At 46.6% G+C, this 283,286-nt stretch overlaps 16 protein-coding genes, 6 long non-coding RNA genes and 9 pseudogenes across 37 annotated transcripts; 14 read left to right on the top strand and 17 right to left on the bottom strand.

Moving 5' to 3' along the window:
• Positions 1–17,785: 17,785 nt before the first annotated feature.
• Positions 17,786–38,168, top strand: LOC108163887 (hormone receptor 4). The gene is given in 7 exon segments (XM_033397711.1): positions 17,786–18,611; positions 28,461–31,446; positions 31,527–31,675; positions 32,638–34,107; positions 34,183–34,304; positions 34,419–35,565; positions 35,624–38,168. Coding segments are annotated over 7 exon segments (6,531 nt in total). The 5' UTR covers positions 17,786–18,586; the 3' UTR covers positions 36,256–38,168.
• Positions 38,169–38,489: 321 nt separating this feature from the next.
• On the bottom strand, positions 38,490–42,850 carry LOC108164599 (putative GPI-anchor transamidase). Of its 3 annotated transcripts, none has more exons than XR_004474938.1 (6): positions 42,201–42,850; positions 42,024–42,141; positions 41,840–41,950; positions 41,614–41,774; positions 41,358–41,552; positions 38,490–38,833 (listed from the first exon to the last, which is right to left on the bottom strand). XR_004474938.1 is itself a non-coding variant. In XM_033399480.1 (6 exons), exons 1-5 carry the CDS (start codon positions 42,782–42,784, stop codon positions 41,459–41,461), a joined length of 1,068 nt encoding a protein of 355 aa, XP_033255371.1. In that variant the 5' UTR covers positions 42,785–42,850; the 3' UTR covers positions 38,490–38,827; position 41,458. The 3 variants fall into 3 exon arrangements, 2 of the variants coding, with proteins under 2 accessions (XP_033255371.1, XP_017155937.1); XM_033399480.1 differs by having other exon boundaries at positions 38,490–38,827; positions 41,458–41,552; XM_017300448.2 differs by having other exon boundaries at positions 41,458–41,552.
• A 4,803-nt stretch (positions 42,851–47,653) lies between these two features.
• On the top strand, positions 47,654–58,565 carry LOC108163645. Of its 5 annotated transcripts, none has more exons than XM_033397388.1 (6): positions 47,654–51,333; positions 51,414–51,552; positions 52,793–53,032; positions 53,121–53,587; positions 53,649–53,818; positions 53,884–58,565. In XM_033397388.1, exons 1-6 carry the CDS (start codon positions 47,857–47,859, stop codon positions 56,627–56,629), a joined length of 7,239 nt encoding a protein of 2,412 aa, XP_033253279.1. In that variant the 5' UTR covers positions 47,654–47,856; the 3' UTR covers positions 56,630–58,565. The 5 variants fall into 5 exon arrangements, with proteins under 5 accessions (XP_033253279.1, XP_033253316.1, XP_017154584.1 ...); XM_033397425.1 differs by having other exon boundaries at positions 53,652–53,818; XM_017299095.2 differs by having other exon boundaries at positions 51,414–51,447.
• A 142-nt stretch (positions 58,566–58,707) lies between these two features.
• On the bottom strand, positions 58,708–79,078 carry LOC108164112 (alpha-actinin, sarcomeric). 5 transcript variants are annotated; one of them, XM_017300005.2, is made up of 10 exons: positions 78,931–79,078; positions 70,843–71,135; positions 65,416–65,832; positions 65,154–65,307; positions 64,838–64,989; positions 62,274–62,366; positions 61,836–62,186; positions 61,600–61,778; positions 60,143–61,277; positions 58,708–60,064 (listed from the first exon to the last, which is right to left on the bottom strand). In XM_017300005.2, exons 1-10 carry the CDS (start codon positions 79,019–79,021, stop codon positions 59,906–59,908), a joined length of 3,024 nt encoding a protein of 1,007 aa, XP_017155494.1. In that variant the 5' UTR covers positions 79,022–79,078; the 3' UTR covers positions 58,708–59,905. The 5 variants fall into 5 exon arrangements, with proteins under 5 accessions (XP_017155494.1, XP_017155306.1, XP_033254088.1 ...); XM_017299817.2 differs by lacking the exon at positions 78,931–79,078 and adding an exon at positions 72,521–72,601 and having other exon boundaries at positions 70,843–71,132; XM_033398197.1 differs by lacking the exons at positions 64,838–64,989; positions 78,931–79,078 and adding an exon at positions 63,374–63,459 and having other exon boundaries at positions 70,843–71,132.
• Positions 75,379–78,173, bottom strand: LOC108164562 (protein ultraspiracle). The gene is made up of 2 exons (XM_033399051.1): positions 75,872–78,173; positions 75,379–75,768 (listed from the first exon to the last, which is right to left on the bottom strand). The coding sequence occupies exon 1, from the start codon at positions 77,743–77,745 to the stop codon at positions 76,285–76,287; it is 1,461 nt and encodes a 486-aa protein (XP_033254942.1). The 5' UTR covers positions 77,746–78,173; the 3' UTR covers positions 75,379–75,768; positions 75,872–76,284.
• Positions 79,079–79,543: 465 nt separating the features above from the next.
• On the bottom strand, positions 79,544–80,951 carry LOC108164631 (E3 ubiquitin-protein ligase RNF128). Its single transcript, XM_017300479.2, has 2 exons — positions 79,944–80,951; positions 79,544–79,869 (listed from the first exon to the last, which is right to left on the bottom strand). Exons 1-2 carry the CDS (start codon positions 80,063–80,065, stop codon positions 79,566–79,568), a joined length of 426 nt encoding a protein of 141 aa, XP_017155968.1. The 5' UTR covers positions 80,066–80,951; the 3' UTR covers positions 79,544–79,565.
• Positions 80,952–81,178: 227 nt separating this feature from the next.
• On the bottom strand, positions 81,179–86,324 carry LOC108164524 (G-protein coupled receptor moody). 5 transcript variants are annotated; one of them, XM_017300335.2, is made up of 6 exons: positions 86,032–86,323; positions 85,354–85,940; positions 84,523–84,632; positions 83,994–84,134; positions 82,904–83,904; positions 81,179–82,831 (listed from the first exon to the last, which is right to left on the bottom strand). In XM_017300335.2, the coding sequence occupies exons 3-6, from the start codon at positions 84,621–84,623 to the stop codon at positions 82,059–82,061; spliced, it is 2,016 nt and encodes a 671-aa protein (XP_017155824.1). In that variant the 5' UTR covers positions 84,624–84,632; positions 85,354–85,940; positions 86,032–86,323; the 3' UTR covers positions 81,179–82,058. The 5 variants fall into 5 exon arrangements, with proteins under 5 accessions (XP_017155824.1, XP_017155814.1, XP_017155842.1 ...); XM_017300325.2 differs by having other exon boundaries at positions 86,026–86,323; XM_017300353.2 differs by lacking the exon at positions 85,354–85,940 and having other exon boundaries at positions 86,208–86,324.
• An 844-nt stretch (positions 86,325–87,168) lies between these two features.
• Positions 87,169–88,456, top strand: LOC117185986. Its single transcript, XR_004471173.1, has 2 exons — positions 87,169–87,352; positions 87,421–88,456. It is a non-coding gene; the product is annotated as an uncharacterized LOC117185986 (long non-coding RNA).
• A 5,584-nt stretch (positions 88,457–94,040) lies between these two features.
• On the top strand, positions 94,041–96,923 carry LOC108164553 (G-protein coupled receptor moody). Its single transcript, XM_017300372.2, has 3 exons — positions 94,041–95,117; positions 95,187–95,849; positions 95,927–96,923. The coding sequence occupies exons 1-3, from the start codon at positions 94,627–94,629 to the stop codon at positions 96,411–96,413; spliced, it is 1,641 nt and encodes a 546-aa protein (XP_017155861.1). The 5' UTR covers positions 94,041–94,626; the 3' UTR covers positions 96,414–96,923.
• Positions 96,730–104,501, bottom strand: LOC108164021 (serine/threonine-protein kinase par-1). 2 transcript variants are annotated; one of them, XM_017299633.2, is made up of 9 exons: positions 104,084–104,498; positions 102,831–103,689; positions 102,701–102,764; positions 102,348–102,634; positions 101,043–102,245; positions 100,648–100,974; positions 100,505–100,593; positions 98,697–100,431; positions 96,730–97,691 (listed from the first exon to the last, which is right to left on the bottom strand). In XM_017299633.2, the coding sequence occupies exons 2-9, from the start codon at positions 103,452–103,454 to the stop codon at positions 97,584–97,586; spliced, it is 4,437 nt and encodes a 1,478-aa protein (XP_017155122.1). In that variant the 5' UTR covers positions 103,455–103,689; positions 104,084–104,498; the 3' UTR covers positions 96,730–97,583. The 2 variants fall into 2 exon arrangements, with proteins under 2 accessions (XP_017155122.1, XP_033253676.1); XM_033397785.1 differs by having other exon boundaries at positions 100,505–100,974; positions 104,084–104,501.
• Positions 104,502–105,419: 918 nt separating this feature from the next.
• On the bottom strand, positions 105,420–108,543 carry LOC108164653. Its single transcript, XM_033398501.1, has 4 exons — positions 108,277–108,543; positions 107,895–108,213; positions 106,207–107,814; positions 105,420–106,126 (listed from the first exon to the last, which is right to left on the bottom strand). Exons 1-4 carry the CDS (start codon positions 108,392–108,394, stop codon positions 105,931–105,933), a joined length of 2,241 nt encoding a protein of 746 aa, XP_033254392.1. The 5' UTR covers positions 108,395–108,543; the 3' UTR covers positions 105,420–105,930.
• A 1,525-nt stretch (positions 108,544–110,068) lies between these two features.
• LOC117194557 lies at positions 110,069–111,951 on the bottom strand (annotated as a pseudogene).
• Positions 111,952–114,930: 2,979 nt separating this feature from the next.
• On the top strand, positions 114,931–115,569 carry LOC108164664. Its single transcript, XR_001775888.2, has 3 exons — positions 114,931–115,057; positions 115,188–115,379; positions 115,443–115,569. It is a non-coding gene; the product is annotated as an uncharacterized LOC108164664 (long non-coding RNA).
• A 2,026-nt stretch (positions 115,570–117,595) lies between these two features.
• On the top strand, positions 117,596–119,512 carry LOC117185983. Its single transcript, XR_004471171.1, has 3 exons — positions 117,596–118,035; positions 118,134–119,193; positions 119,302–119,512. It is a non-coding gene; the product is annotated as an uncharacterized LOC117185983 (long non-coding RNA).
• Positions 119,513–121,627: 2,115 nt separating this feature from the next.
• LOC117185978 lies at positions 121,628–123,554 on the top strand. Its single transcript, XR_004471168.1, has 3 exons — positions 121,628–122,065; positions 122,164–123,236; positions 123,345–123,554. It is a non-coding gene; the product is annotated as an uncharacterized LOC117185978 (long non-coding RNA).
• A 983-nt stretch (positions 123,555–124,537) lies between these two features.
• Positions 124,538–125,237, top strand: LOC117186779 (ATP-dependent RNA helicase vasa-like). Its single transcript, XM_033388030.1, has 2 exons — positions 124,538–124,587; positions 124,680–125,237. Exons 1-2 carry the CDS (start codon positions 124,538–124,540, stop codon positions 125,215–125,217), a joined length of 588 nt encoding a protein of 195 aa, XP_033243921.1. The 3' UTR covers positions 125,218–125,237.
• Positions 125,238–129,731: 4,494 nt separating this feature from the next.
• Positions 129,732–133,151, top strand: LOC117188389 (annotated as a pseudogene).
• Positions 133,152–133,198: 47 nt separating this feature from the next.
• On the bottom strand, positions 133,199–134,356 carry LOC117188390 (rho GTPase-activating protein 7-like). The gene is made up of 4 exons (XM_033392195.1): positions 134,017–134,356; positions 133,678–133,946; positions 133,437–133,616; positions 133,199–133,330 (listed from the first exon to the last, which is right to left on the bottom strand). Exons 1-3 carry the CDS (start codon positions 134,256–134,258, stop codon positions 133,462–133,464), a joined length of 666 nt encoding a protein of 221 aa, XP_033248086.1. The 5' UTR covers positions 134,259–134,356; the 3' UTR covers positions 133,199–133,330; positions 133,437–133,461.
• Positions 134,357–138,327: 3,971 nt separating this feature from the next.
• LOC117186780 (GTPase-activating protein RacGAP84C-like) lies at positions 138,328–139,456 on the bottom strand (the record flags this gene model as incomplete). Its single annotated transcript, XM_033388032.1, has 1 exon — positions 138,328–139,456. A coding segment is annotated over exon 1 (1,050 nt), but the record flags the coding sequence as incomplete, so codon positions are not given.
• A 1,502-nt stretch (positions 139,457–140,958) lies between these two features.
• Positions 140,959–143,108, top strand: LOC117186783 (annotated as a pseudogene).
• Positions 143,109–154,711: 11,603 nt separating this feature from the next.
• Positions 154,712–157,022, bottom strand: LOC117188929 (annotated as a pseudogene).
• A 5,512-nt stretch (positions 157,023–162,534) lies between these two features.
• On the bottom strand, positions 162,535–163,587 carry LOC108164616. The gene has a single exon (XM_017300458.2). The coding sequence runs from the start codon at positions 163,585–163,587 to the stop codon at positions 162,535–162,537; it is 1,053 nt and encodes a 350-aa protein (XP_017155947.1).
• Positions 163,588–163,754: 167 nt separating this feature from the next.
• On the bottom strand, positions 163,755–165,549 carry LOC108164572 (probable cytochrome P450 311a1). The gene is made up of 4 exons (XM_017300394.2): positions 165,249–165,549; positions 164,805–165,182; positions 164,404–164,753; positions 163,755–164,343 (listed from the first exon to the last, which is right to left on the bottom strand). Exons 1-4 carry the CDS (start codon positions 165,397–165,399, stop codon positions 163,771–163,773), a joined length of 1,452 nt encoding a protein of 483 aa, XP_017155883.2. The 5' UTR covers positions 165,400–165,549; the 3' UTR covers positions 163,755–163,770.
• A 3,004-nt stretch (positions 165,550–168,553) lies between these two features.
• Positions 168,554–169,200, top strand: LOC117194289. Its single transcript, XR_004474792.1, has 3 exons — positions 168,554–168,658; positions 168,789–168,980; positions 169,044–169,200. It is a non-coding gene; the product is annotated as an uncharacterized LOC117194289 (long non-coding RNA).
• A 5,620-nt stretch (positions 169,201–174,820) lies between these two features.
• Positions 174,821–176,249, top strand: LOC117186807 (annotated as a pseudogene).
• Positions 176,250–180,800: 4,551 nt separating this feature from the next.
• Positions 180,801–183,568, top strand: LOC117186836 (annotated as a pseudogene).
• On the bottom strand, positions 183,568–190,047 carry LOC117186838 (annotated as a pseudogene).
• A 2,504-nt stretch (positions 190,048–192,551) lies between these two features.
• Positions 192,552–196,901, bottom strand: LOC108153836 (annotated as a pseudogene).
• Positions 196,902–199,220: 2,319 nt separating this feature from the next.
• LOC117193520 lies at positions 199,221–200,399 on the bottom strand (annotated as a pseudogene).
• On the top strand, positions 200,333–202,876 carry LOC117186843 (GTPase-activating protein RacGAP84C-like). The gene is made up of 2 exons (XM_033388152.1): positions 200,333–200,348; positions 201,845–202,876. The coding sequence occupies exons 1-2, from the start codon at positions 200,333–200,335 to the stop codon at positions 202,873–202,875; spliced, it is 1,047 nt and encodes a 348-aa protein (XP_033244043.1). The 3' UTR covers position 202,876.
• A 57,510-nt stretch (positions 202,877–260,386) lies between these two features.
• Positions 260,387–260,818, bottom strand: LOC117186042. Its single transcript, XR_004471222.1, has 2 exons — positions 260,599–260,818; positions 260,387–260,524 (listed from the first exon to the last, which is right to left on the bottom strand). It is a non-coding gene; the product is annotated as an uncharacterized LOC117186042 (long non-coding RNA).
• Between the last annotated feature and the right edge of the window lie 22,468 nt (positions 260,819–283,286).

A 283,286-nucleotide genomic window follows, 5' to 3' on the forward strand; every position in this document is an offset into this window, starting at 1 on the left:
GATATAAGGTATTCTCCAGCCTACCTTTTGCCCATTTTGTATGCTATGTTTTTCTTTTGTCTCAGTAGAGACAACCCTTCTCCTCTACCTACCCCCTTTTCCTTGCAGTTAGGGCATCCCTTCAGTCGGTTCCGATTGCTTCCCACTTCTCCTTCTCCCGCTACTCGTACATTTTGTTGCTTCTTTTTTGGCATATCATTTTCCTTTCGCGTTGAATGTTTTATGTGCCACAAGAGCTGCAAAACTTTTCCGCTTTTCACGTTCAACGACGACGATCGCCGCCATCCCCATCCCCCAACCCTGCCTCTACCCCATCCTGTGCCAGCCCCCCCCCGTCCATACAGCTGGTTGTCGCCGTCACTGATGTTGTTTTCCTTGTTTTTCTCCGTCTGGTCTGTCTCTCAGTCGGTTGTTGTTTGAATGTTGTTGGTGTTGTTTTCTTGCCCGACTCCATTTGCGCAACATTTTGCGGTGCACACACACACACACTCGCACACACACACACACACTGGGGGACAGAGGGGTGCATCATATGATTTGCAATTTCCATTTGCCGCTGCATGCATTGCTGCATTGCCTGGTTGCGTAACCCAAAAGTTAATGCCACATAATCATGGCTGAAGTTGCAACAAACTGCGCTGCACTGCAGCACGCTGCAGCCCGCAGTCCGCTGCTCTGCGGCGGCCGCAATGGGAAATGGGGAAATTGTTGTTGCTGTTGTCCGGGGTAGTAGGCACAACCATGACACGCCATCTTGCCGATCGTCGTAGCAGGTTTTCCAGTTTTTCTTTTTCGTCGTCTTTGTTTCTTTCTTTCTTTCTCTCTTTCGTTTTTTGCAACGTTTTTCCTGCCACTTTCTCTCTCTGGCGCACGCGACGACGCGACGGGACGATGAAGTAATCGACTGCCCCAGCACTGGTGCCCCCCTCGGCCCCTTGCCCCCTTACCAGCCCCATGCAACGGGGTAGGTGATCGTCACAAAAGTTGCGGTTGCATTTTGCAGTTGCACTTTTTTTTTTTTACCGGTGACTTAATTTTTTTTTTCGTGTGTGTACATTTGCCTCTTTGCTTTCCATGGAAAACGGGTTTCGCATTTTCCTCCATGCCATGCCATGCCATGCCTTGCCTTGCCTTGCCATGCCTTGCCATGCCATGCCATGCCATGCCAAATGGTAATGATGCTCGTTGTCGTCGCTGGTGCAGCTTTTTTCAGCCTAACGTGGATCGAGATCGAAGCCAGGCGGGGCTCTTGGCCACTTTTGGTGTGGCCCGAACGGGGCTTACAAGTTGATTACGTCTTCGTGCTACGGCTACGGGCAGGCGGTAGGCAGGCGGCATCGGTGGGTGTGCTGTGGGCGAGCGGTGTTGTGTGCGAGGCCCTAGACCTCTGCCGGGGGTATGCGATCAGCGAAAAGATACGCCTCTTATTTCATCAGCGAAACAGGAACCCGACTGGTGGACAGAGCTAGAAGGAGAGAGGAGGAGTATTATCATTCCATCCTGTATCCTAGCTGTTTCAGAAGCTAGATGGTGTTTTTAGGATAGGGATAACGATGGTATATGCAGATTCCCCCCATTTGATTCGATTTTGTAACTGTTGGACAGGTCTGGGTGAATCCTAAGATAAAACCCTTCGGAACAAGCGGCAGAGAGCTAGCGGTGAAGGGAGAGGGATAGTGCAAGCCGGACCCTGCTAAGTCACACTGGAAGAGAGAGCGATAGAGAAGAAGAGACAGGGTGAATAATATTGCGTACCTTTTCACGGAATCCTAGAATCTCTTAGAGTTCTCTCCAAGGACTAGGTGACAAGCAAGAGGGATAGACAGACATGGCTATCTATGGGATCGAATACTCTTCTTTCTTTGATATATCTTTCCAGTTGTTGTCCATAAAGTCCAGAAAAAGAAGAACTAGAGAGAACACTCCTCGGATGTAATTCCCAATAGATTAATAGATACAGATACAAATCCATACCTACAAGAACGGATACTTAAATTATGTGCCAGCATACATACTCATATGTACATATGTATATTGATGGATTAATGTCCTTTGAACGGTTTGCTATCATTTAGAGGTTAGAAGTTCCGTATAATCCATCATAGGAGCTATTCAGAAGGCAGTTTATAGATACTCGTGTATGTATGGTACATGAGGATAATGCGATTCAAATAGCACTCGAATTGGGTTATTTCTTTTCGCTCCTCAATAATTTCCAGCTGGTTTCCCATAATCGGAGCGGCACGATCGAGGAAATGAAACCCCAGCGGGGCCTATCTTCAATTCTTGCATCAATTTACGGATCGGAACCCGCGTCGCAGATCTCTCTCTCTCTCTCTATCCGTGCCTCCTCATGGCTTCCCCTGCTTCCGCTGCTTGATCTGTAATCGATGCCAGCGATGGGTGGGCAGGTGGGCAGAGAAGGAGGCGGAGGAGAGGGCGATGGTGAAAGGGGTGCAGAGCGGAGGGGGAAGTCGTTCGTGGCACTTCCTGCTTGGGCATGCAACCATTTGAAATTGATCATGCCACATGCAATAGCTTCAACTCCTGATCTCCTCCTCTCCTCTCTCCTGTCTCGTCTCCCCCTCCCCTGTGCTGTGCTCTTCTGGTTTGTAACGGTAACATTGCCTGCTAACACCATTTTCCTTTTGCTGCTGTTACGTGAGGAAAAACGAAAGTAAAACTCGCAATTTACCACTGACGATGACTTTGGTGCAACGTTGCAACGTTCGGTGTTGCTGCTGCTGCTGCTGCTGCTGCTGCTTTTGCTGTTGTTGCAATTACAACAGTTGGCATTGTTAGTTTTCATTTTCACATTATACCCTAGCCCCTAGCCGGGAAAACTGAGCACTATCCAGTGACTGCCGACTTGGTCTTGTGTGTACCAAGAAATGCATTAAAGAAGGTTCTCGATTATGGTAGAGAATGTCATGGAATACTATTGTATATTCAGATTTCACAGCTGGAATCGAATGCAGCTGGACGATCACAACAATACAACTTCAGTTTTCCAATAAATTAATCAATTTTCTATACGATTGGATTTCAAAATAGAGAAATCATTGAAGAAGAACGTACGGAAAGATCTGATAGATTAATTAAGAGAACAACTCAAAAGAAATTGCAACCATATTAATAATATTTCTCAGATATGAAGATCTTGATCCTGGCTTGATCCTTCGAAAAAAAGCATGATCATAGAACTGAATATCACGATTCATTTGATATCAAATATGGCTAGATTTTCCTTTTATTAACTCGATCTACATATGAGCAGGATCAGTGATTAGTCTGTAACATCAGAGCAGTAATTAGAGTCCCCCAAGATTCTACATGGATAACTTATGAGTTATTGTTTGTCTTGGGTGGAAGACCAGTTGATCCTTGCACCGATTAGTGATCCTCAAGAATATGGCAATCCGTGGGCAATCTCTTTAAGCGGATCCACACACTGGGGCAAGAACTATTTTCCTATATCCGTTTACAGATCCTTTATGATCCCTCATCGCTTATTTGATCATTCAGTGGATCCTTTTCTAGAGTATGCCTGGTCTCGGCTCTGAAAAAATCGTTTTTTTCCTCTTTCGTTTTTCATTTTCATTACGACGCCGCCTGATCGAATCAGTGAATGGGGAAAAACGGGATTTTCCAGCCGCAAGGCAAGAAAACTGGAATGTGGCACACACACACACACACACAAGTACAGAGGAGCACAGTGGAGCACAGTGGAACCCAGAGGGGGTTGGCTGATGGTGTCTGAACGGGGGAGGACGGGTGGGGTGGTCGGTTGGTTGGTTGGTTGGTTGGTTGGTTACACCTCACTCTGTTTCTGTTTCAGTTTCTGTTTCTGTTTCGTGGAGGTAAAGATCGCCGTCGTCTCCGACTTGTTTCTGTTTTCTGCTCTGCCCACCAGTTGGCTTCGTTCGGGTTCGGGTTCGGGTTCGGGTTCGGGTTAGGCAGTTGTTATGTCATACAAGGAAGCGAATGATGGCCAACAGCAGGAGGGTGACTGAGGAGTGAGGAGGAGGTGGTGCTGGTGCTGGTGCTGGTGCTGTTTGGACATTGGGAAATCGTTGGAACAGCAGCTGGAGATGGAGCTTGGAGCTGAGACTGGGACTGGGACTGGAGACTGGAGAAGGCTGAAGTGATTCCAAGACGTGGGTTTCGCTGTCTTTATCCTCCGCTCCCCTACTCCCCTTCCTACTATTTCTTTCGAACAAGTTTTCCTTTCGTCGACAGCATAAACTTCGTCGTGATGCTTTTCCCATTTTCATTTTCATTTTGATTTTGATTTTCTAGGTTTCCTGCTGCTTTTGGCGTTAGTGGGTAAATGTTACATAATCGCTGGGGCTCTGGCTGTGGCTCCATCTCTATGCCGTGCCCGTGCCGTGTGTCTTACCAAAATCCTCTCTCTTCCCGCTGCTTGATCTTCGTCGTCGTCGTCGTCGTCGTCGTCTTCCCTCCTTCGAATGTGAATGAACTTAGCTTCAAGTCGAACTTTGAAACGAGTCGGAGAATTCGAATTGGAAGTTTCCAGAGAGGTTAAGCTGTTTGGTGGGGTGGGGGTGGAATGGCCAAGGTGGGCGAGAATAGGGTGGCCGGGGGAGGGCTAGGATACCATTCGTTTTTTTTGTGGTTTTGATCACGTTGGCTTTCAGTTCCCCTTTATTTCTAATCGGTCTTTTGTCTTTGACCAACAATTCACTCGGGAGACCTATGGCCCCCGAGTCCCATCCCCTTGCCTACCTATGTGTATCACACCCCCACGCCTCCCCCCTCCCACCCTACCTTTTGGCCTGGCCGTGGCTGTGGATAATGGGCAAAAAGCAATTAAAATGTCAAAAGCGTGCACAAAAGGAGAAAGTGAGAAAAAAAGTGCAAAAAAAACAACAACGATTGTTAAGCCATTGCTGTTGTTGTTGTTGTTGTTGTTGTTTTCAAGTTTTATTTCATTTTTGTACATTTTGTTGGTGTTGCTTTTTGCATTTTAACAATTACATTTTTTTTTTTTTTTTTTAAATGCGAGACAGGCGAGACCCAACAACAACAACAAAATAAAGGCGGAAAAAACCGAAGAAGTAAAAATTTATACGACTATCAAAAGTGGCCATGGCCATGGGGTGACTAAAGGGATCCATCAGGAGGATATACAGATTAGAAGGAGTCGAGGAGGCCAAGCCGAAAGCCAAGAAAATGTGAGATAATGTAGAAGGAGAGACAGAGAGAGAGAGAGAGAGTGTGACTAAAAATTATTCCCTCAAATTGAATTGAATATCATTCAGGGAAATATTAAATATTAAAGAATTAAATATACGGTTTTTAAATATAAAAAAATAGTGAAATTAAATAAAATTCAGTATGAAAAATTCCTTTAAATACGGCCCATATTTTATCTAAAAATCGTACACTTTAAAACAAATATATAATGTTTAATTCGTAGTAACGAAATAATATTCGGTGTATATTTATCTAGAATATGAAATATATTTAAATACCAGGGGGCGATAAAATTTGACATATATTGAAGAGATATTCTCCACTCTCGGAGAACATCGATTGGTATTATTTTCTAGATTCAGGGATTCCCTTTTCTGTACCTACAAATACAATTGCGTACATATCTAACCCATGACGATCATGATGGGATGACGATCATTGGCATATGTACATATGCCTTTACATGACACCCAGTTAATGTGTAATAGAAACAACAATAGTTAGAGCAACACCAACACCAACACCAACGACAACGACAATAATCATAATAAACATTTGGACAACTTTCACTTGGCGCTTGAATTCAAAGCACGACAAATTCAACGACAACGATCAAAAGCTCATTGTGTGAGTAGTCCGCGGAGTGCGAGTGCGAATCAATGAGTGTGTGGGTGTCTACTACGATCCAGCAGTGAGTATGTACCATGCACAGGGTACAGAGCACAGACAATACAGACAGCCTACACCTTCGCACCACAAACGAAACGAAAGACACAACAAATACCAACCACAAAATACAAAAATACAGAAAATAAATAGTAGTAAATAAAAAATAGGAGGATAGACCAGAGTGGAGATCGTAAAAACGTTGAGTGAATCGAATAGGAATCAACTGCGAATTGAATAAGTGAATCGAATGGCTGAATATCCGAAACACGCGTTCCTCTAGATTCTAGAATTTCGGCGGGAGAATGGGTTATTCCAGGCTTGAATAACTCGCAGGATCCCACAAGCCCCAACATATACCAGTCCAGCAGTCCAACAATAACTTCAGGGTCCTCCCGCTTCACATATTCGCTGTACAAATGTCACATAAGCGAACGACTGCATTCGTTGCGAATGGCACACAACAGAGACCACGCCATGGGCGATTGTACTTGTTCTTGTTCCTTAAGCGCTGCCAGCTGTGTGTTGATATTGTACTTATGTTCCAGCTGAAGAGCATATGGAACAAGTGCACGGATGCAACTCAAATGTTGACACAATATACAATCCCCCATAGAGGGAGGTCGTTGTGATCTATTTTTCTCCGCAGTAACATAAAAGCGATCTCGAGAAACAAGAAATAAACGATGTCATTACAGATCTACTTGAACCTAATTAAATAGAATGACTCTTGGGGCGAAGTTATTTGGAAAGACACCCTAACTAGGGCGGCACTCGCCACACAGAAGGATTAACCGGAGACGGAAGTCGGAACTGAAAGAAAATGGCTGGAACGGGAAAAATACTGCATTCCTAGAACTTTTGCATATATGCCACAGCAATGTGGATGGAAGTGGAAGGAAGATTAGCCTCGAAAATAATTTCACCTTAATGCTGGCGATCAGGAGACGGATGTAGATTCCGTGCTCGAACGGCAGCTTCTTGCAGTTGGCCATGGTGGCTCCAGCACCTGGTTGCGGGAGAACTCGAGGCTCGGAGTAGGGACCGTGGACTAGACCGAGGCTGGTCACCATCGTGTAGTTTTATGTTGAGGTGGAGGTGGATTCGGCGGCTCGAGCTGCAGTCGGAAGTGGAGCGAGTCCATGGGCTGCGGATTACCGTCGCCGGCAGCGGGTGTCTGCCACATGAGGAGCAGCGATCAACTATGGCGGTGTGCCTGGAACTTGGTCACCGAAACGTACTTGCTGTGTGGGAGCTTGTGAGCAGGAAAGACATTAAGCAGCCCTGAGGAAGGACATGCATCAGGTCTAGACATGTGCTTGCCACTCGGGCGGCTTATAGCGGACCTCCTCTCGTGGCACTGCAAGATCTGTGCTGTGATCAAACGCAGAGCAACTCCAGCTGCAGCTCCGAGTCCATTTAGTGCATCCCCTCAATGCCACTGGGACGCCAGTACTGTGCCATGCCTTCAACGATAGCCCGACGATGACGATGTGCACCACCAATTTCAATGGTAAAGAAGTGGTTTAAGCGCACACGATGCCGAACATTCTGGACGCCCAGTTGAGGTCTCTCAGCCCGAAAAATGGCGTTGGCCGATCACAAACTGAAAGTACGAATTGTTGTGGAACCCATAGGCAATCACATGGCTCAGTGGTTTCAATTTTGAATGATCACTTGGGCTTGCAATGGTGCAAGGGTGCACACATGTGCCACCTTTTGACGCATTCTTTTTTCTAAACCTAAAAGAGATTTGATTCCAACAATGACTTCAATTCATCCCACACCCAAGTGTCCACTTCGAGGACTTCAAACGGGGCAACAGCCATTGTTCATCCGAATGTTACATCGCTTCAGTTATTGTAAACATATAAAGGCTCGGTTGGGCTCAATCTAGGTATCTTAAATGGCATTACAATTAGTAAATGCATCTATTGGTGGGGCTCAAAGGCCTTCTCTCCGATGCTCAAACGCGGAATTGGTTGGGAAGCTGGATAAAGTAGCAGACAAAATGCAAAACCATTTTGTGGGATTCACTTCAATTGATTTGAATAATCAATTTGGGTTCAATTGCGCTGACCTCAACAGAAGGAAGAGCTTGTTAAAAATGCTGAAAAATACATGAAAAGGTACCATGCATATCCTTGATTCCCGCCCAGCGTTGCCTTGAAGTGCGCCCAACTGCTGCCCGTCGGATCCATCCCATACCCGACGAATGCACGACTAGTTATGGTTATAGTCATAGTTGGACTGCAATTGCAACCGCAAGAAAACCGAATATGTACATAGTATGTGTCCTCCTTTGAGGGGGTTTTTAGCCAGTCCCTTCCCCGCACACGGCTCCTCATTGAAGTCTTCCATTTGGTGCTTCAACTCCAACTCGATCCGTTCGGTGATCAGGATGGGAACTGCATTTTGGATGAGAATTATGGATTATGGATTTAAGATTGAATTTGGAGTGGGAGTGGGAATGGGAATGGGAAGGGGAATGGAATGAATGTGGCGATGGCTGTGAATGTGGCTGTCAATGCCAGAGAGTCTCGCCTGTGACACACTTACGGTCTCTACGTAATCCACACACGGATTTATATATATATATCCCTTTACATATCTGTGTGTGTGTATGCATATAGCTGTGTAGGCATATGTCTGTACATCCAGGACCTGTCATGTGCAGCAGGCAGGCATTGTGAGCGTATCAATGTCCTTGGACGGGCTCGTGGCCCGTTGCGGGACGTTGAACCTTTGCTGTCGTGTCGCCTTGGAGCAGACTAACTGACGGTCCACGGGGTGGTGTGGTAGCTGGGCGCCTCTGACGGGCGACACGGTATTGGGACCTGCGCAGTAGCCGTCACGGACACGGACATGGGCACGGACATGGGCACGGGCACGGACGCGGACATGGACACGGACAGCGTTTGGCTCGGTGCGGTAGGTCAGTGCTGCTAAGCGAAAGCTCTCCGTCTCCGTTTCTGTTTCTGTTTGGTTCGGTTCAGTTCGGCTCGTCTCGGATCGGTTCTGCTCTGTTCTCTGACCTGACCTACCCCAGTCGAGTCGAGGCTGGTCGTGAGCAGCCGCTGCACCGTCACGTCACGTCACCTTGCCATGCCCCTCCATGCCCCAACTGCTGCATGCCCCCCAGCATTTCCATCCTGCATGCATTTTTCGACTGCTGCCGCTGCTGCTGCCACATCTGGGCTTCTGGCTGTGTGTGTGTGCGCCCAAGTGCAAGTTCAATCTATAAATTTGAACGGATTCTGTGCTCGGCCCCGACCCCGAACCCGCATCTGTCCTCCCTACAGGCCCCTGCATCCTGCACCCCCCAGCCAAGCAGCAGCTCCTCTCTAGCGTTCTCTCTCTCTCTCTCTCTCTCTCTCTCTCTCTCTCTGCGGTGTGTCCTTGCCAAATTGCAAAGTTCATACATCACAGGCGAGTATATGGGAGTGTACATATGTGTACGGAGGGGACTCACAGATACAAAGCTATACAATGGCTACGAATCCATTGAATATTGTTGCATCCCCATCGAACCCAATCGAAATTCGAGAATCAAAAAACGATGCGATGAAAATAGCAGACAGATTGGCATTCACCTGAATCCTGGCAATTAGGACTATGCCCCGCTCTTTGTGGAAGTAGCCAGGGAGCCGCCAGGCAGGCAGTACTGGAGTTAAATCTAAAATTACATGCTCGTAGATAGATAAAGGACTGCACTGTCATCTGAGATATCTCAACCTGCAGAGGTGGTTGGAGGTGGAGAGAGAGACTCCTCTGTAGACGGATGATATATGGCAACAAGGCCTTCCAATAATATTTGCCCACCTACTATTTAATATTTGCAACACTCAGGTGTATTTTCCAAGAACTAAACAACGACGCAATCAACAAGTTTGAGGTTGTGTGCGAACAATAATAATAATGGTAAGATACAGCGCAAATATAGAATGTAAATGCTATTCTAGCTAACCAAGAGAGTAGATAAATAGATATTTAGAGTGTTGCCCTATCTATAGACGCTCGTATATACGATGGAAACAGTGTTGCCCCATAAATGTTGACGCAATGTGAGTGTAAGGGGGTTTTTCTTCCAGAATACTTCGCTCGTCGGGGAAACTCTTTGCCCATTCGACCTTCAATGCAAATCATTTAATGTTATCCGCATTCAGTGTGACCCCATTGACGTCTCCAATGCCAGCCAGTGTTGCCCCCACACACAGAGTGGTAAATAGGCAACGAGATCAAGATCAAGAATCCAATCGAATTCAATTCTTGTGACCAGATTCTTGGGGGGGATACTCGTGCCATTTGTCTAGCCATTTGCCTAGGTCTAGGCCACAGCCATGCCCATGCTTATGCCAATAATGGTACGTGTATCTATAGCCAGAGGCTTGCCTAGCCTTTCCCCAACTGTTCTTGTTCTCTCTCTCTTTCTTTCTCTGCCTTTTTGTCTCCTAACCGATCGATTGTCTGTCTACCTGTCTGGCATTCGCTTTATAAATATCAATTTCCCACTGATCCGATCAAACAGCAGCAACAACAAAGTTCTGGCTCACCCTCCTCCCTCCTCCCTCCTCACTCCTCCTTCCTCTCTCTCTCTCTCTCTCTCTGCCAGTCTGCCGCGATTCGATGTTAAGTTCAATGTTGAAATTAGCATAAAATACCGTTAATTGCATTAGCATTAGCCCGAGTCTAGCCCGGACTCGAGCTCGAACTCGAACTCGGACTCGGACTCGCCCCCGTCTCGTCTTGGCTCCCACACCGCAACGGCGATCAATTGCGTTGTCTCTGCCACGATTACCGATCACCGCCGATCCCCAATCCCCCGGTCTCTCCCCCTCCCCCTCTGCCCCCCTCTGCTTCAGCAGCATTCAACATTCGATTGCACTTTTTATGGCGCATTCTTCGCGTATATGTCACGGAATCGGCGACAGCAGTTATCCTTGAGCATGTTGCCTCTGTCGCGCTGTTGCTGCTGTTGCAGTCGCAGCGCAGTCCAGTCGCTGCCAGCGTCTGTCTTGCTTTTCCGACATTGCATTGCGCATACGCGCCGTTGCCTTAGCCATTTCTCAGTATTTAGCCGCGGGCCCATCCATAAAAATGAAAATACGAGTAAAAATACATAAAAATAAGAATATAATAAAAAGAGATGCTCGACAATTGGTTCATCTGGGACTGGAGCTACCCTGTACAAGTGACTCGATGTTGAAGGTCACATAAGTATCCAGTATCACCAACTTTGGATACACAGATACAAAGCATGGATAGATGTTTCCAAGTCCCTTACGGGGGGCCTCTATTGGCTTCAGTTGGGAAACATTGCCTGGTCTTATATGCCATCCAATCGCTGGTAAACCTGATATATTCCGATTGGAAGGGTAGCTATTAATAGCTGATCGATCAACGATAGCTATAAAATATGATTATTGTTGTTGCTGAAGCCGCTCCAAGTGCCGTTATGCGCAGCTTTAGATAGATCTGGCTGTTTCTTTATACATATAAAACATTTATATGGTATGGTATGTGGTAGATATTGACTGCTGCTCGGAGGCGGCTTAGCCCTGACCATAGAACGGCTACAGACAGAAGATTGTGTTCAGGGTTGGCAGTGGAAGATGTTGAAAATACACTCAGAGAAAAAGGGCATGGAAAACGAACCACAATCACATATTTTGTAATTTAATATCACGGTTTTTAAATACAATAAATAGTCATTTAAAAATACATAAATTGATTAGAAAGTCTTTTTAAGTCCTTCCATATTTAATTGAAATAAAAACCAACATTTTTAAATAAACAGAATATATATTTGTGCATTTGTACGAAATATGTCTAATCTAAATATGAAACATATTTATTTTAGAAATTAAGTATAAAACTTAAATCAAATATGTTTATACGAATGTTAAAATTTAAGTGAAACACACACTATTTTTACAATTTCCACTCTCTTTGGGTTAGAATTTTTCGGTCTACCATCTTAGGGCTTTTTTCCATGGACTCTGTTCTGCGAAGATCCAGGGGGAGACGAGAAAATTGAAAATAGGATGAGGAACGACCAAACCCATGATGGCAGGAAAAGAATTGATAGCGGAAGGATCCGACGGAGTGGAGTGGAGTGGAGCGGTGCCGAGTGCCAAAGCGAGAAGAAATCAGCAGCGTACACATAGAGAGCAGTGGAGAAAGGAGCGTGAAGGGGGAAGAGTGAGGAGTGTGGAGAGTGGAAGCGTGCGTAGAGATAGCTGGGCAAATACAAGTAAAATATTTGACCCAGTTTCCAGACGGTGTCTCTGTGTTCGTACTTGTGTGCCTGTAGTTGTATACTAAATAATTTGTTGCTGTTATTTTCCTCTATCGCCGAAAAATATGTATTATTAATTCGTAAGGGCGTGCGTGTGTGTGTGTGCGTCAGTGTGTATGTGCCGTACCCTCCACCGATCGAGCGTATCAGCTGTGGGCAGGCAATTGATCATCCGCGGCGGTGCAGAGCATTTCCGCTTCGTCTTCGCCCTCTCTCCCACTCTCCCACTCTCTTTCTCTTTCTCTGTTGATGTTTTATGCCGGGTGCGAAGAACATGAACAAACACACACACACACACACACACACGCGCAACCGGCAAAAGCAAACAAATTGTTCGTTCACCAAAAAAAAAGAAATAATTTTTTGTTTAAACTTTTTTTTTTCGGTTAGAAAAAGAACTCGAAACACCGATGACTGCCGATAAGATAAAGCCACTCACTACAACAGCACCAAAAATAGGAAAAATATTTAAAAAAAACTAGGAAAGAAATTTTCGGGAAAAAGTTTAAAAAACCACACTCACACACACACACACACACACACAGGCGGACACATGCATAAACACACTTTTTTCTTCTATTTCGAAACGCTGGCGACCTACTTGTTTGATATGTGGGGGCGTGGACACATAGAGGGGGACACACTGCTTGGGGTGGGGGGTAGGAGGATGTGGGGAGTGCTGCCGAAACAGCCGTGTGCTGCTTTCGGCATTTTTCTGTTATTCATTGTTAAAAAAAAAAAAAGAAAACAACACAAGAAATAAACCGAAAAAAATGATTGTAAACAAAAATAAACCTTCAACTTGATACGCGTCCAGGGATGTGTTGAAGGTGTCCCCGATAGAGAGACAGATAAAGACGGCGAGAGAGAGGGAGAGAGAGATGTATGTGTGTATGTGTGTGTGTGTAGATAGAGATATGAGGCAAGCAGCTGTGTGCGTGGAACTATCGGCCGACCAAGGCGAGGGCACAACAGCCACCGATACAGATGCAGATACAGATACAGATACAGACCCCGAAAGATCTCTCAATGTCTCATACACCTTTCCACAATTAAGGGGCAGTCGCGGGTGGGGCCGGGGGCGGGGGACACACGATATATAGGTCACCAGCGAACAAAAATAGTGATCGTGGGGTGGCAAGAGAGAGACTGCTGGCGGTAATTAGCGCCTAGAAGACCAAAGAATAGTCCCAGGAAAACATCGAAGTGGAAATCAATCATGAAACGTGTCTAGATTTAGCTACTCTAAAGATCTTCAACTGTCCTCTTCTCTCCAATCATCGAGAATTTTCTTTCGAGAATCATAGATACAGATTACACCCATCCCATCGTTGGGTTCGTTGGCAGACCATTCATCGGTCATACAGGGAAATGCTTCCTCTAGAAAACCCAGAAAACCATTCCAGAAAACCCCCAACATTGAAGACGTAGTAGGTCCTAGATGATTAATGGATTCTTATACAAAACATTGAATGGATTCCAACTCTACACAGGACCTTCCATTAGATAAAGATACGTATCTTTAAATATGTAGAACATATACGTTTCTTTCTCTACTCTTCATACAGTATGTTCTTCTCGAAATGATCTATGCCTCAATACTGTCCTCCCATCAAACTCTTCTGTTTTCTCGCTCGTTCCATTCCAAATCTTGTCTCCACCTTTGTCCTTTAACCTTTTCCTTGCTCTTTCCTGCATGCCCTATTCCCCTCCACTATCTGCTGGGCTTGCCACTCTCACCATCCTTGAACCCCCATCTGTGCCTCGAACCAAAAGGTTCTCTTCGGGCTGTCCCCAAATCTGATCTCTTTCCCCTACATACATCTCTTGCCCTACATATCCGCCAATCGCTTGCCTCCCAGCCACAAAATGTGGAGCAGACAACAATTTTGTCATCCAGCAGCACCGGCAGCAGCAGCAAAGAAAACCCACACATATTTTCAAGTTCTTGGCCCAGCGCCCGTCGCCCATCAACTGGCGACGGGAAAGGGCAGTGGGTGGGGGTGGGGGTGGGGAGTAGTGAAAAATATTGATGCTCACTCAAATTGTTGTTGCTGCCTAAAATCGATCCCTGGGCGATTGTTGCTGTTGCCGTTGCCGTTGCCGTTGCCGTTGCCTGTCATTCATTGTCGACGCAACTGTCAAAATTGACCCAAAAAGCAGCCGAAAGAATAAAAAATGATGACTAAAATCCGAAAAACGAAATGAGAATTTGAAAAAGCGCAGCAGAGCAAGGGCCAGAGGGGTCGTTGAGGAAATTCGAGCAGCCCTGTTGCTCCCCCCGTCCCCCCTCCACGCTTGGGGGAAATCCGAGATAACGGTGTGCATTTAGTCCCACATCGAAAAGAAAAGAATAGAACAGAACAGAACAAAACACTTCACTTGACCGACAAATGCTCACCCAAATGGGAAATTGAAATGGAAGAATGGATGGTCTGTGGACTATATAGAATATCTGTATTATGCAACACTAGTCGTATCAGCCCCAACGAAGCCACAACGAATCGAAACTGGAACAAGCCATCGAACTTGCTATACTTTGGGCATATTTGCGGCGAAGCCTCGTGATTATGCCATCGATAAGTCGATAACTTCAGAGTATGCTCAATCGACTATCGATTGGATTGGCATCGTTTGTGTGTACTTCTTCAAAGCGTTCATCGTTTGATAATTTGTATCCCGATTCGATTGTTATCCAGATATATCCAGATATGAATGTTCCATAGCATAAGTCCGTTAATCGATTATTTTAGTGGATCCTATGGTTCTTAAGAGACTAAAATCTAACAAAAACCTGTATAAAAATGCTAGACTAATTTATTATTTCATTATCAATTCAATATCTGATGACACAATATCGATATTCTTTCCAATTTCAGTTCTAAGAGGGAATGACGCGGGCATTTCTTTTGCAGCGTTGGACTTTCGTTTTATAAGGTAAGTGCCATGGGTCACGGGTCACGCGTCACGCGTGCCGTCACGATTCCAGTAGGTGAGAATTGATACGGACTAGATTTATGGTTAGGTTACCCTTCCATCGCCCCCACCCACTCCACAGGTGTACCAGTGGGGGGGGTGGGGCTGTGGGCTCGCGCCAAGTTCGAGCCGCTTCTGGGCGCCCCTACAGATGCACCAAAAAGTTCGAATATGTATTATGTGCTTATGTATATGTGTATGTATGTGAAATGTGAAATATATGATGTGTGTATGGGTGACCCAGAAACATAATGCCAGTAAAACAGAAAAAAACAACAGCAACAACAACAGATTGTCAGCATTTTGCACTTTTCCGGACAGACTTCTCCATATCTCTCTTCCTCTTGCTCTGTCACTGTTTCTTTCTCTCGTTCTCGCTTCTTTTGGGCTTCTCATGAACTTCTCTGTTCTCTGGTCTCTGCTCTCTGTGCTCTGCTCTCTGCTGCTCTGCTGCTCTGCTGCTCTCTTTTCTGTTCACTTGACATTCGATTCGACAATATGTTTGGCCACATAAAAAATCCACAGAAACAAAATAAATAAAAAATACCCATAAAAATATAATAAAAACAAAAAACAAATAAATATGAAATTAAAACAATATTTTTTGGCCCCAATTTGGTCGTTGTTGTTGGCTTTTTCTACCACATTCTGCCAAATGCAACGACAACAAGAAAATAACCGCTCTACAGCCCTGCCTAGCCTTGTCTCTGTCTTCCTCTATCCGCATCTCTCTCCCACTTACCACTTACCACTCCCCTCCTCCCTCCTCCCTCCTACCTCCCCCACTCTTACGTCTGTTGCAATGGTGGCGTATACGTAATCTTGTTGTTTGCTTCAGCGTTCAGCCTGCCGTTGGGGTTTTATGCAAATGGCGTTCAAGGATTTTTGTGTGAAAGTTGTTGAACCTCACGACTGGCAATTAGAGTATAACTTGTCTCTACACACACACACACACACACACACACACACACACACACACACACGTACGCCACATATTTATGTGTGCACTCAATGCATAGATGTATTGCAACTTTCGATCTACGTATACGAAACCATGGTACCTATGGGATGGTATGGTATGGTATGGTATTGTAGAGGAATCTTCAATCTTTCGCTGCCAAAACTTCAGGCTATTTCCTGCATATGTGTAGACTTATTTGAGTTTTAGAATATTTTAATATTTGTATATGTTCTAATCGATATTTTGAGTGGCTTTTGTTCGTTTCCTTGGCCTTGGCTTTTCCAGTAGGTAGCACGTATACGTAATTTGCGTAGAGTTTCGAAATCCTGACCTATGCAAATCTATATGGCATTACTGAATCGACATTCAAGTGATGTTGGGGATACTTCCACTATTCGCCACCCAGAATATAACATATAATTGCTGCTGATCGGAATCAACAGCATACAACTTTCAGAATCGTAGAATAATCGCAATCATGAGTCCTTTGGCTCTCCACTGGGTTTCTGCTTGTGCCCGTTCGCTTATGGGACATTTTGTGCGGTGAACAGGGGTACTAGAACGGATCGCGTATAATCATCGAAACACACACAGAAAGGACGATCGGCTGATGCCTTTCCTTCTAGTTTACTCCTCTGCATATGGCCATATGGTGACCATAACGACTAGAGGCGGGAGGTCCCCACTGCCACCCACTGCCCACTTGGCGGTGAGGGGTCGCACCGGCCCCGAGTCGATTCCTGAAAAAAAAGAAACAAAAAAACAGAAATGCACGAAAAGTGCACGCAACGCGCGAATGCCAAGCAAATAAACAAACAAAACTGCATGTGCACATGTATATATGTATGTATGTATGTATGTACAGATACACTCGCACGTACATATGTACGTTTGGCATGTATGTATGTATGTATGTACTCGCATTGTGTGCATGCTTCTATATACTGTTCCAATATCAGCCAAGGATATTCGGCTGCACTAAGTCCACATGACCTTCTAAAGTTGGTTGACTCGGTGGCTGCATGCGTCTGCAACCCCAACCCCTGCCCTGCCCTGCCCTGCCCTGCCCTGCCCAGCCCAGCCCAGCCCCTGTGCTTTTGGGACGGGGTGTTAGCTTTTCTCTTTTTTTTGGGGGTGGGGGGAGGGGGCGTGAAAGGCGGGCGGCATATTTTTTGATTAAGCAACCGCTACTGCAAAAAAACAGGCGCGAGGGCGAGGGAGAGCCTATGATGCAAGCAGACCCACAGCGAGAGAGAGAGAGAGAGAGAGAGAGCTTACAGCGTTCGAGAGAGTGCAGCTGACGGGAGAGAGAGAGAGAGCATTGCTGTTGCAGCGCTGCTACTGCCATGTGCACTTGATGCCAGTTAGAAGCCCCATTCGACAACGTCGTCGGCCAAGAGCAGCGCAGCTGCTGCACCAACATCAACAGCAGCAGCGTTAGAGCAGCAGCAGCAAAAACAAGAACAACAAGAACAACAACAACAACAACAACAAATGGCAGTAAGGAAAACCCACAAAGACGTTGTGCAGCGACTGACTTCGTTTTCGATTTCTGTTTATTTTGCTTTTGCTTTTGCTTCTTCTGCTGCTGCTGCTGCTGCTGCTCTTGTTGCTGCTGCTGCTGCTGCTGCTGCTGCTGCTGCTGGTATCTCTCTCTCTTTGAGTCTCTCCGTGGTCTCTCTCTCTCCCTGCGTGTGTGTGTGTGTTTGTGTGTGTGGTGCTGCTTTGACAATTTTGCTTTGCGGCTGTTTTGGTGGCTGCCAGTTGCACATTTCCGTTATATCCGCCAGACCGCCGTGCAAGAAGCAGCCGCCAGCCACAGCAGCAGCACCGAGCACCGAGCAGCAGCAGCGAGCGAGCGAGCGCGACTAGAACTTGCCATAAATGAAAAGTGCACAACACGGCGTATGAGTAACGTTCGAACAAAAGCCCACGACAATTGTTAAAAACCAAAAAATATAAATCAAAACAGAAAAAAGCTAAAAAAAAAAGGAAAAAAAAAAACAACCAAATTATACCAAAGAGAGGGGCCGACAGACGGGGGAGGGAGCACAAGTGCAGCGCCGTCTGCTGTCCGCTGTCCACTGTCCGCTGCCAACGCTGCCAACGTGCCTCTGCCTGGGCTTTGTTTTGGCTCCAGCCTCGGCTCCAACTTCAGTTCGAATTGTGGCTCGGAGGCGCAGCCCCCGCGCGGCACTGTAACGCAAAAAAGATACAAAATTGGCCAAATACGGAACAACAAATACGGAGAGTAGACGCGGCATGCATTTTTTTCCAGTGTTCTTAAAAGAGAGTGTGCGTGAAGAGATTCAGATCCAGATTCAGGTTGATATCGAGTAAAGTAAAGTGCCAGTGAAGAACCGAAGAAGCGAAGAACGGCAGTGCATCCCACAATCGCGCGCAACCCAAAAGCACAGGCCCCAAGGAGCAGCTCCCCAACGACGTCACGCCAGACTCCAGCTGCAGCGATGCCTGGCCCGGCACTGTGGTCCGGTGAGTACCCCAAGCGCTCTCAGCGATCTCTCTCGCTCAGAGAGAGGAAGAGAGGAAGAGAGGGAGAGAGGGAGAGTACGCTCTCGAGATCGGTCTCTGTGGCACAGCCAAACTGCAAGTTGCATACTCGTACGAGTACGATATTTCCGCATGCCATCTCTCTCTGGCTCTCGCTCTGCTCTGCGATCAGAATCCCAGCCCCCCCCCCTTCCCGCCTTCCCACCACCGAAACGTACAACTTTCACTTTGGCACCAAGCAACATAGAGAGAGAGAGAGACAGCGAGAGCGAGAGAGGGAGAGTGGGAGAGGTAGAGACAAGCTTTGAGCAAAAGGCTTCCTGGCATTACAACTTACAGCAAAGCAAAAACATTTTGCGGGGCAACCCCAAAGCCAACCCTCTGCTGCGGCTCTGCGACGGTGACGGTGACGGCGACGTCTTGATTGCTGCTACTGCGACTCTTGTTGTTGTTGTTGTTGTTTTTGTTGTTGTTGCTCATTATAAAGTCGTAAGCCATTTACGTTATGCATTGCGTATGTGTGTGTGTGTGTGTGTGTGTGTGTGTGTGTGTGTGTGTGTGTGTGTGTGAAGTAAAATGTCAGTGAGCAATAAGGAAATGAAATGTGCGCCAAACAATTATTGCTGTATGCTGTTACTGTTGTTGTTGTTGCTGCTGCTGCTAACAGCATTTGCAATGTGATTTGAAATCGAAAGTGCTTGCGGACAATGGTCAACGAACGAATTGATAGCAACAAAATCGACCGCAACATCACAAGACCGCAAGAAAGGGCCGAAGCTTCTGATACACTCACAGAACCATCGACTCTGGAGTACGACTATGATGTGCCCGAAGTACATTTCACTGATCCCTGCCTCTCGACTGATCATTCCCATAGCAGTGTATATATTCGTATGGATAGGACAGTATATGCATACATATTGTATGTTCCAGTGCAATGCCGATGATGGGAAATAGTCTAGTTTTCTGTAATGTTTCGTCTTCTATAACTTTGAGTTTTGTGAGGGTACAACCCACTAGGGTCCCCGGACCCTAGAGCTGGCAAAGAGTGCCAATTTCTTTTGTCGTATTCGACCATTCCATGGCATTGGCGATTGTCTCCACTGTCCACTGACCGCTCGCTCCACTTGCTCTGCTCTGCTCGGCTCGGCTCGGCTCGGCTCTGCGTTGCGCAATCGCCTTGCCATTGCCCATTGTTAAACTATTGTTGCAATTGTTGCTCTAATTCCAATTAACTTTTACCTCTGCATGCCACCCACACACCCATCCTGCCTCAGGGACTGTCTTTGCGGCGTGATCATAGAACTTTCGATCTGAACTCCCTTTTGGGGCAGCTTACAAGACAGAGAGAGAGCACAGAGTGGGTGAGAGAGGGAGAGGGAGAGAGAGAGTGTGCAGAGTGGGAGAGTAGGAAGCAACAATCTATGGTGCTGCTGCTGCTGCTGCTGCTGCTGCTGCTGCTAGTGTTGCAGCACTCTCCCTCTCGCCAAAGCTCTCCTCCTCCCCCATACGGCATCCTCTCCTTCTTCCTAGCCCCCTCTCGTCATCCAATGCGAGTGCAATGGCAGCTTGTGGCACAGTTTTGACACAAGGCTGTTGGAGGGGGGGCGGCAAGGGGGGATGGATGGATGCAGGGGCAAAATGGGTGGGGAAAAGAAGCTTTTTAGGGGGCAGAAAGAAGCTTTCAGCGAGTGCGCTTCCTCCTTGCCCCCCTCTTGCCTCCCCCGTCTCTGTCTTAGCCGGTCAACGTCCACACAGCACGAACACAGACAAGGAAACATATGCATATGGCCATGCAACATGCATACATACATATGTACATATACATATGTATGTATGTTGCTCTGCTCAAATTCTAATTTGAATGCAATACTTACATATGTGTGTGTGTATGTGGTGCACCATGAGGGGGGGGACAGTGGGGAGGGAGTGCGGAGAGAAGTCTTCTCGGTGATAGAATTTCTCTGTTCTATGTTGGCACATTTCGCCCGTTGCCATTCCAATGAACTCCAGCGGATAGGTGCGGGGGAGGGAGGCAGGCTGGTGGCAGGCAGGCGGGCAGGCAGGCAGTGCAAGGGGCAGTCAAACAAACATGCAACTGTTAGAGCCCCAAGCTGGCGGGAGAGAAAGAGAGAGCTGCTGCCTGGCTGCCTGGCTGCCTGCCTGCCCGAAAGCATAACTATGACGTCGACGTCGTTCGGTTCGGCTAAGTATGTTCGTATGCTCTCGTGCCGATGCCTATGCCTCTGCTTCTGCCTCTGCCTCTGCCTATTCCTCTGTGCTTGTGTGCTTGTGTGTCTGTGTGTTGGTGTTGACGTGCGCTTGCTTTTGTTGTATTTGCTGTGCTTTTTTACTTTTTGTCTATTGGTTTTCATTTTCGTTTGCAGTCAGCGCCGCTGCTCTGCTCGGTGCCGCCAGCTGCGCTGCCGCTGGTCTATGTCTATGTCTATGGCTCTGCTCCACTCTGGCACTGCTCTGCCGAGCTTCTAATGTCTGGCCTGCGCGCCGATCGCTGGCAGCGACTTCGGTAGAAATAGTTTTGATGGAGCTTGGGGAGTACCGCCGGCGATGGGCAGACAGAGAGAGACAGAGAAAGGGAGATAGAGTGAGTGAGTGAGTGGGCCAGGGGGAGTGAGAGTGAGAGAGGGCGAGGGCGAGGGAGAGAGTGTGGGGAGGGGAGTGAGTGTGGCGGCAACGTCTACGCCTGCGCTGGCATAGCTTGGCGCTGTGTCTGTTGCTGCTGTTGCTGTTGCTGGCAGCAGCAACGACGGCAACGACGGCAACGACGACGACGACGACGACCGCGACAGTGGCAGTGGCAGCGCTTTTGTGGCTGCTGCTTTCTTTCGCTCGCTTACTCCTTTCATTTCACTTTATTTCGTTCGCATGCACGCACGTTGGCCGCGGAGAGCAACATCCCAGAGCAACACTAACAACAACAACAACAACAACAACATCAGCCCAGCAACAGCCCAGCAACAGCAACGGCTGCCGCTGTCGTCGTTGTCGTCGTCGTCGTCGCCACACGGAAGAGATTGCAAGCTTCGACTCCGAGCTTCGACTCTGACTCTGACTCCGACTCCGACTTCGACTCCAAACTTAAATCCGAATTCAAATCCGACTCCGGGTCGGACTTGGACGGGTTCCGTTCCGTGTTTAAGTTTTAGTTTCGATTCGATTCGATTTGGCGCCTCAACGGATTGCGTTGCCCGGTCCCAGCAGCGGTAACGGTTCTCGGCTAACGGACACATGTGTATTCCGATCTGATCTCTTCACAAGTTACGGCTACGGTTACGGTTACGGTTACGGTTACGGTTTCGAGATCCCCGGAACAAGAACGTTTTTTGTTTCTGTTGCAAATGCATAAATGGATATACATACAGATATATATATTTTTTTTGGATATTGTAACTGAAGTTTGAAATTGAAACTGAATTCGAATTCGAAATCGAAATCAAAATCGAGAGTTTTATGCGTACTCGTATGTAAAGTATATAGAGGCAAGAGTTGAGCCAAGAGTGGTATGTCCCATTAGTCTGACCCTCGACCCTACCCGACCCGACCCCGAAGACATCCCTACCCCGTCCCCCGCATACACACACACACACACACGCACGGACCCAGAGACAGACACACACACACACACTCACATATCCCATATCCCATATCCAGTCTCATTTCTCAAGGACAAAACGGAAGTGCCCGGCGATCCAGTCCAATTCAAACGGTTCTGTTCCGATCCATTCCAATCCCATTCGATCCATTCCGTTCTGTTCCACATCTATCGATATCGACATCAACATCGATATCGATATCGTTTGTTTGTTTTTTTTTTTTGAGTGGTTTCTGTTTCTCATTGGCAATGGACGCAGACGAAGAAACGGGATAGGACCCAGACCCCAAGCATATCCTATAATCACTTTTTTTATCTGTGTGTTGTTTTTGATTCAACAATAATCGAAGAGCAACGAGAGGGCAGAGGGCAGAGTGCAGTAAAAACCAATAAAAATAATCGGAAACAAAAATCGCAAAGAAAAACATTTACTGCTACTGTGATTCCAAAAAAGATATCGGATATCGGATATCGGACTAGGAATAACGTACTGCGGATAACACATCCACTGGAAGCCCTGGAAGGATGGGCAGCTGGAAGCAGCCGGGAAGCCAGCATGGCCAGAGCAATCGCAACGGTTAACCTGCATCTGCCCACCTGGGATCTAGGATCTAGGATCTACCCACAAGACACCACCAAATGAGCGCCACCAACCAGCCGCTGATCCTCGAGCCGCAGGCCAGTGGGCCGACACCAACTGTTGCTGCTGCTGCTTCCGCCGACGTTGCAACGGAGGACTGTGGCACCCCAGCAGCATCAGCAGCAGCAGCAGAGACGGCGGTTAGCGCAGCCGCAGCTGCAGATGCACTCGACTCGTGCCTCTGCGTGGCTGGGAGTGGTAGTGGAAGTGGGAGCGGCGAGGTCCGGCTAAATGGTCACGAGGATCCGAGGAACCTGGTCAACGGCAGTCGACATGCCGGACACAATCACAGCAACAGCAACATCAACAGCAACAACAACCACAGCAGCAACAGCAACAAAAGCAACAGCCACAACAGCGGCAGCGGCGATGACCACAACAACGATGGAAGCAGCGACAACAACGACATCGATGACCCCTCCGTCAAGGATGTGCTTCTGGACAACAACAAGCTAATCATCATCAAGACGCCGTTGACCAAGACGCTGCTGAAGAAGTGCACCATCAGCAGCAGCAGCAACGGCACACTGCCCCATGCCACACTTAATAACAGCAACAGCAAAAACAATAATAACAACAACGGCAGCGGCAGCGGCAGCGGCACCAACACCAACACCAACAGTGCCCGCAGCAACAGCAACAGCGGCAGTAGCATTAACAGTAACAGTAACAGTAACAGCAACAATAACAGCGCTGTTAGCGGCGCCGTCGACTTGGCAGACGCCTGCGATGATTCCGGTTTGCAAGGCGGAAATAGCAATGAACAAGAAGCGTTTCCGAACGATCACCATCACCACCATTACCACCACCACCATCATCACTACCATCATCATGGCGAGGGCGGCGACAAGGGCAGCGATAATGCCGCAGCCTCCGGTTCGGGTTCTGGTTCTGGCTCGGGCTCGGGCTCGGGCTCGGGCTCTGCATCTCCGGCGGAGCTGTCGATGGTCAAAACCGAGCAGCAGCAGCCGGAGAATGACTCTACGACAGCAACATCTATTTCACCAACAGCAGCAGCAACAACATCGGCAATAGCAACAACAACAACATCAGCAGCAGCAGCAACAGCAACACCAACAGCAGCCACACCATCCGCAGTGACACCAACAGCTTCTCCATCTTTGGTCATGAATGCGTGCCATCCGAGCAAGTGCAACAAGTGCAATTCCCACAATAACAACAGCAACAGCAACAACAATAATAATACAATAAGCAGCAACAACAACAACAATAATAATAATAATAATAATAATAATAGCAGCAGCAACAGCATCAATAATAATAATAACAATAATAGCAACAACAACAACAATATTCATTACAACAATTACAATAACTATTATAAGAAAAAGTCTCGTATGCCGCCCATTTGCCGTTAGTATTGTTTTACCATATATTGTACAATATTCTTTCTTCGCATCATCCCACACCCGTAATCATAAAGCGTATGGTGATCTGATCCCTCTTGAACCACCCAACCACCCAACCACCCAGCCACTCAGTCGCCCAACCAACCACCCCCTCACTCGCCCACACCCTCAAGCACAGCCTCTCATCTAATTCCCTCTACCCTCTACCACAAAATTCTAGTCAAACAAATCAAACAGAACAAAATAAGAAAACAAACCCGAAAATTGATCAAAATTTCAAAATCCAAAAGTGAAAAAAAAAAAACGTGAACAAATTGGCAACCACAACCACCCCCCGCACCACCACCACCACAACCACCACCCTGTAGGAAATGCATGTGGCCTGGACCCTGCCCTGCCCCAAGGCAGCGGCCAGCGGCAGTCTAGATGCTTCCTGAACCTGCAGTCACAATAATACCAAAAACAAAAACAGAAACAAAAACAAAACAAAAAACAAGAAACCAAAACACACACACAACAAGCAAAGGCAAAAGCAAAAGCAAAAGCAAAAGCAGCAGCAACACACAAATGCAAAAGAAAAGAAACACCAACAAGAAAACAAAACCAATCGGCAAAGAAGAGAATTTTTTGTTTTTATCCAAATTTGAGAAATTGGCAAAGACAAGAACAAACCAAATTACAATGACATCCATAGGTAATTTTGTGACTACAATATATCCCAAAACCAAAAGAATACCACTAACCGTAGACATACCACACGCCAGACCCCCAATCCCCCCTTCCCCCCTTACTGCTAAGAGTTTCAGAGATGGAAGTGGGGCAAGAGAGCCGCTTAGGAGTCTGATAATTGTAATTAAATTGAATTTTCATTGGACTCTCCCTAAGCCCGCTTTCCCAGTTCCATCTATGGAATATCGACTAAATATACTATCTAACAACTAAGCAAAGCAAATATTTATTAAAAACTTATTGTCTGCCATATATGTATACACACACAATACTCGTATATGCAATAGGAGTACTCCAATTGAATGCATATCGAAAGTTCACGAACTACTTGATACTCGTGCGTTTTGAATCGGGGCATTCCTCCCCCCCTTGAACATTATTATCTCATCATTTCTCTCGTACTCGGAATACTCCGATAGGGGGCACAATTTCCCATAAAGAAACGGATTTATGGTAGCCATTGTGGGTTTATTTCTGTCGTTCTTAACTTTCTTTTTACCAATGCACTTGAAACTTTTGTGATGTGATCCCAGAGACCAGAACAGAACTTTGTACCATATGTACATATATTGTACACTGCCTGTCTGCCTCCCTGCCTGCTTGCCTGCCTTATAAGAATGCAGTTTCTGTTGATCTGTGGATCTTCAGCTGGAACAGGTACACAACAAAGATTGTACGGGGGAATATCCATATCTACATATATCTGTTTTCCATATGCATGTCTCCAAATACACACAGATACAGATACAGATACAGATACAGATACATATAACATGTATATGTGGGCTCCACGCGCCTACACTGACGAAAGATATACATAGAGAGGCACGCATGGTTTTATTGTTTAGAATAATCTTGCGCTTGATAATGAAAATAGGTCAAATTTTAAAAATACACACACAAACGACATTGTAGTCGTTCCCCAGTCGTCGGTCGTCGGTCGTCATCGACTGAGCCGACGCGTTCGGGCAGACAGACAGACAGACAGACAGAGAGAGAGAGAGAGAGCCGAGTGCCGAGTGCCGATCGCCGTTCGTGTGTGGGGGGCATTTGGAGCCGAAGTTCTGAGTGTGCGTGAAGAAATCGCCATTAGATAGATACACGCGCAATGCGCACACAGGCACGCACCCGTACGGGAGACGGGAGGCGGGACGGGAGAGAGATGGAAATGTCGTTGCTGGGCCAACGCACCAGTGACCGACCAAAGCGACCGGAGTGTGTGCGTCGGTGAGTGTGAGACTGGGAGGGACAGAATTTCTGTACAAGTGCCACACCAACTCCGACTCCTAATCCAGCTCCAGATCGAACTCCAGATCGTTGTGTTATAATCTCTGGATCGCTGCGTTCCCTGATATCAGACGAAGAGGCTCGACCCCTTGGCTGGGAACTGGCCCAGACCGATCAAGTGCCGATCTCTCAAGTTGATTTGCGCGGCGAATCGGAGTCGGCGAATCTTGTCCTAACCAGTTCTGCACTTGGAAGCTCGCGCTTTGTCCGATCCGTCACCTGTTCGGGCCCCAACCATCATCATCTGTTCTTTTTTATGTTTTTTGTTTTGGATCTGTATCTGTGCGCTCTGTGGAAGGGAAGTAAATGCAAATTTATGTTATTTGTTTATATTCCATCAACATCGCACAGAAACCACAAAATAGAAACTTCCGCAACAAATAAAAATGCGAACTTATGCATATGCATGTGATCTGCATGAAAGATTGATATGGATGTGGATATGGTTTCGAGAGGCTTCGCCCTCTTTGGGCGCCTTACAAGGATCAGGGAAAATATCATACAATTAAAGGAATTTCTATGAGTAGCTGGGGATATTGTTGCACTTGTTTCAATTTCTACCTGTAATATTATAGATTGTCCGTTCCTGGTTTTAACTTGGATAGAACTCCACACAATCGTTACTTTTGGCTCAGGTCCACAGCTAGAAACAGGACGAAGAAAAGAGCCAGAAATATACGAGTATGTTTTAAAAATGACCTCTATTAAATCCGATATGGAATCTCATCATTTGGGAATATCTTCGCTCGAGGCGAATGATCGCTGTTCGTGCCATTGTGTCCGTTCACTTATGCGTCATTTGTGCAGCGCACCTTTGAGAGAGATCATTGAATAATATTAATATCAGATATAACGAGGGGGAACGTTGTGAGTTGCTGCGGACACCGCAACTCTACGGTTATACCCGATACTAAGTCAGTATGGCTCTCCTCCGGCAGACGCCGCTAATATTAAACGACACGACAAAGAGTGCGTGCGAGAGAGACAAAAATGATCCGATCTAAACCAGATTCAGCAATCTGATAGATATGGTCATTATCTATGATTCTGCGTTTTTAGTTTTCTCGAATGTGCAATATTGTGGATGCAACAGATTTTCGTCTTTTGTGTGGGCGGAAGGGGGTGGGGCGAAATTTTGAGATACACGTTTTATAGTAAGATCTAACAGGAGTGCGGATACCAAATTTGGTTACTCTAGCCTTAATAGTCTCTGAGATTTTTGAATATCCCCAGATTTTCGTCCTTTGCGGGGGCGGAAGGGGGTGTGGCGAAATTTTGAAACAAACTCGTCTCGGTCCGATATATTAGGAGTGTGGATACCAAATTTGGTTGCTCTAGCTTTTGTAGTCTCTGAGATCTAGGCGCTAATGTTTTACTCTAAGCAAAGCCGCCTATGCTACGTGAGTGTTAGAGAGAGACAGGGCGAGAAAAAATGATATTGTTTTCTTGATGCTGGCTATAATAATAATACGATCCAATTCAGATTCCGCAGTCTTAAAGATATGGTCATTCTCTACAATTCTACGCTTTTGGTTTTCACATATCTTTAAAATTTTGGATGCCACAGATTTTCGTCCTTTGTGGGGGCGGAAGTGGGCGGGGCGAAGTTTTGAAATATTTTTGTAGCAGTGACATATCACAGAAGTCTGGATCCAAAACATCGTTGCTCTAGCTCTTATAGTCTTTGAGCACTAGGCGCTGAAGGGGACGGACAGACAGACAGGGCTCAATCGACTCGGCTATTGATGCTGATCAAGCATATATATACTTTATGGGGTCGGAAACGATTCCTTCTGGACGTTACACACATCCACTTTTACCACAAATCTAATATACCCCAATACTCATTTTGAGTATCGGGTATAAACAAGAGAGATGGGATTGGAGGATGCGTTTTCTACGTTTTAATATATAACATAGAATTGATTTAAACACAACCTTGGAGTAAAGTTATATACATTCCTATATGTACATAAATGCATATGATTATACGATCCAATATCGGTCCAATCGGGACCGGGCCTCCAGTGGAATCTCCCCCTAGCCTAAGCCTAAGTGTAAGCCTAAGTCTGGTGCTCCAGAGCCCAGAGTCCAGACCCTGAACCGATCTCAGCTTGAGTCCCCAACTAATTTCGTGTCTTCTCTTCCCATTTCCGCCCTCCTTTCCCCCGCCGCCATCGAACACCGAACAGGAATTATGACACTGAGCCGTGGCCCGTACAGCGAGCTCGATAAAATGAGCCTTTTTCAAGACCTCAAACTCAAACGCCGGAAAATCGATTCGAGATGCAGCAGTGACGGAGAGTCCATTGCGGACACATCGACCTCGTCGCCGGACCTCCTGGCGCCGATGTCCCCGAAGCTCTGCGACAGCGGCTCAGCCGGCGCGCTTCCCCTAGCCCTGCCGCTGCCACTGCCGCTGCCACTGAGCCTTCCGCTGCCCATGGCCCTGCCCCTGCCCCTGCCACTCACGACGTCGGCCTCGGCCGCGTCGGTGGCGGTGTCCGTGTCCCTGGCAGCGGCGTCAGCGTCAGCGGGAGCGGGAACGGGAACGGGATCTGGAGGCGGAGGCGGAACAACAGCGGCATCGGCAGCTCACTCCGTGTCCACGTCCATATCGGCGGTGGCTTCCTCCTCCACATCATCGCTGTCGTCGACGTCCTCCTCCTCCGCCACATCTTCGTCATCCTCGCTGTCCGCCTCCTGCCCCAGCAGCAGCACCATCACCATCACATCCAAGGCCGGCCAGGCAGCCGGCTCCGGAGCAAGTATCAAAAAGGAGCACTCAGAGATTCACTCCTCCAGCAGCGCGGTGACGACGGCGGCCGCCTCCTCGGCGATGTCACCGCCGCCTACGGAGCACCAGGCGCGATCCAGCAGCCCGCCCTCGTCGGAAGCGGGGGGCACTGCAGGAGCACCCAGCGGAGGATCAGCCAACGGAGGGGGCGCTGGGACGCGGGCCACCCCAACGCCGCCGCATAACAACGGGGGCGGGGCATCCAGTTCGAGCAATGGCGGTGGCAGCAGTCGTGCCTCGCCCGACTCCCTGGAGGAGAAGCCCTCGACGACAACGGGACAGCGCCCCCACACCGGACCCACCAACGGTGTCCTCTCGTCCTCCACCTCCACTTTCTCCTCCGGCACCGCCACCGCCTCCTCAGCCAGCAGCAAGCAGAGCCCGGGCGAGGTCAATCTGAGCGTGATCCGATCCGTCAAGGAGGAGCGCCTGCTCACCGTCTCCACCAAGATGCTCGCCTTCCATCAGCAGCGGGAGCGCGAGAGGGAGCAGGAGAGCAAGGCGGCAGCGACAGCAGCGACAGCGGCGGCTGCGGCTGCGGCGGCAGCGGCCGGGCATGTGACGGTGCTGGTCACCCCGTCACGAATCAAGTCGGAGCCACCGCCACCTGGTTCCCCCTCCTCCACCTCCAATACACAACGAGAGCGGGAGCGGGAGAGGGAGAGGGAGAGGGAACGAGACAGGGATCGAGACAGAGACAGAGAACGGGAGCGAGAGCGAGAGCGGGATAGAGACCGGGATCGGGATCGGGATCGCGAATCTTCCTCGTCAATCAGCTCCTCCCAGCAGCATTTGAGCCGGGCCAGTCCGCCCCTGGGCGTGGGTCAGCTCTCCCACGGACCGCTGAGCGGCAGCGGGCACGGGCTGTCCACGGCCATCGTCCAGACGCACCACCTGCACCAGCAACTGACACAGCCGCTGACCCTGCGGAAGAACAGCCCGCCAATGGAGCTGCAGCTGGGCCAGAGTCCGCAGCACCTGCTCAGCCAGTCCATGCAGCACCTCACCCAGCAGCAACAGCTCCACCTGCATCACCTACTCGGCCAGCAACAGCAGCAGCAGCAATCGCCCCACCAGCAGCAGCAGCAGCAGCACTCGCCCCACTCCCTGGTGCGGGTGAAGAAGGAGCCGAATGCGGGAACACACACGGGAACACAGCGGCACCTCTCGCCGCACCATCAGCAGCAGTCGCCGCACATGCAGCACCACCAGCAGCAGCAGCAGCAACAGCAGCACCACCAGCAGCAGCAGCAGAGAGAGCCGCCACCGCAGGCGCTGGCACTGATGCATTCGTCGCTCTCCCTGCGCCACCCCAACCGGGACGCGGCTATCCTCTTCCGGGTGAAGAGCGAGGTGCACCAGCAGGTGGCAGTGGGCCTGCCCCATCTAATGCAGTCCGCGGGCGGAGCAGCAGCGGCCGCGGCGGTGGCCGCCCAAAGGATGGTCTGCTTCAGCAACGCGCGAATCAATGGCGTTAAGCCGGAGGTGATTGGCGGCCCCCTGGGAAACCTGCGTCCCGTTGGTGGTGGCGTGGGCGGAGTGGGAGGCAATGGCGGCTCGGTACAGTGCCCGTCGCCGCACCCCTCGTCGTCGTCCTCCTCGTCGCAGCTGTCCCCCCAGACGCCCTCGCAGACGCCGCCGCGCGGCACGCCTACCGTCATCATGGGTGAGAGCTGTGGCGTCCGGACCATGGTCTGGGGCTACGAGCCCCCGCCACCCTCATCTGGCCAAGGACCGCCCCACTCCCATCCGCATCCACATCCGCAGCAACAGCAGCAGCAGCAACAGTCGCCCCACCAGCAACAGCAGCAGCAGCAGCAGCAGCAACAACAGCAGCAACAGCAGCAGCATCAACAGCAGCAGCAGCAGCAGGGCGGCGTGGTCAGTCAGGTGCAGCACTGCCTCCAGGCGGCACTGCCGTCGCCCTCCGCAGGTTCCATCACACCCTCCCACTCGTCCGGCGGCGGTGGATCGGGTAGCGGATCTTTGACCCCGTCGGGGTCGTCGAGCGCGGGGCCGCAGAACAACGAGGAGGCGGCCCAGCTGCTCCTCTCCCTCGGACAGAGCCGCATCCAGGACATGCGGTCGCGCCCCCATCCTTTCCGCACCCCTCACGCCCTCAATATGGAGCGGCTGTGGGCGGGCGACTACTCGCAGCTGCCGCCCGGACAGCTCCAGGCGCTGAACCTCAGCGCCCAGCAGCAGTGGGGCAGCTCCAACTCGTCCGGCGTGGGCGGAGTGGGTGCGGGTGGAGCCGGCGGCCGAGGCGGGGGCCTCGACGCGCCGCACGAGCCCACGGACGAGGACGAACAGCCTCTGGTTTGCATGATCTGCGAGGACAAGGCCACTGGCCTGCACTACGGCATCATCACCTGCGAGGGGTAAGTTTTTGCCCACGCCTAGGAGATGGCAGCACTCCCACCAGAGACTAATCCACCCTCCCCATACTTTTAATCCACAGCTGCAAGGGCTTCTTCAAGCGCACGGTGCAGAACCGACGCGTCTACACCTGCGTGGCGGACGGCACCTGCGAAATAACCAAAGCACAGCGCAACCGTTGTCAGTATTGTCGATTTAAGAAATGCATTGAGCAGGGCATGGTGCTGCAGGGTGAGTACTATCCGCTTCCATCCGATCTTCCCCACTCAAAAGAGAACCTTAAGAGATATTCAATATTCAGACCATATCCCCAAAGTATGTGTAAGTCCGAACTTTATCTTATTATTATCCCAGTAACTGCCACTCGTATGTGGATGGATTTTATAGTATGTGTAGGTTTATCCTGTGTATGGAGGGGGCACTCTTGCTGCCCCCAAATGTTGAGAAGTCCTTCTATAGATAGACACTTGGGAATTGCTCCGGTGTGTTCTGCTCCAGTTCACAGAATCTACAGGTTTCTAGCCCTACCTGTTTCAATTTGTGGAGACACAAATTTCCTAATTCAAGCCTGTTCTCCTTGCCAGCCTTTGGCTTGAGATTCTCTTTTCCCTCCCATTTCCCGATAATATCCGATAACCTGGACCGATTTATGTCCTGTTCACATCTTTCTTGGCTTTCTTTCTTTTGCTTTCGTTCGAGACATAGCTCGAACAGTTTTGATTTGATCGTGATTCCATCCGTGATCCCATCCGTGATCCCATCCATGATCCCATCCGTGTACTGGCTCTCCGATGCGGCTGTTGCGCGATTCAGAGCATTTCATTTGAAACTCGACGACAGCTGCTTCACTATTGATTCTGTGTAAAAATGTGCCAGAAGCGAACGAACACGTTCATTTGTCGATCGATTCGGGACTTGTGTCTTAGGTAATATCTTACTATATCTTAATCTCTGGTCTGAGTCGACTTGTGCCGCACAATCGAAGCTGGTGTCAAATATTATCCAATGCAGATAAATACTTAGATCTGTGGATTGGTCAGTCGCAGAAAGAAGAATCATAGTACCCTATTCCCTAGGACATCCTGAAGGGAACTTTTGCCATCTGTCTGGAAGGAACACTGGCCCCACTCCTTCCGCCTTCCTGTTTTCGCCTGTGTTTTGCTAATCTTTGTCTACTCTCTCCTCTGCGGCAGCCGTTCGGGAGGACCGCATGCCAGGCGGACGCAACAGCGGCGCCGTCTACAACCTGTACAAGGTCAAGTACAAGAAGCACAAGAAGACGAATCAGAAGCAGCAGCAGCAGCAGGCCGCCCAGCAGCAACAGCAGCAACAGCAACAGCAGCAGCAGCACCAGCAGCAGCAGCAGATGCACTCGCCCATCCACCATCACCACCAGCACCAGCAACATCAGCAGCATCAGCAGCACCACCAGCAGCACCACCACAACCAGCATCAGCAGCAATTGCAGGCCCAGCTCTCGCCCCACCACCTGCTCTCGCCGCAGCAGCAGCAACTGGCAGCCGCCGTGGCAGCCGCGGCCCAGCATCAGCACCAGCAACAGCAGCAGCAGCAACAACAACAACAACAACAACAGCAGCAGCAGCAACAGTCAAAGCTGATGGGCGGCGGCGTGGACATGAAGCCCATGTTCCTGGGGCCCGTGCTTAAGTCGGAGCTGCTTCAAGCGCAGCCGATGCACAGCCCGGCCCAGCAGCAGCAGCAGCAACAGCAGCAGCAATCGTCACCGCATCTGTCCCTTAGCTCGCCCCTGCAGCAGGGGCAGCAGCAGCAGCAAGGACAGGGACAGGGTCAGCAGCACCACAACCACCATCAACATCCCGCTGGGGGCGGTGCAGCCGCACAGCCATCGCTGCCGCCGCACCTGATGAACGGCACCATACTGAAGACGGCCCTGACCAATCCCAGCGAGATAGTGCACCTGCGCCATCGGCTGGACTCGGCGGTGAGCTCGTCCAAGGACAGACAAATCTCGTACGAGCACGCGTTGGCCATGATCCAGACTCTGATCGACTGCGACGCCATGGAGGACATCGCCACGCTGCCGCACTTCAGCGAGTTCCTCGAGGACAAGTCGGAGATCAGCGAGAAGCTGTGCAACATCGGCGACTCGATAGTGCACAAGCTGGTGTCGTGGACGAAGAAGCTGCCCTTCTACCTGGAGATCCCCGTAGAGATCCACACCAAGCTGCTGACCGACAAGTGGCACGAGATCCTCATCCTCACCACGGCCGCCTACCAAGCGCTGCACGGCAAGCGCTCCAGCCAATCCGGAGCGGGATCAGCGGCCACGGGAGCGTCAGCCGGAGCCGGAGCCGGAGTCGGCAATGCCAACAACCATGGAAGTCGTCATGGCTCACCCGCCTCCACGCCGACGCCCACGCAGACCTCAATGTCGATGTCCTCGCCCGCCCAGCCCCTGCACAAGGACGATCCGGAATTCGTGAGCGAGGTCAACTCCCATCTGAGCACCCTGCAGACCTGCCTGACCACGCTGATGGGCCAGCCCATCGCCATGGAGCAGCTGAAGCTGGACGTCGGCCACATGGTGGACAAGATGACCCAGATCACGATCATGTTCCGGCGCATCAAGCTCAAGATGGAGGAGTACGTCTGCCTCAAGGTCTACATTCTCCTGAACAAAGGTACGTGAGCACGTCTTATCCCCCATCCCAAAAGGGTGTTCTCATGCCGTCTCCTCTTGTCCTTGTCCTCCTCAGCAGAAGTGGAACTGGAAAGCATTCAGGAGCGGTATATCCAGGTGCTTCGCTCCTACCTTCAGAACTCGTCGCCCCAGAACCCCCAGGCGAGGCTCAGCGAGCTGCTCTCGCACATACCAGAGGTAGGTCCAACTCCAGAGCTCCAACTCTCTTGATCCCGCTCGATCTCGATGACAAGCATCCACTAATCCTTCCTCCCCAATCTCCCATCTCTTCCCAATCTGTGTCCCCTGTAGATCCAGGCTGCCGCCAGCCTGTTGCTCGAGAGCAAAATGTTCTATGTGCCCTTCGTGCTCAACTCGGCGAGCATAAGGTAGCAGATGCTTGAGCACGGCCTGCTGCCCACCACCAACCACCTTCCAGCACCAGCCCCAGCACCATCTCCGACTTCACGCGGACCACCGGCTGCAGTTACGGAAGCGGTGCAGGAGCGGCAGCAGCAGCAGCAACAGCAGGAGCAGTCAGCAGGAGCAGCGGCAGTGCGGCGCAGGAGCCGGAGCCGGACGACCCAACAGGCTCAGCTGCGGGACCTGCCCAAGATTAAGATCGAAATCGGGATCCCCAGGGAGCAGCAGCAGCAGCAGCCGCAGTTGCAGGGCAGGCCAACATCCACCCCCACGTCAACTTCAACGTCAACGTCCACGTCCATACTGAAGACTTCGCTGCTGAGTGGGGCGGCGGCCACTTTGGCCACCCTCACGGCGGCTGCCGAGCAGATTGCACGATCATCGACCACAGCCAACGACACTGCCATGGACTACTCCCACAGCAACAACAGCAGCAGCAGCGGCAGCGGCAGCTACCACAGCGGCAACAGTTTAGAAGAGAGCAAAAGACTTGAGCATAAACAACTGCAACAACAACCACAGCAGCAGCAACAACAGCAGCAACAGCAACAACAGCATCAATATACATCAATTCTACAAACGGCCTTAATGTCACATCGCCCCATGCCAGCCGCAACATCCTCGGAAATAGCACCAGCAACTGCCACGGCGGTAGCCACGGCATTGACCAAGACCAAGACGATGCCCACGTCACCGACACCTGCCCACGTGCTGAAGACGGCGGTGACATTGGCCAATCTAAGTGAGATTGCCACTGCACGCCAGCAGAAGCAGCAATTGCTGGCGTTGCAACAGCAACAGCAACAGAAACTGCCCAGAAGGATAATCAACTTTACAAGCAACACTGCCACAAAAGGATTGGGAATGGGATTGGGAGCGGTAACAGGAACGGGAACGGGCATGGCGACGTCAGTAACCATACAATTGCCATCTGCAACAACTACAGCCACAGCAACATCAACAGCAACAGCCACGTTGAGCGACAAGCTGGGTCACAGTCAGAGTCACAGTCAGAGCCAAAGTCAGATGGCAAATGGTAAGCAGAAACAATTGTGAGCTTTGCGGTCCATAACATTGTCCAATACTGTTGCCAGATCGAACATCGGCGCGGCTGCTCAACGGCCACTGTAGCAGCCGCACCCGCACGGGAACAACTAGTGACGTAGCAACGGGTGGACTATCAGTAGCTATCCACACTGCCGACATGCACACACAGACCGATGATGAGCTGCCACTTTTGGACAGTGCCATGCCCCAGATAGCTCCTACAGCAACTGCAACTGCAACACCATCATCATCATCATCATCATCACCATCAACAACAACATCAGCATCGACTTCATTATCATCTCGCGCAGCAATGCAGCAACAACAATGGACTGCCGTGTCGACGACGCCAGCAACAGGAATGATGATGACGACGACGACACAACAATCACACGCAACATTAGCACCACCACCAAGAACCACAAGAACCACAACCACAAGAACAACAACAGCAAGAACAACATCCACACCAGCACCACAAAACAATACCAATACCAATACCAATACCAACAGCAACAACAACAACAACAACAAGAATTACAACAATAGTAATAATAATAGGAATGCCACTGCCACAGCCACAGCCACTGCCACGCCCACACGTGGGCCCCAGCGCACGCCCGCGACCTCAGCTTCTGTTACTGTAGTTGTGTTCAAAACAATGTTACCTGATGACTGAATTATTTTAGAATCGTACACGTAGAGCATGTTTTATTATGATTATGATTATCATTATGATTATGATTATGAATACGGTTACGATATGATTACCACTTATGATTATGCTTATGCTTATGACTACGATTATCATTAACTATTAACTATTAGTTGTTAGCTATTATGGATTCATTGATTATGGACTATTATTACTATTACTATAGCTTACTATTGCTACATGCATAATGTAGAGCCTAATGTCTGTCGTGAGGTCTGGTTTTTGTGTAGCCAGCCCATCATCGATCACCCTGTACTATATCCCGCAACGTAAACACACTCACATACATACAAACAAGCATTGATCCTCACTCGCAACCCACACCCACATCCACAGCTACACCCCACACAGAGAGAATCTTCTAACCTAAAAGTGGGGTTCAAGAATTAATCATGTAATCATTTTTTATTGTTTACCCAGCTCTGCGGGGAGGAGGAGACAGAGAAGGAGAGTTAGAAAGATAGAGAGGAGAATTGAGATTGGAGAAGAGTGTTAACATCTATGCATAACGAGTACGATAACGAGTATGTAGCGAGTATGTAACGAGTATGTAATGAATATTTAATGTTTATGTAGCCACAATGCCACACACAGCTATAGCCAAGCATTTAGGATGCGTGCATATGTCAGATAATAATTTTTTTTTTTTAATCTATGTAAAGACTAGAAATATATATATGTATGTATTGTAAAATGGTGAAGCACCGAAAGAAAAGAAAACGAGCGAGCAAGAAAGGTAACGAGAGGTAACGAGAGATGAGAAACCAACCACATAAAGTATAAATAGTAGAGTCCATGTAGCATAGAAACCATCATCCTTGTAAGGCCTTGTGTAGTAGAGAAATTTTTGATGAAGCTGCGGACAACTCCGGGTGGGTGGGCTCTCCACAGGAGTGCAGGATCACACAGTACCACTCAGAGTCGTTCACACACGGGGAGTATAATATGTAATGTTGTTAGTTCCCCTCCCAAACCACTCCGATCCCAAGACCCAGCCCCAGCCCCACCCCAACCCTCCCCTCACATGTTATATACATACATACTAGATATATATATATATATACTATATAATATACTACTATATGTATATGGTTGGGAGTAGATACTGCCACAGCATAATGCATCTTACTTTGACGACCCTCACATTTGCCCGATTATTTATCGTATTGTGTGTGGGGGCGTGGGCAAGGGCGAGGGCGAGCGCGAGCGCGAGGGTGGGTGAAAAGAAGGTGAACAAAAGTGAGAAAGTGGGGTGGCAGAGACACACACATATATACATATATAATACGAGCAGAAAGGAGCACACCCACACACACACACAAACACACACTATACCTATACCTAAGTTAAGAACGCATAATCACGATTTTACATATAGGATATACCAATGTATGCATACAACACCGACCCACACATACACATAAATCTAGCTCTAATTATGCATATTATTTTTTTTTTAATATACATACATACATACCTACATATATACACATCCACACTTATATATGTATATGCATATATATATATACATATGTATTTATATACAGATTTATATATATGTATGTATACTACACATAAATTACGCATAGAGCATACATACAAGAGGAAAATGAATGATGAGAAATGAAAGAAAAACTAAGGAAAAACAAAGAAATGAAGAGCAAAGGATTTTTTGTTAAGACGATTACGCAATTTTAAATCGTAATCGTGTTGTCGTAACCCTATTCGCCTATCGCCCATGGCGATATTGATGCCCGGATTGTTATCGATATCGTCGTACTACGTTTTATTTTGTAAATGTATTAATTTTGTTGATTTTTTTGCTGTCTGTATACATTTTTTTAACAACATTTTTGAATAAATGTAATTCTTAAAAAGTTGTTCTTTTCCATTTACTTTTGTTTTCTTTTGTATCCCTCCTGCCCGGAACCCTGAACCCGGACCACTAAAGCCCGTCCATTGACGACCGCACTTGCTCGCACTGTGTTAGGGATCGACCGACTTCCCACACGATCGTATTGTACATAGAGAGGAGTTATCCCGGTTGCAGGCGAAGAGCCCAGCACTCTGTTAGGAATCGGATATGTATGTATATCCGCTATATATGGTACCTTGTATTGGAACAGTCGATAGAGAGACTGGCCCCAAGAAATTCTCCTCTTTCCCGACAAAATCGTACCCGAATGAAAAATGAAATATACTTTAGTATGTTTGTCTTTCCGATTATTTGGGGAATGCCGATGCTCGTCATATGTACATACAAGGGGAGATCTTACAAATAATAATGCTGCACTATTCTTAGATCTGTTATCCACAGATATCTGCTTCCCATGGTAGTTCCTCCTCAGAGACGCAACTCGACTCAGCACTCGACCGCCCTAAAAAGCATACACCGAAATATGTCTAGAAATTGCTGGGCCAGATGGGCGTGAGTGAGTCAGTCGTGAGTAGTTGATCCAGTGCACTCTCATGCAGATGCAGATGCAGTCCAAGCCATAGTGCTGTTTTTGGTTTGGTTTATTTCATTGGAAGGAACCTGAAACTGAGAGCAAGGAAACGTAGTAGAACAGAGTCTGTTAGAACTGAATTATACATTTTTATTGCGAAGGCCATATTTATTTGGCCATAGCTTGTATAGATAGGAAAACCATAGATTCCCAGATTCCCACACCCGATCAGCCCTCCCTCTATTGATCTACCACTCATTATACAAACTTAAACATAAAGATAAGAAAACGAGAACTTGAACGCGAACGAGAACGATAACGATAACGAGAACGGATAGCGACATCCCAAAACCAAGCTAAAACCAAAACGAAGACGAGAACAAGGAGGCGAAAACCATGATGAGAGAAATGTTAAAAAAAAACAAAAGTAAATGAAATTAAGAAAGAGTCTGACATCAAATTGCCTTCAAACGTTATTTTTGATTTTTTTTTTCCGTAGTGAGTTTTTTTACAAGCAAACAATGAAAACAAAAAAAGAATGAAAAAATCAAATACGAATACGAAATAGCAAATAGCAAGAATATTTAAATAACGTATACATGCATACATATATGTGAATTTTCATAAGCGAATAAATAATACGAGTTCGTACGAGAGCTACGCATACGATATGGCAATACATATAGGAGGGATCTGGCGAGATAGTCGGGCGGGGCAAGCGATTAACATTTTTTGTTGAGTGTAACAGTATAGAGGACAATGGCGGAGGTAAAGAATCTGGAGAGAGATGGAGAGAGGGGGAAATTAAAAAAAAAATAATATAACAAAATGAAATTAGATAAAAGTAAAGAAAACAAAAAACGAGAAAGTGAAAATGAAAACAATATTTTTGCACAGCGTGTTATCGGATAAGTGTTAGACATAAAAACTGTAACTGTAATCGAGATTCGAATCAATCAAAGTGTCGACAGCCTAGGCAGGCCAGTGAGCCGTTTCCTCCAACCTATAACATCATCCATCCTTCCCCATCTCCATTCTATCTAGTAAGCCCTTTCCATCAAGAGACAACCAAGTCCAAATCCAAATCCCCCCCTTCCATTGTCCCCATTTGAATATACAGACTAGAGTCAGATGCCGGATCGCTCCCCCGAAACAGTCTTTGTAAATACATGCATAAGCAGAACGAATCAGAAGAGCAGGGAGAGCAAATTCTGTCTGTTTCTCCCCATCTGGCATCTCGAGATATAACATTAGTTAGCTAATTTTAACGACTTTCACACACACATACACATACAGGTGAACCCGAACTACTCCCAGTCACGGAAAGCACCCAACATAACCAGTGGCAGGCACCAGACGACGCTTATCTAACCAGCTACATATGTATACATATGTATATATAACTGTTGTGCCTGCCCCCACCCACACACACACACGCACTCACACACACACACACTCACACTCACACACAGACGCAGAGACAGACCCCACTTAGCTCCACTCCACTCCAACCCAATCCAACTCAATGGCCCAAGCATTCGGACGCAGACCCGTCCCAAATAGACCCCCACAATGACCCGTGCTCCGTGATCGGATATTTCATGTCCCAATAGTGTTTAGCGACGTGGATGCAATACGAACTTCTTATGGTGCTTAATCTGGATCTTGATCTTGAGGACAACCCCAAGCCTACAACTCAAATTATGGGACTGATGCAATGAAACAAAAACAAAAACCAAAAAAAACACCAAAAAATCGCAAAAAAAACAAACAAAAAACAAAATTAAGAAATAAATATAATTATACATATATAGTACTGGTGTATTGATATGTATGTATAGTATGTGTGCATTCATTTCCGAAGAGAAGTGAAGAGAAAAGAAACGAAACGAAAAAAAGGATAGGTATATGTTTAAAGCAAGCGATAAATGAATTCAATAATAAAATCGAAGTAGATCCTTCCATATGCTAAAAGGGAGTAAAAGGGAGACTCCACGGGGGAGATGGAGTTGGAGATGGTGGAGATCGCTTCTGGCGGCCATTGTTACTCTTTGAATTTGTGAATACCCAAATTAGAAACTTTCAAAACGAAGCAAAGCAAAGCGAAACAAAACAAAACAAAACAAAACGAACCGGAAATTATATATTGTATTGTATTGTACGAGTAGTAGATACTGTTTGTTTTTGTTTTTTTTGTGTGTGGATTTCTAGTTCTATACAAACAAACGCATGGTATGCGGGGGTCCCCGCTTTTTATATAAGTATACAATATGGTTTTTGTTTGTTTTCTGGATTTGATATGAATGTTGACTTGATGGATTGATGGATTGATTGATTGATTGATTAGTGAGCGTTCGATAGTAGATACCAAAATATAATTTAAATGAAACATGATGTAATATGCATAAGAAACACAAACAAGGAAAACGAACCGAGAATGATAATGATAATGAAATGTAATGAAAATGTTAGCAAATATAAAACAGAAAAGCGGAAAAACAGAAAACTAAGACGAAGACGAACAACTAAGCCCATAATTGAGATTTTTAAAGCACGATTCGAGATCACATATAAATTTAATAAATTACACATGTATTAATAATGAAATGATGTATTTACGAATAAATTAATATTATCACATGAGTGATGGATCTGCCTGTTGGGATCTGTCGAATCTGTTGGATCTGCTTGCTGGTCTCCCGATTCGCCCACCACTCACTTTATTTGAAAAATTCGGACGGAAACTGGGGCTCCATTATGATCTTGAACGGCCTCTTGGTCGCAGAAATCTCGTCCGGATCGGCAATAAAATCACTGCAAGAGAGAGACACTCACTGTAATAACTGCACACTGATATTTCTTAGCTTATGCATACCTCTCGTTGGCCAGCGTCACATTGATGCGGTCCGTGGAGACGCGTGTGGGCCGGATGGCGCCAAAGAAGTCCGTTATGGGCACTTTATGGGGATCGCGGCGGTAGAGGTCCTTGCGCACGCCAACAGTTGAGATGCAGACACGCTTGGGGCACACTTGCAGCTGAAATGACAGGCGGGCTTAGGTTTAGCGAAGTGAATAGCTATTCGCAATCCATCCACACTTACGAAATCGCCAATGGTGCGCGTGCTGAACGGCTGTACCTTCTCCAGGAACTCCAGGGCATAGTAGGTATAGCGGTCGATCATGTACACACCAATCGAAGGATCCACATGATGCTGTGAGGTTAGGAGACGAGAGAGTCAGTAGAAGCGTTGTTTTCATACGCATTCTATGCAGGAGAAGGCTTACCGAGAGCGAATCCTGCCCCACCAGGCTGCTGGCCACAGCCAGGACATTGGGCGAATTGAACTTCTCGTATAACGAGGCCGCCTGGCAAGTGTCCACCATGAAGAAGAGCTCATTGTAGCTGCAATCAGTGGAAATATGAATTAACGAATGGTTCAAATGTGTAGCATAGGGTAGCACCGTTTCTTCTCCCACATCTGCTGGATGCCGTCGGCCAACTCCTGGCTGGTTATCTCCTCCGAGTCCTGGAACTTCAGGAAACCATCGCCGCCATGTCCCGTGAGGTAGATGAGAACATTGCTGCCGGCATCGGAGAGCAGCTTCTTAGAGCGCGCCGTACCGTTCTGGGTGCGCCCAGTGAGGAGGCGGACAAAGTTCTCCACGGTCACCTCGTAGCCGCGATAGTCTACCTCCACGTCGTCGCCGTAGACGTTGATATGCTGGTTGGCGTTGTTATAGACCTGGCCGGGACGCGGATTGCGGGCGTTGCAGGCCATATCGTCTGCTATCATTAGGATGATCTGCGAGTCGGGAATGCCGAGGCGCTTCACAGACCGATAGATGGACAGGACGTTGGCTACATGCCGATAATTGAACCAGAACCGGGACGCATCCACCAGCACTGCCCAGTTATTAGTGTGCGTCGATCTCTGCGTGGCATCCACAAAGCCTTCTGGCAGGATGGAAGTGTCTTCATTGCTTTCAGTGCAGCTAATACCGCAGATGCAGAATATATAAACAATAGACACCAGTTTAAGATTCATTTCATTAATGATTTAAACGAATTAGGTGAAAACGCATCTGCGAGAAATGCCAGAAACGTGCTTCGAAAATTCACTAACGCGTGTTATCGATTGTCATAACATAAGCCATAACATATCTCTGTTGCGCTTAACATGCACATCTCTTTGCACTCGGATCTTTTTCTAATAAATTGCTAATAATAATAATAATTTCAATCATATCATTTATGCCTATACTATATTATATAAGCATTGCAGGTTGCTCCACAGATTATTAACCCTCCAAAAGGGTCAAAATGTTAACATTTCCCACAGTCACGAAAGGGTGGGGAAAAGAGACAGAAAGGAAGACATTTGTCAATGGAAAAGTTTTCCACAGCTAGTTTAGCCTTAAAACGCTGTATTTGAATGAGCTTTTTAGCATAAAACAGTTAAATTACCTTAAGGCTGATACAATCCAAGCAATAAATTTGACATAGGCATGCTGAAAGTAGTAAAAAAAAGCCCAAGAAAATGGCAAATGGCTCTCGGCTACAATTCAATATGGCGTAAAAAAGAATGACACTGCGCCACAAAGAGAAGAGCGATAAAGAGAGGCGAAGAAGAGGGCGAGATAGAGAGAGAGAATAATGGAGTGCTGGTGTATACATATGTACCTATGTACGTGTGGTTGAGTACCCATAAAAGCCTTGTTTGCGTGCTAGTTTTAACTGTTTTTTCGGTGTTCTTGTGTTGGGCGGCACACACACCAGCGCCATTGGCTTTTCACAGGGCGAGAAGTAAGGAAAATAATGTAAGACAGCCACAAATGCTTTGCTTATGAAAACTCTGCGAATTCGCCGCGATCATAGGTGGCTCTCTCTGTTCTTTTGATTGCGAGTCTGGTCTGTCTCCCTCTCTGATTCACGTGGGTTTCCATATGTCTGCCTGTGTGCGTTGATTTATGATTGTATGTAGTGTATCTTAGTCGATTGTTGTCTGCTCTTAGTCGATTTCGATGAGCTTTGGCTTTGCCGGAAGTTTTCTTTTTATCCATATATTGCCCATTCCGTCTTGCCCTGCCGTCCGCTTATCGCTGCTTCTGCCTGCCACTGTACTGTGCTTTGCTTGCCTTTCATCTATCCATGTAGCTGCGTGGCGTTTTGTCGGCCATTTCGTTTTCCAATTGCCTTTAGCACAACACACGCACACTCCGGACTCACAGACAAAGCGTGTGTGAGTTTCTCTGTAAGTAGATGTGTCTCGCTGAGCGTACAAATAATTTCTAGGTGAAAAGAATGGGTGGGCGTACTGCAAAAAGCCTTACAGACATGTATTCCACATGGAATCCACACTCTTTATCATGTATACCACTTATTTGAACAAATTGAATGGAAAACCAAATCATTTATGCAAAGGATCATCGTTAAAAAGTGATTAAAAATGGAAAAAGGGGGAAAATTACAGGAAATGGGACTAAAAGTGCCCATCCCAGACAGGACAATCGATCTAGGGGCTCGTTTGTCGTGGTCAATGTGACTAATTGTTGATGTCATTGCATAAAAGCGAGGGGGCGGTGAATACCATCAAGAACTGGCGTGTCCTCAATCGCCGCCATCCTGCCTTTCACTTGACCCAGTTCGAGGGAAAGCCATTTTCCACGACTTATACAGTTCATACATATGTATGTATGTACATATATTATGTACATAATATGCACGCGGCCAGCACAAGCAAATGACATTGTTAACGAAAACGGCTCGGCTCTCTCTTTCTCCTCATTCGGTGCATAATATCGCGATGCAAAGCTATTGATTTTCCCTTTGCCCTTCATTGGTCGCCAAGTGTCGCCGTTTATTTGCCAATTAATTTTGACTTTTACCCAGCTACCGTACTCCACTCCACTCCATTCCTGCTATTTTGTCCGATGACTGAAAAAGAAGGGGGTGAATACTATGTTCTGACGGCAACAGACGCAGGACGCCACCTGACACTTGCAGGATTCCCTTGCGCCTGTTACGCACATGTATTCGTGCACGTCTTCCGCTGCTAACACCCCCACAGGATATGAAAAAAACATGGGACTCAGACACTTTCCAAACAAAAAGATCACTTCAACAGAACAGCGTAGCATCGGATGTGGGTGGTGAAGATCGGAGGGAGTTCGGTCGGACGAAAACAAGGAATCTGCAGAGGATCGAGAACATCAATCGGATCTATTGAAAAGTTCGCTTTTTTTCGCTACCCAGATGCTACACACTGCCGACACACACTGATCCGAGTCCTTTTCCGTCGGAACAAAAGACGAAGCAGCCGTCACGGCGAGATATGTAAGATGAGAGCCAGACGGCGAGAGTGAGAGAGGCCAACAAACATTTGGCAAATATAACAGACAGCCGGTCGCGATTAGGTCGAAACTGAATGCCCTGCAATGGCAAGATCATAGAACGTATAATATATACATATATGGGAACGCTAAAATGTAGAAGTTATGAAACACTGTATATGCGTGTATATTTATATAGGTATATTGTGTATCAACAGGCATTCATCCCTTGTGCGTTGAAAACAGTTTAAGGCGAAAGAAGTGTATCTGCTAGTGGGTGTTGCACACGGCAATTGCCAACTAGCGGTGGCGAGGCGAATGTATGTATGATTTTCGCCGCCATCGACATCGTCGGCGGGCCACTCGCTGCACGATGCTCTCTTGCGGCTCTCTGCGCTGCCTCGTTATTTCGCTTCGCACCGTGTTTGCGTTCACAACTCATTCGGTTCGGGTTCTGCATTTTATTTTATTATTATTTTTTTTTGTTTGTTCTGCTCCTGCCTGGGTGCAGTTTCTTCGTAAATCTGCTCATCATAGGAGTTGGCGCCCTCTCTCGCGCCGACAGGGAATGTCGTCGTCGCATCGATTCAGTGAAAATTAATGCGGAAAATTCGCAAATGGACATCTGAACAGAAAGAGCATTAAGTAGGTAAAGTATTCGCGTTTGCGTTTGTGTTTCTTTTGGTTTCGTTTCGTTCGGTTTCGGGCTCGGTTTCGTTTCGGCTCCCGCTCGGTTTCAATGAAAAAGCAAATGCGAAAAGCAATTCAAAAGTGAAACGAAAGAGACAAGTGAGTGCTGTTCCGTTCGCGCGTCATGCTTGTTGTTGTTGTAGCAAAGAAGAGAACAGATTGAAAAGAAAACAGCAAATTTTGTAAAGTTTGCTTCATTTATTTATTTTTTTTGTTTTTTTCGCAACTGTTTTTTGTCGACCCTTAGGTCCGCACAATTTCCACAGTTTTTCATTTGGCCGAACGTGCATGCCTCTCTGTGTGCGTGTGTTGTGTGTGAGAGTGAGTGAGTGAGCGAACGAGCGAGTAGTGTGGCTCTCTGTTTGTGTGTGTTGTTCGAGAGTTGCCGAGGCGGACGTTTGCTCGCCAACGAACGCTGTTGGCAACTCTGCCAATTCTTGAACAACTTTTCCATTTGGTGAAAATTCTTGGGCCAGTTTCCGCTGGCCCGGCACGGCCTGGCCCACTGAGATGGTTTCGCCGCTCTTCGTATGGCCAGTGTGGCCAGTATTTACAATTGCCCTGCCTGCGCCTGGCCTGCCAACGTTTTTGCACACTTTATGTACATGAGAGTGCTATGCTATATTCCCGTCGCTAGTGTCGCTAGTGGCTGTGTGTGAGTGCATTCTACATAATAGTGTACACACACATAAATACTTCATCTTCATTTTGTTATTTGCGATTCGCTTTTACTTCCTTTATTCGTCTGTTTTGTTGTCGCTCGGCTTGCTGCTTGCCTGGCCCCGCTGTCTGCCGCCTCCGTCTTCTTCGTCTCGTATCGTCTCTCCGTTGCTGTCACTGTCACTGTTTTCCCTTATGCTTGCTTTCCACCATCCGTCCATCCGTTTCATTGCTCGGCTCTGCAGAGGGTGGTGGCGATGGCTTCGGTTAATAATGTGTGTGTGTGTATGTTCGTGTGTGTGAGAGAGCGTCAGTATATCTGTGTGTGTGTGTGTCATTAAATCCGTGGCTGTGTGGAAATGGAGGCCGATTTCCTCCGCCAAAGCTGTGCAGAATGCAGCCGCAAGCAGCCTGCAAAAAATGCAAAGCGAAGGTCGCCTCTCCACTAAAAAAACAACTCTCGAGGCTCTCGGTGTTTGCCTGAGAGCCGAGCCTGTGGCTCTGGCTATTATTTGCTTGCGCTAGTCTGGCCACACCAAAATGGCGCCTTTCAAAATGTACTTTAGCTCTGGGGATCGGCCAGCCAGCCAGCAACAGCAACAGCAGGATACCAAAGCACACCAATTTGGGGATTACTCAATGTGCCAATCAATTCCTCAGCTTTGCCTCTGACTCTTCTTTCAGCTTCAGCTTCTGGATTCTGGCTTCTGGTTGGCTTTCCTCACATTCTCCGCTCTCTCTCGCTACGCTCTCTCGCAACCGCAGTTCCAGCTGCTGCTGCCAAAACTTGTTTTCGACTTTACGACTATGCCAGAGCTGAGTCTCTGCGGTGCGGTGCGCTGCGATACGGTGGGGGAGTGGGGAAGGGGCATGATATGGAAACTGCAAAGCATGTTTAATGTTCTAGCCACAGAGGCAGGTTGGCTGCCTGGGCTCCAGCTCCAGCTTCGGCTGAGCTTCGGCCTCGTTCAGGATCAATCCGATTGCTGCCCCACATAACCTCACAAATCAAAAATCCAGGCAGAAAGCAATAGAAACGAATTTAACGAACGGATGAGTGAGCGATTGAGTCCCAAAGAAAGAATGTCGTCTGTCGAAGAAGAATTGTAGGGGGTGTAGCATCCCCCACCAGGGGATGTCGTTTTTGTGCCCGTAGCCCACATGTCGTATTAGTAATCGATCCACACCTCATGTTCTGTTCCCTCCTGTGCTTTCTTGCAGGCAATCCACATCATCATCCAAGTCAACCAATGGGACCAACTCACTGTGACTCGAAGTGGAAACAATCAGCACCGGATTGCCAGGAGCAGGAGCAACGTAAGCAGCCACAGTCGCAGCAGCCACTGCAGGAGGAGACGGAGGAGCTGGCATCATAGGAGCAGCAACGTCCGCAGCAGCTGCGCTAGGTGACGGCGTCTCGGTCACCGGCTCGTCAAGGATGTCCAGCCGTAAGCCAGGAGCCACAGCCACAACGGCAGCCGTCCTGGAGGACACGGCGAATACCTCAGCCACTGTGATCCTGCCAGCCTGCAGCGAGGACCAGTATTCAAGCGCTGCCGAGGAGCTAGCCAGAGCCGGAGCCAAATCCCCCTCTCCCGAGGGGAATGGGGCAGGGGAAAAGACGGAAGAGCAGCAGCAGTCCAGCGGGGATGCGAATCCGAACCCGAATTCGGACCGGAGTCAGTCCTCTCCGGCCACAACAATAGAGGGGGTAGTGGCCTCATCAAAGCCACCCACGCCCACGACTGTCAGCGATGGACTGGGGAGCAAGAGTGTGCGAATAACACGGCTCTCGTCGCCGCTCCTGCTGCTCAGCTCCCCCACAGCTACAGCCTCGAAGCATCGCGAGGCTAGCGAAGACGGCGAAGAGCCGCCATCGTCGGGCAGTCAGAGGAAGAGCTCGGTGGAGCGCTCGGTTGTTGCCCCCCCCGTCATACGCGGACGCAAGTCCATTAAGGATCTGAAAGAAGCCAAAGAAGCCATCGCCAAGCTCGAGGATGGGCCAGGATCAGGGACAGTGCAAGTCAAAGAGGAGGCCATCGACGGCAGCGAACTGGAATCCCTGCCAGCTGCCGATGAAAAAGACAACAAAGACACAAAAGACAAGGACAAGGAAAAGGAGAAGGACAAAGAGCTGCCACCTACGCCGACCTGCAACCGTGTCACCCGCAAGTCGCACGCCCAGGAGCAGGCGAACAACACTCGCGTCACCCGCAATCGTCGACAATCATCGACGGTGGCCTCCAGCGAGCAGCAGCAGCAGCAGCTGCCGACCGCACGCGGTCGCCGTGCCAGGAAGTCCCAGGCGGTTGTCCCCCCGCCCCTGGAGCCAGCCACCAAGCGGAATCGCTCCGAGGACGACGTTGAGAGTGCGGCAAAGTACAGCAAAATTGAGGTGAAGGCGCCCCCACCCGAAGACGAGGTCGACGACGCCGTGGACGCCGTCGAGGAGCCACCAAAGGGCGCTGTTCTGATCAAGCAGGAGCCCCCAGACAGGGACACAGCCACACCCGTCCCTGTCCACGTCCCCGCCGTTCCCACACCAACCTCAGGGGGAGGTCGACGCGGACGCGGCCGGCCACAGACAAAAAATGTCGGAGCCGCGGCTGGCACAGCAGTTTCCCCAGCCGTTGCCTCGTCTACCAGCACGCGAGCGACGCGTCTGAGCAAGACGGGATCGCCGGGTGGACTGGGAATGGCCGCTGCTGCCGAGCCGATGATGGCGAAGCGACGACGGGTGGGCTCCACCACACGGAAGACTGCATCGGCCGGCTCGCTGGCCACCAGCTCGCATGGCGGCGGGGACGAGGACTCCAAGGACAGCATGGCCTCGTCCATGGACGACCTGCTGCTGGCCCACGCCGACATTAAGCTGGAGAAGCTGACGCCGGACTTTGACGAGAGCCTGCTCCTGCCAGTGGATCCTGTGGTGGGGTTGCTGAAGGACGCACAGACGGCCATGGAGGAGGAGAGCTCCACCACCAGCGGAGGGGCCAACGGTCATTCCTCCTCCTCCTGCGTCGAACCGCTCACCGTGGACGCCGATCTGGGGGATGCCGATAAGGATAAGCCGAAGGAGTCGCCCCAGGAGTCGACGGAACTGCCGGAGTCCGAGTCGGAGTCTGCCTCTGGGTCCGTCTCCGCATGCGGAGAGTCTGGCAAAGCGCCGTCACTCAGTCCCGACATAATCAGCGTTAAGTTTTACAAGAAGTTCCTGGCCAACAATCTGGGCATCGAGAAGGACCCGGAGCTGGGCGAGATTGTCCAAATAGCCAGCCACAGCAAAGTGGAAGTCGAAGCGGAAGCGGAAGCTGAATCTGAGGCTGATCCGGAAACGGAGTTAGAAGCGAAAACTGAAGTAGAGCTGGAGCTGCTAAAGCCGGAGTCCGAGACAGAACCGGAGGCGGAAGCCGAGGCAGAAGTTAAGGCCGCGCCCGCCGCCGAGGCCGAGGTCGAGGCAGAAGCCAAATCTGCATTGGAGGACTCCTCGTACTCGAACAGCTCCCTGAAGGCGGGTGCGCTTCGGCTGGACGAGAGCGGCGAGGAGCTGCCCCTCGAAGACAGACCCGCGGATGAGGTCGCTGTAAACGGGGATGATGGCCATGAGGGGGAGGCGGAAGACGAGGAGGGTCAAAAGTCGGACAACTACGACGACTTTGATCACGAGATTATGGAAGAGCTGGCCAAGGAGGGCGTAGTGGATGCCAGGGGCAATGCGCTGAGTCGAAAGGCCGAAGATGAACCTGAACCTGCTTCAAAGCCTGTGACTGAGACTGATCCTGCGGATCCTCCCGATCATCCCGAGGGAGTGCCGGCGGTAGGAGATGAGGAGCCGACGGACGCGGAGGAGAAGGATGTCCCCGAAGGAGCCATGGAGGTAAAGGCATCCCCGACTGTAGCCGAGCAGCCAGCGGATGCGGACACAGAGATGGAAATGGATGTGGATATGGAACAAGGAGCAGAACCAGAGGAAGAGGAAGAGCCAGAGCAAGATAAACCACAGCAGGAGCTGCCGCTGATGGCGGATCACATGGACAACGATTTTCCGGAGGAGAACAAGGAGAACCTGTCCATGTCCAGCACATCCCCCAGGAGGTCCAGCCACGACGGTCTCGACATTCAGCTGACCCTTAAGGATGAGGAGGACGAGGAGAAGCCCCTGGCGACCATAAAGGCAGCCGAGCAGAAGACCAATCTGGATCCAGACGACCTCGCAGCTCCCCAGCTCTGCCTCAAGGCCCTCAAGGACCTCAAGGATCACAAGGACCAGTCCGAAGAGAAAGCCCTGCTCCTGGAATACTTGCCCAACGCAGAAGCCAATGGCAAGCAGGAGGCGGGACTCTCATGTGATGAGAAAGAGCGGCGCGACCAAGAGATTCATCTTCACAATCTCGGCCTCCTCACGCACCAGGCCGCCGAGCAGCGGCGCCAGGACCTGCAGGAGGCGCAGACACGCCAGGCGCAGTACCAGCAACAGCATCCGCAGGCCTATCCGAGCGGAAAGCGACGCTCGACGGCCCTGGCAGGAGCGGCTGCAGGATCAGGATCTGGGTCGGGATCGGGGGGAGGCAGCGCCATCCACGTGGAGTCCAGCGGGACACTAAAGACTGTTATCAAGCTGAATCGGAGCAGCAACGGGGGAGCCAGCGGAAGTGGCGGCGTGCCCACGGGGACTGTCATCCACGGCAGCGGCTCCTCCGGCTCCTCATCCTCCTCCTCGATGGGCAGTGCCACGCGAAAGGCGAGCGCCGCCAGCACAGGGTCAGCCATGGGCTCTCAAGCCCACGGAGTACGCCGTCAGTCCCTCAAGATGACATTCCAGAAGGGTCGCGCCCGCGGCCATGGATCAGCGGATCGCTCTGCCGACCAGCACGGCGTCCACGCCGAGGACTCGTACTACACAATACAGAACGAGGTGAGTGGCTCCCGCAGTGAAACCTCCACCTCCCCCCACCAGCATCTAATCTCGTTTCCATTCTCCATTCTATTTTGCAGAACGAAGGTGCGACCAAGTCGAATATACCGTCGGGTAATCCTGGCCGAAAGACCACTAACCGTTTCAGTTCGACTAACAGCCACCACCACTCGACGATAGCCAAGCACTTGGGTGCGCTCCAGCACAGATCTCTCCTGGGTTGGTTTTCAGCGTCGCGTTTCCGATTCCCTGCCAGCACCTGCTCTCTCTCTCTCCTTCAGGGAATCAAACCGAATCCAATCCTTTCGGATCAGTGTTGCCAATCTGGAATGATCCTTTTTATATGTATGCCCGTCCTTGCGTATATCAGATATCAGATTCCATTAGATGTATTGTACGGGCCAGAAGAAAGCGTTTCCGATCCCATAAAGCATATATGGAATACACAGATAAATAGATTCCTGATGGCACCGAATTTCCCGTGGCTGAGTTCTTTCTCTGCTTCGCTTTCCCTCTTTTCATCGTCCAGTGCAGCGCCCCATGGCGTAGTGAGGGGGGATATAATCATAGGATTATATATGTATATAAAAACCAGATCTGCTCACCGAAAGAACAGAGAAATATGAAGCAGAGCCGCTCATGGAACACGTACTTGTGTTACTCTTTTGTTTTCCGCTCCATGCTGATCGACGGCTCGCTCAGCTCTTGCTATAGCGAAGACAGTTTGATGAAGAGACTGTCGATCGCGCTCAGCAGCTGAGCAAAACAGCTGAGCGGAAGCACAAAGTGTCTGTTTTGTTGTGGTTTGGCAAAAGAAACTTTCGGGAAATGTGGCTCATAGAAGTCTCTCTCTCTCATGCGAACGAATGCACTCTGCATCGCTGGTTGAGCAAAGAGCGCGTTGAGAACAACCAGAACAAGTGGAAGTGTCTTTTCTGCCTGCCAAAAGGAGCAAATAGATACTAATTGAGTGCCGTACATCGCTGTTTGGTAAGGGAACGTCGCTACGTTAGGATTAGCTTGATTTGGAGACGGAATCCATCAACACAAGGATGGAAATGTCAAGTCATGGGTGAAGTGAAACTGACAATCAATCGATAAGCACCGATAAGCACTATTTTTACCGATTTGGCAACACTGGTCTCGATTGAGCTGTAATTATTGCAAGGAAAGACGATTCCTTCGGGCTCTGGGCAATGGATTGATTCCCTGATCTTCATCCGCTTCATGACACCTCCGTTCCACTGCTCATCCGTTCAGGCATCCGCTGAGGCGTCACTTCATCTCCGCTCCATATCATCCAACAGAGAAATAGATACACAGATACACAAACAGACAACAGATAAAGATACAGAAACACAAACAGATACAGATACAGAGATCGAAAGACGGAACGACGGTCGGTGATGGATTGGATTGGCTAACAGAGGTGTTTGTTCTCCATTCTTTTGTAATTCAGATTCATCGCAATCGGAGGGGCATGGTGGCCATGGAATGGACCATGGCTTCTACCAAATGGTCAAGAAGGATGAGAAGGAGAAGATACTGATCCCGGAGAAGGCCTCTTCGTTCAAGTTCCATCCCGGGCGGTTGTGCGAGGACCAGTGCTATTACTGTAGCGGCAAGTTCGGGCTCTACGACACGCCCTGCCACGTGGGCCAGATCAAGTCGGTGGAGCGTCAGCAGAAGATCCTAGCCAGTAGGTTGCCCAACCCCTTCCCACTCCCCTTTCCCCTCCCACTCCCATTGCAAAGATACGCTAATTTATCCCAACGAAAACCTTCCAGACGAGGAGAAGCTGACGGTGGACAACTGCCTGTGCGATGCCTGCTTCCGGCATGTGGATCGTCGTGCCAACGCGGCCCCCTACAACAAGAAGCGACTCTCGGCCCCCGGCCACCTGGAAACAGGTGGTCCCGGCGGCCCTGGAGGCTCCGCCTCCGGTTCCAATTTGGACAAAAGCTATGCCGGCGAGGGAATGCCCACGGAAGGGGTCGAGCTGGGCCCCTCCACGTCGGCGGGGGTTGCTCAGCGATCGTGTGCCGTGAAGGACTGCTGCGAGACGGCTGGCCATCAGCTGCGCCGCAAGTGCATCCGCAAGAGCGTGAAGAAGTTCCAGCTGAGTTTCGAGATTCCCGCCGGCACCTCGATCGTCTGGCTGTGCGAGGCCCACTACAACACGTTCATTCAGTTCTCCGGCTGTGTCCTTTGCAAGCGGCGGCTGGGCAAGAATCACATGTACAACATAACGACGGTGAGTGCATCCCTGCCTGTCTCTGTTGATGGTCCTTATGCTGTGATTCCGTTCCGTCTAGCAGGACACCGATCGACTGGAGAAGGCCCTCACGGAGATGGGCATACCCGTCCAGCTGGGCATGGGCACCGCCGTCTGCAAGCTCTGCCGCTACTTCGCCAACCTTCTGATGAAGCCCCCCGACAGCACCAAGTCCCAAAAGGCAGAGTTTGTCAAGAACTATCGCAAAAGGTGAGTCCGAGCGCCAGTGGCCGTTCTTCATGGGCATATCCTTAGTGATCCCTATTCCCGGGCAGGCTCCTCAAGGTGCACAATCTGCAGGATGCCAGCAACGAGGTCTCCGAGGCAGAGGACGAGGCGGTCGATCGCAGTGCTCACTCCGCCGCCTCCACTAGTGCAGCCGCCTCCACGCACGAGGACGCCGAGATGCCGTTGGTGGTGGACTTCGACGGTCCCACGGACTCCAACTCGAGCAGCTCGTCCATCACGGCCATCGGAGGATCGACAACCGACACTAGCAAGCAGATATCCAAGCTGCAGGCCATCCTGCAGCAGAATCTGGCAGGCGAGGGTCTGGCCAGTGGCAGCGGCAGTGGCAGTGGCAGTGGAGCTGCGAACGGATCGGCCAGCTCTAGTGCAGCGAATCCGGACATATCGAACGTGCTGCGCGGCAACCCGAACATCTCCATGCGCGAGCTTTTCCACGGCGAGGAGGAGATGGGGCTGCAGTTCAAGGTGCCCTTCGGCTGCAGCAGCAGCCAGCGCACGCCGGAGGGCTGGACGCGGGTGCAGACTTTTCTACAGTACGACGAGCCGACGCGCCGCCTCTGGGAGGAGCTGCAGAAGCCGTACGGCAACCAGAGCTCCTTCCTGCGCCACCTCATCCTGCTGGAGAAGTACTACCGCAACGGAGACCTCGTCCTGGGTGCCCACGCCTCCTCCAATGCCAGCGTCTACACGGAGACCGTGCGCCAGCGACTGAACTCCTTCGATCATGGTCACTCCTACGGAGGAACCCCAGCGGGCAAGCGGCCGCCAGTAGTCGCCTCCCCGGGCTCATCTTCATCGCTGGCCGCGTCGGCCAGTGGCAGTGTCCTGGCCACCCCCATCGCCAACGCTAATGCCAACCAATCTGCAGACAACACCGGCCAGGGAGAGCCAAAGATTCCGCTGGTGGAGCTCAACGAAGACGACGACGAGGTCGCCGGGGGCCAGCGATCTCCAAAGGATGTCCTCAACTCGCACTTGGAACGCCTCACCACCGTTTCGGTGGACAAGCTGACCAAGCAGCTCAGCTCGAACGCGGTGACCATCATCGCCCGTCCCAAGGACAAGCCAGCGCCGCCGAGCACCGCCGCCACTGCTACAGGCCCAGCCACAGCCACAGTCACAGCCAAAACAGCCACACTCGCCTCGTCGCCGGCATCGATCTCTTCAGCGTCGCCTGCGTCGTCACCCGAGGATCGGGGCGCGGCCGCGGGCACGGGCACCCAGAAGGCGGTAGCCTTGTGTCCCTCCCAGTTCAAGAATGCCCCGCCCCTGGTGCCAACCAGTGGCGCCAACAGTCGGAGCATCCTCAAGAGCAACCTCCTAGGGACCAACAAGGCCGTTGAGATTGTGCCACTGTCCTCTTCGCTGCCCGTCTCCGCCAGCCTGTCCTCCGCCTCACTGCTCGCCAATCACTCGGCTGGCTCGAAGGCCCCTGCTGCCGTCGCCGCGTACTCCGCCCAGGAGAAGCAGAACAAGATCCTCGATGTGGCCAATAAGCTGCTTAGCAGTAAAAACGAGAGCAAGTCACAGCAGCAGCAGCAACAGGTGGGCGCCCGTCTGGTTGGGGCCATTCAATCCAAGCTGAAGCTGGCCACGCCGATGAGTCTGCACCAGCACCAGCAGCAGCAGGCATCGGCCTCGAAGACCCCCACCAATGTGGCCCAGCTGCTGAACTCGCCGCCGGAGCTGATAAGCCTGGCGCGAAGAAGGACGGCCGGAGGGGGGCCTCCCTCTGCATCGATGGCTCCGGGGGGTTCCAGTCTGATGGGCAATCAACTCAGCCGGCGGCTGCAGCTGCAGCAGAAGCCAGGAACAACTGGATCGGCTGGTACGGGTACTGGAGCTGGAACTGGAGCTGCGGCAGGCAGTCGCGGGCTGGCAGCACCGCCGAACGTGGTCATACTGCCGGAAACACTGACCACTCAGGAGCGGCACGAGTGCAAGAGCTGGAAGCCAACCCTAATCCCGCTGGAGGATCAAAACCATGTGCCCAGCAAGTCGCAGGCCCTCTACCAGACAGCCGATGGCCGACGTCTGCCGGCCCTCGTCCAAGTGCAGTCGGGGGGCAAGCCCTACCTCATCTCCATCTTCGATTACAACCGCATGTGCATCCTGCGGCGGGAGAAGCTGCTCCGCGACCAGATGCTCAAGACCAACGCCAAGCCGAAGCCCAATCAGACACAGTCGCAGTCCGGCCAGAACTCGGACACCTCGTTGCCCGCATACATCACCCAGATGGCCCACCAGCAGCAGACCTCTCGCCAGCAGCTCCAACAGCTGCAGCAGCAGCAACAGCAGCAGCAGCACAAGCAGCACTCACAGCAGCAGATGCCAACACTTCAGCCGGGAGGAGGAGCCGGTGCCGGTGCCGGGCGACTGGCCCGCCTGGCACCCAAGCCCATGCCGCCGCTGAACATTCCGCAGATCGCCAGCCAGGGCCATCCCCAACTGAACATCAATCCCAGCCTAGAAGGCACCAGCGGCAACAGCAGCAACAGCTCCTGGCTGTGGAACAACTTCCCCGACCACAAGCAATATCTCCCGAATGGCAACGGCGGCACGGGCCCCTCCGGCAAGCTGCCCCACCTCACGCCCTCGACTGTCACCCTGAGCAGCGGCAGCAGCCTCAAGTCCGGTCCAACCTTCACCCTGAAGCAGCAGCAACACCAGATGCAGCAGCAGAAGCTGATCGACAACGCCATATCGAAGATACCCAAGAGCTTGATTGTCATTCCGCAGGGTGGCGACTCTTCGGGCTCGTCCAAGGAGTGATGGCGCCCGGAAGCGGTGCCTGCATGTTGCCACGTTGTACGTTGGCATTTGGGAGAGGAGGAATATGGATGGATGTCGCATATTCTACATGTATTCATGTGAGTCAGTCGACATCCCGTAGGACTACGATTGTAGAGTCGCAACAAAATGCACAGTAATACCAGACGAGAGGAGAGGAGAGAAGGAGGAGAAAATCAAGATAGTTTTTAAGCTTACATAACATTTTGTGTGTATAAATCGAGATATACGGCTACGAATATGTGTAGACTTAAGTACAACTAAATAATTAGGCTGTTTGCTTGCGAACTGAAGCTGAAGAACTCTGAGAGTCGAAGGACTCGACGAAGGACTCCAGGTCGCAGCAACTGGTGCCAGCAACTGACACGAAGGCAGATAGAGATAGGCCCTAGATATATATATAACAATACCTACACCTGTACTCTAATCGACTCTAGGATATCCTATATTTTTTTAATAGATTTAACGAGCACATTCACTTGCGATTCGTGTATTATAGATACCAAAATTGCTAGAGCGCCAAGTGGATAGATGTAGAAGAGGCGGTAGAGATTCCACGCACACACACACACCAAACACACACACACTCACACTCACCCAAGCTGATGTTTAAAGGGAAGCAGAGAGTTTCCTCTCTTTTAGAAAGAGCAATCGTAATCGTTACCCAAACGCAAATCGACTAATCGCAACCTTCGGGACAGATCCTCGACTTCACAAGGGGCCCCACTCCTGTGTATGTTAGGCTCCACTGATTCGATTGTAGACTCCTAGATTCTCAATATACCAATTATTTCATTTTCAAGTACTTTTAAAGAAAAGTTCGTTTGCTCGCTTCGTGTGGGTAGATTCCTAATTTATGTTCATTTTCGATTTCCATTTACCACACTCGACACACACTCAAACACACTCACACCCACACACACGTATAGATTCTAATGGTAATTACTATACGATTGTACATATGCATACATATACACAAATACTTATACACATAACATGAGAATGCAAAAATACATAATACAAAACAAACAAAAAAAGCAATCAAATTGATCCATTCGAAAAATTCTAGAACTGTAACCTTAGATCCCTAAGTTCCCAAAAACAAGGAAGGCCCGGGAGAGGATCGGATCGGATTTTGTGTTGTTTTCATGTCTTGTGACAAATTGAAAAGCTTTCAAAAACCCATACAAATTCAATAAATAAACAAAACGTATATACACATATACATATCCGTAAATATATATATATACATATAGAAGATACATATATATAAAGGAAGAAAGAGAGGAGATATTTTAGAGAGCGGCGAGAATACAAATGTAAATTAGCCTGTTAAGCAGTTAAGCATAGAGATGATATATGTATACACTATGAGAAATTCAATTGTTGTTGTTGAACATTGAAAATGTGACGAGTATTTATAAAGCGAGCAAAGTCTATTGATACTGATGAAACAGAAAAAAACGGAAAAACAAACAAAATATCGACACAAATAATAAGAAACCAAGGAAACAAAGCCCTGCCAGGCCCTGCCCTGACCTGCCCTGCCAGGACCAGCATCAGAAAGTAGAACCAAGTTCTCCACACCAGTCCAGGACTCACTCAATTGATTGCCTTTAACGAACTTGGTTTTATACATACATAAATACATATAGAGCCTGTAAGAGTGTGCGTGAGCCAGAGTGTATGGGTGGTATGGGTGCTCTTTTGTGAGTGTATGTATATGTTATATATTGTAAGTTGTAGCTGATAAACCATAACCACATTTCGAAGATGATCAAAACACACACAGATGACACTTGCGACCTACATACATACACACATACAAACATACATATTTATGCAACTATTTTTAAACGCAAGCAAAACAAGATCAACGAAATCGAGAAATAAACTCCTCCCATGTCCAGCTAAGAAAGACCAACGGTATTTTTATTCTTTCCAGGACTAGGTCCCAGACCCAGACCTAGACACAGACGTACATACATACATATGTATATTAAATACCTGCCTGCATTGATCCATCGACAGAAAACATTGTTTATCGAAACACAATATCACCAAATAAACGCTTTATTCATTCATCTCTCATCGTCTCTATCTTTCTCTCGTATCGTATTGCTGTGTGCTGTGTGCTATCTGCTGTGTGCCGTGTGCCGTGTCTTGATGTGTGTGTTTTCGATTAGTTTTAGTGTTTTTTAAAAGCTGAAATGTGAAATTGTTTGAGATAATCAAAATTCGAAACGATAACCAATCAATCGTGAAGATATGTATACGTGAATACGAGTTTAGTTTAGTTCGGGTTCGTTCTCGATGGATAAATAGTAGCTACAATAAATAATTGTATGAATACATATGTATGTATATAGAACAGAACTGTTTTCTTTCTTTCTCTATCGCTGTCGCTATTGCTATCTCACTCTATAGCTATTGCCATCTCTGTCTGTCTGGTGAACTTCAAGGCCGTCGGCCTGATTTCCGCTAGTTCCGTCTCCTTCTGACTACCCCTCTCTTTTGGACTCCTTTGGGACTACCCTGTCTTTGGTTTGGTTTTGGGATGATCCTTCGATCTGGATGCTTCGTTGGGAGCATGCTATCTTTTTGTTTTTTGTTTCGGTTTTTATGTATGGATTTTGTTTTTATTAACATAAATTTCAAAAAATATTGTTTTTTAGAGTTTTTTTGTATGGTTTTTGTTTATGTTTTGGACTTGGTTTTAGATTTAGATTTCGACATTCGACATTCGATGCGCATTTGCATTTGCATTTGCGATGATATTCCTTTTGCTGTTTTACAATCGATAGGATCCTGCATAAAAATATATATATGTTATATATATATATATTGTATATGTGTATGTATATAATGTATTGTATGTGGCGTGGCGTAGCGTGGCGTGGTGTGGCGTTTCGGGGCACGGTCCGCACCCACTCACATCGGTTCGAGACGAAAAGCTATAAATATATATTCTCTCATGATAGTACTCTCTCTCTGAAGTTCTTCTGAAGTTACCGTTACGAGTGTAGGTATAATAAATCTATGTTTATTAATATTATTATTATTAGAGTTTAGCATTATTATATGATCTGGCCACGGCTCGGCTCGGCTCTACCTGCTCCGCTCAGCTCTGCTCTGCTGGGCTCGGCTCGGCTCGGCTCTTCTCGGCTTCTTCCCTACTCTTCTCTACTCGTCTCCTCTCGTCTCGTCACGTCTCGTCAATCCTTCTCGTATCCTTCTGGGCTGCGTGAGCCGCGGGGCTTACAAATCGGTTTCGCCGTAGAGAGCTGTGCTGAAGGACATGTAGTCCAGGGCACCGGGCACTCCGTTGGGGCCCTTGTATGGTGGCATGCGCTGGATGCAGTATTCGGCCTGATCTGGGGGCAGTTCGCGGCGCAGTTCGTCGGGCAATATGTATGGCTGAGGGGGCGAGAAGAGGTATAAGGTATAAGAAAGGCATTGTATGTGATCCAGAGACCAGGGAACTGAATAACTCACCTTATCGGCTGCCAGGATGCGGAAGGAGTCGATGACCTGCTCGGCAGTGTCGGTGTCGGTGCTCTCGCGGGTCATGAAATCGAGGAAGGCATCGAAGTGGACGTAGCCAGTGTTGTTGGGGTCGACGACGGCGAGGATGCGCTGGAAGTCCATGTCGCCCTGTCGGTCCTTGCCGATCGAGTAGCCCAGGGAGACGAGGCAGGACTTGAACTCCTCCGGCGTGAGGCGGCCGGTGCGGTTCTTGTCGAAGTGATTGAAACTGGAGCGGAACTCGTTCAGCTGCTCCTGGCTGATGCCCTTCGAGTCGCGTGTCAGGATCTGGTTCTCCACCTCGTTGATGTTGCGGTTGATCGATGTGAGCAGCTGCTCCCAGCCGACACGCAGCGTCTCCATCGTGTAGTTGGTGTAGCGGTTCTCGAAGATCATCGACTCCTGCACGGCCTGGTGGATCTTCTCCAGCTCCTCGATGTTTGGCTTGTACGCGTACACAGCCTGTTCGTACTCCTTGAGGCGGTGCAGCTGATCCTCCAGGGAGCCCTGCAGGCCCATGCCTATCGCCGTCACGGCGTCCATCTGCCTCTCGATCCAGGGACCCACCACATTGGCCTTCTCGGCGAACTGACGGCGCAGCATCTCGTTGTTCTGCTGCTTGCGCAGCTCGTTGGCCAGCGTCTGGTCGCGCTGAGGCACCAGCTGGCGGACGTCGCTCCACTTGCGGGTCATGTCGTTGGCGGTGAGGGTCGTGTAGGGGTTCTCGAGACCGCCGGGTATCTGGTGCTGCTTCACAATAGACTCCACCTCGCGCACCAGATTCACAATCAGATTGAACTCCTTGTCGGCCTCGCCGAGCGTCGCCTTGAACTGATCGTGCGCCTGGATCAGGCCCTGGATCTCCTCCATGGTGTGGACGATGAACATGTCAACCAGATCCTCGCGCGTCCCGTCCAGCCAGTTGTTGAATGGAGCCGCACGCTTCGCGAACTCCAAATGCAAGATGTCGATCTTCTCCAGAATGCGCTCGGCCTCGTCCAGCGCAGTACGGCGACGCTGGGTGAGGGCACCCAAGCGATCCCACTGGTCGCAGATGCGCTGACATCTGGCATTCACCGACACGCAGTCATGGTACTCCAGGGTGCTGCATGGGGAACAAGACACACAATGATTATTATTGATCTTGGATTAGGCATCCGTGGATTAGGGATTAGGGATCAGTGATCAGGTATCGGGGATCAATGCATGAGGATGGGTCTTAAATGGGTCGAATAAGCGAATGCGAATGGCGTGCCAAGAGATGTGATCTGGAGGTGATCAAGATCGATGGGTTGCTTCTACCTAACCTCACACTGCACGCGCGGATTGGATCGGTTTGGATCGCAGCGTTGCCCGTGGGCAGGGCAGCAGGCGGGGGGTATAGATTAGATTTATGGCTTTGTGGCTAGGCCTCGGCTCCGACTTACTTGAGCTCCTGGGCGATAGCGGCGATCTGTTCAACGCGATCCTGGTGGGCGGCCAGGTCCGACTCGAAGGCCTCGTGCTTCTTCTTGAGCGCCTTCAGCTCGTTGAGCTTGCACTGACGGAAGTCCTGCGACTGCAGCATCTCCTCCTTGCCGCGCGTCCAGTCCTCGTGGGCATCGGCCTATCAGTCAATGCACGGATGAGAATCGGGGCATGAATTGGAGGCACCGACACTTACCTTGTGCTTGAACTTCTGGGCCAAGTGCTCGAGACGTTCCAGGCGCATGGTCTCGGCCAGCAGCCACTCCTCGAAGGCCTTCTCGGCCAGCTCGAGTCCCTTCCACGAGTTCGAGATGTCGGACACGGTCTTGCCTTCGGTGGGAAGGTAGGCCGGACGGTTCGACAGACGCAGCTTGGTCTGCAGGGTGTTGAAATTGGTTTCGAGTTTTGCCTTCTGCTCCACACGCGGGGGCTTGTGCTTGCGTCGGTACGTGCGGTACTCCTCCAGTTTCTTCTGGACGCCGGCCAGCGAGTTGTCCGCCTGGCGGGAGTTCAGCCACGGCATGGTGCGGCGGATCCACTCCAGCAGCTGTGGGAAGGGAAGGGAACGGAGGGGTCAAGGTCACTGTTAGAAAGAGCACTCCTCGATCTTCCCTCGCTGGGAGTCGACACTTACATCGCTGGCCAGACGCTCGTACTCCTCCATGAGACGCTCATTCTCCTGATTGACCTTGAGTACCTTGCAGATGCGGTTGGCAGCCGTTTCCGCCTGTCGATTGGGTGGGGAGGGGGGAGGATAAGAGATACTTAATTAGCATTATTCTGAATAGGGCGGCTCTGAGTGTGCGTGTGTGTGTGAAGCACGGAACCAACTCAGATTTTTGTCGAAAGCAGAACGAGACGAAAAACGAACTGAACAGGAAAACAGGAAAATACAAAACTCAAAGCCAGGCCCAGTGGCAGCGGCAGCCATTCTGCATCTCTCTCCAAAGTACAGCTTCGTTTAGGTTTCCGTTTCCGCTTCCTTTTTTGGGGGTACGGTTGAATGTCCAAGAATTGAGATGAGATCAGATCAGGTCCGACTGCCCCTGGGCGTTGCGTCACGGAACATATCCAAGCAAGAGAGCGATAGCAAGAGCAAACAAAGGGCAAACAGAAACAAAAACAGAAACAACAAACAGAAAAGAGAAGAAAGAACGAAAGACTCGGACTCTTCGGAGGCCTCCGAAGCTTCAAAGCATTAGATGGTCTTGAAGGAATCTCCTTTCGGATATACCCTGTAAAAGGTTGCAAAGAAAATAATTCTTTCAACCGTTAGATAGGATTATATAGACGTAAGGGAACGATCAAGTAGCAGACAGATGGACACACGGACACACGGAGATAGCTCTTTATCGATTTGTACTTTACGGATGCTGCAAACTTTCCTTGGTTTCTTCTCAAGCATAAGCAAACCCTCTCTTTGCAGGAGCACAAGACAGCTGCTCCATGGAAAGGTGAAGCGATATCCTGCCAGAGCAAGCCATTCATGGGCAGCGCGAGTATATAATATGTGTGTTGTATTAAAGGATTAGCACTAGCGCATTATGTATTGAATGCATGTGTGTGAGTGGACGGGTGAACGAGGTCAGGGATGCCTAGCCCAGGGCTGCAAAGGCGAGATGAACAGAACAGGGGACACAGCAGAGGAGTGGAGAGCGGGACTATGGCAGGTCTTATATGTAATTTGTGTGGGAGTGTGATTGGTTTTTGTTTTTGTTTTTGTGTTCAACAGACCTTTTGGGCGCCACTGAAGCAGTGGTAGTACGACGATACATAGGTCATGACCGCACGCTCGTCGGGCAGAGCCGTGTTCTGCAAATCTGTATGTGTGTGCGTGTGTGTGTGTGTGTGTGTGTGTGTGTGTGTGTGTGATGTATGTGTGTGTGTGTTTTGGTAGGGAATTTGGCAGTTGTTGTTGCAGTTGCAGTTGTTGTTGTTGTTGTTGTTAATGGCGGTTGTTGTTGATGAGCAGAGCGGAGAGGCGAGCAGTGCGCGCACACACACAGACAGATAAAAAAAGAGAGAAGAGAGAGAGAGAGAGAAAGCAACAAACATACAAAATGAGTTAATTCATAATTTGGAGTTAGTCATTGGCAGGCATCATCATCATCAACATATCGGGGTTTAGTAACTGGTAAGTAGTCTCATGCCTCGCCGGACTCTGGCACTCGAGCCACGCCGCCACCTCTGCGGCATGTGGCATGTGGCAGGTGCCAGGCATGGATCGAGTTCCGAGTCCATTCTGCTACACTATGTAGTATGTATTTATACATATATTCATTTATATATTCCACTCTAGCACACTCACAGCGAACGGACACCGGGACACCAGGACAACGTGATCAGTTATCAGTGATCAGCTTTCAGTGATCAGTTATCAGTGATCAGTTATCAGTGATCATGTGAATGCCTATGATCTATATTTTAATTTTATTTTGGCTTTGATTACGTTGATTATCGTGCTTATCGATTGGCCAGTTATCGATAAAAGCCAACAGCAATGTACCAAGGAAAGGTATCGTACTATTTTCACACTCCTTTTTTGCTGATTCCATCACTAATCGGGGATCAAGTTGTCCTGGTGAACGCGCCCGTTCAGTGGAACCAAGCCGCTGGTTCATCCGCTAGTTCATTCGCTGGTTCCACACGTGAGTGAGTGTGAGTGTGCTGCCAACGGAACTTTCTATGGTTATTTCTAGGTTAACTTAACGAAAGGCAGGGTCACAGGCCACACAGCAGCAGCAGCAGCAGCAGCAAAAGAAGGGAGCCACAGAGAGAGGAACAGAGTAGGCGGGAGATCTCTCTCCTCCCCTCATCTCTGGCTTGGCTCTTCGCATGGGTGACTCGGTGGTGGTGGGGGGGTGTGTGTGGTGGCGGGACAGTTAGTAGGCAGGTTGAGTTATCACCTTGACGGTGGCGGTTGCGGTTGCGGATGCAAATGCAAATGCAGGACAACGAACAAGATTCCAGGCAAGAAATCAATCGGAAAATAATAAAACACGTAAAATTCATATAACGGTATACGAGTATATGTATATGAAAGCGCAATTTTGAGGCGATATCCCCGCCTGGCAGAGGGGGGGCATGGCGTCTGCATCGAACGGGCAACAAAATCGCAGAATATACTTAGAACGAGTAATGAACATATATATATAGAATATCTATATATTTAAGTGTATCGTGGTGAAGTTTAGTCACATTGTAATTATTCGGGACGTAGGTGTATTGTCTTGTGGGTTCGGGTACATGCGTCACATTTCCAACCTGTTGGGCTCCCTGGAAGGCGTGATAGTAGCAGGAGACGTACGTCATGATGGCACGTTCATCCGGTTTCGGTGTGTTGATCAAATCTGTCATTGTTTGTCAATATATCAATTAATACGTGCCACGACGATCCCTCTCTTATATCTATGCCTATCATTATTCATATGGCCCCCATAACCATCGTTTCCATTTAATAGACGATGATTGAAACGAGACTAAGACCCAACCCGAGCCGCCCCGACCCACTCACCATCTGGATCCAACATTCTTGGAATATCGAGATACTTCTCAGCAACATCGAAGGCAGTGTTCAGGTTCTCCAATGGATTGTCTTTGGAAAGCTTGGCGTAGTCGATCAGATCTGGGCGATGGCGATGGATGAGCGCGCAGAAGGCCAAACCATCCTATAGGGAGATAACAGAAAGAGCGCAAGAGAGCGACACGATAGATCATATATGTATTCTATATGCTATAGGCTACATGGTGTACGGGAGGGATCGCGATAAACCCACCTTGAACGACAGATGGAAGTTCTGTACGTTGACGTTCTTGTAGGGAGCTGTCTTGCGCTGGCACCACAACAGCAGACCCTCCTTGGCGGTCATCTCCTCGACGGAGATGTCCTGTATGGCAAAGCGCAAGATGATTGTCCAAATCATGCCGAGGGTCATCTTCAGGTTGCCATCGACGATTTCCTCGGCACCGATCGACACCAGGTGCACACCCTTCGAGGCGATGAAGTCCAGGGCCTTGTTCACATTCGCGATCTTGTGGAAGCGCATCTTGCCGCGGTCGGGCTTGGGGAGAGTCTCTCCGGAGATCACCTCCAGCAGCAGCATCAGCTTGAGGCCATTGCGGAAGTCCTCATCGATATTGTCGATGGCGGTGCCAGCTTTGCGCAGATGACTGTTACACCAGGCGGTAAATGTCTGTGGAAGGTGCAAAGAAATAAATACATGGGCTACTAAACAACAGGACTCTGTATTCTCTGGCCAAAGGATCAAGAAGAAAGTGACAGTGGAATAATCTAGAGCCCACAAAGATCTTTTCTGCTGCACGGTTTCATCTAGAAGACATTTTCAAAGGCGAATAGAGAGTAGAGAAGAGAGTATGGTGTGCTCAAAAACATGCACTGAGATGAAAGTTCGATTTTCCAGTTTTTTCTTGACTTGGCTCGAACTTGTATTCTGAAAGATGGCACAGTTTTTAACAGATCTTAGAGTAGATGGAATGTGAGCTACTGTAGGATGTCGGCCTCAAGGGCGAGCCGAATCAAATCTCTATTCCATCGTTCCTTTCATGAAATATAAAATCGAAGTTTATCTGTGTTATCTGTACATATATCTTAGCAGTCCGCCAGACCCTAATTGCCAGACCTAAGCGCCAGTTTTATCCACTTATCCCCACCTCAATCAGTATTGCCGCAGAAGTATTACCCGAATCGGTTCGGGTAGGGTTGGACTGATTCTTGATGGCTCAAATGGGCACTCTCTGGTCCACTCTCCCAGTCCTTTCGCAGCCATTTAGGGCAATGGCGCCGCGAGGAGCGGTTCTGTGATGGTGGGGATGGTTGGGTTCTGATGATATCTGTCGCCCAGAAACTCCCCGCCCCCGCCCTCCACGGGGCTTTTCTTTCCCGCCTCCACCTGATATAGTTTGGGGGGGGTGGGGGCATACTGCCACTGAGGCCGCTGCTGTTGCACTATGGTTGTTCTCGTTGTTGCTGCCACAGAGGCTGACAGTTGCAGTTATTTTTCACCGAATGGGGACAGACACCGAAGACGGACAGATCAGCCAGAACAAAGAGAAAACAAGAAAAACACAACACTAATACCGATGTACCCCTTATGCACGTGCACATGCACATGCATATAAATATAAATATAAACCAGTTCTTTTTTGCACACACTTCATTATTTTGGAGTCTACAGCTCTTCCTCTCTCTCTCCCGCTTCCGCCAGTTGCGAAGACTTCCTCGTTTCACGTGTAAATTTACAACTGTGAATTGTTATTGCTCTCTGCGCAGAGAAAAAGGGAAAGAGAAAGAGAGAGAGAGAGAGAGAGAGAGAGAGAGAGAGAGAGAGAGACAGAGACAGAGCCAAATACGGAGCTTAATTCCCATATGGTAGGGTGATCCGCCCACAGAGCATATCGAACAGAGAACAGATAACAGAGCAGAGTGCACTTTATGGGAATAGTATGCAAATATGGAAGCACTGAACAGTTAGGAATCGATCTGGAAATCCGATTTATAGAACGGGGAGAATGGAATCGAACGCTTGAAAAGGAGATCCCCGTGGTGAAATACATACATACGTATGTGTGTAGGTGCTATAGGGTATAGAAGGAGATCCATACACACAATGGATCACCGCTAGCAGCCAAGAAGACGGATCAACGATGGCATTCAAGAGAGAGAGAGAGAGAGAGAGAGAGAGAAAAAAAAGAGAGAGGGACTGGTAGGCTCTATTAGCCATTAGCTTACAGTTATGTTATGTGCGTGAGACAATGGGATGCTGTTCGACTGGAGGCTTAGAGAGAGCGAGAGAAGAGAGTCGCGGGTCGAGAACAAGAAATGCAACTGTTAATGCAAATCGCTCACCATTCACGCACACACACACACACGGACACACACGCAACGATCAAAACGGTCGGTGGGGACAGATTACACAATACCCCACCCCAACCCACCCCAACCCAGACCACTCAGAGCATAACACTAGAAACATTGAATACCCTTGAACTTGGTTGGCTCTCCTACGTGAAGCTGGAATATGATTACTATATATTATTTATGGCTAGTGCAATGTTACATAATCGCTTTAATCACTTACAAACGGATAAACAATATGCTCGCATGTTTGCGGTTGTCAGATTTGAGAAGATATTCGGAGATGCTTTTCTCGCTGCATTGCAAGCATCTGGTCAATATCATAATACCCCCTGCAAGGGTATAACTAGGCCAACAACCAGCGCCACCGTATGCATTCGTGTGTGTGTGTGTCAGAGTGAAGCTGCTCTGATGCTCTGCTGCTCTGCTGCGACTCTGCTGCAGTTTGTCGCCAAACAAGTCGCTCAGCAGCAACAAGCGGCTTACCGCTAGTTAGGCTCGTCTTTGACTCCTCTCTCTCTCTGCCTCTGTCTCTGTATATGCCTCTGCCTCTCTCTATCTCTGCTGGCGGCTGTCGCATTCCGCCAACCCGTTTTCAACGTCGCCTCTGATCAATTACCGTTATCAGGCAGTGGCCTGGCCAGGCCTGGCCAGGCCTGGTTTGGCGGGGGGGAGGGGCTCGGGCTCGGGCTCGATTGGTGGGGAAGCTGCATACAAAGTTGCCTGGCCGGGCCGGGCCTGGTCTGGCCTGGCCTGGTCTATGATCTTGGCCAGGCGATCGATTGAGCAATCGCGAGCCAAGTCAATGCGCACGCGCCAAAAAACAAGCAAATAAAAGAAATGAATACATATGTATGTTCAAACAGACGTACATACACACAAAGATATAGATGTGTGGTGTGTGTGTGTGTGTGTGTGTATGTATGTATGTGGTTGCTTCTTTAATTTAGATGCCGCCGCGCACAGAGCTTTCGCCAAAAGCTCTCCTTGGCAGCAGGCAGCGGACGGACCCGCAACGCACTCGCTCTTGCACACCCATTTTTAGCCGAGTGTAATTTGAGCGGCCCCATAGCATGGACTCATTCGCACATGGCCAGTCAGTCGGCAGTCGGCGGCTGTGGGCCTCTGCATGGGCCTGTGCCTTTGCCAGTGGTGGTGAGGAAGGGGTGGCAACCCTGTGACTGATCCTACCCACCGCAAACCCCATAAACACAGCACGGAACGGAACAGAACGGCACGGCACGGCCACTGCCAGGAAAGATGAGTCACAAAGCGAGATAGAGAGAGAGAGATGTGGAAGGGGAAGGGGAATTGGGCAGAGTAAGACTCATCATCAACACACTCGCGTACCAATCACCCAATCAACCAACCCACCCACCCACCTTTTGCCACCTTTTGTTGCGATCAATGTAAACACACAAAACAGAAACAACACATTTTTTTGTATTTTGGGGCCTTTCATTTTTCGAAAACAACAAAAACACTGGGCAGAGTCAGAGAAAGAGGAAGAAATAGCAGGAGGAGGAGGAGGAGAAGACGGAGGAGGAGAAGAGCCAGCGGCAGCGGCAGCCTAATGACGAATTCTGCTCGGTAATTTACGGTTACGAAATGTCTATGCATACACATATGCATATGTAGATGGATGGATCGAGAGGAGGAACACACAAAGATAGGGGGAGGGAGAGATGGATGCCACGCACACACACTCTCCATTCTCCCCTCTCCCCGCTCACTCTCTGGCAGACAAACTCACACAGATGCACGCACACACATGCAGGTGTGACCATGTCAAGCTCAAGTCATCTGTGGCTGGCGACCGCCAAAAGGAAAAAAAAAAATCCTCATATTTTCATTCTCATTTTCATTTTCACCTTAATTTCTTTGGGCAGATATTTGTCACTGCATTTGCGGTTTGTTCGGGTGTTTCGGGCTGTGGGTGGGTGGTGGTTCGGTGGTTCGGTGGTTTTCTCGTCGAATCTTGTGGAAATCTTGTGCATAGGAATGCCTGCGCCTGGCTATTTTTAATTGTCAATAGCAGCCGTGTCCGTGTCCGTGTCCGTTCCGTTCGTCTGTCCGTCCGTCCGTCGGTGTCCGTCCGTTGCTTGTTGACGCCTACCTAGGCACGGGACGTCGTGTCAAAAACATAGCCTTGCACTACATTTTGTTAGCAATTTATAGAATTATGCATATAGATACTTACAATATGTATACAATATACGTACTACATACATATATATACATATATGCATCCACATAAATATTTATATGTACTCGTATGTGCTTTTTGTGTGGCGATCTCTAGGTTGGAATGCATCTCAGTCTTTGCAAAGCGACAGAACCCCCAATCGAAAGTGCTGGCAATCAGCCTTGGGGAGTCGGGTGGAGCTCCCTGAAGATATGCTCCAACAAATGACAATTTGTCATGTTGTGTACCCGATAGATAGATATATAGATATATACATCTCCCCCATCTACCCCACTCCAGCGCTATCTGCATGGTGGCAATTAGTTGCTGTTCGGCTGCTGCCGCTTCTTCTTTTTCTGCTGCTGCTGCTGCTGTTGCTGCGCTGGCCTACAGTTAACGGTAACAGACGCTTCCGCTGGTAACATACGACGACGACGACAAAAAGCAAACAAACGAACGGGATGAAAGAGCACAGCCCCCACCTCAACAGAAGCATAATTGAATGCGGGCCTATACACAGTATAACCTTCGGGTCTGATTGGATTGGGTTGGGTTTGGTTCGATTCGGCCAGTGGGTGGAGATAGCGGGAATGTGAATGTGGGAATGGGATGTTCCGATAGGATTCGATTCGATTCGATTCTCTACTGCTTTTCATAATGATAAACGATCGAATGGGAATAGATATACTAGCTATATTTACGGTTGCCTATGCATATAGTACAATATGTAGTATGTAGTTCCTGAACGTCAACGGCAACGGCAACAGCAACAAACTATTTTCGTACTATCTTCAAACATTTTTCGAGCAAGAGCCATGAAAATGAAGCAAGAGAATTCTATTTTTAAACGCGTGCCGAGCTTTTGTGTTTTCACAGTTGTTTTTGTTGCTTTCGGCGATCTCAGAGAAATATTGAAACATAATCGAAAAATATAGAACTTGGCCAGAGCATATAGCACATACATACATATGCACATAGGTATGTACTTCGCTACATATGTACATATGTATGTACAAATATACGGATACTATGTGTTCTATATCTATGCGAATGGGACTACATATACATATGTACATATATATCAAATATGTGTATAGAGAATGATGGAATGGGGAATAGATTGGGGTCCGGCACGGCACTCACCTTCTTCTGTTGCTTCTCCCACGCAGGATCGAGGAGACCCTCACGCTCCCATTCCTCCTCCTGTTCCATGTAGCCGTCTCCGTACTCCATGGAGAGACCGTTCTCCATCATCATCTTGTGTCTGGGGGTTACTGTTCTTCCTGCTCTCGCTGGCGCACACTCTCTCTTCACTGGCTTTCTCTTGGGGTGTGTGTGTGCGGTTGTGTCTTCTGGGCGCTGCTTCTCTCGCTGCTCGGCTGCTGCTGCTGCGGCTGACGTTTGCTGCTCAGATGATGCTGATCCAGTTGCTGCTGCTGGCAGGGATGGAGAGGAGAGGTGGAGATGGAGATGGAGGTTGGTTCGATTGGTTCACTGTACTTGTTTCTCTCTTATGCTGCTCTTATGTAGTTCTTAGTGGGGTATAACAGTCTTTAACTGGTGCAGATTCCCAATCGCTGTGTGTGCGTTTGCGAGTGTGTGTGTTCTGGCTGATTGATTGATTGATCGTTTGGTTGATCGATTGATCGATTGATTGACAGAACAAAACGAAACGAAACAAAACGGAGCGGAAAAGAGCAAAGCAGAGCAAAAGCTTCGTCAGCCTTCAGATCCGATCCTGAAAGCTTATGCACGTCCGAAAGCAAAGCCATGCTAAGAGTGCGGGACGGACAGGGACAGCAATACATTGCTCGCTTAACGGATGGGCAAACGGAAGTTCTAACGGTGGCCGCCGACAGGTGGTTGCTCCATAAGCGCGTGCTCCCGTTTTACCGTTTACCGTATACCGATTCCCGACTCCCGATTCTGCTGGAACCACCATTTATAGCAAATATTTAAAAAAAAATAATATGTACATACATATACATATGTATCTATATTGTATGCAGAATGTGAAAAATCGTTGTATAACACGTTAATTTGCTGCTTAATTATTTTTCTTGCTTTATTCGCTTTTCTTTTCTTTTCTTTCATTTTTGCTTTTTTTTGTGTTTTTTTTTTTGTACTTTCCGCTCGTTTCGTATCTCATCGGATCGTATTGGTTAAAAATAGTATGTTTTGAAAAAGTTTTATTTTCGGCGTCAACGTCAACCGCCAGTGCGGAGGGCGCGGGGGGGTGGTTGCCAGGGGGTTGCGGTGGGTACATATTTGAAATAATTTTGAAAAATACGCGCTCAACGCAAATTACGAATGCGAATACGAATGCAGACCGGATCGGATCGGAAATCGGAACTGACTGTCTATACGGTATATATAGTTCGATTCTGTTGGTAACACATTATCCCGTTGGCCGTTTTGGACAGATCTTGCAACTTTCCATGTACCCATATGCCATATATCTTGTTCAGATATATATATATGTATATATATACATATGTACATAGATAAGTAGATATATTTTTTGTATATATAACCATCACACACACACACACACACACACACACACACACAAACCAGCGCATGTATTCGTAATACGTTCGTTGAAAAGTTTTTCGGTTTTTTGGTTTTTATTCCTTTTTTTATTTTATTTTATTTATTTTTTAATTTTTGTATTTATATTTATTTTTCAACGAGTATAAAAAAAGATGTATACGAGAAAAAAAAACGGAAAAAAATATAACGAAACGAAAAAGTGTGTGCATAAAACCAAACAAAAACAACAAAACAATGTGTGTGGAATGACAATTGGAGGAATATCTACGTGTGTCGCTTGCGAAGAGAAAAGACCCGCTCGCGTTGAAAGCCAACTCAAAACTGATGTCGCGCCAGTCGGGGACTGAATATCGTACACACGACCAGCGGTCGACCCACTCTTGGGGCGGCCGCCACCGCCCGCTGCCGTGGAGGAGACCGTGCAGTCGCAGTCGCAGCAGCGGCAGCATCGGAACTCGGATCGGAGCCGGTTCGGCTCGCCTCGGTTTGGTTTGGGTCGGGTCGGGTCCGAAGATCGTCGCGCACACGAAGAAAGAGTGCGAGTGGGAGTGAGTGAGTGGGTGGGTGGGTGGGTGGGTAGGTGGGTAGTTGGCGGTGGCCAGAAGAAAGTATGAATTCGGTCAGCATCCAAGCACTGGGCAAACGAGGCAGCCCCAAACAAATGGGTGGCCTACACTGATATGAAGATGGGGCTACAATCATCTGACAAATTTCAATCAAAGAGATTCAATGTTGCTTAGTAGATCGATACTTGAGATACTTGGAAATTACTTTATAGCAGACAATCCTTGAGAAACCCCCAGAGGGATTGTAAATTTGAATGAAACCTCCGGGGATGTAATACCTATCAAGAGCTTGGAAACCTGTTTTACATTATAGCCAATGTCTACTTTAGCTTTGATTTTTGATGGCTCGTTTAGCCAGTGCTTAGCTTTACTGCTGCTGCTGCTGTTGCTGTTGCTGTTGCTGTTGCTGTTGTTGGTGACTGAGTGCGGTATGCGCCAAAGAGACCTCTCAGACAGCGTCTCCCTCTTACTTCCTTCCCACCCATCCATGCTTGTGTGTGTGTCTGTGTGTCTGTTGGGGGTAAAATTGGTAGGAAAAGTCGTCAGTTTTTTGCATCGCTCCGCTCCCAATGCAGGAGTCACTCTGTGCGAGCATGTACATATGTACATACACATACGCACGTATGGTAAATATATGTCCGACAACAACTTGTTGGCCCCAAACGTTCTGTCTGTCAGCGAGTCTGATCTGTGGGCCCTGCCCCCAACGCCTGTCCCCGCCCTGGCCCAACCATTAAACGCCCCCGCATAACTACGAAAATAGCCAAATTGTTAATTTCGCTTCGAAAACTCTTTTCCAATGCACACACACACACACACACACACGCGCACACCCATACCAAAACGCAGAGGATGGCGCTGCTGGTGGGTGGGACGGGCTGAGGGGGGAGACTGTTTAACACATGATTTTATTGGCATGCTTTCATGGTTTTTCCGTGCGAAACATTTTATTTTTCATTTCAAATAATTCAATATGTAAAATATCGTACGAATGCATATGTACATATATTTATGCATATGTATATGTATATGTTTTGCTGTGTATATTGTATTTGTGGAATATTTATGAAATTTATTAAATATGCTTGCGATGCCACAAAGGAAAGCATCTCAAAATCAAGGATAGCGAGCGATTAGCTAAACCAATAAAAACCACCCACAATAAGTGTGGACAGCGCGTCCCACCCATCTCCCTCTGCAGCCGATGAGCTTTCAGAAGCTTTTTTCGCTCTCGATCTCTCACTGTCTCGCTCTCTCTCTCTCTCTCTCTATATATATATTGATTTCTTTTTCCGAACAAAAAGGATCACACTCAGCAACTTTCAGGAGAGTTTTGTAAATTTTGAGATCTGTAAATCCGAACAGGATCGGAACAGAGTACCAGATTAGTCGCATTGTCCCGATACATATCCGTGCAGAGGACAGAAGAGATATAGCCGGAGCGATTGGCTGCTGCCTACAGCCTATTTTTGGAACATAATGTGCGTCGTCAGCGGAGAAATTTCTTCTTTTTTCGAAAACAATATCTATTATTAGGCGCTGCTTGTGCGTTAATACCATATTTTTGTAACTACATACTAACATACATTCGCTATGTGCGGACAGACGTCCGTCCGTCCGCTGTCCCTCTGTCCGTCCGTACGTCCGCTGGTTGTCTGTGGCATGGAGAGGGGGTAGGCCGAGGCAAGAGACATAAATTTTATAAAAATTGACCAAATGCCATGGTAAAAGCGCAGGCGGCTGGGGCGGGAAGGACGTGGCCCACAAACCAAATCATTGGGTAATAGCACGCAGCCATGGACATATTCATAATCATATTCGTACGTACGTATGTATGTACAGAAATGTGTGCACAGTGCGAGCCATAGCTGTAGGCGGTCTGGAATCAGGTGCCAAACTGATCGGAGCGATGGGTTCTAAGGATGGCCTATGCTTTTAGATAGAAAGGAAGTATTCTATCACTGTAATTTGGAGTTAAAAGTACGAGTAAGCCATTGAAAACATACCATATAACATACATATAAACTCGATAATCTAATGGTGAGCTATCGAAAGAAAACTCACGATCGAATTTCCCTTTTTGGTATCTAGATGTCTATATATTTTTGTACTTTAGTTCTCGAATCGCATAAGAGAATGTATGTACATATGAATAAAAAAAATCATTGAGATATAGGAGAAATCAGTCTATAGTTTATCTATGTATATCGAACTGACAAAATACTTGCAACTGGTGTTTCTATAAGCTTAAAAACCACTGAAATCAATAATTGACTGGAGATTTGGTATTAAAGAGGTATTTAGTTTCGGTTTAAGTTTTACTCAGTTTATTATAAGGTAGGGTTGATTTGCTTAAAACCATCCTATCATTCAAAAATTTTAACGATAAAACTTGAAATTTGAAATAATGGCAGAAAACTTTTACTTTGGCTTGACTTATCATTCGGTAATTCAATCAATCAATTTCAATCAATTGAAAGGCCATACATTCCTCTCCAAAAAATTTCAACCCCAAGAAGGTGTTTTAAATTTGTATTGCAAATTCAAAAGACGGATGATAGGATCTAATTCAAACAAGGGGATGCCAGAAATTACCATTCCAACTCAGTTGGAATTTGGTCTATGGCATACCCGATGTAAACATTGTTTATTGTTAAATGCTATAAACTGAGAAATGAATCGAATGTCCACCGCCTTAATCAAATATATAGGAAATTGGTTCAGCAAAATCCTCAAACTCTGACGATCCCACGGATGCACTGTCCTCCGAATGTCCTACAGTTTTGCCAAGCACTGTAAAACTGAACAGGTCCAACGACTGGATTATTCGACGATCCGATCCGTGTCGGAGCGGCAGAGAAACGACAAGCCTTATGTTATGCAGGAGTTATATTTTATACAATACATAGATATATATCTGGTTGGATTCGTTTTTGTGGTTGTTCTGCGTCTCGCATGAAATCGGTAACTCTGGTTACAATTATGATAAAAAGTAATTACAATTGGTTCAAGAACGGGCATACGGGACACGTACCTTCATGCATACGGCGTACCTGTACGTGGCTAAATAGATAATCGATGCACACATATGTACATACATATATACGTCTCTGTACATCATAATTATGTCTAGATCTATATATTTTTGTAGCTTTAGTTTTGTGTTAACTTTTAATTTGATTTTTGTGTGTGTGTGTGTGTTCTTCTAAAGTTTTGGGATTGGTTTTTCGTTTACTTGGCCATAAACGTTGCGGAGACATATAATCATCTTAAGGAAAACATTTTCTATCTCAATAATAATAATAATAATGTTAATATAAAAAAAAAACAATTACATACACATTTTGCGTAATATTAAGAGGGGAGGGAGGGAGGATTGGATCGAAGGTAACTGGAGGATCAGGACCAGGAGGGAGAAATGCAAACAACGCAATCACAATGAAACATTCGATGGGCAGCACGCCGCTCATTCGGGCTTCAGCGCGAGGCCGGGAGGGGGCTGCGACTCGAGCTGCTCGATAAAGAGCTCCTCCAGTGGCCGATCGCTGATGATGCGGAAGAAAAAGAGATGATCGAGACACTTCAGACTGATGGAGCGCAGTGCGGGCAGGCGCAGCAGAAGCTGGGCAAAGCGGCCATCGTCGCCGGGATGCTCGACGCGGCAGTGCTCGTCCAGGCAGGCGTAGACCTTCTCACGGCATATCTCGATCTCGGCGCGGTTCTTAATGCCGCGCATGTCCGGGTTGTACAGGATGATGGCCTTGAGGCAAGCCAGCTCGCGGCGGTCAAGGTTGAGGCGCTTCATCTTTACGCTCAGCTCGGAGAGGATGCGATCAAAGATGGTGGAGACGCCCGCCTTGATGGCGCTGTTGCGATGGTAGGAGAAGCTCTGGTTGAGAAACAGCTGTTGCGGTTGCAGCACCGGCGATCGCCGCTCGAAGGCGCTGTCGTGACCCATGCCGGTGGCCATGGCATCGTCCAGCGACACAATGCTGCACCAGGCCACGTTGGCGATCAACAGCTCGTTCCAAGCAGCCTTCAGCAGGATCACCTGGTCGTCCAGCGGCAGCTGTGCAAAGTGCGGCATGAGGCGAGCGTACTCCACCATCTGGTAGAGCTGTTTGTTCACCACCTGGCACAGGGCCGACACGGCCCCCTTGTAGTCCGGCTGCACGGTCGAGTTGGGGCCCACCCGCAGGAAGGCCAGAGCCCGATCACCGCTTTGCGCTTCCGCCCGCTGCTCGGCATCCAGCAGCCGCTCAATGGTGAAGTCTCGGGAGACGTTGTTGGCCATGAACTCGTCCGCTCCGTTGCCGCCCACACTGCCGCCGCTTCCTCCGCCACCGCCACTGCCAGAGCCGACGCTGCCACCACCGACAGATCCGCCACCAGCACTTAGCCTGCCCGCTGCACTGCGGGCGCCGCGCTGCCGCTCCTCCTGCACAGCCTCGCGCTTCATGCCGCAGGATAGACACTTCTGGTAGCGGCAGTACTGGCAGCGGTTCCGCTGGCGCTTATCGATGATGCAGTTGCGGTTCTCGCGGCATGCGTATGTGAGATCCTTTCGCACCGTGCGCTTGAAGAAGCCTTTGCAGCCCTCACAGCTGTAGACGCCGTAGTGCTTTCCACTGGCCCGGTCGCCGCAGATGGAGCACAGGTGCTTAGAGCCGCTTAGCGGGTGGTTCGGCGGATACTGCTGTTGGGCTGAGGCGCCGCCCGCGGACGCCTGTGCCATTTGGCCCTGATTTTCGCTGCTGTTGCCCGATGGCATCACGTGCATGGACATGGCCTGCAAAAAGGGGCCCGGGCTCTCCGCTTTGGGCGAAAAGCTGCTGTTATTGCTGTCATTCAGCTGCGAGATGTCCGGCTTGACCTCCTCCTTGATGTGGCCCAGCCGGAAGCCTGCGTCCTGGTCGCAATTGTCCATTCCGACAGCTTTCAGTTCTTCCCTCTGTTTACAGTTCGGTTCTCAGTGATTCTCCTCCTACTTTTGTGTTTGTCGTGTGCGTGTTTTGGGTGCTGCTGACGCTGACTTTCCCCTCTCTGCTCTCTGCTGCGCTGGTTTCACTTTGTGTCGTCAACGCCAACGCCAACGCCACCGTGTCTGTGTGATTGGCTAGGTAGAGCAGCTCTGGTCTGGTGTTGCAGTCGCCGTTCCAGGTGATGCATTTACATAATCTCGCTCGTGTCGCACTCTGTACGCCAAATCCCGCTTTTGCAGACTCCAATTGCGATTTTCCAACAACAAAGAACGCCAGACTTTCTGACTAATGGATTAAAAAACCTTTTTTCGCGTCGACATTTTTTCTCAACAAAGACAATCTCACCACTCGGCCACAACTCACCTCATGGAGATGAGCAGTGTTTTGCGCAAACCTGTGACACAGATCACGAAATATTCTTTTTAGTCACGAGTCGCGGCTCGGCTGCAACTCAAGGTGGAACCACATTTAATGAAAATGCCCACAATTAATATTTAAATACACATATATTTACACAACGAATTTTACAGCATTAAATGGTGTATGTATTTATGTTTCCCTTGGGCAGGCCATACCCAGAACCGCACTGTGATTCGGCATTCACAGTACTGCGCATCTCTGTTTAAACAAACACTGTTGTCAGAGTTGTTGCACCGCACGAAAAAGCACAAATACGTATATCTGGTGGGTGTCAAGTATTTTCTCCTTAATATTGAAGTTTATATCGAGTGTGAGGAATAATTGTTACACTTGTCATTCGGACAAGACTTTGACACTCGCGCCTGATTGTCAGGCAGATCGGGGGAGATGACAGCCCTAGCAGCACAGCGCCATTGCCGTTCTCACCACGCACCTACAACAAAAGCAACTCTGCGTCTGTCTGGTATGCCACTGTTGCAAATAAAAATTTTGCTGCAATTATGTGGAAATGCATATGAATGGAGAATGGGCAAATTTCTCCGGTCCGGTCCCGCCTCAGCCTCAGCCACGACCCCAATACCGAGACGTATCGGCGCAAGCGACACACAAATAATAGACCAGCAATGTCAACTGCCACTGCCATCGGAATTAGAGCCGACAACGAGACTCAAAAGTATTTACTATGGAATATATATGCGAATCCAACTTACTTGCAGCCAGGGCCGCTTGATTTCTTGCAAAACGACGCGCACTTATGTTTAAATACTTATCGGGGCTATCACAATCGAAGAACGCACACATACACTTGCAGAATTAATTTGTTGCAATTTTTGTAATTGTAATTGAGTCCATCATGATACAAAGAGACGCGGTAATATGCTATTCACACAGAACGCCAAGAAGAAGCACGTAAAGTGACGATTTTCGCAAAAGAACAGCTGATTGTGCACTCGCTGCAGTGGGCAAGCATTTGGGGTGCACAGAGTGTTTCCCCGCTGACATCCCCCATACAGTGACTGTCTGCTCAAAGTTCAGGCACGAAACGTGTTAAAATTGCTTTAAATGCAGGGTATTGAAAAATAAACTAAAGTGAATTTTCAGGCAGTTCAAAGTGCGCGCCCAGGCCAAGTGCCAGGGCGAATGGCAAACAACAGTGTTGCACATGATCGGCTAAACTGGTTCGGTTCCCAGCTGTTGCTTCCATTTGCATTGAAGTGATATTTCCCATCTGTGCTAAATCAGTTTGGCTCCTCAAAGGCGAATCGCTTTGTTTTGCTCGGCATACGAGTGCAGAGGTGTCGCCCAGCGAAAATGCAGATAAGCGAATGTTAACATCAAAGTTTCTTTAATCAGAATCGCTTGACATTTCCAGCTTCGCCTTCAGCTGCGAATTGCGCAGCATTAGGGTCTCAATGCGCTCATTTAAATACTCTATCTCTTCCCGATACACCCCCGTCTCGTACAGCAGATTCTCGTACTCCCGCATTATTCCGGAATATTCGGTGCCACTCTCGACACTCTCGATTCCGCTGTCTGCACTCCCGCTTTGACCTTGGCTCTGATTCTGGCTGGGTGGCGGCTCTTCAAAGTCCAAGTAAAGCTGCAAGTACACAGTGTCGTCGCTACGGCAAATGGGGCACGTTCTTGACCTGGAATGAATTAAGTGATGAGTGGCAAACCGTACTACACACCAAGGAGCTTACTCCACTGGGACTCCACTTACTCCACACGCCAGCGTTCCAGGCACTCCTCGTGGAATACGTGACCGCAGCTCCCTGCCAGGATCTGGTCCGTCATCCGATACCGCTCCGAGCAGATCGCGCAGATCACATTGTGCACGCTCATTCCGGCTATGGCTATGTCTCTGGCTCTGCCTCCGCCTAAATCTAAGCCGACTGCCTGTTCGCTCTGGCTGCAGCAGCTTACTGAGTGCAGCTAGCGGATGGATGATAAGCGTACAGGCGGCACACGCGTCAACGCCCTTTCCCCGCCAGCCAACAGCCTCCAGCCCATTGGCTAGACAGCCGGAGAGGAGAGGCTGCAAACTTTCTGCGCCGCCCCACAAAAGTGGTAATGATACATTGTCCGAACTGGGTCAGCAGATCCAACCAGAAGCAGGGCGTTCACCATATCGATGGCTCTGCCCTTGGCTTAAACAGAATCATCTTCAACCAGAACTAAACGTTCAAAGAATGTTGACAAGCCTCAAAATTAGAATTGCAATGGCTCCTGGAAACTTTTGGAAACATATCGTATTTATAGGAACTGAAATAAATCATAAATAGCTGATGTACATACATAGGTAGATATTAAGCGACAACTTGTAAGTTTCGGCACATCTACGGGCAACACACGAGACTGATAGGTTTTAGCCTCGGGCGAGGAAACAATCTTACAAACGGAAACGACTTAACGGAAAAGCAAGCGCATACTTGCATATGTGGGTTGTATGCAGTCTCGAATGATAAACAACATACGAGTCTCGGACTGCAAATGCAAGAGAATACAAAAGACAACCGATATGCAAGTATGGAAATACATGTACATGTACATATCGTCCACCTTTTTGCAAAGTTATCGTTAGAAATTGACTTTTTGATGCAAATTGTTCTAAAATCCTTATTCTATCAACCATTCAAAAATTATAGCACTTTTACCTGTTGTCGCTTATGTCGCAAAAAGCAGTCGATATGTACATACATGGCACATTGGACAGAAACTCTACCTTGGAAGGGGGGGACCTGCATATAATAAGACCTATTTTATTATTATCGGGGTCGAGGATTGAATTGAATTCTATTAGTATATGTTTTTATATTTATATTTAAAAATATGTATTTGTTTATATTGATATTCGATTACTTGTCCTTCTCTAAATGTCTGTTTGGGGTGTACATTTACAGAGGCCTACGCAGGAATGGAATGTTTTGAACAATTTTGAACAAAGAGCACCTAAAACAAAAAGAGATATCTAAGATTAAAGCTATATACATATACATATATGTAGATGTGTGTGTGTGGGTAGGTTTAAAAAAAGACTGCTAGTACTAAACGTGGGCCACGATAAATAGCTAAATGTATAACTACTGCTCTATCTATGTATATTTATGTATGCATACATATGTGTAAAATATTTAGTGCAATGTCTTTTTCGGGGGTTTAAAAGCTAATCGATAAGCCAAGCGCATACGGTAAAACGATATTCGGATAGCGATTGTGGAACACACGATCTACAATATTTTTACAATTTACGACTTCTTATACCCTTTTTATACTTGGGTTGAGTTATTGAGTTCTGGTTTCGTTCCAGTTTTTTTTTTTAGCCCTGTTCTGCCTATCTTGTGAACTATCACCACTAGCAACAACAAAAGCTAGAAGATTAAAAAGTATGGCTGAGGGAAAAGGAGCAAATATACATACGTATAATACTTAAAAAAAATACTTTAAACTAATTTTACCATTAGATCAACCATTTTAATATTTTTTGGTTGACTATTAAAGTTTTTGTGGTTATCAACCTCAATAACTCAACTTTGCGCAAGTGTAAACACGGATTCGATAGGTAACAGTGTAGATGTCAGTGCAACTAGCCTATTTCGAACATATCTATGATAACTTTTTGAATACGGGCCGAATGGGTATGGCACAGTTTCTACGATAGATAGTGAAAATAGTGTATTGGGCGTACTATCAGGAAAGGGGGGATAGACAGATAGACAGCGGAACACGTATTCCACACCCGATACGATACCCGATCTGTACCGATATACCGATGCATATGGGCGTGCAACGAAAGTAGCGTAACAATTATTATGATATTTGGAATTAAAGCATTTCGTTAGTCTTTTGGGAATTTCTTCTTATCCATAAGCTTGCTGGGGAGTCCTTGGGAGTCCTTGACTCCTTGATCGTGACCCTCCCTAGCCGGAACTGGAATGTTGCGTTCGCTATAAGACTGGTTTCTCTTCGGGCTGTCGACGTTCATATAGATGGGCGTCTTCGGCGTTGTATTCAATGCGTTCATTGTCGTTTGTCTTGAGGAAGATGGCGGCGGCGGCGGAGCCTGCATCTGTGGGGGAGAGCTCGCTGTTGGGGTAGGCGGCAGCTCCTCCTCCTCCAGGATGATGTCGTCCCCCACCATGGTGATGCGTCGTATCGAGGCCGAGCCGTTCCCCATCGAGCCAATCCCTGGCCGGTAGATTCCCCCGCCGCTGGAACTGGGACTGGGACTGGAACTGGGGTTGGCGCTGATCACACTGCTGTTGAAGCCGCTGTTTGTGTAGGAGTGATTGTTCTTCTTGAGCGGGAGTCGTTGGCTGCCGCTTCCGTTGCTGTGTGTCGCTGTCAACACCGACGGAGGTGGCGGCGGTGTAAGGGACGGACGAGCTCCCGCCGGTGGGATCTGGGGCAGTGGCTGTGGCAGTGGCAGATTCGGTGATTTGCTGATCAGATCTGGTACCCGGGCCGTCAGCTCCAGGGCCTGAACCGGACCCTGTGTGGACGTGGACTGTGGCTGGGTTCCCGCCGCTGCCGTTGCCGTTGCTCCTGCCGACATCTGGGAGACAATAGTGCGGCTGTGGTTGTTGCTCAACCCGGTATCTTTCCATTTCTCTGAAACGATTTGAGACCGTGACTTAGTGGAGGCAGTTCCTGGGGCGGCAGAGGGCGTCAACCGGTACGTACCTGCGGCACTGCTGGCCCCGTTTCCCTTGCCGAAAGGCATCAGTAGGCGAGCGGCGGGCTGGCAAAAGACGACTGTCTTGTAGGCCTTGCGGTACTGCTTGTTCATGATCACGTAGATTATGGGATTGATGCAGGCGGACAGGTAGAGCATGATGTAGCTGAAGATGTGTAGGCTGGGGTGTTCCACGTCCTTGTCGGCCACCTTGACGATGGTAATGGGCAGGTAGCAGATCACAAAGGACAGAAAGATGGCCAGCACCATCTTGGTGATGCGCCACTCGTTTCGCTTGGCGCGCACTTCCCGCTGATCCTTGACGCGGGTCGGCTGCTGCTTAGCCCCGGCCCCACCACTGGCTCCGCCTGGTGTCGTATCGGGAACATCCGTGGAGTAGTTGCTGCTGCTGTCGGAGGAGACCCGGCAGCCGGCTGGGACCTGGCTGGGATTTGCACCGTCGCCGGACGGCACCGAGGTGGCAGCGGCCAATGGCCGCAGATTGTTGGGAATGGAGTTCTGCTTGGTGGCATGCCTCTTGAGCCGCTGCTCGGACTTGTGCACCACCCAGAAGATCTTCGCGTAGCAGGCGATAATCACCAGGCAGGGGATGACAAAGGCCGTGATGAAGAGCGTCGTCTTGCTGCTATGCCCGTGGCGATCACTCATGATGGAGCAGGTCTGCAGGCGGGCATCATACCCGAAGCGTCCCCAGGCGCCCAGGAGCGTCGGCAGCTGCATCCCGTACGAGAAGAGCCAGCAGGCGGCGATCATGATGGCTATCCAGTGGCGTTTGTAGATCCTGTTGTACAGGCTATAGTGCGTGATCATCACGTAGCGGTTGATCGTGATCATCGCGATGCACAGGAGGGATACCCCGATGTTTCCGTACTGGATGAAGGGAATGAGCCGGCACAGAACCTCGCCGTGGCGCCACGTGCCCTGGACGAAGCGTAGGCCCTGAAAGGGCAAAACCAAGGCGCAGAACAGTAGATCGGCAATGCAAAGACTACGGGTACGGGAGAGTGAAATGGAGAAGCCGTTAAGTAATCGATACCCTGCCTGGATCAGAAATAGTAAGATGGCTCCGATACGCACCTGATGATAAACGCAGCGGCCACATTGCGCACCTTGGGGCACTTAAGCAGTGCCACCACCGTCAGCAGATTGCCGCAGATGCCCACGATCATGATCAGAAAGGTCATTACTGCGGCAAATGTAAGCAGGGAATGCGAGAAGCTGCAACGAACGAGAGGCAGGCGGAAAATGTAGAATAAGGAGGGGGTAAATACTAGTGATCCTTGCAGCAATCGGGAAGTGATACGACCTTCGGCCTCCTACCATCCTATCGGGGACTCAGGGGCTTCCGCCAGTACAAGAATCGTTCTCTTTGTTGGCACGCCCAAACGGAGTCATCGCAGCGATCGTGTCAACACATCCGTGCACTCGACTGGTCCCCCCACTCTATGGCCCCACAACTAGCGTAATGGAGCGCGTAATATTAACGATCTCTTATCGGACCTTTCACACTGCCAGCCGAGAGCTATAATTACCCATGGCTCCCGATAGGGTCGCATCACATAGCACCACTCGAGTCGAATTAACTCGCCACCGCTTCACCACTCACCCGCTCTCATCGACATCCGCTGGCGGGGGCATCATCGTTGTCGTTGGCGTGTCCATGGGGGAGAAGGCATCACCCAGGCTGCCCGTTGTCTCGTCACTCATTCTATAGTGCTGCAGGAAGATAATAGAAGATTGAAGATTGATAGAAAGACGGAAAGGGGGGGGGTTATCCAAGTGCATGTCAAGAAGATGATCAAGATGGATTCAGTACCTTCCGATTAAGGTTATTATTGTTATTGTGAATGTTTGGATTCAAGTTTGTAATGTTATTACTATCCTGATGTCGAGCAATCGCCAAGGACTGATCACCGATCGCTACGACCGACAATTTCCAACTGGGAGCGCAGTCATTGCGATGGTGCCACTTGCGGCCTGTGCGTCGGCGCAGATGCACAACACAACCCCGGGGCGGGTCACCCTTCCGCTGCTGCTGCTGCTTCTTATTGGGAATGGGACTATGATAAATTAGTGTCAATTAAATAATTTAAAGAGGTCACACTCGTCTCTGTTTCTGTTTCTGCTTCTTATGCTTCTAGTGTCTCTCCGGCACTGCCCGGAGCTCATCTTGGGGTGCAAAGATCAGCGCCGAACCTTAATTAATTGAGTGACTGCCTCTGTGTGTGTGTGTCTGCCTGTGGCATCACTACGGCGGCTATCCTCTGCTCTAATGTGTGAAGTGGCCCCCTAATGGAGACAAGTGATGGACCCGACCCCTGATCGAGAATGTTCACGAGGATCTGCCACGATCTACACACATACATATGTACATACATATGTAAATCTTAATGTCCCTCACGGCGTATACGCAATCGAGAGATCAGTTCCCGCTCACCTGAGTCACGCTGCGAGTTATCCGGCTGCTCTCGTGCGTTTTGGATGGGAGGAGTACTATCTCTCCCTCTCTCCGTGCGCACACGTTCGGTTCGGTTTCACTCTCTGCTGGCGTGTTTGTTTGTATTTGGGGTGTTATCAGTGGTCAGGGGAATGGCGGCTGGCGGCTGCTTGTTGTTTATTTTCTGCTCACGTAATCGACAGACTCTACTGCTGCAGCTGCGAATCTCCAATGCAATCCTCCCACTCCAATCCACTCCACTCCACTCCACTTTAATCCGATTCAATGCAATTCTCCGCTCCTTCCCGTCCCTCCTACGATCTTGCTACTGCGTCAGGTCGTGTGAGCGGGAGGTGAGTAATGCTCTTGAGCAATGTAAACAGTTTACGGCATTCGAATTCGGTTATTCACATACGAGTAAGTGGTGGCCCTGCTATTGTTGTTGTTGGGGACGCCACTCGGTGGCTGTGGAAGGGGCCAAGGGAATGGAGGCTGTTGCTGTTGGTGATTCAAGAGACGCTCTGACGATCATGACTAATACAGTGCGCGTTTCGGCGGCACGCGAGGTGTGCTCTCAGGGGCCCAGCCTGCAGGTAAAAAACGGTTGCGCCACACTCAGCATAATCACAGGGAGCACCACCAATAGTGACCCGCTAGGGTTATCTCACTCACACGCACTTGGGCAGAAACCAAGAAACAAAAAACACAAGAATCAGCAGCGATCGGCAATCCGAATCAAATGTCACTTTAATAGATTACGGCACAAGCAATAAATGGGAATCAAACTCAACTAAAAACTGAAACTGAAATCGAAACCGAAACCCAAAATCCGAGAGCCGACGGAACTCACTAACCGTAACGTAACGGCCAAATTGTGTAGCGCTAGCGTTTGCCTAGAACGAGTGCACTTTATCGAGTGTTGTTGGCAGAGCGGGGATAGAGCGGTCCGTCGCTGTCGTCGCCTTCGACATCGTCGGTGATATTGTCAGTTGACAAATGCTCGGTTCTCTTCCTCTCTCTCTCTCTCTCTCTCTTTTTCCGTTTGAGCGTGCTTTCGCGCAAGCAGTATTTATAAAAGGTCGGGCAGCCTCTACTTCGTGTTTCACCCTCATTTCTTTCTCATTAACTCATTTTCTACTGATAAAGAAATCTCCACTATACATATACATATGTATATGTATGTATACTAAACAAAGACAACGCCTTTTTATTGTTGTTAGATTCTGTTTCTATAGATTCAAACCCAAGCAAAATCTTTTGTCACTGGCACAGCCTTACCTTATAGGAGTATACCCTGCCTTGGAGCTTTGGCGCTGAGGCTGATGTTTGCGCTCTTGCAGACTGGCTGGCCGCTTGGCTGCTGGCAGACAACGTGACAGACAGAGATAGCACGGCCAAGCACACGCACACCAGCCCGGATAAATGCCGATCGTTGCGGTCGGGGGCTGTGTGTGAGCCAGCAATGGGTAATGCCAATAAAAGTGCTCAATGATTGCCGATCCGCGATGAGTATGTGTAGATACGAATGCTTCTCAGAAGCAATTGTGCAGCAGCAATCAGCAGCAGCAGAACCAAGAACTACATAAATATGTACATGTATGTATATATCACCAAATCACATATGTATGTACATATGTATAGATATGTATAGATATGTATATCTAATATGCATGCATGGACAACCGTACATACATACAGTATGTCAAGAAACTCTTTACACACTGAAAATAAATTAAATTTTTTGACTTTGGATAAGAAAATAATGGCCTTTGGTTCAAATTGATCAAATTTTTTTAATTCATAACCATTCAGGGATTAATTATAAAGTAGTTAGTGAAAAAAAAATAACAAAACTATAAATAGGTAACTTACAAAACAACAAAAACAATGATTACTCATTTTTGACACTGTCAAGAAAGTCTTTACACAAAATATTTTCATTTTTTAAATTCAAAATTCTTCGTAATTATTTAATATATTTAACTTATTTTAATATTTGGTATGTCCACCCTTAGCATTGACTACATGCTGGAGCCGTTTTTTCATCGAATTTATCAATTTTTGTAGGTCATACTCAAAGGGAATCTTTTGCCACTCTTCCAATATGAATTCTTTGAGCTGATTGCGGTTTTTGGGCTGTCTTTTTCCCACTTTCTTCTTCAAATAGGCCCACAAATTTTCAATGGGGTTAAGATCGGGACTCTGGGGTGGTGTATCAATAACTTTTCCACAGTTGTAAAGCAGCCAAGCTCTCACATTGGACTCTTTATGTTTGGGATCATTGTCTTGATAAAACTTAAATTTGGCCCTATTGTCCGTAATGAGACCAAATTTCTCCGCACTGCTTTTTAAATTTGTTTTTAAAATTTTGAGGTACTGTTTGGCATCCATTGTGTTCTCAATAAATTCAATATTTCCCACTCCTCGGCTAGAGATGCACCCCCAAATCATAACCGAAAGTTTTCCAAACTTTACAGTCGGAATGATGTTTCGGTTATCTAAAGCTGTTAACGGCTTGCGCCATACTCTGGGTGGACCATCATTGTAATATAGCATCATTTTTGTTTCGTCGCAAAATATGACGTCATCCCAATACTCTGCCGGCTTACTGATCATGTTAACAGCGAAAGTGAAGCGCTTTTCCACATTGACCGACGAAAGCAGCGGTTTTTTTCGTGCCACTCTGGAAGAGTATTTATGGCGTAGAATAACCTGGCGTACTGTTTCGTGTGAAACAACCAAGTCAAGTTCTTCGTCAAGTTCCTTGGCCAGAGTCCTGACCGATATTTGCGCATTCTGATTAATTTTCCTCATGATTATGCGGTCTGCCCGTTTGTCTATCTTCCTTTTACGGCCACCTCCAGATTTGGTTTCCAGTCTCCCTTCGTTCTTCGCGCGACTTAGGACATTGTAAATTGTTTTCCTTGATACTGAAAACATGTCTACCATGTCTGCAACAGATTTGCCCAACTGGTGATTATAGTAAATCAACTGGACAACGTCAAAGCTTAGTCTTTTGCCAGGCATTTTAAAAATTTCAGAAAGTTAGTCTGTAGATGTGCACCGGTCAAATTTCGCAACCAAATCAAAGTCAATGCAAAAATAGAGCATCACTGAGCAACGCCAAAAGCATAGATTACGGTAAAGTCCCGTTTTTTCTAAGAACGAGATCAAAACAGAGCTCGAAAACGAAATGTGTAAAGAGTTTCTTGACAGTGTCAAAAATGAGTAATCATTGTTTTTGTTGTTTTGTAAGTTACCTATTTATAGTTTTGTTATTTTTTTTTCACTAACTACTTTATAATTAATCCCTGAATGGTTATGAATTAAAAAAATTTGATAAATTTGAACCAAACGCCATTATTTTCTTATCCAAAGTCAAAAAATTTAATTTATTTTCAGTGTGTAAAGAGTTTCTTGACATACTGTACATACATATGTATGTACAGATACAACCACTCATCCTGATAAGGTTCTTCGTCCGAGAAGGGTCAACGGCAATGGAGGAAGGGGCGGTTTGTGTCCGTATTCTAATGTTTACACAATTGGACATCGACATCGAAATTGTCGAAATGAAGACGAAGCGGTTTTTGTGCCCCTCTCCAACGATCAGTTTTGTTTGTTGTTTGTTGGGGATTGTGTGAAGAACATGATAGTTTATAGTTATCTAAATATACATACATTGTGCACGCATACATACATATATGTATATGTATGTACATATGTACATATATAGATAGATAGATTTAAAAAATGGTATTTTTATTGCAAAAATTTTAGTTTGGAAAACAGTACAGTATGTACATACATATGTATGCACATATGAATTTATTAAATTAAATCAAAATCTACCATATATTTTCAACGAAAAAGATAGGATTTAATGGCCCTATCCTTGTCGTTTTTACTTACATATGTACATATACATATATGCATATATGTACTTAAATCCATATGTACATGTGTACGCCTAGTATGTATCTTATATTGCTAGTACACTTTGAAGCTAAAATCCCAGTTTTACTATATTAAATTACAAAAAAATATACTGAAATTACTTTTTGCTATCATGAACCTATTTATTATGTACATACATATGTATTAATGTGTGTTTGTGTGGGTATGCACAGGCGAGCTACATCAGTTCTTAGGGTCGCCTGCATAAAAACAAACAATTCCGGAGCTCTGTCCGTTTGGGGTCAGCTCACGTTGCCAAAGAGTTTTCCTTGAAAAACAAATCGAAACGAAACTACGTTTTCTGCCAAACAGACGACCCGCACCCGACCCGACTCGACCCGACTCGACCCGACCCGGCAACTGGTGGACAGAGTGGAAGAGAGGGTGGAGTGACGACTGTTGATTCATTAATTGAGACGACTTTCAATCGAAACTCGGAAGCGTAAAAGACGCGGTGACGGCGCCTAGCAATGACCCAAGCCCAGTGCCTTAATCATTTCTAACGGGTTATGGGGGCGAGGCGAGACGAGGCGTGTAGGCTGGGGCAGGGTAGCCATGAATCAGCATGAGGCATGCATGTCCAATACAATGTGATTCAAAAGTTGGGAAAAGTGTATTTATCCTTTTATTACGTTCGATTTATGTACGCGCCTATGCGGTTTTTGTTTTACTCATTTACAGGGAAAAGAAAGCCAAAAGGTCATAGTTACCGTAGTCAAATATTTTGAAAGCAGTACACAGTTCCTTTAATAGTTCCTATTTTATAGGATTTTTCTGTGAATGGTATTTATAATTCCCTGATAACTCCCGTAATATGCGGGATAAATACAGAATTACTCGAAGCAGCAAAGAAACAAAATGAACTCAAGACTCTACCTCCACACAGAGTGAACCGTTCAATGATCAAAATAGCAGGAATTTTAGAACCAAGATTAAAGAAAACGAGGGGGAACGTTGTGAGTTGCTGCGGACACCGCAACTCTACGGTTATACCCGATACTAAGTCAGTATAACTCTCCTCCGGCAGACGCCGCTAATATTAAACGACACGACAAAGAGTGCGTGCGAGAGAGACAGAAAATCAGTCTGAGCGTCACGTTGGGCGCTGCGTAGCCACTGCAAATTGATTTGTTCCTATTGGCTATAAAAATGATCTGATCTGATCCAGATTCAGCAATCTGAATGTGCAATATTGTGGATGCAACAGATTTTCGTCCTTTGTGTGGGCGGAAGAGGGTGGGGCGAAATTTTGAGATACACGTTTTATAGTAAGATCTAACTGGAGTGCGAATACCAAATTTGGTTACTCTAGCCTTAATAGTCTCTGAGATTTTTGAATATCCCCAGATTTTCGTCCTTTGCGGGGGCGGAAGGGGGTGTGGCGAAATTTTGAAACAAACTCGTCTCGGTCCGATATATTAGGAGTGTGGATACCAAATTTGGTTGCTCTAGCTTTTGTAGTCTCTGAGATCTAGGCGCTAATGTTTTACTCTAAGCAAAGCCGCCTATGCTACGTGTGTGTTAGAGAGAGACAGGGCGAGAAAAAATGAAATTGTTTTCTTGATGCTGGCTATAATAATAATACGATCCAATTCAGATTCCGCAGTCTTAAAGATATGGTCATTCTCTACAATTCTACGTTTTTGGTTTTCACATATCTTTAAAATTGTGGATGCCACAGATTTTCGTCCTTTGTGGGGGCGGAAGTGGGCGGGGCGAAGTTTTGAAATATTTTTGTAGCAGTGACATATCACAGAAGTCTGGATCCAGAACATCGTTGCTCTAGCTCTTATAGTCTTTGAGCACTAGGCGCTGAAGGGGACGGACAGACGGACGGACGGACAGACGGACAGACGGACAGACGGACAGACAGACATGGCTCAATCGACTCGGCTATTGATGCTGATCAAGCATATATATACTTTATGGGGTCGGAAACGATTTCTTCTGGACGTTACACACATCCACTTTTACCACAAATCTAATATACCCCAATACTCATTTTGAGTATCGGGTATAAAAATTGATTCCGGTCTAATAATATAGCTCAAAACAAAGTCTACTTAATTGTAAAAGGGTCTGATGATAGGGTTGATATGCAATCTGCGATGAATGCGAGCTAGTTTACTGTTCAATGAATGCATTGTGGATAAAACGATGAATATTTTGAAGGAAACACCTAAAAATAGTGGCTAAAGACTCTGTGTTTCAAACTTTCAAATTTGTAAACTACTTTGGACCGTTGCGCAATGCTCCGCGTAGTGTACTACTTCTCTTTGTAATTCCACCAATCTTAGCTTACGATTTGACTTGGCTGGGAAAAGGCAAAATGTTTATCCTGTGTTACTGGCTTCTGTTGGTTCACCGCTTATTTCTTAAAATTTGACCGATTTGGCGACCATTGAGGTCGGATTGAGATTAATTATTGGGAAATTCCACAAAGGCCTTGCCAAATCAACGAATCGCAAGAACACGCTATTAATTCATCTAAAACTAATAATAGGGAAAAAAGTCAACATACATCATCAATTTTTCAATATTTCGGGTTTTCTCAATGAAAATTCAAAAACTTGGTATGCCATTATTTAGAACATTTAATACATATGTATGTATGTCAAGAAATAAGGAGGTAAAAAAGGGAAATCCCCGACGACTTCAGGCTGTAATAGATGCCAATGGTGGACCAACCAAATATTAAAAATATAATAAGTATTAATATTAAGATGACTTTGAAACTATAATACAAAAGCATAGAGGCTGTATGTGTTCTTGTATGTAGTTTTTATTGTTGTAAAAGAATTATAAACTCAATTTTTTTTTTTTTTAATAAACTTATCTATTAAGACCTTAAATAATGGCATACCAACTTATTTGATTTTCATTGCGAAAAACCGAAATATTGCAAAATTGGTGCTCTTGACTTTTTTCATTGACTATATATACAAAGTTTTCTTGTACTCGATACTGAAAGTTTATGGGAGTATATTAGTCTTTTGGTGGATGTGGATGTATGTAACAGCCAGAAGGAAGCGTATCCGGCCCCATAAAGAATATACATTCTTGATCAGCCTCAATAGGCGAGTCGATATAGCCATGTCCATAAATGCCTTATTCTCAGAGACTATACGAGACAGAGTGTACAAGTTTCCTCTGATATCACAAAAAAAAAACGAGGAACAAAAAACACAGAATTATTGAGTACGATAATGAGAAGCTAGCAGATTGCTGAATAACATAACATTAGAACATAAGTAACGGTCGTGGTTCCTCTCGCTCTCGCTATGTTTTTTCCATCTCTCATGGCAAGTGGGAGCAAAAGATTCCCTCTCCACATTATCCAGCCAATCAGTTCGACCCTTTTACGAATAGCGATATATGTATGTATATATTGTAAATAACATATTTTGTATTGGTCAAATCAATCATAAATCACACATGCTGACAGAGTCGGGTATACGTGTAGAGCCGCGGCCCTTGCCGCGGCTGACAACGTTCCCGCTCCTTTCTTTTGTTTTGAAATATTTGTAGACTTTTTTTGTTTCAATATTTTTTAGAATAATAGAATAAAACTACGCCTTTAAAACGTATCCAATCGTTTAGAATATTGATTACTGTATCAGATAAAATTAGTTTTTTATTAAAAATTTCATTGAAAAATATCTTACAAAAACAGTAAACTGTTCGATAAAGTTAATGACTGTATGTACATGTTTATGTATGTATGTTTATTTTGTAAAAGTTAAATCCTGTATTCCAAGCATTGGTCACTGTCAACTTAGGCAGACATGACTGTGTGTACAAAAAAGTAAGCGTTTTTTATGCGTACATTTACATTTTTGCATAAGTTGCGTTCTTGTTGCCAGTTGCCAGTGAAAGTGTACACATGTATGTATGTACATATGTACATATGTATGTAGAGGAAAAGAATTGAAAAGTTTTCAATTTGGAAAATGCGTGCGTTTAATGTCCCAGGGCTGCGCAATAATACACGGCAGACACGTCCTAGCAAGGCCGTTATCCGGCTGCGGCGGCGAAGCGATCGCCCAGCCCTGAGTTGAGTATTTGGAAATTCCAAAAAAGAAGAGCAACAAGAACTGTTCGAACAGCACGAACCATCAGAATCAGAGAGAACGAGCGAGCGAAAGGAACAGAAAACGCAACAGCGGCGGCAGAAGAAAGGCAAGAGCGAGACAGAGACAGCAGGAATAGAATAATAGGAACAATGTAAACAAAGCGCCCATTCCAAAAACCAAATTTCCAAATTACCAAATTACCCGATGATGAAGTCAATTGTTGTATACAATAAAAATTTGTTGCTGTTCTTTTTGTTTTCCTTTTCGAAAGTTTTTCTAGTTCGGCTGCTGCCGTTCCGTTCCCCCAGTACCCCTGACGCCTTCGACCATGCCTTTTCTTGCGCTTTTTATACCCTTTCAGAGGATATGACGATTTTCATAATTTTTTTGCGACGCATGATGGTTTTATCCATGCCATGTCCTTCCTATCCAGACTATCTCCTTTTAAAAACAAACAAATCTCTGTGGGTATATCTAGCTAAAACTTTGCACCGACCTTTATTTTTGATGTACGAAGTATTATTTAACATATCGAAATATTTTATTTAACTAAATTTCGATATATTTATTTTCTTTTTGATTAAATATAGGCCGTCTATTGCTTAAATCAAAGTGAATTCTGCAAAATTTCACTGTTTGTATTAAAAAAATCGGATATTTAGTTAATATATGGGTTCTCAGAGTCTATATTACATACCAGAACCGAATCGATTCAATAATTCTGTTGGTTTGAATTAGCGTCTCAGCTTTCTGTTAACATCGAATCAATTGCCAAGAAACGGACTGAACGAAGCAGGAATCGTAATTTCGGTTTCTTTTTCTCGCTCACTCTCCATTTGATTTTCAGGTAGATAGAATACAAATAATTTGCTGGTTTTTTGCTTTGCTTAATTTCAGATATACCAAGAGACGACCGTTCAAAAAACAGAACTTTGATAGAAATACGAGCAGCCACGGATGGAGCAATGGAGCTGCAAGGGTAGGGTATCTAAAGTATCGGCTTCCGAAATTAGCCTCCTCTTCTTGCTTCCAATATTCGCTTGGCTGCCTCTGCGTCCCGCCGCTGTTGCCGACACCACTCCACTCCACCCATCCGTCTCTGGTCCATCGTTGGTGCTGGTGTGGGGGTGGGGGCCGTGGATGGTGGAAGTGGCTATGGGTGCGGAGAATTTAGTTTAGTACAAATTCGGCGCAGGAACGGGCGCGTCACTGTCGAAACGGCCCTATCAGATCAGTGCGGAGCATGTTCCCTCTCCTCGAGAGCCATTCTCGCGTCCTGGACAAGGGCCAGGACAGCTTCGAACTGAATGGAAACGGAATGGATGCGGGCATGCGCGGGCAGGGCGCTGTTGACGCCGCCGCCGCCGGAAACGAGCTCTTCCAGGGCTATTCGGACGAGCTGCTGACCTTCGCCTGGGTGGCCTGCATCGTTTTCATAATTGTGGGCGTGCCCGGCAACCTGCTGACCATCGTGGCGCTCTCGCGGGGTCGTCAGACGCGCAACTCCACAGCCATCTTCATCATCAATCTGTCCTGCTCGGATCTGTTGTTCGGGTGCTTCAACCTGCCCCTGGCCGCCTCCACTTTCATGGAGCGGGCATGGACGCACAGTGATCTGCTCTGCCGGCTCTTCCCTATGCTGCGCTACGGCCTACTGGCTGTGTCCCTGCTTTCCGTCTCGCTGATCACCATCAATCGCTACATCATCATCGCCCACCCACGGCATTATCCCAGGTGAAGTGACCGCCTATCCCCCGCTACGAGTATGTGTGATTCTAATGATATCCAATTTCTACCGCTTAGGATATACCAGCGCCGTTATCTGGCCTTGATGGTGGCCGGCACTTGGGTGTTGACCTTCTCAATCATGATACCCACGTGGCGCGGGGTCTGGGGCCGCTTCGGCCTCGACACTAGCATTGGCTCGTGCTCCATCCTGCACGACCAGTACGACCGCTCGCCAAAGGAGTTCCTCTTCACCGCCGCTTTCATGCTGCCCTGCATCTGCATAGTGATCTGCTACGCCCGTATCTTCCTGCTCGTTCGTCAGGCGGCCATCCGGGCCGGAAACAGCAACGCCGCCAAGAACAATGCCTGCGAGCCGACGGCCACCACCACAGCAGCAGCACCGCAATCCTTGGCCATGCCCAAGACGGTTGAAAATAGGGAAAAGGCGAGCACATCCATCTCGGACACGGTCCCGGAACACGGCCTGCGACCGTTTGTCGTTGACGAGTATATAGCATATATCGATGATAATGCCTCCACCGAGAGTCTCCCCATCTCGTACAGCATCGGGAAGCGGCACAGGGAGAAGGATCAGAAAGATCTGGATAAGAATCAGGATCATCAGCTGCCGGTCGATGCTAATGTGGTGCTCAAAGAGAGGGATAAAAACAAGAACAAACAAGAGCTGTGCGCCTTGGGGCGAAGTCAGACCCAGCTGGACCAGAGCAAGAATTCCACGTACGTACTAGAGATCTCTTACACTCTTGCCCTCTTGAAATCTTGACAGATCTAACTCCTTTCTGTTGATCCCACAGGAAAAACCCCAACGCAAGTCCCGTTCCCAATGCCAATCCCATTACCACCTCGCTGCGCACTTCCTTCACCCGCTTCAGTCCCAGGAAATCCCACTACGTGTCTATGGGGAACACGTCGAATGCCTCGTCCATCTACCCGGGCCGAATGAGCGTCAAGGATCGGCGCCTGCTCAAGATGATACTGGTGATCTTCGTGTGGTTCGTGATCTGCTACCTACCCATCACGGTGGCCAAGATCTGGAAGAGTGCCACCGAGGTGCATGTGTTCAATATAGCCGGCTATCTGCTCATTTACCTGACCACCTGCATCAATCCACTCATCTACGTGCTCATGAGCTCCGAGTACCGACGCGCCTACTGGAATCTGCTGCGCTGTCATGGCTCTCCCGATCCGCACCAGCAGCGGAACAATGCTAACGCCAATGCCAATGCCAATGCCAAGAAAAAGCTACAGGAGTCAGCTACGAATCGCCAGATCAAAACGTGATTCTCTTGGGCTCTGATTGCCGAAAAGGAACGTAGTATCACAAAGCAGATCAAAACAAAGGAATAAGTAGTTGTAGGTGAGGAGAGCCGGTCACTGTACACTGTATCAGCTCTTAAGTATATTCATATGCGTGTACCAGTATTGATCTATTGGTCTTTGGATCACTTAAAAGGTTCATAATTGTCACCATTTCTAGTCGTACGACCAGGTCGGATGCGATCCGATTCGATCCTTCCTTCCACATAGATCACCCATCTACATACATATATCTATCTATAAATGTACATCTGATAATATAGGAACTCCAGAAGTAAAATTGCATTTTATACCAAATAACTTTAATATCTGGTTTACATTTGAATTCCATGTTTAAGAACAATCGATGTTTGGTTTTGGTTTTAGTTGTTGCTTGTCGCTAATTATTGTACCAATACATAGAGATATAAACATATATCCGTATACAGACATATGTACGTATCTATAGCCCCAATAAATGCTTCGAATAATTGATATATGTAGTTACGTTGTTCTTCTCCAGCTCTCTCATCGCATCGACTAACATCGATTCCCACTCCCAGCTCAACTCCGCGGGAACCCTTCTCAAGACTTTTACCCAAAATGCTGTCTCGGAGTAGTCGGTCCAATGGGTGAACGGAGGGCGGGGCTATTCCGAGTGTATGCTCGTAGTAAGTATAATCATAAGTAGAGCTATAGCTTAACGCTATTATTATCAATATACATATACATACTGTATATGTATGTATGTATGTATGTCGGCGTATGCGTACGAAACTTTTGGACTACTTAGGGCTAGTAACACAACTAAATTATTCTTCCATTATTACTCGTACGGCAATGGTTCGGTTCGGTTCGGCTCGACTCGGCTTGACTCGGATCGATTGGCTTCCATCCGACAAATATAGTTAGAGCTCCATCCTAGACCTAGACCTAGACCTTGCCTACTCCAGCGATCGATGCTTGTATATCCGTATTTGTATATGTATACGTAGGTGTATATGTATATGTATATCTATATGTATGTGTATATCGTATATGGATAAAATAATTCATAATTGCGATTGCGAGCTTAATAAAAAGGTGGCCCTGGTTCGGACTCCATTAGTTCATTTCCAACTTAGTTCCAACTTCTATTTTCCATCTCCCTTCTATTCAGACCGATTCCATATGCTCGGAGATCTCCAGAATGGGGCTCTCGCTGAGCGGCTTGACCAGCGTCTGCCAGTTGGGCGTGAACAAGCTGAGCACTGGCGTCGATGTCTATAAGAAACAAATCGGATCGATTGGCTAGATGATTGAAACTTTTCAATTAATTTTTACACTAAGAGATCATGCTATCATGTGATTCAGGTAATACGAGTACCCCCTTTCTGCTATGACCTTGATGCGCTGGGAAAAGAATCAAAAAACGAACAGATAGCTGGAATCGACGCTTCAGCTTTCTGATTATATTAAAACGCTTTTACAAAATGGACTGCACGAAGCAGGTATTGTAATTTTTACTGTGTCGGAGTTGAAAATTTCGGTTTTTTTTCGCGCTCACTCTTCATTTTATTTTCTCGAAGAGAAAACGAGAAAGCAACACACAAATTTGCTAGTGTTTTGCTTTTCCTCAGGCGTGAACATCTTTATTTGTGTGTATTCTGTAAAGCAAGTGAACGTATTCACTATTTAAGATATAGCAAGAGACTGCGTAAGAAACTTTGCCGCAGTGCTCACACTCTGTCTTTTGGTGATTCGGGGTGATCCCAATCTGACTAAGGATTCGTACTGATCGGAGGCATTAAAGAAGCTTGAGTATAGCTAGATTTCATGAATACAGTGGATTCATGCAGGGCTCTAGTTGGTACATACATACATATGTATGTCTTTTCTTTAGGACAGGGTCGCTCATTTAAGGCTGGGTTTATTTCGTTCCGTTCGGTTGAGTTAGGAACAGACAAGTTAGAATTGGTAATATGTTTAAGGTATATTAAGGATCTGGTAGAACACGTACATATACCTCTTTGAATGTACTTGTTGGGATGACTACAATTATTGGGATTTTTAGGTAATTTTAGGAGCTCTAAAATGTTTCTTTTTGGCTAGATGAAGAGATGTTTGGAGTAGGTCAGTTTTTTACATAAGGATGTATATTTTTTGATAGAGTAGCCACTGTTTCTGTCTGGCAAGTAGGGGTTTAGTTCAGGTTAGGTAATAAAATAAAGTTTTACCCAGCTGTAAAATTGGTTGGAATTTGCATAGATTTAATTTGAAAATGCTTACATGATAATCGGCCTCGTGGCTGTGCCCGTGAGGCGTTGACGGCTTGCACTTCACCGACGTAGGCGTTCCCGGCGCTGTGGACGGCGGCCCTGATCCCGATCCCGATCCAGATCCAGGTGCCGACATTGACCCTGGCCCAGAGCCCGATCCTGGCCCTGACGACTCCGACTGGGTCGGCTGGCTGATGTAGGAGGTCTTGAGGTTCATCTGGCTGAAGGCGTGCGCACCAGGCATCGTCAGCGAGTGCTGCAGTCGTGGAGTGCCACTCCTTGGGCGGTCCAGCATGGCCAGCTCGTACAGCTCCTCGGTCAGGTGCTGGTCCGGCATCGGCGCTGGCGATACGTGACCAAGTGCCAGCCCAAGGTTCAGTCCGTGGTTTAGGCTGTGCCCGTGTCCGTGCCCATGCCCGTGGTTAAAGTGTGCGGTCTGGTGGAGCTGGTGCTGCTGTTGGTGGTGCTGCTGGTGGTGATGGCGTCCGGCCAGCTGCGCCTCCAGAGCGTACTGCTTCTGGAAGAGCTGCCGCTTTTGCTGGAGCAGGCGATGCTGGAGTAGCTGCTGCTGCAGCGGCGGCTTCTGCATGGGCGACATGGGCACCGCCATACCGAGCTGGTGCTGATGCGAATAGAGGCCCGGTGGTGGCGGTGGCGGGGCATAGCATGCGTGGTTGTAAATATCACCACCAGCGGCCTCCAAGAGCAGCGGAATTGGAACGGGCCCTCCCGGAGACCCCGGATGGAAGAGCCCATGGCCATGACCATGACCATGGCCATGACCAGGATGAGGATGATGGTGGTGCTGCTGATGTTGATGGTGGTGCGGGAGAGTCAGCAGGGGATGATGGTGATGCGGCTTGCCTCCAGGCAGCGCATAGAATTGACTGTTGGGGAATTGACAGTTGCCCAGGCTGAGCTCCTCCAGCCCGTATGGAGGAGCCGGATGTGGGTGCGTGTGCTGATGCTGATGCGAATGCGGATGAGTGGCAGCCTCCTGCTGTAGCTGCTGTATCTCCAGCCAGCCATGCCGCTTGACCTGGTCGTAGCGGTAGCTGCCGTATACGCGGCTGCTGCCCAAGAGCGATCCGCCCCCGGAGCTGAGGAGACCTTGGGCCACCAGTCCGTCGCTTGCCCGTCGCCCCTCTCGAAAGTGGATGGGCGAGCGCTTATCCAGGAAGGGACCCCCCGCTCCCGCTGGTGGTGGTGGAGTGGGATTTGGGGTGGAGCTGGCGGTCAGGCTGAGGTTGACGGCACTGGGCATGTGGATGCAGGAGTTGTGGCTGCTGTACAGTGACCGCTCCGAGGAGTGCTCGCTGGAGCCGGCTGCTCCGGCGACGGAGGCGGCGGCGGCCAGCATTGAGCTGGATCCCATGCAGGAGGGCAGGCTGCCGGAGGGCAGGACAAAGTCCAGGCTATCGTAGGCCCCGGCGCTGCAGTTGCTCTTCGAGGAGCCGCGGCTCAAATTCTGGCTGAGGCTCTTCGAGTAGCTGCCGGAGGCCAGCACTCCGCTGGAGCTGCTGCTGCTGGCATAGGAACGCATCCGGGTGGTCTGGCTATGGCCGTGGCCGTTGCCGTTGCCGCTACCGCTGTGTGCGGTGGTGGTCAAGTCGCTGCTCGATTGGGAGCCTTCCTTGGTCCCGGGAGTGGGACCTTCGTTGCCTTGATCCGTCTCGCAGCCCTCGTCCGTGCTGGAGCTGCCCTGAGCTAGTACCTTTTTCTCGAAGGTCTTTTTGTCACTGCGCCTAGGAATGGGGAAGGGGGGATGGTGGCATGAGCTTTACTCTGGAGGAATACGAGTATTCCCTTGGGACTCACCTGTCGCCATTCTGCTTGCCCTCGATCAGATCCTGCCCGGACTCGTGGCCATTGCCATTGGTGCTGGCCACTCCTCTCCTCTTGGTCTTCTGTTGAGAGTGGGGTGAGAGTGAGGATAAGTCTATAGCTGGCATAGGACTTACCTCTACGGGCAGCGGGCTCTCCTGGAGGGTCTGGAATAGCTTGTTTGCCTCGGCGGACATCTTGTAGCGAAAGCTCTGGTTGAGATTGGCGGTGGAGTCAAAGCTACTCGAACTCGACATGGCCTTTATTGTCTTCTGCTTGTGGTTCTGGTTCTGATCCTCTGTATTGGCATTTTCATTGGCATTGCCTGTGGCTGTAGCTGTGGCTGTGACTGTGCCAGAGGAGGTAGTAGGCGTGGTGGCTCTCCCTCCACTTGCATTGGTTTGATTGACTGCCATCTCCGGTCTGGTGGTTAGCTCCTCCTTTCCCTCGGCAATGGCCGTGGACTGAAAGGATTTGAAGGAGAAGATGATGAGGGATCGGCCAAGCATACTTCCCTAAACCTGAGCTTAACCTGTTGGAGCAGCTGGCGGCAGTCCTCGGTGCTCTGTTTGATGATGTACTCGCTGATGGTCTGCTGAAGCTGCTTGGACACCAGCGGCCCCGCCGCCGGACTGGGCTGGCCCGGCTCCATTAGCTCCCGGCAGCGGAGATTGGCCAGTGAGGGATTGTGGGTGTGATTATGGTTGTCGATGCTCAGCGATATGGCCAGGGGCCGGTGGCTCCTGGGCGAGCTCGAGGTCAGGCTGTGGCGACCCATTCGCGAGACGGCCGAAGAGGAAGAAATATTGGAGGCGGAGGGCAGTGGCGTGTACCTCACGGGCATCGGAATGCAGCCTGCTTCCTCCTGCCCATTGAGATAGGCGCCAGAAACATGGGTGGGCAGGTTGTGGTTGTGGTTGTAGTTGTGGAGCTGCAGCTGCATCTGTTTGGAGTAGTAGCTGGGATCAGCAGGGGGCAAAGGTCGCTCGCTCATGAGCACAGTCTGGTGGCGGCTTAGTCTTTTGTGTGGGTGCTGATCCTTGCCCAGGATCGTGGTGGTGGATATTGTCTTTGATTGCTGCTGCTGCTGCTGATGCTGAATGAGGAGAAGCTGCTGTTGCTGTTGATGCTGCTGCTCTAGGCTGAGCGATTGCTTGCTGCTCTTGTAGAGCAAGCGGCTGGAGCTGCTGCTGCTGCCACCGCCACCGCCACCGCCACCACCACTGCCCCCGCTGGATACAGATCCACAACCTACAGGGGCAGCGGGTGGCGGTGGCACAGGCGACGACCCCTCGGTGGGTCGGGCCTGCTCCTTTTTGTGACTGACGCGATCCTGGAGCAGTAGATAGATGGCTGCCACATGGTCGTAGGTGTCCTTTTTGAGGCTGGCGCGCGTCTTGTCCGGCCCGATGCCCACATACTCGGCCATGATCCGGAGAATATCCTCGCTGGGCTCCAGTACCGTCTGCCGGTCCACGTTCATGTTGTACTTGGCGATCAGGGCGTGCTCCAGCAGCTCTGGGCACATCCAGCGGTGATGCTTGATCTGCTCGATAGTGTAGCGGCGGGTGGGCTCGAGCACCAACATGCGACGGATGAGGTGCTCGCACTCGGAGCTCATGAAGAAAGGGATGCGGAAACGCCCAGACAGTACCCGATCCCGCAGGCTCTGCAGCGTGGAGCCATCAAAAGGAAGAGCTCCACAAACGAGCACATACAGGACTACGCCCAAGCTCTGCAAAAGCGAAAAGCGAATGAGGATAAGGATACCGTTGAATATCAGGAAAAGAGCGACCGAGAGACAGCGAGAGAGAGGGAAGGCTGCACTTGCACTCACCCAGATGTCGATCTCCGGTCCCGTGTACTGCTTGCCTTCGAACACCTCGGGGGCGGCGTAGGGCGGCGATCCGCACCAGGTGGCTAACAGCTCGCCCGGCTTGAAGTGATTGGAGAAGCCAAAGTCCGCGATCTTTATGCTCATGCTGCAATCGAGCAGCAGGTTCTCGGCCTTCAGGTCCCTATGGACGATGCCCTTCTTGTGGCAGTACTCCACCGCGGAGATGATCTGCCAGAACTTGAAGCGTGCCGCCGACTCCGACATCCTGCCATATTTGGCTATGTAATCTGCGGAGAGCAGAGGGATAGGGTCAGGGATCGGCATGGGTGTGGGTACGGGGAAGGACTACGCACCAAAGATCTCCCCCTGGCTGGCATACTCCGACACTATATAGATCATGTTCTTTGTCTCCATCACCTGCAACGGGAATGGGGAGAGGAAAGGCTCCATTAGGTTCTCTGGAAAGCTGGAGACTGCACCCACCTGGTAAAGCTTGATGATATGAGGATGTTTCAGCCGCTTCATAATCTCCACCTCGCGGTATACCTTCTGGAGGTTGATCTGGTCCAGCTGCGACTTGTCAATGATCTTGATGGCCACCTCGTTCTTGGTGATCCTGTGCCGTGCCAGCTTCACCACGGCAAAGTTACCCTTACCGATGGTCCGCTCGATGTCATAGAAGCCCACTCGCATCGGTTCCTTTAGCTTGAGCAGCTCCTTCGGGCTGGGACTGGGAACGGCACCCGATGCTGACCCAGAACCCGGTGCGGGTCCGGGCACATTGCTGCCACCGCTTGCGAAGAGCTTCTGGGCGAGGAGCACATCCTTGCAGGCCACCAGCGCATCTATGGAAGGGGCGGCCATCCCACTACCGGCCAGGCCCTCCAGCAGTGCCGTCTCCGGCTTGGCCTGGGCCTTCGACTCGTTCGACTCCTCCTGCTGGACGCTGTTGTGAGGGGACTGCTCACCATTGGACTGCTGCTGTATGTGCTCCTCCGTATGGGTCGCCGAGTCCGTGTCCCCCGTGTCCACCTCGCTGCGGCTGCGACTGCGACTATGACTGCTGTGGCTCGCATCCTCGCCGACTGCCGGCTCGCACGCACTCATTTTGCCAACTGCGCCACCCTGCTGCTGCTGAAGCCACTCAGACGCGGACGCGTTCGCGCCTCCAGCTCCGACTCAGACTCAGACTCGGGTGCTCAGATGATGAGACAGAGATGGCGCTACAGATGATGCACATGCTCGCAATGCATGCAGGAGCGGCTCTACTGCAGTCGCGGCTGCAGTCTGCTGCTGCCCATCGCCGCCTGCACCGTCTCCCTCATGATCCCTTCCCGCCGGGCTGCAAGATGGAGGAGAGCGAGAGAGAACGAATGCAAAATAGTTCTGATAACAGATTAGCACATGTACAAGTACATGTACATGTGCATGTACTCGTGTGTCAATGTGTGTGTGTGTATGCTTTGTCCTCCCCACTCCTCCGCCACCCAGATAGTGTGTGTGTGTGTGTTTGTGTGTAACGCTCTCTCTTCTGCTCTCCACTCCGCTCTCACTCACGCTCTCCCTCTCTCGCGCCGTCTCTGTTGTTTGAAAAATCAATAAGCAGAAGCGGCCCCGCGTCGTAAAAATCTTCTCTGTCGTCGTCTCACGTGGAGAAGGACGAGAGCTGGAGATGGAGTTGGAGGCTGAAGCTGAAGATGGAGGAGAGGCTGAAGCCTCCTCGAGTTGGGAATTACCGTTTGTTCCGTTAGATTGGACAAGGGTCAAGACAACAGTCCGCTGGAGTCGGCAGCGAAACTGGGAACACAGGAGGAGGCTGAAGGCCTTACTCGGAGTTGGAGCCCCGGAATCGCGGAATCCCGGGTAGCTGACTGTGGCGCTGGCGTCTATTCCAGTTTGAGGCGAAGATTAGAGACTCCAGCTCCTGATTTGACACATCATTCACACGGCACGGCGTGAGAGTTATTGACACTTGCGTGGAGGGCCCGGGGCCACGGCGGCGCTGGAGCTCACACACATGAAACTTTGGTGCCAATCCCCGTTGAGCTGCGTCCAACTGCGTCCGACACCGTCAAAAGCTCAATGCGATTCTGCCGAGGACGACCCCGCGGCGACCCGACCCCCAGCAGCGCAGAGCAGCAGCGCCAAGGGTTGCCATTCTCTGTACTCGAGGGTTGCCGGCCACCGACAGTCAGAATGGATGAAATAGCTGGGACCAAGAATTTCCGGCCGACAGCAACCTGCCTGCCTGGCAACCCTGCCCCAGCTGGTGGTTGGCCGTGGCCGCAATGAGCATGCGCCGTCCTCGACGCCGCACAGCACACCACACCACCCCAAATGGCATTTTCAACGAACGATTTCCAGGTTCCAGGTACCGCTCACTCTCAGTTACGGAGAGTATCCAGATGATCATTGATAAACCATAATTGCGCTTCCTGTGTGATCCCTGGGCACCAGGTATTTTACTCTCCTTTTCATCGAACTGTAACCATACGTACAATATGTCTGCCGAGAGTACCAACGAACTCGAAACGCTATCCATTAACCAGTTTCCACTTAAAGGTCAGGTACAGATATGAGTTCAGACACACTCACGCTTTTTGAGTGGCTGTCCTTCAACAACAGAACAACATAACTCTTTTTTTTTAAAGGTCTATCCCACATGAATTTATAGATGTTCCAATCTATTACATGACACATATATGTACAATACAATCACTATATTACATATCGCAAATGAGATCGGAAATTAATGTCAAATGCAATGAGTAATCAACTCAGTTGAAATTCAGTCTGCGGCATCCACGAATACGTACATATGTATGGCTGATTTGGTGGCGTTTCTCTAGCAGACAGAATTGAATTCAATCGTAAGCCACAACAAATGTTCTACATAGGTTGAGGCCTAGGTCTACAAAATTTACGATAGAGGCTACAGCATTACATCAGTTCGATTTCGATTTAAAATTGTATAAACGATGGTCTTTCTTTTTGAGGGGTTCAAGGGATCAAAGGGAGAGCCATTCCCCAAGAAATAGACGCACAGATTGTGTCCGCACATAGTCACATACATATATATTAATATTCGCCTTTTATGTCTTATGGAACAGGCATATCATATTTTGTACAGTGGAACTGACCAAAAACATCCGTGCATCAGCAGCCGTGCCATTCAGCTCTCGTACGATGGCACGTCGCTTGCCATCTCTCTCGATCCCAGGTTGTGTTGGGAATGGGATCGATTATGCAGGCGCAAAAGTGGGATCTTGTTCGGCCTCGTCACCTAACAAGTTTTACAATAGTATATTGTAGTATATACACACTGAACGTACAATCTCATTCGATATGTACATGGGAACGAAAACTTTACAAACACACTCTTAAAAGCTTTAATATTACTCGTTGTATCGTCAGAACGATCTATCTCTGTATCTATCTCTGTCTCGCTCTCGCTCTTAGGGCTGGGGCTGGGGCAAGCGCGGCAGCATCTGAAATCCTTCAGAGTTGAACTCCGGAGCGACTTCCCTGTCCTGCCCCTAGGTCAATCCCCCACGGATTGGTCCGGGGTTCAGGTTGTGATTAGTCATTTGTTGTCCATTTCTTTGGCACCTGGCGGGCCAGGAGTTTCGTTCTGCCTCTCCCTCTCGCCCTCGCCCTCGCCCTCTCCCCCACCCTCACCGTCCCCATAACAGCGGCGTTTAAAGTCGCTAAAGAGATCCGGATGCTGCGGCAGGCCACGCTGTTGAGGATGATCCACGCTGACCGACTGTGTGGTATTCCTGTGGTGTGGGAAGACAAATGCAACAATTTAGTGGAACCAAAAATTGAGGAGCGCTGGAAGGCCAGGAATGTCACTCACCCTGTCTTCGTAAGCACTGTGCAGCCGTGCTCTACCACCATCGTGAGGGAGTAAAGATTGGCCAAATTGTAGAGGCTGTCGGCCTCGTTGATCTCCATGTCGGGCAGACGGATCTGGGTCTGACGCGGATCCTGTAGAAAGCGAGCGAGCCGCTCGTTCACACTTAGCTTAATGCTGAAGCCGGGCCGGTCGCCATTGATGCGACGGCAGCCGGCGAGGATTTCGCGCACCTCCTGCACTTGACCGGGCGGCGAGGAGGAGAGGAATGGGTTTGACGTCTCGCCGGACATCTCGCTCTCGATTTGCTTCGGCGCCGGCACGGTGTCCACATTGATGTCCATATCCAGGCAGAGATTGACGTCGACGAAGCCCGCGGCGTTCCGATAGCCGCTGGCCCCCCCCTGGATCTCAATGGGCTCCGAAGCTGGGGCGGACTGAAAGCGGGACAGATCCTGCAGTGCATCCGGCAGCCAGGGCGTCTGGGTCTGAGGAGCGCTCTCTGTGGCCAGCTGGGCTACAGTGGTCTCCGTTCCCGACATGAGGGTGTCGTCCTCGCCAATGGTATCGTCCGAGCGTATTTGCGAAAGCAGCGACTTCTTGGTTAGCTTCCGCTTGGGATCATACTTGCCCCCGGGCCCAAACTCGTTGCCCGGCCAATCGGTTAGCTCGTCGTCGCCCTCACGGCCCGTGTCGTGCCGCCGATGGCCGCCATCCTCGCTGTCCGATGAGGTGCTCAGTGAGCTCGAGCTGAGGAAGTCGTACAGCTCGCTGATGTCCATGGACTGCGCCTGCAGAGGCTGCGGTGTCTGGCAGAAACGGCGGCGGCGATGGGTCTTGGAGGCGCTGTTGCTGTGGCTGTGACTCTTTTGCTGGCGCGGCACCTGTGGCACCTTTGCGGGTGTGCTCAGGAGAGCCTCGATGTCGGTGACGGGCACTATGGTGTCCATACTGAAGCTGCCCAGGATGTCGGTGACGGTGAGTACGGATGCAGCGGCGTCAACTGGTGCTGGGGGAGCAGTTTGGCGCTCTCCGCGGGCCGTTGAAGACTTGCTTTTGGCCAGTTCCTCCGGCTGTAGCTTCTGGCCTGTAGCGGACTGGCCGGTCTTCGTGGCGTCGGCATCAGCATTGTCAGTCTTTTGTGTTTGTTGCGCCATGCGATTGATCTTCGAAAGCAGTCCTTTGTTGAGGGGCAACAGGCGGTCGCTGTGCGGCTTGGAGGTGGACGAGTAGCTGCGCGGTCGCATCCGCTGGTATTCCTCCATGTGGGTGTAGCGCGGCATGCTAGAAGAGTGTTGCTTATTGCTGCAACCAATGCTGGAGCCCGCGCCCGGCTCCTGTTCATTGTAGCGGTCGCGATTGGAGCGCTTGCGCTTTCCGCAGAAAAAGAAATTCGACCGATTGCCGGCGTCCGCCTTTATTAGGCGCTTGCGAACCGTCCCCGTCGAGGCCAATGCCAAGCCGCTGCATGCGCCGCCCAACATTCCCGGCTGCAGGGGTAACTCCGTGAAGCTGTGCGGAGAGGCGGCTGGGTGCGTGTCCTTGCTGAACTCAAACTCCATGGACATGCGCTTTATTTTTCGTTTGCGTCGCGAATTGGGTTTGTAGAAACTATAGAGGGAGGGAGGGAGGTAGGAAGGGTATTCGATTAGCTTACTATTTTTAGTAGCTCCCCTTCGTCGAAGGCTTACCGGGCTGGACTGAAGTTCGTCTCGTTGAGCGAGTCCGACTCGAGCGCCCCCACGCCCATGCGTACGGCGGCCGCGGCGTTCAGGGTCTTGCATGGCAGTGGGAGGCGTAGCGGGAGCATGGCCCCTGCCTTGTCATCCGAGTCGCTGGCCGCCAGCTTAAGGTCCAGTCCGTCTGCGTTAGCACTTGGGTGTTGGTGGTGATGTTGTGCATGCCCGTGACCGTGTCCGTGGCTATGTCCATGCCCATGTCCATGTCCGTGGGCATTCGGTGTGTCCGTGGGGCTGCTCGACGAGTCCTCTGTGGGTTGAGGGGCACAAGCTGCGGGGAGGAGCAGAGATAGGTGTGGCTTCAACTGGAGCACCATGCGTGTGCACTACTTACGCAAATTACCCGTTGATCGGGTTCTGCGACGTGAACCCCACCTACCAACGCCGCACGCCCTGTCCATGAGCGAGGTCTCCTCCAGGGCCAGCGTCAAGTCGTGCGAGAATTGATCCATTTGCGCCGTCTGCAGTTGAGCCTGCACGCCTTGGTTTCCCGTATTCAATTGTGTTTCATTTATATATTATTGCACGTGCGCGGATACAATAAAAATGCAAACCTTTGGCCCAGCAGCTCTCTAAATGCAACATGCATGTTAGTTAACAGTCGCTGTTAACTATGCGATAGCCGAATTAAATTTACTTATGCCATCCCTGGCGAACACTAAATGGGATAGTCGCTATCGATATTACTATTTCTTGCGATCGATATCTGATTGTTATCGGATTTCAGATTGGGTGTTTGCTTTGCCGAAATATTATTCTGTTTAAATACATATTTAATAGATCTATGCTTAATTTATCTTGCCAAAATAGTTTCTGGTGCAATAACAGCACATATTGTGCACACGGGCGCGCCTTGCAGGCACCTAGAGATGAGTGAGTGGACCAAACTGGAAAATCGCCTGATATGCAGATTAAAAACAAATTTGTATTTTTTGTCTAATTGCAAATGTGTTTAAGTATTTATTTAATGCGTTATAATTTTTTCAGACTTCTTTTACTAGAAGAACCTATGATATGAATCAGAGCTGTCCCTCTGCTGGGAGAGAACGCTCAGATCTTTGTCCACTATGTCTAGCTTTTGCTCCAGTTGCCGCTTGAGGTTGCGCACACGAAGCGTAAACGTAGAGAGGGGCAAGCGATTCCACTCGGCGATTAGCAGGCTTCGACGGATCCGGGCTTTTTCGATCAAGGCTGTCCGCTGGGCCTCTGACAGATGAATTCGATGTTCCTGCTCCGGCTGCGACTGCTGCTTTTCTTCTGTCTCTAATTTCTTATCCGACTCGTGCTCTGCTTCTGAAGGAAGACCAGCGGCAGAAGGCGGCCCACTGATTTTGGAGACCTGGGAGCGTGCGCTGAGGGGATCCTCCTGATAGACGTCTGTGATTTCCGGTATGGCCACCTGGCGTACCTGCGGCGCACTCGTCCGAGACGAGCGACTTGAGCTAATGGATGAACTGTCCCCACCATTGTCGCGGGGAGTCCGGCACATCTGATTTATTGTCCAGCTGTCATCCATCTGGTCCAGTTCGGAGCCGGGCACAGTGACGGCAACGCCGCCTAACAGCCGGTGCAGTGTGTACAGATTACCGGACTGGTAGGCATCGCGTTGCTCGGCCACTCTGCCCAGTTCGAAGTTGGATGTGGTGCGTCGCAGACTCCCACCGGCGATGTGTTTCAGGCCCAGAGGTGGGCTGCACTCGTCGCCCTCACTCTGCGTGGCTCTCGACTGCCCGTGCTCGGAACACTTGAGCAGCGCCGCGCTGAGAAACATCTCGTCGCATATGTCGTCTGTCTGGATCTGTTTCTCCGAAGAGGCGTTGGAGGAGGCTGTGGATCTGCGAGGACGCGCCGTCCGCTTGGACCGCTGGAGCACTGGACCTGCGGGACTCGAGCGCCTGGCCAGCGAAGCAGCTGTGGGCATCTCGTAGTTGTGGTACTTCAAAGGTTGTCTGACAGACGACTGATCCACGCGGACGGCCAGTGGGTAGCGCACCATCAGTCGGTTCTCGAGAAGGAAGTTTCGCTCGGTCCGGCACTGCTTCAGAAGCATGTTGCGAGGTCTAGAGGATGCGGCGAATGGTACAAACGCGTGTGAAAACTAAACAAGCAAAAAAAAAAACGAAAAATAGCAACGTATGGATATGTGTATTGCCAACAAAACTGAACCTTCAACTGGAATATGCTACAAAATCAAACACGACAGCCGTTCGTCCAAGGCTGACTCCGTTGGCTGTTTAGCGTTTTGTAAATGCCAATTGGATGCCCTCACGGGTCTTGAGCACCATCTGGGCCTGCAGCGTCAGCTCAGGTTGTCCCGGACGTAACTCCAACTGGAAGGCTCTCGCTATTCGAGCCGTGAGCAGTTTCATCAGAAGAAGCGCGTAACGACGCCCGATGCAGACGTGGGGACCGCCCGAGAATGGGATGTAGCTGAAGGGCACCTCCGTCTGCAGCTCCGTCTCCTGCATCCAGCGCTCCGGCTTGAAGACGTATGGATCGGGAAAGTAGCTAGCATCGTGGGCCAGGCCGTACATGTTGATCCAGAGAGTAACCCCAGCGCAGTACGTACGCCCCCGATGACGGTGGAGCGTGTGGTCTGGCGTCCGGTAGTGGGCACGATCGTGTACAGACGCAGCACCTCCTTGAGCAGGGCATCCAGATATGGAAGCTCATTGAGAGTATCCAGATCGGTTGACAAACCTGGCGGCAGCTGCCGCAACTCCTCCTGCAATCTGTCCTGTGCCTCTGGATTCATGGCCAGCGCATACAGGACAAAGGACATGGCCGCCGTGGTTGTGTCCACCCCCTGCAATTGGGACAGGATTATCAGATGGAAGCCCGTGAAGATGGAGCTGCCTTAACCTACCGCAAATACAAAAGTGTTGATCTCGTCGCGTATCTCTTTTCGACTCAAGGGCTCACCGTCGACCTTGGCCAAAAGGAGCGTGTCCAGCAGGTTGAGCGTCTTGCGGGGCTCATTCCCTTGTTGCTGGAGCTGTGCGGAGCGCCGACCAATCAACGAATCCATCAGCGTGTGGATAACCTGAAGCTGCTCGCTCAGCTCTCGCCACAGCCGGGTTTGCTTAAAGACCCAGTCGGAAGCCAGCAGGGGATTAATCATGCGCTTGAACAGCAGTTGGCTGCTGCGGTGGAAGGCTTTGATGATGGGAGAGTGCGCCACAGACTGCGTCTCCAGCTGCTCGCCCATGGAGGTGTCTAAGGAAGTATGACTCGGGATGCTTTCACAACGGGGCAGAAAATACTTACCCACGATAGCGTCCAGCAGACAGGCAAAAAGTGGATCTGTGACCTCGAGGAAGGAGCCGCGGGTCTCCTCGAGCCGCTGGATCAAACGATCCGCATGCTTGGCCACACTGGGGGCAAAGCTTCGAAGAAGGATCGGCCGAAAGGCGGGCGTGAGGAGCCGACGCTGTTGCGTCCAGTGGGAGCCATGGCTTATTAGAAGACCGTTACCGATGAGCGGCTCCAGCTGGAGGAAGGTCTTGGCCTTGCGCAGGGTGGGATCGTGTAGCGCCTCGCGCGTCTCCTCTGCTGTGTGCAGGAACACCCACAGCTGCGGCCCCAGCCACAAACGGTAGGTTGCGCCAAAGCGGTCGCGTAGCTCTGTAAATACCAGAAAGATGACTGCAGACCCACAGCTGACGATGAGACCTTTTTCCGTGTCTAAGCTCGGTTGCTATTTGTACTCACACTCGGGCCGCAACTTGCCCACCATTTGGGCGTTGCCCAGCAGCGGAAAAGCCCAAGGTCCGGGCAGGCTGCTGCCCAGGCGCAGCAACGCCCACTTCTGAAGGAGCAGTAGCAGTCCCAGGCCCGCCAACAGCAGCACCCAACAAGGCATATTGGTTAGTTGATACAATCAACTTGTAAGACGAAGCGATGTGTAATCTCAGACCGCCTCGAGCTGACTGCCGACTATACCGGAATAGAATCGAGGGGAACCTCGATCAACAATCAATTACCGATAATCGTCTGCCAGCATTCAATTGGCAATCTAGGTAACATAGGCCCCATATGTATGTAATTTATACTACGTATGTCTCGGCGCTGCTTTACCTCCCAACAGAAAAATAGCAGAAAGAGATAATATTACCAGACATGTACATATGTACATACATATATGCATGTATGTGTGTAGTATTGCATTTAGCTTTATTCGGATTAATAAGTTCATATGTATGTGTCTATCTTATATTGGTTTTTGTCTGGCTTTTTCAATAAAAACATTCCAATATCTAATCGGGCTAGCGACTACGGCAAAAAATGCACTTCTGCACCCAGTTGCTTAGTTAATCTTTCTGCTAATCAGCTCTCAAATTCTCAATTAGCCTTTAACACCTAGTTCTCAGACTACTCTACCTTTGTTTTGTTCGATTTTCTGAATATGTATTTTAACCCTATGCACCATCACCAATAGTAACAACCAGATCGAAACCAAATGCAGCCGTTTGACCAAACTTTCAAATAACCCATTTTGCAGTAAAATTCCGTTAATCGAAATACGCCCGCTTTTTTTTACGAAAAAAAGCCACAAGTTGGTATTTTTAACAGTTTTTAACGTTAAAATGGATCATGGAAAGGAAGGTAACGTGATTTGGAGGCTTGGTCAAACTGCCCTTTTCCGTTTATTCATCGATTTTTACAAACGATACCTTAAACAACGCCAAATTAATTTACCTATCAAAGAACAAAAATAAAGTCCAAGATATAACTTTTGTCAAAATTTTGGCTGTGTGTTAAAAATGTTAAAAGCCTGCTTTGTATTTTGAGAGAAAAATTCCTGGCTTACCACGAGAATTATGTACTTTAAAATGTGCTCCCCGTCATATAATGAAACAAATTGTAGAGCCAGGCGAATATGTTCATTACGGTGATAAAGACTCTAACTGATTTCCTTACGAATATTATGCATTTATCTTCCAATAAAGGTTTAAATATTAATGTAGACGGTCTTCGGCAGTATAAAAGTTCTCAAATGCAAACATGGCCCATTCTGATGAACTTCAATGCCAAAAAGCCAGTTTTAGTAGCTAGGTAGGTAATTTGTAGGTAATTCAAAGCCATGTGATCCCAATGTTTATTTATAAGAATTTGTTTGCGAGTTGGACAAATTAATTAGAGATGGAACGGTATTTCAAAATAGGTGTTTCGTCTAATTTTCAAAAATCGTCTTCAACCTGAACACCACAACATACAAGGCAAACCTATTCTTAAATATTGCCAATTGATACATTAAATCAGCTTCCCTTGGGCTACATGCACTTAGTTTGTCTTGGCGTGATGAAATCGGTCCTAGTGGCTTTCGTAAGAGATTCTTTGAATCGGGACTCCATAGGACGAAAATATGGGGCATCCACAAATCTCAGAGACTAACCAGAGACTAGAGTAACCAACTTTGGTATCCGCACTCCTGTTAAATCTCACTATAAAACGTATATCACATAAATGTTCGATCGCTTGCTAAACAAAAGGTAAAATTGGCAACGCAGTTGTTTTCAAATACAACCGCCAGCTCTATCAGACGCTGGTTTTCGTTGGGGTATGATGTCGAGAATGCATGCGAAACTGCGGATCTCTTTAAAATTCTTAATGATTGGTTCGACGTTTTTAATTAAAAACTGTCCACTTCAAGTTCCATTGAATCAACTCAGGCTTATGGAAAACAACTTGAACTCCATCAAGAAATTTTGGAAAAAATGTCTGAGATGATGCGCGCTGAAATATGTGGCAAATCCCATAAGCTCCCCTTCCAAAAAGGTATTCTTTTAAATAACGCATCGCTTAATGGTCTATATAGCTATATCCATGAAAAATATGAAATGGAATATATATTAACAAGTCGTCTTAACCAAGACATTGCGGAAAATTTTGTTGGTGGCATGCGGTCGAGGGGTGGACAGTTTGACCATCCGACTCCACTTCAATTTAAGTATATATTAAGAAAATATATAACAGGTATGGCAAAATTTAAACAATCAACAAATAATTCATTTTAATAATAATAATTGTCAAATGTTTAGCTTTATGTTTCAGAAAAGTTTTGATCGTAATTGTTGGTAGTTATGTTCTGTGTTCTGTGTTTTGTTTTTCTTTAATTATTATCATTTATTAATAATCCTTATATTTTATTCAGCCAAGAATACAGAAATTCTATCAAATAATGGAAATGTTGAAAATGACAATTCCGATAGTTGGTTAAACTTAGATTTTTATTCTCAAAGAATAGATAATGAGCCTGAAGATTTTGAATTCGAAATCGTTAACAACATACCAACACATAACAACATGGATGAGTTGACGGAGGATTCCATCGAATACTTAGTAGGTTATGTTATTAAAAAGTTGGGACTTTCTAATGAGTTTTCAGAAAGTTCGACATTCACCTACGTGGATGAGGTTTCGTATGGCGGACTAATAAAACCGTTTGAAGAATTTAAAAATAAAATCAAAGAACTAGAATTAATATTTATACATAATGTAAAAGAACATTTCAATTTAACCACAAATGGCAAGGCAAAATTATTAATGGCTGCACAAAATGTAAATATTAACATAGACGTAAAATCATTTTATTTTAAAATTACAATTTATTTTAGAATTAAGAACCTTAACAAAAAAATATCCGGCAAAATCAGAAGCAACGTTTTCTTGCAAATGCAAAATTATTAAAAATAAAACTATAAAAAAAACTTCACCTCTTTGATTTATAAAAGGAAATTTTAAACCCCACGGTCCTGTTAAGGGTTAATCAACATCAACATATGCCGTCTCATTCACACTCATTGTACTATGTGCCTTTCACTCGCACTTATTGCTAGCATACGTTAAGGGACTGACTTTTGCCGACGAGACCACCTTGTATAATTGCATCATGGCCTTCGTGTGCCTTCGGTCCGGCAAGCCTTCTTCGGCTGTGTTTTCACGTGTCGACAGATGACGTGTCGACAGATTAGTGGTCAAGAAGTCATTCGTGTTTTTCTTTTGTGTCCAGCATTAGAAACAAGTGCATTTACTGTTATTTTCGTCGAACTGTGCAGTGCAAAGTTACAAAATCGACAATCTCTTACGCATTTACTAGAAATTTCTACCAATAGGTAAGTACATTATTAATAAAGAAAATGTCTTCCAAAAGAAAAAGCCGAACATATATCGGAGAGGCTCGATATGTGCAAAGAGCTACTGGAGATTTTGAGGTTAAATTGAGTTATAGGCAACATATTTCAGAACCCGAACACCAATAAAATGCATTAATTTGCGAAAGTAATGCATTCCAGTTTACTAGAAATGCGTTTGATAAGTTTATAAGGAGCTCCAGGCGACAGATTATAAGCGATGATGTGGCGAACTTTTTCTCCTGGCGTGGGACAGACTCCAAAAAGTGTGTAAGAGGACTTCGAACCACTTTAGCTCTAAGAAGTAAGTTTTACTATTTTAGCTTGTGTAATTCCCCAATTTTTAATATATTTTATATTGTCTAAGGTGCATTTAAACAGAAGTTTGCGCTCGAGGATCAGGACTTTGACCATACAACTCAAAAATATTTTCAGTATGCTCAGGAACGGAAGGCCAGATTGGAAAAAAGTGATGCGAAAAAACTTAAATTGTAGTACATAATACATATATGTACATATATCCTTAATATTCATATTAAATTCATTTCATATTAAAAATTAAAAATATTTTTTATTTCGGAACAAAATGGAACTCTTGCAAAAACTATTTCTTGCGAGCCTTTTGCGATATCATGTATGAGCCTTTTGCGATTTCGTTTGCGAGCCTTTTGCGATATTATTCATGAGTCTTTTTATACCCGATACTCAAAATGAGTATTGGGGTATATTAGATTTGTGGTAAAAGTGGATGTGTGTAACGTCCAGAAGGAATCGTTTCCGACCCAATAAAGTATATATATTCTTGATCAGCATCAATAGCCGAGTCGATTGAGCCATGTCTGTCTGTCCGTCTGTCCGTCCGTCCGTCTGTCCGTCTGTCCGTCTGTCCGTCCGCTTCAGCGCCTAGTGCTCAAAGACTATAAGAGCTAGAGCAACGATGTTTTGGATCCAGACTTCTGTGATATGTCACTGCTACAAAAATATTTCAAAACTTCGCCCCGCCCACTTCCGCCCCCACAAAGGACGAAAATCTGTGGCATCCACAATTTTAAAGATTTGAGAAAACCAAAAACGTAGGATTGTAGAGAATGACCATATCTTTAAGACTGCGGAATCTGAATTGGATCGTATTATTATTATAGCCAGCATCAAGAAAACAATTTCATTTTTTCTCGCCCTGTCTCTCTCTAACACACACGTAGCATAGGCGGCTTTGCTTAGAGTAAAACATTAGCGCCTAGATCTCAGAGACTACAAAAGCTAGAGCAACCGAATTTGGTATCCACACTCCTAATATATCGGACCGAGACGAGTTTGTTTCAAAATTTCGCCACACCCCCTTCCGCCCCCGCAAAGGACGAAAATCTGGGGATATTCAAAAATCTCAGAGACTATTTAAGCTAGAGTAACCAAATTTGGTATCCGCACTTCTGTTAGATCTCACTATAAAACGTATATCTCAGAATTTCGCCCCACCCCCTTCCGCCCACACAAAGGACGAAAATCTGTTGCATCCACAATATTGCACATTCGAGAAAACTAAAAACGCAGAATCATAGATAATGACCATATCTATCAGATTGCTGAATCTGGATCAGGTCAGATCATTTTTATAGCCAATAGGAACAAATCAATTTGCAGTGGCTACGCAGCGCCCGACGTCACGCTCAGACTGATTTTCTGTCTCTCTCGCACGCACTCTTTGTCGTGTCGTTTAATATTAGCGGCGTCTGCCGGAGGAGAGCCATACTGACTTAGTATCGGGTATAACCGTAGAGTTGCGGTGTCCGCAGCAACTCACAACGTTCCCCCTCGTTTGATACTGCTAAGGGCTCAAAAAAAAAATATTTGTTTTGATATTATTTTATATCAAAAACGACTCCCAAACGATATCGCAAAAGGCTCGCAAATGATATCGCAAAAGGCTCGCAAACGATTCCTCTGCGAGTTATCATAAATGATACTTTCACTGCCACAAACTGAACGACACAAGTATCATATTTGTATCATATGCGGGTCCGAATGCGAGCGTTTTGTCGGGTTAAGTCTCGCATTTGACTCGTATGCGATATCATTTGTGATCGTTTGGTTTGCTGGGTTATAGCACATTTGATTCACAGACCTTGATGTATGAAGTTTTTGGTCATGTCGTTGGAGAGGACAGCAATGTAATTCCAAACTTCGTGGCATGCCGAAATTGTTTTACGATTTTCAAATTTACTGGTGCCACGTCCAATTTGGTCCGGCATAAGTGCTATAAGGCTGTTGGAATACGCCTATTCAACTTTCAAATAATAACATTAAATACTACAAACTAATACTATCGATATATTAAGTATTATTATGTTAAGTTAGTCTGGTCACAGTTGAAGTGGACACTACTTCCTCTTTCCTTTCTGCTCTCGAATCGAATGTACATATGTGGTACCGGTGTTACAGTCAAAATATAATCAAAGAATATATAAATAATCAATGAACAAAAAAAACAAATAAAAAAATGTTTTTTTAATTTAATATCATAACTAGTTAACCAATAAAGGATACCAAATCTGAAGAAAACGATAACGTTTATGAAGGTAGATGCCGAAACGAAATTATTAGTGACAAAGGTCGTGACGAAGTGGGTCGTTCAAAATTGTCGACCATTTAGTATTATCAGCGATTAAGGTCTTGAAGACGTTATATCAGTTGCCCTTGATATTTTAAGTCGTTTTGGACCAAACGTAAACATTAGCAGCCTGCTACCTCATCCAACAACGAGATCGCGTAACGACACAGACTTATACAAAAAGGAACTTCAAGCTGTAACAGAAGAAATAGCCTTAATGAAAGGCAATGACTACACTATCACGTCAGACGCATGGACAGATACCTTTTCGCAGACGTCCTATTTAGTCCTTCACACTATATATTTAAAGGAAGCATTAAAACCCGTCTGTTGGAAATGATCTGCATTAAAGGTGAATCTGCAACAAGTTCGTGTTTATATTAAATTGTTATCGAAATGTGAAGCAAATGAGGACAACAATTTTTCTTTCTTACTTTTATTTATTTGCAGGCACATTAATTCGCACTAAGGTGGAACAATGTTTGAATTCTTTTGGGTTAGATTTAAACGACGCCATTATTGTTACAGACAGTGGATCAAACATGATATCTGAATTTAAGGAATCAGCTCAGATTCATTGTATAAATCATTTGTTAAACAATGTTGTTGAAAAAGCATTCAGAGCAGTTCCAGAATTGGTTCAAATCGAAAAAAAATACGCAAAACTGGCTAAATATTTCAAGAGGTCCGGACAGAACGTAAAATTCAGGTTTAGTCGTGTGTCAGACGAGATGGAATAAAATTACGATACGATAGAGCACAAATTTTAAATAAAAAAACATAAATTAATCGTTAAGATGGGTTGAATTATAGCGACATTACTGCAGTCACAAATTTACTCTCCAAAATCGAGGAAATTTTAAAATTCTTGTTGAAAAATGCAGAAGTAAATCCATCGATCTGGCTACTCTTTTCTATCCATGTATGATGCCATAATTTGTTTTTCTGAGAATGGCAAAAACACAGACACCAAATCATATACATTCAGCTTCATGTTGACACGGAGAAGTCTCAACCCAGCAAACCAACTAACGTGCCTCTTGCGAGAGTTCCGCAAAATGCTCGCAAACGAGATCGCAAGCGAGCTTGTGTACGAGCGATATGGTTTTGTGTCGCAAAACGCTCGCAAGCGAGCCAAAAATGAGCTCTACTTCTTGTGTCGCAAAACGCTCGCAAACGAGCTCGCGAGCGGGAGTTTTGCAATAGGAAAGTGCGCTTCGACTGTGCTGCCGGTCGAAAGCCAAAAAAAAAGCAAGCCTTCGTGTGCCTTCGGTCCGGCAATTCTCCTTCGGCTTTGTGTTCACGTCTCGACAGATGACGTGTCGACAGATTAGTGGTCGAAAAGTCATTCGTGTTTTTCTTTTTTTACATGTGTCGAGCATTAGAAACAAGTGCAAATAAAGCGTGCGTTCCTTGCGCCGTCATTTCAATTATTTTCGTCGAACTGTGCAGTGCTAAGTTAAAAATCTCTACCATCTCTTACGCATTTAAAAGAAATTTCTGCCAATCGGTAAGTACATTATTAATAAAATAAATAAAATGTCTTACAAAAGAAAAAGCCGAACATATATCGAACATGTAATTCCCCAATTTTTAATATATTTTATATTTTCTACAGATGCATTTAAACAGAAGTTTGCGCTCGACGATCAGGATTTCGACCATACAACTCAAAAATATTTCCAGTATGCTCAGGAACGGAAGGTCAGATTGGAAAAAAGTGATGCAAAAAAACTTAAATTGTAGTACATAGTTCATACATATTACATATATACATTAAATTCATTTCATATTACAATTTAAAAATATTTTTTATTACGGAACAAAATGGGAACGGGTCAAAAAAAAATTCTCGCAAAAACTATTTCTTGTGAGCCTTTTGCGACATCGTTTGCGAGCCTTTTGCGATATCATTTATGATAGCTCGCAAAGGAATCATTTGTGAGCCTTTTGCGATATCATTTATGAGTCTTTTTTGATACTGCTATGGGCTCGAAAAAAATATTTATTTTGATATTATTTTATATTAAAAACGACTCATAAATGATATCGCAAAAGGCTCACAAATGATTCCTTTGCGATTTCGTTTGCGAGCCTTTTGCGATATTATTCATGAGTCTTTTTATACCCGATACTCAAAATGAGTATTGGGGTATATTAGATTTGTGGTAAAAGTGGATGTGTGTAACGTCCAGAAGGAATCGTTTCCGACCCAATAAAGTATATATATTCTTGATCAGCATCAATAGCCGAGTCGATTGAGCCATGTCTGTCTGTCCGTCTGTCCGTCCGTCCGTCTGTCCGTCTGTCCGTCCGCTTCAGCGCCTAGTGCTCAAAGACTATAAGAGCTAGAGCAACGATGTTTTGGATCCAGACTTCTGTGATATGTCACTACTAAAAAAATATTTCAAAACTTCGCCCCGCCCACTTCCGCCCCCACAAAGGACGAAAATCTGTGGCATCCAAAATTTTAAAGATATGAGAAAGCCAAAAACGTAGGATTGTAGAGAATGACCATATCTTTAAGACTGCGGAATCTGAATTGGATCGTATTATTATTATAGCCAGCATCAAGAAAACAATTTCATTTTTTCTCGTCCTGTCTCTCTCTAACACACACGTAGCATAGGCCTCTTTGCTTAGAGTAAAACATTAGCGCCTAGATCTCAGAGACTACAAAAGCTAGAGCAACCAAATTTGGTATCCACACTCCTAATATATCGGACCGAGACGAGTTTGTTTCAAAATTTCGCCACACCACCTTCCGCCCCCGCAAAGGACGAAAATCTGGGGATATTCAAAAATCTCAGAGACTATTTAAGCTAGAGTAACCAAATTTGGTATCCGCACTTCTGTTAGATCTCACTATAAAACGTATATCTCAGAATTTCGCCCCACCCCCTTCCGCCCACACAAAGGACGAAAATCTGTTGCATCCACAATATTGCACATTCGAGAAAACTAAAAACGCAGAATCATAGATAATGACCATATCTATCAGATTGCTGAATCTGGATCAGGTCAGATCATTTTTATAGCCAATAGGAACAAATCAATTTGCAGTGGCTACGCAGCGCCCGACGTCACGCTCAGACTGATTTTCTGTCTCTCTCGCACGCACTCTTTGTCGTGTCGTTTAATATTAGCGGCGTCTGCCGGAGGAGAGCCATACTGACTTAGTATCGGGTATAACCGTAGAGTTGCGGTGTCCGCAGCAACTCACAACGTTCCCCCTCGTTTGATACTGCTAAGGGCTCAAAAAAAAAATATTTGTTTTGATATTATTTTATATCAAAAACGACTCCCAAACGATATCGCAAAAGGCTCGCAAATGATATCGCAAAAGGCTCGCAAACGATTCCTCTGCGAGTTATCATAAATGATACTTTCACTGCCACAAACTGAACGACACAAGTATCATATTTGTATCATATGCGGGTCCGAATGCGAGCGTTTTGTCGGGTTAAGTCTCGCATTTGACTCGTATGCGATATCATTTGTGATCGTTTGGTTTGCTGGGTTATAGCACATTTGATTCACAGACCTTGATGTATGAAGTTTTTGGTCATGTCGTTGGAGAGGACAGCAATGTAATTCCAAACTTCGTGGCATGCCGAAATTGTTTTACGATTTTCAAATTTACTGGTGCCACGTCCAATTTGGTCCGGCATAAGTGCTATAAGGCTGTTGGAATACGCCTATTCAACTTTCAAATAATAACATTAAATACTACAAACTAATACTATCGATATATTAAGTATTATTATGTTAAGTTAGTCTGGTCACAGTTGAAGTGGACACTACTTCCTCTTTCCTTTCTGCTCTCGAATCGAATGTACATATGTGGTACCGGTGTTACAGTCAAAATATAATCAAAGAATATATAAATAATCAATGAACAAAAAAAACAAATAAAAAAATGTTTTTTTAATTTAATATCATAACTAGTTAACCAATAAAGGATACCAAATCTGAAGAAAACGATAACGTTTATGAAGGTAGATGCCGAAACGAAATTATTAGTGACAAAGGTCGTGACGAAGTGGGTCGTTCAAAATTGTCGACCATTTAGTATTATCAGCGATTAAGGTCTTGAAGACGTTATATCAGTTGCCCTTGATATTTTAAGTCGTTTTGGACCAAACGTAAACATTAGCAGCCTGCTACCTCATCCAACAACGAGATCGCGTAACGACACAGACTTATACAAAAAGGAACTTCAAGCTGTAACAGAAGAAATAGCCTTAATGAAAGGCAATGACTACACTATCACGTCAGACGCATGGACAGATACCTTTTCGCAGACGTCCTATTTAGTCCTTCACACTATATATTTAAAGGAAGCATTAAAACCCGTCTGTTGGAAATGATCTGCATTAAAGGTGAATCTGCAACAAGTTCGTGTTTATATTAAATTGTTATCGAAATGTGAAGCAAATGAGGACAACAATTTTTCTTTCTTACTTTTATTTATTTGCAGGCACATTAATTCGCACTAAGGTGGAACAATGTTTGAATTCTTTTGGGTTAGATTTAAACGACGCCATTATTGTTACAGACAGTGGATCAAACATGATATCTGAATTTAAGGAATCAGCTCAGATTCATTGTATAAATCATTTGTTAAACAATGTTGTTGAAAAAGCATTCAGAGCAGTTCCAGAATTGGTTCAAATCGAAAAAAAAATACGCAAAACTGGCTAAATATTTCAAGAGGTCCGGACAGAACGTAAAATTCAGGTTTAGTCGTGTGTCAGACGAGATGGAATAAAATTACGATACGATAGAGCACAAATTTTAAATAAAAAAACATAAATTAATCGTTAAGATGGGTTGAATTATAGCGACATTACTGCAGTCACAAATTTACTCTCCAAAATCGAGGAAATTTTAAAATTCTTGTTGAAAAATGCAGAAGTAAATCCATCGATCTGGCTACTCTTTTCTATCCATGTATGATGCCATAATTTGTTTTTCTGAGAATGGCAAAAACACAGACACCAAATCATATACATTCAGCTTCATGTTGACACGGAGAAGTCTCAACCCAGCAAACCAACTAACGTGCCTCTTGCGAGAGTTCCGCAAAATGCTCGCAAACGAGATCGCAAGCGAGCTTGTGTACGAGCGATATGGTTTTGTGTCGCAAAACGCTCGCAAACGAGCTCGCAAGCGAGCCAAAAATGAGCTCTACTTCTTGTGTCGCAAAACGCTCGCAAACGAGCTCGCGAGCGGGAGTTTTGCAATAGGAAAGTGCGCTTCGACTGTGCTGCCGGTCGAAAGCCAAAAAAAAAGCAAGCCTTCGTGTGCCTTCGGTCCGGCAATTCTCCTTCGGCTTTGTGTTCACGTCTCGACAGATGACGTGTCGACAGATTAGTGGTCGAAAAGTCATTCGTGTTTTTCTTTTTTTACATGTGTCGAGCATTAGAAACAAGTGCAAATAAAGCGTGCGTTCCTTGCGCCGTCATTTCAATTATTTTCGTCGAACTGTGCAGTGCTAAGTTAAAAATCTCTACCATCTCTTACGCATTTAAAAGAAATTTCTGCCAATCGGTAAGTACATTATTAATAAAATAAATAAAATGTCTTACAAAAGAAAAAGCCGAACATATATCGAACATGTAATTCCCCAATTTTTAATATATTTTATATTTTCTACAGATGCATTTAAACAGAAGTTTGCGCTCGACGATCAGGATTTCGACCATACAACTCAAAAATATTTCCAGTATGCTCAGGAACGGAAGGTCAGATTGGAAAAAAGTGATGCAAAAAAACTTAAATTGTAGTACATAGTTCATACATATTACATATATACATTAAATTCATTTCATATTACAATTTAAAAATATTTTTTATTACGGAACAAAATGGGAACGGGTCAAAAAAAAATTCTCGCAAAAACTATTTCTTGCGAGCCTTTTGCGACATCGTTTGCGAGCCTTTTGCGATATCATTTATGATAGCTCGCAAAGGAATCATTTGTGAGCCTTTTGCGATATCATTTATGAGTCTTTTTTGATACTGCTATGGGCTCGAAAAAAATATTTATTTTGATATTATTTTATATTAAAAACGACTCATAAATGATATCGCAAAAGGCTCACAAATGATATCGCAAAAGGCTCATAAATGATATCGCAAAAGGCTCGCAAACGATTCCTTTGCGAGCTATCATAAATGATACTTTCACTGCCACAAACTGAACGACACAAGTATCATATTTCTATCATACGCGGGTCCGAATGCGAGCGTTTTGTCGGGTTAAGTCTCGCATTTGACTCGTATGCGATATCATTTGTGAGCGTTTGGTTTGCTGGGAAGCTGCAAGAGTGTATTGGTGTGCGCTGTACTGTACAAGAGGCTGCGTGCCTTGTATATGTATATTTTTCAATAGTTCTTGAAGTCGGAAAAATATTCGACTATGCGACTATGCATTCATGCTTTTCAAAAGTTCATCAAAGACTCTATTTCAGACAAAGATATTGAACAAAAATTGGTCAAGAACTGGTCCTTGAGCATGCATAGCGACTCAGTACTCTTTTAAAGTACTCAAAGAATTATAAATGAATTGCGTTACTTTTATGCCTTCTAACAAATCAATTGATACAAGTGGATAGAACTCTCACTATTGAAGAGTGTAAAAATATGATGCGAGGAGTTTTTAGCTGATTTTATCGAACCACTTTCAGGACAGTCAGACGAAGAAGTCTTGACAAGGGAAATAGTGGCGTAATCCAATATACGAGTATACCTATGAAAGACGACTTCAATGTTTTGCGCTGGTGGAATGAAAACCAATCGCAGCTCCGAATATTATATAAATAAATCTGCAAAATATTTGCAACACCAGCATGGTCAGCTTCCTCCGAAAGAGTGTTTTCCCTAGCAAGGAACTTAATTTGTGAAAAAAGAAACTCCATTTCAGGCAACGTCGACATGGACAGAACTTTCTCTAAAAATATCCCTAAAATCTCCCGAGAGAACTACCCCCAGAACTTTCCTTCAGTTGCAACATATTAGTTCTGGTTACTGCAGTAACCGATTACTGGCCGATTTTCTGGCCTCGTATTTGTCGGAAACCGAGCATCCCACAACTTCGATTCATGGCGATCGACTACAGAGTCAGCGCGAACAGGCTCTGCGCGACTTTAAGACTGGCAAGATGAAAGTGCTCATTGCCACATCGGTTGCTTCTCGTGGTCTAGATATTAAGAACGTCAAGCATGTCGTTAACTACGATATGCCCAAGACCATTGATGACTATGTTCATCGTATTGGACGCACCGGGCGTGTGGGAAATTATGGTCGGGCCACTTCGTTCTTTGATCCCGAGCAGGATTCGGGCGTGGCCACAGATCTGGTGAAAATTCTTGAGGGATCTGAGCAGGTAGTGCCCGATTTTCTACGCGTTTTGAGTGGTGTCGGTGGCCATGGCGGTTGCGGGGCCCAGTTTGGTGGCTATGATGTTCGCGGAAGTGGAAATGTCATCCAGGAAGCTTCAACTGTAGAAGATGAACAGGAATGGGACTAGGTCGCTCTGACTAAAAAAAACCATTGACTAAAATAAGGCTTATATATAGAAGTAATATATATGTACATATATATATATATGAAGCCTTTATAAACATTAATTGCCCTGCATAAGTTGGCATATTTTCAAATAAAAGAATAATTCATATATGATCAATAAAGATAGAAACATACCACGTCAATAATCGAAGGCGAGGGACTCCAAGAAGGAGGACAAAGCTGGCAAGAAAAAGGAGAATGTTTCAGAGACAACTCCAAAAAAGTTCAAAACCGAACATAGGACCTCAGAGTAAGGTAGGCAGCCGCGATACGATTACACCGAAATTGACGCAGGATTTGACCAAAGCTGACGAGAAAAAGAATGATCCAGGGATACCGTCAACCCAAGCTGACGTGACAATAAAAAGAAAGGTTCAACGGTTAACGAGGACATGGCAAATCTCCTGATCAGTGATTTGTTTGTGATGCGGGACCGCAGCCGCAAACCGTAGGAGGCATTCCACCGCAACTCGCATGAGTACCAATACGCGAGGGAGTGGCTTAATAAACTGACAAATATGAAGTGCGACACGATGTCCAAGGCGCGCATGCGCAACGCAAGAAGCGCCTCAACGGGATTTTTAAGCAGATACCCCCAGAAAACTGGAGGATGGACTTTTCGGACACCACGAATCATGCGTCGAGGCTATAGTTTGGCCTCGAGGCCATGGGACTGAAGACTGGTGCTCCGAGTGTGGCACAGAAAGTGTGCCGATGATGCTGGCAGACCCGAAGGTTGGAAAAATTTGCGAAAAAAGTCCCAAAATGAACTAAGAGCACGTCTTTTATAGGCTGCAATGTCGCAGTAGCCATTCTGCTGCGTCGCTGCGACTGCGCATTCGTCTTATTTACTGGCGACAATGAAGACTTCGGGTCTGGCGTTCGGGTACTGACGCGTCATCATGAGCCACACGAAGAGAGAACATTTTTGCACACAATATATTGTGAACGTTAACGTTCCCCCTCGTTTTTTTTTGTCATGCAGCTACCATACATTGACACACAAAAAAATTGGGTTTTTTCTAGTCTAGTCTAGTCTAGTCCGAAAACTCTCTCTTCGGGTCTTGTTTTACGCTCAGCACAATAGAGAGCGCTTCCCGCTTCTACTTTGATTTTTAAAAGTGCAAGTGCATTTTTAAATTTTTATACCCGATACTCAAAATGAGTATTGGGGTATATTAGATTTGTGGTAAAAGTGGATGTGTGTAACGTCCAGAAGGAATCGTTTCCGACCCCATAAAGTACATATATTCTTGATCAGCATCCATAGCCGAGTCGGTTGAGCCCTGTCTGTCTGTCCGTCTGTCCGTCCCTATCAGCGCCTAGTGCTCAGGACTATAAGAGCTAGAGCAACGACGTTATATATCCGGACTTCTGTGATATGTCACTGCTACAAGTATATTTCAAAACTTTGCCCCGCCCATTTCCGCCCCCGCAAAGGACGAAAATATGGGGCATCCACAAATCTCAGAGACTAACCAGAGACTAGAGTAACCAACTTTGGTATCCGCACTCCTGTTAAATCTCACTATAAAACGTATATCTCAGAATTTCGCCCCACCCCCTTCCGCCCCCACAAAGGACGAAAATCTGTTGCATCCACAATATTGCACACTCGAGAAAACTAAAAACGCAGAATCATAGATAATGACCATATCTATCATATTGCTGAATCTGGATCAGATCGGATCATTTTTGTAGCCAAAAGCAAGAAATCAATTTTCTGTGGCTACGCAGCGCCCGACGTTACGCTCAGACTGATTTTCTGTCTCTCTCGCACGCACTCTTTGTCGTGTGGTTCAATATTAGCGGCGTCTGCCGCAGGAGAGCCAAACTGACTTAGTATCGGGTATAACTGTAGAGTTGCGGTGTCCGCAGCAACTCACAACGTTCCCCCTCGTTTGTAATGTTTTTGAAAAAATTAATAAATAGCTTTAAAAACGTGTCCTGGAAACCACAAACTTTCTTGCTTTATTAACAATGAATCAATCTATGCACAAACAATTGTTTCATATAAATCGGTAAGTTGGTTAAAAAGATATAGCGGTTTGACTTTGGAAAATTGTTGAACCTATTCAGTTGAGCGGAGCTGTAAGTATACAATAAATATATAACACAAAACCCACCCTTTTCTGCTATCTTGCAAAAGCAGAGAGAGAGAGACAGAGAGACACCAGCTGCGGCTGCGCTGTCGGCTGACGTATTTTTGTTGTACTCAGAAGCAAGCGCATACAAAATCTCACACATGCAGCGACAGCCGATATATCTCTCTCGCTCTTGCAAGGCAGACCTGCGGCGGCGCGACTGCGCTACTTCGAAGTCATTTTCGCAAATGGCGGCGCTGCCAATTGCTATAAAAAGGCGAGCACAGTCGAAGCCACGCGACTTTATTTTTTTTTTTTTTAACTGTAAACATCTACTCTTCTAAACCTAGTGCGCAGGGAGTCAGCACCGTGCGCACCATGGCACCCCAGAACCTCCGCAACCACACTTCTCGGAGCGTAATTGAACCTCCGCAACCACTCTTCTTGGAGCGTTATTGAACCTCCGCAACCAAAATTCTTGGAGCGTAATTGAACCTCCGCAACCACACTTCTTGGAGCGTAATTGAACCTCCGCAACGAATATTCTTCTCGGGGCATGGCTTTTGATTATATTAGTCGGTTTAAATTGTTTAAAACTAAATTATTTAAAAGCTAATTTAAACTTCAATTAAATAAACCCTCGGCGGGGATGATGCAGGCACGAGTGCTGTCGGCCACCCCGACGGAGGGCAGGCCGTGCTCCTTGCACATGGCCAGGAGGTCCTTGTTGGTCCTTGTGTCTCCAGGTTCGAGAGCTCCGACATTTCCGCACAAAAACAAAACGGAAAACAGAAACAAAAATCTAGAGCTGACGACCGACTTCTCTGAAAACCTGAAAACCAAATAATGCTCCCAATCTGAATGTAGTATATTCGCATACATGGTGCTAGCTTATGGTGACTCTAAAAATCTGGCAGCACTGGTATCACCTCAGCCGACTGGATACCGACCGTCTTAGATACTTAAATCTGTTGCTTCTATAGAAAGTTCTAGCTCTGCATCTTCGTTAGTGGAAATCAAGATATCGTCATCAAAAGTTTTAGACTCTGATGCCGACTCACTTGACACATTATCTTTTATAATGTTAATTAACATAGTATCTTTATCGGGCGAACAGTTCCCAGATATTGTAGTGGAAGTTAGAACTTTCATAGAAAGCATTTTACTAATAATTACATTAAATTCATACATAGTTGGATTATTGTTGGTAACACCGCGAGATCTGATTAAATAAAATAAATTTTCTAATGGGTCTTGGTTTAATTTGGATGTAGCAATATAAACGAGGGGGAACGTTGTGAGTTGCTGCGGAGACCGCAACTCTACAGTTATACCCGATACTAAGTCAGTATGGCTCTCCTCCGGCAGACGCCGCTAATCTTAAACGACACGACAAAGAGTGCGTGCGAGAGAGACAGAAAATCAGTCTGAGCGTGACGTCGGTCGCTGCGTAGCCAGTGCAAATTGATTTGTTTCTTTTGGGTATGAAAATGATCCGATCTGATCCAGATTCAGCAGTCTGATAGATATGGTCATAATCTATGATTCTGCGTTTTTAGTTTTCTCGAATCTGCAATATTGTGGATGCAACAGATTTTCGTCTTTTGTGGGGGCGGAAGGGGGTGGGGCGAAATTCTGAGATATACGTTTTATAGTGAGATCTAACAGAAGTGCGGATACCAAATTTGGTTACTCTAGCGTTAATAGTCTCTGAGATTTTTGAATATCCCCAGATTTTCGTCCTTTGCGGGGGCGGAAGGGGGTGTGGCGAAATTTTGAAACAAACTCGTCTCGGTCCGATATATTAGGAGTGTGGATACCAAATTTGGTTGCTCTAGCTTTTGTAGTCTCCGAGATCTAGGCGCTAATGTTTTACTCTAAGCAAAGCCGAATATGCTACGTGTGTGTTAGAGAGAGACAGGGCGAGAAAAAATGAAATTGTTTTCTTGATGCTGGCTATAATAATAATACGATCCAATTCAGATTCCGCAGTCTTAAAGATATGGTCATTCTCTACAACTCTACGTTTTTGGTTTTCTCATATCTTTAAAATTGTGGATGCCACAGATTTTCGTCCTTTGTGGGGGCGGAAGTGGGCGGGGTGAAGTTTTGAAATATTTTTGTAGCAGTGACATATCACAGTCTGGATCCAAAACATCGTTGCTCTAGCTCTTATAGTCTTTGAGCACTAGGCGCTGAAGGGGACGGACAGACGGACAGACGGACGGACGGACAGACAGACAGGGCTCAATCGACTCGGCTATTGATGCTGATCAAGAATATATATACTTTATGGGGTCGGAAACGATTCCTTCTGGACGTTACACACATCCACTTTTACCACAAATCTAATATACCCCAATACTCATTTTGAGTATCGGGTATAATAAATTTCAGTTAACAATCGAGTGCAACGGAAAGCCATGGCCCTGTATTGCTGGGGCGACGCCTCACACGGTCAATTGGGACTTGGTGGCATCGAGAATGACCAGGTGAGTCTTGTGCACAAGCACACAAGGAATGGAATACATTTGGATACCCCACTAACAAACTGTCGGGCTTGATTTTCTTGTTTTGTTCGTCTGCAGATCCTTGTACCTAGTCAGATAGAGTTTAAGCCCGATTCGCCGGTGCAACAGATTGCCTGCGGACATCGCCACACGCTCTTCCTCACTGCCAACGGGCAGGTGATTGCGGCCTGCGGAAATAGCGATCACCACCAGCTTTTCCACGAGTTGCCCACCAAAAGGCCACGTATGTCGCCGTTTAGTATGTAAATTTCATTAATCGTGTTTTGTAATCTCTTTCAACTAAACTCGAAAATGCGTACCGGGCATAAGACCTGGGATACATGTAGTAGGCTGTGGAATCGAACAAAAGCATAGAAAAAATTGAGGAATGGAAAATAATTTGGAAAATATTCATTCAGTCCCCAGGCCTCGAGTGGGGAGCATCCAAAATTTAAGTTTTTATTTTCGGAAAAAAAAATCAGAAATTCTGTGTTAAAAAAAAAAAAATTGTTGGTTCCTAGTTAACAATTTTTTTGTTACTTTTTGGACTTTTGTTATCTTCTGTCCGTTCCGCATGGACATCAATTCTTGAGCCTTTGGTATTAGCTACATCTACAGACTCACACGAAGTTTGGAATGCGTATGGTGAAGGTATGGGCGATACCTGAACCAATGACCCAAACCTCCAGATCAAAAATATACAGAGACACGTCAATATTACTCTTGGGTGATAAGCAGTAGTCCACTTTCATAGATAATCATTTACACAATATAATAGTGAACATTTCTGGCGGCTTCAAATAAAGGCGATCGTGATGGTGCCGGGATATCCGAGCAAATACTCCCCCAGTTCGGATTCCCAGTGGCTTGCATCAATATTAATAATCACTATATGACACTGATGCGTTCCTTGTTTGTTGGCTTTTGTAGAGGGATGGTGATCCTTCAGACGAAGGAAAGACATCGTGATGGTACCTGGAATATCCGATCAGTTATGCCCTCAGTTCGGATATACAGTGGCTCGCATTAATATCAAATAAACATTATGCGGCGTGATCATGATCGAATAAATTAATACATGACTCGAAGAACCGGCATCAAATGACTACCCATTCAACCGTTCGCTTCTTCTCGCTCTTTTTCAGTTCCGATACCTGAGCTGCAGGCCTATGTTGTCATCCAGATTGCCTGTGGCAGCCGCCATTCCATGGCCCTCACCGAATGGGGCCAGATCCTGAGCTGGGGCGACAACGATTGCGGACAGGTGGGCCATTCCACCGATAACGATGTCATTGAGCTGCCAAAGATCTTGCGCTTTCTAGTGTTCAAAACGGTGGTGCAGATTGCGTGCGGCAACAATCACAGTCTGGCACTCACGAGCTGTAAGTAGCCTCTACCTCTCTGAAGCATTCCCACCCTATAGTGTACCCCCCTCCTTTTAGGTGTTGAACTCTACTCCTGGGGCTTCAACATCTATGGCCAGCTGGGCGTCCAGTCGCCCAAAGATCTGCCGCACTCCAATGCCCCTCTACAGCTGACGACCATCTTGGGCATCCCACTGGCCACCATCGCATGTGGGGGCAACCATTCTTACCTCATCTCCAAGTCCAGTGCAGTGTTCGGCTATGGCAAGAACACTTGCGGCCAGCTGGGGCTCAATGACGAGCAGAATCGTACGTATTCCTCGCAACTGAAGACAATGCGCACGCTGGGCGTGAGATTCGTGACCTGCGGTGACGAGTATTCCGTGTTCCTCACCAACGAGGGAGGCGTCTTCACCTTCGGTGCTGGAAACTACGGCCAGCTGGGGCATGGCGTCAGCTACAACGAGATGATACCCCGCATGGTCATAGAACTGATGGGCAGCACCATCACCCAGGTAGTCTGCGGCAATCGGCACACGCTCGCGCTGGTCCCCTCCGGCGGTCGAGTGTATAGCTTTGGTTTGGGCGCCTCCGGGCAACGCGAAACACTATAAGTCAGACGCTGCCCAAGGTGGTCATCGGTCCCTGGGTCTCGCCCAGTGGCTCCGCATTGATGGAGTCCAGCGAAGGGGCCGATGAATCGGTGGTCATTCGGAAAATCTTCTCCGGCGGAGATCAGTCGATTGTGACGACCACTCTCTACGTGACAAAGGTGCCGCCCGAGAATTTGCGCAGCTACAAGTGGGACAAAGACTCGAGAGACTTCTGCTGCAAAAACGAAACTAATGCTATTTTCTTTCTCTTTGTTGCAGCCCCAAGTCCCAGATCCTTTTGCTGACGGCAGAGGCCACACAGCAGTGCGCGCATATCAAGCAGAGCGACCTGGATCTTCTGCAGTGCATGGAGGTGATCTTCAAGGGTCAGGCGTGCCTGAACGGCTCGTTTCTGCTCTCGAGCGACGAGCATTTTGGCTGCTCTGCACGCAATTATGGACTGGATCTGAAGGCCGCCGAGGTGGCATTCGATCATCTACGAAGTGTGGAGAACGAGAGCATCAAGCAGGTGGTGCGTACATCTTCCATGACAGCCTTGAATCCCCAATCACCAGTCCCTCCACCCCACCCATCTTTGATCCCTCTGTGATCCGATCCGATCCTCAAATGTAGATCTGGGATAATGTAACAAAAGAATTGATTACTTCGCTGGTGGCCTCCCCAGCCGATAAGGAGAGCCTGCGCGTGTACCTGCTGCTGCCGCTGTACCATGAGTTCATGAACTCCAAGCACTACAAGACGCTTCCGGCGCCCCTGGCCAGTGCCATACTGAAACTGACGAAGAATCCGAGCAAGGTGCTACACAAATGGCTGGCCCAAACGCCAGTGGACTACTTCGAGCGCCTGGTTAACATATTTCTGCACGTGGTGATTCACATCATCAGCTTCAAAATGGGTCTGATGGCCATCAGTCCAACGTTGGAGAGTTCCCAAAGGGTGAGGATTTGGATTTGATTCCATTACCGACCACCACCACTAACGCCATCATCCCTTTTAGCTGATGCCATACAATGCTGATTTGGATGTCATATCCGCCGAAAAAATCGGCAGGGTGACACGGTGGAGGGCGGGCTTGACCGCCTGGCGCTCGTGGAGCTGGCGAAAGTTGGGCACTGGACGGCTGTGGAACTCGCGCTGCTTGCGCTCCGCCTCGAGGCACTTGCGCAGCTGCTGCTTCTTCTTGCCCTCGTAGATGTCCTTGAAGCGGTAGACCCGGGGGGTGTGGCAGCCGGCCTTGGCCACCTCCTTCTCCTTGAAGGCCTGTGGCATGGGCTGATCCACACTGGCGTTGCCCCAATCGAATTTTATTTTCACATCAGACATTTTTACTTTTTTCACAACGATTTTACGGATGTGTTTGTGTTATATATGTATATATATATTTTAGCCTAGACCTTGCTCTCGGGTCCATCGGCCACTTGCTTGAACGCCAGGCGTATGCGGGACAGGTAGTGGGAGCAAATGTGTCCGTAGTTCTTGTTGTACCACTCAGGTGTTTTACTTCTGAAAGTAGGCAATTATTATTTGGGTATTTTCCAATGGAAAATATCTTAGAAAAGTTCCAAAGTAGCGTTTTTCTCCGATTTTTTTCAATGATGTAAAAACTTACTTGACATCCACTCTGGCCAAATGCATTACTCTAGATCTGCCACTGCCACAGGGCTCGATGAGATAGCGAGAGGCAAGGACCACGCCGCGCACAGCTCCATACAAGGGCTTGGCCTTGGCATTGTCAATGGAGGTCTCCACAATGACACAGGCACCACGTGGCAGATCCGTTTGCCAGGAACTGAAAAACATATATATATAGTATATTGGGGATATTTGGGGGTAGGGATTTCACAACTTACCGCAAGACACAAAAGTCGGTTGATAGCTGCCCATCGAGGGCGTATTGATAGATCTCCGTGCGATCGTCCAACTTCTTGACTGGCACTGCAGCAGATTTATGTCCCAGGAGGCGCGTTGCTTGATCACGTACTCGAGCACCTCTCGCGGTGGTCCCTCGATTTCCGTGGAACAACGCCACAGGCGCAGGGGATGGCCATCGCCCACCTTCTTGTAGGCGATGTCCACACTGCTGTCATTCGGGGAGTTGATGCTGAACCAGCCACGGGTTCTGTTTGGGAAAGGTTAAGTGTTTAGTTAAGGATTAGTGCCAGCTGGAGATGTGTTAGAGGTTTGCTCACTTCTCTCGACCCTCCTTGATGGTGGCGCTGGTGCACTCGTAGAGGTAGCCCCGCCAGTTGTGGAACTGCATGCCCTCACCGAGGGCCTCCAGGGGCACCGGCTTTGACTCCTCCATGTAGCTGAAGTTGCATTTGGCCAGCTTCTCCTTGCCGGCTGTGTAGATCTGCTTGTAGTGCTCGATCATGAAGGAGAGGCACTCGTGCGAGGCCTTCGCCTCGGCCAGCTCCTTCATGTCTGGCATGCCGGTGCCCTTGCCCTTGCGGCGGGGTGAGGCGGAGACCGAGGCCGATCCGGTGGAAATGGACGAGTGGAAGATGGACTGTCTTTTTCTTCCACCCCCAGTGCTGTTAGGACGCACAGATGTACCTGAATTTTGGTCTGCCGAGAAGCTATCCTATTCCCCGAGTGAATTTCCCCAAAGCTACAGGGCACTTTACAAATTCCCCCCTGCCAAAATCAGACTTGGGGTAGCGAGACAGAGCTGTCACACGGCCGAAAGCACAAGGCTGATCCAACCCGTAGCTTAGGTGCCACTACTGCCGCATGTCCTTCGCATGATACCTGCCAATACTTTTACCCTGTAAATCTTCTAGTTCATAGATAGAATTCCCTATCTTTTTCTGAACTCTCGCCTTCACAAATACCTTGCCAAGTTTTGCATTGTAACCAGCTGGGAAACTGCTTTGCTTAAAATTTCTCCTAAATACCTCTTGTCCAACTTTATACGACACTTCCCGAGATCTTTTATCATACTGCCGCTGATTTCGCTCATTTTGCTTTTGCATGACCTCGCTGGCCTTTTTCCGGATTACCTCCAGCGAATCTTCTTTCGTAAAACTTGCTGCCCTGTCTTCCAGCAATTTTAACGACCTCAGAAGCGAATAAGTTTCCCCGGATGTGATCATCTGCTGCCCAAACACCATATAGTAAGGAGTAGCCCCTATCCCCGAATGGATTGCCGATCTTAAGGCGCAGCAAATGCTGCTCAGATGCTCACCCCAATCCTTCTGATCCGGTCGAACATATGCTCTAATGGCAGCGATAACCGAGCGATTTACTCGCTCCGATGCATTTTCTTGCGGCGCATGCAGGGCCGTCAACGTATGCTTTACTCTGTGAGTTCTCAATAGATGTTGGAACGCGTCTGCTCTAAACTGGGAGATATTGTCTGAGAAAATGGTTTCCGGTACGCCAAACGTGTGGAACAGTTCCTCCTTGAGATATGTACCTTATTACCACCTCTGCTGTTAATTTCTTGACGGGCTTTAGAAAAACAAACTTCGAATAGTGATCTAGTACAATAAATATCCCAACATGTCCGCTTCGCGATCTTGGATATGGCCCCAGAAAGTCGATGCAGAGCCTTTGGAAAAACCTCTGTGATTCCGCCGGTATTCCAAAAGGAGGTCTTAATGTGGTGTTGGGTGGTTTTGTTGTTTTGCATTGACTGCAGGCATTTACATACATATGTGTGTCTTCACGTCATTCACCAGACCCGGCCAATAATAATAGCGCCTGAAACGCTCCAAAGTCTTATGCATCCCTCCATGGGAGGCCAAGGGCCATCAATTTGCAGTGGCTACGCAACGCCCGACGTCACGCTCAGACTGATTTTCTGTCTCTCTTGCACGCACTCTTTGTCGCGTCGCTTAATATTATCTCACAACTCACAACGCTCCCCCTCGTTTGTAATGTTTTTGAAAAAATTAATAAATAGCTTTAAAAACGTGTCCTGGAAACCACAAACTTTCTTGCTTTATTAACAATGAATCAATCTATGCACAAACAATTGTTTCATATAAATCGGTAAGTTGGTTAAAATGATATAGCGGTTTGACTGTGGAAAATTGTTGAACCTATTCAGTTGAGCGGCACTGTAAGTATACAATAAATATATAACACAAAACCCACCCTTTTCTGCTATCTTGCAAAAGCAGAGAGAGAGAGACAGAGAGACACCAGCTGCGGCTGCGCTGTCGGCTGACGTATTTTTGTTGTACTCAGAAGCAAGCGCATACAAAATCTCACACATGCAGCGACAGCCGATATATCTCTCTCGCTCTTGCAAGGCAGACCTGCGGCGGCGCGACTGCGCTACTTCGAAGTCATTTTCGCAAATGGCGGCGCTGCCAATTGCTATAAAAAGGCGAGCACAGTCGAAGCCACGCGACTTTATTTTTTTTTTTTTAACTGTAAACATCTACTCTTCTAAACCTAGTGCGCAGGGAGTCAGCACCGTGCGCACCATGGCACCCCAGAACCTCCGCAACCACACTTCTCGGAGCGTAATTGAACCTCCGCAACCACACTTCTTGGAGCGTTATTGAACCTCCGCAACCAAAATTCTTGGAGCGTAATTGAACCTCCGCAACCACACTTCTTGGAGCGTAATTGAACCTCCGCAACGAATATTCTTCTCGGGGCATGGCTTTTGATTATATTAGTCGGTTTAAATTGTTTAAAACTAAATTATTTAAAAGCTAATTTAAACTTCAATTAAATAAACCCTCGGCGGGGATGATGCAGGCACGAGTGCTGTCGGCCACCCCGACGGAGGGCAGGCCGTGCTCCTTGCACATGGCCAGGAGGTCCTTGTTGGTCCTTGTGTCTCCAGGTTCGAGAGCTCCGACATTTCCGCACAAAAACAAAACGGAAAACAGAAACAAAAATCTAGAGCTGACGACCGACTTCTCTGAAAACCTGAAAACCAAATAATGCTCCCAATCGCGTCTCGCCTGGAGTATTGTAATCTGAATATAGTATATTCGCATACATGGTGCTAGCTTATGGTGACTCTAAAAATCTGGCAGCACTGGTATCACCTCAGCCGACTGGATACCGACCGTCTTAGATACTTAAATCTGTTGCTTCTATAGAAAGTTCTAGCTCTGCATCTTCGTTAGTGGAAATCAAGATATCGTCATCAAAAGTTTTAGACTCTGATGCCGACTCACTTGACACATTATCTTTTATAATGTTAATTAACATAGTATCTTCATCGGGCGAACAGTTCCCAGATATTGTAGTGGAAGTTAGAACTTTCATAGAAAGCATTTTACTAATAATTACATTAAATTCATACATAGTTGGATTATTGTTGGTAACACCGCGAGATCTGATTAAATAAAATAAATTTTCTAATGGGTCTTGGTTTAATTTGGATGTAGCAATATAAACGAGGGGGAACGTTGTGAGTTGCTGCGGAGACCGCAACTCTACAGTTATACCCGATACTAAGTCAGTATGGCTCTCCTCCGGCAGACGCCGCTAATATTAAACGACACGACAAAGAGTGCGTGCGAGAGAGACAGAAAATCAGTCTGAGCGTGACGTCGGTCGCTGCGTAGCCAGTGCAAATTGATTTGTTTCTTTTGGGTATAAAAATGATCCGATCTGATCCAGATTCAGCAGTCTGATAGATGGTCAGTCTGGTCAGCAGTCTGATGGTCATTATCTATGATTCTGCGTTTTTAGTTTTCTCGAATCTGCAATATTGTGGATGCAACAGATTTTCGTCCTTTGTGGGGGCGGAAGGGGGTGGGGCGAAATTCTGAGATATACGTTTTATAGTGAGATCTAACAGAAGTGCGGATACCAAATTTGGTTACTCTAGCGTTAATAGTCTCTGAGATTTGTGGATTTTCGTCCTTTGCGGGGCCGGAAGGGGGTGTGGCGAAATTTTGATACAAAACGGTCAAGGTCCGATATCACAGGAGTGTGGATACCAAAATTGGTTGCCCTGGCTCTTATAGGTTCTGAGATCCTTGAACTCATATTTTGCAATTGGCAAAACCGACCATGAAACCTGTGTGTTAGAGAGAGACAGAGCGTGAAAGAATGAAATTGTTTTCTTGATTCTGGCTATAATAATTATACGATCTGGTTCAGATTTTGCACTCTAGAAGATATAGTCATCCTCTACGATTCTGCGTTTTTTGTTTTTATCGTATCTTTAAAAATGTGGATGCCACAGATTTTCGTTCTTTGTGGGGGCGGAAAAGGGCTGGGCGAAGTTTTGAAATATTTTTATAGCAGTGACATATCACAGAAGTCTGGATACAAAATATCGTTGCTCTAGCTCTTATAGTCTTTGAGTACTAGGCGCTGAAGGGGACGGACGGACGGACGGACGGACGGACGGACAGACGGACAGACAGACATGGCTCAATCGACTCGGCTATTGATGCTGATCAAGAATATATATACTTTATGGGGTCGGAAACGATTCCTTCTGGACGTTACACACATCCACTTTTACCACAAATCTAATATACCCCAATACTCATTTTGAGTATCGGGTATAATGATTTTGAGCAGCTGTTTTCACGTGTAATTTTATCGAGTTTAAATTGTCTGTGTGTATACCGGTCATCGTCCGGGTAATCGCTGGACTGAGGCGCAGGCTGCACCTCCAGAAACTGAACCCAAAAGACATGCGGCAGCAGGAGCAGCTCCTTCAGCACCTTGGTCCAGGTGGTCACATTCTCGACCGTCATGTCGAGATCACCGAACAGTGTTGGGGCCAATATAAGGGCCAGATTGTTGATAGACATCCTTAAATTCGGACTGTCAGCCACACGCTTCCAGTGCAGCATGAGGTAGGCGAGAGTGTCGCGATGGGCCTGCTGCAGCATATGCATTACGTGATAGACCTGCTCCTCCACTTCCGTGGGATTACTGTGGCTCGTGGCCCTCTTAAAGTCGCGCCTGTGGTAGATGGGTATCAAGGGATGCACCAGACGGCGGATGAACTCCTTGATGCAGCAGCACAGGGTGTTTGTGTCCTTGCTACCCAGATGCGGTGTCCACTTGCCACGCAGCAGCTTCTGCCGCAACTGCTTGCACTTCTCCCGCGTCGAGGACAGTCGATAGAGCCCCTCCTGCTGCAGCCCACGCTCCTCGATCTCCGTCACACAATGGACTATCAAAGACGGCACCATGGGCGCCACCGTGGGTGCATAATCACTGAGGCTCCCACGCTTATTGCTCATCTGCGGCTGTGGGATGCAGTTGACTGTCAGCTGGCGAGAGCAGCCGATGTGGCAGCGCAGCGGACAGGCCCGACAACGCAGGCAAGCCGTTCCAAAGCCAATCCTTTTCTCGCAGTGAACACAGTTGCCCACGTGGAAGTAATTGGACTTCACCTTGAAATTGTGCTCACGCAGTAGACCGGAGTGGGACTGGGAGCAGGTGGTATAGCAGTCGTCCAGGCCATCTCTGGACAGTCCATCGCCGGTACTCGGATTCATGTCAATGCCATTGTCCAGCGTCTCAATGGATTGAGATCTGTACATGCGAAAATGTTCGGTTAGATCATGGTAGGAGCTAAACTCCCTCAACAATCCCACTCTGCTCTGCATGGCTTGACGTTCAGACACCAAATGAAAAAGTCCAGCTGTTTGTTGTTTTTCAGTTGTGTTTCAGTCTCCGCCCATTTTCAGTATGTGGCATTGATTTTTGTGGCCCAGTCTATACGACTCCGAAAATTCGTGGAAGGCCCCCTTATAAGTCCTACATAGCGTTATTTGTCTGTTCTGCGTCCAAGGCGGTTCATTTAGAAATTGTCTCCGATTTGACGACTAATTCCTTCTTGTTGGCATTCCAAAGGTTCGTCGGTCGTCGAGGATGTCCGCAACGCGTGAACTGCGACAACGCGACAAATTTCGTCGGAGCAAGTCGCCACTTCAGCGAACTGCGGAGGAAGATAGAGGCGGAAGCGGACGCGATACGCGCATTTGCGTCAAGAAGCGGGTGCGAGTTTGCCTTCATACCGCCTCGAGCACCGCACATGGGCGGACTTTGGGAGGCCGGTGTGAAGTCTGCCAAGGGCCTACTCCTACGGGCAGTCGGAAGCGCTCTCCTCACCGCAGAGGAGCTGGAGACCGTGCTGGTCGGGATCGAGGCGGTACTCAACTCGCGCCCGCTAGGACCCCTAAGCCCAGACCCAAGCGACGGGCACCTGCTGACAGGCGGGCCGCTCATCGCACCCCCAGCACCCAGGACCCCGGACCAGGAGGGTCTGAACTGCTTAAAGCGATGGCGGCTTGTCTCGTCAGCCAGGCAAATGTTCTGGCAGCGATGGTCCCGGGAGTATGTGCTGGGATTGCAAATAAGATGCAAGTGGCACCAGGAGGAGCCAAACATAAAGGAAGGCGACCTCGTAATCGTCGCCGAGGACAACCTGCCCCCTCAACAGTGGCTCCTCGGAAGGGTGGTCGGAACAACCGCCGGGCAGGACGGAAGGGTCAGAGTGGTCGACCTAAGGACGAGCAGCGGAGCCACGTTCAGGAGGCCAATCCACAAATTGGCGCTTCTGCCAATGGTTTGAAGCCTTCCAGGCCTTCAACGGGGCCGGTGTAGCGCCATTTGGATAATAATAATTGTTATTAGGATAGTATTTCATGAAGTCTAGTGTAAGTTAGGATAGGGCAAAGCGGGAGCGCAATAAAAGCTCGCGCTCTCGCTCTTGGCGAATTCGCCCCGCTTTGCCACCGTAGGTAAGGTAGGCACAGAAGAAATTGTTTTAATATATGAAGTAAGTCGAGAAAAATCCATGAAATCGAACGCACGCACTCCTTTTTTTTCGTCGTATTAAAATACAAAATTGCAGTCACCCAAGTTGTTTCGGTATCGTTATTTAGAAAAACTATTCTAAAACAGGTGAAACTGAAAAATGCCGTTGTTTGATGGGCTTAGCGATTCCCGTATCTATCACATGGCTCAGAATCGATGTCTTACCGAGACCAGAAACAGCAAAGGAAGGAAACTGATCCACTATTGTTTTTAAAGCGAATTCTTGGGCAGGTGACAAGATGTGTTTATTCTAAAATGCCTCTATTCCTGCTATCTGTAACGGCAATGGTAATAGGTTAAAAAATCTATCCCCAAGTATAAGTCTTGACTTAGAGAGGGAATGATAAATAGTTCTATTTCAGAACGTTTTCTTGGACTTTTTCATTTGGTGTCCGAACGTCAAGCCATGCAGAGCAGAGTGGGATTGTTGAGGGAGTTTAGCTCCTACCATGATCTAACCGAACATTTTCGCATGTACAGATCTCAATCCATTGAGACGCTGGACAATGGCATTGACATGAATCCGAGTACCGGCGATGGACTGTCCAGAGATGGCCTGGACGACTGCTATACCACCTGCTCCCAGTCCCACTCCGGTCTACTGCGTGAGCACAATTTCAAAGTGAAGTCCAATTACTTCCACGTGGGCAACTGTGTTCACTGCGAGAAAAGGATTGGCTTTGGAACGGCTTGCCTGCGTTGTCGGGCCTGTCCGCTGCGCTGCCACATCGGCTGCTCTCGCCAGCTGACAGTCAACTGCATCCCACAGCCGCAGATGAGCAATAAGCGTGGGAGCCTCAGTGATTATGCACCCACGGTGGCGCCCATGGTGCCGGCTTTGATAGTCCATTGTGTGACGGAGATCGGGGAGCGTGGGCTGCTGCAGGAGGGGCTCTATCGACTGTCCTCGACGCGGGAGAAGTGCAAGCAGTTGCGGCAGAAGCTGCTGCGTGGCAAGTGGACACCGCATCTGGGTAGCAAGGACACAAACACCCTGTGCTGCTGCATCAAGGAGTTCCTCCGCCGTCTGGTGCATCCCTTGATACCCATCTACCACAGGCGCGACTTTGAGAGGGCCACGAGCCACAGTAATCCCACGGAAGTGGAGGAGCAGGTCTATCACGTAATGCATATGCTGCAGCAGGCCCATCGCGACACTCTCGCCTACCTCATGCTGCACTGGAAGCGTGTGGCTGACAGTCCGAATGTAAGGATGTCTATCAACAATCTGGCCCTTGTATTGGCCCCAACACTGTTCGGTGATCTCGACATGACGGTCTAGAATGTGACCACCTGGACCAAGGTGCTGAAGGAGCTGCTCCTGCTGCCGCATGTCTTTTGGGTTCAGTTTCTGGAGGTTCAGCCGCTGACTCAAGGCGGAGGTAAACGGCAACAACTGAAAAACAACAAACAGCTGGATTCAGAACGTTTTCTTGGACTTTTTCATTTGGTGTCCGAACGTCAAGCCATGCAGAGCAGAATGGGATTGTTGAGGGAGTTTAGCTCCTACCATGATCTAACCGAACATTTTCGCATGTACAGATCTCAATCCATTGAGACGCTGGACAATGGCATTGACATGAATCCGAGTACCGGCGATGGACTGTCCAGAGATGGCCTGGACGACTGCTATACCACCTGCTCCCAGTCCCACTCCGGTCTACTGCGTGAGCACAATTTCAAAGTGAAGTCCAATTACTTCCACGTGGGCAACTGTGTTCACTGCGAGAAAAGGATTGGCTTTGGAACGGCTTGCCTGCGTTGTCGGGCCTGTCCGCTGCGCTGCCACATCGGCTGCTCTCGCCAGCTGACAGTCAACTGCATCCCACAGCCGCAGATGAGCAATAAGCGTGGGAGCCTCAGTGATTATGCACCCACGGTGGCGCCCATGGTGCCGGCTTTGATAGTCCATTGTGTGACGGAGATCGGGGAGCGTGGGCTGCTGCAGGAGGGGCTCTATCGACTGTCCTCGACGCGGGAGAAGTGCAAGCAGTTGCGGCAGAAGCTGCTGCGTGGCAAGTGGACACCGCATCTGGGTAGCAAGGACACAAACACCCTGTGCTGCTGCATCAAGGAGTTCCTCCGCCGTCTGGTGCATCCCTTGATACCCATCTACCACAGGCGCGACTTTGAGAGGGCCACGAGCCACAGTAATCCCACGGAAGTGGAGGAGCAGGTCTATCACGTAATGCATATGCTGCAGCAGGACCATCGCGACACTCTCGCCTACCTTATGCTGCACTGGAAGCGTGTGGCTGACAGTCCGAATGTAAGGATGTCTATCAACAATCTGGCCCTTGTATTGGCCCCAACACTGTTCGGTGATCTCGACATGACGGTCTAGAATGTGACCACCTGGACCAAGGTGCTGAAGGAGCTGCTCCTGCTGCCGCATGTCTTTTGGGTTCAGTTTCTGGAGGTGCAGCCTGCGCCTCAGTCCAGCGATTACCCGGACGATGACCGGTATACACACAGACAATTTAAACTCGATAAAATTACACGTGAAAACAGCTGCTCAAAATCATTATACCCGATACTCAAAATGAGTATTGGGGTATATTAGATTTGTGGTAAAAGTGGATGTGTGTAACGTCCAGAAGGAATCGTTTCCGACCCCATAAAGTATATATATTCTTGATCAGCATCAATAGCCGAGTCGATTGAGCCATGTCTGTCTGTCCGTCTGTCCGTCCGTCCGTCTGTCCGTCTGTCCGTCCGTCCGTCTGTCCGTCCGTCCGTCCCCTTCAGCGCCTAGTGCTCAAAGACTATAAGAGCTAGAGCAACGATATTTTGTATCCAGACTTCTGTGATATGTCACTGCTATAAAAATATTTCAAAACTTCGCCCCGCCCTTTTCCGCCCCCACAAAGAACGAAAATCTGTGGCATCCACATTTTTAAAGATACGATAAAACCAAAAACGCAGAATCGTAGAGGATGACTATATCTTCTAGAGTGCAAAATCTGAACCAGATCGTATAATTATTATAGCCAGAATCAAGAAAACAATTTCATTCTTTCTCGCTCTGTCTCTCTCTAACACACAGGTTTCATGGTCGGTTTTGCCAATTGCAAAATATGAGTTCAAGGATCTCAGAACCTATAAGAGCCAGGGCAACCAATTTTGGTATTCTGTGATATCGGACCTTGACCGTTTTGTATCAAAATTTCGCCACACCCCCTTCCGCCCCCACAAAGGACGAAAATCTGTTGCATCCACAATATTGTAGATTCGAGAAAACTAAAAACTCAGAATCATAGATAATACCCATATCTATCAGACTGCTGAATCTGGATCAGATCGGATCATTTTTATACCCAAAAGAAACAAATCAATTTGCACTGGCTACGCAGCGCCCGACGTCACGCTCAGACTGATTTTCTGTCTCTCTCGCACGCACTCTTTGTCGTGTCGTTTAATATTAGCGGCGTCTGCCGGAGGAGAGCCATACTGACTTAGTATCGGGTATAACTGTAGAGTTGCGGTCTCCGCAGCAACTCACAACGTTCCCCCTCGTTTATATTGCTACATCCAAATTAAACCAAGACCCATTAGAAAATTTATTTTATTTAATCAGATCTCGCGGTGTTACCAACAATAATCCAACTATGTATGAATTTAATGTAATTATTAGTAAAATGCTTTCTATGAAAGTTCTAACTTCCACTACAATATCTGGGAACTGTTCGCCCGATGAAGATACTATGTTAATTAACATTATAAAAGATAATGTGTCAAGTGAGTCGGCATCAGAGTCTAAAACTTTTGATGACGATATCTTGATTTCCACTAACGAAGATGCAGAGCTAGAACTTTCTATAGAAGCAACAGATTTAAGTATCTAAGACGGTCGGTATCCAGTCGGCTGAGGTGATACCAGTGCTGCCAGATTTTTAGAGTCACCATAAGCTAGCACCATGTATGCGAATATACTATATTCAGATTACAATACTCCAGGCGAGACGCGATTGGGAGCATTATTTGGTTTTCAGGTTTTCAGAGAAGTCGGTCGTCAGCTCTAGATTTTTGTTTCTGTTTTCCGTTTTGTTTTTGTGCGGAAATGTCGGAGCTCTCGAACCTGGAGACACAAGGACCAACAAGGACCTCCTGGCCATGTGCAAGGAGCACGGCCTGCCCTCCGTCGGGGTGGCCGACAGCACTCGTGCCTGCATCATCCCCGCCGAGGGTTTATTTAATTGAAGTTTAAATTAGCTTTTAAATAATTTAGTTTTAAACAATTTGAACCGACTAATATAATCAAAAGCCATGCCCCCGAGAAGAATATTCGTTGCGGAGGTTCAATTACGCTCCAAGAAGTGTGGTTGCGGAGGTTCAATTACGCTCCAAGAATTTTGGTTGCGGAGGTTCAATAACGCTCCAAGAAGTGTGGTTGCGGAGGTTCAATTACGCTCCGAGAAGTGTGGTTGCGGAGGTTCTGGGGTGCCATGGTGCGCACGGTGCTGACTCCCTGCGCACTAGGTTTAGAAGAGTAGATGTTTACAGTTAAAAAAAATAAAATAAAGTCGCGTGGCTTCGACTGTGCTCGCCTTTTTATAGCAATTGGCAGCGCCGCCATTTGCGAAAATGACTTCGAAGTAGCGCAGTCGCGCCGCCGCAGGTCTGCCTTGCAAGAGCGAGAGAGATATATCGGCTGTCGCTGCATGTGTGAGATTTTGTATGTGCTTGCTTCTGAGTACAACAAAAATACGTCAGCCGACAGCGCAGCCGCAGCTGGTGTCTCTCTGTCTCTCTCTCTCTCTGCTTTTGCAAGATAGCAGAAAAGGGTGGGTTTTGTGTTATATATTTATTGTATACTTACAGTGCCGCTCAACTGAATAGGTTCAACAATTTTCCAAAGTCAAACCGCTATATCATTTTAACCAACTTACCGATTTATATGAAACAATTGTTTGTGCATAGATTGATTCATTGTTAATAAAGCAAGAAAGTTTGTGGTTTCCAGGACACGTTTTTAAAGCTATTTATTAATTTTTTCAAAAACATTACAAACGAGGGGGAGCGTTGTGAGTTGTGAGATAATATTAAGCGACGCGACAAAGAGTGCGTGCAAGAGGAACAGAAAATCAGTCTGAGCGTGACGTCGGGCGCTGCGTAGCCACTGAAAATTGATTTCTTGCTTTTGGCTACAAAAATGATCCGATCTGATCCAGATTCAGCAATCTGATAGATATGGTCATTATCTATGATTCTGCGTTTTTAGTTTTCTCGAATGTGCAATATTGTGGATGCAACAGATTTTCGTTTTTTGTGGGGGCGGAAGGGGGTGGGGCGAAATTCTGAGATATACGTTTTATAGTGAGATCTAACAGAAGTGCGAAAACAAAATTTGGTTACTCTAGCCTTAATAGTCTCTGAGATTTGTGGATGCCCCAGATTTTCGTCCTTTGCGGGGGCGGAAGGGGGTGCGGCGAAATTTGGACACAAAACGGTCAAGGTCCGATATCACAGGAGTGTGGATACCAAATTTGGTTGCTCTGGCTCTTATAGGTTCTGAGATCCTTGAACTCATATTTTGCAATTGACAAAACCGACCATGAAACCTGTGTGTTAGAGAGAGACAGAGCGAGAAAGAATGAAATTGTTTTCTTGATTCTGGCTATAATCATTATTCGATCTGGTTCAGATTTTGCACTGTAGAAGATATGGTCATCCTCACCGATTCTGCGTTTTTGGTTTTATCGTATCTTTAAAAATGTGGATGCCACAGATTTTCGTCCTTTGTGGGGGCGGAAGTGGGCGGGGCGAAGTTTTGAAATATTTTTGTAGCAGTGACATATCACAGAAGTCTGGATCCAAAACATCGTTGCTCTAGCTCTTATAGTCTTTGAGCACTAGGCGCTGAAGGGGACGGACGGACGGACGGACGGACGGACAGACGGACAGACAGACAGGGCTAAATCGACTCGGCTATTGATGCTGATCAAGAATTTATATACTTTATGGGGTCGGAAACGATTCCTTCTGGACGTTACACACATCCACTTTTACCACAAATCTAATATACCCCAATACTCATTTTGAGTATCGGGTATAAAAATAAAACCAAGTTTAAGCGCAGGGGAGTTAAGTTAAGGGAAATTGAAAATATTTGGAGAGGGTAAACTAAGTGCTAGTAATGTATTTAAATTTTAGCTATTAATGAATAAATTTATAATGTCTCCTTAAACGTTGATCTTGATTTCCGATACCCAGCCCCTGTAGTAGCGAGCCCTAAAGAAAAGGGGTCATAAAGAATAGAGGAAGATGGCAGATTATGACCAAGGAAGGGTGGGCGTGGTCCTTCATTCCAGCTGAGGACGACGTTTTGTTTTGTTTTGTTTTGTTTTGTTTCTCTCCGGTTCTGGAATTGTACTTGTACATGTCGTTAAGTTTCTTGCACGCTCTTTTAATATAAAAACAAATATCGTAGGTCTCAGAATAGACAAATAAAAAGAACACCACCCTTTTGCCGACGAGACAGTAGCCGGAATGATAGCGTGCTGGTCCACTACATATATCCACATTTTGTCTATTCTCTTTGTCGTTATTTAACCGTTGCAGGCGCATGGTTTTAAGTAGGGAAATGACGATCCGAAAGCAATAAAGACCCCAAATTCAACCCACCTGTTTCAGAACATTCTCCGGTAGGAATCACTCACCCCCTCTCCCTCTTTTCCCTTTTCCCTGGGGGCCCAGCGAAGTGGATGTGAGTCGTAGATCATGCGGCATCCGCAAAGCTGGGTTTTCTCTCCTACACCCTCGCCCTGGGGACCCAGCGGCGCAGATGTGAGTCGAGGATCATGCGGCAGCTGCTAAACTAAGCTCCCCTCTCCCAAACCCTTCCGATCCCCTTCCCCCGCCACGCAAGACACCCCGACGCACATTTCTGCAGCTCCCAAGCATGGGTTCACCCACGCCTCGTGGCCGCGCCAGGCCCGACCGTCCCACGATCAACCCCACGGGTGCGCTTTCGCCACGAGCGGCTCTCCCCTTAGGTCCTCACACAACCAATTTTGCTGTGGGGAAGGACCGGGCCCTGGACAGACTGAGCAGCTGAACCTCGGCCTGAGAACTTTCTTACAGCGGTCATATTCGGAAACCAATAATGATTCTTAATCTCGGTTACACATTTTTAAACTCCCAAGTGGCACAATTTTTCGTGAACAGTTCTTATTAAATTATTTTCCATTTCTGACGGAACATAAAGCAATTCGAAATCAGCATCTTTTCTATAAAAAATACCATCTTCTAATACAACATTTTTCACTGGTTCTCTTTCTAACTTATCCTTCAATTGAATTATAGTGCTATCTCTATTTTCTATATCTATAACTGAAACTATTTGATCCTTATTTTTATTGTTCCCCAACTGAAACTTTTGGGTCGTAACTGAATCCTGGACTTATTGTGTGGTGTCTACTTAGGCCATCGGCATGGGTCATGTATTTACCACTTCGATGATTTACTGTGCAGTCATAATTTTCAAGTTCAAGGGCCCATCTAGCAATTTTTGAATTTACAGTTTTCTTACGTAAGGTTAGAGTAAGGGCATTAAAATCGGTTATTATTCGGAACGGTATTCCTTCAAGGTAAATCTTAAATTTATTCAATGAGTAGATTATGGTTAGAGTTTCTAATTCATAACTATGATACCAACTTTCTGCTGGTGTTGTTGCTTAAGAAAAATATGAGATTGTATGAAATTTGTTATCATCCTGTTTTTGTAATAGAATTCTTCCAAACCCTTTGAAACTAGCGTCACAATGCAATTTTGTTTCCTTAGTCGGACTATACAGGGCTAGAACTGGTGCTGAGGCCAGTCTCTCACAGAGATAATTAAATATTGTCACACATTTGTCGTCTAGCTCAAATTTCCCTATAGTGCTTGCATTGGCTTGGCAACTTTCGAGTAACCCGGAATAAATCTCCTGAAATAAGCAAAGAGTCCTAAACATTTTTGCATATCTGCGGAATTAGTTGGTTTCGGAAGGTGCTTAATTGTCGTGATGTGATCATTATTTGGCTTAATTCCATCTATGCTTAATGTGAATCCCAAAAATTCTATACTAGTGTAACAAAACAGACACTTGCTTAACTTATTTTCTGATCTATATTCTGCTAGGAGACGTACTCAAGACAACAAAGTGTTCTATGGTTTTGGTTCCATTGCTGATTTGGTGTACTTTTTCTCCGGGCACGTCTTTATAGTGTGGCTGAGAGAGCCGCAACGGAAGCAGGACCCCTTCGCACGTTTGGGAGCCTTGCAATCTGAAGCGTAGTGTTCAAACAACGAACAATTGTAGCATCGCGTCTCACCATTCGATGTTAATGAAGATTGTGCTGAAGTTGAAGCTGAAGAGATAGTCGATGAGTTCCATTTTGGTTTGTTTTTTGCTCTTAAGTCCGCATATCGATGAGATAATTCCTTAAGCTCGTTGATAGTTTTCGCTCCATAGAGCAAGGCGATGGCTGGCGACGTGTCGCGGAAACCATCGATGATAAAGTGGACTGCTTCAATCTCACATACACTTTCACACAACGCCAACTCTTGCATCTGCAAAATGTACCCCATAACGGATGTTTTTGCCGGAATGTAGAAAGTTTTCTGAAGTTGCATCACTATACAGCGTCTTGGTCCCTCGGATTCGAGAATGGGACCATTGCACTGATCACTTCTTTGACGCTGGTGCTCTCCGCCATTAGTTTTGTGAGCAAAGCCCTTTTTTTTTGTAATATTCTAATGGCGGCAACCAACTCTTCTTCTTCTGGTATGCGTGCCTCGCCAACCACCGGCGCCAGCGTGTCGGCGTCGTTTTCCAAGTTGAGGTTGGGGTCGGCCGGAATGTCGTTGTCGGCCTCTTATCGCATAAGACCTATCCCAGTATAATATCGGGATCGGTTAGGGTTAATATCGGTGTTGCCTTACACACCCAAATCTCTCTGCGTATCTTCCTTTCATTTAATAATTTCTTCATTTGCACATTTTCGCACAGCAACAATTTACGCACGCGCGACGACAACATTTTGGTAACGCTTAAATAGAGAGAGGCTGTGGCTTTCAGCTTTCAGCAATCAGATCAGCCTACAATGTACGCACCTGCAAGCTGATTCTGCTTGAAAAAAGCTCTCAGATCAGCTGAGCTTTCAGCTCCGATTTCATCTACAGTGTGCGCGAGCCCTAAGTCTTCAAAGACTGCCATGAGTCAGATCAAGACATAGTAATAGCTAGCACCACTAACATCAAACAAAATCTGAGATAAACTGTTTATTGTAAACCTTCCACCTATCTTAAAAATTTCTAACAAGCAATTGACTACCTGTTAGAAAACCTTAACTCTTTCGAAAAGGTCAATATTGCAGTTGATTTCAGATTTCAGACCTTGATAAATACGTGTTACGGCCCACCAATTGATCGTAGTTTGACCTTCAAAGTGGAAGTGCGAGAATTTTTTCATAGGAGGTATTTTACTAAATAAATATAGAAAATAAATGTGCAAAGCTATGGTCGGACGGAAAGTTAGCCACACTTTTCGGGCAGAAAAGGGCAGGTTCGGAACCCTCCTTTCAAAGCTTTTGCAACACCGTAGACCTTAAGATTAAATGGAAAATGTTGTACAATTCGATAAGGGGACAAGAAATGTGAGGAGATTACCAAAAACTCGAACACTAGGGAAGCTTAGAGGTTCCTTACTAACCTGTAATGTGTCACACCGGGTCTAGCGTGGTGGTTGATGTCACGCGTTCCACAAACTAGTCAACTTTTTTAGCACTGGGGGCATCTTTCGGCTAGGGCTCATCGGATGGGGGGATCTTTTATTTGTTCTCGTTAAACACATATGTACAAGTGATTCTAAGTGCTAACCTGGCCGTTAGGTGATACAAAAATCAAGTCAATAGTGCCATATATGTGTGGAGAAATTGGCCGCTTAGCTTTAGCACCTATTTTTACGCGCATAGTTGTGTTGTTACTGCTTTTGCTCAAAACGTAACTGTAACCTTCTCACACGTATAGACAATACATCGATGTGTACCGTTTTGCATTGCACCGTCGCATCGCATGATCTTTCAATTCCTCTTTGCTTGACTTCCTTTCGTGAAGTTGATTTTAATAGAAAATTCTAGTCGCAACCACCCGCACGCATATCGCTGTACCGCCGCAGATCAACCCCCGCTATCTTTCTTTATTCTTTTTCTTCTTGACTTAATATTTTATTGCGTTGTTTTTCTGTATCGCACTATAACCGTTCCAGTGCTACACTGCACTTTCGAAGAGTTTTCGATATTTATTAATCAGGCGAGTGTTATCATTTTCTCTCGTCGTATGTAATTCCACCAAAAACTAACCCGGCACAATTAAGTTGCATTGATCGAATGATTTAGAGCTTGAGCATTGGGTTTTTCGCATCCATTATGTATCCACAAATAAATAAATATGGTCCGTCACAAAACTCAAAAACTGCCAATTGGATACTCAAGAGATTTTCCACTCTGATAAAGCTGTTCTCTATCTGGACTTCATAAAAGAACCTTCTGAGGCTAGAGATGTCGACGAAGCAATGTATACCATCAAGGAAAACAAAATACCTTTCTTTTCCTTGGGAGATCTTGAAGCGGGACTAGTTCGTAAGAGGAAAACAGGGGGAGGTTTCGACCATATCACTTATTTTGAGTGATATTCTGTATTCTGAGAGATTCTAAGTGCATTGAATACAAATACAAAGATAGAATTAGTTATGTTTTTCAATATTCAAGTGGCTATGTGTGATTTTCCAGTCGAGTGGTGCTCAATAAAAATCATACCAATTTTCTATGTTATTGATTAACAACAAATCAAAAAATAATTTAAAAGTGGTTTAAGCGGAAAAGCTTCTTTCAACCGTACAAGAAGTAATCGGAGAAAATGTATTTGTAATTATTATTTGTGACGGGTTCAATTTCAGACAAACCTTCAGCATTGAGATTAAAATATCATTTTATTTTTTTTTTAATCATATTTGAGTCTGGATTTCTTTTCAAAATGGCTTTAAATTTATTTTTTAAGTCCATTCCATATTTCCGCAATAATTCCCTCAATCGACGCTGTACATAAGTCCATTTTAAATTCATCGTTGGAGTAGTTGGAAAAGTTGCTAGACGTGTTGCTGGAAATAGGCGCATTTTCGTTGGATGTTTTGGACTGGACCTTCTGAGGACCTTCTTCCAACAACTTTAGCAATCTTTTACATTTCACAGAAGATGCCATTAACGGCTAAAATTGCATTGCAATTTTGTATAAATTATGTATAATTTGTCATCAATTTTGGTGAAATGCTTCCAGTAGAAGCTCATTGTTATTCTAAAATAAATAATTTTGCAGTAACAAACGAGGGGGAACGTTGTGAGCTGCTGCGGAGACCGCAACTCTACAGTTATACCCGATACTAAGTCAGTATGGCTCTCCTCCGGCAGACGCCGCTAATATTAAACGACACGACAAGGAGTGCGTGCGAGAGAGACAGAAAATCTGTCTGAGCGTGACGTCGGGGGCTGCGTAGCCAGTGCAAATTGATTTGTTCCTTTTGGCTATAAAAATGATCTGATCTGATCCAGATTCAGCAATCTGATAGATATGGTCATTATCTATGATTCTGCGTTTTTAGTTTTCTCGAATGTGCAATATTGTGGATGCAACAGATTTTCGTCCTTTGTGTGGGCGGAAGGGGGTGGGGCGAAATTCTGAGATATACGTTTTATAGTGAGATCTAACAGAAGTGCGGATACCAAATTTGGTTACTCTAGCCTTAATAGTCTCTGAGATTTGTGGGTGCCCCAGATTTTCGTCCTTTGCGGGGGCGGAAGGGGGTGTGGCGAAATTTGGACACGAAACGGTCAAGGTCCGATATCACAGGAGTGTGGATACCAAATTTGGTTGCTCTGGCTCTTATAGGTTCTGAGATCCTTGAACTCATATTTTGCAATTGACAAAACCGACCATGAAACCTGTGTGTTAGAGAGAGACAGAGCGAGAAAGAATGAAATTGTTTTCTTGATTCTGGCTATAATCATTATTCGATCTGGTTCAGATTTTGCACTGTAGAAGATATGGTCATCCTCACCGATTCTGCGTTTTTGGTTTTATCGTATCTTTAAAAATGTGGATGCCACAGATTTTCGTCCTTTGTGGGGGCGGAAGTGGGCGGGGCGAAGTTTTGAAATATTTTTGTAGCAGTGACATATCACAGAAGTCTGGATCCAAAACATCGTTGCTCTAGCTCTTATAGTCTTTGAGCATTAGGCGCTGAAGGGGACGGACGGACGGACGGACGGACGGACGGACGGACGGACGGACGGACGGACAGACGGACAGACAGACAGGCTCAATCGACTCGGCTATTGATGCTGATCAAGAATATATATACTTTATGGGGTCGGAAACGATTCCTTCTGGACGTTACACACATCCACTTTTACCACAAATCTAATATACCCCAATACTCATTTTGAGTATCGGGTATAAAAATCTCTCAAGAAGAGTTGGGAAAATAAACATATGTTATTTTTGCATGGCAAATTCAAAAACAGGAAACATTTGTATGTGCAATTCGTGGAAATTAAATAACTGCGGTAGCGGATTGCGTTTTTAAAAAGTTTTTATTTAACTTCTAAGTTTTACTGATATAGACTTAAGTTGAGGGTCACAAAGGAATCCGGAAAAAGGGTTTGCGCGATCTTAGTTTTTAGCTCGACTTTTCGGTTTCGCTTCTGGATCAAGACTGACTTGAACTTTTTGATCTTTGCATCGTCAATCCCTTTCGGGAATAGTTTTTTTATAAACATCCCGATTGATTTCGCCATCCCGAATACTGGATTTCGTCATCCAAAGATTGAGAACTGTAAAATGCTCAAAGTGCACAAGCTGTAGAAAGCCGGGTGTGGGCAAAGATTGTTTTTCCATTTGGGCGATTGTCAAAGATTGGGATTGTGGCGGGAGCCCAAGATTGAGATTGTATATCTTAAAAATCAATTAGGCGGAAGCCAAAGATTGAGCTTGTGGTGGGAGCAAAAGATTGGTTTTTATCAAGATATAAACAATCTCAATTAGGCGGAGGCCCAAGAGTGAAATTGTTTTCGTCTTAGAAAGCCAAAGATTGTTTACTCGAACTAATTGCTGCGAGAGCGCGCCCGTCTTTCGCTTCGACGATGCGCACACTCGCCCGCCAGCTATTCTAGTCTGGCGATCGTTTTATTAAGCACTTTCCATTACCTGTGTATCGGCAATTTGTGTGAAAGCTGAAGTTGCAACAATAATGTTCTTTTAAATTTTAGCGGGCAATTGACATTAACATAGTTCTAACAGACGTTTGACATGGAACATAGATTAACATCTGGCAGCCCTTATTTGTCATTCACAAGAATTGGCGTACATTAATAGAAACAGGTGGTCACAAGGAGATAAGTATTGAAAAATTGCAACATTAATGACATATTAATACTAATTTAATTATATTTATTTTCAATTTCAGGTACTGGAGCTGTGATGGATCATCGTCGTCGTCTGGAGCAGAGTGGATGGCACAATGCGCGACCGTTCAGCGCTGGATGTGCACGTGTGTGTGATGCAGCAGTACACGCATCTGCGGCATCGGAATTGGCTGAGGCTTGAACTTGGAGTTGACGTGCACGGTGATGGTAAATAGCGAGCGACTCTGGTCCGGCGCCCACGTTGCTTCTGCCTGGAGATCTGGAGATTGGCACTGGTCCGGCCAACCGAGATGCGTCGACCAAAGGAATTGGCTGAGGACGAACGTGATTTGGCTGCATCCGAGTGGCTGCTGGTCCTGCCACCCAGGATGCACTGTCGATGTAGATGGAGATGGCGCGCTGGCCAGAGTCGTCTGAATTGGCTGGCCTCGTCGTTGGATAGCTGCTGCTGTTTTGTGATGATGGCGTGACGTCACGGCCATCGGTTGACGGCAGCGTAATCGGAGGGGCCTCCAGATTGGGCCCAACTTGCAACAAAATGTTGCGGTTGGTGGCGAGGCAGCTTCTGGAGAGGTTGATCTGTGTGTGTAGTGGCAGGTAAGTGTGATTAGTGAGAGTATTGGCTATTTTGGGTTGATGCGTGAATTGATGTTTTTCTTCTTTTAGCGGCAGCCTGTGGACTGGATGTTGTTGGCGACGGCGATAGGGCCTTCAAATTTCGCCCATTTGGCAGGAATTGGATGGCGAAATTGACGTGGCAGCTGCTGGAGAGGCAGCTCTGTCGGAGGCGTGGCAGGTACGTATGTTTTTTGTGTGTTTGGACCATTTTGTGTTGATGTGTGTATTGACGTCATTTTTGGTTTGTTTACAGTGGCTGCTCTGGACATGTGCGGTGGATTGTCAGGAGCGTCGTCAATAAATCCTAAAATGTCGTCCAATTGGCATCAAATGTGTGGTGTTGATGACGGGGCAGCTGCTGGAGGGGCTGATCTGTCGGAGGCGTGGCAGGTACTTGTGATTATTGTGAGTTTTGTCCATATTTTGTTGGTATGCGAATTGACGTAATTTTTGTTCATTTCAGTGGCTGCTCTGGACCTGTGCGGTGAATTGTCAAAGGAGTCGTCAATATATTCTAAGAATGTCGTCAAATTAGCACCAAATGTTTGGTCTATTTGTCGTGGCAACTGCTGGTGGGGCAGCTCTGTCGATGGCGTGTCAGGTGAGTACGTATTGGTCATTTTTCGTGGTTATGTGAGTTAATGTTTTCCATCTGTTTTTTTAGTGGCTGCCTCAGGACCGACTTTTGGGCTCATCAATAGACGTTGTCAGAGTAGAAGCTACCGTAGACGTCCATGATCTCCTCCGCTATCTCGTCGTCAAATGAATCGTGGTCCGTCCACAGGTCGTCGCCATCGTCGCTGAGTGCTTCGCAGTCCATATCAGAGTCCTCCGATACGGCTGCGGCGTCAGGTTGTGTATTGGCGGCGGGTCTTGGTGGTGTTGGTGCTGTGGCTGTGATTCTTTTGCTGGCGCGGCACCTGTGGCACCTTTGCGGGTGTGCTCAGGAGAGCCTCGATGTCGGTGACGGGCACTATGGTGTCCATACTGAAGCTGCCCAGGATGTCGGTGACGGTGAGTACGGATGCAGCGGCGTCAACTGGTGCTGGGGGAGCAGTTTGGCGCTCTCCGCGGGCCGTTGAAGACATGCTTTTGGCCAGTTCCTCCGGCTGTAGCTTCTGGCCTGTAGCGGACTGGCCGGTCTTCGTGGCGTCGGCATCAGCATTGTCAGTCTTTTGTGTTTGTTGCGCCATGCGATTGATCTTCGAAAGCAGTCCTTTGTTGAGGGGCAACAGGCGGTCGCTGTGCGGCTTGGAGGTGGACGAGTAGCTGCGCGGTCGCATCCGCTGGTATTCCTCCATGTGGGTGTAGCGCGGCATGCTAGAAGAGTGTTGCTTATTGCTGCAACCAATGCTGGAGCCCGCGCCCGGCTCCTGTTCATTGTAGCGGTCGCGATTGGAGCGCTTGCGCTTTCCGCAGAAAAAGAAATTCGACCGATTGCCGGCGTCCGCCTTTATTAGGCGCTTGCGAACCGTCCCCGTCGAGGCCAATGCCAAGCCGCTGCATGCGCCGCCCAACATTCCCGGCTGCAGGGGTAACTCCGTGAAGCTGTGCGGAGAGGCGGCTGGGTGCGTGTCCTTGCTGAACTCAAACTCCATGGACATGCGCTTTATTTTTCGTTTGCGTCGCGAATTGGGTTTGTAGAAACTATGGAGGGAGGGAGGGAGGGAGGAAGGGTATTCGATTAGCTTACTATTTTTAGTAGCTCCCCTTCGTCGAAGGCTTACCGGGCTGGACTGAAGTTCGTCTCGTTGAGCGAGTCCGACTCGAGCGCCCCCACGCCCATGCGTACGGCGGCCGCGGCGTTCAGGGTCTTGCATGGCAGTGGGAGGCGTAGCGGGAGCATAGCCCCTGCCTTGTCATCCGAGTCGCTGGCCGCCAGCTTAAGGTCCAGTCCGTCTGCGTTAGCAGATGTTGTGCATGCCCGTGACCGTGTCCGTGGCTATGTCCATGCCCATGTCCATGTCCGTGGGCATTCGGTGTGTCCGTGGGGCTGCTCGACGAGTCCTCTGTGGGTTGAGGGGCACAAGCTGCGGAGCAGAGATAGGTGTGGCTTCAACTGGAGCACCATGCGTGTGCACTACTTACGCAAATTACCCGTTGATCGGGTTCTGCGACGTGAACCCCACCTACCAACGCCGCACGCCCTGTCCATGAGCGCGGTCTCCTCCAGGGCCAGCGTCAAGTCGTGCGAGAATTGATCCATTTGCGCCGTCTGCAGTTGAGCCTGCACGCCTTGGTTTCCCGTATTCAATTGTGTTTCATTTATATATTATTGCACGTGCGCGGATACAATAAAAATGCAAACCTTTGGCCCAGCAGCTCTCTAAATGCAACATGCATGTTAATTAACAGTCGCTGTTAACTATGCGATAGCCGAATTAAATTTACTTATGCCATCCCTGGCGAACACTAAATGGGATAGTCGCTATCGATATTACTATTTCTTGCGATCGATATCTGATTGTTATCGGATTTCAGATTGGGTGTTTGCTTTGCCGAAATATTATTCTGTTTTAATACATATTTAATAGATCTATGCTTAATTTATCTTGCCAAAATAGTTTCTGGTGCAATAACAGCACATATTGTGCAAATTTTAATTTTATTTCTTTCAATTCTTATTTTATTTTATTCGGTTTGAGATAGGCGTGGCGACGGCCGACGCGGTTAATATCTCCCCCCGAACTCCTCTACTCTTACAAGTAAGTTCCCAGCACTCCCGACGCTCACTGCTCGTTCTGCAGCATTGTTGCGTACCCAAAACTCAGGTGTCGCTGGGCAACATCCCCTGTATAACGGCTGATCTTGTTTTTATATATTTTTTCGATCGATTGTGTTAACTCCTCCTTCACTTAAGTGGAAGACGTCCTCGGATTCCTTTAAGCCGTCAATTAGCACTTGGAGGCCACGTTGGCGTCTGTTTCTCGGAGCCAATCCAGATATTATCGGTCTTCTTACGAGTCCTGATTCCAGTTGGTCGATGTGTCGTAAGTTTCCATACTTAACCTTTATAAGTACGGCAAGCTCGGTACGTCTTCATGGTTTGTTATGTCGAGGAATGTGGATACTGTTGATCCTGGAGACTTCCTCGCGTAGTTCTGTTTATCGATTGTCTCCACTATGTCGTTTATGATGATTATGCCATCATCGATGCGTGTTACAGGTTCGAGATGGCTGGGCCGCGTTGGACAGTGCGCGATGACACCGGAGTGTAGTTGCTGCGCACAAGTTGTGTAGGGAAGTTTTTTACAGAATGTTGTTGTAAGAGTGGTAGCGCGGTTTCCGATAGCTGTAACATGGTTACCACCGTCGGCAATTTTTCGTCTTCGGCGAAGTTAATTGTGATGCCGTTGTGCTCAACAGGGTGATTACAGATTAATCTTACAGAATATTTTTTTTTTTTTTTTTTTTTTTTTTTTTTTTTGCAAACTAGGTAAGGCTTAGGAAAGAATTCATTATTAAATAAAACTTTGATTTTAGCTTCCTCTATTAAATCAGTAATAGTTAAATTCGTAGAGTGTTCATTAATTATTCTTCTCAAATCGTGAGAGTCTAATACGGAAGGGTTAACAATTCCTATATTTGCAAGTGTAACTGATAACATTAATGCTTTTAATTCTGAAATAATTATTCTGTTTCTTGAAAGTAATGTCTCATTTGCGATTGTAGAAATTGGTTTCTTAACTCTTCTGTATCCTCTATTATTGTTGTATATTGAATAGTGAAGAGGAATATGAACTCATTATGAACTGATGTCTATCTTAAATTGTCCTTGTGGACCACCCTTCCTTTTATTAGGACCGTTGTCCCCAAGTCTGCCTCGATTTTATTTTCGGTGTACAAAGGTGTCAGTTTGTTTCCTAATCGTTTGTTTGCTTTTACAAGGACTGTGTCACCTACTTGAAAATGTCTATCATGTCTTACTTCATTCAGTTTTTTCATTTGGAGTTGTTGTGCTTTATGAACTCTATTCCTGATTTCCACCTCAAGTTCAGGGGAGGACGAGTGAATTACATCGACCGGACGTTTCTTCGTTACGGAGTGAACTGTGTTATTGTATTCAATAGTTGCTTGAAGTATCGTTTCCACAGTATTTGTAAGCTTCCTTTGGGCTGTTAAACATCTCGCAATGTCATTAAGGGTGCTATGGAATCTTTCGACTTGTCCATTGGAAGTACTATGAAGGGGTGGAGCATTTATAATTTGAATGTTATATTGGTTACTTAATAATGATTTTATTGTCTCGGACTTTATGGAAGGTTCGTTATCGCAATAGATCGTCTTGGTGTTCCGGTAAAACTTGATAAGTTGTAAAATTGCTGATTGTATGTCAACTATTGTTCTTGAAGCGATGGGTTGGACAACTGCAAATTTTGAAAGCTTGTCTATGCATGTGAGGAAATATTTTTTATCGGTTGAATATACGTCGATATGTAGCATTTCGCCCACATACGAGGGTATGGGTGTTTCCCCAAGTATTTGTTTTTGTGGGTGTCGGTTGTACTTGGCCGTTTGACAAATTTTGCAATTTGCAACAACCTCGACTGCTAATTTGGTCATTTTCGGGAAAAAATAGTCTTGTAAAATTTGTTTTACATTCTCCTGTGCCGCCCTATGGGCTCTATTGTGTTCTGTAATAACTATTTCTTTTTGTTCGTTCTTGTCCAAAATGTCATTTACTATATGTTTTGTGTATCGGAATATTGTTGTTGGAAATGTTTCTATTAATTTATGTTGAATGAATGCTAATATGGGTAATTCGCAGTGGATTGCATTTACGACATCTTTTTGACAGCGTCACTTATTTTTTTAATTAACGAGTCCCTACTTGAGAAATATATTGTATGTCGGATCTTTTCACCGAACAAAATGGTTGTGCGATTTGAAGCTACTTCATGTTCCTCTATTATAATTTGGTTTCGAAAACAGTTGATTGGTTTGTCTGTTGATTCTATAGTGTATGTAAGTGATATTTCGCTGTGTATTGTGGCCCTGTCTGACTGTGCATCATCTTCTAAGGTATGGATGTTGTGTCGTGATAGTGCGTCAGCGACGAAGTTTTCTTTTCCTGGCTTGTAGAAGATATTTGCATTGTACTCGTCTATGAGAGCTTTCCAACGTCTTATTTTTGCGTTTGGGTTGCGATCAGAAACTGCAAACGTTAGAGGCTGATGGTCTGTAAAAATATTTAAATTTTTTACTCCGTATAGATAGTTTCTGAGGTTTTTCAAAGCCCAAACTATAGCGAGCAGCTCTCTTTCGTTTGTTGCAAAGTTAAGTTCCCTATCATTTAGTGTCCTTGATATCATGGTAATAATATCCCGTCTTGTGATAAGACGGCTCCCAGACCGAAGGACGAAGCATCTTTTGGGATATAGTCTCAGGGACCTGTATTTCCTCGACATTTGTGAAATTTATGTTTGCACATTTTAAAAATTGGATTGTTTCGGAACCGAAGTTTGTTATTAATTTCTTATTCTTTAAGTCCAGTAGAACGTCACTCTGTTTTAATAGGTCAAGTCCAATTATACCGTCAAATGTCGTGAGGTTTGGTAGTAAAAAAAATGTTGAGTTGGTATTGAAATGGTGCATTATACATTTTTTGTCTATGCCACTATAGCCATGGATTGACTTCACTCGGAAGGGTTTATTTACTAGGGTAATATGTTTTAGTTCTTTTAATGGTTTTATGTAGTTTTTTGAAGCTCCTGTATCTATGAGTAATTTGATTGTTCTCCCTGCTACTGTCCTTTCTATGAACGGAAGCAAGGAGTTATGTCTAAAAAATTAATCTGGTCATAATCTGAAAGGTCGTTTTCTATGCCATCAACTTCGGCGTTTGCTATAGTTTGGTAATCCTGTTCTTCCTGATCGAGTAGGGTATCTTCTGCTTCTACGTGGTTAATTCTTTGTTGTTTCGGTCCCGTAAAACGTGCGCTACTATTGTTCGGTCGCTTGTTTGTTTGTCCCTGGTTGTTGTAGTCCGATTGGTTGTTTTGTTGCTGACTTTGCCACTGGTTTTGTCTCTGAGGCGCGCTATTTTGTTGATACTGAGTAGTCTGCCTAAAACGTGAGGATGTGTCCACGTCCATTGGTTGGACCTGTTCTGATTTTGGTAAAAATTCTTGTTTCCTATACTGTGGGAGTTTCCCTAGTTGTCTTTGCCTTGTGTCCGTCATTAAATTCTCTCTGCCATGCTGTCTTTGTTCAGTTCTCTGAGCTTTTTCTTCTATGCTACGGGCGTAGTTTGAAGCGAACATATATCGATCATGATTAGCCTCAACTTCTTGAGCCAATGCCAAAGCAGAGGGTAGATCTTTTGGTCTTGCCGAGAATAGAACATCACTTAAAGTCTTCTTGGTTCCTGAGATGAACACTCGTAGAGCGTCCGCTCTGTATTTCTCATTCAATGAAGAAGCTACAGTGGTTTCGTTAGTCATAATTGTTTTGTTTATAAGGAGGGTCAGTTTCTTTTCTACTTCGTCATAGTACTGTAATAATGTCAAATTTCCCTGCCGGAGCGTTGACATCTCTTGTTCAATTAAGTATATTGGTCGTTTGTCTGCGTACGTAAAGTCTAGTCGATCTATAATGGCTTTAAAATTAAGGGGAGTGTCGAAAGAAGAGAGTACCATATCAGCTGAGTTCTTAACTTTGTTTCTCAGTATTCCTAAAGCTTGATAATGTTTTGAGCTACCGTCAAATTTCTCATAAACTTTGTATGCGGTATGCGCAGCCTTCCTCCATGAGACATAGGTTTCATTCTTTCCCTCAAAGTCGGGCAGGGATTTCATCATATCAAGAGTCTCATTACAGACAACGTCTGTTCTTATCTCTGCATCCTTGTACGCCACCACTTGAGGAGCGTTAATTTGTACACTATTTAAGCTCTCCTGAATACCCTGTAGTTTTGAAGTGAAGCTCTGTTCCTGTACGGCTAGTGCGCTTGAAACCGCGGCCTCTATCATGAGTCTGAGCTGCTCGTTTGATATATTCATTTCTAAATTTATGTTCTCTATTACGTCTTCCTGATAATTTGTTCCTTTTAGTTTCTGAAATTCTTTTACCAAATCTTGTACTTCCTTATCACTCATAACCTAAACAAAAAATGCACCTGTTTTTATTTATTTCACTATCAATCAACTTGCAAGACTAAATTGTGTTTTATGTGGGGTTTTGAGTTTTTTTTTTTTTTTAATGAACACTACTCACATGCTCTTTGTCATAAACTATGTTAGTATAACTGCTTCTTGATGTCTTCTTGTTGGTAGGTGTATGGTGTACGGTTTATGGTGTATGGTGTACAATTTATGGTGTATGGTAGTATGGTGTCTTCTTTGTCTTCCAGATGCTGCTGGATTTGTTTTTTTTTTTATGTTCAATTGCGTGTATTGGTTTTTTATTTTTGCCGCTGGTTCAGGTTTTGCCGTGGGTTCGAATTAGTTGGGCGCCAATTTTAATTTTATTTCTTTCAATTCTTATTTTATTTTATTCGGTTTGAGATAGGCGTGGCGACGGCCGACGCGGTTAATTTCTCCCCCCGAACTCCTCTACTCTTACAAGTAAGTTCCCAGCACTCCCGACGCTCACTGCTCGTTCTGCAACATTGTTGCGTACCCAAAACTCCGGTGTCGCTGGGCAACATCCCCTGTATAACGGCTGATCTTGTTTTTATATATTTTTTCGATCGATTGTGTTAACTTGCACACGGGCGCGCCTTGCAGGCACCTAGAGATGAGTGAGTGGACCAAACTGGAAAATCGCCTGATATGCAGATTAAAAACAAATTTGTATTTTTTGTCTAATTGCAAATGTGTTCAAGTATTTATTTAATGCGTTATAATTTTTTCAGACTTCTTTTACTAGAAGAACCTATGATATGAATCAGAGCTGTCCCTCTGCTGGGAGAGAACGCTGAGATCTTTGTCCACTATGTCTAGCTTTTGCTCCAGTTGCCGCTTCAGGTTGCGCACACGAAGCGTAAACGTAGAGAGGGGCAAGCGATTCCACTCGGCGATTAGCAGGCTTCGACGGATCCGGGCTTTTTCGATCAAGGCTGTCCGCTGGGCCTCTGAAAGATGAATTCGATGTTCCTGCTCCGGCTGCGACTGCTGCTTTTCTTCTGTCTCTAATTTCTTATCCGACTCGTGCTCTGCTTCTGAAGGAAGACCAGCGGCAGAAGGCGGCCCACTGATTTTGGAGACCTGGGAGCGTGCGCTGAGGGGATCCTCCTGATAGACGTCTGTGATTTCCGGTATGGCCACCTGGCGTACCTGCGGCGCACTCGTCCGAGACGAGCGACTTGAGCTAATGGATGAACTGTCCCCACCATTGTCGCGGGGAGTCCGGCACATCTGATTTATTGTCCAGCTGTCATCCATCTGGTCCAGTTCGGAGCCGGGCACAGTGACGGCAACGCCGCCTAACAGCCGGTGCAGTGTGTACAGATTACCGGACTGGTAGGCATCGCGTTGCTCGGCCACTCTGCCCAGTTCGAAGTTGGATGTGGTGCGTCGCAGACTCCCACCGGCGATGTGTTTCAGGCCCAGAGGTGGGCTGCACTCGTCGCCCTCACTCTGCGTGGCTCTCGACTGCCCGTGCTCGGAACACTTGAGCAGCGCCGCGCTGAGAAACATCTCGTCGCATATGTCGTCTGTCTGGATCTGTTTCTCCGAAGAGGCGTTGGAGGAGGCTGTGGATCTGCGAGGACGCGCCGTCCGCTTGGACCGCTGGAGCACTGGACCTGCGGGACTCGAGCGCCTGGCCAGCGAAGCAGCTGTGGGCATCTCGTAGTTGTGGTACTTCAAAGGTTGTCTGACAGACGACTGATCCACGCGGACGGCCAGTGGGTAGCGCACCATCAGTCGGTTCTCGAGAAGGAAGTTTCGCTCGGTCCGGCACTGCTTCAGAAGCATGTTGCGAGGTCTAGAGGATGCGGCGAATGGTACAAACGCGTGTGAAAACTAAACAAGCAAAAAAAAAACGAAAAATAGCAACGTATGGATATGTGTATTGCCTACAAAACTGAACCTTCAACTGGAATATGCTACAAAATCAAACACGACAGCCGTTCGTCCAAGGCTGACTCCGTTGGCTGTTTAGCGTTTTGTAAATGCCAATTGGATGCCCTCACGGGTCTTGAGCACCATCTGGGCCTGCAGCGTCAGCTCAGGTTGTCCCGGACGTAACTCCAACTGGAAGGCTCTCGCTATTCGAGCCGTGAGCAGTTTCATCAGAAGAAGCGCGTAACGACGCCCGATGCAGACGTGGGGACCGCCCGAGAATGGGATGTAGCTGAAGGGCACCTCCGTCTGCAGCTCCGTCTCCTGCATCCAGCGCTCCGGCTTGAAGACGTATGGATCGGGAAAGTAGCTAGCATCGTGGGCCAGGCCGTACATGTTGATCCAGAGAGTAACCCCAGCGCAGTACGTACGCCCCCCGATGACGGTGGAGCGTGTGGTCTGGCGTCCGGTAGTGGGCACGATCGTGTACAGACGCAGCACCTCCTTGAGCAGGGAATCCAGATATGGAAGCTCATTGAGAGTATCCAGATCGGTTGACAAACCTGGCGGCAGCTGCCGCAACTCCTCCTGCAATCTGTCCTGTGCCTCTGGATTCATGGCCAGCGCATACAGGACAAAGGACATGGCCGCCGTGGTTGTGTCCACCCCCTGCAATTGGGACAGGATTATCAGATGGAAGCCCGTGAAGATGGAGCTGCCTTAACCTACCGCAAATACAAAAGTGTTGATCTCGTCGCGTATCTCTTTTCGACTCAAGGGCTCACCGTCGACCTTGGCCAAAAGGAGCGTGTCCAGCAGGTTGAGCGTCTTGCGGGGCTCATTCCCTTGTTGCTGGAGCTGTGCGGAGCGCCGATCAATCAACGAATCCATCAGCGTGTGGATAACCTGAAGCTGCTCGCTCAGCTCTCGCCACAGCCGGGTTTGCTTAAAGACCCAGTCGGAGGCCAGCAGGGGATTAATCATGCGCTTGAACAGCAGTTGGCTGCTGCGGTGGAAGGCTTTGATGATGGGAGAGTGCGCCACAGACTGCGTCTCCAGCTGCTCGCCCATGGAGGTGTCTAAGGAAGTATGACTCGGGATGCTTTCACAACGGGGCAGAAAATACTTACCCACGATAGCGTCCAGCAGACAGGCAAAAAGTGGATCTGTGACCTCGAGGAAGGAGCCGCGGGTCTCCTCGAGCCGCTGGATCAAACGATCCGCATGCTTGGCCACACTGGGGGCAAAGCTTCGAAGAAGGATCGGCCGAAAGGCGGGCGTGAGGAGCCGACGCTGTTGCGTCCAGTGGGAGCCATGGCTTATTAGAAGACCGTTACCGATGAGCGGCTCCAGCTGGAGGAAGGTCTTGGCCTTGCGCAGGGTGGGATCGTGTAGCGCCTCGCGCGTCTCCTCTGCTGTGTGCAGGAACACCCACAGCTGCGGCCCCAGCCACAAACGGTAGGTTGCGCCAAAGCGGTCGCGTAGCTCTGTAAATACCAGAAAGATGACTGCAGACCCACAGCTGACGATGAGACCTTTTTCCGTGTCTAAGCTCGGTTGCTATTTGTACTCACACTCGGGCCGCAACTTGCCCACCATTTGGGCGTTGCCCAGCAGCGGAAAAGCCCAAGGTCCGGGCAGGCTGCTGCCCAGGCGCAGCAACGCCCACTTCTGAAGGAGCAGTAGCAGTCCCAGGCCCGCCAACAGCAGCACCCAACAAGGCATATTGGTTAGTTGATACAATCAACTTGTAAGACGAAGCGATGTGTAATCTCAGACCGCCTCGAGCTGACTGCCGACTATACCGGAATAGAATCGAGGGGAACCTCGATCAACAATCAATTACCGATAATCGTCTGCCAGCATTCAATTGGCAATCTAGGTAACATAGGCCCCATATGTATGTAATTTATACTACGTATGTCTCGGCGCTGCTTTACCTCCCAACAGAAAAATAGCAGAAAGAGATAATATTACCAGACATGTACATATGTACATACATATATGCATGTATGTGTGTAGTATTGCATTTAGCTTTATTCGGATTAATAAGTTCATATGTATGTGTCTATCTTATATTGGTTTTTGTCTGGCTTTTTCAATAAAAACATTCCAATATCTAATCGGGCTAGCGACTACGGCAAAAAATGCACTTCTGCACCCAGTTGCTTAGTTAATCTTTCTGCTAATCAGCTCTCAAATTCTCAATTAGCCTTTAACACCTAGTTCTCAGACTACTCTACCTTTGTTTTGTTCGATTTTCTGAATATGTATTTTAACCCTGTTCTGCCAATCGTGTGCACCATCACCAATAGTAACAACCAGATCGAAACCAAATGCAGGCGTTTGACCAAACTTTCAAATAACCCATTTTGCAGTAAAATTCCGTTAATCGAAATACGCCCGCTTTTTTTTACGAAAAAAAGCCACAAGTTGGTATTTTTAACAGTTTTTAACGTTAAAATGGATCATGGAAAGGAAGGTAACGTGATTTGGAGGCTTGGTCAAACTGCCCTTTTCCGTTTATTCATCGATTTTTACAAACGATACCTTAAACAACGCCAAATTAATTTACCTATCAAAGAACAAAAATAAAGTCCAAGATATAACTTTTGTCAAAATTTTGGCTGTGTGTTAAAAATGTTAAAAGCCTGCTTTGTATTTTGAGAGAAAAATTCCGGGCTTACCACGAGAATTATGTACTTTAAAATGTGCTCCCCGTCATATAATGAAACAAATTGTAGAGCCAGGCGAATATGTTCATTACGGTGATAAAGACTCTAACTGATTTCCTTACGAATATTATGCATTTATCTTCCAATAAAGGTTTAAATATTAATGTAGACGGTCTTCGGCAGTATAAAAGTTCTCAAATGCAAACATGGCCCATTCTGATGAACTTCAATGCCAAAAAGCCAGTTTTAGTAGCTAGGTAGGTAATTTGTAGGTAATTCAAAGCCATGTGATCCCAATGTTTATTTATAAGAATTTGTTTGCGAGTTGGACAAATTAATTAGAGATGGAACGGTATTTCAAAATAGGTGTTTCGTCTAATTTTCAAAAATCGTCTTCAACCTGAACACCACAACATACAAGGCAAACCTATTCTTAAATACTGCCAATTGATACATTAAATCAGCTTCCCTTGGGCTACATGCACTTAGTTTGTCTTGGCGTGATGAAATCGGTCCTAGTGGCTTTCGTAAGAGATTCTTTGAATCGGGACTCCATAGGACGAAAATATGGGGCATCCACAAATCTCAGAGACTAACCAGAGACTAGAGTAACCAACTTTGGTATCCGCACTCCTGTTAAATCTCACTATAAAACGTATATCACATAAATGTTCGATCGCTTGCTAAACAAAAGGTAAAATTGGCAACGCAGTTGTTTTCAAATACAACCGCCAGCTCTATCAGACGCTGGTTTTCGTTGGGGTATGATGTCGAGAATGCATGCGAAACTGCGGATCTCTTTAAAATTCTTAATGATTGGTTCGACGTTTTTAATTAAAAACTGTCCACTTCAAGTTCCATTGAATCAACTCAGGCTTATGGAAAACAACTTGAACTCCATCAAGAAATTTTGGAAAAAATGTCTGAGATGATGCGCGCTGAAATATGTGGCAAATCCCATAAGCTCCCCTTCCAAAAAGGTATTCTTTTAAATAACGCATCGCTTAATGGTCTATATAGCTGATCCATATATTAACAAGTCGTCTTAACCAAGACATTGCGGAAAATTTTGTTGGTGGCATGCGGTCGAGGGGTGGACAGTTTGACCATCCGACTCCACTTCAATTTAAGTATATATTAAGAAAATATATAACAGGTATGGCAAAATTTAAACAATCAACAAATAATTAATTTTAATAATAATAATTGTCAAATGTTTAGCTTTATATTTCAGAAAAGTTTTGATCGTAATTGTTGGTAGTTATGTTCTGTGTTCTGTGCTTTATGTTTTGTTTTTCTTTAATTATTATCATTTATTAATAATCCTTATATTTTATTCAGCCAAGAATACAGAAATTCTATCAAATAATGGAAATGTTGAAAATGACAATTCCGATAGTTGGTTAAACTTAGATTTTTATTCTCAAAGTACGGAAAATAAAGATAATGAGCCTGAAGATTTTGAATTCGAAATCGTTAACAACATACCAACACATAACAACATGGATGAGTTGACGGAGGATTCCATCGAATACTTAGTAGGTTATGTTATTAAAAAGTTGGGACTTTCTAATGAGTTTTCAGAAAGTTCGACATTCACCTACGTGGATGAGGTTTCGTATGGCGGACTAATAAAACCGTTTGAAGAATTTAAAAATAAAATCAAAGAACTAGAATTAATATTTATACATAATGTAAAAGAACATTTCAATTTAACCACAAATGGCAAGGCAAAATTATTAATGGCTGCACAAAATGTAAATATTAACATAGACGTAAAATCATTTTATTTTAAAATTACAATTTATTTTAGAATTAAGAACCTTAACAAAAAAATATCCGGCAAAATCAGAAGCAACGTTTTCTTGCAAATGCAAAATTATTAAAAATAAAACTATAAAAAAAACTTCACCTCTTTGATTTATAAAAGGAAATTTTAAACCCCACGGTCCTGTTAAGGGTTAATCAACATCAACATATGCCGTCTCATTCACACTCACTGTACTATGTGCCTTTCACTCGCACTTATTGCTAGCATACGTTAAGGGACTGACTTGCCGACGAGACCACCTTGTATAATTGCATCATGGCCTTCGTGTGCCTTCGGTCCGGCAAGCCTTCTTCGGCTGTGTGTTCACGTGTCGACAGATGACGTGTCGACAGATTAGTGGTCGAGAAGTCATTCGTGTTTTTCTTTTGTGTCCAGCATTAGAAACAAGTGCATTTACTGTTATTTTCGTCGAACTGTGCAGTGCAAAGTTACAATATCGACAATCTCTTACGCATTTACTAGAAATTTCTACCAATAGGTAAGTACATTATTAATAAAGAAAATGTCTTCCAAAAGAAAAAGCCGAACATATATCGGAGAGGCTTGATATGTGCAAAGAGCTACTGGAGATTTTGAGGTTAAATTGAATTATAGGCAACATATTTCAGAACCCGAACACCAATAAAATGCATTAATTTGCGAAAGTAATGCATTCCAGTTTACTAGAAATGCGTTTGATAAGTTTATAAGGAGCTCCAGGCGACAGATTATAAGCGATGATGTGGCGAACTTTTTCTCCTGGCGTGGGACAGACTCCAAAAAGTGTGTAAGAGGACTTCGAACCACTTTAGCTCTAAGAAGTAAGTTTTACTATTTTAGCTTGTGTAATTCCCCAATTTTTAATATATTTTATATTGTCTAAGGTGCATTTAAACAGAAGTTTGCGCTCGAGGATCAGGACTTTGACCATACAACTCAAAAATATTTTCAGTATGCTCAGGAACGGAAGGCCAGATTGGAAAAAAGTGATGCGAAAAAACTTAAATTGTAGTACATAATACATATATGTACATATATCCTCAATATTCATACTAAATTCATTTCATATTAAAAATATTTTTTATTTCGGAACAAAATGGAACTCTCGCAAAAACTATTTCTTGCGAGCCTTTTGCGATATCATGTATGAGCCTTTTGCGATTTCGTTTGCGAGCCTTTTGCGATATTATTCATGAGTCTTTTTATACCCGATACTCAAAATGAGTATTGGGGTATATTAGATTTGTGGTAAAAGTGGATGTGTGTAACGTCCAGAAGGAATCGTTTCCGACCCAATAAAGTATATATATTCTTGATCAGCATCAATAGCCGAGTCGATTGAGCCATGTCTGTCTGTCCGTCTGTCCGTCCGTCCGTCCGTCCGTCTGTCCGTCCGCTTCAGCGCCTAGTGCTCAAAGACTATAAGAGCTAGAGCAACGATGTTTTGGATCCAGACTTCTGTGATATGTCACTGCTACAAAAATATTTCAAAACTTCGCCCCGCCCACTTCCGCCCCCACAAAGGACGAAAATCTGTGGCATCCACAATTTTAAAGATATGAGAAAACCAAAAACGTAGGATTGTAGAGAATGACCATATCTTTAAGACTGCGGAATCTGAATTGGATCGTATTATTATTATAGCCAGCATCAAGAAAACAATTTCATTTTTTCTCGCCCTGTCTCTCTCTAACACACACGTAGCATAGCCGGCTTTGCTTAGAGTAAAACATTAGCGCCTAGATCTCAGAGACTACAAAAGCTAGAGCAACCAAATTTGGTATCCACACTCCTAATATATCGGACCGAGACGAGTTTGTTTCGAAATTTCGCCACACCCCCTTCCGCCCCGCAAAGGACGAAAATCTGGGGATATTCAAAAATCTCAGAGACTATTAAGGCTAGAGTAACCAAATTTGGTATCCGCACTTCTGTTAGATCTTACTATAAAACGTGTATCTCAAAATTTCGCCCCACCCCCTTCCGCCCACACAAAGGACGAAAATCTGTTGCATCCACAATATTGCACATTCGAGAAAACTAAAAACGCAGAATCATAGATAATGACCATATCTATCAGATTGCTGAATCTGGATCAGATCAGATCATTTTTATAGCCAATAGGAACAAATCAATTTGCAGTGGCTACGCAGCGCCCGACGTCACGCTCAGACTGATTTTCTGTCTCTCTCGCACGCACTCTTTGTCGGGTCGTTTAAGATTAGCGGCGTCTGCCGGAGGAGAGCCATACTGACTTAGTATCGGGTATAACCGTAGAGTTGCGGTGTCCGCAGCAACTCACAACGTTCCCCCTCGTTTGATACTGCTAAGGGCTCAAAAAAAAAATATTTGTTTTGATATTATTTTATATCAAAAACGACTCCCAAACGATATCGCAAAAGGCTCGCAAATGATATCGCAAAAGGCTCGCAAACGATTCCTCTGCGAGTTATCATAAATGATACTTTCACTGCCACAAACTGAACGACACAAGTATCATATTTGTATCATATGCGGGTCCGAATGCGAGCGTTTTGTCGGGTTAAGTCTCGCATTTGATTCGTATGCGATATCATTTCTGATCGTTTGGTTTGCTGGGTTATAGCACATTTGATTCACAGACCTTGATGTATGAAGTTTTTATACCCGATACTCAAAATGAGTATTGGGGTATATTAGATTTGTGGTAAAAGTGGATGTGTGTAACGTCCAGAAGGAATCGTTTCCGACCCCATAAAGTATATATATTCTTGATCAGCATCAATAGCCGAGTCGATTGAGCCATGTCTGTCTGTCCGTCTGTCCGTCCGTCCGTCTGTCCGTCTGTCCGTCCCCTTCAGCGCCTAGTGCTCAAAGACTATAAGAGCGAGAGCAACGATATTTTGGATCCAGACTTCTGTGATATGTCACTGCTACAAGAATATTTCAAAACTTTGCCCCGCCCATTTCCGCCCCCACAAAGGGCGAAAATCTGTGGCATCCACAATTTCGACGATACGAGAAAACTAAAAACGCAGAATCGTAGAAGATGACTATATCTTCTAGAGTGCAAAATCTGAACCAGATCGTATAATTATTATAGCCAGAATCAAGAAAACAATTTAATTTTTTCTCGCCCTGTCTCTCTCTAACACACACGTAGCATAGCCGGCTTTGCTTAGAGTAAAACATTAGCGCCTAGATCTCAGAGACTATAAAAGCTAGAGCAACCAAATTTGGTATCCACACTCCTAATATATCGGACCGAGACGAGTTTGTTTCAAAATTTCGCCACACCCCCTTCCGCCCCCGCAAAGGATGAAAATCTGGGGATATTCACAAATCTCAGAGACTATTAAGGCTAGAGTAACCAAATTTGGTATCCGCACTCCTGTTAGATCTCACTATAAAATGTATATCTCAAAATTTCGCCCCACCCCCTACCGCCCCCACAAAAGACGAAAATCTGTTGCATCCACAATATTGAGGATACGAGAAAACTAAAAACGCAGAATCATAGATAATGATCATATATATCAGATTGCTGTATCTGGATCAGATCAGATCATTTTTATAGCCAAAAGGAACATATCAATTTCAATTTCACGCTCAGACTGATTTTCTGTCTCTCTCGCACGCACTCCTTGTCGTGTCGTTTAATATTAGCGGCGTCTGCCGGAGGAGAGCCATACTGACTTAGTATCGGGTATAACTGTAGAGTTGCGGTGTCCGCAGCAACTCACAACGTTCCCCCTCGTTTGATACTGCTAAGGGCTCAAAAAAAAAATATTTGTTTTGATATTATTTTATATCAAAAACGACTCCCAAACGATATCGCAAAAGGCTCGCAAATGATATCGCAAAAGGCTCGCAAACGATTCCTCTGCGAGTTATCATAAATGATACTTTCACTGCCACAAACTGAACGACACAAGTATCATATTTGTATCATATGCGGGTCCGAATGCGAGCGTTTTGTCGGGTTAAGTCTCGCATTTGACTCGTATGCGATATCATTTGTGATCGTTTGGTTTGCTGGGTTATAGCACATTTGATTCACAGACCTTGATGTATGAAGTTTTTGGTCATGTCGTTGGAGAGGACAGCAATGTAATTCCAAACTTCGTGGCATGCCGAAATTGTTTTACGATTTTCAAATTTACTGGTGCCACGTCCAATTTGGTCCGGCATAAGTGCTATAAGGCTGTTGGAATACGCCTATTCAACTTTCAAATAATAACATTAAATACTACTAACTAATACTATTGATATATTAAGTATTATTATGTTAAGTTAGTCTGGTCACAGTTGAAGTGGACACTACTTCCTCTTTCCTTTCTGCTCTCGAATCGAATGTACATATGTGGTACCGGTGTTACAGTCAAAATATAATCAAAGAATATATAAATAATCAATGAACAAAAAAAACAAATAAAAAAGTTTTTTTTAAATTTAATATCATAACTAGTTAACCAATAAAGGATACCAAATCTGAAGAAAACGATAACGTTTATGAAGGTAGATGCCGAAACGAAATTATTAGTGACAAAGGTCGTGACGAAGTGGGTCGTTCAAAATTGTCGACCATTTAGTATTATCAGTTGCCCTTGATATTTTAAGTCGTTTTGGACCAAACGTAAACATTAGCAGCCTGCTACCTCATCCAACAACGAGATCGCGTAACGACACAGACTTATACAATAAGGAACTTCAAGCTGTCACAGAAGAAATAGCCTTAATGAAAGGCAATGACTACACTATCACGTCAGACGCATGGACAGATACCTTTTCGCAGACGTCCTATTTAGTCCTTCACACTATATATTTAAAGGAAGCATGAAAACCCGTCTGTTGGAAATGATCTGCATTAAAGGTGAATCTGCAACAAGTTCGTGTTTATACCCTTACAGAGGGTATTAAATTGTTATCGAAATGTGAAGCAAATGAGGACAACAATTTTTCTTTCTTACTTTTATTTATTTGCAGGCACATTAATTCGCACTAAGGTGGAACAATGTTTGAATTCTTTTGGGTTAGATTTAAACGACGCCATTATTGTTACAGACAGTGGATCAAACATGATATCTGCATTTAAGGAATCAGCTCAGATTCATTGTATAAATCATTTGTTAAACAATGTTGTTGAAAAAGCATTCAGAGCAGTTCCAGAATTGGTTCAAATCGAAAAAAATACGCAAAACTGGCTATATATTTCAAGAGGTCCGGACAGAACGTAAAATTCAGGTTTAGTCGTGTGTCAGACGAGATGGAATAAAATTACGATACGATAGAGCACAAATTTTAAATAAAAAAACATAAATTAATCGTTAAGATGGGTTGAATTATAGCGACATTACTGCAGTCACAAATTTACTCTCCAAAATCGAGGAAATTTTAAAATTCTTGTTGAAAAATGCAGAAGTAAATCCATCGATCTGGCTACTCTTTTCTATCCATGTATGATGCCATAATTTGTTTTTCTGAGAATGGCAAAAACACAGACACCAACTCATATACATTCAGCGTCATGTTGAAACGGAGAAGTCTCAACCCAGCAAACCAACTAACGTGCCTTTTGCGAGAGTTCCGCAAAATGCTCGCAAACGAGCTCGCAAGCGAGCTTGTGTACGAGCGATATGGTTTTGTGTCGCAAAACGCTCGCAAACGAGCTCGCAAGCGAGCCAAAAATGAGCTCTACTTCTTGTGTCGCAAAACGCTCGCAAACGAGCTCGCGAGCGGGAGTTTTGCAATAGGAAAGTGCGCTTCGACTGTGCTGCCGGTCGAAAGCCAAAAAAAAGCAAGGCTTCGTGTGCCTTCGGTCCGGCAATTCTCCTTCGGCTTTGTGTTCACGTCTCGACAGATGACGTGTCGACAGATTAGTGGTCGAAAAGTCATTCGTGTTTTTCTTTTTTTACATGTGTCGAGCATTAGAAACAAGTGCAAATAAAGCGTGCGTTCCTTGCGCCGTCATTTCAATTATTTTCGTCGAACTGTGCAGTGCTAAGTTAAAAATCTCTACCATCTATTACGCATTTAAAAGAAATTTCTGCCAATCGGTAAGTACATTATTAATAAAATAAATAAAATGTCTTACAAAGAAAAAGCCGAACATATATCGAACATGTAATTCCCCAATTTTTAATATATTTTATATTTTCTACAGATGCATTTAAACAGAAGTTTGCGCTCGACGATCAGGATTTCGACCATACAACTCAAAAATATTTCCAGTATGCTCAGGAACGGAAGGCCAGATTGGAAAAAAGTGATGCAAAAAAACTTAAGTTGTAGTACATAGTTCATACATATTACATATATACATTAAATTCATTTCATATTACAATTTAAAAATATTTTTTATTACGGAACAAAATGGGAACGGGTCAAAAAAAAACTCTCGCAAAAACTATTTCTTGCGAGCCTTTTGCGACATCGTTTGCGAGCCTTTTGCGATATCATTTATGATAGCTCGCAAAGGAATCATTTGTGAGCCTTTTGCGATATCATTTATGAGTCTTTTTTGATACTGCTATGGGCTCGAAAAAAATATTTATTTTGATATTATTTTATATTAAAAACGACTCATAAATGATATCGCAAAAGGCTCACAAATGATATCGCAAAAGGCTCATAAATGATATCGCAAAAGGCTCGCAAACGATTCCTTTGCGAGCTATCATAAATGATACTTTCACTGCCACAAACTGAACGACACAAGTATCATATTTCTATCATATGCGGGTCCGAATGCGAGCGTTTTGTCGGGTTAAGTCTCGCATTTGACTCGTATGCGATATCATTTGTGAGCGTTTGGTTTGCTGGGAAGCTGCAAGAGTGTATTGGTGTGCGCTGTACTGTACAAGAGGCTGCGTGCCTTGTATATGTATATTTTTCAATAGTTCTTGAAGTCGGAAAAATATTCGACTATGCGACTATGCATTCATGCTTTTCAAAAGTTCATCAAAGACTCTATTTCAGACAAAGATATTGAACAAAAATTGGTCAAGAACTGGTCCTTGAGCATGCATAGCGACTCAGTACTCTTTTAAAGTACTCAAAGAATTATAAATGAATTGCGTTACTTTTATGCCTTCTAACAAATCAATTGATACAAGTGGATAGAACTCTCACTATTGAAGAGTGTAAAAATATGATGCGATCGTTTTTCGCTGATGACAAGGAAAACATACCCCTGTCGGCGATTCGTTCAAATAAATGCGAGGAGTTTTTAGCTGATTTTATCGAACCACCTTCAGGACAGTCAGACGAAGAAGTCTTGACAAGGGAAATAGTGGCGTAATCCAATATACGAGTATACCTATGAAAGACGACTTCAATGTTTTGCACTGGTGGAATGAAAACCAATCGCAGCTCCGAATATTATATAAATAAATCTGCAAAATATTTGCAACACCAGATGCTCAGCTTCCTCCGAAAGAGTGTTTTCCCTAGCAAGGAACTTAATTTGTGAAAAAAGAAACTCCATTTCAGGCAACGTCGACATGGACAGAACTTTCTCTAAAAATATCCCTAAAATCTCCCGAGAGAACTACCCCCAGAACTTTCCTTCAGTTGCAACATATTAGTTCTGGTTACTGCAGTAACCGATTACTGGCCGATTTTCTGGCCTCGTATTTGTCGGAAACCGAGCATCCCACAACTTCGATTCATGGCGATCGACTACAGAGTCAGCGCGAACAGGCTCTGCGCGACTTTAAGACTGGCAAGATGAAAGTGCTCATCGGTTGCTTCTCGTGGTCTAGATATTAAGAACGTCAAGCATGTCGTTAACTACGATATGCCCAAGACCATTGATGACTATGTTCATCGTATTGGACGCACCGGGCGTGTATGAAATTATGGTCGGGCCACTTCGTTCTTTGATCCCGAGCAGGATTCGGGCGTGGCCACAGATCTGGTGAAAATTCTTGAGGGATCTGAGCAGGTAGTGCCCGATTTTCTACGCGTTTTGAGTGGTGTCGGTGGCCATGGCGGTTGCGGGGCCCAGTTTGGTGGCTATGATGTTCGCGGAAGTGGAAATGTCATCCAGGAAGCTTCAACTGTAGAAGATGAACAGGAATGGGACTAGGTCGCTCTGACTAAAAAAAAACCATTGACTAAAATAAGGCTTATATATAGAAGTAATATATATGTACATATATATATATATATGAAGCCTTTATAAACATTAATTGCCCTGCATAAGTTGGCATATTTTCAAATAAAAGAATAATTCATATATGATCAATAAAGATAGAAACATACCACGTCAATAATCGAAGGCGAGGGACTCCAAGAAGGAGGACAAAGCTGGCAAGAAAAAGGAGAATGTTTCAGAGACAACTCCAAAAAAGTTCAAAACCGAACATAGGACCTCAGAGTAAGGTAGGCAGCCGCGATACGATGACACCGAAATTGACGCAGGATTTGACCAAAGCTGACGAGAAAAAGAATGATCCAGGGATACCGTCAACCCAAGCTGACGTGACAATAAAAAGAAAGGTTCAACGGTTAACGAGGACATGGCAAATCTCCTGATCAGTGATTTGTTTGTGATGCGGGACCGCAGCCGCAAACCGTAGGAGGCATTCCACCGCAACTCGCATGAGTACCAATACGCGAGGGAGTGGCTTAATAAACTGACAAATATGAAGTGCGACACGGTGTCCAAGGCGCGCATGCGCAACGCAAGAAGCGCCTCAACGGGATTTTTAAGCAGATACCCCAGAAAACTGGAGGATGGACTTTTCGGACACCACGAATCATGCGTCGAGGCTATAGTTTGGCCTCGAGGCCATGGGACTGAAGACTGGTGCTCCGAGTGTGGCACAGAAAGTGTGCCGATGATGCTGGCAGACCCGAAGGTTGGACAAATTTGCGAAAAAAGTCCCAAAATGAACTAAGCGCACGTCTTTTATAGGCTGCAATGTCGCAGTAGCCATTCTGCTGCGTCGCTGCGACTGCGCATTCGTCTTATTTACTGGCGACAATGAAGACTTCGGGTCTGGCGTTCGGGTACTGACGCGTCATCATGAGCCACACGAAGAGAGAACATTTTTGCACACAATATATTGTGAACGTTAACGTTCCCCCTCGTTTTTTTTTGTCATGCAGCTACCATACATTGACACACAAAAAAATTGGGTTTTTTCTAGTCTAGTCTAGTCTAGTCCGAAAACTCTCTCTTCGGGTCTTGTTTTACGCTCAGCACAATAGAGAGCGCTTCCCGCTTCTACTTTGATTTTTAAAAGTGCAAGTGCATTTTTAAATTTGTATACCCGATACTCAAAATGAGTATTGGGGTATATTAGATTTGTGGTAAAAGTGGATGTGTGTAACGTCCAGAAGGAATCGTTTCCGACCCCATAAAGTACATATATTCTTGATCAGCATCCATAGCCGAGTCGATTGAGCCCTGTCTGTCTGTCCGTCTGTCCGTCCCTATCAGCGCCTAGTGCTCAGGACTATAAGAGCTAGAGCAACGACGTTATATATCCGGACTTCTGTGATATGTCACTGCTACAAGTATATTTCAAAACTTTGCCCCGCCCATTTCCGCCCCCGCAAAGGACGAAAATATGGGGCATCCACAAATCTCAGAGACTAACCAGAGACTAGAGTAACCAACTTTGGTATCCGCACTCCTGTTAAATCTCACTATAAAACGTATATCTCAGAATTTCGCCCCACCCCCTTCCGCCCACACAAAGGACGAAAATCTGTTGCATCCACAATATTGCACACTCGAGAAAACTAAAAACGCAGAATCATAGATAATGACCATATCTATCATATTGCTGAATCTGGATCAGATCGGATCATTTTTGTAGCCAAAGCAAGAAATCAATTTTCTGTGGCTACGCAGCGCCCGACGTTACGCTCAGACTGATTTTCTGTCTCTCTCGCACGCACTCTTTGTCGTGTGGTTCAATATTAGCGGCGTCTGCCGCAGGAGAGCCAAACTGACTTAGTATCGGGTATAACTGTAGAGTTGCGGTGTCCGCAGCAACTCACAACGTTCCCCCTCGTTTGTAATGTTTTTGAAAAAATTAATAAATAGCTTTAAAAACGTGTCCTGTAAACCACAAACTTTCTTGCTTTATTAACAATGAATCAATCTATGCACAAACAATTGTTTCATATAAATCGGTAAGTTGGTTAAAATGATATAGCGGTTTGACTTTGGAAAATTGTTGAACCTATTCAGTTGAGCGGCACTGTAAGTATACAATAAATATATAACACAAAACCCACCCTTTTCTGCTATCTTGCAAAAGCAGAGAGAGAGAGACAGAGAGACACCAGCTGCGGCTGCACTGTCGGCTGACGTATTTTTGTTGTACTCAGAAGCAAGCGCATACAAAATCTCACACATGCAGCGACAGCCGATATATCTCTCTCGCTCTTGCAAGGCAGACCTGCGGCGGCGCGACTGCGCTACTTCGAAGTCATTTTCGCAAATGGCGGCGCTGCCAATTGCTATAAAAAGGCGAGCACAGTCGAAGCCACGCGACTTTATTTTTTTTTTTTTAACTGTAAACATCTACTCTTCTAAACCTAGTGCGCAGGGAGTCAGCACCGTGCGCACCATGGCACCCCAGAACCTCCGCAACCACACTTCTCGGAGCGTAATTGAACCTCCGCAACCACACTTCTTGGAGCGTTATTGAACCTCCGCAACCAAAATTCTTGGAGCGTAATTGAACCTCCGCAACCACACTTCTTGGAGCGTAATTGAACCTCCGCAACGAATATTCTTCTCGGGGCATGGCTTTTGATTATATTAGTCGGTTTAAATTGTTTAAAACTAAATTATTTAAAAGCTAATTTAAACTTCAATTAAATAAACCCTCGGCGGGTATGATGCAGGCACGAGTGCTGTCGGCCACCCCGACGGAGGGCAGGCCGTGCTCCTTGCACATGGCCAGGAGGTCCTTGTTGGTCCTTGTGTCTCCAGGTTCGAGAGCTCCGACATTTCCGCACAAAAACAAAACGGAAAACAGAAACAAAAATCTAGAGCTGACGACCGACTTCTCTGAAAACCTGAAAACCAAATAATGCTCCGAATCGCGTCTCGCCTGGAGTATTGTAATCTGAATATAGTATATTCGCATACATGGTGCTAGCTTATGGTGACTCTAAAAATCTGGCAGCACTGGTATCACCTCAGCCGACTGGATACCGACCGTCTTAGATACTTAAATCTGTTGCTTCTATAGAAAGTTCTAGCTCTGCATCTTCGTTAGTGGAAATCAAGATATCGTCATCAAAAGTTTTAGACTCTGATGCCGACTCACTTGACACATTATCTTTTATAATGTTAATTAACATAGTATCTTCATCGGGCGAACAGTTCCCAGATATTGTAGTGGAAGTTAGAACTTTCATAGAAAGCATTTTACTAATAATTACATTAAATTCATACATAGTTGGATTATTGTTGGTAACACCGCGAGATCTGATTAAATAAAATAAATTTTCTAATGGGTCTTGGTTTAATTTGGATGTAGCAATATAAACGAGGGGGAACGTTGTGAGTTGCTGCGGAGACCGCAACTCTACAGTTATACCCGATACTAAGTCAGTATGGCTCTCCTCCGGCAGACGCCGCTAATCTTAAACGACACGACAAAGAGTGCGTGCGAGAGAGACAGAAAATCAGTCTGAGCGTGACGTCGGGCGCTGCGTAGCCACTGCAAATTGATTTGTTCCTATTGGCTATAAAAATGATCTGATCTGATCCAGATTCAGCAATCTGATAGATATGGTCATTATCTATGATTCTGCGTTTTTAGTTTTCTCGAATGTGCAATACTGTGGATGCAACAGATTTTCGTCCTTTGTGTGGGCGGAAGGGGGTGGGGCGAAATTTTGAGATACACGTTTTATAGTAAGATCTAACAGGAGTGCGGATACCAAATTTGGTTACTCTAGCCTTAATAGTCTCTGAGATTTTTGAATATCCCCAGATTTTCGTCCTTTGCGGGGGCGGAAGGGGGTGTGGCGAAATTTTGAAACAAACTCGTCTCGGTCCGATATATTAGGAGTGTGGATACCAAATTTGGTTGCTCTAGCTTTTGTAGTCTCCGAGATCTAGGCGCTAATGTTTTACTCTAAGCAAAGCCGCCTATGCTACGTGTGTGTTAGAGAGAGACAGGGCGAGAAAAAATGAAATTGTTTTCTTGATGCTGGCTATAATAATAATACGATCCAATTCAGATTCCGCAGTCTTAAAGATATGGTCATTCTCTACAACTCTACGTTTTTGGTTTTCTCATATCTTTAAAATTGTGGATGCCACAGATTTTCGTCCTTTGTGGGGGCGGAAGTGGGCGGGGCGAAGTTTTGAAATATTTTTGTAGCAGTGACATATCACAGAAGTCTGGATCCAAAACATCGTTGCTCTAGCTCTTATAGTCTTTGAGCACTAGGCGCTGAAGGGGAAGGACAGACGGACAGACGGACGGACGGACAGACAGACAGGGCTCAATCGACTCGGCTATTGATGCTGATCAAGAATATATATACTTTATGGGGTCGGAAACGATTCCTTCTGGACGTTACACACATCCACTTTTACCACAAATCTAATATACCCCAATACTCATTTTGAGTATCGGGTATAATAAATTTCAGTTAACAATCAAGTGCAACGAAAAGCCATGGCCCTGTATTGCTGGGGCGACGCCTCACACGGTCAATTGGGACTTGGTGGCATCGAGAATGACCAGGTGAGTCTTGTGCACAAGCACACAAGGAATGGAATACATTTGGATACCCCACTAACAAACTGTCGGGCTTGATTTTCTTGTTTTGTTCGTCTGCAGATCCTTGTACCTAGTCAGATAGAGTTTAAGCCCGATTCGCCGGTGCAACAGATTGCCTGCGGACATCGCCACACGCTCTTCCTCACTGCCAACGGGCAGGTGATTGCGGCCTGCGGAAATAGCGATCACCACCAGCTTTTCCACGAGTTGCCCACCAAAAGGCCACGTATGTCGCCGTTTAGTATGTAAATTTCATTAATCGTGTTTTGTAATCTCTTTCAACTAAACTCGAAAATGCGTACCGGGCATAAGACCTGGGATACATGTAGTCGGCTGTGGAATCGAACAAAAGCATAGAAAAAATTGAGGAATGGAAAATAATTTGGAAAATATTCATTCAGTCTCCAGGCCTCGAGTGGGGAGCATCCAAAATTTAAGTTTTTATTTTCGGAAAAAAAAATCAGAAATTCTGTGTTAAAAAAAAAAAAATTGTTGGTTCCTAGTTAACAATTTTTTTGTTACTTTTTGGACTTTTGTTATCTTCTGTCCGTTCCGCATGGACATCAATTCTTGAGCCTTTGGTATTAGCTACATCTACAGACTCACACGAAGTTTGGAATGCGTATGGTGAAGGTATGGGCGATACCTGAACCAATGACCCAAACCTCCAGATCAAAAATATACAGAGACACGTCAATATTACTCTTGGGTGATAAGCAGTAGTCCACTTTCATAGATAATCATTTACACAATATAATAGTGAACATTTCTGGCGGCTTCAAATAAAGAAAGGCGATCGTGATGGTGCCGGGATATCCGAGCTCTGCCGCACTCCAATGCCCCTCTGCAGCTGACGACCATCTTGGGCATCCCACTGGCCACCATCGCATGTGGGGGCAACCATTCTTACCTCATCTCCAAGTCCAGTGCAGTGTTCGGCTGGGGCAAGACTTGCGGCCAGCTGGGGCTCAATGACGAGCAGAATCGTACGTATCCCTCGCAACTGAAGACAATGCGCACGCTGGGCGTGAGATTCGTGACCTGCGGTGACGAGTATTCCGTGTTCCTCACCAACGAGGGAGGCGTCTTCACCTTCGGTGCTGGAAACTACGGCCAGCTGGGGCATGGCGTCAGCTACAACGAGATGATACCCCGCATGGTCATAGAACTGATGGGCAGCACCATCACCCAGGTAGTCTGCGGCAATCGGCACACGCTCGCGCTGGTCCCCTCCGGCGGTCGAGTGTATAGCTTTGGTTTGGGCGCCTCCGGGCAACGCGAAACACTATAAGTCAGACGCTGCCCAAGGTGGTCATCGGTCCCTGGGTCTCGCCCAGTGGCTCCGCATTGATGGAGTCCAGCGAAGGGGCCGATGAATCGGTGGTCATTCGGAAAATCTTCTCCGGCGGAGATCAGTCGATTGTGACGACCACTCTCTACGTGACAAAGGTGCCGCCCGAGAATTTGCGCAGCTACAAGTGGGACAAAGACTCGAGAGACTTCTGCTGCAAAAACGAAACTAATGCTATTTTCTTTCTCTTTGTTGCAGCCCCAAGTCCCAGATCCTTTTGCTGACGGCAGAGGCCACACAGCAGTGCGCGCATATCAAGCAGAGCGACCTGGATCTTCTGCAGTGCATGGAGGTGATCTTCAAGGGTCAGGCGTGCCTGAACGGCTCGTTTCTGCTCTCGAGCGACGAGCATTTTGGCTGCTCTGCACGCAATTATGGACTGGATCTGAAGGCCGCCGAGGTGGCATTCGATCATCTACGAAGTGTGGAGAACGAGAGCATCAAGCAGGTGGTGCGTACATCTTCCATGACAGCCTTGAATCCCCAATCACCAGTCCCTCCACCCCACCCATCTTTGATCCCTCTGTGATCCGATCCGATCCTCAAATGTAGATCTGGGATAATGTAACAAAAGAATTGATTACTTCGCTGGTGGCCTCCCCAGCCGATAAGGAGAGCCTGCGCGTGTACCTGCTGCTGCCGCTGTACCATGAGTTCATGAACTCCAAGCACTACAAGACGCTTCCGGCGCCCCTGGCCAGTGCCATACTGAAACTGACGAAGAATCCGAGCAAGGTGCTACACAAATGGCTGGCCCAAACGCCAGTGGACTACTTCGAGCGCCTGGTTAACATATTTCTGCACGTGGTGATTCACATCATCAGCTTCAAAATGGGTCTGATGGCCATCAGTCCAACGTTGGAGAGTTCCCAAAGGGTGAGGATTTGGATTTGATTCCATTACCGACCACCACCACTAACGCCATCATCCCTTTTAGCTGATGCCATACAATGCTGATTTGGATGTCATATCCGCCGAAAAAATCGGCAGGGTGACACGGTGGAGGGCGGGCTTGACCGCCTGGCGCTCGTGGAGCTGGCGAAAGTTGCGCACTGGACGGCTGTGGAACTCGCGCTGCTTGCGCTCCGCCTCGAGGCACTTGCGCAGCTGCTGCTTCTTCTTGCCCTCGTAGATGTCCTTGAAGCGGTAGACCCGGGGGGTGTGGCAGCCGGCCTTGGCCACCGCCTTCTCCTTGAAGGCCTGTGGCATGGGCTGATCCACACTGGCGTTGCCCCAATCGAATTTTATTTTCACATCAGACATTTTTACTTTTTTCACAACGATTTTACGGATGTGTTTGTGTTATATATGTATATATATATTTTAGCCTAGACCTTGCTCTCGGGTCCATCGGCCACTTGCTTGAACGCCAGGCGTATGCGGGACAGGTAGTGGGAGCAAATGTGTCCGTAGTTCTTGTTGTACCACTCAGGTGTTTTACCCCTGAAAGTAGGCAATTATTATTTGGGTATTTTCCAATGGAAAATATCTTTTTTTTTTTTTTTTTCATGTGGAAAATTTGTATTTTATTGTAAACAAGTTTACTGCTACCTTTCGTGGCAACTTAATCTAGTTTTACATTTAAGGGGAAAAACAATTGATCACAGGAGATACATACTTAAACTTAATGTTACATATATGGAGTAAGTACATACATTATTTAGAATATTTACAAAAAGTTAATGAGATGTTATAGGAGGGATCTAGTAGGGAGATCCAGTGGATGACTCCTTTTGAGTCTTCTTTTCCTTGGCGGGTTAATTAGACGTCTGGCTAGCGCATTAGGGTGACCACCAAGTCGTTGCAAGTACCTTGCTGCATGTAATTGTATAACATCGCCCACTTTGGGAACCTTTAGGTCCCTCTCGATGTCGCTGTTTCGTATGTACCATGGAGCATTGCATATTCGTCGTAGAATTTTTGACTGAGCAACTCTAATTTTATTTAAGTTGGTTTTTGACGCGATGCCGTAAACTTGAAGTGCGTATTTCCATATGGGGCTGAGGATGGACTTGTATATCGTGACTTTGCTGTACAGCGATAGCTTATTTCTTGGTGCAAGTAGCCACGCCATCTTTCCCGCTTTCGCCATCACAGACTGTCGAACCATGGTAGTATGGGTTTTGAAATTTAGTGACCTGTCGAGTACAACACCCAGGTATTTGTACGAGCTCTTGTGCGTAAGTGTGGAGCCCAGCATATTAATGCCTCCGCAAGAAAGTGTTCTCGTAGCAAAAGTAACATTAGCACATTTGCTGCTGTTGATGCCTATGTTCCATTTCTGAGCCCAGACCTCAAAGCTGCTCACATATTGTTGCAGAGCTTCCGTAGCTAGATTTATGCTTGGACTTCTGGTCAGCACTGCAGTGTCATCCGCGTAGGTTGCTATCAACACATCGTCCTCGTCCAACCCAGTTATTACCCTTGAGGAAGGCATATCGGCTGTATATAGGGTATATAACGTTGGTCCAAGAACGCTGCCTTGTGGGACGCCTGCACAGATTGGGCGCTTCGATGATTTTGCTCCATTTACAACAACTCTAAAACTTCTGTCCATTAGAAAGCTACTCACCAGCTGGAATAGCTGCGGCGGCAATATGTTTCTCAGCTTAAAGAGGAGGCCATCATGCCACACCCTGTCAAACGCTTGTTGAATGTCCATAAACACAGCTACCGAATACATTTTTTGCTCCATTGCATCAAGCGCGAAGTTGACCACTCGATGAAGTTGTTCAGGCGTGCCGTGACCTTGTCTAAATCCAAACTGCCACTTTGGAATTCTTTTCTTTACAGGTTCAAGCTGCATGATGCGGTTCAGTATCATTCTTTCCGCCATCTTCCCTAGCGCTGAGAGCAGGCTAATTGGTCTGTAGCCATCGACTTCTGTGTGTTGTTTTTCTGGCTTAGGTACCATGGAGATTAGCGCCATCTTCCAGCAGGTAGGAAAGTGTCCTATCCTAAGAATGCTGTTGAGGAGCAGCACTATAAATAGCAGGGAAAATATCTTAGAAAAGTTCCAAAGTAGCGTTTTTCTCCGATTTTTTTCAATGATGTAAAAACTTACTTGACATCCACTCTGGCCAAATGCATTACTCTAGATCTGCCACTGCCACAGGGCTCGATGAGATAGCGAGAGGCAAGGACCACGCCGCGCACAGCTCCATACAAGGGCTTGGCCTTTGCATTGTCAATGGAGGTCTCCACAATGACACAGGCACCACGTGGCAGATCCGTTTGCCAGGAACTGAAAAACATATATATATAGTATATTGGGGATATTTGGGGGTAGGGATTTCACAACTTACCGCAAGACACAAAAGTCGGTTGTTAGCTGCCCATCGAGGGCGTATTGATAGATCTCCGTGCGATCGTCCAACTTCTTGACTGGCACTGCAGCAGATTTATGTCCCAGGAGGCGCGTTGCTTGATCACGTACTCGAGCACCTCTCGCGGTGGTCCCTCGATTTCCGTGGAACAACGCCACAGGCGCAGGGGATGGCCATCGCCCACCTTCTTGTAGGCGATGTCCACACTGCTGTCATTCGGGGAGTTGATGCTGAACCAGCCACGGGTTCTGTTTGGGAAAGGTTAAGTGTTTAGTTAAGGATTAGTGCCAGCTGGAGATGTGTTAGAGGTTTGCTCACTTCTCTCGACCCTCCTTGATGGTGGCGCTGGTGCACTCGTAGAGGTAGCCCCGCCAGTTGTGGAACTGCATGCCCTCACCGAGGGCCTCCAGGGGCACCGGCTTTGACTCCTCCATGTAGCTGAAGTTGCATTTGGCCAGCTTCTCCTTGCCGGCTGTGTAGATCTGCTTGTAGTGCTCGATCATGAAGGAGAGGCACTCGTGCGAGGCCTTCGCCTCGGCCAGCTCCTTCATGTCTGGCATGCCGGTGCCCTTGCCCTTGCGGCGGGGTGAGGCGGAGACCGAGGCCGATCCGGTGGAAATGGACGAGTGGAAGATGGACTGGGCCAGACACACGCCCAGATTGTTGCTGGTCATTTGGTTCTGGCACGAGTTTCCGGCTACAATGGTGAGGAACTCGAGCAGGACGTACAGGATCTCCCTGTTCTCATCGGGCAGCAGGAGCACGGCACACTGAACGGCATCTAGGCGCACCTCCGCTGGCAGAACTGCAGGGGAAAAGTACATGGATTAGCAGCGGTGGCCACTGAAAAGCGGTCAAGGGTTACTTACGCTGAAAGATTGCCACAAATGTCTCGGACATCTTGGTCGTTAGCAGAGATTCGGGAAGTTCGCGGAAGTACTGCTTGAGCATGTCTGCCACGTCGTAGGCCTGCTGCAGATCGAACACATCCATGCACTCGGCTGTCGAGTCGCGCACTTCGATCTGCTCGCGCAGCTTGATGATCCTCGACTTGCCGCCGCTCTTCCGGAAGAGGCCCACCTGGTCCAGGGCATTCAGCTGGAGCCACCGGAAGGCGGCCCGCACGGCCATGGGCAGGGTCAGACCCTGCTGAACCAGCCACGGGTTCTGTTTGGGAAAGGTTAAGTGTTTAGTTAAGGATTAGTGCCAGCTGGAGATGTGTTAGAGGTTTGCTCACTTCTCTCGACCCTCCTTGATGGTGGCGCTGGTGCACTCGAATGTGCAATATTGTGGATGCAACAGATTTTCGTCCTTTGTGTGGGCGGAAGGGGGTGGGGCGAAATTTTGAGATACACGTTTTATAGTAAGATCTAACAGGAGTGCGGATACCAAATTTGGTTACTCTAGCCTTAATAGTCTCTGAGATTTTTGAATATCCCCAGATTTTCGTCCTTTGCGGGGGCGGAAGGGGGTGTGGCGAAATTTTGAAACAAACTCGTCTCGGTCCGATATATTAGGAGTGTGGATACCAAATTTGGTTGCTCTAGCTTTTGTAGTCTCCGAGATCTAGGCGCTAATGTTTTACTCTAAGCAAAGCCGCCTATGCTACGTGTGTGTTAGAGAGAGACAGGGCGAGAAAAAATGAAATTGTTTTCTTGATGCTGGCTATAATAATAATACGATCCAATTCAGATTCCGCAGTCTTAAAGATATGGTCATTCTCTACAACTCTACGTTTTTGGTTTTCTCATATCTTTAAAATTGTGGATGCCACAGATTTTCGTCCTTTGTGGGGGCGGAAGTGGGCGGGGCGAAGTTTTGAAATATTTTTGTAGCAGTGACATATCACAGAAGTCTGGATCCAAAACATCGTTGCTCTAGCTCTTATAGTCTTTGAGCACTAGGCGCTGAAGGGGACGGACAGACGGACAGACAGACAGGGCTCAATCGACTCGGCTATTGATGCTGATAAAGAATATATATACTTTATGGGGTCGGAAACGATTCCTTCTGGACGTTACACACATCCACTTTTACCACAAATCTAATATACCCCAATACTCATTTTGAGTATCGGGTATAAAAAGAGCGAATGCTATTCTGCCTCGACACTCGGACCCTACTTTCTCTGCTCGACCCTTCAACTGTCAACTTCCATTACTCTTTCCTCAGATACGATCCTTGACCTATAGGTGGCGCGTTTATTTTTCTTTTTCTTCCACCCCAGTGCTGTTAGGACGCACAGATGTACCTGAATTTTGGTCTGCCGAGAAGCTATCCTATTCCCCGAGTGAATTTCCCCAAAGCTACAGGGCACTTTACAAATTCCCCCCTGCCAAAATCAGACTTGGGGTAGCGAGACAGAGCTGTCACACGGCCGAAAGCACAAGGCTGATCCAACCCGTAGCTTAGGTGCCACTACTGCCGCATGTCCTTCGCATGATACCTGCCAATACTTTTACCCTGTAAATCTTCTATTTCATAGATAGAATTCCCTATCTTTTTCTGAACTCTCGCCTTCACAAATACCTTGCCAAGTTTTGCATTGTAACCAGCTGGGAAACTGCTTTGCTTAAAATTTCTCCTAAATACCTCTTGTCCAACTTTATACGACACTTCCCGAGATCTTTTATCATACTGCCGCTGATTTCGCTCATTTTGCTTTTGCATGACCTCGCTGGCCTTTTTCCGGATTACCTCCAGCGAATCTTCTTTCGTAAAACTTGCTGCCCTGTCTTCCAGCAATTTTAACGACCTCAGAAGCGAATAAGTTTCCCCGGATGTGATCATCTGCTGCCCAAACACCATATAGTAAGGAGTAGCCCCTATCCCCGAATGGATTGCCGATCTTAAGGCGCAGCAAATGCTGCTCAGATGCTCATCCCAATCCTTCTGATCCGGTCGAACATATGCTCTAATGGCAGCGATAACCGAGCGACTTACTCGCTCCGATGCATTTGCTTGCGGCGCATGCAGGGCCGTCAACGTATGCTTTACTCTGTGAGTTCTCAATAGATGTTGGAACGCGTCTGCTCTAAGCTGGGAGCCATTGTCTGAGAAAATGGTTTCCGGTACGCCAAACGTGTGGAACAGTTCCTCCTTGAGATATGTACCTTATTACCACCTCTGCTGTTAATTTCTTGACGGGCTTTAGAAAAACAAACTTCGAATAGTGATCTAGTACAATAAATATCCCAACATGTCCGCTTCGCGATCTTGGATATGGCCCCAGAAAGTCGATGTAGAGCCTTTGGAAAATCCTCTGTGATTCCGCCGGTATTCCAAAAGGAGGTCTTAATGTGGTGTTGGGTGGTTTTGTTGTTTTGCATTGACTGCAGGCATTTACATACATATGTGTGTCTTGACGTCATTCACAAGACCCGGCCAATAATAATAGCGCCTGAAACGCTCCAAAGTCTTATGCATCCCTCCATGGGAGGCCAAGGGCCATCAATTTGCAGTGGCTACGCAACGCCCGACGTCACGCTCAGACTGATTTTCTGTCTCTCTTGCACGCACTCTTTGTCGCGTCGCATAATATTATCTCACAACTCACAACGTTCCCCCTCGTTTGTAATGTTTTTGAAAAAATTAATAAATAGCTTTAAAAACGTGTCCTGGAAACCACAAACGTTCTTGCTTTATTAACAATGAATCAATCTATGCACAAACAATTGTTTCATATAAATCGGTAAGTTGGTTAAAAAGATATAGCGGTTTGACTTTGGAAAATTGTTGTACCTATTCAGTTGAGCGGCACTGTAAGTATACAATAAATATATAACACAAAACCCACCCTTTTCTGCTATCTTGCAAAAGCAGAGAGAGAGAGACAGAGAGACACCAGCTGCGGCTGCGCTGTCGGCTGACGTATATTTGTTGTACTCAGAAGCAAGCACATACAAAATCTCACACATGCAGCGACAGCCGATATATCTCTCTCGCTCTTGCAAGGCAGACCTGCGGCGGCGCGACTGCGCTACTTCGAAGTCATTTTCGCAAATGGCGGCGCTGCCAATTGCTATAAAAAGGCGAGCACAGTCGAAGCCACGCGACTTTATTTTTTTTTTTTTAACTGTAAACATCTACTCTTCTAAACCTAGTGCGCAGGGAGTCAGCACCGTGCGCACCATGGCACCCCAGAACCTCCGCAACCACACTTCTCGGAGCGTAATTGAACCTCCGCAACCACACTTCTTGGAGCGTTATTGAACCTCCGCAACCAAAATTCTTGGAGCGTAATTGAACCTCCGCAACCACACTTCTTGGAGCGTAATTGAACCTCCGCAACGAATATTCTTCTCGGGGGCATGGCTTTTGATTATATTAGTCGGTTTAAATTGTTTAAAACTAAATTATTTAAAAGCTAATTTAAACTTCAATTAAATAAACCCTCGGCGGGGATGATGCAGGCACGAGTGCTGTCGGCCACCCCGACGGAGGGCAGGCCGTGCTCCTTGCACATGGCCAGGAGGTCCTTGTTGGTCCTTGTGTCTCCAGGTTCGAGAGCTCCGACATTTCCGCACAAAAACAAAACGGAAAACAGAAACAAAAATCTAGAGCTGACGACCGACTTCTCTGAAAACCTGAAAACCAAATAATGCTCCCAATCGCGTCTCGCCTGGAGTATTGTAATCTGAATATAGTATATTCGCATACATGGTGCTAGCTTATGGTGACTCTAAAAATCTGGCAGCACTGGTATCACCTCAGCCGACTGGATACCGACCGTCTTAGATACTTAAATCTGTTGCTTCTATAGAAAGTTCTAGCTCTGCATCTTCGTTAGTGGAAATCAAGATATCGTCATCAAAAGTTTTAGACTCTGATGCCGACTCACTTGACACATTATCTTTTATAATGTTAATTAACATAGTATCTTCATCGGGCGAACAGTTCCCAGATATTGTAGTGGAAGTTAGAACTTTCATAGAAAGCATTTTACTAATAATTACATTAAATTCATACATAGTTGGATTATTGTTGGTAACACCGCGAGATCTGATTAAATAAAATAAATTTTCTAATGGGTCTTGGTTTAATTTGGATGTAGCAATATAAACGAGGGGGAACGTTGTGAGTTGCTGCGGAGACCGCAACTCTACAGTTATACCCGATACTAAGGGCTCGCGCACACTATAGATGAAAGCGGAGCTGAAATCGGCGCTGAAATTGGAGCTGAAAGCTCACTTGATCTGAGAGCTTTTTCCAGGCAGAATCAGCTTGCAGGTGCGTACATTGTCGGCTGATCTGATTGCTGAAAGCTGAAAGCCATTGCCTCCCTTTGTCTCCTCAAGTGGCATCAAAAGTTATCATTATAATTATTATTATTATATTGTTAATTAATTACTTCACAGCACGTACAGTAGCCAGACGGAAGTTTTCTTCGTTTTTTTTTTATTCCGTGTATTCCACATTTCCGTTATGTATTGTATTCGTATTACTTTTATTTTACGAATTATTATTAAATTTCTCAATTATTCATTATGTTGTATAATAATAAACATTGTGATGTTTTCCTAGCGTTTACTGTACTTGGGGACATAGTATATTATATTTATTATTGACATATGAAAATGGTAAATAATACAACTTTTTTGCCCAATTTATCGCCTGCCAGAAATAAAACTATGATTCAAATATTTTTAATAATCCCGCTTATTCCCCAGCGCTGGGTTAACCGTAATTTCGCTTAACAATGTTTTGCAGCCCATTTTCGATCACTTATGAACCAATACACTTGGACAAAATCAGCAATCAGCTTGCTGAAAAAACAAACATGCTTGATCGATCAAACTAAACTGAGCTGATTTCAGCGAGCTTTTTCAGCTTTCAGCTCAGCTCAGTCTGCAATGTGCGCACTTGCACCGGTGCAGTTTGTTTGTTTTTTCAGAGCTTATAAATCAGCTATCAGCTCCGCTTTCAGCTCCGATTTCAGCTACAGTGTGCGCGAGCCCTAAGTCAGTATGGCTCTCCTCCGGCAGACGCCGCTAATATTAAACGACACGACAAAGAGTGCGTGCGAGAGAGACAGAAAATCAGTGTGAGCGTGACGTCGGGCGCTGCGTAGCCAGTGCAAATTGATTTGTTTCTTTTGGGTATGAAAATGATCCGATCTGATCCAGATTCAGCAGTCTGATAGATATGGTCATTATCTATGATTCTGCGTTTTTAGTTTTCTCGAATCTGCAATATTGTGGATGCAACAGATTTTCGTCCTTTGTGTGGGCGGAAGGGGGTGGGGCGAAATTCTGAGATATACGTTTTATAGTGAGATCTAACAGAAGTGCGGATACCAAATTTGGTTACTCTAGCCTTAATAGTCTCTGAGATTTGTGGATGCCCCAGATTTTCGTGCTTTGCGGGGGCGGAAGGGGGTGTGGCGAAATTTTGATACAAAACGGTCAAGGTCCGATATCACAGAATACCAAAATTGGTTGCCCTGGCTCTTATAGGTTCTGAGATCCTTGAACTCATATTTTGCAATTGGCAAAACCGACCATGAAACCTGTGTGTTAGAGAGAGACAGAGCGTGAAAGAATGAAATTGTTTTCTTGATTCTGGCTATAATAATTATACGATCTGGTTGAAATCATATAAAACATATAGTCATCCTCTACGATTCTGCGTTTTTGGTTTTATCGTATCTTTAAAAACGTGGATGCCACAGATTTTCGTCCTTTGTGGGGTCGGAAAAGGGCGGGGCGAAGTTTTGAAATATTTTTATAGCAGTGACAAATCACAGAAGTCTGGATACAAAATATCGTTGCTCTAGCTCTTATAGTCTTTGAGCACTAGGCGCTGAAGGGGACGGACAGACGGACAGACGGACAGACGGACGGACGGACAGACGGACAGACAGACATGGCTCAATCGACTCGGCTATTGATGCTGATCAAGAATATATATACTTTATGGGGTCGGAAACGATTCCTTCTGGACGTTACACACATCCACTTTTACCACAAATCTAATATACCCCAATACTCATTTTGAGTATCGGGTATAATGATTTTGAGCAGCTGTTTTCACGTGTAATTTTTTCGAGTTTAAATTGTCTGTGTGTATACCGGTCATCGTCCGGGTAATCGCTGGACTGAGGCGCAGGCTGAACCTCCAGAAACTGAACCCAAAAGACATGCGGCAGCAGGAGCAGCTCCTTCAGCACCTTGGTCCAGGTGGTCACATTCTCGACCGTCATGTCGAGATCACCGAACAGTGTTGGTGCCAATATAAGGGCCAGATTGTTGATAGACATCCTTACATTCGGACTGTCAGCCACACGCTTCCAGTGCAGCATGAGGTAGGCGAGAGTGTCGCGATGGTCCTGCTGCAGCATATGCATTACGTGATAGACCTGCTCCTCCACTTCCGTGGGATTACTGTGGCTCGTGGCCCTCTCAAAGTCGCGCCTGTGGTAGATGGGTATCAAGGGATGCACCAGACGGCGGAGGAACTCCTTGATGCAGCAGCACAGGGTGTTTGTGTCCTTGCTACCCAGATGCGGTGTCCACTTGCCACGCAGCAGCTTCTGCCGCAACTGCTTGCACTTCTCCCGCGTCGAGGACAGTCGATAGAGCCCCTCCTGATGCAGCCCACGCCCCTCGATCTCCGTCACACAATGGACTATCAAAGCCGGCAGCATGGGCGCCACCGTGGGTGCATAATCACTGAGGCTCCCACGCTTATTGCTCATCTGCGGCTGTGGGATGCAGTTGACTGTCAGCTGGCGAGAGCAGCCGATGTGGCAGCGCAGCGGACAGGCCCGACAACGCAGGCAAGCCGTTCCAAAGCCAATCCTTTTCTCGCAGTGAACACAGTTGCCCACGTGGAAGTAATTGGACTTCACCTTGAAATTGTGCTCACGCAGTAGACCGGAGTGGGACTGGGAGCAGGTGGTATAGCAGTCGTCCAGGCCATCTCTGGACAGTCCATCGCCGGTACTCGGATTCATGTCAATGCCATTGTCCAGCGTCTCAATGGATTGAGATCTGTACATGCGAAAATGTTCGGTTAGATCATGGTAGGAGCTAAACTCCCTCAACAATCCCACTCTGCTCTGCATGGCTTGACGTTCGGACACCAAATGAAAAAGTCCAAGAAAACGTTCTGAATCCAGCTGTTTGTTGTTTTTCAGTTGTTGCCGTTTACCTCCGCCTTGAGTCAGCGGCTGAACCTCCAGAAACTGAACCCAAAAGACATGCGGCAGCAGGAGCAGCTCCTTCAGCACCTTGGTCCAGGTGGTCACATTCTCGACCGTCATGTCGAGATCACCGAACAGTGTTGGGGCCAATATAAGGGCCAGATTGTTGATAGACATCCTTACATTCGGACTGTCAGCCACACGCTTCCAGTGCAGCATGAGGTAGGCGAGAGTGTCGCGATGGTCCTGCTGCAGCATATGCATTACGTGATAGACCTGCTCCTCCACTTCCGTGGGATTACTGTGGCTCGTGGCCCTCTCAAAGTCGCGCCTGTGGTAGATGGGTATCAAGGGATGCACCAGACGGCGGAGGAACTCCTTGATGCAGCAGCACAGGGTGTTTGTGTCCTTGCTACCCAGATGCGGTGTCCACTTGCCACGCAGCAGCTTCTGCCGCAACTGTTTGCACTTCTCCCGCGTCGAGGACAGTCGATAGAGCCCCTCCTGCTGCAGCCCACGCTCCTCGATCTCCACAATGGACTATCAAAGCCGGCACCATGGGCGCCACCGTGGGTGCATAATCACTGAGGCTCCCACGCTTATTGCTCATCTGCGGCTGTGGGAAGCAGTTGACTGTCAGCTGGCGAGAGCAGCCGATGTGGCAGCGCAGCGGACAGGCCCGACAACGCAGGCAAGCCGTTCCAAAGCCAATCCTTTTCTCGCAGTGAACACAGTTGCCCACGTGGAAGTAATTGGACTTCACCTTGAAATTGTGCTCACGCAGTAGACCGGAGTGGGACTGGGAGCAGGTGGTATAGCAGTCGTCCAGGCCATCTCTGGACAGCCCATCGCCGGTACTCGGATTCATGTCAATGCCATTGTCCAGCGTCTCAATGGATTGAGATCTGTACATGCGAAAATGTTCGGTTAGATCATGGTAGGAGCTAAACTCCCTCAACAATCCCACTCTGCTCTGCATGGCTTGACGTTCGGACACCAAATGAAAAAGTCCAAGAAAACGTTCTGAATCCAGCTGTTTGTTGTTTTTCAGTTGTTGCCGTTTACCTCCGCCTTGAGTCAGCGGCTGAACCTCCAGAAACTGAACCCAAAAGACATGCGGCAGCAGGAGCAGCTCCTTCAGCACCTTGGTCCAGGTGGTCACATTCTCGACCGTCATGTCGAGATCACCGAACAGTGTTGGGGCCAATATAAGGGCCAGATTGTTGATAGACATCCTAACATTCGGACTGTCAGCCACACGCTTCCAGTGCAGCATGAGGTAGGCGAGAGTGTCGCGATGGGCCTGCTGCAGCATATGCATTACGTGATAGACCTGCTCCTCCACTTCCGTGGGATTACTGTGGCTCGTGGCCCTCTCAAAGTCGCGCCTGTGGTAGATGGGTATCAAGGGATGCACCAGACGGCGGAGGAACTCCTTGATGCAGCAGCACAGGGTGTTTGTGTCCTTGCTACCCAGATGCGGTGTCCACTTGCCACGCAGCAGCTTCTGCCGCAACTGTTTGCACTTCTCCCGCGTCGAGGACAGTCGATAGAGCCCCTCCTGCTGCAGCCCACGCTCCTCGATCTCCACAATGGACTATCAAAGCCGGCACCATGGGCGCCACCGTGGGTGCATAATCACTGAGGCTCCCACGCTTATTGCTCATCTGCGGCTGTGGGAAGCAGTTGACTGTCAGCTGGCGAGAGCAGCCGATGTGGCAGCGCAGCGGACAGGCCCGACAACGCAGGCAAGCCGTTCCAAAGCCAATCCTTTTCTCGCAGTGAACACAGTTGTCCACGTGGAAGTAATTGGACTTCACCTTGAAATTGTGCTCACGCAGTAGACCGGAGTGGGACTGGGAGCAGGTGGTATAGCAGTCGTCCAGGCCATCTCTGGACAGCCCATCGCCGGTACTCGGATTCATGTCAATGCCATTGTCCAGCGTCTCAATGGATTGAGATCTGTACATGCGAAAATGTTCGGTTAGATCATGGTAGGAGCTAAACTCCCTCAACAATCCCACTCTGCTCTGCATGGCTTGACGTTCGGACACCAAATGAAAAAGTCCAAGAAAACGTTCTGAATCCAGCTGTTTGTTGTTTTTCAGTTGTTGCCGTTTACCTCCGCCTTGAGTCAGCGGCTGAACCTCCAGAAACTGAACCCAAAAGACATGCGGCAGCAGGAGCAGCTCCTTCAGCACCTTGGTCCAGGTGGTCACATTCTCGACCGTCATGTCGAGATCACCGAACAGTGTTGGGGCCAATATAAGGGCCAGATTGTTGATAGACATCCTAACATTCGGACTGTCAGCCACACGCTTCCAGTGCAGCATGAGGTAGGCGAGAGTGTCGCGATGGGCCTGCTGCAGCATATGCATTACGTGATAGACCTGCTCCTCCACTTCCGTGGGATTACTGTGGCTCGTGGCCCTCTCAAAGTCGCGCCTGTGGTAGATGGGTATCAAGGGATGCACCAGACGGCGGAGGAACTCCTTGATGCAGCAGCACAGGGTGTTTGTGTCCTTGCTACCCAGATGCGGTGTCCACTTGCCACGCAGCAGCTTCTGCCGCAACTGCTTGCACTTCTCCCGCGTCGAGGACAGTCGATAGAGCCCCTCCTGCTGCAGCCCACGCTCCTCGATCTCCACAATGGACTATCAAAGCCGGCACCATGGGCGCCACCGTGGGTGCATAATCACTGAGGCTCCCACGCTTATTGCTCATCTGCGGCTGTGGGATGCAGTTGACTGTCAGCTGGCGAGAGCAGCCGATGTGGCAGCGCAGCGGACAGGCCCGACAACGCAGGCAAGCCGTTCCAAAGCCAATCCTTTTCTCGCAGTGAACACAGTTGCCCACGTGGAAGTAATTGGACTTCACCTTGAAATTGTGCTCACGCAGTAGACCGGAGTGGGACTGGGAGCAGGTGGTATAGCAGTCGTCCAGGCCATCTCTGGACAGTCCATTGCCGGTACTCGGATTCATGTCAATGCCATTGTCCAGCGTCTCAATGGATTGAGATCTGTACATGCGAAAATGTTCGGTTAGATCATGGTAGGAGCTAAACTCCCTCAACAATCCCACTCTGCTCTGCATGGCTTGACGTTCAGACACCAAATGAAAAAGTCCAGCTGTTTGTTGTTTTTCAGTTGTGTTTCAGTCTCCGCCCATTTTCAGTATGTGGTGTTGATTTTTGTGGCCCAGTCTATACGACTCTGAAAATTCGTGGAAGGCCCCCTTATAAGTCCTACATAGCGTTATTTGTCTGTTTTGCGTCCAAGGCGGTTCATTTAGAAATTGTCTCCGATTTGACGACTAATTCCTTCTTGTTGGCATTCCAAAGGTTCGTCGGTCGTCGAGGATGTCCGCAACGCGTGAACTGCGACAACGCGACAAATTTCGTCGGAGCAAGTCGCCACTTCAGCGAACTGCGGAGGAAGATAGAGGCGGAAGCGGACGCGATACGCGCATTTGCGTCAAGAAGCGGGTGCGAGTTTGCCTTCATACCGCCTCGAGCACCGCACATGGGCGGACTTTGGGAGGCCGGTGTGAAGTCTGCCAAGGGCCTACTCCTACGGGCTGTCGGAAGCGCTCTTCTCACCGCAGAGGAGCTGGAGACCGTGCTGGTCTCCAGCCCTCCAGCCCTCGAGCCCTAAGGGCTCGCGCACACTATAGCTGAAAGCGGAGCTGAAATCGGCGCTGAAATCGGAGCTGAAAGCTCAGCTGATCTGAGAGCTTTTTTCAGGCAGAATCAGCTTGCAGGTGCGTACATTGTCGGCTGATCTGATTGCTGAAAGCTGAAAGCCATTGCCTTCCTTTGTCTCCTCAAGTGGCATCAAAAGTTATCATTATAATTATTATTATTATATTGTTAATTAATTACTTCACAGCACGTACAGTAGTACAGACGGAAGTTTTCTTCGTTTTTTTTTATTCCGTGTATTTCAACCACATTTCCGTTATGTATTGTATTCGTATTACTTTTATTTTACGAATTATTATTAAATTTCTCAATTATTCATTATGTTGTATAATAATAAACATTGTGATGTTTTCCTAGCGTTTACTGTACTTGGGGACATAGTATATTATATTTATTATTGACATATGAAAATGGTAAATAATACAACTTTTTTGCCCAATTTATCGCCTGCCAGAAATAAAACTATGATTCAAATATTTTTAATAATCCCGCTTATTCCCCAGCGCTGGGTTAACCGTAATTTCGCTTAACAATGTTTTGCAGCCCATTTTCGATCACTTATGAACCAATACACTTGGACAAAATCAGCAATCAGCTTGCTGAAAAAACAAACATGCTTGATCGATCAAACTAAACTGAGCTGATTTCAGCGAGCTTTTTCAGCTTTCAGCTCAGCTCAGTCTGCAATGTGCGCACTTGCAACGGTGCAGTTTGTTTGTTTTTTCAGAGCTTATAAATCAGCTATCAGCTCCGCTTTCAGCTCCGATTTCAGCTACAGTGTGCGCGAGCCCTAAGTCAGTATGGCTCTCCTCCGGCAGACGCCGCTAATATTAAACGACACGACAAAGAGTGCGTGCGAGAGAGACAGAAAATCAGTGTGAGCGTGACGTCGGGCGCTGCGTAGCCAGTGCAAATTGATTTGTTTCTTTTGGGTATAAAAATGATCCGATCTGATCCAGATTCAGCAGTCTGATAGATATGGTCATTATCTATGATTCTGCGTTTTTAGTTTTCTCGAATCTGCAATATTGTGGATGCAACAGATTTTCGTCCTTTGTGTGGGCGGAAGGGGGTGGGGCGAAATTCTGAGATATACGTTTTATAGTGAGATCTAACAGAAGTGCGGATACCAAATTTGGTTACTCTAGCCTTAATAGTCTCTGAGATTTGTGGATGCCCCAGATTTTCGTGCTTTGCGGGGGCGGAAGGGGGTGTGGCGAAATTTTGATACAAAACGGTCAAGGTCCGATATCACAGAATACCAAAATTGGTTGCCCTGGCTCTTATAGGTTCTGAGATCCTTGAACTCATATTTTGCAATTGGCAAAACCGACCATGAAACCTGTGTGTTAGAGAGAGACAGAGCGTGAAAGAATGAAATTGTTTTCTTGATTCTGGCTATAATAATTATACGATCTGGTTGAAATCATATAAAACATATAGTCATCCTCTACGATTCTGCGTTTTTGGTTTTATCGTATCTTTAAAAACGTGGATGCCACAGATTTTCGTCCTTTGTGGGGTCGGAAAAGGGCGGGGCGAAGTTTTGAAATATTTTTATAGCAGTGACAAATCACAGAAGTCTGGATACAAAATATCGTTGCTCTAGCTCTTATAGTCTTTGAGCACTAGGCGCTGAAGGGGACGGACAGACGGACAGACGGACGGACGGACAGACGGACAGACAGACATGGCTCAATCGACTCGGCTATTGATGCTGATCAAGAATATATATACTTTATGGGGTCGGAAACGATTCCTTCTGGACGTTACACACATCCACTTTTACCACAAATCTAATATACCCCAATACTCATTTTGAGTATCGGGTATAATGATTTTGAGCAGCTGTTTTCACGTGTAATTTTTTCGAGTTTAAATTGTCTGTGTGTATACCGGTCATCGTCCGGGTAATCGCTGGACTGAGGCGCAGGCTGAACCTCCAGAAACTGAACCCAAAAGACATGCGGCAGCAGGAGCAGCTCCTTCAGCACCTTGGTCCAGGTGGTCACATTCTCGACCGTCATGTCGAGATCACCGAACAGTGTTGGGGCCAATATAAGGGCCAGATTGTTGATAGACATCCTTACATTCGGACTGTCAGCCACACGCTTCCAGTGCAGCATGAGGTAGGCGAGAGTGTCGCGATGGTCCTGCTGCAGCATATGCATTACGTGATAGACCTGCTCCTCCACTTCCGTGGGATTACTGTGGCTCGTGGCCCTCTCAAAGTCGCGCCTGTGGTAGATGGGTATCAAGGGATGCACCAGACGGCGGAGGAACTCCTTGATGCAGCAGCACAGGGTGTTTGTGTCCTTGCTACCCAGATGCGGTGTCCACTTGCCACGCAGCAGCTTCTGCCGCAACTGTTTGCACTTCTCCCGCGTCGAGGACAGTCGATAGAGCCCCTCCTGCTGCAGCCCACGCTCCTCGATCTCCACAATGGACTATCAAAGCCGGCACCATGGGCGCCACCGTGGGTGCATAATCACTGAGGCTCCCACGCTTATTGCTCATCTGCGGCTGTGGGAAGCAGTTGACTGTCAGCTGGCGAGAGCAGCCGATGTGGCAGCGCAGCGGACAGGCCCGACAACGCAGGCAAGCCGTTCCAAAGCCAATCCTTTTCTCGCAGTGAACACAGTTGCCCACGTGGAAGTAATTGGACTTCACCTTGAAATTGTGCTCACGCAGTAGACGGGAGTGGGACTGGGAGCAGGTGGTATAGCAGTCGTCCAGGCCATCTCTGGACAGTCCATCGCCGGTACTCGGATTAATGTCAATGCCATTGTCCAGCGTCTCAATGGATTGAGATCTGTACATGCGAAAATGTTCGGTTAGATCATGGTAGGAGCTAAACTCCCTCAACAATCCCACTCTGCTCTGCATGGCTTGACGTTCAGACACCAAATGAAAAAGTCCAGCTGTTTGTTGTTTTTCAGTTGTGTTTCAGTCTCCGCCCATTTTCAGTATGTGGTGTTGATTTTTGTGGCCCAGTCTATACGACTCTGAAAATTCGTGGAAGGCCCCCTTATAAGTCCTACATAGCGTTATTTGTCTGTTTTGCGTCCAAGGCGGTTCATTTAGAAATTGTCTCCGATTTGACGACTAATTCCTTCTTGTTGGCATTCCAAAGGTTCGTCGGTCGTCGAGGATGTCCGCAACGCGTGAACTGCGACAACGCGACAAATTTCGTCGGAGCAAGTCGCCACTTCAGCGAACTGCGGAGGAAGATAGAGGCGGAAGCGGACGCGATACGCGCATTTGCGTCAAGAAGCGGGTGCGAGTTTGCCTTCATACCGCCTCGAGCACCGCACATGGGCGGACTTTGGGAGGCCGGTGTGAAGTCTGCCAAGGGCCTACTCCTACGGGCAGTCGGAAGCGCTCTTCTCACCGCAGAGGAGCTGGAGACCGTGCTGGTCGGGATCGAGGCGGTACTCAACTCGCGCCCGCTAGGACCCCTAGGACGCGCTGACTCCCGGGCACCTGCTGACAGGCGGGTCGCTCATCGCACCCCCAGCACCCAGGACCCCGGACCAGGAGGGTCTGAGCTGCTTAAAGCGATGGCGGCTTGTCTCGTCAGCCAGGCAAATGTTCTGGCAGCGATGGTCCCGGGAGTATGTGCTGGGATTGCAAATAAGATGCAAGTGGCACCAGGAGGAGCCAAACATAAAGGAAGGCGACCTCGTAATCGTCGCCGAGGACAACCTGCCCCCTCAACAGTGGCTCCTCGGAAGGGTGGTCGGAACAACCGCCGGGCAGGACGGAAGGGTCAGAGTGGTCGACCTAAGGACGAGCAGCGGAGCCACGTTCAGGAGGCCAATCCACAAATTGGCGCTTCTGCCAATGGTTTGAAGCCTTCCAGGCCTTCAACGGGGCCGGTGTAGCGCCATTTGGATAATAATAATTGTTATTAGGATAGTATTTCATGAAGTCTAGTGTAAGTTAGGATAGGGCAAAGCGGGAGCGCAATAAAAGCTCCCGCTCTCGCTCTTGGCGAATTCGCCCCGCTTTGCCACCGTAGGTAAGGTAGGCACAGAAGAAATTGTTTTAATATATGAAGTAAGTCGAGAAAAATCCATGAAATCGAACGCACGCACTCCTTTTTTTTCGTCGTATTAAAATACAAAATTGCAGTCACCCAAGTTGTTTCGGTATCGTTATTTAGAAATAATATTCTAAAACAGGTGAAACCGAAAAATGCCGTTGTTTGATGGGCTTAGCGTTTCCCGTATCTATCACATGGCTCAGAATCGATGTCTTACCGAGACCAGAAACAGCAAAGGAAGGAAACTGATCCACTATTGTTTTTAAAGCGAATTCTTGGGCAGGTGACAAGATGTGTTTATTCTAAAATGCCTCTATTCCTGCTATCTGTAACGGCAATGGTAATAGGTTAAAAAATCTATCCCCAAGTATAAGTCTTGTACAGATCTCAATCCATTGAGACGCTGGACAATGGCATTGACATGAATCCGAGTACCGGCGATGGACTGTCCAGAGATGGCCTGGACGACTGCTATACCACCTGCTCCCAGTCCCACTCCGGTCTACTGCGTGAGCACAATTTCAAGGTGAAGTCCAATTACTTCCACGTGGGCAACTGTGTTCACTGCGAGAAAAGGATTGGCTTTGCAACGGCTTGCCTGCGTTGTCGGGCCTGTCCGCTGCGCTGCCACATCGGCTGCTCTCGCCAGCTGACAGTCAACTGCATCCCACAGCCGCAGATGAGCAATAAGCGTGGGAGCCTCAGTGATTATGCACCCACGGTGGCGCCCATGCTGCCGGCTTTGATAGTCCATTGTGTGACGGAGATCGAGGGGCGTGGGCTGCATCAGGAGGGGCTCTATCGACTGTCCTCGACGCGGGAGAAGTGCAAGCAGTTGCGGCAGAAGCTGCTGCGTGGCAAGTGGACACCGCATCTGGGTAGCAAGGACACAAACACCCTGTGCTGCTGCATCAAGGAGTTCCTCCGCCGTCTGGTGCATCCCTTGATACCCATCTACCACAGGCGCGACTTTGAGAGGGCCACGAGCCACAGTAATCCCACGGAAGTGGAGGAGCAGGTCTATCACGTAATGCATATGCTGCAGCAGGACCATCGCGACACTCTCGCCTACCTCATGCTGCACTGGAAGCGTGTGGCTGACAGTCCGAATGTAAGGATGTCTATCAACAATCTGGCCCTTATATTGGCCCCAACACTGTTCGGTGATCTCGACATGACGGTCGAGAATGTGACCACCTGGACCAAGGTGCTGAAGGAGCTGCTCCTGCTGCCGCATGTCTTTTGGGTTCAGTTTCTGGAGGTTCAGCCTGCGCCTCAGTCCAGCGATTACCCGGACGATGACCGGTATACACACAGACAATTTAAACTCGAAAAAATTACACGTGAAAACAGCTGCTCAAAATCATTATACCCGATACTCAAAATGAGTATTGGGGTATATTAGATTTGTGGTAAAAGTGGATGTGTGTAACGTCCAGAAGGAATCGTTTCCGACCCCATAAAGTATATATATTCTTGATCAGCATCAATAGCCGAGTCGATTGAGCCATGTCTGTCTGTCCGTCTGTCCGTCTGTCCGTCCCCTTCAGCGCCTAGTGCTCAAAGACTATAAGAGCTAGAGCAACGATATTTTGTATCCAGACTTCTGTGATTTGTCACTGCTATAAAAATATTTCAAAACTTCGCCCCGCCCTTTTCCGACCCCACAAAGGACGAAAATCTGTGGCATCCACGTTTTTAAAGATACGATAAAACCAAAAACGCAGAATCGTAGAGGATGACTATATGTTTTATATGATTTCAACCAGATCGTATAATTATTATAGCCAGAATCAAGAAAACAATTTCATTCTTTCACGCCCTGTCTCTCTCTAACACACAGGTTTCATGGTCGGTTTTGCCAATTGCAAAATATGAGTTCAAGGATCTCAGAACCTATAAGAGCCAGGGCAACCAATTTTGGTATTCTGTGATATCGGACCTTGACCGTTTTGTATCAAAATTTCGCCACACCCCCTTCCGCCCCCGCAAAGCACGAAAATCTGGGGCATCCACAAATCTCAGAGACTATTAAGGCTAGAGTAACCAAATTTGGTATCCGCACTTCTGTTAGATCTCACTATAAAACGTATATCTCAGAATTTCGCCCCACCCCCTTCCGCCCACACAAAGGACGAAAATCTGTTGCATCCACAATATTGCAGATTCGAGAAAACTAAAAACGCAGAATCATAGATAATGACCATATCTATCAGACTGCTGAATCTGGATCAGATCGGATCATTTTTATACCCAAAAGAAACAAATCAATTTGCACTGGCTACGCAGCGCCCGACGTCACGCTCACACTGATTTTCTGTCTCTCTCGCACGCACTCTTTGTCGTGTCGTTTAATATTAGCGGCGTCTGCCGGAGGAGAGCCATACTGACTTAGGGCTCGCGCACACTGTAGCTGAAATCGGAGCTGAAAGCGGAGCTGATAGCTGATTTATAAGCTCTGAAAAAACAAACAAACTGCACCGGTGCAAGTGCGCACATTGCAGACTGAGCTGAGCTGAAAGCTGAAAAAGCTCGCTGAAATCAGCTCAGTTTAGTTTGATCGATCAAGCATGTTTGTTTTTTCAGCAAGCTGATTGCTGATTTTGTCCAAGTGTATTGGTTCATAAGTGATCGAAAATGGGCTGCAAAACATTGTTAAGCGAAATTACGGTTAACCCAGCGCTGGGGAATAAGCGGGATTATTAAAAATATTTGAATCATAGTTTTATTTCTGGCAGGCGATAAATTGGGCAAAAAAGTTGTATTATTTACCATTTTCATATGTCAATAATAAATATAATATACTATGTCCCCAAGTACAGTAAACGCTAGGAAAACATCACAATGTTTATTATTATACAACATAATGAATAATTGAGAAATTTAATAATAATTCGTAAAATAAAAGTAATACGAATACAATACATAACGGAAATGTGGAATACACGGAATAAAAAAAAAACGAAGAAAACTTCCGTCTGGCTACTGTACGTGCTGTGAAGTAATTAATTAACAATATAATAATAATAATTATAATGATATCTTTTGATGCCACTTGAGGAGACAAAGGGAGGCAATGGCTTTCAGCTTTCAGCAATCAGATCAGCCGACAATGTACGCACCTGCAAGCTAATTCTGCCTGGAAAAAGCTCTCAGATCAAGTGAGCTTTCAGCTCCAATTTCAGCGCCGATTTCAGCTCCGCTTTCAGCTATAGTGTGCGCGAGCCCTTAGTATCGGGTATAACTGTAGAGTTGCGGTCTCCGCAGCAACTCACAACGTTCCCCCTCGTTTATATTGCTACATCCAAATTAAACCAAGACCCATTAGAAAATTTATTTTATTTAATCAGATCTCGCGGTGTTACCAACAATAATCCAACTATGTATGAATTTAATGTAATTATTAGTAAAATGCTTTCTATGAAAGTTCTAACTTCCACTACAATATCTGGGAACTGTTCGCCCGATGAAGATACTATGTTAATTAACATTATAAAAGATAATGTGTCAAGTGAGTCGGCATCAGAGTCTAAAACTTTTGATGACGATATCTTGATTTCCACTAACGAAGATGCAGAGCTAGAACTTTCTATAGAAGCAACAGATTTAAGTATCTAAGACGGTCGGTATCCAGTCGGCTGAGGTGATACCAGTGCTGCCAGATTTTTAGAGTCACCATAAGCTAGCACCATGTATGCGAATATACTATATTCAGATTACAATACTCCAGGCGAGACGCGATTGGGAGCTTTATTTGGTTTTCAGGTTTTCAGAGAAGTCGGTCGTCAGCTCTAGATTTTTGTTTCTGTTTTCCGTTTTGTTTTTGTGCGGAAATGTCGGAGCTCTCGAACCTGGAGACACAAGGACCAACAAGGACCTCCTGGCCATGTGCAAGGAGCACGGCCTGCCCTCCGTCGGGGTGGCCGACAGCACTCGTGCCTGCATCATCCCCGCCGAGGGTTTATTTAATTGAAGTTTAAATTAGCTTTTAAATAATTTAGTTTTAAACAATTTAAACCGACTAATATAATCAAAAGCCATGCCCCCGAGAAGAATATTCGTTGCGGAGGTTCAATTACGCTCCAAGAAGTGTGGTTGCGGAGGTTCAATTACGCTCCAAGAATTTTGGTTGCGGAGGTTCAATAACGCTCCAAGAAGTGTGGTTGCGGAGGTTCAATTACGCTCCGAGAAGTGTGGTTGCGGAGGTTCTGGGGTGCCATGGTGCGCACGGTGCTGACTCCCTGCGCACTAGGTTTAGAAGAGTAGATGTTTACAGTTAAAAAAAAAAAAATAAAGTCGCGTGGCTTCGACTGTGCTCGCCTTTTTATAGCAATTGGCAGCGCCGCCATTTGCGAAAATGACTTCGAAGTAGCGCAGTCGCGCTTGCAAGAGCGAGAGAGATATATCGGCTGTCGCTGCATGTGTGAGATTTTGTATGTGCTTGCTTCTGAGTACAACAAATATACGTCAGCCGACAGCGCAGCCGCAGCTGGTGTCTCTCTGTCTCTCTCTCTCTGCTTTTGCAAGATAGCAGAAAAGGGTGGGTTTTGTGTTATATATTTATTGTATACTTACAGTGCCGCTCAACTGAATAGGTACAACAATTTTCCAAAGTCAAACCGCTATATCTTTTTAACCAACTTACCGATTTATATGTAACAATTGTTTGTGCATAGATTGATTCATTGTTAATAAAGCAAGAACGTTTGTGGTTTCCAGGACACGTTTTTAAAGCTATTTATTAATTTTTTCAAAAACATTACAAACGAGGGGGAACGTTGTGAGTTGTGAGATAATATTAAGCGACGCGACAAAGAGTGCGTGCAAGAGAGACAGAAAATCAGTCTGAGCGTGACGTCGGGCGTTGCGTAGCCACTGCAAATTGATGGCCCTTGGCTTCCCATGGGGGGCTGCATAAGACTTTGGAGCGTTTCAGGCGCTATTATTATTGGCCGGGTCTGGTGAATGACGTCAAGACACACATATGTAAATGCCTGCAGTCAATGCAAAACAACAAAACCACCCAACACCACATTAAGACCTCCTTTTGGAATACCGGCGGAATCACAGAGGTTTTTCCAAAGGCTCTGCATCGACTTTCTGGGGCCATATCCAAGATCGCGAAGCGGACATGTTGGGATATTTATTGTACTAGATCACTATTCGAAGTTTGTTTTTCTAAAGCCCGTCAAGAAATTAACAGCAGAGGTGGTAATAAGGTACATATCTCAAGGAGGAACTGTTCCACACGTTTGGCGTACCGGAAACCATTTTCTCAGACAATGGCTCCCAGCTTAGAGCAGACGCGTTCCAACATCTATTGAGAACTCACAGAGTAAAGCATACGTTGACGGCCCTGCATGCGCCGCAAGCAAATGCATCGGAGCGAGTAAGTCGCTCGGTTATCGCTGCCATTAGAGCATATGTTCGACCGGATCAGAAGGATTGGGATGAGCATCTGAGCAGCATTTGCTGCGCCTTAAGATCGGCAATCCATTCGGGGATAGGGGCTACTCCTTACTATATGGTGTTTGGGCAGCAGATGATCACATCCGGGGAAACTTATTCGCTTCTGAGGTCGTTAAAATTGCTGGAAGACAGGGCAGCAAGTTTTACGAAAGAAGATTCGCTGGAGGTAATCCGGAAAAAGGCCAGCGAGGTCATGCAAAAGCAAAATGAGCGAAATCAGCGGCAGTATGATAAAAGATCTCGGGAAGTGTCGTATAAAGTTGGACAAGATGTATTTAGGAGAAATTTTAAGCAAAGCAGTTTCCCAGCTGGTTACAATGCAAAACTTGGCAAGGTATTTGTGAAGGCGAGAGTTCGGAAAAAGATAGGGAATTCTATCTATGAACTAGAAGATTTACAGGGTAAAAGTATTGGCAGGTATCATGCGAAGGACATGCGGCAGTAGTGGCACCTAAGCTACGGGTTGGATCAGCCTTGTGCTTTCGGCCGTGTGACAGCTCTGTCTCGCTACCCCAAGTCTGATTTTGGCAGGGGGGAATTTGTACAGTGCTACAGTGCCCTGTAGCTTTGGGGAAATTCACTCGGGGAATAGGATAGCTTCTCGGCAGACCAAAATTCAGGTACATCTGTGCGTCCTAACAGCACTGGGGGTGGAAGAAAAAGAAAAATAAACGCGCCAACCCACCTATAGGTCAAGGATCGTATCTGAGGAAAGAGTAATGGAAGTTGACAGTTGAAGGGTCGAGCAGAGAAAGTAGGGTCCGAGTGTCGAGGCAGAATAGCATTCGCTCTTTTTCGTCTTGGACACTGAGCCAACTGGTAGCTTCTAGTGAAGCTCAGGAAGGTACGTTGATCAACCTAGCGGTTTGAAGTGAAGTGTGAAGAGTAAAGGAAAATTTTTGCTGAGATTCGGAAAAGTGCGCGAGCTTGCTAGAAAGAGAAAGAAAAGCAGTCAGCAAAGAAATTCCACTGCTAAATTGTGGCAGATCCGCGGGTAAGTGGAGGAGAGCTTTGCAGCGTCGCAGCAGTACATATATTCAAGCAGTCGGAACTTTTGCTACCCCTTACGTTTGGCACCCCAGCCGCAGTTAAATCTCAAGGCAAAGAGCACCGCTTCAACATAAATGCACCTGGCAAGGGGAATGCAAAGCAGAGGGGAACCATAAACAAGGGGAAGCTAGAGCGAAGCAGAGACGAGAATAATTCGACCAAGGCTGGCCTAACTAGCTGAAGAAAGAGACAGTTGCCGTTGGGAATCAGCACGTCGTGTATCGCGAGCAGATCAAAAGAAAACGAAAACCAATTTTCGATCAAAATTTTTTTTGTAAACGGAAGAACCCTTCGTCTCAGTGCCGCAGTATCATAGAACTCCAGTGGTTGAACCGAAACCGAAAAGCCAGAGCGAGTTGACGAAAAGGTAGCGGGATCGGCTCAAATTTTCGGTCGAACGCAGAAGGAGAGAGAGTGCGAGTGGACGGGAAAGGAGAAAAGAATAGGAAGAGGAAGTAGAGCAAATGAGTAAAATAATGAATTTATAATAAGCTAAAGATTAAAAAAAAAACATATGTACCTATTAATTCCACTGCAAAGGGGTAAGGGGGATTTCGTTGTGCTCTCCTAGGGCGAGTGTGAGTGCAAGTGCCAGTTTACACATACAGGTACAACAAAAAAAATAAATAAATAAAAAACTCTTGATCCCTCACGAAGATTTATCAGCTGGCATCGAGAAAGCGCTTTCGCCGATGGACCGCAACACTACAAAAGAAACAGTGAGTAAATAAAACCATAAAGCGAAGTCATTTTAATAATCGGTTCTGCCGATGATAACAATTGGCTAAAACACACTTGTTCTATTGGGGAGAAACGAAAAAGAAATGCGGTTACTTTGTAAGTCTGTCGAGCCATCAATCGAGCGTTTAAGTTTGAGAGAGGGGATCAGCTGCTGACGCAGCAAGGCCAATCTTTGAGTTTCGAAGAATAAAAAAAAAAACCAAGTTTAAGAGCAGGGGAGTTAAGTTAAGAGAAATTGAAAATATTTGGAGAGGGTAAACTAAGTGCTAGTAATGTATTTAAATTTTAGCTATTAATGAATAAATTTATAATGTCTCCTTAAACGTTGATCTTGATTTCCGATACCCAGCCCCTGTAGTAGCGAGCCCTAAAGAAAAGGGGTCATAAAGAATAGAGGAAGATGGCAGATTATGACCAAGGAAGGGTGGGCGTGGTCCTTCATTCCAGCTGAGGACGACTTCTGATCCGTTCGTGTCGCGTGCGTGTGCATATGTGTAAGTGAAGTCTAATGGCCAAAAGTTTTGTTTCTCTCCGGTTCTGGAATTGTACTTGTACATGTCGTTAAGTTTCTTGCACGCTCTTTTAATATAAAAACAAATATCGTAGGTCTCAGAATAGACAAATGATAGACGGAATGATAGCGTGCTGGTTGACCTCTGAGGAAAACATCAGTCCTACTAACCGTTGTCCACTACATATATCCACATATTGTCTATTCTCTTTGTCGTTATTTAACCGTTGCAGGCGCATGGTTTTAAGTAGGGAAATGACGATCCGAAAGCAATAAAGACCCCAAATTCAACCCACCTGTTTCAGAACATTCTCCCGTAGGAATCACTCCCCCCCTCTCCCTCTTTTCCCTTTTCCCTGGGGGCCCAGCGAAGTGGATGTGAGTCGTGGTTCATGCGGCATCCGCAAAGCTGGGTTCTCTCTCCTACACCCTCGCCCTGGGGACCCAGCGGCGCAGATGTGAGTCGAGGATCATGCGGCAGCTGCTAAACTAAGCTCCCCTCTCCCAAACCCTTCCGATCCCCTTCCCCGCCACGCAAGACCCCCGACGCACATTTCTGCAGCTCCCAAGCATGGGTTCACCCACGCCTCGTGGCCGCGCCAGGCCCGACCGTCCCACGATCAACCCCACGGGTGCGCTTTCGCCACGAACGGCTCTCCCCATAGGTCCTCACACAACCAATTTTGCTGTGGGGAAGGACCGGGCCCTGGACAGACTGAGCAGCTGAACCTCGGCCTGAGAACTTTCTTACAGCGGTCATATTCGGAAACCAATAATGATTCTTAATCTCGGTTACACATTTTTAAACTCCCAAGTGGCACAATTTTTCGTGAACAGTTCTTATTAAATTATTTTCCATTTCTGACGGAACATAAAGCAATTCGAAATCAGCATCTTTTCTATAAAAAATACCATCTTCTAATACAACATTTTTCACTGGTTCTCTTTCTAACTTATCCTTCAATTGAATTATAGTGCTATCTCTATTTTCTATATCTATAACTGAAACTATTTGATCCTTATTTTTATTGTTCCCCAACTGAAACTTTTGGGTCGTAACTGAATCCTGGACTTATTGTGTGGTGTCTACTTAGGCCATCGGCATGGGTCATGTATTTACCACTTCGATGATTTACTGTGCAGTCATAATTTTCAAGTTCAAGGGCCCATCTAGCAATTTTTGAATTTACAGTTTTCTTACGTAAGGTTAGAGTAAGGGCATTAAAATCGGTTATTATTCGGAACGGTATTCCTTCAAGGTAAATCTTAAATTTATTCAATGAGTAGATTATGGTTAGAGTTTCTAATTCATAACTATGATACCAACTTTCTGCTGGTGTTGTTGCTTGAGAAAAATATGAGATTGTATGAAATTTGTTATCATCCAGTTTTTGTAATAGAATTCTTCCAAACCCTTCGAAACTAGCGTCACAATGCAATTTTGTTTCCTTAGTCGGACTATACAGGGCTAGAACTGGTGCTGAGGCCAGTCTCTCACAGAGATAATTAAATATTGTCACACATTTGTCGTCTAGCTCAAATTTCCCTATAGTGCTTGCATTGGCTTGGCAACTTTCGAGTAACCCGGAATAAATCTCCTGAAATAAGCAAAGAGTCCTAACATTTTTGCATATCTGCGGAATTAGTTGGTTTCGGAAGGTGCTTAATTGTCGTGATGTGATCATTATTTGGATTAATTCCCTCTATGCTTAATGTGAATCCAAAAAATTCTATACTAGTGTAACAAAACAGACACTTGCTTAACTTATTTTCTGATCTATATTCTGCTAGGAGACGTACTCAAGACAACAAAGTGTTCTATGGTTTTGGTTCCATTGCTGATTTGGTGTACTTTTTCTCCGGGCACGACTTTATAGTGTGGCTGAGAGAGCCGCAACGGAAGCAGGACCCCTTCGCACGTTTGGGAGCCTTGCAATCTGAAGCGTAGTGTTCAAACAACGAACAATTGTAGCATCGCGTCTCACCATTCGATGTTAATGAAGATTGTGCTGAAGTTGAAGCTGAAGAGATAGTCAATGAGTTCCATTTTGGTTTGTTTTTTGCTCTTAAGTCCGCATATCGATGAGATAATTCCTTAAGCTCGTTGATAGTTTTCGCTCCATAGAGCAAGGCGATGGCTGGCGACGTGTCGCGGAAACCATCGATGATAAAGTGGACTGCTTCAATCTCACATACACTTTCACACAACGCCAACTCTTGCATCTGCAAAATGTACCCCATAACGGATGTTTTTGCCGGAATGTAGAAAGTTTTCTGTAGTTGCATCACTAATTGAGTTGTCAAACATGCCTTATCAAATGTTTTCAGAAAGTTGGTTTTTTAATTGGTCATAGTTTTCTGAAAGTCGAGCCGCATGAATGTGTACGCCTCTGAATTTGGTGCCATTAATAAGCGTGCGCATCGTAGCTGGTAGGCGTCACTTTCATCAACAGCAGAGCAAGCGCGCTCTAATTTTGTAATCCATAATACAGCGTCTTGGTCCCTCGGATTCGAGAATGGGACCATTGCACGGATCACTTCTTTGACGCTGGTGCTCTCCGCCATTAGTTTTGTGAGCAAAGCCCTTTTTTTTGTAATATTCTAATGGCGGCAACCAACTCTTCTTCTTCTGGTATGCGTGCCTCGCCAACCACCGGCGCCAGCGTGTCGGCGTCGTTTTCCAAGTTGAGGTTGTGGTCGGCCGGAATGTCGTTGTCGGCCTCTTATCGCATAAGACCTATCCCAGTATAATATCGGGATCGGTTAGGGTTAATATCGGTGTTGCCTTACACACCCAAATCTCTCTGCGTATCTTCCTTTCATTTAATAATTTCTTCATTTGCACATTTTCGCACAGCAACGCTTAAAGAGAGAGAGGCTGCGGCTTTCAGCTTTCAGCAATCAGATCAGCCTACAATGTACGCACCTGCAAGCTGATTCTGCTTGAAAAAAGCTCTCAGATCAGCTGAGCTTTCAGCTCCGATTTCATCTACAGTGTGCGCGAGCCCTAAGTCTTCAAAGACTGCCATGAGTCAGATCAAGACATAGTAATAGCTAGCACCACTAACATCAAACAAAATCTGAGATAAACTGTTTATTGTAAACCTTCCACCTATCTTAAAAATTTCTAACAAGCAATTGACTACCTGTTAGAAAACCTTAACTCTTTCGAAAAGGTCATTATTGCAGTTGATTTCAGACTTCAGACCTTGATAAATACGTGTTACGGTCCACCAATTGATCGTAGTTTGACCTTCAAAGTGGAAGTGCGAGAATTTTTTCATAGGAGGTATTTTACTAAATAAATATAGAAAATAAATGTGCAAAGCTATGGTCGGACGGAAAGTTAGCCACACTTTTCGGGCAGAAAAGGGCAGGTTCGGAACCCTCCTTTCAAAGCTTTTGCAATGGAAAATGTTGTACAATTCGATAAGGGGACAAGAAATGTGAGGAGATTACCAAAAACTCGAACACTAGGGAAGCTTAGAGGTTCCTTACTAACCTGTAATGTGTCACACCGGGTCTAGCGTGGTGGTTGATGTCACGCGTTCCACAAACTAGTCAACTTTTTTAGCACTGGGGGCATCTTTCGGCTAGGGCTCATCGGATGGGGGGATCTTTTATTTGTTCTCGTTAAACACATATGTACAAGTGATTCTAAGTGCTAACCTGGCCGTTAGGTGATACAAAAATCAAGTCAATAGTGCCATATATGTGTGGAGAAATTGGCCGCTTAGCTTTAGCACCTATTTTTACGCGCATAGTTGTGTTGTTACTGCTTTTGCTCAAAACGTAACTGTAACCTTCTCACACGTATAGACAATACATCGATGTGTACCGTTTTGCATTGCACCGTCGCATCGCATGATCTTTCAATTCCTCTTTGCTTGACTTCCTTTCGTGAAGTTGATTTTAATAGAAAATTCTAGTCGCAACCACCCGCACGCATATCGCTGTACCGCCGCAGATCAACCCCCGCTATCTTTCTTTATTCTTTTTCTTCTTGACTTAATATTTTATTGCGTTGTTTTTCTGTATCGCACTATAACCGTTCCAGTGCTACACTGCACTTTCGAAGAGTTTTCGATATTTATTAATCAGGCAAGTGTTATCATTTTCTCTCGTCGTATGTAATTCCACCAAAAACTAACCCGGCACAATTAAGTTGCATTGATCGAATGATTTAGAGCTTGAGCATTGGGTTTTTCGCATCCATTATGTATCCACAAATAAATAAATATGGTCCGTCACAAAACTCAAAAACTGCCAATTGGATACTCAAGAGATTTTCCACTCTGATAAAGCTGTTCTCTATCTGGACTTCATAAAAGAACCTTCTGAGGCTAGAGATGTCGACGAAGCAATGTATACCATCAAGGAAAACAAAATACCTTTCTTTTCCTTGGGAGATCTTGAAGCGGGACTAGTTCGTAAGAGGAAAACAGGGGGAGGTTTCGACCATATCACTTATTTTGAGTGATATTCTGTATTCTGAGAGATTCTAAGTGCATTGAATACAAATACAAAGATAGAATTAGTTATGTTTTTCAATATTCAAGTGGCTATGTGTGATTTTCCAGTCGAGTGGCGCTCAATAAAAATCATACCAATTTTCTATGTTATTGATTAACAACAAATCAAAAAATAATTTAAAAGTGGTTTAAGCGGAAAAGATTCTTTCAACCGTACAAGAAGTAATCGGAGAAAATGTATTTGTAATTATTATTTGTGACGGGTTCAATTTCAGACAAACCTTCAGCATTGAGATTAAAATACCATTTTATTTTTTTTTTAATCATATTTGAATCTGGATTTCTTTTCAAAATGGCTTTAAATTTATTTTTTAAGTCCATTCCATATTTCCGCAATAATTCCCTCAATCGACGCTGTACATAAGTCCATTTTAAATTCATCGTTGGAGTAGTTGGAAAAGTTGCTAGACGTGTTGCTGGAAATAGGCGCATTTTCGTTGGATGTTTTGGACTGGACCTTCTGAGGACCTTCTTCCAACAACTTTAGCAATCTTTTACATTTCACAGAAGATGCCATTAACGGCTAAAATTGCATTGCAATTTTGTATAAATTATGTATAATTTGTCATCAATTTTGGTGAAATGCTTCCAGTAGAAGCTCATTGTTATTCTAAAATAAATAATTTTGCAGTAACAAACGAGGGGGAACGTTGTGAGTTGCTGCGGAGACCGCAACTCTACAGTTATACCCGATACTAAGTCAGTATGGCTCTCCTCCGGCAGACGCCGCTAATATTAAACGACACGACAAAGAGTGCGTGCGAGAGAGACAGAAAATCTGTCTGAGCGTGACGTCGGGTGCTGCGTAGCCAGTGCAAATTGATTTGTTCCTTTTGGCTACAAAAATGATCCGATCTGATCCAGATTCAGCAATCTGATAGATATGGTCATTATCTATGATTCTGCGTTTTTAGTTTTCTCGAATGTGCAATATTGTGGATGCAACAGATTTTCGTCCTTTGTGGGGGCGGAAAAGGGTAAGGCGAAATTCTGAGATATACGTTTTATAGTGAGATCTAACAGAAGTGCGGATACCAAATTTGGTTACTCTAGCCTTAATAGTCTCTGAGATTTGTGGATGCCCCAGATTTTCGTCCTTTGCGGGGGCGGAAGGGGGTGTGGCGAAATTTGGACACGAAACGGTCAAGGTCCGATATCACAGGAGTGTGGATACCAAATTTGGTTGCTCTGGCTCTTATAGGTTCTGAGATCCTTGAACTCATATTTTGCAATTGACAAAACCGACCATGAAACCTGTGTGTTAGAGAGAGACAGAGCGAGAAAGAATGAAATTGTTTTCTTGATTCTGGCTATAATCATTATTCGATCTGGTTCAGATTTTGCACTGTAGAAGATATGGTCATCCTCACCGATTCTGCGTTTTTGGTTTTATCGTATCTTTAAAAATGTGGATGCCACAGATTTTCGTTCTTTTGTGGGGGCGGAAGTGGGCGGGGCGAAGTTTTGAAATATTTTTGTAGCAGTGACATATCACAGAAGTCTGGATCCAAAACATCGTTGCTCTAGCTCTTATAGTCTTTGAGCACTAGGCGCTGTAGGGGACGGACGGACGGACGGACGGACGGACGGACGGACGGACAGACGGACAGACAGACAGGGCTCAATCGACTCGGCTATTGATGCTGATCAAGAATATATATACTTTATGGGGTCGGAAACGATTCCTTCTGGACGTTACACACATCCACTTTTACGACAAATCTAATATACCCAATACTCATTTTGAGTATCGGGTATAAAAATCTCTCAAGAAGAGTTGGGAAAATAAACATATGTTATTTTTGCATGGCAAATTCAAAAACAGGAAACATTTGTATGTGCAATTCGTGGAAATTAAATAACTGCGGTAGCGGATTGCGTTTTTAAAAAGTTCTTATTTAACTTCTAAGTTTTACTGATATAGACTTAAGTTGAGGGTCACAAAGGAATCCGGAAAAAGGGTTTGCGCGATCTTAGTTTTTAGCTCGACTTTTCGGTTTCGCTTCTGGATCAAGACTGACTTGAACTTTTTGATCTTTGCATCGTCAATCCCTTTCGGGAATAGTTTTTTTATAAACATCCCGATTGATTTCGCCATCCCGAATACTGGATTTCGTCATCCAAAGATTGAGAACTGTAAAATGCTCAAAGTGCACAATCTGTAGAAAGCCGGGTGTGGGCAAAGATTGTTTTTCCATTTGGGCGATTGTCAAAGATTGGGATTGTGGCGGGAGCCCAAGATTGAGATTGTATATCTTAAAAATCAATTAGGCGGAAGCCAAAGATTGAGCTTGTGGTGGGAGCAAAAGATTGGTTTTTATCAAGATATAAACAATCTCAATTAGGCGGAGGCCCAAGAGTGAAATTGTTTTCGTCTTAGAAAGCCAAAGATTGTTTACTCGAACTAATTGCTGCGAGAGCGCGCCCGTCTTTCGCTTCGACGATGCGCACACTCGCCCGCCAGCTATTCTAGTCTGGCGATCGTTTTATTAAGCACTTTCCATTACCTGTGTATCGGCAATTTGTGTGAAAGCTGAAGTTGCAACAATAATGTTCTTTTAAATTTTAGCGGGCAATTGACATTAACATAGTTCTAACAGACGTTTGACATGGAACATAGATTAACATCTGGCAGCCCTTATTTGTCATTCACAAGAATTGGCGTACATTAATAGAAACAGGTGGTCACAAGGAGATAAGTATTGGAAAAATTGCAACATTAATGACATATTAATACTAATTTAATTATATTTATTTTCAATTTCAGGTACTGGAGCTGTGATGGATCATCGTCGTCGTCTGGAGCAGAGTGGATGGCACAATGCGCGACCGTTCAGCGCTGGATGTGCACGTGTGTGTGATGCAGCAGTACACGCATCTGCGGCATCGGAATTGGCTGAGGCTTGAACTTGGAGTTGACGTGCACGGTGATGGTAAATAGCGAGCGACTCTGGTCCGGCCGCCCACGTTGCTTCTGCCTGGAGATCTGGAGATTGGCACTGGTCCGGCCAACCGAGATGCGTCGACCAAAGGAATTGGCTGAGGACGAACGTGATTTGGCTGCATCCGAGTGGCTGCTGGTCCGGCCACCCAGGATGCACTGTCGATGTAGATGGAGATGGCGCGCTGGCCAGAGTCGTCTGAATTGGCTGGCCTCGTCGTTGGATTGCTGCTGCTGTTTTGTGATGATGCCGTGACGTCACGGCCATCGGTTGACGGCAGCGTAATCGGAGGGGCCTCCAGATCGGGCCCAACTTGAAACAAAATGTTGCGGTTGGTGGCGAGGCAGCTTCTGGAGAGGTTGATCTGTGTGTGTAGTGGCAGGTAAGTGTGATTAATGAGAGTATTGGCTATTTTGTGTTGATGCGTGAATTGATGTTTTTCTTCTTTTAGCGGCAGCCTGTGGACTGGATGTTGTTGGCGACGGCGATAGGGCCTTCAAATTTCGCCCATTTGGCAGGAATTGGATGGCGAAATTGACGTGGCAGCTGCTGGAGTGGCACCCTGTAGAACCAAAGGGGTCAATTGACCCCTCTCGAACTAGTTCTGCGCTGTTTACCGCGCAACTAGCTACGCAACTAGTTACGCGGGAAGCGAACGCGGACCAGTCGAAAAAGAACCGAAAAACGAAGCCGCCTTCGGTTTGTTTTTGAAGGCGGCAAATAACCGCAATTCCGTGGAGTTACAGTGCCCACTAAGCTAGTTTTTACCAAGCCAAGCCATGCAATAAGCACCGAAATGGTAAGTTAATCGTGATATTTTACTGTAGTTGCGCTCGTGGAATGAAAGAGACAAGAATTTACACAAACAAAATGCATTTGTTTTCCTCGTTTGCTTTATGCGTTGATTTTGTTCACTTCTGTACAAGATCTAATCGCTGGAAGAGTCGTTTGCGTGAACATTTGTTAAAAAAGTGAGAAAAGAAATTAATAAATAAACAAAATAAATAAAATTAATATAAACAGGTACGTGCAAATATATTATATATTTCAAATAAAATGATGAGCAATAGGCATTTGCGTAGACTCCGTAAGAGTGAAAGGGAAGCTAACATTGCAAAGTTAGCGTTGTGCAGGAAAGATAACAGATAACAGCAATTAAATCGATTCTCCAGCCAGCTGGCGTTTCGAGCGGCTTAAACTTTATTTTGAGTGAGGAAATTGTTCTAGCCTATAACGTCGATGGGGTCCAAGGGAAGAAGGCCCTTAGGACCCACAAAGAATTTTTTGCAGCTTTGCTAGGTAAAATACCATTAACACTTCTAGAGATTTAAAAATTTTTCATATAAATTAAAACAAATATTAATTACAGAATGTATTCCGCCTGGCGATGAGCCCCCCGAAAACACTGTGCGGAAGGCAATGCAAAGGATGAAGAAAAGGGTGTTTAAGAAGAAGTGTCTTGCCAAAAACCAGGAGTAGGCTAAGCATCATATAATTAAAAATTATTCGTTATAATGAAAGACATTGTGTTTTTATTTTTGTATTATTCCAGACTGCCAGATTGACTACTACCAATAGTCAGTTCGGAACTAGTTACTGGTAACTAGGTCAGAGCTAGCTACAGGTAATCGAAGGGTAGTCGAGTGGGGAACTCGTTGCTGGCTTTCTACTGGTAACTAGTTCCTGAGCAACTAGCTACGGGTAATCGAAGGGCAATCGAGCGGGAACCAGGGGTGGTTCCGCCCTAGGACATGCACGTGTTAAATTCTCCGCTGAAATACATTGCGGATAATCGATCTGAAACCAGGGAGGTGAGAATGGTAGCTAGTGCGGCACCAGTGCGGAACTAGTTGCCTGGTACTAGAGGGCAGCTCTGTCGGAGGCGTGGCAGGTACGTATGTTTTGTGTGTGTTTGGACCATTTTGTGTTGATGTGTGTATTGACGTCATTTTTGGTTTGTTTACAGTGGCTGCTCTGGACATGTGCGGTGGATTGTCAGGAGCGTCGTCAATAAATCCTAAAATGTCGTCCAATTGGCATCAAATGTGTGGTGTTGATGACGGGGCAGCTGCTGGAGGGGCTGATCTGTCGGAGGCGTGGCAGGTACTTGTGATTATTGTGAGTTTTGTCCATATTTTGTTGGTATGCGAATTGACGTAATTTTTGTTCATTTCAGTGGCTGCTCTGGACCTGTGCGGTGAATTGTCAAAGGAGTCGTCAATATATTCTAAGAATGTCGTCAAATTAGCACCAAATGTTTGGTCTATTTGTCGTGGCAACTGCTGGTGGGGCAGCTCTGTCGATGGCGTGTCAGGTGAGTACGTATTGGTCATTTTTCGTGGTTATGTGAGTTAATGTTTTCCATCTGTTTTTTTAGTGGCTGCCTCAGGACCGACTTTTGGGCTCATCAATAGACGTTGTCAGAGTAGAAGCTACCGTAGACGTCCATGATCTCCTCCGCTATCTCGTCGTCAAATGAATCGTGGTCCGTCCACAGGTCGTCGCCATCGTCGCTGAGTGCTTCGCAGTCCATATCAGAGTCCTCCGATACGGCTGCGGCGTCAGGTTGTGTATTGGCGGCGGGTCTTGGAGGTGTTGGTGCTGCTGCTGGTGTCTGTGTTGGAGGATTGGCCACTGCTGAGCTTTTGTTTGTAATTAGTGTGGTAAGTTCTTGCAGTCTTTTCTCTAAATTTTCAATTTTAACGGCGTACTCTTTTAGCATTCCCACACACTTGCCATCGCATTGGACGGCTGGCTGCTGCTGATGCTGGGGATTTCTCGGTGTCTGGAAACGTTTTGGAGTTGGCCGCACCCGTTGATCGCGCTGGCATTGGCGCCCCTTGGCCTGTGGCTGGGAATGATGGCCGCGATGCTGGTGCTGCCGACCCAAATTGTGTCCGCGCTGCTGCTGTTTTTGTTGCTGCTGCTGCTCATCCCTTAGCTTCTGCTGGTAATTGGCCAGGTAGTTTTCAGCCGGATTGGCTTGAGCACCACGGCTATACAAGGGCCTGCGGGTGTTGGGCGTTGCTGCTGCTACTGGTGTTGGTGCTGCTGGCTTGGCCCCCTGTTTGCCACTTGAGTGCTGCTGCTGTTGATGTTGTGGCCGCTTCTTCTGGGATGGCTGCTGCTGTTTAGGAGCGTAGATATGAGGCTGCTGTTGCTGGGAGGACGACGACTACTCTGCGGCTGTTGCCGTTCTGCCGCGCGTGGCTGCTGCTGCTGCTCAGCATTCCCAGACCGCACCACTCGGCTGTAGGAAGGCCTGACATTGCCTCTGGTGCTTGTGCTTGTTGGCTGGTGTTGATGGTGGTGGGATTGGCGGTTCGGATGCTGCGTTTGTGGACGTTGGTCTTCGATTGGCTGCTGTGGCTGCTGGCGTTGCTGTTGTTAATGCTGCTGACGCTGCTCAGCAATGAGTCGATTCGCCCTCAATTTACCTCGAGCCTTTTTAAATTCGTCGCATCATTTATAGCAGCTCACATGAGAGCCACTGCAGTTGGCGCATTTCGGGGCTACATTCCTTGGCTTTCGGCATGCCGTAGTGGAGTGCTCCGCCGCGCACTTCATGCAACGGTAAGGCCGTCTGCAGTAGTTCTTCGTGTGCCCAAATGCCTGGCAACGATGACATTGGGCTGGGTCTCGCGGCTTAGATTGTCGCTCGATCGCAACGCGTTGGCTGGACATTTGTTTTACTGTCAGGATCCCCTCATGACCGCTGTCCTTCATGGGCTCGATTTCCACCTCAAACAGGCTCAGAGGTCTTCCGCTGTAGCTGTTTTTCATCACTCGGATGAACCGAGTGGTATACCCCAGCTGCTTAAGCTCCTCTGTTACCCAGTCGCATGGTGTGCAGTGGTGGAGATGGCGGATGACCACCCTGAACCCCCTGGCGCTACGAGGCTGGTGGGTCTGGAGCTGAATGCCTTCATCAGCAAGGGCGTTCAGGATCGCGTTGTGGGTGTCCATGTCCACGGATTGGACTCTGAGCCCACCATTGGCCATGGCTTTGGTCGAGAATTTCCCTATCTTTGGGTTGCTGTTGAGCTTATTGATAAGGGGGACTATTGCCGGCACCAGGGGCAGGAAGAGTGAAGGGGCCCTGGTGTCAGGTAATGGTAGTGGTCCGGGCATTGCAAGCAGATTGGCTGGTTGCTGCTGCTGTTGTTGTTGATGTTGTTGTTGCTGCGGCTGTGGGCGTTCGGTCTCCGTCTCCATCTGTTGCTGTTGCTGTTCCCTCTGCTGCTCCTTTGCGGGTGGCGAGCTTCTTTGGACGGCGCCGGCTCTTGCTCAGTTTGGAGCTCTAGTTGGCGGGCCTCCTGGTGCAGTCTTTTGGCAAAGCCGCTTTTGAATAGCGGCGTTGCTATTGGCAGAAATGAAATTTCTTCGTCATCTGTATCCGTATCGATCGCCGTGCATCTCCGTTTGAGTGGCGATAGATAGGGGGTCAATGGCAGGGGCATAGGGTGCTCATTACCCATTAGCGGGGGCACATTGGTTAGCCATTTGTCTACCAATTTAGACTTGGTAGAAGGCCGTGTCGGTGTAGTTAATGCGTCCGCTTGCGTCAAGATAGGTAACAGGCATTTTCTGCTCCGTCCAGTATTGGCTCTATCAGTCGTCAATTGTTGTTGATTGTCGTTTAATTGCTGCTACTGCTGGTCATTTATTTGTTGTTGCATGCCGATTTGTGATTCGGCATCGGTCAATGTATTGGTGTTGGTGCTGGCGTAGGTCAGGTAGCTAGTTTCGTTTGTGTTATTGTTTTTGCTTGTGTTTCGTTTTGCGTTCTGATTCCGGTTGGACGGGGAGAGAGGGAGAGCATCTCTCTTTTTGGCTTGTGTGGATGTATGCGTGTGGCCTGGCGTCAAACGTTTTAATGCTTGCGGGGCGTCGTTTGCACTTGCTCTTGGCGGCAAACGTTTATTGGCTTTGAGCGTTGCGCTTCTCTTTCGTTCGGCGCCGTAGGTTCGGCTGCCAAGAGAGCGCAGGCTCACTCAGTCTTGGATTTGAGTGCAATGCCTGGTCGCTGGCCGTTTGGCGCGAAATCAAGGGGGCTTGGCATTTACTGTTGTGGGCATTTATGTGCCCTTTGGTGAGAGCGCGAGTGCCGCTATTTTGGCCTGCCTTTGCGGTTTTTGGCGGCGTCCCTGCCTGACTGTGTGTGAGTGTGTGGGTGACGGCGTCATTTCTGGCTAGGATTGGCGGCTCAATTCGATCGCGGATGCCCCTGTCCCTGAAGCGTCGGTCGAATTCGACCACCGTCCTCTCGAGGGAGCTCACTGGGAGTCCATCTCCGCCAGCTCCGCATCCCCCTCGGAGTCGAGCATCGACTCGTAGTGGGACCGACCATGGGGCTTGGAGGACACATCAGGGTCAGAGGAATGGGACACGTACTCACCGCCCTCGGCAGATGTCTGTGTAGCCGGATTGTCCATGGGGAGCGTCGTCGGATTTGAAGCAACTGCATCCTGGCCTGGTCCAGTGGCGTCAATTGAGTTGGTTTTCCTCATCTTTATGGTCTGCAGCTTGGTTCGGCTGCGTGGTCGAGATGGGAAAAAATGGCTTCCACTTTACTCGTATAAGAGCTTAATAGAATTGGGTACGTTAACTTGGACGTTTACATGCAATGACTGCATCTTTCAAGAGGCGATGCAATTACTGCACCGTCAAGTGGCCCGTGTGACACCAGCAGAGGGCTGTTACGCGAGCATGCAGGAAAGATAGCTGTTAGACTAATATTCGAGGAAGAATATAAGAGAACTAGGCATGCATCTAAAATACAAACACCACTACAATTACTAATTACTAGAAAGGTGTGTAAGGATTAGTAATTTACTAAGAGGAAGAAATTTAGTGGTGAATATAATATGGTAGAGGGAATTATAATCCGAGCATAAGACCCTAAACGGTTCATGCAAGGAATAATTCGATCTACAAAGTGAAAGGAACAACGGTATAAAATTTCTAGTCAGTCTAATAGGAATCGTGAAGTTTATGCGGCTCAACAGATCAGGGCTGTCTATGTCACCCCTGATCAAGCTGTGCATAAATATCACACGAAGTATTTTTATACGGTTAACTAAGGATGGGAGGTTTACTAATAGTAGTCTACTAGAGTAAGATGGAAGTCTTACACCCGCATCCCAGTTAAGGCCCCGCAGAGCAAAGAGTAAAAAGTTCTATACGGTCCTGGTGTACTTTGTACTGAGGGCACCATACACAGGAGCCGTATTCTAAGATCGGACGAACAAGCGAGGTATAGAGAGTCTTTGTTATATAGGGGTCGTCAAATTCCTTTGACCACCTCTTTATAAACCCAAGCACGCCCATGGCCTTATTTACCATGGTAGAAATGTGTTCGGAAAACTTTAACTTGGGGTCTAACATATCACCCAGATCATCCAACAGGGAAATTCTCTCAAGAGAACCACCAAATAGGGTATAGGGAGCCAACAAAGGGCTAGAACGATGAAATGTCATAACTTTGCATTTCGAGGCATTAAGGTGTAACAAGTTTGCACAATACCATGACTGAAAGTTATTGAGATCGGATTGCAAGCGAGAATGAAATGAAATGTCCTTATACTGGACACAGAGTTTAACATCATCACATACATAAGTACTCGAGAGTATGTTAATATCGAAGGCAAGTCATTAATACAGAGTGTGAAGAGTAAGTGGCCTAGATGGCTGCCCTGTGGTACTCCCGAAGAAACCTTTACTGGTGAAGAGAGGGAGTTTTTGAAGAGGACTCTTTGAGACCTTTAACAAAGATAGCTAGAAATCCATCTCAGGAGGTTGGGCGGAAACCCTAAAAGGTCAAGTTTATGCGCTAAAAGGGAATGGTTTACAGAGTCGAATGCTTTACCAAAGTCGGTGTAAATAACATCCGTCTGTAAGTTACCTTGAAAGCCTTTAATAATGAAAGAGGTAAACTCTAACAAGTTCGTGGTGGTTGATCGCCGCCTTATAAATCCATGCTGAGTTGGAGATATAAGTGACTTGCAGAGATGTTGCAAGTGCGGAGTTAATACCTTCTCAAACATTTTAGGAATAGCGGATAACTTTGCTATACCTCTATAAGTTTTTGCGTCAGACTTGCTACCTTTTTTATGGAGAGGAATTATAAACGATTCCTTCCAGATGGGGGGAAGCAAGAAGAATCGATGGACAGGGTGAATAGTTTAAGCAAGGGTCCACACAGAGCCTCGGCGCAGTACCAGAGTACACAACCTGGAACCCCGTCTGGACCCGGTGAAAACACCGGCTTAACTAGTCGAAGATCATGAAGTAAAGAACATTCATTTAACAAGGAACTGAAAATGCCGTTCGACCTCGGTAAACCGTATGGGTACGGATGACCAGAGTAGCTTTCCTCAGAATAGGTGGTTTGGAAAAATTGCGCAAAAAGATCGGCAATTGCCTGATCATTATTTGCCGACGCATTACAAAATGATAGCGAGGATGGGTGTGCGGATATTCTACGCTTACTGTTTACGAAGCAGTAAAACTGTTTAGGGTCCTGAGAAAAACGTATCCTATATCTAGATAGGTTGTTCTTATAGCATTGTGCATTAAGAACTGAAAAGTTTGACCGAGCTATTACATAGCGTGAGTGAGAAGTAGGAGAACCAACTTCCTTAAATTTTTTATAAACTCTTGATTTTAAGTTTTTTAGGCTGGATAACTCTTTGGTAAACCAGGAGGGTTTTCCAGATCTAATCGGACAAGAAAGCGGGACACACATGCCACAGGCCTAGTACCTGTGGTGGCAATATCCGGAGGTCCGGAACGTCTATTTACTGGTGGGATCGGGATAGACGGGACAACTAGCGAACTTGCGGATACCACGGACACGGACGCTGCAGACGTACTTGGCTGCACATTCTCCGAGGCGATAAATTCGGCTCCCGAATCTGCATCGCCAGCAGCTGTCGTTGCCCTTGGGTGGCAAACGAGATCAACTGCTGCACACTTGGAGTGGTCGGAGTCAGTTTTTCGGCGGCGCACGGCTGAGTGACGGTTGGCAATTGCAGATCCCGCGGAGTGACCTTTTTGCGCCTCGGAGACTCATTCAGCAGTTTTAAACCGCTAAACTGAGCCTCCATGGCTAGGAGCCGATCGTATTGGTTTTTAAAACCAACGGTCAGCTCCTTAAAGCCACTCCGCGTCTGCCTCATGAAAGCCACCATGTCTTTCTCCACCGCACGGCATGCCTCGCAACTGTAATGCAACCCATTACGTTTGGCTATAGCATCACTCACGAGGCCAGAAAATCCAGCGCATTTTGCGTGCACTACGCTGTCGCAGAGCCAGCAGGGGACATTCGGCTGATCGTGGGTGATCTGCTTCTTACAGGTTTTTTTGGCGCAGACCACAGCGTATTCTATTTTTATTATTTATTTATTTACTATTGTTTCCAAAACGAATTGGTATCAGACCAATGTGCCAGCCAACGCTCAAAGCGGAATTGGTAAAAAAAGAGAGCAGAGTGGAGAGCGGCTATAGCGAGAGGTACTAAGCAGAGAGCGCTATTGCTCAGAAAGTTTAAAGAGCGAGAGAGAAAGAACAGTTATTGAAGTTGAGGTGATAGCGAGGGAGTGATAAAACAACAAAAGCTACAAGACGAGAGCTGTAATGCAATGGAATGTACTCACGGCAACAACACAAACACAACAAGCCGACGCCGAAAAATTTTATGTTCAATAAATAATAATTAAACACAAATCAGAAGGCATGCACTCGCGGAATAGAATAGATTTCCAGATAGTAGGTTGGATTAGGAAGGTATTTAATGGTTATTTAGGAATATACCGGTTGTTTATGTAAAACAACGGGAAAATATGCGGAGAGCAAAACAAAAACGCGTCTGATCTACGAAAGAGATCGAACGTGGACTGTTTTCTAAGGGTTAAATTACAAGGAGAGTGAGAGCTCTATAACTGCGATGGAGTGGCTAGGGCGGCTCATGCTAGGGCGGCGTAACCTCGTCTCCGATCACCAATGATAGTCGTCGTTTGCGTGTCGACGAAATCACAGCGACAATCAAGCAGTTGCAGCCGGCCGCGCTTAAGCCCGTATTAACCATTAAATTGTACCCTATACGCGTTTACGATTAAAGTTTAAGTTGATTGAAGTCCAAATGAATAAATCTCGAATTGTCTATATCGTGTAGTACATTATTAACGTAAAGATTCCCCAGAGCATTTCTGCTCAATATTGAAATCTCGTATCGAGGATTTCACAACAAACGAATATCATCTTTTATTTTAAAATAATTTTAATTATTAAAATTTATTATATTTAACAAAAAAAAAAAAAAAATTATTATATATTTATTTATTTGCATGCTTTATCCTAGCGCTACAAGTTTACACTAATGTTTATTGCGCTAGTCACATTACGAATCTGTGTAGAGAGTTATTTACTTAAATCTAAAAAATATCATTAACATTTTTAGAGAAGCTTATACTTAAAATTATTTTAAAATTTGTTATTACTTTTTAAATTTTAATTATTTATTATACTATTTTTATTTTTATTTAGTTGTTCTATTCTTTTTATTTATTTTCTTTTCTTTTAATGAATTTGTTAATTTAATTTTATTGATTTCCTATTAACTTTAAAGTAAAATTGAGTTGCGCTCTTAATGGTTTTGATTCTATGGGGAAAATTGTTCCATAATCGAATAGCGTTAATGAAGAACTGCCTATTCGAGCAAAGCGTTTGAATTCGATGGCATATTTAATTTTTGTTCTTTGTGATGTAGCGGTTCTTGGGTGGCCACAATTTTATGAAGGTATACTAAGGTTCTAAAATCTATCCATGAGGTCAAGTATTTTACGAGACAGGTGTGAAACATGGTCAAAACGAGTTAGATTAAAAGCATAACGGTCAATTGAATTAAAACCTACTGCTAATGTGTACAAGTCACGAGCGTAACAATGACCAAAAATCTCTACTCCATAAAAGAGAGTGGGAATGAGAATGACTTTGGTTTTAGATGCTGAGAGCTGACACAACAGACAATATGTTCGTCCAGTTTCCTTTGATATATGTTTACTCCATGATAGAGTACTATTGAATGTTATCCCCAGATTAACTGCACAATCTTCGTAGGAAATAGGTGTATTTCCTATGTATACATTCTGGATATTTTTTGTATCAGTCCGTTTTTTGGCAATCCTAATACATTTTAATTTTTTGGGTTTATTCCCAGGCCATTCTCTTTTGCCCATTTCTCAATTAGGGAAAGCATTTTGTTAGACATATTGACACAAAGATTTATTACATTAACGGGACTACTAATATAAATTTGGACGTCATCAGCATATAAATGTACTTCACAGTCAGACAAGACAATGGGTAGATCATTAACATATATGGAAAACAGTAAGGGGCCTAATACTGATCCCTGAGAGACACCCCGTGTAAGAACACTAAAAGTGGAAGCATATGTACCGGTTACTACTGCCTGCAATATATTTGTTAGGTACGATTTTACAAAATTTACCGCAGTCCCTGAGAAATTGAAAAGGTAAGTCAGTTTTGTGCAAAGAATATTATGGTTGAATGAGTCGAACGCCTTACTGTGGTCGAGAAGTGTTAAAAACGTAACCCAGTTCATATCGAGTTGCTGTCGAATATCTTCGACAATATCCGTTACAGCGCTTAAACAAATTTTTTTTTCGAAAACCTCACTGCTTGTGGTTTAATAGCGAGTAGTTAGTCAGGTAGTGTTCAATCTGTAAGGACATGCGATTTTCTAGGAGTTTTGATAGGAACGGAAGTATTGAAGTGGGCCTAAAGTCGTTGTTAGGTTTTCGGATCGGTAAAATTGTCGCGTTTTTCCATTCAGTTGGAAACGAGTACGTAGTTATAGCCGTGTTAAAGATACATACATATAAGTGATGTGAGACAAAATCTTAGGAAGTAAGATTTTCACAAATTTCGGGCTAATGTTATCGAGACCTTCGGCATTAGACTTCACCTTAAGTATACTCGCAAGGACATCACATTGATTGACACACACAAAGCTAAAACTTTTATCACCAAGTGGAATGCTATTCAGGTACGTGTTACTTGTCGCTTCAGGTACATCAATTATCGATAACTTTTTGTTAAGTTCTTCGACATTTATATCCAGCTCAGTCTTCTATTTACATTTGCCTATTCCTATACTATTCATTTCATTCCATTTTTGCGTAATGGTAGAGCAATTTTGGAACTTAGATTTATAGAAGCCACGCTTAGCAGATTTTATACTTTTGTTAACATTTTCTCTTAAAACTCTGTGTACCTTAAACGCAAGTAGTCCGTTTTATACCGTTTCCATTTACTGTAGGCAACATCTCGCTGATACGTTATTTTTTTGTATCTCAAGTTGAACAAGTACTGAATATTGTTGTTCAAAACCCTTAATTCACAATCAACAAGAGGTGAAAAGGTAAATGGAAGCCCAGTCACACGCATTAAATTCTAGATAAAGTTAATTATAGTCAAGATTTTTAAAATCTCTATAAGTAAAGGAATTAGCTTTATGGTCCAATATCAAGTCATATGTCAGGAAGATATGGTCATGTTTAGAGAATGCTGGTAATGATACCTGGTCATACAGTAGAGTCTTGCTAGGGTCTTTAGTGAAGAAAATGTCAAGAAGTGTATCACAGGTATTGCTGAAATGTGTAGGCAAGGTTGTATTAACTGCGACAAACCCAGGGAGGCAAAGTTATCTAATAGATGACTCTCTTTCAAGAGATTGCTATTGAGATCACCTGCAAGTATGATGTCAGTGTATGACACCGAGATGCCCGAGATTATATTTAAAAGTGGCTCATAATCGATTGTCGATAAATACAGCCTAATAAAATTATCTTGTTCATTTTGCTTGCGATTTCCAAGAAGAGATATTCAATAGGACATTCACTAGGTTGTGTACACTTTACATTACATTTCAATTTCGTGTTTACATATATAGAAACGCCAAATTATTTGTATTTTTATTACACAAATTGCATTTTGGGCACTTCGGCTCCTCCTTTCTAGGCTTCCGGCATGCTGTTGTGGGGTGCTCCGCTGCGCACTTCATGCATCGGAAAGGCCGTCTGCAGTAATTCTTTGTGTGGCCAAATGCCTGGCAACGGTGGCACTGCGCCGGATCTCGCGGCTTTGATTGCCGTTCGATCGCGACTCTTTGGCTGGACAGCTGCTTTAGCTCGAGAATCTTCTCATGTCCGCCGTCCTCCATCGGTTCAATTTCGACCTCGAACAAGTTCAGGGGTCTTCCACTGAACCGATTCTTCATCACTCGGATAAACTGAGTAAAGAACCCAAGCGTCGTCAGCTCATCTATTATCCAATCGGATGGAGTGGTGTGATGAAGATGTCGGATAACCACTCTGTAACCCCTGGCACCACGAGGCTGGTGAGTGTGGAGCTGAATGTTGTCCTCAGCTAGAGCAGTCAGGATTGCGTTATGGGTGGCCATATCCGCGGACTGGACTCTAAGCCCATTATTGGCCATGGCTTTTGTCGTAAACTTGCCTATGTTTGGATTGCTAGACAGTTTATTGGTTAACGGGACTATAGCTGGTACCAGGGGGAGGAAGAGAGTAGGGGCCCTGGTATCAGGTATTGGCATTGGCTTTGGCGGTTGAACGGGCGTTTTCTGTCTGGCTGGTTGCTGCTGTTGTTGTTGCTGCGGCTGTCTGAGTTCAGCCTCCATCTCCATCTCATACTGCTGCTGTTCCCTATGCAGGCATTTTCTGCTCCGTCCAGTATTGGCTCTACCTGTCGTCAATTGTTGTTGTTTGTTATTTATTTGCTGCTGCTGCTGGTCATTTGTTTGTTGTTGTTGGATGCCGATTTGTGGTTCGGCATCGGTCAATGTATTGGTGTAGGTCAGGCAGCTGGCTTTGTTTGTGTTATTGTTTTTGTTTGCGTTTCGTTTTGCGTTGAGATTCTGGTTAGTGGGGGAGAGAGGGAGAGCATCTCTCGTTTTGGCATGTTTTTTTTTGTATTCAATTACTTTTATTCTGCTTTAATACTAGTACTTATATAAGTTTAGCAACTAGTTGTGAGGGTCTGGGTCTGTGGTTTGTTGGTGGGGTAATGGGGCGTAGCTATGCGGTACGGCCGCAAAGCATTGCTTCGCACAGCCGTTCCTCCTTACTCCTCCGACACTTTCCTTTCCCTCTCTGCTCTCCGTAGTTCCCGCATTATAGTGGCGGCGAACCTAGTGGTTGCCTCCCACGCCTTGGGATCCGATACCATGAGTGGCACGATCCCTCCGACGCTGATGTTGGTGGCTAGCTCGGCCTCTAGCTGACGCCTCTCATATTCACTCATGGGACTCGAAGAAGACGTGGTAGGCGTCCTCCACGATGCCTCGACCGCAAGATGGGCACCAGCCATCCGTTTCGTGGCCAAACCGCTTCAGGTAGGATCTGAAGCATCCGTGACCGCTCAGCATCTGTGTGAGGTGGAAGTCCACCTGTCCATGCTTCCTCTCCAACCATAGCTTGATGTATGGAATAAGCCTGTGGGTTCAGCGTCCTTTGCTCAAGGAATCTCACTTCGTCTGCGATCTCCTGACGCTTTCGTGCCTGGGTGATTCCCACGCAGCTCTCGTGGTTGAGGTTGAGGGTTGAGTCCCTTCGGGATAGTTCATACTCCTCGGCCTTTTCCCTCACTTGCTCTGATATTGGCACTAGTCCCGCGATGACCAGTGCTACGTCGTCGGATATGGTTCTGAGCGCGCAAGCGATCCTCATAGCGCATAAGCGGTGCGTTGCCTCGACTCCTCGCATATACCTCGGCACCTTCGTCGCTTTTGACCACACTGGGGCAGCATACAGGATCTGGGAGGAGACGACGCTGGTGATTAACTTCCTCCTTGCTTGCTTTGGCCCCCTGGTGTTCAGTAGGATTCGCGATAGAGCTCGGCAAGTCTGAGCGACCCTTGCGTTGGCGTACTCCAGATGCTCCTGGTGTCCAACATAACCCCTAGGTATTTCAGCGACCTTTTCCATGTGATGTCGTGTCCGCCGACCGACACTCGAGCTGTCTCCACCTTCTTCCTGCTGCTGATGAGCACAGCCTCGATCTTGTGGGCCGCCAGCTGTAGTCCCGCTATGGCGTTTGCACAAATCCGCTTCCTGCCAGCATGTTGCTGAGTTTGGAGGGATCGCCCCCACATGCCCACAGGGATGCCTTTCCCGTTCTGTCGTTTGCCCAGAACTCGTTATCGCCTGTTTTATACGGCTCGCTGAGGATAGCCAGATCCGATTTGAGCTCTTTCACCGTCTGCAGGAGCAGGTCCTGTGCGGCCCTACAGTGATTAAGATTGAGCGGAATCACTTCCGGCACCCGGTTCGGTCCACCGTGCTATGGCAGTTAGGCGCAATGTGCCCGATTTCCAAGCACTTGTAGCATCTGGGCTGCGAGTTCTTCTCCTTAATTTTGGACACCGTCCATCCCTCCTTGACTTTGCCCTTGCCGAAGACCACTTCAGCATCCTTGCTCGGCAGTCCAATTACGGCAGTCTGGGTATCCCGGTATGATGGGCGTAGGCTTCCTTCACCGAGCTGGCTTCGAAGGCAAATTGGTCCGCTCAGGCCTTGACAAGGTCCTCCGCTGATCACTAGCACCCTCGTCCTCGTGTTCTCCGAAAGGGCTCGTACCTCCTCTACTTGGCGTGACGTCACGGCCATCGTATGGCGGCAGCGTCATCATTGGGGCCTCCAGATTTCGCCCAGTTTGCAGCAAATTGTTGTTGTTTTTGGCGAGGCAGCTGCTGAAGGGGCAGCTCTGTCTGTGGAGCGGCAGGTGAGTATGATTTTATTGTGTTTTGACCACTTTTCATTGTTGCGTGAATTGACGTCCTTTTGTTTGTTTTTAGTGGCTGCCTCCAGTCTCAGTCTATACTCCGTCAAGTGAAGACGCGCCAAATCTAACCATCAGCGAGCACACCGAAATCCAACACACAAAACCTAACACAAAAACATTCAAGTGCACAAAGCAAACTCCCAAAAAAACCAAAAACAAACACACCTAACGAACAGTTAGAACATTAAGTGCTGCGGGCGTCAGCCCTAGCCTACCTGAAATGTCGCGACCACCAGACCCCAAATTCCACGCACCGTGGGACAAATCATCGTTTCTCGAACCCAAATATATTACAATAATCAGAATAGACAATAAAACCTTCGAAAACGTGTCCCCCTTCATTATTAAAAAAGTCATAGACTTTCAATGTGGAGGTGAAGTAGACTCAGTCAAAAAAATCAGGGACGGTTCACTGCTCATTAAAACAAAAGGAACAACTCAGGCATCAAAGCTCCTGAAAATCGTAAAATTTCACGATTTTCCCGTGAAAGCATCTGATCACAAAACCCTTAACTCCTCCAAAGGTGTCATCTACTCCAACGATTTACGCAACATAGAAATAGAAGTCATCAAAAGCGAACTCAAAACACAAAAGGTCATTGACGCAACTAAAACTCACAAACAGAAAGATGGCTTACTCCAAGAAACCGGACTGATTATCCTCACATTCGATACACCAACACTCCCACAGCATATTATGATAGGATACGAACGAGTAAACGTTCGCCCCCAAACGCCTCGCCCCCTCAAATGCAATAACTGCCAGAAATTCGGTCACCCAACCAAATACTGCACAACCCCCAAAATCTGCAAAAACTGCTCCGAAGTACACCCCGCCGACGACGATCTATGCTCCAAGCCCAAATTCTACAGCAACTGCAAACATAACACCAACATCCAAAACAACCACAGCCCACTAGACCCCAAATGCCCGGAATTCCTCAAGCAAAAAGAGATTACAATTATCAAATCCTCCGAGAAAGTAGACTTCTTAACCGCAAAAAAAATATATTTTCAACGCAACACGCACCAATCCACACCATACGCCGAGATAGCTGCAAAAACACAAACAGTAGTACCGACCCCCAACAATCCTGCATCATCACACAACACTCAGACCACACAACACAAAAGGCCAATTACAAACTACGCAGACATCTCAGACTCAATCACACACCCATCCAAATCAATCCAGCAACCCACCCAAGAAGAAATGGCCATGGACACAGACCTCGAGGCAATAACTAAAACCAAAAACACCAAAACCATCCCAGATACCGACCGCAATCTCCGAAGCTGGACTAAAGAAAAGGACAAACTCAACCTAGTCACCAAGCCACTCAAGGCAAAAGATAAATCCGAAAAAACAAAAACTACAAACCTAGCGTCACTATCCAACAACACCCTTCCTAGCCAAATATACAACGAAGAAGAACTCTAAATAATAACAATAGTACTAACATTCATTTTAAGCCCCTTAGTAGAAAATACCAACACTAGTATGCAACTTAAAATTATGCAATGGAACATACACGGCTACAAAAACAACTACATTGAATTACAAAGTCTCATGAAAGCATATAACCCCCTAATTGTTGCCCTACAAGAAACCCACATATCCAACCCCAACTATCTCCCTATCCCAACCAACTAATCAATATACTGCAGCTATAACCAGCTTAATGCTTTTGGTGGCACAGCCATCGTCATACACAACTCCATATCCCACACCCAAATCCCTCTCAACTCCGACTTTGACGCTGTGGGTGTCAACATCAAATCACAATCCAAAGTCAACATCATATCCTCATACATCTCCCCTAACAAACTCTTCAACGCCCGCCATCTACATAACGTCCTAACCCTAACAACAAACGACAACACTCTAGTCCTAGGAGACTTTAACAGCTGGCACCCCTACTGGGGCTCACCTAAAGCCAACCTAAGAGGGAAAACTTTAGCCTCCTTCCTAGACCATTCCAACTACATCCTCCTAAACGACAAATCCCCCACCCACTTCTCGACACACAAGACATTCACCCACATTGAGCTCTCCCTAGCATCAGCAACTATTGCTCCAGAACTCCTCTGGGAAGTAATAGACGACCTCCACGGTAGCGACCACTTCCCCATACTAATCTCCCTTTTCAACAACCCATCCCTCCCAAAATTTACCTCAAAACCGTCCTTCAAACTGAAAAGACTGGGACCTCTACCAAAAACACATCCATAAACTCAACTCCACTACCCAAACAAGAGACTACGTCAACAGGGAAAAAGCTCTAATAAAAACGAGGTGGAACGTTGTGAGTTGCTGCGGACACCGCAACTCTACAGTTATACCCGATACTAAGTCAGTATGGCTCTCCTGCGGCAGACGCCGCTAATATTGAACCACACGACAAAGAGTGCGTGCGAGAGAGACAGAAAATCAGTCTGAGCGTGACGTCGGGGGCTGCGTAGCCACTGCAAATTGATTTGTTCCTTTTGGCTACAAAAATGATCCGATCTGATCCAGATTCAGCAATCTGATAGATATGGTCATTATCTATGATTCTGCGTTTTTAGTTTTCTCGAATGTGCAATATTGTGGATGCAACAGATTTTCGTTCTTTGTGGGGCGGAAGGGGTGGGGCGAAATTCTGAGATATACGTTTTATAGTGAGATCTAACAGAAGTGCGGACACCAAATTTGGTTGCTCTAGCCTTAATAGTCTCTGAGATTTGTGGATGCCCCAGATTTTCGTCCTTTGCGGGGGCGGAAGGGGGTGTGGCGAAATTTGGACACAAAACGGTCAAGGTCCGATATCACAGGAGTGTGGATACCAAATTTGGTTGCTCTGGCTTTTATAGGTTCTGAGATCCTTGAACTCATATTTTGCAATTGGCAAAACCGACCATGAAACCTGTGTGTTAGAGAGAGACAGAGCGAGAAAGAATGAAATTGTTTTCTTGATTCTGGCTATAATCATTATTCGATCTGGTTCAGATTTTGCACTGTAGAAGATATGGTCATCCTCACCGATTCTGCGTTTTTGGTTTTATCGTATCTTTAAAAATGTGGATGCCACAGATTTTCGTTCTTTGTGGGGGCGGAAGTGGGCGGGGCGAAGTTTTGAAATATTTTTGTAGCAGTGACATATCACAGAAGTCTGGATCCAAAACATCGTTGCTCTAGCTCTTATAGTCTTTGAGCACTAGGCGCTGTAGGGGACGGACGGACGGACGGACGGACGGACGGACGGACGGACGGACGGACGGACAGACAGACAGGGCTCAATCGACTCGGCTATTGATGCTGATCAAGAATATATATACTTTATGGGGTCGGAAACGATTCCTTCTGGACGTTACACACATCCACTTTTACCACAAATCTAATATACCCCAATACTCATTTTGAGTATCGGGTATAAAAAGGCTAATGCCAAATTCAAAAGAGCAATCAGGGAAGCTAAGCAGAAATCGATTCTTGATTTCACAGCCCAAACACACCCTACCTCAGACACATCCTCAACATGGTCTAACATCAGACGACTATGCGGACGTTACCCTGTTAAAAACATTCACAATATCTTTAACCCACTCACCCAAACAAACACAACCAACCAAACCGAAATAGCCAACTCCTTCGCCCATACGTGGTCAAAAGAAGCTCACGATCGTAATTTCTCCGCAACATTCCGGACGAACAAATCCCACACAGACTCCCTTATAAACTACACCCCAACTCCACCAGCATTAGAAATCGAAAAGGACATTACACTCATAGAATTCTCATCAGCACTGTACTCCCTGAAAGGAAACACCCCCGGCCTCGACCGCATCTCCTACTCAATGATAAAAAACGCACCCCCCACCCTTAAAACCAGAATAATAAACCACTTTAACAAAATACTCGACTCATACATCCCTCAATCGCTCAAACTCAGCCTAGTCCTCCCGATTCTAAAACCACAAAAACCACTAACAGACATAAAATCCTACAGACCTATATCACCTAACTCATGCCTAGCCAAAACGCTCGACAAGATAGTGGCAAAAAGGTTATGGTGGTTTGTTTTGAACAACAAACTAATTCACAACAGCCAACTAGGTTTTAAAAGAGGCAAACCGGTACTAGATAGTCTACTCTACGTAGACCACCTAGCTACCAAAGCCATTGCCCAAAAAAAACATCTAACCTTAATATCCCTTGACTTCACCAAAGCTTTCGACAAAATAGGAATCCACTCCATCATTCAACAACTAAAAAAATGGAAAGTAGGTCCACGAATGTTACAATATGTCATAAACTTCATGTCAAACAGGAAAATACTCGTGAAAAGTGGCTCGAACCTCTCGAACACCGTCCCACTCCCTAACGGCATACCCAAAGGCTCCCCCATCTCAGTTATCCTTTTTCTTATAGCGTACAACCCACTCTCCGAAATCTTATCCTTTCACAAGCAGATCAAATTTAGTGCATACGCCGACGACTTCCTCCTTATCATCCAACACAGCAAAAGGAAAAGCCCCACAACTGACATCCAAACAATCCTCAACCAAATAAACAACTGGTGCACTCAGTCAGGAGCAGACCTCTCCAAAGACAAAAGCCAATCTCCACACATATGTCGCAAACATAACTGCACGGGGACAGCTCCACCAGTGGCTGGCTTTGCCTACGCCACGGCTCCGTTTGCGCCGCGGCATCCTTTTTCCAGACAGTCATTGTCTGCTGCTCTTTGTCTGTGCTCTTGGTGCTCTGTGAGCATTTAATGCACAGGAATACAGCGTCAACCTCGCGTGAAGCTCCTTTATTCGCATGAACATATTCCTCGTCGCCATGTTGATGTGGCGCGTATTCTTGTCCATCATCCTGCTATGGACTTCATCCAAGATATTCCCCAGTTCTTGGAGGTTTTCAAGGCAGGTTGGCTCCTGACAAGCCTTGCTTTTCTTGGGTGACGTTCTTCTCTGCGAACTCTCTGGGCTGGCTGGGTCCCGTACCCCCTTGGGGGTCTCCCAAGGTCCAGGCTCTGTGCCTCTGCTCTTGATGTTGGCACAGCTTACGGCGATCGGGCGAGCGAAAACCAGGTTTTTGTCCTCCTTCATTCCTCTTGCTCGATAATCCAGTTAGCTCTGGGGTCGAATTTAAATTGAAATTTCAAATTTCGCTTGGCGCGTAACTCTGACCCGGCAGCCCTGTGCCGTTCAAGGCTGTCCGGCAGACCGGTGCTTCAGTGATCTGCTCATAACAGCTTTCCTTTTCAGTTGCCAGGCGTGGCACGGATTTTTACCCGGAAAACTTGCAGCTCGTGGTGATCACAACCGCACTTGGAAAACGCTCAGCTTCCCAGCAAACCAAACGCTCACACATGATATCGCATACGAGTCAAATGCGAGACTTAACCCGACAAAACGCTCGCATTCGGACCCGCATATGATAGAAGTATGATACAGAATGATGATTGGCGGCAAACGTTTCAATGCTCGTGGGGCGGCGTTTGCACTTGAGATTGCCTTTTCTTTTGGCGGCAAACGTTTTATGGCCTGGAGAGAAGCGCTTTCGCGTGCTTTCGGCGCCGTATGTCCGGATGCTGAGAGAGCGTAGGCGTCACTCTCTATGTTGCTTGAGTGTATTAAGTGTATCTCAACGCTAGAGTGGAGTTCGTTTTCGCTGTTTGTTTGGCGCGAAAACGTAAGGGCATGGTTTTGTTGTTATGTGCAATTAGATGCTCTTTTGTTAGAGCGAATGCGCCGCTATCTTTATCGGCCGTTGCGCTGCCTCCAGTGTCTGACGCTCATGGACATACCTGTGGCAGTCAAAGAAGACGCTCGTCATGTCCTCCCCAATGCCTGTGCCACACTCGGGGCACCATCCCTCTGTCTCGTGGCCAAAGCGCTTGAGGTAACCGCGGAAGCAGCCATGTCCGCTCAGTGCCTGGGTGAGGTAGAAATCTACCTGGCCGTGCTTTCTTTCAACCCAGCAGGCTATGCTCGGGATGAGAGTGTGGGTCCATCGGCCTTTGGGTGAGTGGTCTCATCGAGTCTGCCATCTGTCCAAGCTGATCCTTCTGGCGGCGTCCTTTAATTCCGCTTTGGAGCGTACCTCAGCTGCGCTGTCCTGCATAGCGTCGTGGATCTCCTTCCTCTCCCTTATCACCTCCCTGAGCGGAACTTGCCCGGCAATGACAAGCGCAGCTTCGTCTGAGATGGTCCGGAACGAGCACGCTATCCTAATGGCGCACAATCTGTACCTTGCCTCCACTCCTCGCATGTAGCTCCTCACCTTCGCGGCTTCTGCCCACACTGGTGCGGCGTAGAGCATCTGCGACGTCACGACGCTCGTCAGCAGTTTCCTCGCTGCCTGCTTTGGGCCTCTGATGCTTAGCAGCATCCTGGATAGCGCTCCCGCGGTCCCACCGGCCTTCGTGTGGACGTATTCCAGATGCTCATGAAGGACAGGCGCGTGTCGATGAGGACTCCTAGGTACTTGATGGACCTCTGCGATTGGATCGCGGTCCCACCAGCCTGAACTCTGGCGGTCTCGACCACTTTACGGCTGGATATTAGGACCGCCTCCGTTTTTGGGCCGCCAGCTCCAGCCTCGCGGCGGCTAGCCACGCCTCAACGGCTTGTATGGCGACGTCGGCAAGCTCCTCCACTGCGGCTAGTTCCTTCGTTACTGCCACTATTGCGACGTCATCAGCGAATCCCACCAGGTTGGTGTTGGCTGGCATCGGGAGCCTTAGGACCCCGTCGTACATGGCGTTCCAGAGCAGGGGTCCCAAAACGGAGCCCTGTGGGACTCCGGCTGAGACTTCGTGTGCCCTGGAGCCCTGACACGTGTCCATTATCAGCACCCTTTTGCTGAAATAGCTGCGCGCTATATTTAGTAGGTAGCCCGGGATGTTGAAGGACCTCAGTGCCTCCAGCGTCCGGGTCCAGTCGGCCGAGTTGGCAAAGTCGGCCGGCAAAGTCGGCCGGACTTTGTTCCGCCTCTCCACCTTGTCCCAGCAGTGGCCTTCTCCGCCGTTTGTACGACCCTCAGGATGGCATCCAGCGTCAACCTCCCTTTCCTGAACCCGTATTGGTTCTGGGAGAGACCGCCTGCTGCTTCGATGGCTGCGCTCAGCCTCGCACCGATCACCATTTCGAAAACCTTTCCTATGGAGTCCAGAAGGCAGATGGGCCTGTAGGAAGAGGCCACGCCTGGCGGCTTGCCCGGCTTGGTTTGTAATAGCAGCCGTTGCCTTTTCCACCTCTCGGGGAACGTCCCCTCCTGGAGGCATTTCTTGAAAAGGCCCGCAACTTCCCTCGGGAGCAGAAGAAGTGCCAGCTTCAACGCGCTGTTGGGATCGCATCCGGACCGGAGCCTTCCTGGGTATCAGGTTTCTGCCTGCCTGCAACACCTCGGCTTCCGTAACCTCGCAGATGTCGCTCGGGCTATGCTCGAACCGTAGGGAGCTAGTGATCTGCCGTCCTCGAGGAAACTGTAATATTCGACGCTTGTCGTGCCTTCTTGTATTTTAATTATCCACGGCTAACTCCCAAAATTACAGCCTAAAACTAGGCCTTAAAAAAATTCGAGCTGAAGATCTTTTGAGCTTTGATAAAGCTTATCAACAGCTGTTTTGCGACCAAGCTGCAACGCTTTGATATGCAATTTGTCTGCCGTGCAGAAAAATATTGCTGTGTCTGGATTCTGTATAACAGAAGAAGACCATAGAAAGTGTGGAAAAAACGTGGGTTGCTGTACTTAGTAGTCCCAGCCTCTTTCTTTTTCTCCTCGTGACCGTCAGAGTGACCGGCAGTGGAAAAAGAAGTCTTGTAGAGCTGACCCAGTTTTCTAAACCAAAGTCAAGCCAAAGTCAAAGCCTAGTGCAAGTGCCAAGTGCGGCTCAAAGTGATCATTCAATTTGAGTGGACGCGCCAGTTCGACCATTTGGAAAACGAGCTCCCACAGCTTATTAAAATTTTTCGAAACAGTGGTGCAATTCTGTTGAGGTAATTATCCACCCAGCTACAGCGACCCGTTGAAAAATGTTCTGTTCTTTCCGCGTAGGATTAGCACCACTAGTATCTACGTATTGAAACGCTGGTCTAGAAGTTACGGATTGGTTATTCCCGGAGACCTCTATTGGCCACGTGCCCGTACCACCGGTTAAACCCCCACCGTTTGACATTCGGATGAGGCAGTAGCCGAGGTAGCCGACTTGCTCCTCCAGTAAACCCGATCGGTGGGCTCTGCAAGCGTCGCCTGGACCCGTGCGACCCATGGGCATGATCTGACTGACTCTTCTAATACACCAGTCGCCCCACGAGCAATCCAGTGTGCGGGTGTACCTAACCTCACGCCGCAGATGGACCGTGGTCATTGACCCTTGGCATCGGAAGCAGCTGAAGTTACCTGCGCCCGGTACAATCGTGTGCCACCTTCAGACCTCGAGTAGGAACTTGGTCTTCAGCCGGGAAGCATCGACCCCGCCTCGGATTTAGTTATATTTTCTATCTTTCTTTCGAAACTAGACCCGATATGCGAAACCCTGTTTTTTTATCCGCTTTCGGTTTAACTACGTTCTTTTGATACGGCAAAAATTTGCAACAGCCAATTAAATCCGGTATAAACAAAAAGGGAATTCCTGTCCATGGGCTAAGTCGAACTTGAACAAATGAGTAGTGTATTAATACCGATTATTTTTACAGTTTTTGATTTTGGTTGCCACGCATTCATCTCATCATCTATGCAGATACTCATCACAATCACACACATCATCATACTCATCCACCCATCAAATCACCTCATCCAACACACAACGAAAGATCTTTCTGCGTGGGAGTCAAAGCTATTAATCGTATCGTAAGTGATTATCCTGCACCAAGTAAGCCATCTGAAAAGAATGAATATGCGGTGACTATTCGTTGGTCTTCAACCATGATCACGGTTTTATACACGTATTTCTCATGCCTTTAAGCGATTTTCCATATACCCGATTTTTGTCTGGTTTTGGCACTGACCAAGTTAACGTAATGAAGTTTGAAGTTTTCTTCTTCCTATGATGAACACATAACCTAGCTCGTGCATTTATATATACCTACTACAAATCATTTTTATAGATTTAAGATCATTATACCCTACCTCGCCCCTATGATATTCTTTCCCCAGTATATGCTGTATAGTAATACCCTATAAATGTAAGACAATATCGAATAGCAGGCTTATATTAGGGACTAGATTCTATTAGCGTTAGGTTTGGCCCTAAAGGATCATGGAAGGGTGGGCGTTCTCGCCAATGGGCGATACCGCAGCCGACAAAGATCTGACCGGTGATCTTCTTCTTTTACGTATCCATACTGATCTGTCCCTTTGACCGTACGCGATTTTTATACCCGATACTCAAAATGAGTATTGGGGTATATTAGATTTGTGGTAAAAGCGGATGTGTGTAATGTCCAGAAGGAATCGTTTCCGACCCCATAAAGTATATATATTCTTGATCAGCATCAATAGCCGAGTCGATTGAGCCCTGTCCGTCTGTCCGTCCCCTTCAGCGCCTAGTGCTCAAAGACTATAAGAGCTAGAGCAACGATGTTTTGGATCCAGACTTCTGTGATATGTCACTGCTACAAAAATATTTCAAAACTTCGCCCCGCCCACATCCGCCCCCACAAAGGACGAAAATCTGTGGCATTCACAATTTTAAAGATATGAGAAAACCAAAAACGTAGAATTGTAGAGAATGACCATATCTTTAAGACTGCGGAATCTGAATTGGATCGTATTATTATTATAGCCAGCATCAAGAAAACAATTTCATTTTTTCTCGCCCTGTCTCTCTCTAACACACACGTAGCATAGGCGGCTTTGCTTAGAGTAAAACATTAGCGCCTAGATCTCAGAGACTATAAAAGCTAGAGCAACCAAATTTGGTACCCACACTCCTAATATATCGGACCGAGACGAGTTTGTTTCAAAATTTCGCCACACCCCCTTCCGCCCCCGCAAAGGACGAAAATCTGGGGATATTTAAAAATCTCAGAGACTATTAAGGCTAGAGTAACCAAATTTGGTATCCGCACTTCTGTTAGATCTTACTATAAAACGTGTATCTCAAAATTTCGCCCCACCCCCTTCCGCCCACACAAAGGACGAAAATCTGTTGCATCCACAATATTGCACATTCGAATTCGAATCATAGATAATGACCATATCTATCAGACTTCTGAATCTGGATCAGATCAGATCATTTTTATAGCCAATAGGAACAAATCAATTTGCAGTGGCTACGCAGCGCCCGACGTCACGCTCAGACTGATTTTCTGTCTCTCTCGCACGCACTCTTTGTCGTGTCGTTTAATATTAGCGGCGTCTGCCGGAGGAGAGCCATACTGACTTAGTATCGGGTATAACCGTAGAGTTGCGGTGTCCGCAGCAACTCACAACGTTCCCCCTCGTTTTTATATAAATTCTTATCTCGACTATTTGCCAGAGCTCTAAATGGGTAGTAAAATATCCTCCATGCCCACACCCCGCCGACCAGAGACAAAAGCCGAAGCCAGCGCGTACTTCATACTCCCGTTTAGTTATCATCAGCTCCTATAACCTGTACGTTGTATGCTACAGGTAAAGACAAATTTTAAATGGCAATGGGTTCGAAAAGTCTGTCCCGATTTTATGGCAGGGTTTTAAGAACGTTTTAAGAATTATACATATAAAATTTGGCGCCCAACGTGGGGCCCTTCTTCGGCATGCCCCGACCAAGAAAATTTGTATAAAGTCATCAACACCAATGCGAGCTGCATCTCAATGCAGTGTCATAAGACTTATTCCTTTATCCATTAATTCCCAAAAGATATGCATGGTCGTGCATTGTCTGGGGGATTGACTTCGAGTAGCTGGATTGCGTAGCAGTTTCTAAAAGAACTTAAAGCCCCGCGCTTGATGTTATTCAACTTACTAGGCATAGTAACGAACCTGTAGTATCTGGCCGTATAGGCCACTTTGCTAAATAGCGCGTTCCAATGTTTCTGTCGGATTAGGTGTCAAAGTGGATTAGCTCTACTGCCTACCCTCGAAAATGGGAGCGTGTTGTTTGGGGGAGGAGCTTGTCCATACCGTTGCTGAGCATTGTCTGCCGTTTTGGCCTGGATCAGGTTAGTCAGTGGCTTAGAGCTACGGCCTGCCCGCGAACGAATGCAATAGAATCGGAGATGGTATATTTCCTGGGTCAGCATAAACTATGTCTTCTTCTTCAGTTTTTCTTTTGTTGTTCCGACTGATGGACTGATGGATTCCGGCGCATCCATAAGTTGCATAGGTGGGAAGTTTGCGGCCGACCTGGTTCAGAATCCGAACCAGATCAAGCCTGTGAGAGCAGCAGTACGTACGGCGGATGGGCAGAGCCAGCCAATAATTGGCAAGGTCACCACCGAAGTGGGTTTTCAAGGCCAGAAGAAAGTATTGAAATTGTTAGTAGTCCCATCCTTGGTGCAAGACCTATATCTAGGCATAGACTTTTGGTCTCGTTTTAATTTGTTACCTGCTTTTCTAGCCCATAAATCATCCAGTCCAGAGTTATCAGGTTTAACATTCGATAGTACGTTACATGTGTGTTTGTCGAAGCAGCAGCAAGCTCAGTTAACAGAGACGGTAAACTTGTTTCCCTCCTTTGCGAAGCAAGGTCTGGAAAAAACGGGCTGGTTGTCGCACGAAATTGAAGTGGGCAACGCTAAGGCAATAAAACAACGGCATTATGCCGTGTCTCCAGCCGTAGAAAGGCTGATGTACGTAGAGGTAGACCGAATGTTAGCTCTTGGAGTTATCGAAGAATCAGATAGCGCATGGTCGTCACCCGTGGTCCTCTTTCGTAAACCTGGAAAGGTGCGATTATGCATCGACAGTCGGAAACTTAACGAAGTCACTGTTAAGAACGCTTATCCCATGCCATTGATCGATGGCATTCTCAGTCGGCTTCCTCGAGCTGAGTTCATCTCAAGCATCGATTTGAAGGATGCCTATTGGCAAATTCCGCTGGAAGTAAGCGCTCGTGAAAAAACGGCGTTTACAATCCTAGGGCGCCCGTTGTATCAGTACACGGTCATGCCCTTTGGGTTTTGTAATGCACCCCAAACGATGTCCAAGTTGATGGATAAAGTGATACCGCCATCTCCACGAAATTAGATATTTATTTATCTAGACGACTTGTTGGTGATATCTGAATCATTTGAGCAGCATATTCAAGTTCTCACTGTCCTGTCCGCCCAGTTGCTTTTTGACTGCCACTCGAAGCAGACGTGTTTTTCAAGCGGTCCGCTATACCGTCGTTCGAGTAAAGTAAAAAGTGATTTTTCCAAGTGGAAAATATATTAAAATTGCCGCGAGATCACGCGCTGTTCGCCAGTGCAATCGCGTGTTAATTTGGTGAAAAAACAGAGCAGCTATTTGCAAATTAATATTTGTAAAATAAACGTGCCATCAGCCACGTGCGGAAGCTTAGTTCGTCAACAAGTGCGAATAGTTCGACAACAAGTCGGAATAGTTCGTCAGCACGTTCGAGTTCGAAGCTTTGGTTCGAAGCTTTGGCTTGAGTTCGGAACTTTTCGGTTGGTGTCCCCGCTAAAACTTTCGGTTTTAGTCTCCGCTAGAACCTGCGGTTCGTGTCTCCGCCGAGACTTTTGGTTCGCGTCTCCACTAGTGCCGTTTAGTGTCGAGTCACGCCAATAGAGGGAGCCATAACAAGCCGGGTATGGAAGTGGATACGGAGGCCGACGCCAGCGACACTAGCCTGGCTAGTGTAGGGGCGAGCTCGTCGTCGAGCGTTCCCGCCCGCAGGCGGGGTCGGCCGAAGTCCTCAGCCGCCAAAAAGGGAGCCAAAAAGATCGGGCTTGGGATTGGGATAGCCGGAGAGCTGCCGATCCCTGCCGAGAGATCGCCGCCACCATCGCTCCCCTTTGAGGAGGCTCCAGGCACCTCTGGCGCCGCCGCTGCCGATGCCACCACCGCTGCCAGTACCTCTGCCGCCGCTGCTACCATCGCTGCCACCACCGCTGCTGCCACCGCTGCTGCCACCGCTGCCACCACCGCTGCCGCTGCCACCACCGCTGCCGCTGCCACATGCCCGGCAACTGGCATTGTCGCGGCAGGCTACTCGGCCATCATTGCGGAAATGTCTGCGATCAGGATGGCGGTGAACGAGGCTGTGCTGAAGGGGCTGATGCCGCCAGAGGCTTCCATAGGAATCCTCGTCGCTACCAACCGGTACGACGAGTTGGTCATGGCCCTGGCTGGAGAAAAGGTACGCCTGGAGGAGAGGGCAAGGATTCCGCCTCCACCGAGACCCGCTGCTGCTGCCCACACGGGCACCACCGCCGTCACAACCGCTGCGTATGCGACAGCCTTCCCAGGCCTGCCCGCACCGAGCGCCGTCGCTGCACCGATCCCAAGGCCTAGGGATACCTGGTCTGCTCTAATAAGGAGCAAGAACCCGGAGGAGACCAGCAAGGAGCTTGTGGAGCGTGTAAAGAAGACCGTGGTGCCGGCACTTGGAGTCCGCGTTCACGAGGTTCGCGAGCTGAAGAGCGGAGGAGCGATTATTCGCACCCCTTCAGTGAGCGAACTGAGGAAGGTAGTGGCCAGCAGAAAATTCGCCGAAGCAGGACTGGTGGTCAAGAAGAGGCCGGAGACCAAGCCTCAGGTCGTGGTGTATGACGTGGACACGTCGATCACACCTGAAGAGTTCATGGAGGAGCTCTTCGCGAAGAACCTGGAGGAGACCATGACCGCCGCGGAATTTAAAAAGTCGGTTCACCTGGGCAGTAAACCCTGGTCGGTCACCGACGGCGCCACGATCAACGTGACGCTAGAGGTCGACACGAAGGCACAGGAGGCGTTGCACGAATGCGTGTACATAAAGTGGTTCAGATGCCGCTGCCGCTCCTTGGTCCGAACATACGCCTGCCACAGATGTGCAGGCTTTGACCACAAGGTGTCGCAATGTCGCCTTAAGGAGAACGTGTGCCACCGGTGTGGACAGAACGGCCACAACGTTGCACGGTGTCCCAACCCCGTGGACTGCCGCAACTGCCGCTTCAAGGGGTACCCTGCAGCACATTCCATGCTGTCAGCGGCGTGCCCGATCTACGCAGCGGTACTGGCGAGGGTGCAAGCTAGACATTAATGTTTAGCTTCATCCAAGCTAATTGTGGCCGTGGCCGAGCGGCTGTGATGGAACTCGGAGCCATCATGCGCAGCTCTGGCCGTCAGTTCGCACTGGTCCAGGAGCCGTACGTCGATGGAGCAGGGCGGATTACCGGCCTTCCTTCTGGAATGCGAGTATTCCAGGACCGCCGAGGAAAAGCTGCTATCATCGTCGACGAACCGGACGCCATCTGCATGCCAATGGAGACCCTTACCACGGATTTTGGAGTATGCGTCAGAGTTACGGGAAGATTCGGCTCAATCTTCCTATGCTCCGTGTACTGCCAATTCGACACCGACTTGGCGCCGTACCTCAGGTACTTAGATGCGGTGCTGCTGCTGGGCAGCCGCACTCCTGTCATCTTTGAGCTCGGCGCGAACGCAGTATCCCCAGCGTGGTTTAGCAAGCTCTCCGGACACAATCGGGGGCAAGCTAACTATGCACGGGGTGAGCTGCTGTCTGAGTGGATAACCGAGATGAGAGCCGGCGTGCTCAATGAAGCCAGTCGGGTGTTTACATTCGATAACCGTAGAGGCCAAAGCGATATCGATGTGACAATCGTCAACCAAGCTGCGACTATGTGGGCCACATACGATTGGGAAGTGAAGGAATGGGACACCAGCGATCACAACATGATCCATGTTGTGGTGACGACTGACCCGAACGACGCAGTTGAGCCCATTGCTCCTGTGCCGTCCTGGAAGCTTTCCAATGCGCGCTGGCGATTGTTCGAGGAGGAAGTGGTAAGGGAGACAGCCGAATTACCGGAAGACACCGCCGAATCGCCGTTGGACAACCAAGTGTCTGCACTGCGCTCTGTAGTGCACAGTGTGTGCGACAGAGTGCTGGGACGCAGCACACCGAGAGCCGCGAGAAAAGTAGTTTGGTGGACTGCCGAACTACACTCCAAACGCCGAGAGGTCAGGAGACTGAGGCGAAGGCTCCAGGACGCTCGTCGGCACGAGACCGACGCAGCAGAGGAACTTGTGCTCGCGTTGAGGATCTCCTCAGCGCAGTACAAGAAGCTCATCCTGAGATCGAAGGAAGACAACTGGCGACGCTTCGTGGGACAGAACAGAGATGATCCATGGGGGCACGTCTACAGGATTTGCCGAGGCCGCAAAAAAAGCACGGAGATTGGATGCCTTCGAACGGATGGTAGGCTGGTCGCAACATGGCACGACTGTGCGGGTGTGCTCCTTCGCAACTTCTTTCCTGTTGCGGAGTCGAATGCACACATTGCCATCCCGATCGAGGCTCCACCGGCCCTCGAAGCTTTCGAGGTTGATGCATGCGTCGCCAGGTTGAAGAGCAGACGCTCTCCCGGCATGGACGGCATCACAGGTGCCATTTGCAAGGCATTGTGGCGTACCATCCCTCAGCACATGACAGCGATGTATTCCCGCTGCCTGGAGACAGGGTATTTCCCAACGGAATGGAAGCATCCTAGGGTGGTTCCACTTCTGAAGGGACCCGATAAGGACCGGACCGATCCTACCTCATATCGGGGTATCTGTCTGTTGCCAGTGCTGAGCAAAGTGCTTGAGGGCATCATGGTGAATCGTCTGAAGGACACCATTCCGGATGGCTGCAGATGGCAATTTGGCTTTCGCCAAGGACGTTGTGTGGAGGATGCTTGGAAACACGTCGTGAGTACTGTTTCGGCCAGCCGGTCGAAATACGTGCTCGGAGTCTTCGTGGACTTCAAGGGAGCCTTCGACAACGTCGAGTGGAATGCTGCACTACGCCGCCTCCTTGAGCTGGGATGCCGAGAAGCAAGCTTGTGGCGAAGTTTCTTCTCCGGCCGGAGTGCGAGCATCGTCAGTAGGCATGGAGTAGCCACTGTTCCGGTGACACGAGGTTGCCCGCAGGGGTCCATAAGTGGTCCATTTATATGGAACATCTTAATGGACGTGTTGCTCCAGCGCTTAGAGCCCCTTGGTGAGCTCAGCGCGTATGCTGACGACTTGCTCCTCCTCATCGAAGGGAATGCCCGATCAGAGCTCGAACAAAAAGGAGGTGAGTTAATGTCCATCGTAGGCGCTTGGGGAGTTGAAGTCGGCGTTGCCGTTTCAACTAGCAAGACGGCGATCATGCTGCTCAAAGGCATACTTAGACGGCCGCCAGTGGTACGGTTTGCTGGAGCAAGCCTGCCATATAAGCGCAAGTATCGGTACCTGGGCATCACGGTCGGCGAGCGGTTGAGTTTTCTCCCGCACATCACGGGCTTGCGTGATAAGCTGACCGGAATCGTAGGGGCATTGTCGCGCGTACTGCGGGTTGACTGGGGACTCAGTCCCCGCGCAAAGCGGACAATATATGCCGGACTCATGGTGCCCTGCGCACTATTTGGTGCCTCGGTTTGGTCTGTCGTGACGACGACGCAAGTGGTTGCCAGGAGGCATCTGCTTGCGTGCCAAAGGATCATCCTGATTGGATGCCTACCGGTATGCCGAACAGTGTCCACCATGGCGCTGCAAGTACTAGCAGGAGCCCCCCCGTTTGATCTGGTTGCCAGACGCCTGGCAATCAGCTTCAAACTAAAGCGTGACTACCCGCTGGAGGAGAGCGATTGGCTGTACGGCGAAGATTTGGCAAATCTTAGCTGGAAGCAGAAGATGGCGCGACTAGACGAAGGCCTGTTGTGCGAGTGGCAACGCAGATGGGATGATGGTGACTCCCCAGGTCGGGTGACGCACCGCTTCATCCCGAACGCAGGCTTCGTTTACAGCGAACGAAGGTTTGGCTTCAGGCTGCGCGCTGGGTTCCTGCTGACGGGCCACGGATCGCTCAATGCATTTTTGCATGGAAGAAGCCTTAGCGACACGCCAGCATGTCTATGCGGCGCAGAACGCGAGGATTGGCAGCACTTCCTATGTGCTTGTCCCCTCTATGCAGACTTGCGAGACCTCGATGGACTTGGAGTGCAGTACACGGATGGCGACTGGACCTTCTCCGATGTGACGGCTTCTCAGGAGAGAATGCGGACTCTCGACGGGTTCGCCGGACTGGCGTTCTCCAGGCGACAGCAGCTGCTGAACGCGCAAGCGGCGCACGGGCTGGGTGGATTCCCTATCCAGGCCGGTCGGGGCTAAAAGGGAGGATCGAGCTGAGTCCTTAAGATCGGTACCATGGGTTGTGCAGTTCCAAGGCTGCACATTGAGGTCGGCCCCCTAGTGGGAGTATCGTGGTGGCTGTGGTTGATACCCAAACGTTACGCGGGGAGAGCCGCTAGGCTCCTCGTGGAGTTGCGCTCTCAACCGGGTGCCGAGACCCATAGATCGGAAGACGTGTTAGATACACCTCGCCCCTCACCAAGGGGGATTGTATGCCCGACCAGGATACTTTCAATTGGTACCGGAAGAGTCGCTATGTACATAGCTATAGCTTCTTTTTACGGGCGCTAACTGGCGCATCGTACCAGGTTCCTGCGTATGTAGCGGTGGTGCGTGATGGCGTGATATATGTATATATATCGCACTAATCGAGGCTAAGCTGCAAATAAACATTAGACGCCGTGGTTGAAATCCCTCCCTGAGGAACCGCCACGTAAAATAAAGCTGAGAGATCAGATTCATTCATTCTGTCCTGTCCGCCCGATTACGCGAAGCCGGTCTGATCATTAACGTGGAGAAGTCCAAATTTTGCCTAAAGGAGGTCAAATACCTAGGCCATGTTATAGGCAACGGAACTATCCAGAAAGATGTGGAGAAGGTCAAAGCGATTCAAGAGTTTCCGGTCCCCCGATCCGTGAAACAAGTCCGCCGGTTCTTGGGTCTCACTGGTTGGTACCACAAATTCATTAAAAATTATGCGGGTATCGCAGCGCCCATCTCAGATACACTTAAGAGCAAGCGAAAATTTGAATGGACCGATGAAGCACAGAACGCGTTCGATTCCTTAAAATCACAGATGTGTAACGCTCCTGTGTTGCACAGTCCCGATTTTACCATTCCCTTTGCAATCCATTGTGATGCTAGTCACACAGGAGTGGGTGGTGTCCTGATGCAATCAGATGAAGATGGCAACGAGGTACCCATCGCATTTATGTCGCGCAAATTGAACCAATGCCAACGTAATTATTCCGTAACCGAAAAAGAGTGTTTGGCAGCGGTAATGTGCGTCAAGAAATTTAGAGCATATGTAGAAGGACATCAGTTTTCCATCATTACCGATCATGCCTCGTTAAAATGGCTGATGTCCCAGACAGACCTGAACTCGAGACTAGCTCGATGGGCACTGAAACTGCAGGGCTTCACCTTTAAGATTTGCCACAGAAAGGGTAGTCAGAACATCGTTCCGGATGCCTTATCACGAGTGCATACCGAAGATTTATCGTATATTGGCCTTGATAGTCTAGTAGACCTTCAAGCTAAAGCGTTTAAATCAACCGATTATCAGGAACTCATTGCAAAAATTCAAGCTAATCCAGATCGTCTACCTGATGTAAAAGTAATGTAATCGTCGAGCTGAACACGCCACGGGTGAACAAATTAGTGACGACATGTGCTGGAAACTGTGGGTTCCCAGAGATCTTGTGACAGAAGTGCTTAAACAAGGCCACGAACATCCCTTAGCTTCTCACAGTGGGATCAATAAGACGCTAGAACGAGTTCGACGCTTCTATTATTGGCCAAATTTAGTGGGCAATGTAAAAGCGATTATAAACAACTGCGAAGTGTGCAAATGTTGTAAGCACCCCAATCATCCTCTACGTCCACCAATGGGCAAAGCAGGAGAGACCTTTCGTCTATTTAAAAAACTTTACGTCGATTTTCTAGGTCCGTACCCCCGAAGTCGATCCGGGAATATAGGCATTTTTGTAGTACTCGATCATTTTTCTAAATTTCCTTTCCTAAAAGTGGTAAAGAAATTTACGGCGGATGCCGTAACTCGGTTCATGGAGGAAGACCTGTTTCATTGCTTTGGAGTCCCGGAGTGATAGTGTCAGATAACGGTGTTCAATTCAAGTCACACAAGTTCAATGATCTGTTAGCGAAATACCAAATTCGACATTCGTACACCGCCGCCTACGCTCACCAAACCAATGCCTCAGAGCGGGTAAATCGCTCGGTACTCGCTGCTATCAAAGCGTACTTTAAGCCCGATCAATCCAATTGGGATGAGCAGATTAGCTTCATTACGTGTGCGTTACGGTCCAGTGTGCATGCAGCCGTCAAAAGTAGCCCATATCGTGTTGCTTTTGGCCAAAACATGATTACTGGCGGTTCCACTTATCAACTCCTACGAAACCTCAGTATGTTGGAGGACCGAACTGTAGTCTTTGATCGCGACGATTCCTTCGAGCTAATTCGCAAGACCGCTGAAGAAGCAATGAAACAGCAGCATGTTCGCAACGAAAATATCTATAATCTTCGAAGCCGAGAAGTAAACTTTCAAGTGGGTCAAGAAGTTTATAGACGAAATTTTGACCAGAGTAGTTTTGTGAAAGGCTTTAATGCGAAACTGGCACCTACGTTTCGGAAAGCCCGCATTAAGAAAAGACTCGGGAACAGCTACTACGAGCTGGAAGATTTCCAGGGTCGCTTTATTGGTAAATATCACGCAAAAGATATTAAACAATAAATCGTATCCAGCACTCCAAGTGTGGATCACGCTTTGGTTAGCAAGACCACAAAGTGTGATTTCAGCGGGGGGGTGTAATATTCGACGCTTGTCGTGCCTTCTTGTATTTAAATTAACCACGGCTAACTCCCAAAATTACAGCCTAAAACTAGGCCGTAAAAAAATTTGAGCTGAAGATCTTTTGAGCTTTGATAAAGCTTATCAACAGCTGTTTTGCGACCAAGCGGCAACGCTTTGATATTCAATTTGTCTGCCGTGCAGAAAAATATTGCTGTGTCTGGATTCTGTATAACAGAAGAAGACCATAGAAAGTGTGGAAAAAACGTGGGTTGCTGTACTTAGTAGTCCCAGCCTCTTTCTTTTTCTCCTCGTGACCGTCAGAGTGACCGGCAGTGGAAAAAGAAGTCTTGTAGAGCTGACCCAGTTTTCTAAATCAAGGTCAAGCCAAAGTCAAAGCCTAGTGCAAGTCCCAAGTGCGGCTCAAAGTGATCATTCACTGGCTGGTTTAATGGGTAAGGCCATTTGTAGAGGTGTTTGCAGACTATCTTTTGTCTCTTTGTACTGCGCCTCCGTGGCGAATTGGTAATGGGTGAACCTGTCCCCTAAATGATGTGCAAACGAATTGGCCTGCTCTTCTTCGTTTCTAGCAAGTTCACCGTTGGGACACCGGATGGGAATCTGTCTGAACGGTTGTCTCTTAAGAGACTTAGTGGTCTTCCAAAGCGAATATCCAGCATCCACGGTGGAATCCATGGAAGCAAGTTTTTGTTCAAAGAAGTTGCTTCGAAGTTCTCTCAGGGTGTTTCGAAGTTGCTTGGCAGCCCGGTTCCATAGAATTCGGTCCCATGGGTCTTGAGATCGGATTGCGCGTCTGCGAAGTCTCCTTTTTTGTGACAAAAGCTCTCTGGCCTCTCTTGTAAGAACTATTCCATAGGCGGCGCTTGTCGGAGGATGCGAGGGCGTTGAGGCAGCAGCAGCCATGTGTATACTCTCTGTGATGTTATCTACAGCCATCTCGATATCTTCCTCAGAGTTTAGCGTGACGTTCAGTTGAATCGACCTCTCCAAATGTTGCCTAAATGCGAGCAGATCAGTGTGCTTGGTGACTAGATGAGGGCTTGGATTTTCTATAATGCCATCTGTTTTAATGCTGATGACTAAGGCCAGATGGTCGGAGTCCAGATTCCAGCTCTGACTTATTGTTGCTCGAGAATCCGGAATACCATGATGTACTACGAAGTCTATGCAGGACGGCGTGTGATTGAGTACATATGGGTACCTGGTTGGTGATCCAGTTGCAAGGATCTTAGCGCCAGTAGCAGAGATGGCTTCCGCTAGCTCTCGCCCCCTAGGGGAATTGTAAGTGTCTCCCCACAGCCAGTGTCGGGCATTCCAGTCACCACCAACCAAATACCTTTGCCCGCAAGCACGGAGTGCATCGATGTAATGTCTTTCCTCAATCCTGACTCTGGGAGGGCAGTAAATGGCGCTGAACTCCACATCGCCCAGTCCTGTGGCTACTTTTACTGCTGACATTTGCATGCTGCGTGTCTCAATGACCCTTTGTGGAAAATGACGAAGCGAAGTCTTAACTAAAACCGCAACTCCACCAACGCTATTATTATTCCGCGATGGCTTGAAGGCTGGATAGAAGGCATATCCATGTATTTTTACAGCTGCCCCTCTTTTAATTCTGATCTCCGTCAAAAGAAGAATGTCAACGCTATTCTTGTGCGCGAAGAGCTCAACTTCTTTTGCTTTCCCTGAAATGCCGTTTGCATTCCAGATGAGAACCTTTAGTGGGTTCATTGAGATGCTGAAACGTTGTTCTGGAGCTGAAGATTAGATCCAGCCCATTGCTTAATCGTGTTGGCCAATTCAAAAACCATTTTTTCAAGTTTTTCAAGGCGTTGATTGGCTTGACTATTATGCTGCTGCTGTTCTTGCTGCTGTTGCTGTAGCCACATAAGAAACTGCTGCTGCTGCTGCTGTTGGAGCTGTTGTTGCCATTGTTGAAATTTTGTCTGCTGTTGTTGTAGCAGTGCATGAACTTCATATGAATTCTGTTGCTGGTTATTCAATCCTTGTGGCTGATGCGCTTGTAGACTATGAAAACGACGCTGAGCAGGTGTAGCAGGTATTGTATTTGAATTACCATTTGCTACGGCAGCATAGGAGGCTCCTGTATTACTTCTAGTGCCTACCAAAGGTTGGTGCTGAACAATATTTCGCTGGTGCTGCTGTATTGTTGGTCTATTAGCCCCCTTTTTGTGACTAGACTGCAAGGTAGGAAACTGTTGCTGGTCTCCAGGAAGTGTGGTAGAGTAAGCATATGCCACTTGATTATTTAAGGGGACATGACCCGCCCTGTTCGTATTAATTGCCTTCTTTGCGGAGCCCATTGATCGCCGTAGAAACTCCTGATACCATTTGCATCCTTTGTAACTGGCCATATGGCTTCCAGAGCAGTGAATGCAGGTTGGCTGTGCATCTAGGGGCGTGTGCATTGTGAGGTTTGGTGATTTTCACCGCATCTGGCACAGTTGTGATGTCGGCGGCAGTATTTGGCTGTGTGGCCGAAATCCTGGCATCGACGACATTGAGCAATCTCTGTGGATTTTCGCATCCTTTCAATCCTTATTTTTTGGCGGCAAAGGGTCTTGACTTGGTAAATTTCGTTAATTTTTGCTCAAGGCTTAATATTAATGAAAAAAATATTAAGTTTTTCGTCCTTGTTAGTCCTTGAGCTTGGATTATGGATGTGAAGGACCTCGAAGCCCAACATTTTAAAATCGGCGGTAATATCATTGTTTAGGGTGCTATGATGTAGGTCTCTTACAACAATTCTATGAGGCTTTTCAGTCTGCAATTGGTATGTGTGGAATTCTATTCCAATGGCATCGAAACAATCCACAATTGCTCTATAGGTATCACTGTCTTTGGGGAGGATTCTGACCGTTTCCCCCTGGTTAGCTTTGACGACAACGTTATTCAAATTTGCAACGTCCTTTATGACATCAAATAAGTCATTTAAGTTGCTAATATTGACAACTATTTGCGGTGGTTTTGGAGGGCCTTTAAGCTGATTACCAGAGCTCGTTGATTCTCCTTGAAGACACTGGTCTGTATTAACTGCTTCATAAAGGTGTTCATCCAGTTGGTCATTTCCAGCGTCTGCATCTACATTCATCCGAACTTCCTCATTATTACTATCACTTGGGATGTTCGTGTCAAGAATGGAAAATCTGTTGTTGGTGTTTGCCTGTTGGCTTGTAGTGGGGGGCAAGCCCAGGTCCCGGCCGCCGCTCCCTCGTTTAGATTTAGATGACAAAGTCTGATCGTTTTTTCTTTTGCCCGTTCTCCGTTTTTGAGCATCCAGAAGTCGTTCGGCAGCAGTGCGAAGTGTTTTTGCCTCAGTGTCGTCGGGGCATGTGGATATGGAGTTTTCTTGGCTATCAAAGCTTAGTGCAGGGCAGATACTGCTTATTGTAGCAGTTGCCATGGTGTAGGTGGTGTTGTTGGTGGCACTAGTGAATGTTACTGTTGTTGTGGTTTCTGTGCATGTAGAGCGTTCAGCCTCTGAACGGTACTCAGAAGGTAATTTGCCTGATATTAGAAGCATTCTCTCATGATCAGTCCGCTTATTTCTAAGCCGAGAGTCAGATGAACTATTCGCATTCATTATACCGTAGCTGATAAGCGAAGTTTTTATTGCCGCTCTTGTGCGGCTGTGCGCAGACTGAGGGGAATGTCTTGCCCGAAGGGCAGTGAATACAGTTGTAAAAACGTTCACAAATGTGTTTTTTGTTTTTGTCCAATTGCCGACACCGCACAAAGCAGCACCCGAATTTACGATGTATGCTATTTTTAGCACACAAGAGAATGCTCCGCTAAAGCAGAATAAAGAAAACAACTTTGCACAAGCGCGACACAACCGATCTCTATGAAAGTTGATTCGAGACTCTAAAACTAGCTGATCCTAATTTCTCCAAGCCCCAACGTATCGATCTGTTGATAGGTTCTGGTTTGTTCTTCGATTTAATGTGCGTCGGACAGATTCGACTATCAGCCCAATTGCCAACATTGCAGGAGACAAAACTTGGTTGGATAGTATCAGGAAGCATTGATAGCTCGGAGAATAAGCGTGCAGCTTTAACCGCTTTTGAAAATTCCTCGTGCATCTCTATTGACGATTTTCGACCCACAACGCTTTAGTACCAAAACTTAGAGCAGCAATGCAGGAAGCAGCTGCTCGAGTGCCAGGTGCAAGTGGAAAAACTGCGATCGGAGAATCAGGAACTGCAGCGCGAACTTTTCCATATATTAAAAACCTACATATCCACGCCAAATGAAATTCAACTTTCAACAGTTTCTACATTGCCAAATTTCCTGCCATTCTATGCAATTACAGAGGTTCCCGATGATCAACACGTAATCACGACAAGCCGCCTTCGTAAAGAAGCGTCGATTGCTGCGTTCGACGATCATCCCAGCGTAGCCGCCAGCTGCGCCCAAGCAAGCATCTTCAAGAGGGCCGTTGGAAAAATAGCGGTTCTGCCCCTTGAGGATGGATCTGTTGAAAGCCTTTGCCTTCCAACGGGGGGTGAATGTTCGGAGCAGAACCCAGCCGATTAGCTGCTTGCCAAATAGCACCTAATTCTTGGCCCTCAGCCGCTTATTTTGTTTGTTACTTATGTCTATGTCACTCATTTGTTTGTTAAAGCTTTGCGCTTGCTTGCCCTGCTAAACGCTCTCTGCCAGCTCGCTCTTCGCTATCTCCGCTTTGCGTCTGCCTACCGACGTCGGCCGAGCGAAGCTTCGCTTAGCGATCCGAGCGGCAATGTAAAGGGCAGGCAAGCCACACTTGCAATTTGGATGTCACGCATTAAAGAACATAACATAAAGATAACAGCAATGAAATCAATACTCCAGCCAGCTGGCGTTTTAAGCAGCTTGTACTTTATACTGAGCGAAGATATTGTCATGGCATTTAATGTCGATAGAGTCCAAGGGAAGAAGGCCCTTAGGACCCACAAAGAATTCTTTGCAGCTTTGCTAGGTAAAATACCGTTTACACTTCTAGAGATTTAAAAATGTTTCAAATTAAATAAAACTAATATTAATTACAGAAAGTATTCCGCCTAGCGATGAGCCCCCCGAAAGCACTTTACGGAAAGCAATGCAGAGGATGAAGAAGAGAGAATTTAAAAAGAAGTGTCTTACAAAAAACCAGGAGTAGGCTAAGCAGCATACATATAATTAAAAATTATTTATATTTATATTATTTATTTATATTATATTGAAAGACATTGTGTTTTTATTTTTGTATTATTCTAGACTGCCAGATTGACTACTACCAGTAGTCAGTTCGGAACTAGTTACTGGTAACTAGTAATCGAACTAGTAGTAACTAATACGGGTAATCGAAGGGTAGTCGAGTGGGGAACTAGTTGCTGGCTTTCTACTGGAAACTAGTTCGGAACTACCTCCTGAGCAACTAGCTACGGGTAATCGAATAGTAACCGAGCGGGAGCCAGGTGTGGTTCCGCCCTAGGATATGCATGCGTTAAATTCTCCGCTGAAATACATTGCACTTCATATTGCTACTGCACTTCACAGGTCCAAAGCATCCAACGAAAATGCGCCTACTTCCAGCAACACGTCCAGCAGCTTTTCAGATAATTCAAACGATGAATTTAAAATGGATCTATGTACAGCGTTGATTGCGGCAAATATACCATGGAATGTGCTTAGTAATGGTACATTTAATAATTTTCTGAAAAAATACACCGGCCAACAAATTCCTGATGAGAGTACTCTCAAAAAGAACTACTTGGATAAAACCTACCAACAATCTATCCAAAAAATTCGCGAAAGTATAAAGGACGAAAACGTTTGGATATCAGTGGACGAAACTACGGATAAGCAAGGGCGATTTGTCGCAAATTTGATTATAAGAACATTAAGCGAAAAGGAATCTTCATCCTCATTTTTATTGTCCTGTAAACAGTTGGAAGAAGTAAATAATGCAACTGTTTCTCGATTTGTGAACGACAGCATTCGTATATTGTGGCCTCACGGGAATGAGTTAAAAGTCTTGTTACTCTTAACTGATACTGCGGCATATATGATAAAAGCTGGTTAAAATTTAAAGGTTTTTTATCCGAATCTCATACATATAACTTGTTTAGCACATGGATTAAATTTAATAGCTGAAAAAGTAAGAACATCGTTTCATGTCGCTAACTCGTTTATATCCTGTGTGAAAAAAATTTTCATAAAAGCTCCGCTCAGAGTACGACGCTACAAACAAATACTCAATAAGGAGTTACCACCAGAACCGATCATAACCAGATGGGGTACATGGTTGAAGGCGGCATCATTTTATGCAGATAACATGGAGGGAATAAAAGAGGTTTGTCAACAAAAAACATTTTAGTTTGATAAATAAAAAGATTCTAAATTTGCATTTTAGGTTCTTGAAACACTGAACCCAGAAGATGCTGAATCCATTAAGCTGGCGAGGGAGCTGATAGAAAATCCACAACTACATCAAGAATTTATATGTATATATAAAATCACACTTCGAGAGAGTTGCCGAAATAATAACAGCATTGGAAGCGAAGGGGCTACCATTAGAAACGTCAATGGACTTATTCAAGGAAGCTGAAAATATTGTCTATAACATAACTGGTGATTTTGGAATGGATTTAAAAAAGAAATTTGAAGCAATTTTGAAAAGAAATCCTGATTTTAAAATCATTTCAAAAAAAAAATAGTATATTAAATCTAAATGCTGAAGATCTGTCTGGAATCGAACCAGTCACAAAAGAAAATATAATAAAATATAAATTTGCTCCAATTTACTTCCTGTGACGTTGAAAGAAGCTTTTCCACGTACAAAATGATTTTTGGAGAGAAACGTCAGAGCCTCTTAATAAATAATTTAGAGAAAATTTTAGTTGCTTACTGCAATACAAATTATTTCTAATAAATTTTAAGCCTTTATTATATCGTATGTTTTAAGTATCTAGTTTAATAGCAAAAAATAGTTAATAAAATTTCAATACCTATACTACCTTCTAAATCCCTTTTAAATTTTTCTTTGATTTGATTTTCATAGGAAATTGTTGCATATTTTGCATATGTTTTGCATAATTTGCATATACTTTGCATATTTTGCATATTTTTTGCATAATTTGCATATATTTTGCATATTTTGGCATATGTATATTATGCATATGCATTTCATGCAAATATGCAAAAAAAATGAAAATATGCAGATCGTTTTCAAATCTACTTTTCATGAAACGAACTTTAGTGTCATCAGAATTTTTCTATCTTACCTTTAAAAATATGCAAATATGCAAAATCCGAGGTCTACTGATGTAACCTTGTCGACTGTAATGTAGTGCAGCATTTAATAGAACAAATTTCAGAATAAATAATGCATATATTAGATACTGATGTGCACATGTATTTTCCAGAAACATTAACAATTTCACAAACCTATTTAACATGGATTCTGCCAATATTGCCAAAATAAATGAGTACATTCTAGTCATGTAAGAAAATTTCTTTATATATGCCAAATAAATATTACAACAATTATTTCGAATTACAGTTATGCATCTTAGAAAAAAAAAGGAACTAGATCATCAAATGGACCCAATTTTAAATAAAATCTTCCGAAACACAGCGGAAATGTTGGCTCTATAAAGGCAAATGTTCGTGGAGCGATCCTCAAATCAAAAAAAGCTCCATTGTCTCTTACGAGGTCGCACGACAGTGCTCTTGTGTATTATAATATAATAAACATTGATTATTCTTTTACTGCGGTAATTAAAGAAAGATTTGCTTTGAAAGACGGCGATTTTGACCAGTTTACTCAAAAAATTTTCCAATACGCCCAAGACAGAATGTCAACGGTGCAAAAGCAAATAAAACTTTTAATTAAATTAAATAATAAATTTATTATATAATAATCTGTGTACTATAAATATTAAACAAATATTTGGTTATAAATTAGTGGACTGTATTATTTTATCATAGGTTTTATTTAATCTATCTAATGATTATGTTGTCGTATTACAAAGAGCGGCGGTACAGCGATATGCGTGCGGTTGGTTGCGGCTAGAATTTTGTATTAAAATCAACTCCACGAAAAGAAGTCGAGCAAAGAGGAATTGAAAGATCATGCGATGCGACGGTCCAATGCAAAACGGTCCACATCGATGTATGCGTGTGCAGCTGAAGGTTTGGGTTATGTGAGAACGCTACAGTTAGGTTTTGCGCACAAGCAATAGCAGCACAATTCTGCGCGTAAAAATAGGTGCTTAAGTGGGAAAATACAATGATGAGCACATGAATAGGGAAAGTTATAATTTAAATGAATAATGAACTAAAGTTAAGCGGCCAATTTCTCAACAATATTATTTAAAAAATATAATATTGAATTTTCAATATTACTTTGGGCTTGCAAATCTTTGCGACATTTTATGGAGCGACGAAACAAAAATAAATTTAGTTCGGGAATGCTTGTGAGAGCAATGTACGATACCCTAAAGGAAATGGATTTGTTCCAAGTTTCACCGAAAAAACTGTCAAACATGATGGTGGCAATATATGTAATTATATGGGACTGCTCCTCCGGTACGGCGTAGGTCCATATGCCAGACAACGAACAGAACGAACGCTGAGGAAGGAAAATTCTTATTGGAGCGAGATAACGACCCAACTAAAACACGTGGGGAGGTTTAATAAAGAAATTGACTAAGTTTTTATTTTTAGAAAGCAAAAATTATGGGTTGCTTTCGCCTTCTCTATCGCTCTCTCAATCTGTCATCCAACAATCGTCGACATTGAAGCGCATTAAACAATTATATCACAAAAAACAAAATTTCTGTCGTTTAAAAGAAAATCATTTGGAACCACGGTTAATTTTTTCTTTTTTGCACAAGCAGCAGAAACGGTGCTCGCTTCGTCTACTTTTCGTTCTGCTTGCGTTTATTGCTAGCGTTCCTCTTTGCGGTCTTCTTCCCGCTTGAAACGTTTATAAAGCGGGTGCCGATATGAATGCGAGAAACAACGGCAATTGGCAGTGGACTGTGCTTTGACGTTGAGCTTGTCGTGACGCTAAAGAAGATAATTCTCTCTGAGATCACAGTGTGACCGCGAATTAATTGATAAAGTATACAGTCCGATCCTCAGAAATATACCGAAACATACCGTCCCATTTTAAAAATATAGCGATGACAATAACATTTTTTTCTTAATCAAAACCACTAGCACTAACCATACAGTATATAGATGTGCCAGTTCATACCACGAAAGCGTCACACACTGGCTAGCGCGTTGAGTACCCCAGAGTACTGACGCGTCATCATGAGAGAGAACGCAGAGAGAACATCTTTGCATGTGTTAGTACACACGCAATATGTTTCGACAAAAATATGTGATTGTATGCTTTTTTCAAATTTTTGGAACTCTCTCAGGTCTGGTTCTGTTTTGCCTCCAGCATGTTTTAGTGTATGGGTGCACATGCATTCTCACGTACTTTGCGTGTGTGTGTTTAGTATTGCTGGCCGCTAGAACTGAAATTTGAGTTTGGTTCTTGTTTTGGGTCTTTTGATTAACTGACCAACCGCCACAAAATAAATGAAGAATGGGCAGGGGTGGGGGTATGGTGCACTAGGGCGCGGGATATAAAATAAAAGCTGTTATTTGTTTTATTTATACCACAAAATATAAAATATTACAATAATATAATAACACATTTATTTCATTATTTTGAACAGGTTGATTATAAATTATAGGAGCTAGAGCAACGACGTTTTATATCCAGGCTTCTGTGATATGTCACTGCTACCAGTATATTTCAAAACTGTGCCCCGCCCACTTCCGCCCCCACAAAAGGCAAAAATCTGTGGCATCCACAATAGAGAAAACTAAATCAGAGGTAACGACCATATCTATCAGATTGCTGAATCTGGATCAGATCGGATCATTTTTATAGCCAAAAGGAACAAATCAATTTGCACTGGCTACGCAGCGCCCGACGCCACGCTCAGACTGATTTTCTGTCTCTCTCGCATGCACTCTTTGTCGTGTCGTTGAATATTAGCGGCGTCTGCCGGAGGAGAGCCATACTGACTAAAGATCGGGTATAAATGTAGAGTTGCGGTATCCGCAGCAACTCACAACGTTCCCCCTCGTTTTATTTTGTGTAGTAAAAAGATTAGATTAGATTAGTGAATTAAGTTTAATTTGCTTTTGCCCCCTCGACATTCCGTCCTGGGAGTATTGAAAGAATTTTTACCCGGTGAAAATCGCCGTCTTTCAAAGAAAATCTTTCCTTAAATCCCGCTGTAAAAAAAATAATCATGTTTATTATTGTTGAGAAATTACCCGCGTAGTTTCAGTTCAATGTTCGTGGTTATTACAACTGCCCTATTCATATGCACATGATTGTATTGCACCGCTTAAGTAACTATTTTTACGCGCATAGCTTTGTTGTTATTTATATACATGTAAAATACTTTGTAATATAACCACCAATATTAAATAACCAATATAAATAAATAAGCTCAATATTCAAAAGATTATACAGTCCACTAAGTCATAGCCACGTCCATTACATTTTTCAAACTGCACGACATTGATGGGCTCGTCCCCATTAAATTCCGTAATTTGTTTATCTAATAAAAGAAAATAATGAAAAAATAATATTAACTGGCTGCCATAGAATCGGAGTTATGATATTGAAGTGCTCCAACTCCATCGTCGATTCTATCGGGAACTTCATGCAATTTTGTTATACCTCTGGCTGTTTTTTATTTGTAGCTTTAGAAGAGCCAACGCCCCCTCCAATGTTTCTGTTAAGACATCTACTTTTTTTCTAAATTAGAAATTTCCTATGAAATATGTATAAACAAAAAAATACATATTAGTATACATGGATTTACTGTATGGTTAGTGGTTCTGCTGACTTTGTGATGCCCAGCGCCAGGAAACCTAAGCGCCGGCGCCACAAACACCAACATAACAGCTGGAAGCATGAAGACTAAGAAATAATATATAAGGTGTAGTATAAATCAAATAAATAACAGCTTTTATGTTATTTCCCGCGCTCTAGTTGACCATACCCCCACCCCCTGCCCATTCTTCATTTTGTGGCGGTAGGTTAGTTCATCAAAAGACCCAAAAGAAGAACCAAACTTAAATTTCAATTCTAGCGGCCAGAAATACTAGAACACACACACGCAAAGTACGTGAGAATGCGTGTGCACCCATACATTCAAATATTCAAATAGCATCAGCATCAGATCTCTGATAACGAAAGAAGCATACAAACACACATTTTTGTCGAAACATACCCTCTAGTACCAGGCAACTAGCAAATGTTCACGCAAACGACTCTTCCAGCGATTAGATCTTGTACAGAAGTGAACAAAATCAACGCATAAAGCAAACGAGAAAAACAAATGCATTTTGTTTGTGTAAATTCTTGTCTCTTTCATTCCACGAGCGCAAGTACAGTAAAATATCACGATTAACTTACCATTTCGGTGCTTATTGCATGGCTTGGCTTGGTAAAAACTAGCTGAGTGGGCACTGTAACTCCACGGAATTGCGGTTATTTGCCGACTTCGAAAACAAAACGAAGGCGGCTTCGTTTTTCGGTTCTTTTTCGACTGGTCCGCGTTCGATTCCCGCGTAACTAGTTGCGTAGCTAATTGCGCGGTAAACAGCACAGAACTAGTTCGAGAGGGGTCAATTGACCCCTTTGGTTCTACAGGGCTAGAACTGAAATTTGAGTTTGGTTCTTGTTTTGGGTCTTTTGATGAACTGACCTACCTCCACAAAATAAATGAAGAATGGGCAGGGGGTGGGGTATGGTACACTAGGGCGCGGGATATAAAATAAAAGCTGTTATTTGTTTGATTTATACCACAAAATATAAAATATTACAATAATATAATTACACATTTATTTCCTTTGAGCAGGTTGATTATGAATTATAAAAATTATGTAAACGCCGTCGGTTCTCGATACAATGATGTATCTAAATATACAATATAAGAAAAAATATGTATGTATGTATATGTATACTAAAATAAATATGCATAAATATAATTGGAATTGGTTTTACATATATGTATTTCAAATAAATTGCTTTCCGACGGGAATGTGGAAAGAAAAAATTTAGATGCGAGTCGCACCTTGAATACTCTCATGGATAATTATTCTAATATAAAATCTGTGTTTTCATGAAAAGAGGCCTGTTTGAAAACTGGAAATACGTTTTAAGCTATACTGAAACTGCAAACGGTATAAAACACGAAGCCCGTTTAACTAAAGTGACAGCTAATATTGAACAAGCACAAGCCTTAGGGCTTAATGTACGAGCAGCTATTTGTGACCAGGGCTCAAATAATAGAGCTGTTTTCAGAAGACTGGGAGTCGACATTAAGAACCCCAGCTTTAAAGTTCAAGATAAAGAAATATTTGCGATTTACGATGTTCCACATTTTATTGAATTGCTCAGGAACATTGTCCGAAATAGAAATCTTTATACCCCTGATGGCGTTGTTTCATGGAAAATAGTCGAAGAACTGTATGAAATCGATTCCAGAAATTTAACGCGACTCTGCCCGAAATGAACAACAAAGCATATATATCGAAATAACTTTGAAAAAATGAAGGTCAAATATGCCACTCAAGTGTTTAGCCATAGTGTGGCCGCTGCTCTTCGAACAATGATTAGTTCTGGAGGCTTCTTAAAGTGCAAAGAAAATGCAGAAGCGATGGCTACATTTATTGAAAAAATGAATAGATTATTCGACTGTCTAAATAGTTATGTCCTCTACGATAAAAACCCATTTAGGAGTGCAATGCAAGACAAAAATCTTGTCAATGAGACCCTGTCGGATATGCGAAAATATTTTGAAGAATTTAAATATCCACAGGAAGTCTACTGCATAAAGGGTATGATTTTAACAATCAACTCCATACTTTCATTGGCCCAAAATGTTTGGAGTCAAAGTGCTGAAGTTTTTTATGTTGCTACATCCAAATTAAACTAAGACCCATTAGAAAATTTATTTTATTTAATCAGATCTCGCGGTGTTACCAACAATAATCCAACTATGTATGAATTTAATGTAATTATTAGTAAAATGCTTTCTATGAAAGTTCTAACTTCCACTACAATATCTGGGAATGAAGATACTATGTTAATTAACATTATAAAAGATAATGTAACGGACCTGCTTCTTGGTTCTCTTGAGTTTGCTGGGCTCGCTCAGCGGTCGGCCGATTCGTCGCAACGTATTTTTATTGTTGCCCCCAACGACAAATGATAAGACCTTCCTTTTTTTTTAATCGAATTTCTCTTTATTCGTTATTATATTAGGACTTAGGGCTAGATGCTACAATTCAGCTTATCTATGGATCTCCACCACGCGTGGGCTCTCGTCGGGTGTGGCAGCGTTGAGGCTAATGATTGGGGCAGTTTGACCTCCGCTATTGCTTTGGCCCGCCATGCAAATCCGCACTCTACGTCTCGCACTCCCCTCTTAGCTTCCGCCGGCAACTGTGGATCACCTCTTAACTTAGACTCACTCTGGGGGCAGGCGGGGCCTGTCTTCCTGTTGCTATTCACTTCACTGCACTTCTTCGAACCGTACCGGGTATCACTCTTACGTTTCGGCGGGGTTTCAACGTGCGCGCGCGATCACTTCTCCACGGAAAAAGAGCCCCGCTTCGTTGCCGCAGCCTCCTTTTACAGCCCCTTGATGGGCCCCGGCTCGGCGTTGGTAGTTTTCCATCGCCGTCTCCTGGTTTCCACGGCCTTCGTAACGGGGCCTGGCCGGTGGCGTGATCCCATGCCCATATTTGGTCATGCGTCGGATCGCTGCCGGCCCGATCCCGCCGTCTCCTCTGCCTCTCGCGTTTCTCTCGCTCCGAGAGCGGGACACTTCTCCTCTCGGGGCCCTTGGCCTCTTCGCCGCATCCGGATATCCGTGGGTATTTGGGCTGACCTTCGCCTTATCCAGCCAGCCATCAGCCTTTATCCGACCGTCCCACCGCCTTTATCCGGCTATGCTTTGGTCGAATTCGGCCTGTGGGAACCGCGGTTCCTCACACCCCCCTCTTTCTTCCCGCAGCGGAATACTCCCGTTTTCCGCGACCTTGCGACGGAGTGTGCTTTCCCATTCAAACGGCCCCATTTTACGCGCGCTCCTTACTGCATCTGGGATCACGGGCGCCCTGGCGCCCTCTGGCGCCTTTGCTCGGGCGGCGCTGCCAGCCCTTGCAATTTTCTGGCTGGGGCCGAATCCCCGCCTATCGATAAGGTGTAGGGGCGTTTAGGCGATCCACTCGATATCTCTCCCCAGTAAGTATTCCACTTTTCTCTTTTTCGCCTTCTCTTTATTCATTTTCTTCCCGAGTGTTTCGCCCTTGTTTTTTTTTTCCTTTTTTTTTTCTCTTTTGCTCTTTTTTTTCCTTTCCCCTTTTTTTTTCCCTTACTTTTGGCGCACGGCGGTCCGCACCTCCTGCGATACATACGGTCCCATTATGGCCGCCTCCGGTCCCCTCCACTGTGGTTGCTGCTGCCACTGCTCCTGCCCCTGCTGCTGGTGATGCGGCTGCTGGTGCTGCTGCTGCTGGTGCTGCCGTTGCTGCTGGTGCTGCTGCTGCTGCTGCTGGTGCTGCTGCTGCTGGTGCTGCTGCTGCTGGTGCTGCTCCTCCTCGGCCTGCGGCTGCCGCCTCTCGGGGCCCTCGTTATCCTCGGCCGGTGGCGTAGGTTTCCACAGCTCGCCCTCCTCCTCCTCGGCCTGCTGCAGCCGCCGCTGCCACTCGGCCTCGGGTTCGTAGCCTGCTTGCCCGTGGCCTGGGGCGGCGTTCCCTCGGTCTCCGCCTCGTCGGTCCGGGGCTGCATCGGCGGCAGCACCACCCGGAATGGTGGGGGTGGCGGCGCCTCGTCGCTCTCTTGGCCGTGCTCCTCCGTACTGGCGGCTCTTTCCGCCTGTCGCCGCCGCGCCTCCATCCGCTCGTCCCTCCGCCGCCTGATCGCCCGCGCCCTCTCCAGCACTTGGTGCATCCGGCGCTTCTCCTCCGGCGTCGCCTCCTGAAACCTCCGCCTCACCGCCTCGATTTTGTCGCGCAGGGTCAGCGGCTTTCCAATCCTCGTCTCCGGCTCCGCCCTTGCTGCCGTCTCCATCTGGCCTTCTCCTGAGCGGTTGGCGCGCGCGGGCCGTCGGTGCATATGACCTCGTCGTCGTCCTCCTCCTCCTCATCCGATGACACCGTCGGCGACACCGAGTCGTGCCCTATGGCGCCGGTGACACCAACGGCGAGGCCAGCAGTTGAAGGAACTGGGAGCCATCGCACCAATCCTCCTCGTCGCTACGCGAGAGCAGAGACGCCCGTCGCTGACGAGAAGTACCGGCGCGATAGCCCCCTTCTCCCACGATCGCCTGTTGCTCCTCCAGGAAGGCCCTCATATCATCCATCTTCTTCCTGCCATCCTCGTGGTTGAGCCCGCGTTTCATCTCCATTTTTTTTCTTGCTGCTTATCTTGCGTTCTTTCTGGTGATAATTACCTTCAAGTGTTCGCTGTTTCGTTTTCCACCAGCCTATATACACGCATTGCATTGCCAATCGTTCCCTCTACCGGTGCCGGTGCTCCGTGTCTCGGTCTCTCCGCCTGGTTCTAACGGTTGTTGCGTTTGTACTCATGGCCCTCAGCCTCGTCTCTCTGCCGGCCGCGCTCTCTAACGGCATCTTTCCCCTGGTTGTGCGAGTGCCGTCGCGCTCTCCGCTCTCTATCCGATTTCGCCTTATCCCTTTTTTTTTTGGATACTGTTGTGTTCTCGCCGCGTTTCTCTGTTGGCTCATGGATAACACTTTTCCATCTTTGATGGACCCACCCCCTTCCCGTTCATGATTATTTTGCTTTTTATTCCCCCATTTTATTTTTGCTTATTCACAACTTTTATTTAGCCCTTCATTCTTGTTTATTTTAATTGCTATTTAATGGATTGCTAATTATTTACTTTTAATCGCTATAAAAAATTGCTATTTATTCTTACATGCCACCGCCGACCTGTCTTCTTCATCCCGTGCTGCTCGGACCCTCCTTGGCCTGGGTGAGTTCTCCCGACCCGGATGACTTTTACTCCATCCTTTCTCCCTTTCCAGCTCGCCCTCTGCCCTCAATGCGGGCCGCTTGCCGCGATTCCGCTCGTGAACAATGGGTCATCCGACCCTCCGCCCGGGCTGGAATCTTGGGCTCACATCCCAGGGCAACTCCTATGCGCCACCGGCCGGACTCTTTTGACAGGTGTCTCCCTCACACAGTGGCTCGGACCCGAGGATCATCCGACTCCTCGCCCGGTAGTCCACGCATGAGCGGCACCCGTCGTTCCGGCCCGACGCTCGTAGTTGCCCCGTGAGTCCGCGTTGAGGCGTGAGCCTGGCCCCTGGGTTTTTCTTGGTCATCCGCTGTCTGAGATTACACTCCCCGACCCTGGAATCGCCTCCCAGCTTTGGGTGACGCGTTTCCTGTCCAGGTTTGCTGAGCTTTTCCTCTTCTCGTTTTATTTTCCTTTCTTTTTACTAATTTTCGCTTTTTTTTTTCCCAGATTTCTCCAACCACAGTCTTCCTGTTCGCCTTTTTTTTTTTTTTTTAATCTAAGTGCACAAGTCCATCACCCTGCGTGCTGACGAGTTTCGTGCGTGTCCTGCGCGGCACCCTTCCCCAGTGTCCTGCGTGGCACTCTACCGTTCCTGGTCCTGCGTGACCCTTTAGGGCGACCTATTACAGCCATTCTCCTTCACCCCTGTGTCTCTCGCTCCTCGGGTTGGGGTTTCAGATCTCGTATGTGTGCTGTTCTCTTCTTCCTGTCGCCCTCCTTTCTTAGGTTGCAGATAACCGGGGATATAAAGTCCTCTATCTGGTATGGCCCATCGTACCTTGGTGCCAGCTTCGCGGCGAATCCCTCCGCTGCATTGGAAAGGTGGTGCTGTTTGGCCCACACGACCTCTCCCACTTTGGGTCTCCACGGTCTTCTTCTCAGGTTGTAATGCCTGGCCTGATCCTGGGCTGCCCTTTCCAAGTTGCGTCGAACCAACTGAAACAGCTCCTTTAATTTCTTCGCATTTTCATCCGCCGTCTCTGTGCCTTGTCCCGTGCCTACCGTCTCCTCGTCATATAGGGCCTTTGGCAACCGGGGTTCCCTTCCTTGCACCACGAACGCCGGTGAATATCCCGTTGTATCCGACACTCACGAATTCATGGCCAGCATTAGCTCCGGCCATTTTTCATCCCAACACCTTTGATCACCCTCGGTGAACTGAGCTATCATGGTCTTTACCGTTCTGTTCGTTCGCTCTGTCGGATTCTCTTGCGGCGTGTATGGCGCCGTAAACTGGTGGCGAACTCCTAGCTGCTCCAGGAATCTTGTAAATGCCCTGCTTGCAAACTGCACCCCATTGTCCGTAATGAAGACTTTGGGCGTGCCAAAACGGGCTATTATGCGCTCTCGACAGGCCTTTATTAGTGCCTCTGCTGTGGCCTTCCTCAGCGGCACCAACTCGATCCACTTGGAGAATCGATCCATCAGCACCAACAGCATCGAGTTCCCATGTTTCGACCTCGGCAGAGGACCCACAAAGTCCGCGCATACCGTTGCCCATGGTTCTTCCGGCACCTGTGCCAACATTTCTTCTTCCGCTTGTAGCTGACTTGGCTTAAAGCGAAGACATAGTTCGCACTTCCGCACGTAGGCCCTCACGTCCCTGTACATCCCTGGCCAGTAATATCTTGCCGCCACCCGTGCCGCGGTTCTCCTTCCGCCGGCGTGGCCTGCTTCCGGACTATCGTGGATTTCCTTTAAAACCCTTTCTCGGGCATATTTCGGCACACATAACTTCCACGAGGCGACTTCTTCGCTCCCTGCCCGGTGAGGAATGTGCCGGTACAAGTTTCCCCCCTTCTCCACATAGTCGCGGTACTTCGGGGATTCTTTTCTGATCTTTTCTACCATGCCCTCTAACCACTTGCAGGGCGGCTCGCCTACTGGTTGTGTTCCCTCCTCATTTCTTATCCGACGGCCTCGCTCCTCCACCGGTTGTCGGGAGAGTGCGTCGGCTACCACGTTGAGCTGTCCTTTCCTGTACGCGACTTCAAAGTCGTACTGCTGTAGCTCTAATGCCCATCTCGCCACTCTTCCCGACGGACTTTCTATGCTATTTAGCCATTTCAGAGCCATGTGGTCCGTGACCACCTTGAAGCGATATCCTTCCAAGTATGGCCTCAACCGGCGGATGGCCCATACAATGGCCAGACATTCTTTCTCGGTCGCCGAATAGTTCCTTTCGGGTCCATTTAGCGTCCTGCTAGCATATGATATTACCCGTTCGCCCCTTTCCGTCTCCTGCTCCTTGACATTTGTCGGCGGTTTCAATTCGGCTATGGCTGCGACTTTCTCGGGGTCTGTACATTTCCCCTCGCCGGTCACCTTGTGGCCTAGATACCGCAGCTCTTTCCTAAAGAACTCGCACTTGTCTGCGTTCAGCCGCAGGTTCGCCAAGCGCAGCCGTCGAAACACCTCTTTCAGGTTTCTTCGGTGTTCTTCCTCTGTTCGCCCGATGACCACTATGTCATCCTGGTACGCGAACGCGTGCGGCATCATTTCTGACTCAATCACTTGGTCTAACGCCCGTTGAAAGGTGGCCGACGCGGAGTGTAACCCAAACGGCATCACCTTCCATTGGTATAGCCCCTTTCCGGGCACCGTGAACGCCGTGATCGGCCGGCTGCTCTCGGCCAGGGGGATCTGCCAATATCCATACTTCAGATCTAGGCTACTTATGAATTTCGCTTCCCGCAGTTGATCGAGGATGTAATCGATCCTGGGCATTGGGTACGCGTCTTTTACTGATCTCGCGTTAACTTGACGAAAGTCCACGCACAATCTCCATTTGCCATTTTTCTTCTTTACCATCACTATAGGCGAACTGTAGGGGCTCTTTGACGGCTCTATGCATCCCATTTCTAATAGTTCGTCCACTTTCTGGTTAATCTCGGCCTGCATTTTGGGGTTCTTCGGGTAATATCTTTGCTTAATTGGTTGCGGGTCACTCATGGTGATTGTGTGCACCGCCACTAATGCCTCTAACTCTCGGGTTAAGAATTCCTCCACTGGCTCTTCCCTCGCCCCCTCATTCTGCCTCATGCCCGCTGACACCCCTCTGGCGGCCACTCTTAGGGTCGTGTCCGTTTCGTTGTCGGACTCCGAAACCGTGTCTCCAGCTTCGGCCTTCGCCACGGACAGTCTTTCCTCCTGGTCTCCTCGTTCCCGATCTTGGGCAGGGATCACCACCCTGTGCCCTGCACAGGTCACCACTGCCCCGACCGCGCGGAGGAAATCCCATCCCAACACTAACTCATCAATCACACCCGGCAATACGAGTAGCACCATTGGGATCTCCTTGTTCCCAAAGCATACCTTCGTTTCAATCTGGCACGTGACCTCCTGGCTATGGCCATCCGCCAACCTCACCCTTTTCCTTGCCGCCGCCTCCCGGCCTTCACCCTCTAGTCGGTCCGCCAGCTCGCGGCTCACGAAACTGCTGGTAGCTCCTGTATCCACCGTGGCTTGCAGCTCCATGCCCGCGACCTCCACTACTGCGGATAACTGTTCCTCCTCGCTGGTCAGCCTGCCGACTAGGCTTGAGGGACCGTTTCTTGCGACCCTGGCACGGCCCTCCGCGGCGTGGGTCGCGGGGCGTTTCCCGTCTTCCTGCAGCATTGCCATGCCGAGATGCCCACTTTTCCGCATCTCCAGCAGTAGGTGAGAGGTCGGCCGTTGCACTCCCGGCTCCAATGATCCGCGCTCCCACACCTTCGGCACGCCTGGGCCGGATTCTTGACATATCCGTTCTCGATATTGCCGTTGGTCGGTGTCGGCTTAAGGACACGCGCTCCCCTTTCCTCCCGTGCTGCTCCGTCCAGCGGGCCGTCTTTGCATCGCCGACATGCCGTCGTCTCGGCTGGCTTGTGGAAGGGATTCGCTGCCCGGGCTTTCACGGTTGGATTCTCCCGTTGGAACTCTAGGCGGTCCCTCTCCAACGCCTCGAACTCGTCTGCCAGTTCCATCATGGTGTCGAGGTCCTTGCACCGGTGCGGCCTCATATACGCTCTTAGATCGGGCATGCTATTCTCACGAATCAGCTCCGTTTGCTCCTCTTGGGGAAATTTCAGGGGTCGCATAAGTGTCTGCATCTCTACCATATACTTTTTGAATGGCTCGCCCCATTTCTGTTTCCGCATCCTCACTTCCTGCAGCAACTTCTCAAAATATCCCCGCGGCAGAAAGTAAGCCTGGAAGCTGGACGAGAACTCTTTCCACGTTCTCCACTGTCGATTGTTCGCCACGAACCACATCAGCGCCCGCCCTTTTAGCAGCTCCGGCATCGCCCTTGGGATCAGATCCGGATCCAGACCGTACGTCTCGGCGGACCACTCGACCTGCTCCAAGAACTCGAGAGGCTTCGTCGTCCCGTCGAACCGGAACGACCACTCTCTCACCTGTTTCGCCACTCTAGCGTAGTCCAGGTGTGCTGGCCGTATGGTGGCTGGTTCGGTTCTCCCTCTTTCGGTCTCTCGGCTTCGATCCCGTCCTTGGTGGCGGGGCCTGCTAGGCGTCCCCGTGTGCGAGCGTTCCGGTATTGGAACTGAGAGACTCGCGATCAATTCTCTCTGTATGTCGACTGGGGACCTCCACAGCGCCGCCGCGGCTGCGCCGGGTGGGGGTGCCAGGTGCTCGTACGCGGCTTGTTTGTCGTCCGCCCGGGGTGTCGGCGAGGACCTGTCCGCCCGACACTCCCATACCTCAATCAGATCGGCCCACTCCGACTCATCTTCGTGTTCCCTCATCCACTCCTTAAATGTTCTTCTCATTTCGTCCACTGTGCCCTCCAGCCGCACGCCGAAGGCATGGCCGCATTGGACAAGCTCCTCCTTTCTCAACCGGTGGATCCATTGTCCCTTCCCCATTCTCTCGTCTATAGGGAGGAGCCCTTTGTCCTACTATTTGTCGTTGTAGGCCCCACGTTGGGCGCCAGTTGTAACGGACCTGCTTCTTGGTTCGCTTGAGTTTGCTGGGCTCGCTCAGCGGTCGGCCGATTCGTCGCAACGTATTTTTATTGTTGCCCCCAACGACAAATGATAAGACCTTCCTTTTCTTTAATCGAATTTCTCTTTATTCGTTATTATATTAGGACTTAGGGCTAGATGCTACAATTCAGCTTATCTATGGATCTCCACCACGCGTGGGCTATCGTCGGGTGTGGCAGCGTTGAGGCTAATGATTGGGGCAGTTTGACCTCCGCTATTGCTTTGGCCCGCCACGCAAATCCGCACTCTACGTCTCGCACTCCCCTCTTAGCTTCCGCCGGCAACTGTGGATCACCTCTTAACTTAGACTCACTCTGGGGGCAGGCGGGGCCTGTCTTCCTGTTGCTATTCACTTCACTGCACTTCTTCGAACCGTACCGGGTATCACTCTTACGTTGCGGAAAAAGAGCCCCGCTTCGTTGCCGCAGCCTCCTTTTATAGCCCCTTGACGGGCCTCGGCTCGGCTTTGGTAGTTTTCCATCGCCGTCTCCTGGTTTCCACGGCCTTCGTAACGGGGCCTGGCCGGTGGCGTGATCCCATGCCCATATTTGGTCATGCGTCGGATCGGCCAGTGGGAACCGCGGTTCCTCACAATAATGTGTCAAGTGAGTCGGCATCAGAGTCTAAAACTTTTGATGACGATATCTTGATTTCCACTAACGAAGATGCAGAGCTAGAACTTTCTATAGAAGCAACAGATTTAAGTATCTAAGACGGTCGGTATCCAGTCGGCTGAGGTGATACCAGTGCTGCCAGATTTTTAGAGTCACCATAAGCTAGCACCATGTATGCGAATATACTATATTCAGATTACAATACTCCAGGCGAGACGCGATTGGGAGCATTATTTGGTTTTCAGGTTTTCAGAGAAGTCGGTCGTCAGCTCTAGATTTTTGTTTCTGTTTTCCGTTTTGTTTTTGTGCGGAAATGTCGGAGCTCTCGAACCTGGAGACACAAGGACCAACAAGGACCTCCTGGCCATGTGCAAGGAGCACGGCCTGCCCTCCGTCGGGGTGGCCGACAGCACTCGTGCCTGCATCATCCCCGCCGAGGGTTTATTTAATTGAAGTTTAAATTAGCTTTTAAATAATTTAGTTTTAAACAATTTAAACCGACTAATATAATCAAAAGCCATGCCCCCGAGAAGAATATTCGTTGCGGAGGTTCAATTACGCTCCAAGAAGTGTGGTTGCGGAGGTTCAATAACGCTCCAAGAAGTGTGGTTGCGGAGGTTCAATTACGCTCCGAGAAGTGTGGTTGCGGAGGTTCTGGGGTACCATGGTGCGCACGGTGCTGACTCCCTGCGCACTAGGTTTAGAAGAGTAGATGTTTACAGATAAAAAAAAAAAAAAATAAAGTCGCGTGGCTCCGACTGTGCTCGCCTTTTTATAGCAATTGGCAGCGCCGCTATTTGCGAAAATGACTTCGAAGTAGCGCAGTCGCGCCGCCGCAGGTCTGCCTTGCAAGAGCGAGAGAGATATATCGGCTGTCGCTGCATGTGGGAGATTTTGTATGCGCTTGCTTCTGAGTACAACAAAAATACGTCAGCCGACAGCGCAGCCGCAGCTGGTGTCTCTCTGTCTCTCTCTCTCTGCTTTTGCAAGATAGCAGAAAAGGGTGGGTTTTGTGTTATATATTTATTGTATACTTACAGTGCCGCTCAACTGAATAGGTTCAACAATTTTCCAAAGTCAAACCGCTTTTTAACCAACTTACCGATTTATATGAAACAATTGTTTGTGCATAGATTGATTCATTGTTAATAAAGCAAGAAAGTTTGTGGTTTCCAGGACACGTTTTTAAAGCTATTTATTAATTTTTTCAAAAACATTACAAACGAGGGGGAACGTTGTGAGTTGTGAGATAATATTAAGCGACGCGACAAAGAGTGCGTGCAAGAGAGACAGAAAATCAGTCTGAGCGTGACGTCGGGCGTTGCGTAGCCACTGCAAATTGATGGCCCTTCGCCTCCCATGGAGGGATGCATAAGACTTTGAAGCGTTTCAGGCGCTATTATTATTGGCCGGGTCTGGTGAATGACGTGAAGACACACATATGTATGTAAATGCCTGCAGTCAATGCAAAACAACAAAACCACCCAACACCACATTAAGACCTCCTTTTGGAATACCGGCGGAATCACAGAGGTTTTTCCAAAGGCTCTACATCGACTTTCTGGGGCCATATCCAAGATCGCGAAGCGGACATGTTGGGATATTTATTGTACTAGATCACTATTCGAAGTTTGTTTTTCTAAAGCCCGTCAAGAAATTAACAGCAGAGGTGGTAATAAGGTACATATCTCAAGGAGGAACTGTTCCACACGTTTGGCGTACCGGAAACCATTTTCTCAGACAATGGCTCCCAGTTTAGAGCAGACGCGTTCCAACATCTATTGAGAACTCACAGAGTAAAGCATACGTTGACGGCCCTGCATGCGCCGCAAGCAAATGCATCGGAGCGAGTAAATCGCTCGGTTATCGCTGTCATTAGAGCATATGTTCGACCGGATCAGAAGGATTGGGATGAGCATCTGAGCAGCATTTGCTGCGCCTTAAGATCGGCAATCCATTCGGGGATAGGGGCTACTCCTTACTATATGGTGTTTGGGCAGCAGATGATCACATCCGGAGAAACTTATTCGCTTCTGAGGTCGTTAAAATTGCTGGAAGACAGGGCAGCAAGTTTTACGAAAGAAGATTCGCTGGAGGTAATCCGGAAAAAGGCCAGCGAGGTCATGCAAAAGCAAAATGAGCGAAATCAGCGGCAGTATGATAAAAGATCTCGGGAAGTGTCGTATAAAGTTGGACAAGATGTATTTAGGAGAAATTTTAAGCAAAGCAGTTTCCCAGCTGGTTACAATGCAAAACTTGGCAAGGTATTTGTGAAGGCGAGAGTTCGGAAAAAGATAGGGAATTCTATCTATGAACTAGAAGATTTACAGGGTAAAAGTATTGGCAGGTATCATGCGAAGGACATGCGGCAGTAGTGGCACCTAAGCTACGGGTTGGATCAGCCTTGTGCTTTCGGCCGTGTGACAGCTCTGTCTCGCTACCCCAAGTCTGATTTTGGCAGGGAATTTGTAAAGTGCCCTGTAGCTTTGGGGAAATTCACTCGGGGAATAGGATAGCTTCTCGGCAGACCAAAATTCAGGTACATCTGTGCGTCCTAACAGCAATGGGGGTGGAAGAAAAAGAAAAATAAACGCGCCAACCCACCTATAGGTCAAGGATCGTATCTGAGGAAAGAGTAATGGAAGTTGACAGTTGAAGGGTCGAGCAGAGAAAGTAGGGTCCGAGTGTCGAGGCAGAATAGCATTCGCTCTTTTTCGTCTTGGACACTGAGCCAACTGGTAGCTTCTAGTGAAGCTCAGGAAGGTACGTTGATCAACCTAGCGGTTTGAAGTGAAGTGTGAAGAGTAAAGGAAAATTTTTGCTTAGATTCGGAAAAGTGCGCGAGCTTGCTAGAAAGAGAAAGAAAAGCAGTCAGCAAAGAAATTCCACTGCTAAATTGTGGCAGATCCGCGGGTAAGTGGAGGAGAGCTTTGCAGCGTCGCAGCAGTACATGTATTCAAGCAGTCGGAACTTTTGCTACCCCTTAGGTTTGGCACCCCAGCCGCAGTTAAATCTCAAAGCAAAGAGCACCGCTTCAACATAAATGCACCTGGCAAGGGGAATGCAAAGCAGAGGGGAACCATAAACAAGGGGAAGCTAGAGCGAAGCAGAGACGAGAATAATTCGACCAAGGCTGGCCTAACTAGCTGAAGAAGCAGCCGTTGGGAAGCAGCACGTCGTGTATCGCGAGCAGATCAAAAGAAAACGAAAACCAATTTTCGATCAAACTTTTTTTTGTAAACGGAAGAACCCTTCGTCTCAGTGCCGCAGTGTCATAGAACTCCAGTGGTTGAACCGAAACCGAAAAGCCAGAGCGAGTTGACGAAAAGGTAGCGGGATCGGCTCAAATTTTCGGTCGAACGCAGAAGGAGAGAGAGTGCGACTGGGCGGGAAAGGAGAAAAGAATAGGAAGAGGAAGTAGAGCAAATGAGTAAATTAATGAATTTATAATAAGCTAAAGACAAAAAAAAAACATACCTATTAATTCCACTGCAAAGGGGTAAGGGGGATTTCGTTGTGCTCTCCTAGGGCGAGTGTGAGTGCAAGTGCCAGTTTACACATACAGGTACAACAAAAAAAAAAAATAAATAAAAAACTCTTGATCCCTCACGAAGATTTATCAGCTGGCATCGAGAAAGCGCTTTCGCCGATGGACCGCAACACTACAAAAGAAACAGTGAGTAAATAAAACCATAAAGCGAACTCATTTTAATAATCGGTTCTGCCGATGATGACAATTGGCTAAAACACACTTGTTCTATTGGGGAGAAACGAAAAAGAAATGCGGTTACTTTGTACGTCTGTCGAGCCGTCAATCGAGCGTTTAAGTTTGAGAGAGGGGATCAGCTGCTGACGCAGCAAGGCCAATCTTTGAGTTTCGAAGAATAAAAATAAAACCAAGTTTAAGCGCAGGGGAGTTAAGTTAAGGGAAATTGAAAATATTTGGAGAGGGTAAACTAAGTGCTAGTAATGTATTTAAATTTTAGCTATTAATGAATAAATTTATAATGTCTCCTTAAACGTTGATCTTGATTTCCGATACCCAGCCCCTGTAGTAGCGAGCCCTAAAGAAAAGGGGTCATAAAGAATAGAGGAAGATGGCAGATTATGACCAAGGAAGGGTGGGCGTGGTCCTTCATTCCAGCTGAGGACGACTTCTTATCCGTTCGTGTCGCGTGCGTGTGCATATGTGTAAGTGAAGTCTAATGGCCAAAAGTTTTGTTTCTCTCCGGTTCTGGAATTGTACTTGTACATGTCGTTAAGTTTCTTGCACGCTCTTTTAATATAAAAACAAGTATCGTAGGTCTCAGAATAGACAAATAAAAAGAACACCACCCTTTTGCCGACGAGACAGTAGCCGGAATGATAGCGTGCTGGTCGACCTCTGAGGAAAACATCAGTCCTACTAACCGTTGTCCACTACATATATCCACATTTTGTCTATTCTCTTTGTCGTTATTTAACCGTTGCAGGCGCATGGTTTTAAGTAGGGAAATGACGATCCGAAAGCAATAAAGACCCCAAATTCAACCCACCTGTTTCAGAACATTCTCCCGTAGGAATCACTCACCCCCTCTCCCTCTTTTCCCTTTTCCCTGGGGGCCCAGCGAAGTGGATGTGAGTCGTAGATCATGCGGCATCCGCAAAGCTGGGTTTTCTCTCCTACACCCTCGCCCTGGGGACCCAGCGGCGCAGATGTGAGTCGAGGATCATGCGGCAGCTGCTAAACTAAGCTCCCCTCTCCCAAACCCTTCCGATCCCCTTCCCCCGCCACGCAAGACCCCCGACGCACATTTCTGCAGCTCCCAAGCATGGGTTCACCCACGCCTCGTGGCCGCGCCAGGCCCGACCGTCCCACGATCAACCCCACGGGTGCGCTTTCGCCACGAGCGGCTCTCCCCTTAGGTCCTCACACAACCAATTTTGCTGTGGGGAAGGACCGGGCCCTGGACAGACTGAGCAGCTGAACCTCGGCCTGAGAACTTTCTTACAGCGGTCATATTCGGAAACCAATAATGATTCTTAATCTCGGTTACACATTTTTAAACTCCCAAGTGGCACAATTTTTCGTGAACAGTTCTTATTAAATTATTTTCCATTTCTGACGGAACATAAAGCAATTCGAAATCAGCATCTTTTCTATAAAAAATACCATCTTCTAATACAACATTTTTCACTGGTTCTCTTTCTAACTTATCCTTCAATTGAATTATAGTGCTATCTCTATTTTCTATATCTATAACTGAAACTATTTGATCCATATTTTTGTGTTCCCCAACTGAAACTTTTGGGTCGTAACTGAATCCTGGACTTATTGTGTGGTGTCTACTTAGGCCATCGGCATGGGTCATGTATTTACCACTTCGATGATTTACTGTGCAGTCATAATTTTCAAGTTCAAGGGCCCATCTAGCAATTTTTGAATTTACAGTTTTCTTACGTAAGGTTAGAGTAAAGGCATTAAAATCGATTATTATTCGGAACGGTATTCCTTCAAGGTAAATCTTAAATTTATTCAATGAGTAGATTATGGTTAGAGTTTCTAATTCATAACTATGATACCAACTTTCTGCTGGTGTTGTTGCTTGAGAAAAATATGAGATTGTATGAAATTTGTTATCATCCTGTTTTTGTAATAGAATTCTTCCAAACCCTTCGAAACTAGCGTCACAATGCAATTTTGTTTTCTTAGTCGGACTATACAGGGCTAGAACTGGTGCTGAGGCCAGTCTCTCACAGAGATAATTAAATATTGTCACACATTTGTCGTCTAGCTCAAATTTCCCTATAGTGCTTTCATTGGCTTGGCAACTTTCGAGTAACCCGGAATAAATCTCCTGAAATAAGAAAAGAGTCCTAAACATTTTTGCATATCTGCGGAATTAGTTGGTTTCGGAAGGTGCTTAATTGTCGTGATGTGATCATTATTTGGCTTAATTCCATCTATGCTTAATGTGAATCCCAAAAATTCTATACTAGTGTAACAAAACAGACACTTGCTTAACCTATTTTCTGATCTATATTCTGCTAGGAGACGTACTCAAGACAACAAAGTGTTCTATGGTTTTGGTTCCATTGCTGATTTGGTGTACTTTTTCTCCGGGCACGTCTTTATAGTGTGGCTGAGAGAGCCGCAACGGAAGCAGGACCCCTTCGCACGTTTGGGAGCCTTGCAATCTGAAGCGTAGTGTTCAAACAACGAACAATTGTAGCATCGCGTCTCACCATTCGATGTTAATGAAGATTGTGCTGAAGTTGAAGCTGAAGAGATAGTCGATGAGTTCCATTTTGGTTTGTTTTTTGCTCTTAAGTCCGCATATCGATGAGATAATTCCTTAAGCTCGTTGATAGTTTTCGCTCCATAGAGCAAGGCGATGGCTGGCGACGTGTCGCGGAAACCATCGATGATAAAGTGGACTGCTTCAATCTCACATACACTTTCACACAACGCCAACTCTTGCATCTGCAAAATGTACCCCATAACGGATGTTTTTGCCGGAATGTAGAAAGTTTTCTGAAGTTGCATCACTAATTGAGTTGTCAAACATGCCTTATCAAATGTTTTCAGAAAGTTGGTTTTTTAATTGGTCATAGTTTTCTGAAAGTCGAGCCGCATGAATGTGTACGCCTCTGAATTTGGTGCCATTAATAAGCGTGCGCATCGTAGCTGGTAGGCGTCACTTTCATCAACAGCAGAGCAAGCGCGCTCTAATTTTGTAATCCATAATACAGCGTCTTGGTCCCTCGGATTCGAGAATGGGACCATTGCACGGATCACTTCTTTGCATAGCTCGCAAATAACTGTTGACACTTTCGGCGTGTCTGATAAAAACCTCTCATTGACGAACACATTGAGAAAAGGGACTGAAAAGACCCGATCAAATCTGTTTTTGCTCAACTCGCTCTTCGCTCAAGCAAAGACCGATTTTTTCACTTTTTTTTGTTCCTGTTTTTCACTGAGCATCTTGTCGCGAGCGAACGAAAAAAGTGTCTTTTGCGTATGTATGCGTGCTTGTACGTGTGGTGGCTGTGGCAACGATCACTTGCCTTCGTGAATTGTGTCAGACACTGTCCCAAACCCAAAATGAGCCTGTTCCTGAACAACTTTCCAAAATTTTTACTGATGTGGAGAACTTTGCTATGATCAATGGCCGTTTACCATTAAATGCCGATATATTGCAGCTTTTTAACGACATGAAGCTAAGATCACCACACTTGAATTCGCTCGCACAGGTGGTGCTGGCTACACCGGCCACTCAGGTATCGGTCGAAAGAGCCTTTTCAGCACTTCATTATATTTTGAATGAAAAACGTTGCTCTTTAAGTGCGGAAAATATTAACTCATTGTTAGTGGTTAAGCTAAATTCGTATTATTACAAAATATATACATATATACATACATCCATATCCATGTCTCTTCAGTTTGCAGAAAATTCGCAAATAAGTATAAATATTACAATAACATAACCAACGAGGAGGAACGTTGTGAGTTTCTGATTTGTTCCTATTGGCTATAAAAATGATTTGATCTGATCCAGATTCAGCAATCTGATAGATATGGTCATTATCTATGATTCTGCGTTTTTAGTTTTCTCGAATGTGCAATATTGTGGATGCAACAGATTTTCGTTCTTTGTGTGGGCGGAAGGGGGTGGGGCGAAATTTTGAGATACACGTTTTATAGTAAGATCTAACAGAAGTGCGGATACCAAATTTGGTTACTCTAGCCTTAATAGTCTCTGAGATTTTTGAATATCCCCAGATTTTCGTCCTTTGCGGGGGCGGAAGGGGGTGTGGCGAAATTTTGAAACAAACTCGTCTCGGTCCGATACATTAGGAGTGTGGATACCAAATTTGGTTGCTCTAGCTTTTATAGTCTCTGAGTTCTAGGCGCTAATGTTTTACTCTAAGCAAAGCCGCCTATGCTACGTGTGTGTTAGAGAGAGACAGGGCGAGAAAAAATGAAATTGTTTTCTTGATGCTGGCTATAATAATAATACGATCCAATTCAGATTCCGCAGTCTTAAAGATATGGTCATTCTCTACAATTCTACGTTTTTGTTTTTCTCATATCTTTAAAATTGTGGATGCCACAGATTTTCGTCCTTTGTGGGGGCGGAAGTGGGCGGGGCGAAGTTTTGAAATATTTTTGTAGCAGTGACATATCACAGAAGTCTGGATCCAAAACATCGTTGCTCTAGCTCTTATAGTCTTTGAGCACTAGGCGCTGAAGGGGACGGACAGACGGACAGACGGACGGACGGACAGACGGACAGACGGACAGACAGACAGGGCCCAATCGACTCGGCTATTGATGCTGATCAAGAATATATATACTTTATGGGGTCGGAAACGATTCCTTCTGGACGTTACACACATCCATTTTTACCACAAATCTAATATACCCCAATACTCATTTTGAGTATCGGGTATAAAAACGAGGGGGAACGTTAACGTTCACAATATATTGTGTGCAAAAATGTTCTCTCTTCGTGTGGCTCATGATGACGCGTCAGTACCCGAACGCCAGACCCGAAGTCTTCATTGTCGCCAGTAAATAAGACGAATGCGCAGTCGCAGCGACGCAGCAGAATGGCTACTGCGACATTGCAGCCTATAAAAGACGTGCGCTTAGTTCATTTTGGGACTTTTTTCGAAAATTTTTCCAACCTTCGGGTCTGCCAGCATCATCGGCACACTTTCTGTGCCACACTCGGAGCACCAGTCTTCAGTCCCATGGCCTCGAGGCCAAACTATAGCCTCGACGCATGATTCGTGGTGTCCGAAAAGTCCATCCTCACCAGTTTTCTGGGGTATCTGCTTAAAAATCCCGTTGAGGCGCTTCTTGCGTTGCGCATGCGCGCCTTGGACACCGTGTCGCACTTCATATTTGTCAGATTATTAAGCCACTCCCTCGCGTATTGGTACTCATGCGAGTTGCGGTGGAATGCGGCCTACGGTTTGCGGCTGCGGTCCCGCATCACAAACAAATCACTGATCAGGAGATTTGCCATGTCCTCGTTAACCGTTGAACCTTTCTTTTTATTGTCACGTCAGCTTGGGTGGACGGTATCCCTGGATCATTCTTTTTCTCGTCAGCTTTGGTCAAATCCTGCGTCAATTTCGGTGTCATCGTAACGCGGCTGCCTACCTTACTCTGAGGTCCTATGTTCGGTTTTGAACTCCCCCGTTTCTCCTTTGGAGTTGTCTCTGAAACATTCTCCTTTTTCTTGCCAGCTTTGTCCTCCTTCTTGGAGTCCCTCGCCTTCGATTATTGACGTGGTATGTTCCTGTCTTTATTGATCATATATGAATTATTCTTTTATTTGAAAATATGCCAACTTATGCAGGGCAATTAATGTTTATAAAGGCTTCATATATATAGTTAAATATGCGACACTTCACTTTAAGTTTTAAAAAAGGTTTTATTCTTTCACTTTAACTTAGCGTACATTGGTTAGTTATTTCCCCGACGATGACTGAGGTCTGATGTCTTGAACGGAATTAACTTTGGTTGAATTCTCCGACGGTGTCGCGATTGACGTTTGTCTTGAACAGAACTGAGTTGGCTTCTTAGATGTAGACTATTTATATTATGATGCTCTGTTTGGGATTCGGATTTGGATTCGTAGGCGTTGGCTTCGACTTCGGCTTCGGAGATGGAGTACGTGACTCGATCGATATGTGGGAAAGGCGGCTTTTGATGAAAGGCTTCCGCTGCGTATGAGCGGTGTTGCATTACTTGGGGGTGGCTGAGAATAGGGCCTCTGATTGGTCAGCTAGGATGGTGTGATTCTTGAGAATCGATTAGTAATTGATCTCTGAAGAGTGGCGTGATTCTGGTGCGGCTGGATTCTAGTGCGGCATCTATTATTTTATGTTCATCTTCCAGTTTAGGGTGTTTGTTTACATTGCCTGCATCCGGCTACGCGTGGTCCATTTCGAGCGTGAGATTGTTTATGAGGGTTCGAAGCTGAGGGTGTCGTATTGTTTATAGTATTGTGGGTGCAGGGTAATAGACATAGACAAGGGTATGCGGAGCATGGACTATAGATATGTCACTATATATATGTAAGATTAATAATAATGTATCGTTTATTAATAGTGTTTTTCGA

Source organism: Drosophila miranda, chromosome XL (assembly GCF_003369915.1).
Source record: "Drosophila miranda strain MSH22 chromosome XL, D.miranda_PacBio2.1, whole genome shotgun sequence".
Taxonomy (NCBI): Eukaryota; Metazoa; Arthropoda; class Insecta; order Diptera; family Drosophilidae; genus Drosophila; species Drosophila miranda.

What these genes read in the sequence shown, in the direction of transcription:
- LOC108164599 (XM_033399480.1), bottom strand. Translation starts at nt 42,784, where the DNA reads ATGAATCTTAAACTGGTGTCTATTGTTTATATATTCTGCATCTGCGGT. An exon ending in CAGATGTGGGAGAAGAAACG is followed by an intron (nt 42,142 to 42,200) that starts GTGCTACCCTAT and finishes CACTGATTGCAG; the next exon opens with CTACAATGAGCTCTTCTTCA. An exon ending in GTGACGCTGGCCAACGAGAG is followed by an intron (nt 41,553 to 41,613) that starts GTATGCATAAGC and finishes TCTCTCTTGCAG; the next exon opens with TGATTTTATTGCCGATCCGG.
- LOC108163645 (XM_033397388.1), top strand. Translation starts at nt 47,857, where the DNA reads ATGTCCAGCCGTAAGCCAGGAGCCACAGCCACAACGGCAGCCGTCCTG. An exon ending in ACATGTACAACATAACGACG is followed by an intron (nt 53,588 to 53,648) that starts GTGAGTGCATCC and finishes CGTTCCGTCTAG; the next exon opens with CAGGACACCGATCGACTGGA. An exon ending in GTCAAGAACTATCGCAAAAG is followed by an intron (nt 53,819 to 53,883) that starts GTGAGTCCGAGC and finishes ATTCCCGGGCAG; the next exon opens with GCTCCTCAAGGTGCACAATC.
- LOC108164562 (XM_033399051.1), bottom strand. Translation starts at nt 77,745, where the DNA reads ATGGACAATTGCGACCAGGACGCAGGCTTCCGGCTGGGCCACATCAAG.
- LOC108164112 (XM_017300005.2), bottom strand. Translation starts at nt 79,021, where the DNA reads ATGTGTGCGTTCTTCGATTGTGATAGCCCCGATAAGTATTTAAACATA. An exon ending in ACGTCCCGAATAATTACAAT is followed by an intron (nt 62,367 to 64,837) that starts GTGACTAAACTT and finishes CCCAATCGACAG; the next exon opens with GCGGAAACGGCTGCCAACCG. An exon ending in GCATCCTGGCAGCCGATAAG is followed by an intron (nt 60,065 to 60,142) that starts GTGAGTTATTCA and finishes TCGCCCCCTCAG; the next exon opens with CCATACATATTGCCCGACGA.
- LOC108164631 (XM_017300479.2), bottom strand. Translation starts at nt 80,065, where the DNA reads ATGAGCGTGCACAATGTGATCTGCGCGATCTGCTCGGAGCGGTATCGG. An exon ending in CTGGAACGCTGGCGTGTGGA is followed by an intron (nt 79,870 to 79,943) that starts GTAAGTGGAGTC and finishes AATTCATTCCAG; the next exon opens with GTCAAGAACGTGCCCCATTT.
- LOC108164524 (XM_017300353.2), bottom strand. Translation starts at nt 84,623, where the DNA reads ATGAGTGACGAGACAACGGGCAGCCTGGGTGATGCCTTCTCCCCCATG. An exon ending in GCGGATGTCGATGAGAGCGG is followed by an intron (nt 84,135 to 84,522) that starts GTGAGTGGTGAA and finishes CGTTCGTTGCAG; the next exon opens with CTTCTCGCATTCCCTGCTTA. An exon ending in CGGGGCCAGCAGTGCCGCAG is followed by an intron (nt 82,832 to 82,903) that starts GTACGTACCGGT and finishes AAATCGTTTCAG; the next exon opens with AGAAATGGAAAGATACCGGG.
- LOC108164553 (XM_017300372.2), top strand. Translation starts at nt 94,627, where the DNA reads ATGTTCCCTCTCCTCGAGAGCCATTCTCGCGTCCTGGACAAGGGCCAG. An exon ending in CACCCACGGCATTATCCCAG is followed by an intron (nt 95,118 to 95,186) that starts GTGAAGTGACCG and finishes TCTACCGCTTAG; the next exon opens with GATATACCAGCGCCGTTATC. An exon ending in GACCAGAGCAAGAATTCCAC is followed by an intron (nt 95,850 to 95,926) that starts GTACGTACTAGA and finishes TTGATCCCACAG; the next exon opens with GAAAAACCCCAACGCAAGTC.
- LOC108164021 (XM_033397785.1), bottom strand. Translation starts at nt 103,454, where the DNA reads ATGAGTGCGTGCGAGCCGGCAGTCGGCGAGGATGCGAGCCACAGCAGT. An exon ending in ATATCATCAAGCTTTACCAG is followed by an intron (nt 102,765 to 102,830) that starts GTGGGTGCAGTC and finishes TTCCCGTTGCAG; the next exon opens with GTGATGGAGACAAAGAACAT. An exon ending in CAGCCAGGGGGAGATCTTTG is followed by an intron (nt 102,635 to 102,700) that starts GTGCGTAGTCCT and finishes TGCTCTCCGCAG; the next exon opens with ATTACATAGCCAAATATGGC.
- LOC108164653 (XM_033398501.1), bottom strand. Translation starts at nt 108,394, where the DNA reads ATGGATCAATTCTCGCACGACTTGACGCTGGCCCTGGAGGAGACCTCG. An exon ending in ACGAACTTCAGTCCAGCCCG is followed by an intron (nt 107,815 to 107,894) that starts GTAAGCCTTCGA and finishes CTCCCTCTATAG; the next exon opens with TTTCTACAAACCCAATTCGC. An exon ending in ACAGTGCTTACGAAGACAGG is followed by an intron (nt 106,127 to 106,206) that starts GTGAGTGACATT and finishes CCCACACCACAG; the next exon opens with GAATACCACACAGTCGGTCA.
- LOC117186779 (XM_033388030.1), top strand. Translation starts at nt 124,538, where the DNA reads ATGGTCAGCTTCCTCCGAAAGAGTGTTTTCCCTAGCAAGGAACTTAAT. An exon ending in CCTAGCAAGGAACTTAATTT is followed by an intron (nt 124,588 to 124,679) that starts GTGAAAAAAGAA and finishes AACTACCCCCAG; the next exon opens with AACTTTCCTTCAGTTGCAAC.
- LOC117188390 (XM_033392195.1), bottom strand. Translation starts at nt 134,258, where the DNA reads ATGCCAGACATGAAGGAGCTGGCCGAGGCGAAGGCCTCGCACGAGTGC. An exon ending in ATCAAGGAGGGTCGAGAGAA is followed by an intron (nt 133,947 to 134,016) that starts GTGAGCAAACCT and finishes TTTCCCAAACAG; the next exon opens with AACCCGTGGCTGGTTCAGCA. An exon ending in ACCGACTTTTGTGTCTTGCG is followed by an intron (nt 133,617 to 133,677) that starts GTAAGTTGTGAA and finishes TATGTTTTTCAG; the next exon opens with TTCCTGGCAAACGGATCTGC.
- LOC108164616 (XM_017300458.2), bottom strand. Translation starts at nt 163,587, where the DNA reads ATGCTTCTGAAGCAGTGCCGGACCGAGCGAAACTTCCTTCTCGAGAAC.
- LOC108164572 (XM_017300394.2), bottom strand. Translation starts at nt 165,399, where the DNA reads ATGCCTTGTTGGGTGCTGCTGTTGGCGGGCCTGGGACTGCTACTGCTC. An exon ending in GGGCAAGTTGCGGCCCGAGT is followed by an intron (nt 165,183 to 165,248) that starts GTGAGTACAAAT and finishes GTGGGTCTGCAG; the next exon opens with TCATCTTTCTGGTATTTACA. An exon ending in TCTGCTGGACGCTATCGTGG is followed by an intron (nt 164,754 to 164,804) that starts GTAAGTATTTTC and finishes ATACTTCCTTAG; the next exon opens with ACACCTCCATGGGCGAGCAG.